Source organism: Brienomyrus brachyistius, chromosome 19 (genome assembly GCF_023856365.1).
Source record: "Brienomyrus brachyistius isolate T26 chromosome 19, BBRACH_0.4, whole genome shotgun sequence".
Classification (NCBI taxonomy): Eukaryota; Metazoa; Chordata; class Actinopteri; order Osteoglossiformes; family Mormyridae; genus Brienomyrus; species Brienomyrus brachyistius.
In genome coordinates, this window is record NC_064551.1 from 10,710,584 (window position 1) to 10,924,955 (window position 214,372).

The window sequence follows — 214,372 nt, forward strand, 5'->3', positions numbered from 1 at the left end:
GGGCTGCGACATTTACATAGGCAGGCAGAATGGCCCAGAACTCACACAGAAAAAGCAAACATTTAGGTAGCAAAACCACTGTCATACACTGGCTGAAAAACAGACATATCCATCAGTGAAACAAAGGAGCAGGACATAACAGGAACTAACCATCATCTTCTCCAAGATAGTGTTGGTGCCCAGGACATTGTATTTCCCAGGGTTCTCCTCAATATGCTTCTTGACCCAAGCGGTCTTACCAGCTCCAGGAAGGCCAACCATGACAATCACCTGTAGAGATGGAACACAATGAACACTGGCTGGAGGCAGTCACAGTAATGGCATGTGAGAAAGCCCACCAGCCTACCACGCAAAGCAACGTACCTCACAGTCAGCCTTGTTTTCCGGGCCCTTGGGCCCCCGCACCCTGTCCTCCACGGGGACCTTTTGCAAGAAGGTGAAGCCCTCCAGCGGCGGGAAGAAAGGTGTTTCCCGCTGGCCGAAGTTGAATTCCACAGCGCAGTTGTGACACAGAACGTGGGGGTAGAGGGGACGGCCCTCCAGCTCGTCCTTGCTGACCTTGAAGGCCACGCCCAGGTCCCGGCCGTTCTTGGAGAAGGACAGCTCCACCTCACTCCCCTCGAAGTTCTGCGACACAAAGCTGCATCACCACCTCTGCACGCGGGCACCAGGCAAAAACGCAACTTTGCTTCACTTCACATTCACGAACAGCATTAGAGCACCACATGAGCTCTGCTTAAATGCACATGCTGTGTTCCATTTGAACTGGGAAGTCGGAATTTCAGAGTTTTTGGTCCAAAACTTCAACTGGAACGCCCCCCGAAGTCGGAAGTGCGATTCGGAAAGTTGAGGAAACCTTAAGATGGCTGTGCCCTTCATCAACAGAAGTTAAAGCTGGGGTTATATGCTATTAGAATTTACATCGTATTTGTGACTCATTAAATCTGTCACTCGCATAGTACTGTCCAGCCGCTATCTGTGGGTCAAGGTGTTTGCATGTAGAAAATACTGCGAAAATGTGTTTTCAACTGGTATTGCTAACAAGGGCTAGAACTGGGACCAGTTTCAGAAAGCAGGGTTTCTTGCGTAGTTGGATAATTTGTCAGATTTAAGGTAGTTTGGGCTAAATGTAAGTGAGCAAAGATAAATTACTGGGGTACCTTAAATATGTTAACCAGCTAAACAAGAAATATTGCTGTTTTAAACAGGTCCCCGATATTGCTAAAGGTGCGTTTCCACCGCACCAAACACCCTTTTCCTGCTTTCCCTTTTCCACTGACTTTGGTTGAGTATCAGTACCAAAAGGACCAAACCAGCTGGTGTACTTCGATAGTACTTTGAGGCAGGACTTGAAAAGCTGCCTGTTGATAGGTAACCCTAACCACCCTCTAAATAATACAAATGCTGCCTTGAAAACAGTTGAACAAAAAATTTTTTTTATGATAAACGAAGCTTAAAAAAAATGTGATTCGGTTGTGAGAATGTATACAAGAAAAAGATCCAGATGACATGACAAATTAAAAAGCATCTTATTCAATATACCTGGACAGCAGGCAAATAGTGTGCTATCCTAGGGATGTGATTTTGAAAAATGTTCATGAATTTCACACAAACCTGTGATTTAAACGACAAGGATGAAAATGGTCCTTTCAAGGAATGCATGCAGCACTCATGCAAAAGCAGGGAAGGTTTTTTTAAGGAATAATTAAAATCGCAAATCAAAAATTGTTTTTCCTATGACTGAGTAACAGGGTACTGAGTAAAGTAAAAATACTTTAGTGAAACTTTAACCCCCGAGCTATAGTGTCCGTACAGAATTGAAAGTAAGAAAAAGCCTTATTTTAATATAGCTGACCAGCAATGTTAGAATTGCATTTGCATAACATGCAATGTTGGTAATGATACTGCACGTCACCGTATATTGGCCCTATAATATACAACAGACATTTTTCGAATTCAGTACAAAAATATCCACCAAGTTGTGATATCATGTAGTGTCGGTACCAGTTCTTATGCCAGTGGAAAACCAACACCTTTAAGTACCGTACTATTGGTACTTTCTCAAAGTACCAAAATATAGTTCCTGGTGTGGTGCAAAAATGCCCTAAATGGGTTTCTGGAACGCATTAACTCGGACGTGACGTCATTCCCAGTTCCGACTCCCAAAGTAAACTGAACGCAGCAATAAAATCTCTACGTTAAAACTGTACACCTACAGCAAAGCAACCGATGACGTCATTCTCATCGTAATTCTCTCCGTAATCTTCTGTCACGCAGTTAGCGGTTTTCTTGGCCTTGACGGAGAAGGCATACGAATGCTCTTCCTCCCCTGTAACAGAAAATAAGGTTACTTTAACCTTCTCTGTGGTGAAAATTGTTTCTGTGATCTCTGTGAAACAAATAAAAAAAATCTGGGTGGTGGTGGCGGGGGGTCACAGTTCGGGGTTTGCCAGTGTCTAGTGACCCTGGAACAGTAGTGGTTAAGGGCCTTGCTTTAGACCAGAAATAGGATTTAAACCAGTAATCATCTCATCACAAGTCCTTACCTGCAGAGCCAAACGCAACCTACAAACGAGGATTAGACCAGATGCACAAGCAGGTCGAGCTGCAGACATCGGTAATGCGGACACTCACCCAACAGTAAGCTGCCACTGGCCAAGGACCAGCCCACCTGGACCTCGTGGATCTCAATGCCTTTGCTGGACACGTGTTTCACAGGAATCTTCTCAGTTATCTGTTAAATACCCCAAGAACAGACTAAATGTGAGCCGGAAATGGCCAGTCTGTGACTCTACGGCCATGTTCAGTGAAAACAAGACCGGCCCCTCACCTTCATTTCAAAACAGGCCTTGCCCTTAGCCACTCCGTACGTAGCCCTGCCCCCAGCCCACAGGTACGCGAAACTTTCCATAGTGAGAGAAGAGGCGCTGTATCGGTCCCGAGAGACTTTGAAGTGCAAATCGCTGTTGTCTGTTCAAAACAAAGGCCGTCTACAGCTTCAAATTGGACATCTCAAAATCTCAACACTCATCTGTATTATGGAAAACATGATGAATAAATCACAATCTAAAAAACATCACGCGAATTCAGTGGAATCTGGTGCAATCACAGAATAAACATAAAAAATTTCATGCTGTCTAATCTCAAAAAACATACTTACTCCATGTCTGGGAAAAAAACAAATACTCACAAGTGTCAAGACAGACAGTGGTGTCATCAAACTCCTCATCTTCCTCCTCCAAGGGGGGCTGTGGAGACTTAGCCCTACAAGAGGACACATGGTCAGTAAAATTAACCTCTAAGGGAAAGATTTGGCGGATGTAGGTCTCTAGGGAGCACTTTCCGGACGAGGGGAGCAAAATTTATGCAGGGAAATTCAACACCTCTCCGAGCGGGAGCTCAACACTGAAATGCATCTCAATGGAGTTTAAACCACCACACAGTAAACACTGTGTAAATCTGACACACTCCCGCTTGCAGTCAAAAATAGATCTCAGCTGCCACAAGTATAATAAACTGCCTGAAGTATTAGTACAGCACTCAAAGTCAACAAAAAACACCACAGTGACCATCACAGCATCTAAAAGTAATCTCTAAAGGAAATGATCCTTAATGGAACACAGACCAGACAATGGCTGTCAATACAAAAAAAAAACATGTGTTACGTACTATATGAAAAAACCCTTTGTCAAATAAGCAACTCTGTTGTTCATCACAGCCAAACTAAACTATGTTCTAGACCAATCAGTAATAGGCCTACAGACAGGTTCACACAAGTACATGTGATCCTGTGGATTCTGTTAACCACCGGGAAACTTCGCGGAAGGCAGCAAATCCAACGAACATGCAGAAAGCAACTTCGCATTTGGCAGCGCCACCAATCATCTCTTACCTTAATCATCCAGCACATCTGAGGTAAAATTTTTGAATGGCAGTCTTACGGTTTCTTTTTTTAGCGTACGCTTTAAACCAAAGAAAAAGTTCAGCACGGGTTTGGACAGTCCCCGGAGCAATCGCGGGGTTAACAGCCCTAGCCCTGCCCAAGGGTCCAACAGTAAAAGCACTCTGCCAACCCTGGGATTTGAACTAGTGACCTTCTCGGCACAGACACAGTGTTCTAACCCACCTAGCCATATTGCAAAGTTGAAAAGGGAGCATTGTTACAATTCCATGTGTCGAATTTGAGGAAGCACCATACACAGCGTGTAGTTGGAGTATGGAATAGTCTTCCTGCTAGTGTAGCGCAAGCTAAAACCATGGGTTCCTTTAAATCAGAGCTAGGTGAGATTTTAACGACTCTGAGCTATCAGTTAAGTTCTCCCCAAATGAGCTTGATGGGCCGAATGGCCTCCTCTCGTTTGTAAGTTTCTTATGGTTCCATGGAAGGGCCATTGATGAAATTTTCAACCTAAAATGAATTAGACAAAAAATTTAAATTGAAAGCCTTTTGATAAAGATAAAAGCAAGGTCACTTACACAGAGACCGATTTTTAGGAAAGCCAGCCCAACAAAACATCCTTAATATCTAAAATATTATCTTGACCTCATTTAGAAAATGCATGCGTTCTTGAAAGTCAGTCTGGATCAATCGGGACATTAGCAGGTCCCCAAGCTGCATGAATGACTCCTTCGAGAAGCTAAATGACCCATTTAGCAGCCAGGCTCTATAGAACTAAAGAAGGTGAGACACACACATTTGAAATTAAATACATCACAAAAACAATCCTGTCCAGAATGAAGGGAAAGGAAAGCAGTAAAAGATAGAAACGCAAGCAAAAATAAAAAAAAGTCCATAAAGGGGGAAAAAGGCACATTTATACCAGCATGAACCATCTCATCGATCAAAAGGGAGGATAATCCCGATGACGTCACCCGCACAGTGGTGTGTCCCGCCCCCCAGAATAAGCGCATTCGGGATATGGAGATGAGCACATAGATACTCGATCCGAGGAGCCGACTGCGCATGCGCCCTGACTCCCACACCGCACGCCTTTCACCGTACGGCCACCATCCCCCCAGTTCCGCACAGCTGCTCCCCTCCTTTGTCACTCCGAGAGGGAAACCTCACACCGCGTCCGCTGAATTGCACACCGCAGCGTCTCACTTCCTAAGAGTGCCCCCCCCCCGCCACATCTACAAACGTCCCAATATTGCTCGATGAATATACCATTATATTTAGTAATTACATATATGGTACATAGTGAAAGCAAATGTCTCCTTAGCCAGTTTTCCTCCTGCGTTGTCCTGCATCAAGGATCGCAGACAACACACGGAGGTCATCGTCACTTAATAGATAAGTACAGTAAATGGAGGATGTAAGCATTGGCGTTTAATGCCAATACAATATTTCAAAAAAACGTCGTGTGGCACTTCAGGCATACCGAAGGCCAAACTGTACCATCCTTACCGGCTGTATTTGCTTTCTTCAATAAATTCAAAGTAGCCCCTTCCATGTTCCTCCCGACGTCTCTTAACACCCTTCTTATTCTTCTGTTCAGCATTCTTGTCTTTGTCGGCATCCCCTTTGAAAATAAAACAGTACAGAGTAATGAAGCGTGCCTCCGTGTTGGACCGAATCGTTACGGTTGACCCACACGAAGGTTTGGTCTTTCTTGGACGGACCAAAAGTCAAAGATGCACCCCTGATCTTTGAACAGGAAAATGCGAACTCTGTTCTCATGCCGGTTAAGGTCGGGTTTTTAAGCTCCTTACATTTTGCTTGGCAGCACAAACATGTGCGCTGAGGAAAGATCGCACGCATTTAACACAGAACGAATGAATGAATGCGACGATCCCCACGCTAATAGGCAGCCGAGAAAAAAACAAACATTTTTATCTTCCAAAAACCCTCACGATCGCCATTTGAATGTGTGCATGTGCAAAAGAGTCGGGAAACAAGGCTCAGACAACGTGGATTTTTGCAAGATCTACCCGCGCAACATCGGCTATGGGACGCCGAGCCATTGTCTAGGCGCCATGGGAGAGCAGCTGGCCGGCCAAGGCCGAAAATCCGTTCCGCAATACCGACATAAAACCGAAAGATAAAACGGACCGTATGCAACATCATAAACCACTTATAAAACAGCAGCACGTTAACCGAAAAATAAAAACTACCGACAGATGTTCAACGATCCAATGAATCAGCGGGAGACGCGGGTTGAAACAAAATGTCAGTATCTGTCCTTCCTCAACAATGGAGCCGGATCCGTCCTCCTCTCGTTCCACAGCCTCCAAGTGCATCTTTGTCTGTAAAATCGGCTCAACACGTCAAACGTCTGCAGATGGCCGGGGGGAAAGAGCCTTTGCATCATAACGTTACTGAACTGGAAAACGCTTAAAATCCATATTAAAATATAGCAATCAAGCGATCAGACTATTGCAAAGGACAGATCTCGCCAAAAAGCCTCACAGGTCGCTCAATATCCAATTTCTAGACACGGATCTCACTGCGATACCACACAGCGATTTTACATTCATCCTTAAAATGGAGACTCACCTTCGGCCGGCTGGGACTCGGCAAGACCGTCATCGTCGTCCAGCTTGTCCATGTCCTCGTCGTCCTCCTTGAGCAGGGCATCCTCGTCTTCGTTCAGCTTGTCCATCTCCTCCCCGACGTCCTCATCCTCGTCGCCCATCTCGTCGTCCTGCTGCTCGGCGGCGTCTCCGCAGCCTCCCTCCACGTTGTCATCGGCCTCCGCTTCGCCCCCGTCTCCTTCCTCCTCCAACGCATCGGCCTCCATGCTCTCCCCGGCTACGTCTTCCTCCAACTCCTCGACCATTTCGTCAACGGGAGCTGCGCTGTCGTCGTATCCAGCCTCGGCGCCATTCTCCTCAGTCCCGGGCCCGGGGAAATCGCCCCCGGCTTTGGCCTCCTCGTCGAGCGCGGCCTGCAGCCGGTCCATCAGCTCGGCCTTCAGCCCCTTGTCGGAAAGCTGCCGTTTTTTGAGCTCGTCCTTCAGCTCGTTTACTTTCAGCTTTTTCACATTGATCGAACTCATCGTGCAATTATATTCCTGCCTATGAATCCCAATAAAGAAACTCCGATCTATAAAAAGGCGAGATATAACACACCTTATTAAAAACCAGAAAACAAACCTCGCTTGTGGAAGATAGGATTGAAAGAAAGCAGACAGCCGCCCACGATTCGTACTGCGCCAAACAGCACCCTCCCCCCGTCGCTTCCAGACTGCAACAGGACGCGCGCCGCTTTCCAGCCTCACGTAAACGCAGCCCTATATCCGTACCGTAATCCTGCGAAAGGAGAGGAGGAAAAAAATCGGGGCCTCAGCTACCGTAATAAGGCTGCGATAAGCTCACTTAAAGATTCATTTCACATCTTCCTGTAGTGGCTTCGCGGCTTGTTTGTTGTCATTTCTGTGAGGTAGGAAAGGAATACGACAAATAATCTAAGTCTCAGTAAGACAAAAGTATTACCTGTGTACAAAGTACTAAATGGTCTCGGGCCTAAATGCATTTATGATTTGCTTGGACATTATAAAGCATCCAGATCCTAGTTCGTCTTGGAAAGATTTACTCAGTGTTCCCAGAATCAAGACCAAGCAATGTTACATTTCTCTGCTTCCTGTCTGTGGAACAAGCTTCTTGAAAACCTGATGTCTGCTAAATTTGTTGGACTTTTAAATCAGGGCTTAAAACATTAATTAGCTTGTTGCAGCTTTTCAATAAATTAAATCAGTGTAGTCATACACTGTCACTACAATATAGCTACTTTTAATTTAATTATTTGTTTGTTTTGCTTTTATTATTATTATTATTATTATTATTATTATTATTATTATTATGCGTTTTAAATGTTATTTTAATGTCTTTTATTTAAATGTATTCTCTTGCCTTTGTAAAGCACTTTGAATTGCCTTGTGTCTGAATTGTGCTGTATAAGTAAACTTGCCTTGCAAATTGTAAAATGTATTTGTAAACAATCCAATCCAGACAACACAATGGAAGACATATCAGGATTGAAAATGGGACAAATTGTTGGTGTGTCTTGCTAGCACATCTGTAACCAGGACAGTAAGTCTTTTTAGTGAGTCCAGAACCACTGTATCCAGGGAAATGTTGGTATCACCACAAAGGACAGACCACATGCAACAGGAGCAACTGTGGACACATGAGGAAGGTACCCGAACAGGATGCCTGGGTACTAACCTGTATTGTATCCAAAAAACAAAACTAGCATGGTCAAACTCACTGCAGAATTAAATGTGTAACGTAACTCTACGGTTAATCAGGAGACCCAGAGGGTCAATATTCATGGTCAAGCTGCTATAGCCAAACCTTTGGTCACAATGCCAAATGTAGGTGCCAACGGCAAAAATCTTGGGCTGTGGACAATGCGAAATATTCAATGAGACCACCTTCATTGTCTTTCCCACATTGGGAGAGTTACGGTTTGGAGAAACCGTGCCCTGAGGCTGACCACCCAGGCGGTTGTGAACCCCTGAATGCGGCACGGAGGTAGATCAGTGATGGTTTGGGCTGCAATATCATGGCATTCCTTAGGCCCGCTACTTGTTCTAGATGGGTATGTCACTGTCAAGGTCCATGTTCACCCAATGATTTAAAACATTGTACCCTGAACATGGTGCCATGTATCAGGATGATAATGCACCAATAAACACAGCAAGACTGGTGACAGAATGGTTTTATGAACATCCATGTTGAATATTATTGAGCCACTTTGGGGTGTTTTAGAGGTGCGAGTCAGTAAATGTTTTCCTCCACCAGCATTGCATAGTGACCTGGCTACTGTTCTGCTAGAGGAACGACCCATAATCCCTCTGGACGCTGTGCAGGACGTGTATCTGTCATTCCCAAGACTGACTGATGCTGCATTGGCCGCTAAAGGAAGCCCAACACCATACTAATAAATTACTGTGGCCTAAAACCAGGGGTATGAGTTTAATTATCCAACCCTTGTACATCTTATTCTCAGATTAAGGCATTTAAGGCTTTTACCTTGCAACCCTGATCAGAGTGGTTGGAAGATGGATGGACTTTGGTTTTTCTATGATACGCTTTTTTGTTGGGGGCCCTTTAAAAAAGGTGCGTGGCACAGTGGCTGACATAGTTGCCACACACTGCTGAAACCAGGGTTCGAGGCTCTACGTGTGTGGAGTTTGCATGTTCTCTCCTTGTCATCGTGGGGTTCACTCTGGGTTCCCTGGCTTTCCTTCCACAACCTGAAAACATACAAAGGTTAATTGGAATTGCCAATAGGTCTGAATGGTGTGTGTGGATTAGGTTTATATTACATTGTGGGGACCAAATGTCCCCCACAATGCAATAAAAACCTGTTTTTGACATTGTGGAGACCATTTTTCAGGTCCCCACAAAGATCTGTGAATGCAATCAAAAAAGCAGAAAATGCCAAAAGTCTTGTATTTGGTTGGGTGATCAGTGTTGACACACAACGATGGAATGTGTCCTCTGCATTTAACCTTTATGTGACATAGCAGGGAGCAGCTAATTTAGTGCCTAGGGAGCAGTACCTTGTTCACAGTATTTCACCAATCCGGGATTCAAACCACCAATCTTTCAATTACAAGTGCACTTCCCTAACCATTAGCCCACCACTCACCTGCTTATGGTTGCTTATGGTGAAGGTTAGGGGTGGGTAGGGGTTAAGGTGACAATTAGTGTTTTTCCAATAGAAATGAATGGAGAGTCCCCACAAAGATATAATTACAAACCTTTGTGTGTGTGTGTGTGTGTGTGTGTGTGTTTGTGTGCCCTTGTGCTTTGTGAAGGGTTGGTGCCCCCCATGGTTATTCCCTGCCTTGTGCCTGTGGCTTCCAAGATGGGATCTGGACCCCTGCAACCCTGAGTAGACTAAGCATTATACAAAATTGATTAACATATAGTTCCACTGATAATCCTTGTAATTTACTAGTGGCTAACTAGCAAACAAATATTTTGATGCAATAATTAATGGTGAAAATACACAATCCTGTAATTTGCTTTATTTTTTATCTGCACGTCCCCAGACATGGACATCTCCTCTATAGCATGTCCCTGCTCCAGTTGGTTAGAGTCCGAGCCAAACCGTCAGGCCGAAGTTCGAGCTGATTTAGCCAGTAGATCAGCCCGTCTGTAACACTGAGGTATTCCTCTTCAGACATTCGAGGCGTCTTCCTTTGGAGTCCGGTCATTGAAGTCTGCCATGACTGTGTTTCTGTTATGTTGCGGGGTTTCCAGTAGGGTTATTGTGGTGGCCCAGGGTGTCGGACCCCCACTGCTTAATGACTATTTTTGTACTGAGTCTTTAATTCTTCCCCTTAACCCTTTCACACAGCACAATGCTACCCACACACCCTTTAGGATCTCCTGGGGCAATGACACAATGGGGCAAACAACTGGGTAAACTGGCACAGATTTATTTGGGGCTCGGTTACAGATACTCCAAACTCCCAGGCAACAACCACCTCCCCCCCCCCACCAACAGGTAAATCACACTACCACTACAAGCGTTATTTCTCCTTCCCCAATACTACTCCAAAACAACCCCACCGCACTCACACCTCCCCCAATATCCACTACAACTAATCACACAGTGGCACAGCACACGGCACCCTTATATACAGCACACTTATGCAGCGGGGAGAGGAGGTCAGTTAACATAGGAGAGGACAAAACCGAAGGGTGACCTGCAAAGGTCCCCCCTACATAAACCTAACCCCCAAACAAAAATGTAATAATAATAACAATAATATTATTAATAATAATAATAATAATAATAATAATAATAATAAGAAACAAAAATGAAAAAAAAGAAACTAAAGACTCAGTCCTGGGCCGGCGCACTTCCCTCGTCCGGCCCACAAAAACAACAAAAAATAAAAAAATAAACAAAGCAAAACTTAACTATCCCTTTTTCAGCAATGCCGCTACCCTCCGGCCGCGTCCACCTCCTCCCGGAGCTCTCTCGGTCCCGTGGGAGATAACCGAAACTCTTCCCTCTGTCCTTCTCTTAGCCTGGTAGCTCGTACGCCGCTCACCGCCTCAATCCGTTGGCAGCGATATGCACCAACCCGGTGCCTCCCAAGCCAGCCGACCCACGGCGGCGAGCTTAGACCTGTGGGGGAAACAAAGCCCAAAACAACCCCGGAACCACACCGTCCCGGCTATAACCCGAACGGATACGTCCTACACCCCACCGGTTAGGAACCTTCCCTTACTTCCGGGTTCTAAGCACAGTATCCCAGGCCACTCCCCCCACCGTCATCTGCGTCGCCTTCCCACTGCTCTTACCTCCCCAGACGCTATGGCTGCGCGCTCGCTATCCCTCTATCGATACCGCGGACCCGTGACTTGTAGCCTGGTACCTCAGCTCACTCACGTCCGCGGTCCTCTTGGGGAAAGCCCGCATCGCCCCACCGACGCCTCCTTAAAACAACCGCCGCGATTACCTTCCGTCCCCGGACCGCGCTCCCGTCCACTCTGATGTAGCCATCTTTAAACCCGATCAAGTCCCCGCCTCCGCCAACCAATCTAACAAGTCCCGCCCCTCAATTACCAATGAGGGACGGCGCAACCTCCCCAAGCTTTCGTGGCACTGCTGAAAGGAGAAAGAAAACAAAAGAGAATAGGAAAAAACCAAACCATAAACAACCCATAAATTATAAATCCCCCTTCCCCTCCCAGGGGACACCACACTCCCCCCCACCAAATGGGGGCTCGCCCCGAGCACCTACTCCCTATACCGGGCTGGCCTTATCCCAAAGTTGGCTCGCTGGGATCGACGCACGGGCTCCACAACCTCCGGAACTGGCTCAACCTCCACAACCGGCTCCCCATCCTCCGCCGGTAGCCGCCTTTCTACTACCTGTTCAGCCGTCCCAGCCCATGGCTCTTCCCAATCACCAGGCCAACCCCTGGGACGAGACGGTCCTGGTCGAGGACAGACCCCAGCCCTCCGTAGCTCACCCCCCATCTCCGGTGTCACCGATATCCATCCTGGGGGGCATGGCCGCAGGTGCCGTCGATGGAGAGTCCGGAGAGGGCCCTCTCTTCCGTCCGGCCGCAGCTGGAACACTGGGCTCTCCAGATCCCGTTGTCGCACCACCACCCAAGGGTTAGTTTGCCAATATGGGCTCACCTTGCCTCCAGCTCGTCGACGGAAGTTCCTCACCAGAACACGATCCCCTGGGGCCAGCAACCATCTACGTTTCCCTACATTGTGATAGCGCCGATCCCCTTGCCGCCGGCGCTCTGTTCCCCTTTCCACTTCCTTGCAGGCTGCCCACATTCGTCTCCGATGCCCACGGACCCACTCCGACCCGGCCTCTCCTCCGGCCAGATCACAGGTCCCCCATCGCTGATCTATAGGTAACCGAGGTTGCCGCCCAAACAAAACCCAAAATGGGGACAAACCCGTACTGCTATGCGGGGTGCAATTATAGGCCTGCACCAGCTCCGGTAGATGTACCGCCCAACGACCCTGCTCTTGCACCGAGAGCGTGTTCAACAGACGTAGCAGCGTTTGGTTCCACCGCTCACAAGCCCCATTGCCCTGCGGGTGGTAAGGAGTAGTTCTCACTTTCCGGCACCCATACACTTCACACAGTTCTTTCACCAACTGTGACTCGAAGGCAGGCCCCTGGTCAGACAGCAGCCGCTCGGGGCAGCCATAACGCTGGATCACCTCCCCCCAGATCACTCTGGCCGCCGTCGCGGCTGTCTGATCCCTGGTCGGTACTGCAAAAGCGAACCTGGAAAACAGATCAATGGCGACCAGCACATATGGGTAAGTATCTCCGGGGCGCCCCATGGACAGGTAATCCACCGCCAACACCTCCCAGGGGTAGCTGGTATTAATCCCCCCTAGGGGCAGGGGCTCTCCCTTCCCCCGGCTCCCAATCAGGCACTCCTGGCAGCCACGCTGCCTCTGCTCCACATCCCTTCGCATGCCAGGCCAGTAGAACCTCTCTTGCAGGGCCAGGACCATCCGTCGCCCTCGGGCATGCCCCAATGCCCGATGATACTCCAACCACACTTGTTGGCGCTGTTTCTCCGGAACCACCACAGCCCAGCTCTCTTCACCTCCCACTGGGGATCTACGCCGCAACACCCCTTGATCCACTCTCAGTAGCTCCCAATCTTCCAACAGGCACCGGCCCATCCCTCCAACAGTTCGGCCAGCCATCACAGTTGGACGTTCCCCGGATAACACCCACTGCCGAATCTGGGCCACTGCCGAATCTTCACTCTGCCGCTCCGCCCAATCCTCTATGGATCCAATCTGTGCCACCACCGCCATACCTGATCGTCGCGACAGGGCATCCGCATTCTGGTGCTCCCGGCCAGGTTTATGCCTTAACTCATAGTCAAATGATGCCAGCTGACCCGCCCACCTTTGCTCCACAGCCCCCAATTTGGCAGTCTTCAAATGCAAGAGGGGGCGATGATCGGTGAATACTTCAAACCTAGCTCCCCACAAGTAGTCCTTAAACTTCTCTACTACTGCCCACTTTAAGGCCAATAGCTCCAGTTTAAAGGCACTGTAGTTCTGATCATTGCGCTCCGCCTCATGGAGGCTCCGGCTGGCATAAGCAATCACCCTTTCCTGCCCCCCTTGCACCTGGGTCAAAACAGCCCCCAACCCCCGAAGACTAGCATCAGTATACAGGCGAAATGGCAAGGTATAGTCAGCATAAGCAAGTACCGGGGCTTCAAGTAAGGCCTCCTTCAGAGCCTGGAATGCTTCCTCACACTCCTTGGTCCATTCGATCTTCTGTCTTGACGAGGAGCCAGCACCTTTCAGCAGCCCATGGAGCGCAGCTGCTTTTTTAGCAAACCCCGGTACAAACCGCCGGTAGTACCCCACAAACCCCAGGAAAGACCGCACTTCCCGTACTGTTCCTGGGCGAGGCCACCCCCGTACTGCCTCCGTCTTCTCGGGGTCCGTGGTCACCCCCTCACGGCTGACTATATGACCCAGGTAGCGGACGGCCCGTTGGAACAGCCGACACTTCTCTGGCTGAAGCTTAAGACCGTGAGCCTCCAGCCGTGCAAACACCTTCTCCAAATGTTCCAGATGCCCCCCAAAATCGGGAGAATAAACAATCACATCGTCCAGATAAATCAGCAAGTAGTCATAAACCTGCTCACCCAGACACCGCTGCATCAGTCGCTGGAAGGTTGCTGGTGCATTGCACAGACCAAAGGGCATCCGTTCGAACTGGTAGAGGCCCATAGGTGTGGTAAAGGCAGTCTTTTCTTTATCGTTGGGGTGCACCTCCACCTGCCAGTATCCACTTGCCAGGTCCAGGGTGGAGTACCAGGCTGCCCCTTTCAACCCTGTCAATGACTCCTCGATCCGCGGGAGAGGGTAAGCATCCTTATGGGTCACAGCATTCAGTTTTCGGTAGTCTACACAAAACCTCCAGGAGCCATCCTTCTTACGGACTAACACTATCGGGGCAGCCCAGGGACTAGCACTCTCTGTAATGACTCCCCCCTCAAGCATGGATTTCAACAACTCCCGCAATTCTGGATACAGACTGGGGGGAACAGGCCGGTAACGTTCCCTCGAGGGAGCCGCCACCCCCGTGGGGATGCAATGGTATACCACATCTGTACAACCATGGTCCTCCTCGTCCCGGGCAAACACCCTCTGCCACCGCTCCAACAGTTCCTGCAGCTGCCGACCCTCCTCACGGGTCAACCCCGTGCTGTCAGCCACCAGGGCGTGCAGTTGCTCAGGCAAAGCCCCGGCCACTGGCCGCACCTCCACGTCAACCACCCCCCCCTGTGGCTGGCGCAACACCAACTCCTTCTGAGGCTGCACACACCCAGCTGTGATCTTCTCCACTCGGGCCAGTGGACGTCGAGGAGGGAGTTCCACAGGATACTGATGGAGATTACAAATACGAAGTGGCACTCTCCCCTCACATACTCGTGCCACAGCTCGAGCCACACACCACTCCTGCTGGCCCCCTCGATAGTCTTCCACCAGGACCTGGTCCCCATCTCGCAAATGCCCCCGGGGCACGTCTGCCCAGATCAGCTTCTCCGTGGCGGGACTCAACACCCATGGCTTCTCGGTCCGCAATCTGGCAAGCTGTTCCACCACCGGTCCCCTCACCGCTGCTTCCAATCGCCGACATACAGTGAAAGCCTGATCCCAGGCTCGCCGGTCACTCTGTGGGAGGGCAGAACGAAACAAAGACACCTGGGCTCCCCCCCGTGTCTGCAATACCTCCCAACAATGCCTGATTACGTTCATCCCCAAAATCCCATATGGGGCCGGGAGGTGCTGGTCCTCCACGATCACCACCCCTCGCTGAGGAATCTCCACCCCAGCCACCGTGAAGTCCAGCACCACATAGCCCACATACGGGAGGGACAACCCATTCACTGCTTTAAGGGCTAGCCATGGGACTTCAGCCGCCCCCTTGACCTCAATACCCTTCACACACTGATTAAATATACTACGACTAAACAAAGTGACCTGCGAGCCAGTATCCAGAATACAGGGTACCAGCCTTCCAGCTGCCAGCACTTCCAGAACCGGGCTCTCCCCCACCAGCGCCTCCCGCAACCCAACAGGCGTCGTGGACATGCTGGCTTCCGGCTGCACCCCTCGACTATTCACCACCGTCGTTTCTCCCCGAGGGCAACTCCTTACCATATGTCCCGCCTCTCCACAGCGCAGACAAATGGGACGCCCCTGTTCATCCCAACGAGGTCCCCCCGAACTTGCATAAGTGCGGCCACGCCGACGAGAAGGGGGAACTACCAATGTGGTCCCAGGAGCACTCGCCTGCCCCTCTCGAACCTGACTCCATCCTTCCAAAACTTGCTTCAGCTCCCGTACTTGGTCACTCATCTCCCTCAAAAGGTCCTCCCTCAGGGATGACCGTAACGTTTCCAAATCAAGTGAAGGGGCAGTGGCGGGCTCTGTGGCTGCAGTAGGTAGGGGCAGAAACGTCCTCCGGGCATCCACACCTTCCATTACGGTGCCGGGCCCCTCCTCCTTCTCCATTTCTTTCACCTCCCGACATGCCTCCATAAATGTCAACCGGCTGGCTCGTCGAATAAGTCGCTGTAATTCCCTCTTAGTCGACCCCGCTAGGAGGCCAGTCACCAGTTGACTTCGAAGGGTAGCGTCGTCATCATCCTCATCCCGGACTGGTTCCTTCTTCCGCCATCTATAATGACACTCCCGGAGACGGAGGATGAACGAACCCACCCCTTCCCCAGACTGTTGTTGACAGGTAAAAAACTCAACCCTCAACTGGGCCAGCCCGGCACCCTCCCCATAAAGTCTATCCAATGCCTCCAATATCTTCTCAGCAGTATCCCGCTGATTTTCCCTCAATAATTCCACTTCTCGCCTCGCTTCCCCTTCCAAAGCACTAAGAACAAAATCCACCTGTTGGACTGCAGAGAGTGACTGCGCCCGGAGACCCACCCCGACTACCCGCCTCCATTCTTGATACGTCCCCTTAGCGGACCCATCGAAGCGGGTCATCCAAGCCCCCCCCAAAAACCATGGCCACCCCCCTGACAACTCCTGTACCCTAGGTGCTGTCCCATCCATGTCGTGCTCGAGGAGATCCTGCCGACTACGCCAAATTCAAGCAGTGTGGTGGCCCAGGGTGTCGGACCCCCACTGCTTAATGACTATTTTTGTACTGAGTCTTTAATTCTTCCCCTTAACCCTTTCACACAGCACAATGCTACCCACACACCCTTTAGGATCTCCTGGGGCAATGACACAATGGGGCAAACAACTGGGTAAACTGGCACAGATTTATTTGGGGCTCGGTTACAGATACTCCAAACTCCCAGGCAACAACCACCTCCCCCCCCCCACCAACAGGTAAATCACACTACCACTACAAGCGTTATTTCTCCTTCCCCAATACTACTCCAAAACAACCCCACCGCACTCACACCTCCCCCAATATCCACTACAACTAATCACACAGTGGCACAGCACACGGCACCCTTATATACAGCACACTTATGCAGCGGGGAGAGGAGGTCAGTTAACATAGGAGAGGACAAAACCGAAGGGTGACCTGCAAAGGTCCCCCCTACATAAACCTAACCCCCAAACAAAAATGTAATAATAATAACAATAATATTATTAATAATAATAATAATAATAATAATAATAATAATAAGAAACAAAAATGAAAAAAAAGAAACTAAAGACTCAGTCCTGGGCCGGCGCACTTCCCTCGTCCGGCCCACAAAAACAACAAAAAATAAAAAAATAAACAAAGCAAAACTTAACTATCCCTTTTTCAGCAATGCCGCTACCCTCCGGCCGCGTCCACCTCCTCCCGGAGCTCTCTCGGTCCCGTGGGAGATAACCGAAACTCTTCCCTCTGTCCTTCTCTTAGCCTGGTAGCTCGTACGCCGCTCACCGCCTCAATCCGTTGGCAGCGATATGCACCAACCCGGTGCCTCCCAAGCCAGCCGACCCACGGCGGCGAGCTTAGACCTGTGGGGGAAACAAAGCCCAAAACAACCCCGGAACCACACCGTCCCGGCTATAACCCGAACGGATACGTCCTACACCCCACCGGTTAGGAACCTTCCCTTACTTCCGGGTTCTAAGCACAGTATCCCAGGCCACTCCCCCCACCGTCATCTGCGTCGCCTTCCCACTGCTCTTACCTCCCCAGACGCTATGGCTGCGCGCTCGCTATCCCTCTATCGATACCGCGGACCCGTGACTTGTAGCCTGGTACCTCAGCTCACTCACGTCCGCGGTCCTCTTGGGGAAAGCCCGCATCGCCCCACCGACGCCTCCTTAAAACAACCGCCGCGATTACCTTCCGTCCCCGGACCGCGCTCCCGTCCACTCTGATGTAGCCATCTTTAAACCCGATCAAGTCCCCGCCTCCGCCAACCAATCTAACAAGTCCCGCCCCTCAATTACCAATGAGGGACGGCGCAACCTCCCCAAGCTTTCGTGGCACTGCTGAAAGGAGAAAGAAAACAAAAGAGAATAGGAAAAAACCAAACCATAAACAACCCATAAATTATAAATCCCCCTTCCCCTCCCAGGGGACACCACATTATCACGTATTGTGGAAGGAGATAACCTCTGTCACCTAGAACACGAATCACACCAAAATGTTAGTCATTTAAATACTTTTACAATAGTAAGTTAACGCAGTAATTAGTCACCAAGGAGATGACTCTGGACTCCGGCAGGGTGCCCTCCTGTAGCAGTGTTCCAACGCTGCTCTTTTGGAAAATGATAGTCTTGGCGATTGATGAATGCGTAATCATTCATGAATGGCAGCTTCAGGCGCACCTGGGTACAATTGCCCCGATTACATTAGGAAACCCAGCAATCTCATAGAATATCTTTCTTAGTTTGCTGAGCATCATTGTAGGGAAACTGGATGTACCGGCGAGAAAGTCTCCAGTACTACTGGCATCGTTATACTAGCTGTGGGCCGTGATATGCTGCAGCTATCCCCAATGTCCTGCTGAAAGGGCCGGGTAGTCAGAAACCCCAATGTGAAGAGCACCTGCACTGGCACAGGTACGGCATTCGAGCGTCAGCTCTCTCTCCTTAAGTGAGTGACGTATTTCTAGAAGGAGATGCCTGGCCTGCCTTTGTGATCCCAGTCCTGCCTGGTGTCCTTTTCCCGCGGACCCTTCATTCTCCTGTGTCTGTGTTAGATGGCATCAAAATAGATTCTTTTCATGCCCCCCAAACTATGGAACTCTCTTCCACAATCTGTCTGTAACTGCTCTTATTTCTCTTCCTTCAAATCTGAACTAAACACATTTCTCTTCCACGAACATTTGAAAAGTCCTTTACGGTAAAGGAGGAAGTCCATTACTGCATTACTGATTACTTTCTTTTTTTTCTTGTAAAGCGACCTTGGGGTTGTTAAAGGCGCTATATAAATATAACTTTATTACTATAATGACAGACATTATTAATTAAAAAGTCTGTCATTCTTCACACTTATGCAATAATACCTTCACACTGTTAAATGATCCATTCACATTGATAAAAATCGAGTAACTGCCTGAATTTGCTGCTCTAATATTCTTATAAGTTTATGATTTCTATATTCCCCAATTAACAAGGCTTTATGAGTGATTTGTTCACAAACACAGAACATAGTTTAATTAAATTTTGCTCAGCTAATTTTACAGTAATCCTCAGCTCTGCTCTACTAATCATGATAATGTGGGATAATCTAAATGCACTGCACAGCACAAGGCAAGAAATAAGGAGATGCACTGAAAACACGATACAGTGTCCAAACCGGTGCCCCTCCAGTGGATTAAATGGGATGCAGTGCTGTGTTGGGTCTCCATACATGTGTGAGAATGAGTGAAGTTATCCTAATATCTCTGATGGGTGCCCTTCCAGAGAAGAAAGTGGGATACGGTGCCCCACTATGAGATGCAAGAAAAGTAGGTGAAGTAACGTACCCTCTAGGTGTTCCTATTTATAAGAAAATTTGATATCTAGGTTGCCTCTGTAGTCGACAAAACATTAGCTGAATGATTTTAATTGGGGATGAAGACTACTTCACAATAGCGTAGCCTTGCACTGCTTGGGAGGAGGTCTACAAGAAATGTTACACTTGGTATATGCATAGGGGGCACAAATAAGTTGAGACATGTCATACTGAGGGTGGCATGATGGTGCAGTGGTTAGTACTGTTGCCTCACACCTCTGGGACCCGGGTTCGAGTTTCCGCCTGGGTCACATGTGTGTGGAGTTTGCATGTTCTCCCCATGTCGTTGTGGGGTTTCCTCCGGGTACTCCGGTTTCCCCCCACAGTCCAAAAACATGCTGAGGCTAATTGGACTTGCTAAAATGGCCTATGTGAGTGAATGGTGTGTGAGCGTGCCCTGCGTTGGGCTGGCCCCCCATTCTGGGTTGTTCCCTGCCTCGTGCCCATTGCTTCCAGGATAGGCTCCAGCCCCCCCGCGACCCAGTAGGAGAAGTGGTTTGGAAAATGGATGGATGGATGTCATACTGTACATGGTCAATTTTGCAGTCGGCCCCCTGCCGTGATGGACCTGGGGGCAGATGCCCCAACACCCAGCCCAGTAATTTGTTGTGAATTTTATGTGATGATTTGTTATGAAAAGGGGCACTTGGTGAAATATGTGGGTGGGGTCAGGGGGTGGTGGTGGTGGTGGTGGTGGGGGGGGGAGCATCTTCCACTGTAAATTTTGCATTGAGCCCCCTGTTGTGATGGAACCAGGCATGGATGCTTATACCCCTGTGCCATTATGCTGTGTGTAAGAAGTAAAAATAATTACAGTTAATTACGCTATTGTTCCCTTCCACAGAATGAGCGACATTGCAATGCTGCCGTGTGGACCATAATTACACAGCTCTCGGATTTGCTTTCAAGGACACATGGACTTAAAAGCCTTAAAAGCATATGGAGAGAAAAATCAGTGTTGGTTCTAAGATGCGTCAAATGTAACGGCTACAACTGAAACTGAAATGTTTGTATATTTCACACTCACAACCTGACGTGTCCATTACCCGGAATGACCAGCAGATGTCGCTGCTGGGCCTCCGACTCCCTCCCACGTCTCCCTAGTTGTGTCCTGCTCGTTATCCCCAATCCTGTTGTGCTAACCGTCCACAGCAGAATTGTATCAGCCCCTCGTTTCCTGTGTGTAAGTGGCTCCAGTCCTCTGTTCCCCAGTTTGATCATTAATGCCAGTCCTCCTGTTGCCTGTGCCCTTCCCTATTCTAGTCACCCCAGTCTGACCAGTCCTGTTTTGGTCCAATAAAGACCCTTTTTGTTCTCCCGACGCCTGCCCTAGACTCCATTCTATTTCATGTTTATGTGTGCCAACATACTTAAATGTTATAGAGGAATTGTTTGCTGACCATGTTTCAGTGACATTCAAATTTTTCACTGACTGGATGTTTGCTTAGTTAGTATCCAAGACTGTATTTGGTGATGAAGTCAGATTTTTGATGTAGGATGTAACATAAAACCCTCAAGATTTCCCCACCTGTCTTCTTCATTAAATATGAACACTGAATTCCACTCTCAGCTCCAAATTTTGCTCAGTAACTGAAATGGCTACATAGAACTTTAATGTCTAACTATAGTCTGATGTTAAATATCTGTTTTTCACATTTCAGCTAATATCCAGTGAGGCACCATGATCGAAACTGAAGGAGATAAATTCATTGTAGCAGGCTGCAACACCCTACAGTTTGCAAATGCACTGTGAATCCTACTGCCCATAGTATTGAATGAGACCTGAGGTGAAATCTTAGTAGAACTGTTAAACTATTGTAAAATAATTCATTTAAAGCTAAATTTACCACTATGTGTGTAACAATTCCAAACATTTTTGGCATATTCAAGGAGATATAGATAGATAACACTAGATTGCGGTAAGGGGAAATTAAGATGAATATAATTATTATTGACTTTAGCATTGCTGGCATTGTTCATCCTTGCAACCCTGAGCAGGATGAGTGGTTGGATGATGGGTGATGGATGGTACAGGGAGTGTGTGCCTCATATTGTGAGTTTGAATCCCACTATGTATGTGTGTGTGCTCCAGGTATACCTTACCTTGTGGGGACCAAGTGTCCCCACAACGTGATTAATGCCCTTTTTTTTTACCTTATGGGGACAAGTTTCCTCTATTTTATAAGAATCCGTGACTGTAATGAAAAAACTAAAAATGCAAAAACTCTTGTTGGTTACTTATGGTTATGCTTAGCACTGGGTAGGGATTAAGGTTATCATCGTTAGCATTAGCATTTCTCCCAAAGAAATGAATGAGTGGTCCCCAAAAAGATATGATTACATGGCTATCTGTGTGTGTGTGTGTGTGTGTGTGTGGAGTTTTCATGTTCTCCCTGTGGTGTGTGGGTTTTCTCTGTTTACTACAATTTCTTTGACAGTTTGAAGACTATTGCTAAGGTTATTCTAATTGCGTAGCAGTAGCAGTAGAGACACAACATGCGTTGCCTTGCCATGGACTGGTAATCTGTGTATAATCAAGGTGTATCCTAGAATTGTGCCCTGTTTTGCCTGCGATAGCCTCCAGACCCCGCCTCGATCCTGCCCAGATTTAGCAGGTGCGCCTTCGAACGCAAGGTGGCGGTATGTAACCGAAAAACCCTGAATCTATACTTCCCTTGAACTGCAGTAGGTTGAAAGTAACAATCGTGGCGATTGGTGAATCACTAACGTATCATTTTTCGAGATCGATATTTTGTGCAATGTACTGTAAACGGAATTGGGATTTTCAGTTATTATGTAATATTGTATTTGGGGAGCTTTTGTCTCAACTGGGACATAGTGGATGTCCTAATAAAAAGTCTCCTGTTTTTGCTTTGTGTAGGCTACATAGTTCACTGAGGCAGCAGCAGGATAATCAGAGTTGTTCATTTTTGGTACAAATGAAACGAAATAGTTTAAAAACTACCTTTACTAGCAACGTTCTGATTTTTATTGGCTAGACAGACATTGATACCAACCCATTATTCGGGTTAAATCGTTCCTCTATTGGCTGCAGGGGCAAACCACATACAATCAGATGGTGACATTTTCGGGTTTCCATCCTTCAAGTGGCGATGCTGGAAACGCTCCGTCGGCTTTCAGGGGCTCCTTACCGACACCGTCTCATTCTCCCAGCTCGCATTATGGATCTTAAAAGTCAGCGGACGGATAGTGAAAACGTGGATATAATTTGGGGTTAAAAGTTGAACAAACGGAACCGTTTCCCTCGGGGTCACGAATTGGATACTGATTTTACGTTGGTTTTCTGCCGTAAGCAACGCACGGAGGATCGCAGGATTGATTAAAAGAGCCCTAATACTTAAGAAGCGACAAGAATACAATCTTTATTCCACTCTGCCTACCAACCTCATCATGACTTCTTTCACAGGCAATAAAGATAGGTGTTCTGCGACGACAAGGAGCCGGAAACATGCGGTATGTTTCAATAATAGTAATAATAATAACAACAACAATAATAATAATAATAATAATTATTATTATTATTATTATTATTGATTATTCAAAATATTTTCAATAAAGCTGTTTAGTTAGGCATGTTTTCACAATGTTAAGCAACAGCATGCATTTATGCACAATATAACCCATGACATATATTCATGAGAAGTTTATGTACTGCCCATAAAATGGCCCATGAAACTGACAAATAATTACAATACAATTATCTTATATGGAAAGTGCTGTACTCTCGAATTTTCAACAGATTATCGATGCCTCTCCGACCAAATCAGCCTCTTATTCCCCTGAGACATGGTACAGAAAAACTTACGAGGAATCGCGGGCCGGTAATCGCCCTGCTCCGGAAGGTGCGGGATCCATACCCAGCTCGTCCGGAACCCCTTCTCCAGGATCAGGGATCTCCTCCCCAGGATCCTTTTCTGGATCTCCCGGCACCACATCTCCCGGTGTTTGCACAGGTTCGCCTGGATCTCTTGGCGGATCTCCGGGATTTGGCACCGGCTCCCCTGGTTCGGGCAGTGGAAGCTCGCCCGGATCGGACCGCGGAGTATGGTGTGAGAGCTGTAATGCCCGGCTGATAGAGCTGAAACGGCAGGCACTGAAGCTGCTTATCCCCGGACCCCTCTCCAGCAAGGTAGGCGCCACTTGGCAAAACGAAGAGCTACTTACGAATAGACTGTGTACAGTATCAAAGTCAGAACACAGTCAGCGCAAATCACCGCACAGCAAACACCTTTTACATTTCAAAATTCATTGAAAGTCCAAAGAAAATGAGTCTGTCTGTATCACCTGAGCTTAAAATATTTCTTTATTAACACTACAGTCACACGACGGCAGTATTTCATTTTGTACATTTTATAGGCTACATTTCAGATTCAGCATTAATCTTCATTCAATTCACCATTAAATATACATATCCCCATTTTAGTCTATCCGGATGATAAAAGGTTCTGATAAATTATGATTTCTCACTAAAGTTAATTGTTTTATCGTCTATATGACTGTCACATGGCTTATTTTCAGACAATATTACATCATTGAAGCACTTATGTTATGATTTTAAATGACATGACTTCAGAAAATGAGTATAATACGGTATGAATGCTGCCCTGATGCTCGTATTTATAAAGGCTCCTAAATCGTTTGGGCTTCAATAAAAATGACAATGGGCTACATCCGCGATTAATTAAATTCCAAACGGGTAGTTCCAGAGAGTTCTGTCCTAATCAAATTAATCTTAATTTATAAATCAATTTCTTCTGTGGTACATGGGTATCCAAGTGTGTTTATGTTGGCAGTAATTAGGTATACCTGTACGGTCAGACAAATCCATTAAAATGATTTTAGTTTTTATTTGGCAATGAATGTGTTCATCTATCTATCTATCTATCTATCTATCTATCTATCTATCTATCTATCTATCTATCTATCTATCTATCTAATCTTTTTTTTAGTTTCTTGATTAATAATGTTAGAATCTCACTTAGATAACATTGTGTTTGGATAAGAAGAGAGTAATCCTTTCATCCACCAGTAGATACAAGACTTATTTAGTTTTAGGTTACAGGTTCACGGAAAGAAAATGAGAGAAAGAGCGGAACAATTTCCGAAGTTTTTTTTGTGTGTTATATTGATAGGGGGCGCTGCTGCGCTGCAAGTCTTTTATTCTTCAACATCGACTAAATCTATATCTCATTAAGAGATGGTAATATTTGGAGGTGTTTAACTGTTTAACTCATTAACTGTGAATATTGCTACATTAACCTTAGTGCCACAACGGAGTAGTGACCTGTTTTTCAGAAATGACTCCAAAATGTGTACGTTTCATTTCAGGAGTTCATGCTGACCTGCAGTTGTCCCTATGTACAGCCCTGATACATTATTGTGGAACTGAAAAACATGTTATGGTCACCAAAGTTCTTTCCTTTTAGGCATTTCAAAATTTTTTTGCAATTTTAGTGATTCCTGTGAAATTCAAAAATGTCATTTGTTGTTCTTGCCAAGTCTAATAATTTGATGTGTAGTCAGAGAGCAAGAGAAAACAGTAACTCTAGTAAACAGAATAAGTACTAAGTGTTTTAGCAAAGAGAGGAAACATAGAAAAGCATAGAAAAATCTTTAATTAGCTAATTTCCCAACATAATACACATTTAATTCTGCAGTTAGCGTTATGCTTTCCCATTGTATCCGGTTACTAAAAATTAGATAGGTTTGTTTATTATTATCACTAACATGATTATTTTTAAGTAAATGAGGGAGGAGGTTTTCTAGATCATTCCATACACCAGGTGAACGTTTTCCATAGTTTCTAAGAACGTTACCAACTTACACAGTTGGAACCATGCAACTGAACTATTCCAACAATGTTAGTTATTTAGAGGAGCTTTTGGGAAAGGTTCCCCCAGAGAGTTAGACAAGAAACATTCTCAGGGTTAGAATAGGGATTGTTCACTTGAGATTTGGACATCTGACCTTTTGGTGTGTGACTCAGTCTAGTCGCCTACGGGCCTTCTGTCGCAGATGAACATGGCCATGTGAATTATTTGCCCAACACCGATGAGTGTGTTGGTGAGACAGAGCGAAGATCTTGCTGTGTTCGTAAAATGTGCTGGTGATTGGATGGCAGAAAACTCTGACTGCACCCATCCTACCATCATCTTTCTTCTCTGAGCACTAAAACATCATGATCTAAAGGCAGATAACCTTTTCTACATGTATTCTATATAAATGTGCATGTTTTAAAACCTTGAAACCACTGTAACACATGGTACTTTAGAAAGTTATATAGGAAGCTGAACATTAAAATGATGAAATTCATATAAAGCATACATTAGACCATACAAGTAAATTATGGGGCGATGGGGGGGTTACAACCCCTCCCCCCACCCCCAATAATCAAAACCAGCCAACACAACCCCCTGTACCCCCCATAAATGGGTAGGGACCCTAACCCCCCAATGCTCAACCCAAAGTGATTATCCTTGCATTAGATTCACTTATACTTGTTTGGGAACATAAAACAATACCTAGATTAAAGATTTCCGAAATACATTTTTTGATTATAGTATATGTCCTCTAGACAATGCAGATAGGAGCTTTAAAGCGATGCAGCATGTATTCGAATATGTGATGTTTTGCAGTTCTTGTGTTGTATGGCGGCGTGATGAGCACTAAAAGAACACAGCTGTGCCACAGAACAGCATAACTCCTCCAGGCGTCGGCACCAGGTCCTGCTGTGCTAACAGTGCAACAATATTTGCATGACGTCAATGCTAGGGCTGCACCACAGCCCCGAGCACTCATACGCTGCTTTTGATCAAAGCCGGCAGAGATACGGCACGATACCCTAATGCTCGTGGAGCCTCCTGGATCTCTGGCTGCTCCCTCTCTCTACTGGCTCGCGCCTTTGTCTCTGAAGCACCAGGAAATGCAGTCTTCAGAACCGCCGGTCCAGTAACATCTCTGCTACATCTAATGCTAATATGCTTTCACCCACTTGATTCTTTTATGCTGTACAAATGATGGCATTCAACTTATTACACACTGGAATAAATTTGCATTACACATAAAATAACCTGTTTGAAAATAGCTATAGGTATATTCAGAATTTTTTTATTTAAAACTTTAGTCCTAAAACATTCAGCAAACTATTCAGAAGAAAACCCAGAAGACAGGGGCTTTAAAACACATACACCCATCGCAGAGGAAGCTGAAGTCTTGTAGCTGGTGTGTCTTTCCCGCATTTGATGGGAAGTTTTGAGCCAGCCGGGTCATGTTACACATATTACACATGTTACACATGTTACGTGTCCCTACACCTTTCACTGCAGGTCGGCGAGGAGACGGTGATAAAAATCAAAGGGGAAGGATAGAATCGCGAGTGGGAGAGAGGGGTCACTGGGGGCACTGCGACTTCCTGTGGGGAGATTTATAGCTACAGGAAGGATGGAAAAACTGTCACCTGCTACCTCGGGTGGTGCTAATTTCTTTTAGCCTCCACCTCCTTAAAGAACACCACTGACCTGGCTTCAGGGAGCACGCTGACCTGCTCGAGCGAAAATCCATTTTGGAGGCGTGAAGACAATGAGACTGGACACAGTGGCTTTGTTGTTGGATGCTGCTATGCGTCTGACTCAAAGCCTTCACTGTTGCTGTGAACAAAAGTCAAGGTGGGGTAATCGCAGTCTGTATTACCGTGACTCAGTGGGCAGCACTATTGCCTCTCACCTCTAAGGACGGGGGTCTGAGTCCCATCATCCTTTGTGTTTAGAATTTGCATGACTTCGCCATGTCATTCAGGTTTGCTCTAGGTCAGGGGTGTCAAACTGCAGTCCTGTTGGGTCGGAGCCCTGTGTAGTTTAGTTCTTTTCCCTGTTCCACCACAAATGATTCACCTCAAGAGCTGTATGGTAATTAGCACAAGGAGGTGCAAAGAGTTGAACCAGGTGTGTTAAATGAGGGGAAACCAAAAAATGTGTAGGGTTCCAACCCTCCAGGACTGCAGTTTGACACCCCTGCTCACCTGGAGTCTCTAAACTGCCTGTAGGGTATAATTATATGAGTGATTATATGAGCCTGGATGTTCCATCCAGGGCTTGCATCATCCTTGTCCCCTGTGTTGCCTGGAATCCCCCCCCAACCCAGACCAGGATGGGCAGTTAGGATACAGATGGACAGTAATTTTAGCTGAACCACTCTTGGTTACATCTGCCTGTAAAGTCTTATAATGGACATAATATTCTGAAGCCAAATGTCCTCTGTTCAATCCTTAACCCTTTTCCCTTTCACAAAATGTGTCCTACACACTGTCAGAGCAAATACAGTGCAAGAACAAAGCCAGTCAAGGTAAAATTCATGACAGGACAACAGATTCCGTCTGAGCGGTCATGCAATATGTGTAATTGTATGTGGTCCGGCCTGTTACTAATTGCTTGAATACTGACAGTAAAATGGAGGGAAAGTGTAACCTGCCAACAGACACGTCACATGACATGCCTGCATACTGATGTCATATTTATGAGCCCTGTGTGTCTCTGAAGTGGAATATAATAGGATGCATTGCAGGTAGTGGGTGGCCAATGGGCGGCTGATGGCTCACACACTTAAAACCTCTTCTGGAGTGGGCCTTACTTACTGTTACTGTGGTGCTCTTTCACTGGAAGTGATTGGGAGCCACTGCAGAAAAACAAATTATCATGATGAATATATCAGTTCTTTAGACATGCATTTGGGTTATTAACACTTAGCATAATGCTATCTCTTTGCATGTAGCTGCCACCAATATTAGTACTACGGATAACGCGATCATTTTTTCATAAGAAATGAGTTCAGGATGGATATTACTAGATCATTTCATGCACCATTAAACCTCACATTCCCTCATCTCGTGTTCCAAACTTGGCATCATATGCACACGCATCCGAGTTTGTAGCAACAGACTGTTCTAGATAGTATCTTATCCAAGCTAAGTCTCTGGCCACTGATACGGAGTCTGCAGATGTCACCTTGTGTTTTTGCGTTTCTGTTAAGCTACTATTGCTACTATTGCTTTTACTGTTGTTTATATCTTTTTTAGGCAGATCATTACAGTGGGGACTGACTCATACCTCAATCTTAGAATGTGCTTCAGACGTCAATCCTTTAAACTGAAACCATCAGTTAGTTGATATTTCACATAGATTAGACTGAACGTGTGTTTGTTTGCACTTGAAATATGTATGGGGGGTTTATTTTTTCCAGTTCCTTACTATCATACTATTGCAAAAAAGCGAAGAGCACGACCTCATTGCAGAACCAGGTGTGTCTGGTTTTGTCGATCTGAAACGCGGACACGTGTTGTAACGGTCCGAGGACAAACGCTTGGCTCTGCTTCTGTCAGCCGCTTGAATGGCCCGTATTACCATGGCCTCTCCAGTGGGGGTTCTTAGCTCCGTCCTAATTCCTCTGACTTAAGACGGCCCTCAGATGGCCTTGCTGGATTCAAGGAGAGCTGAAGAAACACAGATTCCATTCTTTGTGGTTCTCATCTGACAGCAAGATCCTCTAACAAATGGATGTCTGGGCTACTGTGAAGGCAAGATAAATCCAGCCATAGATCAAGCCACAAACATTTGATGCTGAAATTCTTTGGGAAAACAAGTCTCATTAAAGTCCGTGAAAGACCCCGATAAGTATTACTAAAGATGCAGGAGAAGAACTAGTAGTGAAGTACTATTAGTAGTAATTGATAGTAAAGGCTACTAAATTCAAAAGGAAGAGTTTCTTAAGAGTAATAAATATTGAAAATATGTTACAAAGGCTGCATGGTAAAGGGATGCTTGTCGCACACAGTTAATTGTTAATTGTCATGTATGCCTTTAATAGGCAAATACATTCACAAACGCAGACACACAAACACACACACACTCAGGTTTGTAATTATATCTTTGTGGGGACTCGCCGTTCATTTCTATGGGGAAAACTCTAATCCCAACATGACGACCTTAACCCCTACCCAGCCCTAACCTTAACCACAAGTAACCAAACAAAATACGAGATTTTTGGCATTTTTACTTTTTGATTGCATTCACGGATCTTTGTGGACCTAAAAAATTGTCCCCACAATGTCAAAAAACAGGTTTTTACTATATTGTGGGGGACATTTGGCCCCCCCACAATGTAATATAAACCTAATCCACGCACACACATGCACTGACCTGTACTCATATCTTTGTGGGGACTGTCCATTCATTTCCATGGGAAAAATCCTAATTCCAATTATGACAACCATAACCCCTACCCAGCCCTAACCTTAACGATAAGTAACCAAACAAAATACGAGACTTAACCTAAAGCGAGATCCTCTAACAAATGGATGTCTGGGCTCCTGTGAAAGCAAGATAAATCCAGCCATAGCTGAAGTCACAAACATTTGATGCTCAAATTCTCTGGGAAAAGAAGTCTCATTAAAGTCCGTGAAAGACCCTGATAAGCAACACTAAAGTAACCATGTAACCAAACAAACTCCTCCCTACCCGGCATCCACTGAAGGTCCTGGCTGCAGGACCTCAGCCCTCACGATGCTCTTTTCTTTGGTTACATTGCAGCTTCCCTGTGTCACACAGTGATTACACCAACCAGAGGACTGTATGTGTGCTTGATGTAACATGATATTTCTGTCCTCGTGGCCAGCCAATCAGTGCATTAACATATTACTTTGGTTTGAAATGTCTTTAGTGTAAATCATAGGTTTCAATGCTATCATTCACTGATATGTATGTTGACAACAATTATGTAGCTCTTCTCAGCAACCACTGCGGAGCCTGACATTTGATATCTCTCACCGGTACCGGAACCAGTGGTTCAGTACCACATCGATCCCTCCTTTGTCTGTGTAGCTAGTATCCAGGCTGCCAAGTGCTCCTTCTCTGCGGGAAGCTCGGCTCGAAGCCTGTTTCTGCATGCTTAATAGATTTATTCACATGAAAATTCATAATCCCTTTTTAAGATGAACATCATTTTGGATTTGTGTGGTATGAATGTGCTCTCTGAGTGCTTGATTCCTTTTAGTACTGCATTCTTACTTGATATACACACTTCAGAAAACATATTATACCTGAATGCTTTCCAGTAGCACTGTACTAAATTAATTTCTAATGTGACTGCGGATTCTTTTACATATACCATTTAGGGTGCTTGCACAAATACCCTTGTTTGGTGTTATATCCATCCATCCATCCATCCATCCATCCATCCATCCATCCACTAACCATTTGACATGGTCAGGGTCACCTAGACCTGGAGACTATCCAAGCAGTGTATGGCACAAGGCTGGGGACACCCTGGATGAGATGCCAATGGTCTGGGTTCTTTAAACAGTATATTGCTAAATGGAACTGCCTTGTCCTAATTAAACTCATCATTTTAAGGGTCTTCGATTCAGGACTGATGTTACAGCTTGTTTATTTAGGCTTTCCTCTCTATCTAAGCCAACAGTCAGCATTTTGGCATTGTGACCAGGGGCCTGTATCACAAAGGCTAATTTCTTGTTTAGCCAAATAACTTTGAGGCTAAGTACAGGTAACTCTGGCTATCCAATATCACAGTGCTGGTTTAATTTTCAGTGGGATGCCTCACCATGATGACTCATTGTACATGCCTAACCTGAGGGCTGTTCCACCAAGCAGGATGTTTCAGCTAACTGGGTTAACATAAGCTAGAGGTCATGATTGTTCAGTAGCAATGCTCCTTACCTAAACTCTTATTGCACAATCATAACTTCTAGCTTAAGTTAACACGGCTAACTGAGAGATCCTGCTTTGTGGAAGTGTAGGTTTCAGCATCACAGATCTCAAAAAGTGCTGGGACCAATCAAAGAGAAGGAGTCGGTTCTCAAATAGTGCTGGGACCAATCAAAGAAAAGGAGTCGGTTCTCAAATAGTGCTGGGACCAATCAAAGAGAAGGAGTTGATTCACAAACAGTGCTGGGACCGATCAAAGAGAAGGAGTCGATTCTCAAACAGTGCTGGGACCGATCAAAGAGAAGGAGTCGATTCACAAACAGTGCTGGGACCGATCAAAGAGAAGGAGTCGATTCACAAACAGTGCTGGGACCAATCAAAGAGAAGGAGTCGATTCTCAAACAGTGCTGGGACCGATCAAAGAGAAGGAGTCGATTCTCAAACAGTGCTGGGACCGATCAAAGAGAAGGAGTCGATTCACAAACAGTGCTGGGACCGATCAAAGAGAAGGAGTCGATTCACAAACAGTGCTGGGACCGATCAAAGAGAAGGAGTCGATTCACAAACAGTGCTGGGACCAGTTAAAGAGAAGAAATCGGTACATTACCTGACTTAAATAGGCTTTCCCACACTCTCCAAATGGCTTGTTCTTGAGAATCCTGTGATTGCGGTAAAGTTAACTGTATATTCAGTATTCTCTCCCTGCTGTCATATCTTTCAGCAAGCAAGCAAGGCCGTTTTTAATCACAGCCCTTTGATGTTCATAGGCAGAGATGCACACCGATCACTTTTGTCTTTCGAGCTCTTTTGCTATGTGTGCTAAATCTTAATATCTATGACAAGAGGTGAACTCTGCTCTAATGAGATATTGGTTCGGCTTTTTGAGTTGATAGTAACTCTTGCACACCCCTCGGTTTTCCATATTACGATACGCATGAATTTTTATTCATATTTGAATTATTGGTAAATGATAAATCCTTTATTTGCCATTTTCCAAAGTACAGGTACACTGAAATTCTTCTCTTTGCCTCCCCTGTAACTTGCGGGTCGCAGCACTGGGCAGCCAATGTTAAGGGCCTTGCTTAGGGGCTCACGGATGTGTGACTGTCCTGCCGAGGTGGACCCAGAAACTCACCGCCATTCGCAAGTGAACTTCACATTCAATAGCAGTCACTTGCTTACAGTCACTAGTGGGAAATGGACACAGGGCAAATGTTAGTAACGATGTATAGAAATAAATAATCTATACGTATCCCAGTGCTTAATCCACATTTTGTTGGATATGTTTATCTCCTTAAATTTTATAGTTGTTAATATATTTATTCTACCCTTTGCACTCTGAATGGTGTAATGATTAATGAGTGTGGATGTTGCTCTACTGAAATTTGTTGTCACCTTTGTAGTCTTCCTCGGCCACATACCCATATATATGTATGTATATGTGTGTGTGTCTGTGTGGAGTAGGACACCAAAATAGGGGACCAAACATCCCCTACAATGTGATAAAAATCTGTTATTTTGATGTTGTGGGAACCATTTTTCAGGTCCCCACAAAGATCTGTGAACGCAATCAAAAAACTAAAAAAGCCAAAAGTCTCCTATTTTCTTTAGTTCCTTATGGTTAAGGTTAGGGCTGGCTAAGGTTCAGGTCGTAATGTTGGGATTAGAGTTTTCTCCATAGAAATGAATGGAGAGTCCCCACAAAGATATAATTACAAACCTCTGTGTGTCTGTGTGTGTGCGTTATTGTTTATATTACATTGTGGGGCCCAAAAAACTGTTATACTGACATTGTGGAGACAATGTTTTTAGGTCTCTGCAAGGGGAAACTCAAATTTACCAGAATCTGACTACAATCAAAAACCTAAAAATGTCAATACTGTTGTATGTTACTCGTAAGGTTAAGGCCGTCATCGCTGGGATTAGGGTTTTTCCCATAGAAATGAATGGACAATCCCCACAAAAATTGAAACAATGAATACAAACGTATGTGTGTCTGTGATAAAGGAATATTGAATGGGTTTTGAAGGGTGACAAGTTTATTTAATATTGAATAATAAAAAAGGGATTACGAATATGAATAAAACAACTAAGAAGAATTATGAAAAGCACAAAGCCCATTTGGAAATTAAAACAATTACTGCCATTTTCTTAACGACAATCACACTGTATGTAAGCAGTCACGCTGTCACTGATCTGCTGCAGCATGCCTGCTCAGCTTTCTCGGCAGCTACAGTGTTACTTTTTGCTGTTACTGTACTTTAGAATTCTTCATATTTTACCATACTTATTTTCTATTTCACAGCACTGAAATACTTAGCCCTGTTGCGATCCATGCTTACGTGATTGGCTGATTGTTGCACACGGCATGTTTTTAAGTACTCAGGAAGTAAACCTGGTTTTCGTAAGAAACCTGGCTCGACATAGACTGTTGATAATGACTGTTGAGATACTGTTTATTTCGGATTGTCTTTGGTCTTTGTTAAACTGGAACTTATTTTCTAACCTTGACTTTGTTAAACCAGTTTTGTGACGCAGGCCCCTAAGTTCCAGGCCAGCTGTAGTACTGCTGCACAAAAAAACAGTGTTTGTGTCACCTAGATAATCATCCTCACGTATAACCGATATAGATTTTAACCATTTGTTAAGTTATAAAGAGTCTTTGGCTCAGTAGACAGTGTTCTGTATGGGAGTACCACTCACTCACATCATTTAATCTCGGTTTTCCCCAGTGGTTCTCAAACTCGGTTCTCAGGCTCCCATTTGGACAGAGTTATGGTTCTTGACATGGTCTTTTGTTCACATATGAATAAACTTGGCCTTGTCATGCACTTGTGTGAATCATTACTTGGTCTTGACTCCAGAAACCTTTCTGATTTCATTTGAGTCCTTAACATGCCCACCCCCCACCTCCCCATAAATCTTATATTAGCTTCAGTGTTCTTCAGCATGTAACCATGCAGTTAACTCTCGTCCAAGCAAACAATTATCCATTTTGCATACATAACCATAAGCAGTTTCTGCCCGGTCCTCAGTCCCCACTGCCCGGCTTGTTTTCCAGCTATCCCTGCCCTACACACTGCTGATTACCTGGATCAGGTGTGTTCAGTCAAACAGAAGCTGAAAGACAGCTGGGACTTGTGTGTGAGGCAGGGATAGCTGGAAAACAAGCAGGGCAGTGGGGCCCGAGGACCGACTTTGAGAACCACTGGTTTACCCACACAAACTGTGTTTGTTTTGAAAGTGATGGCCAGTGTACATACAGTAAGTGGCAAGGATTTCAAAGTTAAGCTAACCAGATGCTGTGAACAGTATGGAGAAACCCGCAGAACTGAATGACAGGTGAAATGTTTCTGTTCCGTGCTAAAGGCCCACGGGTCTTCATATAACAGCCAAATGTAGGGATGGGCGATCAACATGTAGACAGGTGTGTGGGAATAAGTGATGATTTACAGACGTGAAAATAAACATTTGAAATTCTTTAGGTGAGATCTGTGCTCTTGGGACAAGGATTAAACATCTGCTAGATGTCATTTTGTTTCACATTAAGTATGCCAGGGGAGGTTAGCAGGGGCCTTCTGTTGAGTTTCAGCATTATTCGGCAAGTGAAAGGCAGAATTCCCAGCAGTCCTTAATCGTGTGAAAGCCGTGATATCAGTCTACCTGCAGGGACAGGGGCAGCACTGAGAAACAGTCAGCATGGCAGAGCTTCAAACATATTTGCTCTGCTCACTTATTTTTTCTGCTTCTGGGGAACATTCATTCTCTCTGATGCTTCCTGCACTTCCAGAACATTCTACAACTTTTAGGTCCTGACCAAACTTCGCTTCTATTTCTCCTTGGTCATTTTTCTCTACAGCTAGAGTAGGCAGCACAGGAGAACAATGGCACATCCTTGCTAGCCTAAGGGTAAATTAAATGAGAAGCACCATTTTAGTGTTTGTTGCTTTCCAGAGACAAACGGCAGGAACACATTTTTAAAATTACACTTGCATAGGCTTAGTTACACTTTTGATAGCTCCTTTGATGGCAGTGTCTTCTGCATTTGTAACCCTTGCATGTGTGACAGAATGTTTACATTCTATAATCATCTATGCTCATTTTTATTGACTTGTATCATTGCATGTCATTACCATAGGATTTATCAGCTAAGACTACATGACAAGACATGAAAAACAGCAACATTTAGGATTGCATCTTGAATAGGATTTGAGGAAAAGCCCCCCACCCCCCACCCCCCCTGGATGCAGGACAGTGTGGGCGATGATGGGACAGACATGTTGGTTATTACCCTGCTGAATGAGATACAGAATATAACAAATTTTCAAACATGACTACTGCCATTCTCAACATTTGGACCCTGTTAATTTTTTCGATTAAATATGTTCACATTACTTTTACAGTATAAAAGCATGCTCACATTTAAAATAAAAGGTGTCACTATATTTATTTTTATGTCCGCTAAACCATTTCGACAGAATTGTGGTCCTTGACATGGTCTTTTGTTCACATATGAATAGACTTGGCCTTGTCATGCACTTGTGTGAATTTTTACTTTGTCTTGACTCACTGAAATACTCGTGATTCCAGAAACCTTCCTGATTTCATCTGAGTCCTTAGCATGCCCACCCCCAGCTCCCCACAAATCTTATATCACCTTCAATGTTCTTCAGCATGTAACCATGCAGTTAACTCTCGTCCATGCAAGCAATCATCCTTTTTGCATACATAAACCATAAGCAGTTTCTGTACAAGACGTCCAGCAAAAAGGTGCACTTTGGAATGCAAATATTACAAATCTGTCATGACCTGCTGGTACGATCCTACTGTGCCACGCCCCCCTCGTTTACCTCGTGTGGATTCCCAGTGTTTGTCAGTTGTCTTCGTTAGTTCTGTGTATTTAAGTCCACCTCAGTGTATGTTTCTGTTGTGGATTGTGCTGCCCCTTCATTTACGAATTAAATCCTTTCCCAATCCTGCTTTCCGGGTCCGTCAGTCATAACAAAATCATTGGTTGGCACCACTTCTAGTTTCAACTGACACCTGTAAAGAAAACAAAGTAAAGTACGTAAGGCTGGCAAACTCGGTTTGTCGAGAGGCAATGGCCAGCCAAGTGTCCAGCCAAAATTTGTGTTACATGGTAATCTAGAGATAACTATCTAGCTAGATAGCTAATCTTATAATTATTGTTGTATTTTATTAATCCCTGTTTGAAATTCTCTCACATTAACCTCCTTGGTCTCCAGAGATACACAAGTGACAATGAAGTTTAAGATCTGATCAGTACCTGTGTTTAAAAGTCTTACTCAGTGGCCTAATGGTAGTATGACTGATTCGGCGGGAGTGGGAATCAAAATAGTAATTTTTTAGATGCCTATCGAGCACATTTAAGCCATAAAATGCTCACAGAGCTTAAAAGCAAAAGCAGTATGTCATTGCTGTAGTGTGGAGAGTCCCAGTTATCCCAGATATTAAACAGTGTGTTACATAGTGGATCTGCTATTGATCATTTTGTGTACACAAATTACAGTTTTAAATAAGAATTTTGTTAACTAAAACATTTAAAGAGAAACATTATATTGTTTTATGCATAGTCTTTGGTTCCCGAGCCAATTTTAAGTGCTCAGCAGGAAAGAGTCATGTTACGATGAAATTAATAATTACTACAGGATGCAGTGGAGGCCCATTTGTTACCTTCGTGTTTGACAAATCATTTATTTCTTAGCTGAAAATAATTATTTCTTAGTTGGTGGTCATCTTAAATTAATTTAATAAAACCTGAAGTAGTTGTCTTCAGTTTATAGTTTTTGAATTCAGATTCAAGGTCTAGAATGGAGCTTGTGTTCTTCCTCACTCAGACTCACCCAGCTACCCAGCTCTGGTAATGGACTGGGCTTTGACTCAGACTCCACTTGTCAAAAACATGCTTTTGACTCTGACTCGGCTAAGGTGCCCTAAACATTGCATTTATATTGGCGGAAAATGGTCTGAAAGTCCAATAATAAGAGCCTTATCCCTGGGTCACTAATAGCACTTATTACCTTGAACCGTTTAACCGGCATATTTTTGGCAATAACAAAAAAAGGTTCTCTGGCGTGCCTTGAGAAAGGGTTTTTATCTCATTATTAAATACTAAATAATTTGAAATGTTCGCTACACCCTCTGAGGGAGTATATTTTTAAGAGTACTGTTACTTTTACCTGACCAAGATAAATGATGGAAGATTGATGTTATTTTTATGAAGGATTATGATTTTCTACTGTAAGCTGATACTTTGACATCGTGGTTTTCTAGAGATTTTAGACTGTGTGTCAGAACATGTCATAACCATCCACCATTTAACACTCCCCCAGCAGGTAAAAAGCAGCATCGACACCAATTCCAAATACACAACATTTCATGCCATGACTCAGCAGCAGCTGTGAGCAGCTACATTTCAAGTGTGCCCACATACTGACTGGTAAAGTGTCATGATTTATTTGCATTACCAGGTGTGTATAGTATCAGTTAAAGGAATGATTGGCAGATGAACAAACACATTCACCGACCCATACACTTCCATCAAAAATCAAGTCAAAAGATCTTGCACATCACCCAAAACAACAACAAGCTATTTGTTGGAAAGCACTTGTCCCGTAGGTGTTTTGTAAAAAAATATGTTTGCTTTCTGTGGCAAGTTGACGAGTCCACCCAAATCCACGTGTCATAGTGTCCTACCACTAATGAGGCATAGATTTTGGCTAGTAGGATTATTACAAAAGTTGGATTTAAAGCTGCTTAAAGTTCTGAAAAATTGAATGGAAGAAATGAAAACCCCTACAAGTGCAAGTTGCTATACATATGGGGGAGTCTTCCTTAGATCCAGCTCCTGATTCACCCAGGAGGCCCTATAAAACTCCCTAGAAGGCAATTAGTTCAACCATTGCCTGTTTTCATTAACCGGGTGAGCCAAAGGATTGCTGCTGGCAATCACAAGAAAACAACCAAACCTAATCCTGTGCCATTATTGTACTTCATCCTTCACCCTTAGCTCCAAGCTAACCTGAGCCACAAGCAAACAAGAGCTGGAAGGGGGCATGAGTAGCCTCTAACTGCCTACTGGCTTGTCTAAGACCTATAGGAAGCACAGCTAGATCAAGTCAGCCTTGGGGCTGGTCTCAGGACCAGGAGAAAAGCAGCTGTTCTTGCTAGCAGTAAAACAATATTGTTTTATGGCCAAGGGACCAGCAGCATTGACAAGAAGATACCTACTTCAGGCATTCAGCAATGTAACCCCTCAGGCACAGGGGACTTCCACATATAGGAGGGGGGGGGGTGCAGGAGTTAGCTTTATTCATTGCTTTGAAGTAGCTACCCCTTCCATTACAGAAAGCTAGGTTTGTAGGACACCCCCCTTCCGTGAATAAGAGTTAGACATGGCAAATGGTCTTATGGGGAAGACTATTTTCTGGCATCCAGCAGGAAACTCCATCTGCAATATTTCTACCAAACAAGACAACTCGATGCGATATCGATTACATTGCTCTGACCAGCAGAGAATCCTTACACAAAACTACTTTTATTCCACACCACCTTCTGCAAGGCCTTCAACTTCAAGTCCTCCCCAAAATTTGCCCAAGTGACCCTATAAAACCCTTAATAAGGCAATTAGTCCAAGCAGGGACATCTGGGTTCCATTAACTGGGTTACCTGTAGGCATGCAGCTGGTGCTCCATCCCCATGGCAATGTTGGTCACCCGAACCCCACCCCGCGCCATTAGTTTACCCCCTGCCGGCTCGCAGAACATACTTACGTTGTGTTATTTTAACTTTACTGACTGAGAAGAGGGGAAAAAAACACTAATTAAAGCTAATTGTGAAAAAGAACAAACGTGACATACAGCACGAGTTTGGATTAGATTTCTTAAAAAAATTCTGCTTATTGTACGTGACAAAGACAGATTAATCAGATTCAAATATTTGGGTTTTTGAACTGTGAAGCAGCGCAATATAAAAGTACTCATTAGCTGCGTGATTCATTAAGTCTTTCATAATTATTATTTTCATTTACATTGCTGCTGTAGAAATGATCCATGGTACTTGAAAATAAATTAGCTCATACATCCACGCTTCCATGCAGTCGTACACACATAACGAATCAGCTCAGTCTCATTGATAATCTCTAATGCAGTTTTAAATTTGGCCAAATTTAGGTCTAAGTGGATGTAGTTTCTGTATAAGTTTGAAGAATGAAAAACTTATGAATTTGTCCTGTGTAACCCATTTAACATTTTGAAATCTTAGTCAACTAGTTCTCTTTTGGAGGTCATTCTTCCTATTGTAATCATTTATGAGTGGAGCTGCTCCTGTACCTAATCCAGAGTTTTGTCAGTTGAAGCGGTTTTGGCTGTTCAATATGAATATTTGACTGTTTGCGGCCCTCAAATAGCAGGAGTCAAACACACACCTTCATTTAAATAAAAGGTAACGCTTACATTAACAATAACATTAACTGCACCTTAATAATGCTTTTATATTGCATTCATAAAATGTTCAGCGCACCTTCATAATGTATTCATAGAACGTTCATAAGCAGCATGCAAGTACACCTCTACATCCTAACATCCCTTAACGATCTTTGCATGCTTGGTATTGAGAAACACCCCAGGTCTCTGAGCCAGTCATGTAACTGAATACATAGCTGGTTGTACACAATGTTTCTCTAAGCAATTTAACTTGGCTTTGTCACTGACCTGAGCCGCTCACACCTGTGATATTTTCTGGTAAGCTGATCGGAACTAGCCGGACCGGCGGGTCGACCCTCGCATCACTACTGCCCAGATCACTGGTTAATGGGGATTTTTTTTAGCAAATGATCCGCTAGAACAAAATATTTTTAGGATTCAACTTATTTTTAATTCCTCATTGAAATGTCATCCCTTTTGTAAGCTTTTGTCTGTTTTGTCTTGTTATTGTAATGCACACTTCTGGACCAAAACACTCTTGGACTTTAAGAATCACAGTTGACTTAAGGGTCTCCGACAGAATATTTGAACCATTAACTTTCAGACGGCAGCCCTAGTGGAGAACTATATGTAGTTGTGTTTCACATTCATTCATCCATTCATCCATCCAAAAAACAAGACGAGGAATGTTGAACAGTGTGAGGTAGAGGCATGACTAAATGTTCTATTATATAACATTATATAACATGAAAATGTATTGACATACATTTTCTAACAATATATTCTTCATAGATGTGTATATTGTGCTATTGTTTCTAGCAAGTTTTATAGAAGCCCTGTAGTATGGTGGGGGATTAGTGTCAATAAAGTAGAAACTCTTTAAACACTTTAATCAAACCATAACCATTTACAAACACACAGCAAAGTAATAGACACGTTGCATATTCAGAAAACACATATAAACAAAAAATGCTGGAAGTCCACTCACAACACAATGAAAGTGAGCCGCAAAACAATGGAAGTTTCCGGGGGACAATGAAATACGATGGACCACTAGGGCTGTTTTAAAAACAAGATAAAGGAGAACCATTTATATTGATATACTTATATCGTATATTAAAATTAGGGCTCTGTTAAAGATTTTAGATATGCATATGCATGTAAGCAATGCAAGATTTCCAGGTGTAATGTTGCACAGAATTCACAGCTAAAATCAAACCATTCAGTTAGCAGCTCAGGAAATTTTATGGCGGGGAAAGTCGAGGAATTATTATTACTGTATATCGTATGTGGTGTTGATTTAAAACTGAATATTTAGCACATTTAGTGGAATTTTGCGTATTGCTAATCTACTTAAAATAGCCATATATTGTTTTTGGTCCATGTCACTTAGCCCTATGGACCATAGAGAGGAGATGAGGGACATGCGGTTTCCCAAGTTACGAAGTAAGTGAGATGTGTTTTTATTGTTAGCTGACTATGAATATGTTTGTATTTGATAACTTGATGAAGAACTTTTTGTCTGTTTTTAATGATCTGATTACAGAGCTAGTCATGTAATCAGGTTATTATGTAATTGGGATGATTACAAATTCTGAGTCCTGTTTATGATACATATACTCAATGTCCAATCAGTGGCCCCTAAAAATGGTGGTCGGATCAGAAGAAACAACTTGCTGCACCCAGAGCCAGTGTGACTACGACTGCTGGGTACAAACCACATTGGTGCCCTCAGATTTCGACATGTATGTGGCATCTGTAATAGGGGATGTGCTGTTATGTGCGAGTTGTGCAGGAACCTTCAGGAGATACTGATGTGAAACAATGAACAAATGGTAATGTCAATGTCGGCATCACAGATATCTTGCACGTCAGTAGAATCAAATGGCAATTGCCAAAAGTAGCTTAATTTGCACTAATTTTATTATCTGTTTCTTTGCTGCATGCGTTACCGTTGTGGATTTCATAAGTAAAGTTTGATTTGAGGTGCCCTTATTGCAGTGTTTTCAACTGGACATCACTGCAAATGTTGTTTTTTTCCTTCTCCTGTTTGCACACAGCGTAGGGAAGCATACAGTTAATGTGAAACAAAGTGCAAAGACAGTACATGTGCATCAATCAGCTGTAACATTAAAACCTCTGACAGGTAAAGTGATTAACATTGATTATCTCATTACAATGGTATCTGTCAAGTTGTCAAATGTACCATTATATATTAGGCAAGTGACCAATCAGTTCTTGAAGGTGCTGGAAAAACTGCCAAGTGTGAGGATCTTAGTGACTTTGACAAGGGCCAACTTGTGATGGCTAGAGAACTGGGTCAGAGCATCTCTGAAACAGCAGGTCTTGTGGGGAGTTCCTGGTATGTAGAGATCGGTACCTACTAGAGATGCCCCAAATTCTTAATAATTTATTGGCTTCTGCCAGATACCAAATCCAAAGTTCATGATTCTGCCAAATCCAGTTATTGTGTGTAATGTATTATGAATTGTGATCATAAACAGTGTTCATTGTGGTTATTACTTTTATTAGCCTATAGGCCCGATATGACAAAAGACAACGCAGATTATAACTTGTTCATTCAAACTCCATATTTTAGCTAAGCAGTTGAAAGTTACGTAGCCTTCAAAATGGGCAAATATTAACAGAACATATTGGTACGAAAAAAGCAAAAATGTAGCCTAAAACAGTGCAGGTTCTTCCCTCCTCACCATTAGCAAGAACACCATTATGCACTGGGCTGGTTTATTTTGCTAAATACATTGGTTTACTGATACAAATTATACTGAATTTGAAGAGACAATCAAATGAGAGAGTATCCGGCTGAGTGAAGCGGCCGGATGAGGATCAGCACCTCCAAGTCTGAGGTCATGGTTCTTGACTGGAAAAGGGTGGATTTCCTTCTCCTGGTGGGGGATGAGTTAATGCATCAAGTGGAGGAGTTTTAAGTATCTTGTGGTCTTGTTTATTTGTGAGGATAGAAGGGAGCAGGAAATTGACAGGTGGATGGGTTCAGCGCTGGTAGTAATGGGAGGATACTGGAGTATCCAGAGGTTCCTGCATGACACGGGAGAGCATGCAAACTCCACGCGCACAGAGCAGTGGTGGGGTCAGAGCCCCCACTCCAGCAGGTTATTCAACATTGCTATTCAGTAAATGTTAAACTTTAAGAAAATTGTAAATCTACATGTAGACTACTACAGTCGCTGTTTTAAAAACAATAAAGACATTTTAAATCCTTAATTATACCTCTGTGGGAATAAAAAAATAAAAAAAATTAACTGAATAACACCGTGATTAAAATATTGCCGAGCTATATATCTTTTTTATGTATAAAGGGCACACAAATGTAGTTAGATAAGGAAATGCCAAGCTGAGTACAATATCAGATTAGGAGGCCATGACATTTGTGAAAAAAAGGAAATGGATCAAAGACAAGGAGAGATTTCATAAATGGGGAATATTTTCTTTGAGCAGATATTAATCTCCTTGGGTCTCTGAGTGTGGTAATGCGTACAGAGATTGCTGAATAGATATCAGGTAGACCTTAATTTACTGAAAAGTGTATTTGTGCTGTGATCGAACAGATATGCCACAGAAATGATATAAATATCAGTATCTATGTCTAAAAAGGGCAGGTGACATTCATGCTCATGGCTGTATCTGTGATAAAGGACAAGAAGGTATGACTCATGATTCAGATGATGAGTAATAAGTTACCTACCCAGGCACAGAGCAGAATTAGAAATTTTTTTTTCAGTAATGCAGCTCAAAGCTCGACCTTGGTAAATGGACACATTCTGAGATACACACACAGAATGACAGATCTTCTTCCTGTCAGACTTTCTCTCCCTTGACTGGTTGATCTCTCAGTACTCAGTGTTGACAGGACTCGGCAGCTGACTTGCAGTGTATGCAGATGAGCGGCCTGGGTTGACCCCAAATCAGACAGAAACCGGCTACGATGAGTCTGTGGATCGATTCAGGGTCGGGCATGCAGGAAAGAGAATCCAGGACACTAAATGAGACAATAAGTCAAAGAATAATCCACAAGTCAAAACCACTTCAAGTTCCAAAGCCAAATAGAATTAGGAAATAAGAAACCCGAAATGGATCAAAAGCCTAATATGAATGCCAAGATGGAGTAGCAGATCATGACCATACCCAAGCAAGCATTGGCTGGAAAGAGATTAAGTTTGCTAGTAGATGACTTGATTAACTGCATGTATGAATGATTACTGAGTGAAACCATCTGAAGCTAAGTGTCACGAAGGATGATGCCTGAAGCAGGTAAACTGAAAGTAGGATTTATACCAAATATGACAATTAAACAGTGAATATCTTGATTGAAACACTCAAGGATTCAAGTTTATTATTTGTCACGTGAAAGGTATACCGTCAGACTGCAGACCTGCAGTGCAAGGTGGTCCACTGTGCCATAAATCAGTGACAGCAGAAAGACATTTAAAGTAAAAATATGATAATAGACATAAAATAATGAACGTTATACTGAAAAATTGAGTTATATTGAAAGCAAAAAAAGACTTGTAGAATAAATGAATAAATACGCCTGAGAAGGGTGAGGTGCATAGATAGGAGGAGATACGAATTAAACTATCGGTCAAATATTAAGCAGTCTAATGGCTTGAGGGCCATACTTACCCATGTAAGCACATTTATGAATCATCCTGGAGACCTGAATATATTTATATCTTTACTGTATCTTGTTTTTCCAAGCTTACATTGTATGTATATATTCTGGCAGGGCAGGCTGTTCCTTTTCAGAGGTCCTAGGCAAAGCTTTAATTGGGGCCCCCCTACCCAGAAATCTGATGATCATTTCACTTTTCCACAACGCACCCCAAGACACTTAAACTGCTTCTCTTGTGGCAGTAACTTAGGGCAATCCACCCGTTTTTTGGTTGAGAACCATGGCCTCTGACTGGCAGGTGCTGATTCTCATCTCCGCTGCATCAAACTCAGCCGCAAACTGCCTCAGTACATGCTGCAGGTCATAGCCTAATGATGTCAATAGGACCACATCATCTACAAAAGGCAAAGATGCGATCCTGACCCCTCTGCACCTTGGCTACTCTTAGATCTTCTGTCCATAAAAGTTCTGAATAGAATTGGTGACAAAAGTCAGCCCTGGTGGAGTTCACCACCCACCGGGAACAAGTCTGACTTATTGCTGGCGTTGCAAACCAGAGTTTCACACCATTTATGCAGGGATCTGATGGCCTACAGCAATGGACCTCGTACCCAACACTCATGAAGCACCCCCCCATTTGACCCCCCAATGGACATTATGGTATGCCTTTTCCAAGTCCACATGACACATGTTGACTGGTTAGGCAAACTCCCTTGAACCTTTCACTATCCTTGTGAGGGTGAAGAGTTGGTCTAGTGTTCCACGACCAGGACAGAATCCACGTTGTTCATCCGAAGTTTGACCAATGGGCGGACCCTCCTCTCCAGGCCCCCGGCATAGACCTTCGCAGGGAGGCTAAGGAGTGTGATCCACCTGAAACTGGAACACATCCCCCTGTCCCCTTTCTTAAAGATCGGGACCACTACTACAGTCTGCCAATGCAAAGACACTGTCCCCAACATTAATACAAGAGGCATGTGAGTCCAACATCCTAACAGCATCAAGAGTGTTTAAGAACTCTGGGCGAATTTCATCCACCCCCAGAGCCTTACCATTGAAGAATTTTTTGACTACTCCAGTGACCTCAGCCCTAGAGATAAGTCCCCCTCTGAGTCTTCAAGCTCAACTTCCTCCAAGGAACACATGTCAGTGGGATACAGGAAGTCCTTGAAATACCCCTTGCACCACCTGACTATATCCCTATCTAAGGTCTACAGTTCTCCATCCCTGCTGTAAACAGCATAGGTAAAGCCTTGTTTTCCCCTCCTGAGTCGCTTGGATCTATCGGATCCAACTCACCACCAAGTGGTGATCAGTTGACAGCTCAGCTCCTCTCTTCATCAAAGTGTCCAAAACATGTGGATGCAGGTCTGATGATATGATTACAAAATCGATAATCGAACTGCAGCCTCTGTTGCCAGGTAAACTTATGAGCACCCTTGCGTTCGAACACGATGTTCGTTATGGACACTGCGGTTAGCCTAGCAGCACTCCTTCCAAAGTCTCCAAGAAGGCCGAATACTCTGAACTGGTGTTTGGCGCATAAACACAGAGAATAATCAGAGCCTGTCCCCCGACTCAAAGTCAACAAAGTCATACTGGCACTGAACCTGGGGGCCATAAGTAGACCCACACCTGCCCGGGGCCTCTCACCAAGGGCAACTCCAGCGTGGAATAGAGTCTAGCCCCTCTCCAAGAGTTTGGTTCCAGAGCCCGAGCCATGCGTTGAGGTGAGCCTGACTATATCTAGTCGATATTTCTCTACCTCCTGAACCAGCTTAGGCTCCTTTAACACTTGAGGTGTTGCATTCCATGTGCCAAGAACCAGATTTAGTAGTTGACGATTGGTCCGTCGAGGCCCTTATCTTTGAATGCCACCTGACCCCCACAGCTCCCCCTGCAGGTGATGGGCCCACTGGAGGGCGGACCCATGTTACTCCTTTGGGGTATGCCCAGCTGGGCCCTATGGTTAGAGGCCTGGCCACCAGGCACTTGACTTCAAGTTTACCCCCTGCCTCCAGGGTGAGGCCCCAATCTCCCCAATCCAGGCAGGGATATTCTTCATGTGGGTTTTTCTGAGTCGCACTTTGTCTGTCCACTCACCTAGGACCAATTTCCTTTATGAGACCTTACCAGGGGCAATTGCCCCTGACAACGTAGCTCCTAGGATCACAGAGGCACACAAACCCCTCCACCATGATAAGGTGGCAATTCTTGGAGAAGATCTAGACACCCTCACAATGAAAACTATTTTAAAAACTATTGATAGTATTCCCTGGCTCATTTGATAAGTATGCTTACAGATTCTCCAACAGTGCACATAGTGTTAGCCCAGTTAGGTGAAAGTGTGCTGTACCTCCCTGGATCTGTCAGTATGTCATTAGCACATTCTCTGTTTGTTCCCACGTTGTGGTGTCGCTGTCTGGACCGCAGCTGGAGTATGCGTAAGCTCTCTGCAGCACAGGGGCAGCACGTGGTCAGTCTTTATGGTTTAGAAGCGATGCAGAGGCACATGGCTTCACCTTCCAGGGGCAGTCTGCTGGAACTTATTACGGGGTGATAAAGCGGCTCCCTCGGCATTCTGGGAGGCCAGCTCCATTTCCTGTACTACATCTTTTGCTCAGAGCTATAATTTCCTATTCACATCTCCTTTGTTGGGGGGGGACAATGCTGTGGGCCAAGCGTGGATTTATGGCATTTCTCTGGCAAGGAGATTCGGGCAGGCTGCATTAAGGAATCACTGGAAGCACTGGAGGCACTGGGATCTGGTTTTTAACATGTTAATTGTGAAGCGACTCAGTCGTGGTACATGCCAAGTGTGCCCTATGAAATTAATGTGAACTTCAAAATTATTACAATACCTTGTTTCACAGAAAATGATTGTCAGGTCATCTGGTAGAAAGGGATTACACACCAAATGCATAATGCGATAGTTTTCATACATTTCATACATACCATTACAATTTATTTTTAAAAGGCTTGCTAACACAAAAAAACACAAGCCCATTGGAATGCTTACTGTGACAACTTGAATTAATTCATGTAATTGAATTGTTCATTACATTGTACATCTTCCACTATATTGAAGTTATCCTGTTTTGAGCGCTTTATGAGATGATTCAATACAATGGAAAAGATAATAATGCTTGGAAAAGTTGAAGGTGAGTTCAGCATGCCAGTGGGAAATCTAAGGACCCGGACAGAAACTGTGACACTCTGGGAAAATGCCGTCTATATTATTTTCAGGTGTCAACACTGACTTGACAATAACTAAATGCAATAATAAATTTCACAGAACAATGACTTGCTGTGGAAACACCCCTTATATGATGCTTTTATTACTTATATGGGTTTGCTTTTGCTTTTACTTTCATGAAGTCCACGAAAGTAGGGCAATGGATCTGCAAAGCTATATGTTTTTTGATGGATAGTTGGATGGACAGAACGAACGAAAGAAAGAAAAGAAAAAGAAAGAAAAAATAATGAATGAGTGAATGAATGAATGCAAAAGAAGTTGGCCTAGGGCAGGGGTGGCCAACCTTATTCGCAAAGGGCTGGTGTGTTTGTAGGTTTTTGGGATAACCTGTAGGTCACCTCTTCAAACCCAGCCAATCAGTCCTCCAATTAATAATCTAACTAGGAAGTCGCAGCGAAAACCCGCATACATACAGACCCTTCGCAGATAAAATTATCCACATCTGTCCTAGTGGTTCAAAGCATTGAAGTGTATTTCTTTTTTATCAGTTACGTTTAGCTGGAAGCCATTCTCAGTTTGCTATTCTCAGTCCATCTCCACTCTTTGCTTTGTGAACAAAATCCTGTCTCCTAAATCCAATGGATTCTGGGGGTGATAATCGATAAGCTGGACTGAGGTGTAGCTTTGCCTGCCATTAAACCAAAGGATGTCAGGCCTGGCCTGTCTTTGGGCGTGTAACGGTGTGAGGGAACTCCCTAGGCTGAGCAGCAGGGCCTGGAGGAGCTTTTTAGTGGGCTGGGGGGGGGAGGGGGGGGCTGCCTCTACAGGCTCCATTAGTGGAAAGACTGTATGTGTGTGGTTAGTGTGGAGGTGGAGGGTGAGTTTTATAGAAGCAAGGGTCTATGATGAAGAATGTAATTAAAAGTAATTATTGTTCAATACAGATGGTAATGATACAGTAATACAGGGACAGAGGCTGCATGGTGGTTAAGGTTGTGGTCTAATTTCCTGAAGGTTGTGGATTATGGTACATTGAAGGAGCAGTGGTTGTATACGTAATATTATTTACAGTTGTCCATCCATCCATCCATCCATCCATCCATCCATCCATCCATCCATCCATTTGTGATAGTGATATGTCAAAAGTATTATATCATATATTAGTAGTTATCATACATATATGTGAAAAGTGTTATATAAAGTCAAAACAAGTAAAGCTTTATTTTCATCCCACCCAATTACACAGTGAAAAAATAGTAATGCACCTATGGGACCCAGGGTACAGCATTCAGGGTGCAGCATTCAGAGTGCAGCATTCAGGGTACAGCATTCAGGGTGCAGCATTCAGGGTACAGCATTCAGAGTGCAGCATTCAGGGTACAGCATTCAGGGTGCAGCATTCAGGGTACAGCATTCAGAGTGCAGCATTCAGGGTGCAGCATTCAGGGTGCTGCATTCAGGGTACAGCATTCAGGGTGCAGCATTCAGGGTACAGCATTCAGGGTACAGCATTCAGGGTGCAGCATTCAGGGTACAACATTCAGGGTGCAGCATTCAGGGCGCAGCATTCAGGGTGCAGCATTCAGGGTACAGCATTCAGGGTACAGCATTCATAGTGCAGCATTCAGGGTGCAGCATTACAGTGCTAATGACGGACTTATGGAATTATATATATAGTGCAAAAAACAGTATTAATTATATCACAGTATTAAACTACATAATAGGTGTCTTAATATGAGTCCCATTAAACAACAGTCTGATAGACTTTCTCCAAAATTTACCCTTTTCTTTGAAATATATGATCTAAATGAAACCAGATTAATGTAATTACACGGTGAATCATTCCTTTGAAGATGTAAACAGAACCATACGATATGGGAGAGGGCGGCGGATTCTGCATTCACTGTGGATGCCTGTGTGATATTATAAAGGAGTCACGTTGGTTAGATGCACTGTAGCAGGAGGAGATGAGAGGGTTAAATTTTGATTTACTAAGAATGAACCATAACGAGGGTAAAGATTGCTTTAGATTTATACTGCTGACAAGATTCTTCTTAGGGTTTAAACTACTGCATCAAATAATGTCACTGTAACCGTGCTTTATTTAAGATTTTTTGGGTGCAAATTAATATTAATCAAAGACTTACACTGTCTATCAACGTAATTGAAAAATATTTCTCACTGGATTCTGATGTTCTGCTTGTATCTTTACATGTAGCATGGATATCTTTGCTGGTTATTGGTTATCGCGTGGCTGTACTTAGTGTTACTGTAATTATGCACTATGGATAAAATCTTAATTAAATCTGCCAGCATAACTTTTTGAATTCCACAAACACACACACACACATTCTGAACTCATGTGATATGATTTTATTACTTTGAAATTAATGCAGTAGGAGGTAAAAAGGTAGTTTTTCAGGAAGTTATTCTAAGAAATATGCTAAGCTTGTATGGAGATGTGTGGAAATGCAAATTTTTCACTGAATAAGTAATTTTTCATTCAATATTTGGTAGAAGCCCAATGTAAAACCACGCATGAACTATAGCCAGATTTAGTACGGTGCTAACAACATTTCATCATTTGCAAAAATGAAATAGTTGGCATAAAAAATCTAATATTTTATTTAAAGGGCTTCTTTTTGTATTGATATTTTTTTCTTTGAGATATGCAGTAGGTGGATAGAAGACAAGAGGGCTGCAGATAATGTAACGTCACACCTGTGTGTCGGAATCCTGTTGAATTTGGTCTTTATAAATGCATTAATCTGAGGAGGGTTCCTTTAGTAAAGTGCATCTGCAGCACTAACAGGATTTCTGAATTAAATGCACCAACAGCTATCAATATGTTTTGACTAATTTTGGATCCAGACTGTCCGCACTTCACTTCAGCTTGCAATTATTACATGTCTGCGCCGGATGGCTTAAAGCTTGCTTCAGTCATCCATCCAAGTGGTTATTCCGGACAGAGTCATAGCCTAACTGCGTGAATTTGGACTGGAAGAGGAAACCTTTACAGCACAGAGAGAACATGCACCCCCGCCCCCCTCCCCATGCCGGAGGTGTGAGTCAACAGTGCCACCCACTGAGCCAGGGAAGAATAAATGGTACATTGTTCTAAAAAAAAAAAAAAAAAAAAACTTACAATTGCAATTATTAACAATTCTTCAATGTTTAAGACATTTTAAAAACCAGTATCTATCAAATGGAGTGCTTGGCTTTAGTTTATTCTTCTCTCAGTTCTGATTGGATGCTTCATCCATGTTAGCTGAATGTAAACAAGAGCTTGTGCAATTTCCTCTGTTTTACTTTTGTTTTTCTACAAGTGGATTCATGTTAGTTTAAACCAAGGGTGTGAATCTTCTTAAGAGCATTGTACTGGACTGTCTCCATCTGGTCTGAATCAGAATATATTTTGTTTTACCCAGTTTTATGTTACCAGAAAAGATGTTTTATGTTACCAGTGATTGTTTTTATCAAATATTCATATATAATCATCTAATTGTTTTATGATATTCGAGAACGGTAGTCATGGTGAGGACAGTAAACCTTTTGTGCAGTTAAGAGCCGTAGTTCATTTCTGGAGAAGGCTGCACGGTACTGGCAGAAGGTGAGGCCTGAACCTTTGGGTGGCCTGAAGCAGACAGCAGGCCCTTTCTCTTCTGATGTAGCTGGAGAGAAGGGAAGTGGCCAGTGCAGGTGTGTAGCTTGATAGGAAAAAGATCAATTGTTAAATGATCTTGAGGTAAGAATTTAAAGGTTATTGAGGGGGTAGATTTTACAGTACACAGATATCAGGGTGACTAAATATTTCTTGATAGTGCAGTGGATACCATGCTGATCTGAGCCCCAGAGGAGCCACTTGGTTTGGGGAGCAGTGGTATGTGCCCACGCAGATTGTGGTTGGTGTGTGTAAATTATCTTAATATTACATTGTGGGGACCAAATATCCCCCACAATGTATGAAAAAATCTTAATTTGATGTAGTGGAGACCATTTTTCAGGTCCCCACAAAGATCTGTGAATGCAATCCCAAAACTAAAACTGCCAGAAGTCTTTTACTTTGTTTGGTTACTTATGCTTAAGGTTAGGGCTGGGTAGGGATTAAGGTCGTCATGTTTAGGATTAGGGTTACGCACATAGAAATACATGATGAATCTCCTCAAAGATATGACCCATGTATCTGCACTTGTGCAAACGGCAAATAATTGATCATTAAGGAATCCTTGTAAAGTGGAAGCAGTTAACACAGTGGAAATTTTGAGAATGCAAATAAGATTATCTCAGATATGAAGTAAAGCAGTATGAGTTGGTGTAAACCAGAGTAGCAAAGAAAACTCTGAGTTTCTCTTGCATTTCCATGATAATCATTCACATGCTCCCCATCCACTGTAATTAATCAAACTTCGATTAATGAAACCCTATTAGGCCTGATTAGCTTCAATGGGGTTTGTTAGTTGAATCGTTGATTAGATACGCATTCTGTCTGTATTTCATGATGTTCTTGATATAGTTTGACAGAAAATTACCGTCAGGTCATATGTTTGGTTCTGTCTGACATATTGTCAAATGCCTCTGGCCCTGAGGCAGCCTTCTGGCCCACAACCTCCCATAGTTTGGTCACGTATGAGCCTGTCAGAGTGGCTAATTACTTTGGAAAGTTAATTAGCACTTAACTCCATGGTAGTACTGGACGTCTGAAGGACATTTGCAGTGTAATATACTGTAAAACTGAAGTGACTACTTCAAAAATCTGTTAGAAATAATGAGACTATTATCTACACTAATGACAAACAGTTTGATTTGGTAGGATGCTGTGTAATCCTACATCAAGTTTTGACAGCATGCAAGAGGCAGCTACTAACTTATGCAGACCTACAGTACACAGTGAGTCGGTTCCCTGAACACATGCTATTCTTCGTAGTGTATAAACCACCTTCGTCTCCAACAGGCATAAGACTCTCCTTTCGTGAAATGATCGTGAATTAATCGGGAAGACTGCCAATACTTCAGTCATCCTGTTCCATAAACATGTACAGGCTTCTTTTAAACATTTTGGTGACTTTCTTTTTTAAATTAATTCAATAAAATTCATCTTGAAGAAATGCCAGATGTGAAATTGCTGTCACCTGTGCTGTGAGTTATCCTGCAGGTTAGCGTGCTGACGTCTCCTTGTACGATAAACCCATATCAGATGTTTGGGTTTGGTACGTTATGTGAGCCAGGATGTCTGACTGACTCCGGGACTGCAGACAGGCTGTTCTTCTGCGGCAGATGAAAAGGCCGCATTTACAGTGGACTTATCCCTTATAAATGTATCATTTACGGCTTTGCTCAGGAGCCTAATGGTGAAATCAGTCAACTGACCCAGGGATTTCGAATCGATCTTACAATAACAGGCATGTCCTGTGCACTGTGTACTTCCTAAATCCATTTGCACCATGTTTGGTTGTTTGCACTATGTTTGCACTTTGTCTGTTATACACTTTATGTATGTTCGTCTGTTCACAACATTCTTGCTGCTGTATTCGCTACAATTTCCTCCTGGGCCAATAAAATCCATTTTAATCTTAATGTTAACCTACTGAGTTACAAGCTGCCCCACTGCCATTTCCTTTACCACCTCGTATGCTTTTTTATATTAATAGTGTGTTTACAGAACATGAGGATGGCAGATATAATAATCGAGATTCTAGTCCTGTATCAGACAAACATTTTATCTTATGAATCAGTTATCTTTTTGTTATGTCTTTTGTGAAACTGTACCCTAAACAGTATTAGTCTTATTTTACAGGATGAAAATCTTTAAAATAACAGATTTTTTTTTCTTGTATCATACCCTTTTATGGGTGTGACTATTGCATGCATGCCCATAGTGATGTCACTATATACATCGCATCAAAGAAAAATATAATACAATCCACAGTTACAATAGTATCATTCGGGAAGTATAAAAGGCGACCCCAGATGTTTTGGTTTTAAAAGTACTCATTCCTGATTAAGGAAGCCATTCATATCAGAGCAAATCAAACCATTCCAATCATCTCCTTCTCCAAGACCCTGTAATGAAGATCCAAATGATCTTCATTTACTTTGATTACTCTACAAACCACTGGCAGAAATGTCTGTAATGTTTGATTGTTGAGGTTTTATAAACGCATTGTATGTTAAATACCTCCTGCCAAAGGATACATCAGAAATTCCCTTGCCAGAAAGAGTCTGCAATGGACCCAGGCCTAAGTAAGTTGTGTGAAATAATCAGTGTTTATGACTGTTCCATTGTCCCATTGGTGCAGTGATGCCACTCATGTGTCCATGCAGCCTGGAGAGATCCGCTTGCCTGTTTTTGCTGCGGTTTGAATGGACTTACCGGCTCACGCTGTGAGTTCAGGGAGGAGCTGAGAAAGTTTATAACTTGAGCAGTGGGTTTCGTGGAGCATCTTCTCTCGTCAGGAGCAGTGATCGGAATGCTGAAATGCCACATGGTTTCATGGGATCTTTCGTCAAGCAGAGGCTGTAGACCAAAGTAATGCCCTACAGGTGGCAGTCTTGCAAGATCCGCTCATCAGAAAATCAAAAAGCAAAAAGTCGCTTTTATGTAGAAAGTTTTCATACCAGATAGGCCATTATTAAAAGTCAACTCTGTTGCAGGGAGATTGAAGGAATAATGTAGGAGTTGTGTTCTCTCTGTGTCTATACTTTAATCGAAGGAGTGTTATTTTTCTACAATACCACCAACGTAATGTTTCATTTTCAATATTATTTTAATTTGCATGTAAATTACAAGATGTATTTGTTGGGACTGGACCTTGAGTACAAAACATTTCGGAACAAGGTAGACTGGTATTAGTTTTCGACCAAGTGTGCACTCATTTTATGAAAGTATTCATTCAAGATTCAATTCTTTTTTGTCCTTGTATGTAACAGCACAACAAGATTGACTTAGCGAATCCCCAGGCAGTGCAATCAAAACACAAGGCAGGACAAGACATGTAATATGTAAGAACTTGTAGGAAATAGTCAATAACTATGTGCAAAAGAAAAATGGATAAATAGTACAATGTATATTTTAATAATTTAATAAATGGAAATGGAAAGTGGTTCTAAAATGTATACACTAATGCTGTGGTTGTGTTTGGGGTTTGGAAGGTAATTTTTTATTATTAAAATGGCTGAAGTTTCCCTTTATCTGGAATTGAATAAGCATATGTATAAATACATCAAAAGGCATCGGAGTGCTTCTCAGATAGGAAGCACTTCTGAGGATGAAGATTCATCACAGGAGCAAACCTTATCCTTAAAAGAAAGCCTTGGCCCAGTGCAGTGTGTGGGCTCCCCGTCTGACATTTAGCCCTACAGCAATATCACAGAAAGTGAGTCTGATCCTCGTGCTTTTATCCGGCTGACGAGCTGGTCAGATTATCCTCACGGTAACCTTCTGTACATCCTCAGTCCGTGGCAACTTTCCAGGCATCTGGAGAATCTCACAAGCAGGGAGGCTAATGTCTGCTGAGTTTATACATAAATCTGCATTTGCGTTCTGGGAAATTTCCGATAAAGATGCTGGTGTTTCTCTTGAAATAATTTGAGTTGCTCAATTGCTTAATGCTGGTTTATTTGAAAACAGAATATCATAGTTTGCACAAGACTTCTAATCTGATCATTATGAAAAAAAGACATTCATGCCTATAACTGGTGAGGAGAATCAGCAGTTGCAACTGTTGTAGGATTCTATTATTCTTAGAAACACAAGAGGATAATATGAAAATCAAGTGTTTTTGGACACTTCAAAATAGCTCATAAATAGCTGAGAATTTAATGTAATATATTGTCTATTATTATATTACATATTAATAAACTACTGAAGCATAACTAACATTTTAATGTTTAATGACATATTGTAAAACATTGTCTTGAATTAAATTCTTACCCTTATATCTATGAATTGTAATGCAACCATTTTAAGTTTTAGATTATAGTGAAATCCTGTTATAACGGACTTCAAGGGACCTGGCAAAACAGTCTGTTATATCCCAAGTCCGTTGTATCCAGAGTTGCTGTTTGCCCAGAACACAACTACAGGACAGCATTTACTCATGCCACACCCCAGCAGACACACTTGTGGTATAGATTATTATATTGTATATGTAATAGTCCAATTTTACCTGACCAGATGCGTGACTATTAATAATCCCGACTATGTATCTGTGCTGGATATCACCGGCACGCCACGCGCCTTGTAGGTGGAGCTGCATGTCTGTTATAGCGAATAAAATTACAGCTAAAAGCGGCCCTGGGGACCAAATTGTTTGTCCGTTATAAGCGAAATTCCATTATAAATGGTTCTACTATAACGGGATTTTACTGTATTGCATTATTAGTTTGTTCAGCACACAATCAAATCCAGTGTCTTTGACTGTAGTTTTTTAAAAAAAAAAAAAAAACAGTTTTTTTTGCAGTTACATGCTTTTCTAGAGAAATTAAAGTTAATTAAAGTTAATTATCTCACTTAATTTACACTTAAGTGTAAATTAGTTACTGCTACATGCCTCTTTCACATAATCAGTTAAAAAATCTGCAGGAAAGTAGAATGAAAACATTAGTTAGAAGAAGTTGTGGTGCAAACATGATCTAAGCATCCAGGATTTGTTGTCTCTCCCTTTATGAAGACATCTGTTACTTTTTTATTGGCCTGGACCGGATCAACCGATGACTATTGAATATTGTGCACCTTTTTCCCCCATGAACAAAGATTGAGAGTTGCATGTAGACTGATGGCAAGACATATTTAGAAAAATGCAGAAATGACATGAGATTGTAGATTATGCCTAAAATTCTCTGGGATTCCTAAGGGTCTGCTCGTTATAGGCATAAAATTTAAAAAAAGACCACTGAAAATGAAAGGCCCACTCATGCTGATTTGCAGTAACCATGGGAACTGGTTTCCCAAAAGTAATGCTCCTTTCCCCTTTATGACCAAGCCTGTAGGACTCAGCTACTTTGGGTGTTGAGCACTTTATTATTATTATAAGTCGAGCTGATGACTGAGTTATGACTGTGTAGTTTGATACATATTTATAGTGATGTTTCACAGACATCCCTAAAGGAATACATCAAATTCAATTCAGATATATCTCTTTTTGTATGGGTGCTGACCATCTGTGTGCTGTTTAAGCACATCTGTCTCATACAAGAACATGCTGTTCTTTGTTGTAACTTGACTAGTGCTCGTTGTCTATTTAAAATGGAATTTTGTTTCTTAAAGCAATTGCCACCCATTCAGAAGCACACTTGGCTAGCCCCCTTGCACTGTAGGGTGAGATAACTGGCACGGCTCCTTTAGGAAGAGGGACTTCGGCATGTGAAACCCAACTTGTAGCTTTGGTGTGGCATCGCCATGCCCACAACAGTGTCATACTCCGTTGATGAAAATGTTTCAGGAGGAAGGTCTCCTGAAAACGAAGCATCAAATCGCACGCAGGAAATTCTTTTGTCTCCAAGATGCAAAGCTTGAATAGGAGCTTGATCACAAAGTGAAAGGTATTTGTCTGTTGCTGTGATGTATCTGCTGCGGTTAGCAGGCTGGTCAGGTTTGCTGGGACTGGTTACAGGGCAAGGAGATGAGAGCTGGCCGAGGCTGGCCAAGCCACTGGCTGTCACAGAAACCGGAATGTGTGACACCGTCAAGACCTGGCTTTCTCTCTCCACCTGAGGTCGGAACCATGTTTACCTGGATTTGTGCCCTGCGTTATACTCATCCAAAGTAGGTTTGGAGTACAGGTTCCAAGTGAGACTGGCACTTACTCCATGCACATGCGTTTTCTATGCCAGCTGGGTGCCTCTGTGCCAATCCCAGCTCTGATAGGGCACAGCAGACACTGCAGGCCTCTTGCTGCCTGAACATGAGGAATGTGAAACCAGGCCAGCAGCTTCATGTTTATCTTTTGTCCATATCAGCTTGAGTGGGAGCTTTTGGAAATGTAGATGATCTGACGTTCTGCACTTAATTTGTGATTGCACTGGCACAGAATACCTTGTCCTCTCCTGATTATTTAAGGCAGTGTTTTCCAACCCAGTTCACAGGGGCCCTCAGACAGTTCAGGTTTTTGCTTCCTTCTAGCATCCAAAACGTTAACTGGGGATGTCCAGAGGACCGGGCTGGAAAATACTGATTTAAGGCATACATGACTATACATGTGTGTGTGTGTGTGTGTGTGTGTGTGTGTGTGTGTGTGTGTGTGTGTGTGTGTGTGTTCTGCTCATGTTGATGTTTCTGCTTTGCTCTCTCACTGGGTCACACAAGCACTAGGTCTAGACGCTGATTCTGATTCTGCCAGAACTTACATCTGCACATATGTTTACAGAAATTCTGTGCCCCAGAGCATTTGGCTCTTCTCCTCAAAATCAAAAACAAACAGATCTTTTTTTGGATTAACTAGAGGGCTTTTTCCAAAATATCAAAATCTTATTTTTTTTTTTACCCATCTAGACTGCTTCTGTTTCCTCAAAATTCAAAACCTTCCTTAGGACATGGCACTGTAATATTATACATTTGTCACAGAGGGACAACGGAAAGAAGCAACAATCCCAGTGCAGCTTACAGACCACAAAGGATTGTATTTATAAATGAAACTCAACTAGTAACCAGAAACAAAAGGGACAACAATAGGGTCTAAGCACTAACCAGACAACCAGACACTAACTAAATGGGAAGAGGATTTTGGCTGGGTGCCTATATGGAAAACACAAGGTAACCAAACACTAGCACTTATGGGGGACAAGCAGGAACCAAAGACAACATCTACATCCACAATGACCTACAAGGAACAGGGCAAACACATATATACCTGGCTAACAAGGACTAAATAAGGGACAGGCATAAATCACTGATAACAAGCCAAACACTGGTGATCACATGTAACAAGCCACAAATTGGAAACAGGTGTGGGAAATCGAGACAGAAACAATTGGAAGGTCAGATGGCCAGTGACACCTGCTGGCCAAATGGGGACATGAAGGGACTGGTAAAGACAGATCCTGACACAATTTATGTTCCTTTATAATATATTAGCTTTCATTTCCATAAAATTTGTTATTATTTAGTGTGAATTAAATAAACATAAGAAAAACAATTATGTAAATTGAATTCACCATTCTAACGTCTTTATAGAAAACATGACATTAAACACTGAACCATAAAACTGGAACAGCAGCCGCAGTGAACTCTTACTGTCCTTTGAGCTGTTGTGTGTATTCCACTAGGGGATGGCACCCAAAAAGGAATGTATTATTCATTAAAAACTATTACTGCAAAACATTTCATTGTAGTAGCTACCCCAGGCACATTAGCTAATCCTCAGGAGAATGCTTTGTGATTCTCTATATCTGGGTTAATTGTGCAACAAATTGCTTTAATTGTCTCCCTAAAATTACTAGGGTAGCTAGGACAGATCTTCTTGCACATCCACTTCAAACGGCAAGTGGCCTAGCTGATAAGGAACGGGGAGTGAAATGCTGCATGCAATATTTTGAAAAGGCAACTTTGTTGCAAATCAAGATGGACGCATTGTGGAAGAAGTGCCACATAGGTGATTCCCTTGATAAAAGCGTCTGTTTGGCAAGTGAAGTAGTACTTAGGCTTGTATTGACTTAGCAGGGTGGATACCACTGGGGAGGTTCTGACTGCCCTCAGACAATGAGATATTAGTGAAAGTGGCGACAAGGTAAAAGAGGAGGCAAATTCCCCATTTTCTTCAAGTATTCATTCATGAATTGCTAGCTTTGTTTCTTAAGGGCACGGCAAGATTCAATATGCTGCATGAAAAAGGAGCTTGAAATTCTAAAACTTGATATGAATGAAATATCCAGGGTCTGCTATTCACAGACACAGACACACACACACGCACACACACACGCAGATGCACACACACACACACACACACACACATCCCAGTAGAGAGCTGGGAGAGTGAAAAAACAAGGACCGTCTGTGGGTCCCTGAGGACTGGGTTAGGAAAGACTGTTTAGGGTTTAGCTGTGGCACAGAAAATCTTATGTGGAATGGGGACATAAGCACATGAAACTCTCCCTTATTCTGTCTTGTTCTCTCTTCCTCAGGACCCCTCGCTCCCTTCACTGCTCAATGAAAAGCTGCAGGTGGTGAACAGCACGCGCAAAGCCTGGAACGAGCGTGACGCCCGCTGCGACGTGTGCTCCACCCACCTGAATCAGCTGAAGCAGGAGGCCGTGTACATGGTGCTCACGCTGGAGCGGGCCGCCTCGCTGGAGCCCCCAGACTGCTCGCCTGGCACCCCCTCACCCCTCACTAACCTGCCCTCACTGGTTGGCCCACGCAACATCCTGCAGGGGGCGCCGCCCTGCTCAGGAACGTCCGTCTCGCACCCGGCAGTGACTGGCCCCCGTGTGGGTTTCTCCAGACACGGCCTCAAGCCTAGCAGTCTTGGGGTGAACGATGGGGCAGAGCGCAGGGACAGCCCTTCCAGCCATGTGGGGAAGCCAGTGGCCCAGCTGGGAGTCAAGCCAGGGGCCAAATCAGGGGCCCAGCCTGGGTCCAAGCCAGGAGTTCAGCCAGGGCCCCAATTGGTGGCCCAGCCAGGGGCCAAGTTGGGAGCTCAGCCTGGAGTCCAACCAGGGGCCGAGTTGGGGGCCCAAATTGTGGCTCAACAAGGAGTCCAGTCAGGGGCCAAACTAGGAGTCCAGCCAGGGGCTAAGTCGGGGGCCCAGATTGGGACCCAACAAGGAGTCCAGCCAGGGGCCAAACTAGGAGTCCAGCCAGGGGCCAAGTCAGGGGTCCAGCTAGGAGTCCAGCCAGGGACCAAATTGGGGGCCCAAACAGGGGCCCAACCAGGAGTCCAGCCAGGGGCCCAACCAGGAGTCCAGTCAGGGGCCAAGCCAGGGTCCCAGACAGGGCCCAAGCCAGTACTGCAGCCAGGGACCAAGTCGGGAATCCAGTTAGGGGCCAAGCTGGGGGCCCAGCCGGCGGTCCAGGCTCTAACCCGCCCATCTAGCAGTCCCTCCAGTGGCAGCAGCAATGGCAGCGCCCTCAGCAGCGTGGCCCTGCAGGCACACCAGTACCCAGAAAGCACATGGTCTGCATCAAGCGGCAACGGAGTCACCCTCTACCCCTGCCAGGTACACGCATCCTTTTTAGAAATGATTATGCTTGCTCTGGGGCAGCAGGTGGCGCAGTGGTGAAAGATAGGAATTTGTAACCAGAGGACTGTAAGTGAAATCATCTTTCAGGTGGTGCAGATTTGCATTGTTGCGGCACATCTTGACAGCAGCTGTGTTCAGCTTCCTGTCCTTCGTCCCATGTGCACTGCAAGCTGGCATTAATAAAGTGCAGACAGTGGTTTGCTCTTTCACTGTGGGTTTATTCGACATCATCAGCTTTTGTCATATAGCAATCATATAGCATGAATAGCTCACAACCTATATAGCATGTGTAACTCACAGCCAGTCCGTATTAATTCGGCCAATGTTGTATGCACACATTTTGCATGGACAGCTACAGGCATTAACTTGAATTGATTCCTATGAAGTCTTATTTGTGTTTATTACACATTTCTCTCTAGGGGAGATGGAGGGGCAACAGAAAAATACAATTAATGGACTGAACAGTAGACAAAAATGCCAGCTCTTTAGAACAGAATTTGCACTTAGCCTGCTAAGTCCCCAAAAAAGGATTTATTTATTTATCTGTTTGTTTGTTTTTAATGTTGTGCGCACAATGAATTATCTTGTGTGCACAATAAATGTTTCTTGATTATCTTGTGCATGATCTTTGTTTTAATGCATCTTGTCTCAGGCTTAGGTGGGTAAGTGGGTCTACAGGACGTTGGTTTAGCCGAATGGCAGATTCCACAGCAGATGTTGTCCTCGGAGTGTGAGACTGCCGCTGCTTACAGAGACTGCTGTCCGATAAACCCTTTCCTGCGTTTGCGCTCTGTCAAAAGCGACTCCTCCGTAATTTCGCTTGACCTGCGGCGTTACGATGTTTGCGTGCTGATGACAATGTAATGATGTGAATCGGCCGCTTCATCATGCGGATGAAGGCCATTAATAACGCATCTACTGCAGTTGTCGCTCCCGCAAAAATTCACCACTGGGGCAGTTATGAGAAAGAACGCTGCAGCATCGCCCCTCTATCAGTGTCCTGTTTGACTTATAGTGGATGCCCAGACAGAGAAAGACATCTGTGTCACGTCGTCATGGGCTTCATGGTCTGATGGTCAGATGGGCTCAATTTTCAAGGCATTTCCAAGACAGGTCCCATAAACTAACACTATAACAACCAGCAGTCATTAAAGCACAAGGAAACACTGCATGCTTTTTGGTTTCTCTCTCTTTTTTTAAATAAGTTAATTGAGGGGTTACATGGTGGAATAATAAACGTTTGTTTATATTATGATGAAGTCACAGAATGGGGACCCAAACCTGAAGAATGACAGAGACTTGTTTTCCATTTCAGTCACATTATCATAGAAATAACAATATCAGAATTGAGCAGAATAATTAAGAGAGAACTGAGACTGAGCTTAGCTGTTTAACTTAACTGTATTTTGCACCATACGTTTTTATCCCTCTAAAATATAGTATTTCTCTTCGGAAATAAGTAGGAAGACTGTAGTAGATGGTAAATGTGCCCTTTCTTAAAATGAAGCTGGTCCATCAGTCTGAGGAGCAGCAGATGTTGGGGCTGGATGGCAGGGGACCAAACTCCAGCCTGCGGTCAATGTGATTGTGGATCGTGGGGGGGGCTGCAGACCTCTCTGGTTATATAACAGACAGAGCCAACTTTGCAACAAAATAAGATTACTCATCGTCGTTGTTCTCTCGAGGCCTGATCTTTCTGCTTCCCTCCCTCCCCCACCTCTCTCTCTCTCTCTCTCTCTCTCTCTCTCTCTCTCTCTCTCTCTCTCTCTCTCTCTCTCCCCCCTGTGCTTACCTCATTTGTCTCAATGAGTCTGCCATGCTCTCCATTACTGTTTACTTTCGACCGGTCCGTTCTCTCTCTTTCTGAATACAAAGGAATGCAGGAAGTTCTAGAAAGCGAAGTGCTGACACTGGTAATGAACCCCGTCACCAAAGCGGCTTACATAAGCAGCATAACAAACGGCCTGTTCTCTCTGACGAGCCCCCGGCGCCCCATCGCGCCTATGAGGTCGGCACAGTCCATGTTCGGGCCGAAGGCAGTTGGTTGACGAGGCGATGATCTGAGCTTTTCTGCCTTCATATATGTGTGTGCATACACACAGACACAGACACACACACACACAGACACACACACACACAGACACACACACACAGACACAGACACACACACACACAGACACACACACACAGACACAGACACACACACACACAGACACACACACACACAGACACACACAGACACACACACACACAGATACACACAGACACAGACACACACACACACAGACACAGACACACACACACACAGATACACACAGACACAGACACACACACACACAGATACACACAGACACACACACACACAGATACACACAGACACAGACACACACACACACATGTAAGGTATACCTATCCTTATGGGGACACACGTTTTTTTTTCCCATAGAAATGAATGAGCGCATACACCACACACACACACAGACACACACACACACACACACACACACACACACACACACACACACACATAACCACACACACATATAACCAGACACACACACACACACCCACACATAACCACACACACATATAACCAGAACACACACACACACATAACCAGACACACACACACACATAACCACACACACATATAACCAGAACACACACACACACACATAACCAGACACACACACACACACACACACACACACATAACCAGACACACACACACATAACCACACACACATATAACCAGACACACACATACATAACCACACACACACATAACCACACACACATATAACCAGACACACACACACACACAACCACACACACACACACATAACCACACACACATATAACCAGACACACACACACACAACCACACACACACACACACACATAACCACACACACATATAACCAGAACACACACACACACACACACATAACCACACACACATATAATCAGACACACACATAATCACACACACACACACATAACCACACACACAACCACACACACATATAACCAGACACACACACACACACACTACTCATAACTTTTTCAGGCAAAAATCTTAGTTCCAATATGACAATGACCATAATTTTTTTTTTGTTTGTTTATTGCAGTCACAGATTTTGATTAAATTAAGGGTGTGGGGACCAAAAAATGTCCCCACAAGCAGGGCTGAAACCAGGATGTCATCCCTTCCTAGCTGTGCCCTGTAATGGATTGTGGTTGTTGGAGTTGCCGAAAAAATACTGAGGACTTCACCTTGGTGTCCTCAGTGGTAGGTACGAGCATGCCCAAAAGGTAAAAAGCTATCACATTGTAGGGAAATCTGGTCCCCACAATGTAATAATTACATAAATGTGTGACTCACACTGCATTATCACTTAACCGTAAAACTCCACGCAGTCTTTGAACCTCCTGTTTTATGAGGTGAATGTGATGCCAAGAAACTTTTGCATTCCTCCACTCCACTGTCAGTAAAATGGAAGCAGTTCTCCAAGTCTTTTCTGTCTGTATTTTGTAGAAAATTCATAGTCCACTGAAAGATCAACCAGAATCTGTCAAGTACTTTTACAAACAAGGAATTTCCTGTAGGGTGTTGAGTGAAACAATTAAGGACAGATATAATAAAATTATGTAGATGACTAAAATAAGGGGGCGGCATGGTGGTGCAGTGGTTAGCACTGTTGCCTCACACCTCTGGGACCCGGGTTTGAGTCGCCGCCTGGGTCACATGTGTGCGGAGTTTGCATGTTCTCCCCATGTCATCATGGAGTTGTGTGTGAATTGTGTGTGAGTGTGCCCTGCAACGGGCTGTCCCCCCATCCTGGGATGTTGCCCATAGCTTCCAGGATAGGCTCCAGACTTCGAAGAGGACTACTACTAAACTTCTAAGTTTTTCAAAGCAGAGTGGAGCACAAATTTTTCTGCCATGCTCTGATCGTGTTTGCGATGCTGAGATCCTACTTTTCAGCGAGTTGATGCCACGCTCTCTCTCTCTCTCTCTGCTGGGCCAAAAGCACTACTCCTTCAAGCAGAATGTCCAGTCTCTTAAATAAGCGGGACTCCTGAGCAGGAGTTAAAGCGACCAAATGGTATGAAAATAGGTTCATGCTAAATAAACCGGACCTATTTCTGCAGTGCGTGTCTAACGGCATTATGGGAAAATACGGTCCATTTTGCAGCGCAGTGCCACTGTATCGAAGCCAATGTCACGCAGCAGAAAAAAATTAACCCCAAAGACGCCTTGCAGGCTGTTTGAAGGATGGCATTGAAGGAGAGGCAGGCACCTCCCGAAGACGCCATAAACGCAGCGTTTTTATCTGAAATGTGCCTCAAGCCTGTAACCTCACCTTCAAATCGCCCTTTTCAGCACTGAACCTGCAAGAACAGCACCAGGGAGGTTTGTGTGAGGAGCAAGTGCCCTAAGAGATGGATAAAAAGACAGGCCTTGGAGATGAACGTTGTCTGGAGGCAGCCTTAATTGTGATGAATGTGAGCCCCCATCTCACCGAGCAGGAGATAGGAGGGGCTGGGGGAGGCAGGATCAGGGTGGTGCTCTGATTGGACTGGGACAGGGGCACATGCTCAGCATTTGTGCTCAACTCTCATTGGCTCTACTGGCTAATTGAGTACTAACTCATCACCCTTTTTTATTTTATCCAATTAAGCAAGCTCATTATTCCTTCAAGCAAGCCCACTATGTTTTTAATTGTACTGTACCGTTCAGTTACTTACAATTCTGTTAAGTGATTTATGGATAATTTTAATGAAAAAAAAAACAAAAAAAAGTAGCTGAGAATTGTGGGAAGACATGAGAATCATACTGAAAACATTGCAGTGCTGTGTTCAGTACAACCAGAACCAAGGCTTGTGCTTGTATGCTGGGCCTTGGTGCTGAGTCTTGCTCCGCCTTTTCCCACGGCTTTAAGATGGTGTCAGGCCAGCATGTAGCCCCGGAGCCACAAAGCCCAGCCCCCCAGGGCCCCAGCAATAAACACTGCACTTCTTTATTCTTTAATGGAATACAAGAGAAATGATTTATCTCTCTGTTAGAGCAAAGAGTGCAAAATGCGGAGCGATCAATAATCTATAAATATTTCATGGTTGGTGCAATATTCATAAACCGCAATGCCAAGCAGTAAATAAAGAAGACAGAAATGCACATGGTTTGAGTCTCTTTCAGGACTGTCACTAGTTCTCTGCCAGGGTGATGGAAATGTTTATAATTCTCCCCTGCAACTTGGATCGCTGGAGATTCCTCGCAGTATGAGTTAACCTACTGGGAAAATATCACAAAAAAAATCATTACGCTCCTTTTCGCTACATAACCGACATATTATCACCGTAAGCTCAGCACATTCATATAATGGCTTGCAGGTATTTGGGCTTGCTTACAACAATGGCTTCAGGATAAGCCCAACTCAAATCATAACCCTAATGTGTTTAATCCAAAGGCATGCGTTTAACTGCGGTTATGTCTTCCTTCGAAATGACTCAAGTCAGTGACCTCACTGATTCAGAATCAACTCAGTCAGCAAAGGCAGCTCTTCCCCTCAGGATGTAGCACAGAAATGTATAAACAAGCACCCTTGAAAATGATAAAATCACCCAGGCTGGACCGGAGGAATTTTGTGCGATAAGACCAGACAACCAGGGAAAGGCCAAGTTATATAGCTAGGAGCTGCGTATTATCGTATAATTTATCTCATGATCTTTGAGCTAACCGTGATTGCATCCTATTATTGATGATATTAAAGGAATTCAATTAAAGACTTTTTCAGTCTCCTGTCCTAGAGGCATCTGATGATGCAGGGCTGGTTTGAAGGACATAGATAAGGTGAATCCGTGCTGCCCAAATTGACCACAGCTAGCCAGTCTAATGATAAGAAACATACTTCTGTCACTGCTGAAGCGTGGATATTTGAGAACACGGGGCAGAGCGGGGGAGACAAAGCTGTATCTGAGTCATTATTTAATGATTCTGCCTGTTATCAACATCCTCAGTTTATACGCCATTGAACATTTAACAAAAGTAGATCTTTCAATTCCATTCTATGTCAGCATGATTAATCTTGTTTTTGTGTTCCATGCCTCACTCACTAAAACCCCTACAAGCAACCTCTGTACTATTACTAAACTAATAACTTTGGATAGGTATAATGCACAGACATGACTCGCATATCTTTGCAGTCGAGAGATTTACTTAATCTGACCGTCGAAGTTGCAACATTGTGCGCTAAAACATTCAAGAGTAATCCTGTGCGCAATTAGGTATATACAGACGCTCCTATACTTACAAACTTTCAACTTTCTAACTTTCAGACATACGAACGAAGAGGACTGTAAGTCCAAATTGTGTTGCTTGAGCTCCCATTTCCTGTCGGCAACATGAAGTTTATTTTCTGCGCGCCAATTCCACCTAGTACGACTTCTGGCTGCTACTCCCACCGCACAGCAGCGTAGCCTGCATACTCCCAACACCCTAGTTATTTGTACTGGTGTATACCCTTAAAATGCACAGTCTCTGTGTCCCTGTTTGCATTGTCCATGAATATGCTCGTGAAGTCGGCGGAAGTTGAGTGCAGAGGCCCGTTGTCCAGATCTGGCTCCCAACAACCGCCAATTAGAGCATATATAGACAATCTCACTGTAACTACAACATCAGTGCCCGGATGCAGGTGGTTTCTCCAAGGTCTTGAAAGGCTCCTTACATGGACAAGAATGAGTTTCAAACCTGCAAAGTCCAGGTCCTTAGTCTTGAGGAAAGGAAAAGTGACTGACCGGTTCCGCTTAACCCTGGGAGACACTCAGATTTCATCAGTGTCAGAAAAGCCAGTGAAGAGCCTGGGCAAGCTGTTCACTGGCAATCTGAGGGACACCACTGCATGCCAAGGTACCAGCGATGACCTTGACATGTGGCTCTCGGCTGTGGACAAATCTGGGCTTCCTGGAAAGCTTAAGGCCTGGATCTACCAATATGGCATTCTGTTTCGTCTCCTCTGGCCGCTGCTAGTCTATGAAGTCTCAGTCACCACCGTGGAGGGCTTTGAGAGGAAGATTAGCCAGTTCCTATGCAGGTGGCTGGGCCTGCCACGGAGCTTAAGCAGCATTGGACTTTTCGGGCATAACACCAACCTGCAGCTTCCTTTTAGCAGTCTGGCAGAGGAGTTCAAGGTCACCCGAACCAGAGAAGTCCTGCTCTACAGAGATTCACCTGACACCAAGGTCTCCTCAGCAGGTATAGAGGTCAGAACAGGATGGAAGTGACGCGCCCAGGATGCAGTGGATCAGGCGGAGGCAAGGTTGTGACACGGCATCCTGGTGGGCACAGTGGCTACTGGGCGGGCCGGGCTGGGTAGCAATCTAAAACCTAGCTACAGTAAAGCCAGCAGAAAGAAGAAGCAGAAGCTGATCCAGGAGGAGGTACGTGCCAAGATGGAGGAAGCTCGCTCCAGCAAAATGGTGGGCATGTCCAAGCAGAGGGCCTGGACTAAGTGGGGGCATACAGCTGGCCGTAAGATCACCTGGGCAGAACTCTGGAAGGTGGAACCACACCATTTCAGGTTCTTAGTCCAGTCATTGTATGATGTCCTCCCGAGCCCTGCCAACCTATTCACCTGGGGCCTGGTGGACTCACCTGGTTGCTAGAAAAGGGGATCTTTACAACACATGCTCAGCTGCTGCTCAAAGGCCTTGGGAGATGGTCAGTATTGTTGGCGCCATGACCAGGTTCTGCGGGCAGTAGCAGACACCGTCTGCACTGGCATCAACAACAGCAAGAGGTAACACCCCTCCAAGTGTACCATCACCTTCGTTCAAGCAGGCGAGAATCCCCAGCCCCCAAAGAAGACCCAGAGGGGGCTGCTTGCTACTGCAAGGGACTGGCAACTACTGGTTGGCCTGGGGAGACAGTTGAGATTCCCGGATATCATTGCAGTAACAACAGTCTGGCCAGACAGAAAAACTAATGATAAAAAAATATTAATTAACATTCAGTGTTACACTCTAAAACTGTTATGTCTGTGTGTTTATCCAGTGGATCACAAACTAAACAATGGTTTTCTATTTCAATTTCTTTCACATGTTATAAAATAATAAATTAAAAAATATAAAACATGCATTGCCGTCTATCGGATAAATTCAGAAAGTAACCAAATGGATGCAAAATCAAACATATTCATTTCCATCTGGCACTAACCATGTACTCCTTCACAGTACTAAGCCAAAGAAAAGGTCCCCAATGAAACCCCTGCATTCCCAAATCATAGAGACTCTGAACTGAACATATATAAGATTATATTTGCAGTAGTTTTATATTAGATGAGACTAAAAATTAAGAAATTTCAATAGGCGCAATTAATTTTTCCTCATAAGAAGGATGATATCAAGACTGTGACAGCATTTACGCATCAAATTATAACTTAACTGAATAACCCATAATGTTCTGATGGTGGTATGTGTGCATATGTGGCTAACTCATATACATATAGTGTAATAAGCCTAAACTCAAAGGGACAGAAAAATGCTCAAAAATGGACAGGGTTCAAAGGGTTAACACAGTACAGTGATGTGCTGTGATGGTTGTAAAACGTCCTGCTTCAAAGTTCAGATGTTACATTGGTACAGAAGCATTTATATTGAAATTTTAAGAAAAAATGTCCATGGTTCAAATCATACTGTGACACAAATTTTAGGCCATACGGCCTAGCCCCAAGATAGTTCCTATGCTCCAGATTTTATAGTGTATTGTGTTATGTAGACTCAAACATAGTCTATTCCCTATCTTGACTTGGTCTAGCCCTTTCTTGGTCTTGTTTTGGTCTCTCCCTGCCTTGGTCTTGGTCTTGTCTTGGTCTCAATACACTCTGGTCTTAGTAATGACTTGGTCTTGGTTTAGGTGGTCCTAACTGCATCACTAGTTATTATAACAGCAAAATAGTGGATGGAATTTATGTCATCAAGAAAGTAACACACAAAACTTTGATAACCCGTTATTAAAATACTGTAGACAAAAAATATATTTTTTGAAATTTCACCTATCAGTAGTTACCTTGTTTTTTAAAGCTGCAGCTTACAGTGTGTATTTTGGATTAATGTTTCAATGTGATTGAACAAAAAAGCATTATCTCTGTGAATAATACTGGTAATAATGCTTTCATGCTCTTTCATGTCAGAAGATGTAAAACTACATTGAAAAGAACCTGATCTACAATGAATATTCCTGATGCTTGTGTATTTATGTGCATTTCTGCAGTTATTCCCTAGATTTAATGTGATTTGTATAGCCTTTTATGCATTTATCCCATTGTACTGTAATGAGAAGTTACTGCAGACTAAAAGTTGGTTTAGGTATTTGTTGAGCAGGGCTGTGAGAAGAAAATTGGAGAGAGAGTAGTTCATTCTCAAATGATTTCTTGTTTCTTTAAGATCCCAGTTCCTCCTTCCCTTCAGCACATGGCAGCATGGCAAACTTCTCTGTAATAATGAGGGCAATAGAAATGGCAAGAGCAAAGTAATGAGACAGAGGGCCATTCAGCGGGCTGTTCTTCTCCGTTTTCACTCTGACAAACCTTTCGCAGCCAGGTGCAGAGCTACAGGGGGTAGCCATGACCGCCCCAGCCCCCCCCACATTACCCTCCTTTCTATCCTGGACCAGAAAGCTGAATGTGGATAACGCAGTCTTTCCCCACCCGGTCCTCGGGGTCCCCCCAAATGGTTCATATTTTGCTCCCTCACAGCTCCTTGGCAGGCAGTCCACACATTTGTTGGGAGGATGCAAAAACATGGCCCGTTTGGGGGTCCCCAAGGAATGGCTTTAGAAACAGTACGATAGACGGTTGTGACTCCGATCACGGGCTGCTAGGTTAAGCAAACTGGGGATTTTTTTGATGCCCTCCTTGGCTTGGTTTTGGTCACCTGCTAACCCTGATCTTAACTCGGCAGCAGGAATCTGACTGTCTGTCTGTGTGACCTCCATCACGACATCTCAGAGCAGCAACTTGGAATACAAACACGCTTTTCACAGATCTGTCGTAATGACAAAAAAAGGTAACGAGAGCCCTGGGAGGCAGATCAAAGTCAGGGCAAAGAAAGTGATTGTCAAATGAAAAAAAACCTCTTGCCTGTAAAAACTTCTAACCCTGAATGGAATTTAGCCTGAACCTCAGCCTGAACCTCAAGGCTGATTCACACATAACCTGAACGACTGAAAGATAAATAAAAGCTTTGTCTCAGTTCTCATGTCATGTTCTCTGTTTAATTTGTTCAGAAAGACTGTAGCTTACCCAGACAAACAGAGAGGTTTTTCTGAGCCTGTCTTCCTGACCTTACCGCTGCTGTCACTGACTTCCAGGACGTCCCCGGGAGATCTGGCAGCTGCAAGTGTCTCCTGAACTGATCCCTTATTTGGTCTCTGCAAAACAGATTTACGTAGGGCACCGGGATTTTGACACTTCCAAAAATACCTACGCTAACAAAACTTTAAAAATTAAACCCAGTGAAGTATTTACGTATGTTATATATTTTAGGGTCACGGGGAGGACAAACCAACTGCATTCAGAGCTTACCAGCCCATTAATTCCTTTAGTTTATTCATTTTTCATAACTGTTTTCCCCAAGGCTGTGAGGACGGTTTACACCTAGTTGCCCTCCTTACTCCCTCCTATCGCTGAGAGTGCCCACACCACCTCCCCACTGGCACTGCCCACTTTCATTTGTTATTATTTATCTATTTATTTATTGTCAGTCAACTGATACTATATTTGTACCAACCTTCATGCTGCTGTATTATTTATGGTTGGTTGCCCACCCCTCCCCCCCTTATCACTTGCTGTTTGCATGTCACATTGTGGTTTTGGGTGAGCGTTAGCTCATGCTGCTGTATCCATGTATATGGATGATATGACAATAGAGCCTTGACATGACTTGATGTTTAGCAGCATGGTGATCAGGAGAATTGCTTACTTTTTAGCCCCGATGGGCTCCTTGTAGACCCTGTGCATTGGACAAATTAACTCTGGCACTAACTCATTCTTAAAGGAGTCACGCTTAAAGGAATCATCCCGACCATGACTGACTTGACTGCGGTGCCTCACCTGCAGGTTTCCCAGCTGCTTCCGGATGGAGGCCGCGAGGGGGTGACAGAAGCGATGAACTGCTGCAACGCAGACCGACCATCAGCCTACAGCTACCCAGCCCCACATACCCCACTGGTCACCACAGCGCCCTCTAGTGGCACCTCTGCAGCTGCCTCCTTTTTTGTCAGGTCAGCCAAAGAATCTTCTGTTCAGTTATTGAATAAATGTCCTCTAGTTTGTGTTTTAAAGTAAGAATCTGAATTATTCCATCTGGGAGCATTAGCCGCGTATGTCAGTTATTGACATGAATAGTTGAATAGCTGTCCTATGTAGAGTAAAGCAATCATTTGATGGACATGTAATTGCCCTGAAAACTGATAAACATCGATGTTCCAGTATAGTGATTCTGTGCAACTCCACAATATTTGCATCACTTTGATGGGGTAGCATGTGTCAGACATGTCTTAGGTCATACATCGTGATTCCCCCTCTCCAGAAACACTGGCAGTTTACAGAATAGCGTCATTTTCTCCTAGGGACTAGTAGGAAAAACAAACCTCACCTTTCCACATTGCACTCATTAGATTATGCATCCAACTGTTGCATGTTTTAATGGGGAGTCAAGTCATCTGGTACCTTTCACTCCAGAAGCATCCAGTGTTAAAGGGTAGAAGGTGTACAGTGAGACAGGCAACACTAACACTGCGTGCCTCATACCTTGTCACTGCTGAGGCAGTGAGGCAGCAGGCATAAAGGTAATAATTAAATAAAATAAAGGTGGCATAAAGGTAATAATGAAATATTACAGCTTATTACTTGTGAAATCTAGAATAATCAGTAATAATATGGCATTACCTTTAAGCGATGTTCAAGTTTTCATTATAGAACAGAAGTTAATTTTGTCGTCTTAAAGATTTTTTAAGGTCTTTGTTGTCTTAAAGATGTTTTATAGTCTTGTTTACAGTTTTAACGGTTATTGCTTATGGCAGTGTTCCTCTTTGTACAGGACGCTAAGGTTATAAGGTCACAGTGTGTCTGGAGCGGGTGTCTGGGTCACACTGAAGGGCCCCTAACGACCTGTCATGGGTCAGAGTTGTTTATTAACCCCCCATCCTCACCGTGACCTCGGAAGCCCTCACGCAGATCCGGTTACTGCAGCGTCGTACCACACACAAGCAAAAGGCGAGAAGTTGGCCATGATTCACGAGGTTTTACCTGTTATTCATGGAGAAGGAAGCAACTGACAAAGCAGCAAATAAAGAAAGACAACTGACCTAAGAACGATCTAATGGAAAACGCCAATTCAGCTGGTCAGCAAAAACACTCAGACACACAGAAAATAATTGATGTCAGCTTAGATAAAATTTACCAGAATGATTTCTAGTGTTTACACTTAACTTCTATTTGCATGGTGATATTAATGCATCCTCTGTACAGTTAATCGGCGATTATCCCGAGATGAACAAAGAAGTTCAAGGATTAACTTAGTTCTGGGTTAGTTTCACACATATAGCTGGGAATATTAAATTGGAATCGAAGCTGCAGAATTTGCTCTGTTCTTGGGTTTTATTCTGTCCAATTTAAGACATTCCGGCTTTTGATAAGACACTCAAGAACTCTGCCTATCGCCGAATCAGCACTGATTCACTTTAATCATTTTTAAAATAGTCACTTTCTTTGCTTGTCCCTCAGCAAAATGGAAGATTCCTGAGCAGATTCCTTATGCGATGAAAAAAGCTGCCTTACTTTAAAAAGAGGGAGGATAAATTCTCCTAGGACCGTATTTTATTCCCCTGTAAAAAGGAGACATGAACCACCTTGACAAAGATGAATGCAGTTGTGCTCCCTTGTGGAAAGGCTGATGTACCTGGATGTTGATGATAGAGTAAGGTTGTTTCCTCTCATTTGTCACATGAGAATATGACGATTCCGCTTGAAATCACTGGTTTTTAGTTTAAGGATGTCCTTAATAGCATAGCAGCAGGGCTATTTCAGTGTACAGGTCATGATCATGCATTTGTCTGCATCAAATGATTAAAGAACATGCAGCAAAAGTGAGCGTCTGCCATTTTATACGAGGAACCGCGATAAACCAGCAAAGGACGGACGTTACAGCGTTAATGACCGGACTGGGGAAAGATACTTAAATGCAGAGGACTAATGACAGCAACAAGAAACAGCTGGGGACACGGGGATTGTACACGAGGTAACGAGGGGGCGTGGCACACGGGAGGATTGGACGAGCAGGGCATGACAGATTAGCAAGCATGATCACAAAGTTTTAAAAAATATATAAATATATATTCCCTGCCTCATAGGCTCCGGACCCCCTGCGACCCAGTAGGATAAGCGATTTGGAAAATGGATGGATGGATGGATGGATATAAATGTATGCATACAGTGGCAATTCATTTTGCCAGTAAAGAACTCCAGACATACAGCATCTATGATTGATTTACAGAAATGTGCAAATCAGATACAAAGTCCATAAGGCACCTTATTCAGCATATGAGATGTGCGCAGAATTTCCCCCCAAGTAGATGTGGACATGTATTCTTGAGGGCCTTTCAACAAGTGTCCATCAGCTGGAGTTGAAGCCAGGGACAGTGCAGTGTACAGATTTATGGCCGCCATCTTTCCCTGCACTGTGTTTGCCTCGCTCCGAGGTGTAAAGCAGTAAATTCCCCATGAGGGGTCGAGACAGGGACACGTCCCGTGAGCCGAAATGCGACGCACCCGCTTCCTGTGACCTCCTGCTCACACACCTGGTCCGCATTCCTGCCTCGCCCGTGGTTGCCTGCCTCCTCGGACACTCTCTTGCTCAGACATCTCCTGGGGAGATTTATGAGGACAGCAATTTGCTTTCTGAAAGCCCCCCCCCACGTTTATGATGGTGCTGTCCAGATTTTATTATCTGCTCAGCTTAAGCTGAAGCACATCTCCCATGTTCTTTCACAGCTCCATTTCTCGACTGAGCTGCTCTTTCCCTAATGTTCCCTCCTTATTTCCTATAGCGTTCCCTAGTGTTCCCGCCTTATTCCCTGTAGTGTTCCCACCTTATTCCCTATAGCGTTCCCTAGTATTCCCTCCTTATTCCCTATAGCGTTCCCTAAGGTTCCCTCCTTATTCCCTATAGCGTTCCCTAGTGTTCCCACCTTATTCCCAGTAGTGTTCCCACCTTATTCCCTATATCATTCCCTAGTGTTCCCTCCTTATTTCCTATAGCGTTCCCTAGTGTTCCCGCCTTATTCCCTGTAGTGTTCCCACCTTATTCCCTATAGCGTTCCCTAGTGTTCCCTCCTTATTCCCTATAGCGTTCCCTAGTGTTCCCTCATTATTCCCTATAGCGTTCCCTAGTGTTCCCTCCTTATTTCCTATAGCGTTCCCTAGTGTTCCCGCCTTATTCCCTGTAGTGTTCCCACCTTATTCCCTATAGCGTTCCCTAGTGTTCCCTCCTTATTCCCTATAGCGTTCCCTAGTGTTCCCTCATTATTCCCTATAGCGTTCCCTAGTGTTCCCTCCTTATTTCCTATAGCGTTCCCTAGTGTTCCCGCCTTATTCCCTGTAGTGTTCCCACCTTATTCCCTATAGCGTTCCCTAGTGTTCCCTCCTTATTCCCTATAGCGTTCCCTAGTGTTCCCTCATTATTCCCTATAGCGTTCCCTAGTGTTCCCTCCTTATTCCCTATAGCGTTCCCTAGTGTTCCCTCATTATTCCCTATAGCGTTCCCTAGTGTTCTCACCTTATTCCCTGTAGTGTTCCCTCCTTATTCCGTATGGTGTTCTCTAGTGTTCCCTCATTATTCCCTATAGCGTTCCCTAGTGTTCCCTCCTTATTCCCTATAGCGTTCCCTAGTGTTCTCACCTTATTCCCTGTAGTGTTCCCTCCTTATTCCGTATGGAGTTCTCTAGTGTCTCCTCTTTATTTCACGTTGGGGGGGTCATGAAAGGCTTTGTCGTCGTCCCTGCTCCACAGCGCGTATGCACCCTGGCCTTTTCCCTCACTCCGTCCCGTGAACTGTCATTCTGAGCCTTGTTCTCTGTCATTACACAAGAAAAAGCACTTTCTCTTTAGTGGTCAGATGAAAAGGGCCTTGTCGAGTAGCACTTGGTCAAACAGCAGTCATGACTGGGCAGGTTGAACGCGACCAGAAAGGTAGGCTTTTGGATGTTATACTTTCTCTGGATTAATTAAGCAGACCCTTGAATGCAAGGCAGATGCCGTACTTAACCGCGACATGTAATCAAGCATGCTGGTTTAATAAACACGGGATTCATTAAAAACATAAACTATATAACACTAACATTTTATTTAATTACATATGTGTGTATATCTGCTGATCTATGGCTGTTGCCTCCTGCCCATAACTTGCCTTCCAACTTGTTAGCAAGATGGCTGCCTGTGTCCAGCCTACTACTGTGGAAACAAGCCTGTTGCAAATTAGGTTGTAGAAATATTGCCTGACATCCTTTCTCTTCATTTTTTAAATATTCCTGTCAAGCTTTAATTATGAAAAATCCTGTTGCTGTTGGATTCACATCAGCCATTTAGATAACTATTATGAACATTAATACTGATTAAATTTTGAAATTTATTTTAGCACATGTCAGTTTAACTAAAATTACTTTATAAGATAGTGTAAACAATTATCTTTCTGGTTCCTGCCACTTCTAAAGCACATTCTATTATTCATGGCTGTCACTCCGTGAGACAGAGATATCACACGCCTTTGGAGATTTACTGTTTTTTCAGCCTGACTCCCTCTGTATCATATATTTCCCACTCACTTTCTCCCTAATTGCACGGATTTGACTTAAACCCATACTTTCGGATGACATCGATTCTGCAAACACTGAGCTTTTCAGCTGCATCCCGGTTTGGCGGGCAATAGGCAGCCTATGCAAATGATGTTATTTGTTACGCTTATGTGAATGAAAGAATGAAATACTGCAGAAATATTACCCGTGAGCTACCATACATTATTTATATCATAATTATAGAGAAATTATTGATGTGCAATGTTTTTCATATTGGTACGTATTGGGTAATATGTAAGTGTTGGCCAAAATTCATGAAATGTTAATGTTAGTGCCCTAGAAAATGATATAATTGTGGTTCAGTCAGCTGCTGGAGGTGTTAGTTCCTGGGCACCTGCTCAGCATTGTGTGGCCTGTAATGAGCTGATCCCCCCAATCACTGGTACTGATATCAGCCAGGAGCCTGCAGGGCCTTTAAAGGGTCACAGACACGTCTCTGCACGACCCTCTCCAGTCGCCACCCCATCAGCGCCCCCCACTCCTCCCTGACAGCCCTCCCCCCCATGGCCATTACTGCCTCTCAGCGGCTGAATGGGCACAAACCGGAGTATGTGTGAGAATCTGGGGGGGGGGTGGGGTGTCTCACCACCAACGTGCGAAAAGCATAGGAGCAGAAGGGACCCGGGGCACTAAGAGGGGCAGGACCCCGCGGGAGGAGTGAAACGCTCCCTGTTTTCCGTGTTTTTATCACATGTCTGGGCGTCCGTAGCCCCCGGTGCCAGCGTGAAGTACTCTCTGTATAGTTCATGGACTGGGCTGGCTCATGTTTTATCTAGCACAGGGACTGCTCTCCCACTTTTTCAGGCGTGGGGAGGATGGAGGGAGTGACCCTGTGTGTGTATGTGTGTGTGTGTGGGGGGGGGGGGGGTGGGGGGCTTATGAATATAATGAGATGGATGGATTTGGGCACCCAGGCAGGAACTGCAGTCATGTAGCTTGTTAGCTGAGCCTCAGTAGCTTCACCCTGCATGTTATATCAGCTGTTATAAGCCTGTCTTGGATAATGTGAAATCCAATCTACAAAATTCCCCCCCTCACTCCCAACTCCATCCAGGCTCCCACAATCCTTCCCTTTTCTTGCACTCCCCCAAAAATGGCACTGCAACTATACCAACCTCCCTCCTGATCGCGGGCACACATGAAACACCCCACTGTGGGATCAGCAGTGTGACCCAGGGTGCATGTTTCGGGAGGGGGGTGTTCACTAGCTGTGTCCATGCTTGGAATATTGCATTGCAAGAAAAGAGCGAGACTGATTTATTCCACAAATATTTCCCCCAGGGTGTGGATGGGGGTGGATGGAGGGGAGGCACAGGAGGGAGGGGGCCAGCTGCCAGCTGCACCACTGGAATTTCACTGGGCCCAGGAGAAGAGCGCGGGCAACAGCTGGAGCAGCCTTTGAGGATGCGATTCTACCCTGTAATCTATCACTGGCTCCAGGAGACAATCTAACGTGGCGCTGCGGTGTGCTTTATTCACACCGGCGGCAAGGGGCGGAGCCAGAGACAGAGCTCAGCGGCCGCAGTGAGCTTAATCACGCACGCAGCGGGAGGTGCCATCGCCCAGGCTCACTCGCATCACTGCAGAGAGCAAATGACTTCAAAAGCACCCATATGAAACGCGTGTGACATTATACCCGTCGGCTCCAGTGCCATTGGGTATAACAGGGGGGTGGTTTCTCACAGGTTTGAGGGCGGGGCTTGTGTAGGTGGGCTCCGGATAGTGCATTTGCACTGGATCCAGCACATGTGAGATATGCGGTGACACTAAATGCCTCAGGAGCAGGATGTCTAACTATCATCAGCCCCCTTAGAGTTCAGTTGCCATCCTCTGTTATGAAAAACATAAGCTTGGGCTGGAATCCACTGCACTGACGTGGTGTGGGTGGCACTGTTGCCCTTAGGTCCTGAGGTGGGAGCTCTAATCCTGCCCCGGCCTCTGCTGATGAAGCGTGCATGTCCTCCCTCTGTTGTAATCTTCCTCCTGCTCTCCAAAATCATGCAGTGAGGTGAAATGGTAGCCCTACCTTGCCCATGGTGTGGCACTGGCATCCAGTCCAGGCTCTTCCCTGGCCTCTTGCCCTACACTTCAGGCTTGCTATGACCCTCTGCTGGATGAGAAGTCAGGCAAAATGAAAAGACTTAACTGGCGGAAAAAAACGTTAATCAAAAACACGCAATATCCTTGCTTTAGACCTGAATACCAGATATAAATTGCATACACTCATTGTCCAGATAGGGTCATGGAAATTCACAGCCAGTCCTACTTAGGATATAAGATTGGCTATATTCCAGACATGCAACAATACATCTCATTATGATAATTAAAATTATATGAGACTTAGAGATCATGTGACCACATTTTCTCAGTGGCGATTCCAAGCAAATAGCATAGCGAAAATGTTTTTGATTTGTACAATTAATTACCGCCAGGTTTCTAAAGGTTGAGCTGGAGAAATGAGTCAATGCATCCTACTGTCCAGCTGCCCCAAGAGAGTCATTTGCCGAATAGGAATTGAGACGAAAGTGTGTTTTGCGGTGGGTTACAGAGTCACAGAGATTCGCTTACTCTCTAATACTAAGGGGTGGCACTCTAAATTAAAAGCAATTAGCTTATGAGCTTATTTGGCATGTTCACAGAAAGTGTGATTCAGGCAATGAGAGAAGCAATCAATAATTCCCTAAATATAACTTCATTCCCTTCATGGCCTGTCACTCAGACGCATTACAAAGAACAAATGCTGCAGTGTGATTTCCTTGCATTAAGTTTATTCGATGCTGTCAGAGTTAATGCACATAGTTTCCCTACAAAAGTGAAAAAGAAGCTGAAGCAGTTTTAAGCTTTAGTCAACATTAACGGTAATGCAATGAGACGGAGCCCGGTATACCTACATCCTAAAAAGGAGTTCAGTAACGTCCATTCTGGCAGGGTGACAGGATGCAAACAGTGGTGCACTTATGAATGTTCAGTGCAAGTGCGGAAGGTCAGTCTTGTCATAAGTCTCGGTGTGGGAAAGCCGTGAGCCTTGTCATTAGTGCATTCCTGCTGTTTGGCACCACTTAACAGTGTTCCAGTACAAGAGCTGCACTGTAAAACATCAGAGTGCGCATGGAAAGAAACAGACTATGCCTTGACGAATCACGCCTGGCTTTTCCTGTGAGACAATCCACACGCTCTACTTCCAAGCGGCAGAACTGCTGATCTTTCGCTGTCCCCCCGGCAAATGTGCCACAAATTTCGTCTCTGCAGATCATGAAAGGGCTGCTGTTGTGACTTCCCCTTTCCTTCAAACGAGTTCCTGCATACACTGAGTGCAAGTTTCTGTAGAAAATTAAATGAGCATTTTGTGTTTCATTTCTTGGCAGGTAGGAACACGGTCTCGCAGAATCCCTGGTGATTATTTTACTTTTATTTTCATAGCACTCAAGGTCATAAATATTCAGAGTACAGAACAAAATTTAGATTGGATATGATGTGGTAATGTCAGAGAGAGATATTGTTTAGAAAATCATTGGTTATGCAACAGAATAGTGAAATGGTGGGTGGCATTCAGGTGCAGTGCTTAGAACTGTTGCCTCACATATCTGGAATTGAGTTGCTGTCATGTGTCACATTCACATGCCCTCCCTGTGTTGTCGTGGGCTTTCTTCAGTTTTCCCCCATAGTCCAAAACACATATTAAGGTGAGCTGGAGTTACCAAATTGTCCTAGTGATGGGTTGGTGTCCCACCCTGGATTGTTCCTTGCCTTGTATCAGTAGCCTCTGGACCCCTGCAAGTGACAAGTAGGTATAGAAAATGGATGCCCGATAAATTGGCGAGAATATCACTTTATACAACTTTTTTCTTGCTTTAATTACCAGTTGTATTCTTTTAGTAATTTTACATAATTTCAAATTGGTATGTTTACAAATGAAATATCTGTCGTCCTTTACACATTGACCTGAAAAACAATGAGAGATACTTTAATTAACATAAATTGGCAGTATTTTTGGGGTGGCTAATTATTTTGCCTGATCCCTAACATGTTGGCTTTAAATGTCATTACAGGGTCCCCTTATCCCAGGTTAAGGTGAAGGGAAAATGAGTTTCACTGCTGCCTGATGCATTGTGGGAATAACAGAAGGTGTCTTTCCGCCACCAGGATCATGATGTCCCACATACTCCCCAGTTACTCCTGGGGCCAGTACTACGAAGCGGGGTTACTGGCTTATTGGGGTAACTTGTTGGATTCAAGGCAGTCTGGGCAAAATGTACAGTAAGTGAATGGATATGTAGTCCATTTAAACTGTGGTACCTTAAATCCAACAAGTTACCCCGATAAGCCAGTAACTGGGCTTCGTAGAACAGGCCACTGGTCTTCTGCTGTGGCCTTATCTTGATTATGCTATTACAGTAGAGTAGGCAGGTTTGCCAGTAATTAATTAATCAGAAGCTCTCATTTACCTGCAGCCCTCATTAATAAATTTTAGTGGATGTTGAGTCACATACTCCGGCTGTATCCCTCTTACTTTTCACTGATCTCATACCGGACACGTAAGCTCAGTAAGTACCACACAATGAAAATTTCTTATAAGCTGTAGTGGGGTGGCATGGTGATGCACTGGTTAGCCCTCCTGCCTCTTGCTTCTGGGACGAGGGTTTGAGTCTCTGCCACGCTCCATGTGTGTGGAGTTTGCATGTTCTCCCCATGTTGTTGTAGGGTTTCCTTCAGGTACTCCGGTTCCCCCCACACAGTCCTGAAACATGCCCTGGCTCATTGGAGTTACCAAACAGCCCACAGATCTGCCTGTGTGAGTGACTGGTGTGTGAGTGTGCCCTGTGATGTGTTGGTGCCCCATCCTGGGTTTGTTCCTGGCCTGGTGCCCATAAGCTCTGGATCCCCTATGATCCTAAATAGGATAAGTGGTTATGGAAGATGGATATAAGCTGAAGTGCACTAGTTTATTCAATGCTCACCACAGAGGGAGCTTGACATGCTCTACATACATCATGTCATGTCCTTCACACTCCCAGCCTAATGTGTCTGTGTCCCTGTCGTCAGGCTCCCCTCCTTATAGACTGTAGTGTTAATGGGACAGGCCTGAGCTTCAGCAGTCACAGGTCTGTAGCAATTAATCATCATCCCCTGACAGGCAAAAGGCGCAGCTCATGAAGTGCTGCTGAATCTCATCGGGCTGCTCGCCCATTTATGGCTAAAAGAGGGTCAGCTGGGAGCTCTGCTACAGAGAGAGGGGATGTATATTTATATGTGTGCCATGGTGTGCAAGGTTTGGGGAAATGTTTTAATGACTACATCTTTTTATGATCATAGCAATGTTCTTAGTTTTTCCTACAATATTTTATGCACAAACTCGAATCAGCCCCATGTTGTCATGCGTGGTGGTCGTTTATATTAAGCGTTATATTTGTCGTAGTTCTAAAAGACTGAACGTTTTTGTAGGAGCCAAACTGGCAGATACATCTTTTATATGAGGGCAGTTCAGACCATTCAGGCTTTCTTTGACGTGCTCCAGTGTGAGCCAAGCTCATGGCCTCCATCAGCTGCTAATGACTGAAAATGCTGCACATCCACAGCCGATCAGAGGTGGCAGGATGAGCGGCGGAGGGTCTGTAGGCCTCCAGTGGTGATGAGGCTCCGTCAGCCAGCCTGCTGAACATCTCCATGGGAGGCACGGCTTGTGTTCCTGGGGGCTGAGCAGGGCAGGGGCAGGACAGGCAAGGCAGGCGATGGGCTGGGGCCCCCGAGCTGGTGCATGGAGTGGCAAGTTTGCTCTATTTGTGTGTTGTGTTTTTTATAGTAAAATTAAAATTAAGAAATTGTGTTTATTAAATTGTCTTTGTTGATATTATAAATTTAGACTTCACGCTAAAATAATGTACATAAATGTTACCTTGTCAGGCGGGGTGTGTTGGAGGGCCCCATGATTTTTTTGCCTGGGGCCCCCAGAGTCCCTAGAAACGCCTCTGTCTGGGGGGTGCGTCTGGTGTTTCTGGGAGTTCTGCTCTGTCACAGTATGACCCGGGGACCTCCGTCAGGTGGCCACCTGTGTCTAGCTAACAAGGTTCTGGGTGTCGGGCTTTCAGTGTCTCTTCCTATTGGATGCCCCCCCACTGCGACTACGTGCGATGCTTCAGTGTCAGTCAGGATCCACCTGTTTCTCCGTGACGTCCGGCTGTCTTCCTGTGATTTGGGAATGCATCCAACTTGGGAAAACTTTGGCAAGGGAAGTTCAGCAAAGGGAATCGAGTTTGATAACTGCTAAGTTAGCAAAACTGTGAAAACCTCTAGCAAAACTTTGAAGAAATAAATGCAATATTTCTTAAATATAATAATATTTTTCAATCTAAGCCTTTAAAATGACATAAATTACCATAACTCTCTGACTTCATTAACAAACTTCATAACGATAATGCTTTTTGACTGTTTAAAAGAAGCGGTTGAGCGTTATATGTAATATAGCATTAGTGAGTGTTTTTCACCATACTGTGTAAGCCGGAGCTGGGTAAATAACATGCCTGTCATTTGGTCCATACTTTTGGCCTTAATAAATGTGCAGCAGTTCTGACCATAGTCAGTCGGGCCAAGCCACCGCAAACACAGCATGAATGTCCTGCATGACTTATTAGGTAACTGTCAGACAGCCTCAGGCATTTCGAGTGATGATTGGCAGCAGTGATGGATAATGCTATTATGATGCTGCGGAGCCGTAATAAAGACTCATGTTGCTGAGACAGTTTCAGATGGACGCAATGACTGATATGGCGGTTGGGATACGAAGGGAAGAGAGAACTGTAAGAACATGGTGACAGTCTTTATACTGTAGGTGTTGACATTGAAAAGAAAAATCCAGCCTCCCATGTTATATAGTACCAGTCAAAAGAGTGGACAGATGTGCTTTTAATGCATTCGTCTCTATTTTGGCTATGTTATCCATCCTACGGTAAAAGGCAACAAAGTAATACATATCAAATATTGCTACAACCAAGAGAAGTGTTCACCGTCAAAAATTATTCTCAAATTTTAGACTCTCCAGTCCCTTTTGCTTCAGTAACAGCACTGCAGACCAGTTTCCAGATGTAGCCACCTGGCATCCTTCTCCAACAGCCCTGAAGGAATTTCCACAAGTTCTGGGCAAAGGTTGCTCTTACTCTTCGATCCAACTCATCCCAAAGCAGCTCTATAGCGTTTAGTTCGGGGGATTGTGGGGGTCAGGTCGTCTGTCACAACACTCCATCTCTTTCTTAATTCACAAGATAATACAATAGTTACATAATCTCGAGGTGTGCTTTGGGCCATTATCCTTTTTAAAAATAATTTTTTGTAAATATCTCCAAATGCTATTTTTTGTCAACTGCTAATTTTAACACGAGGAAGATACTTCTTCTTCATTTATCTATTAAAAATATCTGTGGAATTATGAACCATTCTGATACAGATGTTATCGGGACAGAAGATTAATCTCGAAATATCGAACAGTTTGTTCTCCTTGGGCAAAATAAATATGCCAGAAATGTGAATTGTTTTTTTTTTTTTTTTGTTCCTGTGGAGAGAAATTAATTACATCACACTCTGGCCTCTTCTATGAGCTGATGTTTCTGGACGGGATCCCAGCCGAATGACCACCTTCGGTTAAGGTGGCACTGGACTCTTGCAGAATTTAGTTACATGTCCTTGAGACGTTCAAGGTCCACAGGAGTGTTTGCTAAGGTCTGCCTCCTGGGCCAAAGGGACGTCCCAGTGGCAGCTTTCAGTACCTGTTCTTTTTTTGTCTATTGTCTCCTGCACCTGAAAGAATCCATGGTGTCTTGTCATAGAGAGGAGTGCTTTCTCCCTCACAGAATGGTCACCTTAAAGAGAAGGTTAATAAAGACCGGAAACTGGAAAGAGAGATGGAAAAAAATGAAAGAAGTGGAGGGGAAAGGGAGGACAAGCACTGTGTGCTCTGCATTCCATCAGCGTCCCGGCCTTCGCTTCCTCTGCTCACTGGTGTCTGTCCCTCGCCCGTTCTTTGATCTCCGCACGTGGCCCTGTCACCGCTGTGCCCAACTCTTCTTCCCGCAGTGCAGTAATCCGGCTCCTGGGTGGGGGTTGGCAGGCCAGTCGCCCAGGTATGGCTGACGCAATTCTGCACAACAGCTACCTGTTGAGGGTTGTTGCCATCTTTTCAGAAGCGGGAAGGAAGGGACGTAACAGCTCATGGAAGGATGAAAAAATGTCTGGGGTCTTTGGATTCATGATTCAGCTCAAGAGCATCTCCAGATTCAGCCTTTGGAGATCGGATGTTTGTGACATAAGGGTAAACTACATGTCTCTAACAGGAGTAGGCGATACTTAGGAGAGAGCTGCTGTCTGTTCCTTGGAAAGCACTTGGTCTACTTTTGACAGTCATGGCATTCAGACATTTTATGTGTTTCCTGGGTATACAAGCCTGGCTGTTTTCCTTTTTTGAAATGGAGAAACAGGCTGAGAGTATTGTTACAGTACTGCAGTCTTACTAATATCTATATAAGAAGATAAAGACGTGAAACGTATTATAACGATGCTTAGCATTTAATATAGTTTACCTTTTGTTTGCTTCACCGTAATGCCAATGGTGAGGTGCAGTAATAGTGCTTTGCAGGGACAGATGCATTTACATACTGAGGGAGATTTTAATAAGAATTAGCAGCTTGTGGGTGGAGCTTATTTGAGCATTAAGGGACACGTGACATGTCCTCAGAAAAATCACTAAAAGTGAAAACTCTTTGGTTAGGGTGAAACCCAGGAGGACTCCTTTTTAAATGTGTGAAAGACACCCTAGTTCCCAGAAATGAATGAATGCCACCATAATTACCGTGTTTTGCATTTCACACAGCTTCCTGGGGCTCTGGAAGCTTTTTTAGGTGGTTTCCTGCAAACCCTGCTACCTCTACAGGGATGGATGCATTAAACCTTTTCTTCTATGGAAATCAGAGCATCTCGGTTCTTCTTTGAAAAGCCTAAATAGCTTGCTTTGATTTAGAGGTTATTTGAATATCAAAAAAATCTTTATAACTAGATTTATTAAACAACATTCATAATTCTGTGAGTTGGACTTTATCATTTATACCATTTATCATTGTTTTGCTGGGTCATAAGGGTGGCACTTGTGAATTGAACACAGGTGCTTGGGATATAACAATTTAGACTTATAACAGCATATAAATCTTTTTCAATCTGGATTGGCCTTCTCCAAAAATGTCAGAATTAGCGAATAATGCAATTTCAGTCTGACTGCATTTTCTGTAAGTAGATTTTTATTCCCAGAAGTTGCTCACTGGGTATTTGATCAGCCTAGATATGGTCTTAAAAATGCAGGCAGGAGAAAACACACCCTTCCCTTTAAGTAATGGGCTCCCTGGGGAGCGAGTGATAGATGTTTGGAGGGTTTTGAAGTGCTGTTAAAATCTGACTTGCTTCTCTTGCAAGCCAAGACAAAATGCAGAGTTCTGTGTTTTATTTAATTGTGTGGCATTTTTCTTCAGTCCATCATGGTGTTTATTTAAATTTTACACCATGGTTTTCTGCTCAGTGTTATACTAATTTGTTGTGACAGAAGGTAGTTTTTAGTCTACTTGATTATTAAGGACTCTGCTCACTGGCTGTTTGTTTTTACTTTGGCTCCTCCTGGTGTCCTGGAGGCCTCGTAATCCCTGATTATTGCATCCCTGGGGTAGTTGAAGTGTTTTGTTGTTGAGGAAGAGATGACACTGGAATTGTGTTCTGTGGAGCATTTAAATCTACTGGACCCCATACATTACAGTGGCTTGTAAAATTAATCTCATTGGAGGAACTCAAACAGTTAGGCTTTTTTGCTTTATGTTGAAGCTATTAGAGGTCACGTCCAACAAATACCTGAATAGTCATGTCTGTTGGCCCTTGAGCGAGAATCTTTATATATATAAGCAGGGTATCTTTATAATGCAGTACAAAGCATTCTTAATGCTTATACTTACCATTATAATGCATTGTAAAGATATCTATAGTGCATTATAATGCATAATAAACATGGCTATAATATGTTGTCTTTTATATATAGCCATGTTTATAATGCCTTATGAATGAATTGCTATTTGTTATGAATATGTTTAGAAATGACTAAAAACATGGCCTTAAATAAAGCATTACCCGAAGAATTATTGTACAGTACTTTATTGTACTAAATGTTTTCATATTGTGCTTTAATACACAATGTTTAAAATGCAGCATTATCTGCAAAGTAACTAAACTGCTTCATATAGTAATTAAAGGCATGTTTCATTATGGTAGGACAGAGTAGCCTAAACTTTCTAAGCGATTGGCAATATTCAATCAACGCCCACATTGTTTAACATCCTGTTTTACAGAACGTCACGTGGACGTTACATGGGGGATATCTGTATATGCAAATCTGTAGAGCAGCAGAACAGGAGCCTTAGGGGGGTGTGCGGCACTCCTCTGGGGGGCCACAAACATTGAATTCCACATGAAAACCAACACAGACCCAACACATCAATGTCATTTTAAACCCTGGACATGTTATCCTGCTCTGAAGGGACTCCATGGCTTTCAGTGTAACTTGTGGTGAGACAAATAGGTATTAAGTATCAAGGGTGCAAGATGCTTCTTGGCATGAGGTTATGTGTAAGAGTTTCAGTATATAAGACATTTATAATGTTTCGGTGAGTATGAGCCACAAATGGTCCATATCAGTTAACCTTTGATTAATGTTACAGGTTCCCTGAAGAGGAAATGCCTTTTTAAGCAAACAGCTTTAAAAGCTGACTGGTGCATAAAGAAAGCGCTGCTATTTGTCTCGATTGGAAAGCTGTCTCTTCTTCTTGGACAGAGCGGCCCAGAAGCTGAACCTCTCCTCCAAGAAGAAGAAGCCACGGCCCGCGCCACCGCCGATGTGTGACCCGCCTCCTTTCCCCACCAACTTCAGTGGAGTCCTGCAAACATTACCACCACCTGCTCCACCCTGCCTGCTCCGCGCCGTCAGCAAGGTTAAAGACACCCCCGGACTGGGCAAGGTGTGTCACCGTGTCTGTCCCCCTCACCTTACTCAGAAGTGACCAGGACCACTTTCCTTACCCAGAACTGACCAGGGCCACTTTCCTTACCCAGAACTGACCAGGGCCACTTTCCTTACCCAGAACTGACCAGGACCACTTTCCTTACCCAGAACTGACCAGGACCACTTTCCTTACCCAGAACTGACCAGGGCCACTTTCCTTACCCAGAACTGACCAGGGCCACTTTCCTTACCCAGAACTGACCAGGACCACTTTCCTTACCCAGAACTGACCAGGACCACTTTCCTTACCCAGAACTGACCAGGGCCACTTTCCTTACCCAGAACTGACCAGGTCCACTTTCCTTACCCAGAACTGACCAGGACCACTTTCCTTACCCAGAACTAACCAGGGCCACTTTCCTTACCCAGAACTGACCAGGACCACTTTCCTTACCCAGAACTGACCAGGGCCACTTTCCTTACCCAGAAGTGACCAGGACCACTTTCCTTATTCAGAAGTGACCAGGGCCAGTTTTCTTACCCAGAACTGACCAAGGCCACTTTCCTTACCCAGAACTGACCAGGACCACTTTCCTTACCCAGAACTGACCAGGACCACTTTCCTTACCCAGAACTGACCAGGTCCACTTTCATTACCCAGAACTGACCAGGGCCACTTTCCTCACCCAGAACTGACCAGGGCCACTTTCCTTATCCAGAACTGACCAGGGCCACTTTCCTTTTTGAGCAATTTGGTGTTTTTTTCTGCTTACGGATCTCTGTGACAGTACAATAGCTCAGTAGGTCGCACTATTGCATTCCACTTCCTAGATTTGCAGCTTGAATCCTGCCTATGCATATGAGTTTCCTCCAGTAACGTGCAGTTAGGCTATTCACTTATTGCCCATAGTGTGAGTGTGCCTTGCCACCCTGGTGCTTCCCAGCCTCGTACCCTGTGCTGCTTGGGATGGGGTCCCTGACTAGGATAAGTGGCTGATGGATGGATGAGGCGGGAAGGTTAGTAATTGGTTGTTCAGGTTGTTTCCATCTCATTCAAGGCCTCATAGGAATCATAATGCCTGCTTTTCTTTCTATTCCATTCTCAGTCATCTGAAATCTCCTTCAAATAATACCTGTTTATTTGCCTTTTCTTTATGCTGGAGTATACAGTATGGGTATGTAAAGGTTTTCACAGTGTCGGAGTGACCATGAGGAACCGAGAAACAGGTGGTCACCTTGTCCACCAGCGTGTCTGAAGCAGCGCCGATAGGGTACCCTGGGTCAAAGGGCAGTGCAGATCTCAGAATTCAAAATGCCTTTTGTCATTTTGCAATATGTGCATTATTACCAGCAGTGTGGACTGTGTGTATGTGTGTGCGTCTGTGTGTGTGTGTGTGTGTGTGTGTGCGCGTGCAGCTTATGTTAATATTACATTGTGGGGACCAAATGTCCCCCAATTTTCAGGTCCCCACAAACATCTGTGAATGCAATCAAAAAGCGAAAAACTCCAAAAGTCTTGTATTTTGTTTTGTCATTTATGGTTAAGGTTACGGCTTGGCAGGGGTTGAGGTCATCATTCTGGGAGTAGAGTTTTACCCATAGAAATGAATGGATAGTCCCCACAAAGATATAATTACAAACCTGTTTGTGTGTGTGCGTGTGTGTGCATGTGTGTGTGTGTGTGCAACAGAAGAATGGAATAAAGTTGCGAAAAAGTTTATGCATGGCCCTGGATCTTGCTAAATCACAAAAGAAGCATGGTGTTTATGTTCCCACTCATGACAAATAGGCTATGAAGCAACTAAGGAAATGTTTGCGTCCCCCTGAGTGGTTTCAGTAAATGTCAAGCCGTACTTCAGGCTACTTAAGCACGTTAAACGGTGAGCCCTGATACAGCTGCCCTTTCTAATCCCCTGTCCTCTGTGCCTCTTCGATCAGTCTCTGGATGGGTAGCTGGATGGACACAATCACACATGAGGAAGGAATTAGAGCTAATGCCCAAACGGTTAGGTGAACCCAGTAGGAGGTAATGCTGATGGGAAGAGGTGAACCGTCTGCAGAGGTGGGGGGGGCAGCTAAACCCTGGCAAGACGCCATTGCGGCAGGCTTAAACCCCCACGCGAGCTGTGACATCCGTCCCCCCCCCCCCCCCCCTGCGAAATCTGCAGTACGTTCTCTGGCTGTTTCTTCTCTTTGACAAATGATCCTGCCTCGCTACATCGCCCTGCTGGCTCACCCCTCCCCGACTGCCGCCTGTCATGGGCGTCCGTTTTTCCGCTCTCTTTCAAACATTCGGTATTCGGTGACTGAGGAAACAAACGATGATTCTCCCTGGCAGTAGATCGGGCCTCATTAGGTGAGATCTAGTATGTTGCCCACCATATGCCCACCAGTTAATGAATGTACATCTACCAGTAGGCACCATGTCTTCCGTATACTTGCATGAACAATGGCCCTTTCAGTGTTTCCACCTTTAAGGGATCAGAAACGATTAGATTCGAAGCCGTACTCCGTCACTGGGAATCAGGCACTGTTTGGGGAACCTGCCGCATTGCAGGTCAGAGATACCTGAACCACTAGGGGATGTCTTACCCCACACTGCTCCTTGCAGGGTTTCTCCCCTTTGGTTTTTGCAAGGCATCATGTATTAATGGTTTGTGGCCCTTGATTGAGCTGGGTATTTGGAATGAACTATGGACTATGGACTAAACCGTAGTAAATCTTGTAGTAATTTTCTATTTTTTCTTTTTAAACCAAATTAAACCAAAAAGTGTCTGTTTCTCAATATGTTTGATTTGCCAATTTAATTTATATACAAAAATGATATTCTGTGTAATACCTTTATGTAGTACCAAGCAGGACCCTTTTTCTGTTGAACTCTTTCAAGGGAAGATGGCTTCTGCATTCAGAGGAACCTCTCTGCATGCCACTGCTGTACTGGTCTGTTATTTTTGCACTTGTGACCTTTCGTTTGTATTCACCAAACTGTCTATTCTCTTCTGAGCTCTGTAATTAGCGAGTTGTTTTTGGCAAGAGGACTTTGCCCCATTCTTCGTAAACTCTACACACTACGGTGTGTGAAAATCCCAGGAGGGAGGCTGAGATGCTGGAACCACCATGTCTGGCACCAACAGTCACACTTAGATCACACATTTTAGCTGTTGTAATGCTCAGCTGCACTGTAGCTGAACCTCCTCTCCCCATTGTAGATGTATTACATTCAAAGGTGCTGACATGTAGACTTTAAACATCTAAAGTTTCCCAATCCAGTCATTTGGGACTCACATACAGTCCACGGTTTCGCTCCCTCCCAGCTCCCCACCGGCCTCTGTACCAGGAGCTGGAGAGGAAGCAAAAATATGTGCTGTCTGGCAGGGAGCTCAGAGGGAGCAAAAATGTGGACCGACTGTGGGTCCCAGAGGAGAAATTTGGGAAACACTGATCTAAAGAATTAATCCTGATCTTAACTAATCTAAACAAAACTAGTTTGGTAATGATATACTGTTTTAAAGTTAATGCCAGGATTTATTCTCAGGTGGTTCCATTAGACCATTTCATTACCGTTCACTGACTCTGTTCCGATATGATTAATGAATAATTGTTTCAGTTCAGTTGCACTGGGACCTTAGTGAAGCTCTCATTTGCCTCTGTCATATTCCTACTGGCTCATTCCTAAACCATCCCTAACCTCCCCTCCTCTCCCTTGAAGCCTGATTTACACGCCCTAGGAGTTGGCAAATCTCCACTAGCGACACTGCACTGGGAACAATTGCCCTCCAAACCAAATCAATTTTTAATATCTCTTATTTCTAATAAGTCAAAGCTATAAGAGAACTGCGGCACCATACAATCTTGCGATACAGGAATTCAATATTTCATTCCTCTTTTGTTAGAAATGTCAGATGTATTTTGAGTTGGAAAGTCTTAATTATCTGAGAATTATTAACTGAATAATACGAAAACCACAGGAACTGTAATCTGTTGTTTTATGGTGCAATTTTTTGAAGTTATATTTTATAATAACAATTGTCATATTTTATTCATTATTCACATAGGTGGATGTTTCAGCTCCAGAAAGGAAAAAATCCAGACCAGGATTTTGTTTCTACCAACCACAAAGAGTGACAGTAACAGAGTACTCAACTGGTTGGTTGAAGCAAAATTTTGGTCTGGATTTTTACTTTCTGCATCTGAAATTTCCACCTCTGATTATATATAGTATATTAAAGCATTCCAAGTAAAATGCTTAATTAAAAAAATTGATAAAATTGTTTGAGAATGTAGGTAGTTTGTAGGGCAGTGAATTGTGTCTGAGGACAGCTGCGACCACACCGAGCAGACCTGGTCTGTTTCGCGCTGCCCTATGGCCATGGAGCAGACTGGGTTCAGCAGATCTTTGCCAAGATGCGACTCTTCAGATTCTACCCTCTGACTCCAGTGTCTTCCAGCTGCCAGTCCCCTGTGATCCGTTTTTTGAGACCTGGAACGTTTACAGTTCATCTCAAGGTAACTTCTGAGTAATGGGCTCCTCTGAGTCCCAGGGGTGTCCCGTGTAATTAGGTTTTGCCGTAATTAGGCAGACGGCGCTTGGAAAGCCACACAGTGTTGTGCTTTTCTTTTTTGGCTGGTAAAACCCTACGTAGGTCAGGAAATCACTGAGAGCAGCTGGCAGATTTAAGGTGATCACATCAGGTGCCCTAATCTGAAAGTGGGGCTCAGTCTGGGATGATTTGGGAAAAATGGCTCTTAGGAAGAGGGACATTAACTTAGCTGCAGGTAAAGTATAATCTGAAAGCATTACTTATTTTTACTGTCTGGATGCACCTACTGACAATCATTTACTATTCAACATGACCCTTAATGACCCCAAGCACACCTTGAGATTATGTAAGTGCTGCATTATCTTGCGAACAAGGAAAGAGATGGAATGCTGTGACAGATGACCAGCCCCCCACAATCCCCCAACCTAAACCCTATAGAGCTCTTTGGGATGAGGTGGATTGACGAATAAGAGCAAAGGTGGGCAACTTGTGCCCAGAACTTGTGGAAACTTCTTCAGAGCTGTTTGAGAAGCATTCCAGGTGGATACATTTGAAAGCCAGGTGAAAGAGTCTGCAATACTGTCATCGAAGCAAAAGGGGACAATTTTGAAGAGTCAAACATTTGACTGGCACTGTGTGTGTGTGTATGTGTGTATAGATATAGATAGATAGATAGATAGATAGATAGATAGATAGATAGATAGATAGATAGAGATATACACGTCCTACCTGTCATATCCGCCTGGCCCCCCGTCTCCTCCCTAATGTGGCCCTGATGAGCTACAGCTGTTGCTTGTTACCCCTGGTTAGTCTTTGTATTTAAGTATCTGTTTGTCTCATCAGCCCCAGTCTGGTCATTGACGTCGCTGGTCCTGTCTGCCTGTGTCCTTCCCCATTCTAGCCTTCAGATTTTGACCCTTTGCATTCTTGTTTGTTTCCCTGCTCCCATTCAGTTCAATAAACTCCTTTGGTTCGCCAAACACTGGCCTTTGAGTCCTTCACCTCGCACGCATGACATATGAAGGCTCTAAATATCTCATCTCGTGGAAGAGTATCCATAGAGTTGAAATTCACATCAAGTTCACAGAGTTGAAGACAACTCTTTGAATGCAGTGCTACACTCTCTACAGTGTTTGGTGATTTCAAAATGTTTCCAGTCATCATGACTACATTTAATTACCCCCCCTTAGTTAGTCTGGATACTTGAACCTGAGCTTTGCCTGGACATGCAGGTAAAAGCTATTATGCAAAGGTTATTATTATGAAATGTAAACACTCCGGACTGTTTCTATCAACTACACGTCCATTTGTGGTTTCCTGCTCATATCCAACAAAAATAAACAAGGACCCCACTGTATCACAAGAATGTTTGCAATATATCTGCTCTTGACAGTTGGGGAAATTTAAGTTCCAGGATGAGCTTATTGCGGGAAGACCTCCACTCTCACACAATTCAAACAAATTTAGAAGTGCCAGGATAAAGGCATTTTCCTTATCACATTTCCACTTTAGCTTAGGAGAGAAGTTACTAAAGTTATTAGCTAATGCCTTTAAACACTGGCCTTTTTTACCGACATTGTAAAACTTTCCTCTTTTGAATAAGTTCCAGTTCAATTATATTTTCAATTGTGCCCATACCTTCAGAGTTACTGTGAGAAAAAAATCAGGCTTTATGCTTCGAACTTAGAACACCTACACGATGCCGGAATTAAAGTCTTCATTCATTTCTTCTTCTTTATGTAACTTTTTCAGAGAAGCTTTCCGTGTCACCCACAGGGGCTCCATTTTCAATAGTTTTTAACCCCCCCAGCCCTGAATTCCATACCTGGGTAGAAATGCCCGCCACAGGGCGAAACATTCCCCGTAAAAACAAGAAACCTAAATTTGAGGACTTAATAATGTAATGCATTGTTGCATCCTTATGCAAATAAGCAACAGTGACAAACAGTAAAAGTAACCTGCGGACTAACACTGATTTGTCCAGAGTGTCTTTCTAAATCATCTTGTATGACAAATAAATAATGACATTGTGGGACAACTGTGCCAAACCCTGGGAAAGGTTTGCTGAGTGGATATCAGCCTCCAGGTCAGCAAAACCCAAGGATAGATAGTGCTCTGATGACAGTAGCTGTAAATGGAGATGATGAATTGGGATAGTGAAACTATGGACCTGAAGCAGGGAGAGAGCACAGGGACATGTTGTTGAAAGGTATGTGATAGTATTTGTCATATGAAATTGAATAATTAAGTGCTCATAAATATAACTGGATAGGTAGTCAACTGAACCTCTAGAAATAACTGAGATTACTTTTCATGTTAGACTATATGATAAAATGTTAATATTTTACGATGCAAGTAGCTTAATCTATGCCTCATCAGGAATCCAGATAGACTTGATGGTACCAAACTATAATAACAAAATCTTAATTTGTTTAGTGTGTATCTAGTGGATGTTCCCAAAAGCCTAACATTGAATATGGACAATAAATAATATAAAAGTTTTCAGTCAGATACTTTTACTCTGAAATCCATAACTCTTTTGTTTGCACTTTACAAAAAGGAACAAATACTTAGTAATAGCTCAGTTACTGCTGAAGTACAAATTATGAACAAATTATGAACAAACTTTAGTCGCTACTTGAGACAAAAGGTGCATCACAGTTCATTAATGGTGGGCAAACATTCCCTTGTGTTATTCATTACTAGTTCCTCCAGTAGTTCCTTCAGTAGTTCCTTAGTAGTTCCTTAGTAGTTCCTTCAGTAGTTCCTTCAGTAGTTCATAAAGGTTTACACGATTAACAGATATAGTAACAAATATAGTTACTGCTTGTGATGAAAGATGCATTATGATTAATTCACGATGAACAAATATGAAATCAGTATTTCACTTCTGTTATTCATCACTTGTTACTTCTGTAGTTCCTTCATTAGTTTCTTCAGTAGTTCGCAAAAGTTAACAGAATTCCATATAGTAACAAATATAGTAACTGCCTCAAATAAAACATGCATTACGATTCATTAATGATTAATTAACATGAGATCAGTATGCAACTATGATTTAGTTTGTGGTAAATTAATACATTAGTAATAGTATGCTATGTGATTTGTGCTGCCTCAAGTAAAGTGTTACCAATCTCTCTTTATACCTCTGTCTTGCCTCTCCCTTCCCAGCTAACATAGTTGTCTGAATCTTAAAACATGCATTGTTTTAAGCACAAAACCCCTAGTCTAAAACCATATTTATTACTTAAAATGTTAAATAGCTGTTCTATTCAGTATTTGCTTATAAGCTCAGGAATGGTTTACCTTATTTTTTTCTCATCTGTGTCTTGTGTAAAAAAACATTCTTGAAGGAAACCTAATGCACAAATGGACAGTTCTGAATGATGTGGCCATTCATTTGGGGAAGCTGCAGTCCTTCATTGCAAACAGATGGCGAGAGTGACGCAGACACAGGCAAATTTACTTTTAAAAGGGAGCACGGCTACACAAATATATCAGTAGGCAGCTCTGTCAGAAGTGATATCTGTGGGGACTGATTTAGTGTAGCTTGGGGTCACAGGAAGCTTGGGCTGCTTAGCCTTTCAGGAAGATGCCATCTGTATCCTGTCTAGTGAGGGGGCATCTTTCAGCGCAGCTATTACCCAGAATTCCACATCAAGAATCCTTCTGTCATATGGAGAGATGCCACATTAGTACATTTCCTATTGTCCTGGAACTGCAACAGCAGGTAAACATAGTAGCAAACAGAGGACTTTAAATTCTACCTTTTCTTTTCGGGGACATTGTAAAGGGTTCGAATAAATAGCTTTTTTATCAAAACACAGGCAGCATCTTCCAAATGTACTGCTGCCATGAAGTACGCAATATCACAGATCTGCTGTCTTTAAAGTAATGCAGCAGATTTTAACAGAGAAAATATAAAAATAGTTATAAATCTAGTCTGCCAGGTATATGGATGAATGTGTCAAAGCTGCCCATCTGTAGGTGAGGCTGGAGAAGCAGGTGTGATAAAAAGACAGATCAATACATGGTGCGAATGACGGCTGGTGGTTGGGTGCTGGAAGATAAAGAGCTGTGCCGTGGATGAGAGTGACAGAGATAGGCTTTAATGTCCAGGCAGTGTGTACGTCTAAACACAGGACTGCGGTGCCTGCCTTTTCACTGCATTCATCACAGGATGCCACGATTCCCCACTGCATCGGCCTAGGATGCATTGGGAGTCTGGACTTTCATCTTCACCGTTTTTTTCCCTGTGCTGGCTGACCTTCTGAAAGACCTGTCATATCAAGGTGGAACTCAGCCGGAGTTTAGGGCCGTGCCGTTCTTGCTCTCCACAATGGTATCAGGTGCAGCAGGCTGTGTAGAGGCTGCTTCTAGCACCCTTTTAACCATCTCGCCAATTTTCCTTTTGCTGAACATCTGCCGTTTTAGTTTTAAGTGAAGAAGAACAAGACAATGGCTCCAAGCACCGGGCCGTTTTTTGGGGGACTATCGGATCTTTCACACCCCATTGAAGATTAAAAAACGTCCGACATCCAGAAGACCAGAAAACCTTTGTTCCTTAGACGGTTTTTTGTGCCGATGATGAAAAGACTTGCTTTAATGTCCAAATCCTCTGATAAAATTAAGATGATGGAGTATCTGACTAAGCTAAAGCTTTTTTTTTTTTAATCTGTCTAGGTCAAAGTCATGCTGAGGGTTTGCCCGCTGTTGCCATCGGAGACGTCCGAGTCACGGTCCTTCCTGAAAGTGGATCCACGCAAGAAGCAGGTGACGATCATGGAACCGGTGGCCAGCGTGCCCCATGGCACCCCGCAGAAGCGCTCAGGCGGCAGCCAGGTGCCCCCCAGGATGTTTGCCTTTGATGCCACCTTCCCCCACGAGGCATCCCAGGTATGGTTATTTCTAGGGCTGACTAAAATCCCCCCCACCCCCTTCCACTGGCTTTTGTTCTTATTCCAAGCTGTTCCATTTGTGGCCTGGAGTTCTCGAACCAGTACTAACAGGAAAGCAGGCCTAGGGTCCATGCACTGATGCTGATGCCCATATGGAAGTGTGTGTGCCGTAAGGTCTGATCTGCCATACTGAGCACTCTCCCCCCTGCTGCCCCCTGCCCAGGCTGAGGTATGCGCTGGCACCGTGGCAGAGGTCGTCCAGTCTGTGGTCAATGGAGCAGACGGCTGCGTTTTCTGTTTTGGACACACGAAGCTGGGTGAGTGTGCTCGCAGCGCTTACACCATGGCTTCTCTGGTTTTGCACAATTTCTATACTATGGCCGTAATCCACTTCCAGTTCTTTGTGAATTTTCCTTACCAGGCAATACTTATTTCATTTTAAACTTAAATGGTTGACGGCACTATAATGACATACTGTGCATCCAACAATGTACATATTATTTTTCAGTGCATACCAAACAAAGTATATTTTATCGTTCCCCACTCTAAACATTAATCTTTGAAATTCCTGTCTTTCTATATACAAATTTAATTGCAATTATCTTAGCTGACACTTGCCAGATTTCTATGCCAAATTGTTGAACCTGTAAAGCATCCAATCACAGTACAAAATGGGCATCTAATGAAAAATTGAGAAAACAAAAAATGTAACAGATTTTTAATTTTCTATACCTATTTATACTGCCAGCATAGTGTTTGTGGATGATGGATGGAGCGATGGATGTTTTTATGTGTAAAACAATCAAACCTTCTACTGCTGATCTTGAAGCTGTCAGTGGGTCCCGCTTACGCATTTCAGTGATCATCTCCGACTCCCTGGGGAATGTTGTTTTTGTAATTATTCACGATCCTTTAAAAAAGGCATTCGGCCCCCTCAGTGTTGGAATGTGTGATTCATCCGGACGCTCTAAGCGGTTTTCTGCTGACATGCGTATCTTCGCTGCTCTGGGGGCCACGGCCTCTCATCACCGGCTCTGGGGCCCTTTGAAGTCCCTGTGACCGTCAGGGCATTACAGACTGAAGCCAGCTGGAGGGTGACTGAATGTTTACTTTTTTTCCCAGAAATAAGTGCTGCTAAGGGCTTATATCTTGTTTAAGTGCTTCCCATTCCCCTCGTGACGATGAATTTGCTTTTTCTTTGTCTCCATTTGCACTAATGATGCCAGACGAATGACCCTCGTACACTGATACTTTGAAGGAATTAACTGTTACAGTACTTAAAGTAACAGCGGATCTTGTTTCACTCAGCCTTGATGGTTAAGCTGAATAAATCAGTGTTGCACTCTGCCTTCCCATCTTTGACTGATAATACAAAGACAGGAGAAGTCCATCAGCACGAGGAAAACATAATGGATTGGCAATAAATCTGTACCTGTGATTTATGAAGGTATTAAAAACATACAGTTGATTACTGAAGACAATGGCAAAATGTCAACGTGCAATAAAGTGTTTTCATTCTTTAATGGAGGCTCTTAGCATAATAAAAACGAGTTGAGGGTGTAATTGTATCTACAGGATTCTTTCCCACATTACATCACCCACTATTAATGTGATGGAATCGCTGAGCATCTTTAAGAGGTTTTTACCATGTAGAAAAGGACATTAATCTTTTTAAGGTGCCTGGGTCTTACAAGTAATGGGCCTTTGGTGTAAAGATGGGAAGGAGATGTCGTGGTGTTTTTGTTCACAGATCTAGGTCAGAGTGACACGTGGGGGCTGGTGGTTTAGGGCATGTTTGACGTACGAGAGGGCGTCTGTGGAGGTGCCAAAGATGGATTTGTCAGTGCAAAAGCTGGCTATGTGAAAGCAAAATAAAAAAACAATGTTCCCCACTTATGTTTTCTGTTAGCAATATGCTGTATGTACAAGCAAATATGGGTATGTGTGTAGAAACAAAGTAAGCATGTGCACTGGATAAAAGTGTATGATAAATTTTGTGTGTCAGAGTGAATGCATATGCAAGTACAGACGCTCCTCTACTTACGAACTTTCAACTTACGAACTTTCAGACATACGAACGAAGAGTACTGTAAGTCCAAATTGTGTTCCTTGGGCTCCTGCTTCCTGTCTGCAACATCAATTGTTTTTTTCTGAGCGCCAATTCCACCTAGTACGACTTGTGGCCGCTACTCTGCAATACTGGTGCGTACTCCCAGCATCCTAGTTCTTTGTACTTGCGTATTCCCTTAACATGATGTTGAATAACAACTTACGAACATTTCAAATTATGAACGGTCGTTCGGATAGTAACTCATTCGTAAGTAGAGGAATTTCTGCCTGTGCAGATTTCATAGCCTTAGATTAATGTTTCCCAACCCAGTCCTCGGGGAACCCCGGATAGTTCACATTTTTGGTCCCTCCCAACTCCCGGTCAATCAGGAACACCGAATCCATGGTACAGGTGCGCTGGGAACTGAGAGGAAGCAAAATCGTGGTCTGTCTGGGGTTCCCCGATGACTGGGTTGGGAAACATTGCCTTAGATCAACCTTGTGTCTCGTACTAATGTTTAGCTGAGCAAAACAAATGTCTGCAGACATGTGTAGCACTGTGCGTGGCCCATATCAGTGAAACTCGGCCACTGCAGGGGTCCTGGGGCCGAAACTACATCATGCAGTTCATAGTGTCAGGTTCCCTACTTTTTGGGGAGTTGATCGCATTTTGTACTGAATTTGAGTGCAATGTTTCCCTCATGTTCAATGTAATGTTTACATGCATGACTGTCAGACTTGATTTCAGCTGAAGATGGGTAAAGATTGCCAAAGAACTCACTGAAGAATTGTAGTATATCTTCATCGCTCTTCAGTATGTTTGATAAGAACTGATTTTTATAACAGTGTGTGGAAGAGCAAGTGAAAATGTATATGTCTATCCAAATGTGTGTGTGCCTGCTTATCTATGTGAAAAAAGCATAACATCGCTTACCTACTGTAAGTATATACAGGCGAATGGGTTCAATCGTAGTACAAAAGAGAAACTTAATTTTAATTGAGAATCGTGGTGAATGATAAATGAAACATTGTTAGATCACATGAGATGATTATGGGACTAAGCAAAGAATAAAATTGTCATTAATAATAAATGTACACTGCCTGCTCACAAAATGTCTAATGACTATGTATTTTTTGACTTTCACAGTTGTAACGCCTTAGAATCTTTGCTGGATCTTGATAGCAAAGCACAAGTGACACAAGCATTTCTTTTATTTTATGTTTGATTGGCATATACAGTCTTCAGCCGAATGAAGTGGGTGGCCCACTGCCATCGAACATTATATTTCACCAGAACTTCCATCCATCCATCCATTTTCCAAACCGCTTATCCTACTGGGTCACGGGGGGTCTGGAGCCTATCCCGGAAGCAATGGGCACGAGGCAGGGAACAACCCAGGATGGGGGGGCAACCCATCGCAGGGCACACTCACACACCATTCACTCTCACATGCACACCTACGGGCAATTTAGCAACGCCAATTAACCTCAGCATGATTTTGGACTGTGGGGGGAAACCTGAGTACCCTTAGGAACCCACCAGAACTTCTTTAATGAAATATGCATGAAAATGTAGATTGGTAAGATACTGTATGCAAGTCACTTCTGGTGAGATGACAGAGGTACAGTTCTGAATGTGCCCCCTGAAATTGTGGCTGTTCTTTTGACTTGTGTTGAACTTTAGTGCTGTGAGATGAGTAAATAAAATGGGTTCAGCTATAGCGACACCTAGAAGATGTCAAAAGACTGCAAGATCTAATTGCAAGAGATTTTAAAACAGAGAGCAGTATATGCAATATAACGCAGTTCTAAAAAATGGCCAATCGCTTTGGTTGACAAATTATTGATTGCATTTACTATACCTTTCAGCAATTTAATTGCAGCCAGCATGTAATTATCTCTTTCTGCATTTGTAGATTGAGCAAAATGACACAATGTGTGCTAGTAAATGCTCAGCCAAACTGAAAATTGCTCTGAAAAGTGTGGTTATTTCATCTAACTTAAGCGTAGCTGATTTCACTGTAAATTAATCTACTCAAAGTTGTGCAGTTCCACAGATTCTTAACCACCAATTTAATCAGAATACAAACCAAATATTAATTCTAAGCCTGGATAGTATAAGAGAAATGGAAATATATACTGTAAAGATAGATAAACATTATTTATATGAACATTCAGGGCCTTGCATGTTGTTTATAATGTCCTAGGTTTCTTAAGTCGATCATGGAGATATTTTGGCAGGACAGGCATTTCAAAGAAGTTGACACGACTTGGCTTATGGTTCAGCGAAGGTCTTAAAGCAGTTGTTTTTCTCATGCGATTAACTGGAGCAAATGTTCAGAATTCACTAGGTGTATGCGATACGTTTATATATAGCAACGATTTCTGTGGACTGAGTGAGTTTTGGTTCCCAAGGCTGTAACATATTCTATGCATAGGTGTTAAATCTCATGGTTTATCATGAGTGAGACTTGCGGTTTTTTTTTTAGCCAATTTTTCCATCTTACAGCAAAACTTAACATAGAAGACCCCCCCCCTCCCCAATGCATATTTGATGGGCCACCATTTTCATCAGATTTTTTAGTTTTGTGGCACAGTTGAGATGTGTGGATGAGGGAGTCCCTGATATTGACACTTTCATGGCAAAAACAATGATATACGGACTGAGTGAGTTTTGGAAATTTGCTCTTAGTTATTTGTTGATAGCATCACTCTGATGTTAAGGGCCAAAGTTAATCAGATCCAAACTAAGCAGGGTTGAGCCAAACCATCTTTAAAAAGTATTTACACAAATGTAACTGAGATTCACGAGATACTTTCGAGACTGACTTTCGATCACTGTGCCCTACAGGAAAGTCGTACACCATGATTGGGAAAGACGACTCCACGCAGAGTCTCGGAATCATACCCTGTACCATCTCCTGGCTCTTCAAGCTCATCGACGAGAGGAAGGAGAAGACGGGGTCCCGCTTTTCCATACGCGTATCTGCTGTGGAGGTCTGGGGGCGGGACGAGGTCCTGAAGGATCTCCTGTCTGAAGTGGCAACAGGCAGCCTGCAGGACGGCCAGAGTCCTGGCATCTACCTTTGTGAGGACCCCATCTGTGGAATGCAGGTTAGGCAATGAGGAGAAAGGTACTCGTTTTAATGAGAAGTACTCTCTGTGCCTCTGTCATCTTCAGAAAGTCCTTAATGTTAAATGAAATGCTAATGTAAACTGGCTACATGAGTTTTAGCTTGATACTGTATCTGTATTCCTCAGAATAAGAAATAAACATGTAATTTCTCCATTTCTCATCCTTTTAATCTTCCTTAACAGCTACATTAACTCGTCCCTTCCAGTTCCTCCAAACTTCTAACATACTGCACATGCTTGTGGTACTAAATATTGCTATAGATCTGTCTCACATTCACCATAAGATTAATTGTGTGTTGATAAACCTCATTTATACTATTTTATGAAAAAGCAGATTCTGTTATGGTAACTGAGTATAAATTTGGAAAGAAAGGATGGAACTTTATTTAACTGTCTAATATAGATGAATTATTCAGGAGCATAACTGCAGCACTGAAAGTAAAAGAAATAAATTTTCAGTTTATTCCTGTTTCTAAGTAATTAAGACCTGTTATTGGAATGTACAGGAAGTCTGTTGTGTTTGTACTCCCCGCCTCCGCTCACCCACCACCTCCAACCCACCCCAGCTCCAGAACCAGAGCGAGCTGAGAGCCCCCTCCCCAGAGAAAGCTGCCTTCTTCCTGGACGCTGCCATGGCGGCGCGGAGCAGCAGCAGGCCCGACTGCAGCGAGGAGGATCACCGCATGTCACACATGCTCTTCACCCTGCACATATATCAGTACCGCATGGAGAAGGCTGGGAAGGGCGGCAGTGAGTGCAAACTGACTGGGGGTCTGCTCCACTGTCTCACTGTCTGTCTGACACACAGACCAGGGTCTGCTCCGCTGTCTTACTGTCTGTCTGACACACAGACCAGGGTCTGCTCCTCTGTCTTACTGTCTGTCTGACACACAGACCAGGGTCTGCTCCGCTGTCCCACTGTCTGTCTGACACACAGACCAGGGTCTGCTCCGCTGTCTCACTGTCTGTCTGACACACAGACCAGGGTCTGCTCCGCTGTCTCACTGTCTGTCTGACACACAGACCAGGGTCTGCTCCGCTGTCTCACTGTCTGTCTGACACACAGACCAGGGTCTGCTCCGCTGTCTCACTGTCTGTCTGACACACAGACCAGGGTCTGCTCCACTATCTCACAGTCTGTCTGACACACAGACCAGGGTCTGCTCCACTGTCTCACTGTCTGTCTGACACACAGACCAGGGTCTGCTCCACTGTCTCACTGTCTGTCTGACACAAAGATTGGGGGTCTGCTCCACTATCACACAGTCTGTCTGGTGCAAAGATTGGGGGTCTGCTCCACTATCACACAGTCTGTCTGACGCAAAGATTGGGGGTCTGCTCCACTGTCTCACTGTCTGTCTGACACAAAGATTGGGGGTCTGCTCCACTGTCTCACAGTCTGTCTGGCACACAGACTGGTGGTCTGTTCCACTGTCTCACTGTCTGTCTGACACAAAGATTGGGGGTCTGCTCCACTGTCTCACAGTCTGTCTGGCACACAGACTGGTGGTCTGTTCCACTGTCTCACACTCTGTCTGACACAAAGATTGGGTGGTCTGCTCCACTGCTTGCAGTCTGTCTGACACCCGCAGAGTACTAATAGTGCTGAGCCCTTTAGGCCCTGTTTGCAACTGGTATAACATGCGTCCTGGGTGATCTGATCTCAAGTGGGCAGCACTAATGATGTCCATTCACACCTGATGAATCACCACTGACCACTGGTAATCGGATCTCACCTCATAAATAGTATTATGTTTCTTGCTAACATTTATCTTCTACATACAATCTTAAAATTGTATTTCGTAATAACGTTGTGATTTTCATTCGACAGTGATTATAAAATATTATTTCACAAAATGCAAATGTGATTTCTCAAATAATTCCAAATATATTTCACAATAACATTCAACTTTTCACATTGTAGGCATGCATTCCTATGCCACGTCAACACAACACAAATTTACGCATTAAAAAAGTCTTTCAGTACTTACGTAATACTTTTCTATTCCGGGGCAAAAAGTTCAGTCTGTAATGCATTATGTTGGTTGGCATATGATAATATTTCAGCTTTTACTCATAACCAATGATGATCAAAATCAAAGAGGTTCTGATTCGCAGAATTATGTCTGACCAAGCAAGTTATGTAAAAGAAGCGAAGTAAGCGAGTTGAACTGAATTTCTGACCAGGAGTTCAAGTAGGCCTACCTGGACAACTCGATATAGAACTATATAAATAATCACACTATTATTATGTGTTTTTTATTAATATATCCATTATCTAGGCTATTGAACGCACATTCTTACTGTTAACACTTTAATTTTGCGTTCATGTAATTTTTACTGGCATGTTTCACCAATATTAATAAAACATGGAGCAGCTTTGACATAAATAAGGAAGCTTCATCAAAGTGCGCATTAAATATCATCTGTGCAAATTTAAAAACATCTTTAATAAATCACTTGTTACACTATTTATTTTTCCCGAATTTGCACGGATTAATGATGCGCACTTCTGACAACGTTTCCATTCAAATGGGTCGCGACAGTCCGATATTAAACCAACTACCTAGAAAATTCAAACTTATTTTTTAGTATTGTAAGGAAAATGATGCATTGTTGTTCACAATGCAGTTTAGTACGCAGTTGCCCACTCTGCGCTGGATTGCGTTCTGACATAATTCCTATGTCCAATGCTGTTCGCGTGTCTAATGAATACGTATGTACTTCCACTCACAGAAGGACATCAGCTGGGTAGGCGGTTCTTCCACGCAGCCCAGGACGCATTCGCGTTAAGACTGTTATAAAAATGTGTCCATATGCATCCCAAATCGATTTGAGCAACTGGATCTCGATGCGTTTTCAATGCGATCTGGATTTGTTCACACCTGTATTTAGTGCTGTTCCCTTGTGATCGGATCACCCAGGATGCATGTCAATACCAGGTGTGAACAGGGCTTTAGAGAGTAAGGTTGACTTTGAATATGCTGGTGGACTCAAGAGGGCCCAGGGATGCTCGAAAATAACTACTGTATAGCTAATCGGGCATCTTATTAAATTCTGTTTTTTCTTCTGTTATTTCCAACAAGAATCATCCTTGTTAATAAGTCTGTCCTCGCAGAGGTTATATTTCGGAATCTTCCAGAGGGGAGTAATGTCGCAGTCAGCATTTCTTTATGGACTGAGCACTCACAAAAAAATATTCCCTTTAAGATGGTTTGCGTTGAAAGACTTCCTCTTTCATACTACAAAAGGTTCAATTATGTAAGTGGTAGCAGTTTCTTCAAATTTGCATCCTCCTGGATATATTAGTCTATGTCAGTCGTTCAAGCTGATTTTAATAATACATTTCAGATCTGAGTACTGACTATAAACATATATGTTTTAAAAAAATCTCTTATTTAAACCCTCTGAACGCTAATCACCGATACCCGGAATCTGCAGATTGCCTCCAGAGGACGTGACTAATTTCTGTTATCGTAAACAGACTGTGCTCTGGTTGCCCACTTGCGCCAGGGCTGCACATCTAGGAGGCCTCATGTAGCTTCATGTTCTTTTAATTAAACAGCGTGTATCAGTGCAGGGCTTATGACACCCTAAGAGGGGAGAATAGCTGACACAAAGTAACTGTGCTTCTATACCTCTCAGTTAATGTAAAATATAAGGTAAGGGTGGGCAATCTTACCCAGAAAGGGCCGCTGTGTATGCAGGTTTTCACTGCAACTCCCTAGTTCAGGGGTGTGAAACTCCATTTCTGGGGGGCCGGAGCCCGGTGTAACTTAACTCTTTCCCTGTTCCCACACAAATGATTCAGCTCAAGAACTGTGTGGTAATTAGCACGAGGAGTTGAATCAGGTGTGTTAAATGAGGGGAAACCCAAAAATGTTCTGGACTCTCGCCCCCCAGGACTGGAGTTGGGCACCTCTGTCCTAGTTAGATTATTAATTAGAGGACTGATTGACTGAAGAATCCTCACACCTGGTTTTGAACAGCTAACCTAAAGGTTACCCCTAAAACCTGGACACACACTGGCCCTTTGCAGATGAGATTGCCCACCCCTGATATAAGGCATGTTTTATTTATTTATTTTTTTTACTTTCTCAATGAAAAGCCTTTATTTTCTGTGTAGGGAAAGGACTTTATGTACCATACTGAGGGTCTATTTCTGTTCTGTCAGGGGTCTTTCATCTTAAAGCCTTTTCACCATTGCCAGCTTCATCTCAAGCTGTTATTCTGTGCTACTCTGGCATCTGTTAGTGGTTGCCAGTTAGCACGGACTTGATGGATAGTTAATAGAAAATACCCAAGTCAGTCCTCCAGCTGACACCGGTCTCCTGTTCACATACACCGTGCCAGGGGACTAGTTTACACGCAGTACATCTTTAGAGGTGCTTTCGTGTTAAAGTTATAACTGACAGGTCAGACATTCCCTTGTGTCTGAGACATGCTTCCAAGGAAAATGTCACAGATGGCAGTGATGCTGTATCTTCTGGCGCTACAGTCTTTTCTGGTGCAGTGAGGCTGGTCGCCATGTCAAAGTCAGGAGGGAAATTGACTTAATTCTGCTTGCGAGTCTGCGATTCAGGAAGCAGAGAGCATGCTGGGAATTAGCCACCAGAACGAGCGTGGTTCTGCCGCTCGCATAACTGATTGGTTTCACTGTTGGCCGGCTGATTCAAGCACCTTTCTTATTGCCTTGCATTTTGTGCCATGTTTATATGAACTGCTTTAGCTCAATATTAATTCAGGAGCCCCTTTCCAAATTGCTTCTCTATTACTCCAATGAGCTCTTTATTCTATACTGTTCATCCCCTAATTTTTCTCCCTTTCAACCCTCCCTTTAGTGTCGGGGGGCCGGAGTAGGCTGCACTTGATTGACCTGGGCAGCTGTGCTAAGGTGCCCAGCAAGACCCGTGACAGCCCTGCCGGACCCTGCCTCTCCCTCACAGCCCTGGGCAATGTCATCCTGGCCCTGGTCAACGGCAGCAAACACATCCCTTACAAGTGCGTAGGTCATGTTGCACGTCTGTGAGTGTGTGCGTCCAGGCGTAGCTGCTGGGTGGAGCCTGCCAGTGAGGATCGATGCGATGTCTGTACAATGTCAACACTGTTTCCCAGGGTGCGTAATATAAAATAAAACCTTAAACCTCAATTAAACCACAATTAGAACCAATATTTATGTAGTCGATTTCAAGAAGCAGTTTTACAATTTAGGGAGTTGAGTGATTTTCAGATCTTGAGATATACAGTAGATATAATTAGGTATCACTGATGTACCTAAGGTAGTGCAGTGGTTAGCACTGTCGCCTCACACCTCTGGGACCCAGGTTCGAGTCTCCGCCTGGGTCACATGTGTGTGGAGTTTGCATGTTCTCCCCATGTCATCGTCGGGTTTCCTCCGGGTACTCCGGTTTCCCCCCACAGTCCTAAATTGCCCATAGGTGTGCATATGTGAGTGAATGGTGTGTGAGTGTGCCTTGCGATGGGCTGGCCCCCTGTCCTGGGTTGTTCCCTGCCTCGTGCCCATTGCTTCCGGGATAGGCTCCGGACCCCCCGCAACCCAGTAGGATAAGCGGTTTGGAAAATGGATGAATGGATGATGGATGACAATATTTATTCCTAAGATGCAGAAAGTGCTTGATTTATATAAGAATATATGTCAGGGTCGGTGCTGTCCAACTTTGCCCTTTGTGTCCCCTCCCCACTTGGCCAGCAGGGGTTGCTGTCCTCCTCATTGTCTCTTGCCCTTTAACCCAGTGGGCCTAAGTCCCTAGTGTGTTTCCCTGTTCCACCGACCACTGCATAGCTCTGGGTGTGCATAGCTGCATAGCTCTGGGTGTGCATAGCTGCATAGCTCTCTTGAGTGTACAGCTCAGAGACTGTTACCCCTCTGATCATTTGTTTGAGGTTCGCTATCTGTTATTTTGTCTTTATTGCTTTTTTTGTTTCCGTAGTGTTTACCTTCCATTTGTTTCCCTGTTTCAGGTTTGTCATGCTCATGTCCTGTTCTCTTCTAGTCCTCTTTGTATTTTTCTGTGTCTTCCCAGTTTGTATTTTCTGGGTTCGGTGTTTGTTAATTGTTCCATCCGTTGCTTTCTGTCCCACGCCCTCTGTGATTGATTGATTGTCTGATGTTCCACACCTTGCCCCCCTCGTTAGCCTGGATGCGTATCATATTTAAGTGCCAGTTCCTGCTCTCTTCTTTGTGTTCTATGTTCCTGCATGGCAGCTGCGGTCATGGTACTGTGTATTAGGAGATATGTTTGGCGCTAAGTCCTACTCCTTGTGTTTCTCTGTTCCCTGGTGTTTATTTTATGGTTTCTTTAGCTGGTTCTTATTTTTCCCTGTTAGTTTTTGACCCCTTGTGGACCTGCTATTTTTCTGACTTTTTTTATTCGTTCTGTTTAATTCAGTAAATCCTTGTTTGTCTCAGAGCCACATATGGATTGTCACCTTTTTCCTGCGGGTGCTGTGACAAAATATCCATTCATTCAAGGTGCTTCCCGAATTCCAGCAGGTGCACATATGATGTACGTCACTTTAGAAAAGGCGTGAGTCTGACCGGAGTGTAGGTCTGTCTCCTCCACAGTCAGGTCACTGTAATGATACTGACAGGCTCGCCGAGCGAATGAGAGAACAGGGGCGGCTGCTCTCTCATATCCGTGGCTTCACTCGAGCCAACCTGTACTATAGGCGTGGTGGAGATGGGGCAACTCTGCTCATCCTGGCCCCATGTGAGCCTCCACTCTGGGGATATCGTAGCAGGAAGGGCTTTATGACATGCCGGATCTCCCACCCCACTTCTGGGTACCCACAGCTCCCGCCGCAGAGCTGAAATTTAATTACGGCACACTCGTATTGCCAAGCAGAGCCCCGGTTTATGGTGGAACAACAAGCATGGCGACATTATGCAGATATGCAGCTATGACTGATGTGACTCCATGGTGAATGTCATTGACCTCATATTTAATCTGCTTTAAGAGAAATACCGACCATTCCACTTCCTAGTTCTTTCGTTATCCCCCTATAACGAGACACTTAAAAGGATCTAATTTTGTATGATTGAGGAGCAGAAAAAATTATTCTGACCTAGAACAATAAGCAGCGTGCTTCTGTGGAGCATGAAGTGAATTAAATGCCCTCCCTCCATCCCAAGTGATGCACCCCAGTGATGCTGTATCGCCCCGAAACACAGTGAAGACACATAAAAGTAATAGGTCAGAAAAGTAATTTCATTGTTTTACGCAATGACAATAAACTGCTTGAATTAAAACAATTTACCTTTTAATTATCCCATCATTTTCAAAATCAGATTACTGCCACTACACCTTTATGTCCCTAAAGTAGCTTCATTTATCTTAAGTCCCCATGAATTAATTATGCTTAACTGTAATCAGTCACCAGAAGGTGTTAATATAGGAAGTGGTTTGAAAGTAGACAAGGCTGGGTGTAACTAATGCCATGTTACTATGGCAGTTATTTCTTACTATTGGCACGTACCCACTCACTGCTTAAGATGTCAAGACCAATTAACACCAAGTATTAATTAACTCTGTTAGCGCACGTAACATCTCATTTACCTCAAGAAACAGTTTCATTGTGGATACGTGTATATCAGGCGTAATGCACCAAACTGCCTGTCTGTGTACAACAATCTATTCGTTATGAAGATTTTAAAGTACATGTCCAGTAGGGCTAAACGCATATATGAAATATCCAGTTATTAGGTAGTTTTAAATAATTATACACAGTAATGGTCATTATCATAACCTTTTTAAAATGGAGATTTCATAAATGACATACGACTTGTGAATAATTGGCATCTTCATTATAATGACATTTTAATTAAATCCATTTAAATACTGGAGGATTTTTAGTAGTTGCAATTAAGGTTAAGTACCTTGTTCTCTTGTACAATAACTTGCCTTTCCTGAGATATCAGCTGATAATCAGGATGTAATTACTATGGTAGCTGCAGTCCTACAGATCTTCTGTCAGGAAACTAATTCCGTTAAGCACGGTGACAGTGTACACTATGTTGAAACAGTATTATATCCCTATCTCATTAGTCGCCATGGGGATTGCTGAATGGCATCTTTCAGAAAGTAAATACATTCATTATGGCTGACAGCATGTTTTTAGAGTAAGGAGGCATTAACCCAAGATGAATAACTTACCACCTCTTAGGTCTACAAACATTTTCCAAAGTTATCATCTGTAAAAGCTGTTGTCAGAGGATTAACACATCATCAAGGAATCTTGAAAACGCATCATACCAATTCCATTCAGTGTCCTTAATAGTGAAATTGCAGTTCGGATCTGCTTGAAGTAGATCTTAAGACTTCCAAACCCAGGACATAACAAAGTAAGTAAGAAATAAAATATCAAGGAAACACCATTAATGAGACAAACTCTCACCCACCCCACACACAAATATACAGACACGCATACAAACAAGCCTATAGTGCATCTCTATGTCTGTGTGCTGAAACTGCTTTGCATTTATCAGGAACTAGGAGCGTGAAGCAGTGTAAATATACCAGAGTACAACTGGATTGCATGAACAATGTAGGAGGACTGAGTTCTGCCCACTAAAGTAGTTCTGGTATGTGTTTCGCAGGGATAGTAAGCTGACCATGCTGCTAAGGGAATCCCTGGGCAACATTAATTGCCGCACCACCATGATCGCCCACATCTCCAGCTCGCCCAGCAACTTCTCCGAGACGCTCTCCACAATCCAGATAGCTTCAAGAGTGCTCAGAATGAAGAAGAAGAAGACTAAAGTACGTGCTTGATATAGTCCGCTTCAGATATGTCCTTTCTGCACTTACCACAACTCTTTCATCAGTCTAACTAAATCTATGTATATTCAAAGGTAATTTTTCATGTTTACGACACAGAACAGATCTTTGACTTAGCTTGTCTTTCCATATTCACATCAGCAATACACTTCTAGCTCGTCTGGTGGGGAGAGCTCCTGTGAGGAGGGGAGGATGCGTCGGCCGACCCAACTGAGGACCCTACATTCTCGCAATGTGGTGGACTCTGACCTGCCTCTGCTACAGCTCTCCAGTGACCCAGATGACTACTCCAGCAGTGAGCAGTCATGTGACACAGTCATCTATGTGGGGCCTAATGGTTCCGCTCTGTCAGACAAAGAGCTGACGGACAATGAGGGTCCCCCAGAATTTGTGCCCATAATACCCTCGCTACACAAGAACAAGGCCGAGAGAGTGAGACCATCACCTCAGCTGACGCTGGATCCACAGTTAATTCAGCAACCTCAGCAGCAGCCATCGGGCGATGATTCGCAACTGGGCAAGCGTGAGCAGGACTGTCTCAAGTGCAACACATTTGCTGAGTTGCAGGAGAGACTAGAGTGCATCGATGGCAGTGAAGAGGTCAGCAGGTTCCCATTTGAGGAGGTTCCGCCTACCAATGTGGCCAAAGTTGAATATTCTAATAGCATGATCAGAAACAAGCTGGAGACACGCCTAGGCAAACTGGCATCGTATGAGCAGCAGTTGGAGGAGACTCGAGAGGTGACAGTAGAGGCAGCGATCACACAGTCTGCAATCTGCAGACTCTCTCAGGAAGCAGCTGACAGCTGCGAACTGTCACCTAGTAGATGTGTGACAGGGAGCAGCAGCAACGTGGGGCTGACCGAAGGTTTCACTCTCCATGACAGTGTGGAGTCCATGAGTGCCACCAGCTGTAGTGAGAGCAAATCACGTTCTGTAGGCTCCCCAAGGCTAGGCATTGCTAGCCTGACTAAAACGTCTGAGTACAGGCCAGCATCTTCGTCGTCTCAGCGTTGTAAGGTATACACCCAAAAAGGGACCTTTCCTTGTACTCCGTTGTCATCATTACAGAGCTTGAGCAAGGAAACTGAAAGGTCTTCTACTGAGTCTTTGCTTCAGCTTGAGACTAGAACTTCCCCTGTTGGTATGAGTTCTCAAATCCTAAAAAGAAACTCCTCTTCAATTAGTTTGGACTCAAGTGACATTCTGAGTGAAGTTCTGCTTCAGCCTTCATTGGAGAAGAAGAGAGAACTAAAAAGCAACACTACCTTGACTGTACAGCAGCCACTGGAGCTAAATGGGGAGGATGAGCTGGTATTCAGCCTGGTGAAAGAGCATAACATCAACGCCATGACAGACGATGGCAGACCCACCAGCATCATAAGCTTCAACAGTGATTGTTCAGTCCAGGCACTGGCTTCTGGATCTAGGCCTGTCAGCATCATCAGTAGTATCAGTGAAGACCTGGATCACTTCACTGTCACTTCCTCCATGACCACAACTTCAGCAATGACCAAACTCATTCCTTTCTCCGTGGAAGAAGACTCTTCCAGTGAGTACTCCATCAGCTCATGGCTCCAGGATGTGAGCACCAGCAGTCATGAGGATCAGGCTTTCAGTAGTGTCATTGTTCAGCCATGTTGTAGCCAAAGAGAAGCTTCGGCTGAACCGCTTAAACCTGAACTTTCAGAGGTTGCCCTCAGTGATGGCCACATTGTAATAAGGGAAGGGGTCACCTTGGGAACTGATGATTGCACTAGAGCTTCAAAAGTTAATGAAAAGTGTCCAGTAAGTGAAGACATTCCTCCCATAGAAAAAGACATGGTTGGAATTTCTAATTCACAAAATCTGGGGAACACAAAAAACATAGTAACCATCGAAATGAATATCTCTGATAATCCTTGTGACACAGCTGAACCAGCAGCAATGCAGGACTCTGCTGAACCGATATCATCCGTTAAAATGTCACAAATAAAAGATGTGAAAATGCCTCCTGTTCCAATTTCCAGTGGAATGAAATTTGAGGACCCCTGGATGAAAAGAGGCACGGATAACATAAAGCTTAAAGAAAATACTTGTGCTCTTAAACCAGAGAAGAAGGGTTCTTGTTCTGGAATAAATCAGAGCCAAAATGGCAGGCTTGGGTCAATCCCTGGGGAAGCGGCTTACTCTGCTGCTCTGAAAAGAGTAGTGGATGGCAGTAATATTGTCATAAATGCACCAGAAACCCTGCCACCTGTGCATACAGCTCATGTGTTTAGGGCATCCAGCCTTCCAAGAGGCTGGTGTCGTGCCAGCAGACAGGATAATAATGAGGACCCTTCTAATTCTTACTTGTATGGTGAATATAACAATTTAGGTATAACAACCTCCACCCCATGTAGTCCAAAGGCTACTCTACAAAAAAGGGGACCTTCAGCAAAGCAAGGAGTCTTTGCTCAGGCTAAGGGAATCCCACCACTGCCACCGATAAGGAAGTCCAGCCTGGATCAGAAAAACCGAGCCGGCTTTCAGTGTGTCACTAGCAACACTTCGACATCAAGCTTGACACAGTCTTTCCTACGTTACACAACTGATGATTCGGGAAACTGCGTGAAAAACAAAGGTCCCAGTGGAGAGAGCAGCAGACTTTTTAGTGCAAAGCTTGAGCAGTTGGCTAACAGGACTAACTCTCTGGGAAGGTCTTATGCGGGGCAGTATGACCGCCTGCCCTTGGAGAGAGCAGATAGTTTGACTTCGGTTGGCTCAAGAAGCAGCACGGGGAAGGAATGCAGCTTGCCGAGACTGAGCCGAAGTCTTCGGCGGAGTTCTGTGTCCTCGACAAATAATGGACACAGTAATGTGAATAGTAATATGCTACTGTCACCCAAGGCTAGCCCATCCAAGATCTCTGCAGTCAGCAAACTCCTAATGGTCAGCCCCAAGGCCCGAAGCTTATCCGCATCCAGCACTAGGACCTTAAGTTTCTCAACTAAGTCTCTCCCACAATCTGTCAACAGGAGCTCCAGTTTACCTCCAAATGGAAAGAACCAGAATCAGGGCTCCTGGTCAACTCAGTCTTTGAGTCGAAGTCGGGGATCAGGATTGGCCTCTAAGCTCCCCCTGAGGGCAGTGAATGGGCGGATCTCCGAACTCCTCCAGGGCACCATAGGCTCCAGAGCTCGGGGACCATTAGATGTTGAGGCGCGGGCAGGGCTCCCGGGAGAGGAGAAGCAGGTAGCCAGTGCTCTGCCGTCCCCGTACAGCAAGATCACAGCTCCGCGCAAGCCCCATCGCTGCAGCAGTGGCCACGCCAGTGACAACAGCAGCATCCTGAGCGGAGAGTTACCTCCAGCAATGGGGAAGACCGCCCTGTTCTATCACAGCGGAGGCAGCAGTGGCTATGAGAGCATGATGCGCGACAGCGAGGCCACAGGCAGTACGTCCTCGGCCCAAGATTCAATGAGTGATAAGAGTAGCTCTGTGAGTGGACGGAGGAATGCCAAAAACCAAAAGAAAAGGAACAATACAGGTACATTTAATTTACAATATCATTCTTTGGCTTTAAAAAGGCATTATGTTTGAATCTAAAAATGAATTGGGAAAATTATATACAGTGCTCTGCAAAAGTCTTAGGCAGTCCAAAGAAATGTTTAAAGCTGTTTACCTGGTTAGCAAGTGTACTTTGGCTTAGAACAAAAAACATAGTTTGACATTAGAAAATGTGCAAATTAAGAGAAACACAATAAAAACGAGTAATAATTTCTTTTGTTTTCTAAAAAGTTACTGATATCTAGTTGGATGGCTAGATGAACATCGCTTCAGTTCCCAAACTTCTCCTCAGGGGCACCTCAGCTGTTCCATGATTTTGTTCAATTTCACCAAAAGCTCAATTAAATAATTAAGTATATTGGTTTAAAAAGTTAGTGACAGATTGACTAGCTGTACTGTATGAGGTGTGCTAGTGGCCAAGTCAAAAAATACATGGCTACACTGGACGGTCGCTGCAAATACTAGGATGATTTTAGCAGAGGTTCTGAAATGGCTAAGCTGACACACTTCGACAGGCATAATATAGTTTTACACCAACACCAGGATAATCTAAACATCATTTTGTTTGCCTGCCTAAGACTTTTGCGCAGTACTATATATATATAATAAAATTATAGGCCTATAGTGTACAGTAAATGACATGTGGGAAATTATGTATACATGTATGTATGTGTCATGCCCGGCTCGTCCACTCCTCGTGTGTGCCACGCCCCCTGCCTTCCCACGTGTATTTCCCTGATTGTACCCCGCTGTATCTGATTACTTTGATTAGTCTTGTCTGGTTTTAAGTCCTGGTCTTACCTGTTAGCGTTGTCCGTCATTGATGTTTCCTAATGTTGGTAAGCGTGAGCTGTTTCCTGGTCCCTGTTTCCCCAGTAAACTCCCGTTTTGCCCCGTATTCGCCTGTCTGCATGCTCATTGCTCCTTACACGCACGATCGCCGCGCTCGCTGCACCCCGATCGTGACAGAATGACGGACCACAAAAAGAAGCGGACAGGGAGGAGGAGAGTCCCGCAGGAGACGATCCGTCTCGGCGCCTGCTCGCTCTCCAGGCTTTGGCTCCCGACAGGGGACGAAAGGGAAGTACCCGCCCTACCTCCAGCCCGGAGGCTGACCACACGCGACCCCGATCCCGTGTGGAAATACTGGTTCTCCAGTGAGGACGAGGACGAGGAGCCCTTCCTCTACCCTTACCCGGAGCCGGAGGCCTTTCTTCCGCCGTCCGTTTTTACGGACGTCGCGCCGCCTCCCGCCACCGCTAGGCGCCAGCGAGGGAGAAGGAGACCGGCGATCGCCGGTACAGAGGACCTCCCTCCGCTGCTCGCTGCAACGGCCGGACCCGAGGAGCTCCCTCCGCTCCTGCCGCCCGCGGACCCCGCTCCCGTGCAGCCGCCATTGCCGGCGGACCCCGCTCCCGTGCAGCCGCCATTGCCGCCTTCGCCGCTGCCGCCGCCTGCGCAGCCGCCTTCGCCGCTGCCGCCGCCTGCGCAGCCGCCTTCGCCGCTGCCGCCGCCTGCGCAGCCGCCGCCTGCGCAGCCGCCTTCGCTGCCTGCTGCAGCTCCCGGGCAGGCGCCCCCACTGCAGCAACCTGCAGCTCCCGGGCAGGCGCCCCCACTGCAGCCAGCTCCTGTTCCTGACTGCGCTCCAGTTCCTGCAGAGGCGCCCCCTCTGCAGCCGCCTGCTGCAGCTCCCGGGCAGGCGCCCCCTCTGCAGCCGCCTGCTGCAGCTCCCGGGCAGGCGCCCCCACTGCAGCCAGCTCCTGTTCCTGACTGTGTTCCAGTTCCTGACCGCGCTCCAGTTCCTGCAGAGGCACCCCCTCTGCAGCCGCCTGCTGCAGCTCCCGGGCAGGCGCCCCCTCTGCAGCCGCCTGCTGCAGCTCCCGGGCAGGCGCCCCCTCTGCAGCCGCCTGCTGCAGCTCCCGGGCAGGCGCCCCCTCTGCAGCCACCTGCTGCAGCTCCCGGGCAGGCGCCCCCACTGCAGCCAGCTCCTGTTCCTGACCGCGCTCCTGTTCCTGACCGCGCTCCTGTTCCTGACCGCGCTCCTGTTCCTGTCCAGGCGCCCCCACTGCAGCCACCTGCAGCTCCCGGGCCGGCGCCCCCACTGCAGCAACCTGCAGCTCCCGGGCCGGCGCCCCCACTGCAGCAACCTGCAGCTCCCGGGCAGGCGCCCCCACTGCAGCCGCCTGCTGCAGCTCCTGTCCCTGACTGCGCTCCTGTCCCTGACCGCCCTGCTGCAGCCGCTCCTGAGGTGCCCCCGCTGCAGTCCCCTGCAGTTCCCGGGCGAGCGCCCCCACAGCAATTGCCTGCAGCCCCAGTTCCTGATCTCGCCCCAGTTCCTGATCTCGCCCCAGTTCCTGATCTCGCCCCAGTTCCTGATCTCGCCGCAGCCGCTTCTGAGACGCTTCTGTCCCCGCCTGCTACAGCCGCTTCCAAGGCGCCCCCACTGCAGTCACCTGCAGTTCCAGGGCGAGCGCCCCCACGATGGCGGCTTGCAGCGCCTGGGCCGGCGCCCCCACTGCAGTGTCTTGCAGTTCCAGGGCGAGCGCCCCCACGACGGCGGCTTGCAGCGCCTGGGCCGGCGCCCCCACTGCAGCGTCCTGCAGTTCCCGGGCGGGCGCTCCCACGACAGCGGCTTGCAACGCCCGTGCCGGCGCCCCCTCTGCAGCGTCCTGCAGTTCCCGGGCGGGCGCCCCCACGGCAGCGGCTTGCAGCGCCCGTGCCGGCACCCCCTCTGCAGCGTCCTGCAGTTCCCGGGCGGGCGCCCCCACGGCAGCGGCTTGCAGCACCTGGGCCGAGGTCCCCACTGCAGCGTCCTGCAGTTTCCGGGCTGATGCCCCGGCCGCCTGACCGTGTTCCTGTCCCGGCGCCCCCTCCGACTGCAGCAGCTCCAGAGGCGCCCCCTCCGACTGCAGCAGCTCCAGAGGCGCCCCCTCCGACTGCAGCAGCTCCAGAGGCGCCCCCTCCGACTGCAGCAGCTCCAGAGGCGCCCCCTCCGACTGCTGCAGCTCCAGTCCCTGTCCTAGTCCCCGAGGTGGTCCTGGACAACTCCATCTTGGCTCCTCCCTCTTCGGAGGTGGAGGAGCTGGAATGGGACCCCTCGGGGACAGAACTTGTAACCCCTTGTCCCTCGCCCCGGCGACTTCGACCCCGAACTAGGGTCGGCCTGTCTGTGTCCCGCAGGGGAAGGGGACACAGACGCAGGGCTGGGGTCCCGCCCGCCCTGCCCCCTGGCTCGCCCTCCCTCGCCTGCGCTCTGGCTCGGCTGGCGCCTGCGGGTCCTGGCCCTCCGGGTCGGCTGTCGCCTGCGGGTCCCTCTCCAGTGCCTCGTCGCCCCGCCTCGCTCCCCTCTCCAGAGCCTGGTCGGTCGCCTGCGGACTCCCCGACGGCGGCTCCTCGGTCGCCTGCGGGGCCCCTACCTCCGGCCCTCCCCCGGACGTCGTCGCCTGCTGCAGCTCCCCCCTCCTCCGGGCCTTCGCCGTGGGTCCCTCCTGCTCCCTCGTCCCCTTCCCCGGTGCTCCCTCCTGCTCCCTCCCTGGCCCCTCCGCGGGTCCCTCGCCCTGCCTCCTCGGCCCCTCCGAGGTCCCCTCCGGCTCCGGCCTCCCGGCCGCCTGCGGCCCCTCCGGCTGCCGCCCGTCGCCCGCTGGGTCTCCCTCGGGCTCCCCTTGGTTCCCCCTCCTTGTCTCCCTATGCCCCTGCCTTTGTCCCGCCTGTCTCTGTCCCTTCGTTTTCTGCTCGTCCCTTCGTTCCGCCCGTCTCTGCTCCTCGTATTCCTCCTGTCTTTGCTACCCGTCCTCCTCTGTGCCCTCTGTTCACTCCTGGCCCTTGTGTCCCGCCGGTTCCTTCTGTGTCCCCTCTCTTTCTCTGTCGGTCCGTGTTCCCCGTCCTCTGTCAGGTTTTGTCCCTGGTCCTGTCTTTGTGCCTGTTCTGTCTCTCTGTTTAATTCCCGGTCTCTTGTTCTTGGTTTTGGGTTTTGTTTTTTCAGGTCTTGGTCCCCTCGTCCCGTTCGTCGCCTCCTCCTGGGCGCGCCCGGTGAAGCGCGCCTTTGGGGGGGGGCTCTGTCATGCCCGGCTCGTCCACTCCTCGTGTGTGCCACGCCCCCTGCCTTCCCACGTGTATTTCCCTGATTGTACCCCGCTGTATCTGATTACTTTGATTAGTCTTGTCTGGTTTTAAGTCCTGGTCTTACCTGTTAGCGTTGTCCGTCATTGATGTTTCCTAATGTTGGTAAGCGTGAGCTGTTTCCTGGTCCCTGTTTCCCTAGTAAACTCCCGTTTTGCCCCGTATTCGCCTGTCTGCATGCTCATTGCTCCTTACACGCACGATCGCCGCGCTCGCTGCACCCCGATCGTGACAGTATGGATGAATGTAAATATATATCTGGTCTGTGATCTCCTGGCTCCTCACTGCTTAGGGTCACAGCGGCGCCGCCTGATCCCTGCACTCTCCTTCGACATGACTTCACCGGTAAGGAAGCAAGTTCTGAGCCCTGGAGGCCGCTGGGTGGATGGCCCCCTGCGGGCTGGCCAGAGAGGCCCGACCGATACTTTTGAGATCAAGGTCTACGAGATCGATGACGTGGAACGTCTGCAGAGGAGGAGGGCTGCTGGCTCCAAGGTACAGTGGGGAAATCGTTACTTGGTAGAATGCATTTTTGTATTTTACAGTTAATATTAAAGTGTTTTTATATAAAAATGACAATGTCAGGATTGCAAAAGCATAAATATATTTATATGGTTCAATTTCCAGGAAGTGATCTTCTTCAGTGCCAAGCTAAAGATCCTGGAGCACCGACAGCAGCGCATCTCGGAGGTGCGGGCGAGGTACGACTGGTTAAAGAAGGAGCTGGAGCAGACGAAGCAGCATTTGATGCTGGCGCCGGAGAAGTGGACCAGTGAATGTGAGTTACTGCAACCCCATGCACACTGCCGTGTTTCAAGGCTTACAGAGACACCCTGTAAATGTTACGAGATGCGAGTCAACTTTGCTTTATGGAAGCAGATTCCATTCTGATGCACTGATCTCCCTGAACTTCTCATTTCCAAAACACGTGGAAGACTCTTCAGATCTCATATTTCAACATCAATATTCCTAGCTACTGTATAAACACTAAAAATTTACCCTAGTAGGATTTACTCAAATAGGCTATTGACACGAGCTAGACAAAAAACCCTGGTCATAATCAGGTATGTAGAATATCTGGATCTAAATAATAATATACAATGTTTCACCAGAGGTTAGGAACTGAACCAACTGTCATTGACTATATCTGAATGGATTTTTAGCAGTCAGACTGAAGACAGGGATATACAGAGCCCTTTAGGGACCTGTGCAAATAAATAAAATGCTCTTACTCTTATCATTCCGTGTGCATGCATGTCATACAAGTATCTTGTTCGCACGCGCAAGAAAGTAAGAGCATTTCAATTTTTTTGCACAGGTCCCTTCAGGGGCGCAGTAGTAGTTATAAATAGAAAAAGTAATTCATGTTTTCATGCAAAAATTATTTTTAGCATCCCAGTGTCACACAGTTACCTTCCGCAGTCCAAAGACATGCAATTAGGCTGATTTGCGTCTTTAAATTTCCCACAGAGAAGTACTGTGTGTATGTGTTCTGTGATCGACTGACATTCCTGATAGTGCTGCATTCCAGCTTTGTGTCCTATAATGCCTGTGATAGACTCCCCCACAACACTGACCTGGAAGGACATCTGGGTTATTTTAATGTTACAAGGCAGACACGACAGTAGTAGAAACACTTCTCCTTGTCTGCCGTGCTTTGCAGTTGATTTGCAGCAGACATTTGAGGTGGATTCGGTGGAGTACCTGGAGGCTCTGGAGTGTGTCACTGGGCGTCTGGAGAACTGCGTTAACTTCTGCAAGGCGCATCTAATGATGATCACGTGCTTCGACGTCACGTCCAGGCGGCGATGAAGGAGGCGACGGCAGAGACCGCCCAAAAAGAATGTGCCCATATGAAGTGAAGTGATTCGAATGTGATGGACAGTATGGAATTCATTGTACAGCAGTGTGTCCCAATCCGGTCCTCAATTTTGCTCCTTCCCAGAGGAAACATGTGGACCGGCCGTGGATCCACGAGGATTGGGGAAACACTGCTGTACAGGAATCACCTGCATGCTTATCCGATGCCTGCTGAATCTCTGAAAAGCCAAACGTTATGTTCCCGCAAGATTAGGAGATACCTGTGTGAATGGATAATCACCTTTATCAAGGAACTGCTTCATGCTTCTTTATGTTATTATTTTCTTACAATGAATAGACTGAAGAAAAAGGAGGAACTGAAAGGGAAGGAAGGAAATGAGTAAAGAGTTACGGTAGAAAAGTCAGCAAGTGCCTTGCAAAGACTTGCATATCCAAACATCCCTGTATATATGTATAGATGGTGCTAACGTATATTAGATGAAAACAAAATATATACATACATTTGACCTTTTTCATGTACAAGTATGCATTTTCTCTTCTTTTTACACTTATTGTCAAATATATTCTTGCTAGGAAGGATAGACTGTGTTAAGTGTAGTTCCCTTCAATTTATTTTTTACTTCACAAAATGAGTCTGAAGAGTCTGTGAGAGTGTGGGGGAAAAAATAAATATTTTAAATGAATTTGGCCTTATATGACAAATGCGATTCTCCGTGAGCGAATTTCAGATTTGCTGATGCAACACTGTGCTACCTGAGGTCAAGTAACTAAGAGGCTATGAGCTTTACATGCCCACACGTTACCACAGTGAAAATGGTGCTGAGGAAAATGGTGCTGCAGTGATGTTCCTTGTCACATGATCCTCATCACCACAATCAAATATTAAACAAGTTTTCAGACGTTTGGAAATGAATGATCGATTGTCTCCTGAATTGAAAGCGTCACAAAAAATTGTGCCGACTTTTGAAAACTGTAAGAAAATCACCATCAGCTCCCTAAGTTTATCTGACTGTTATAAATTACCACCCACATGCCGATTTATTCCGCTTCCTCTCCCTGGTGCCCCCAGGCTGTACTACAGAGACACAGTTGTCACACTTAAATAAGCCGTGCATTTCTGTGTCAGTATGTCAAATAGGCAGCGATGCACATAACTGCTACGCAAGTACGCATTTACATTATAAAGCAATACGTGTGGCAGTTTCTTGTCGTGACAGCATGATGTGTACTTATTTTATGCGCATTTGCCCTGCTCTACCATGAAATTACCATGCATTTGAACCTTTATACTGCGAATGAAGTACAAATTAGCCATATAAAGGTTACAATGGACAGTAATTTCGTGTCATAGCAGTGCAAATGCACATAACATAAGTACACGTCTGCACGGCTATGACAAGACATTGCCACCCGTATCGCCAGTTATGTGCATCCTTGCCAAAGGCCATGTGGGAATCTTCATTTGTGCCAGGAAATGAATCCCCATCCATTCTCCGCAGTCCCATTGCAGCCTAGTACTGCATGCACACCAGTACCTATTGTCACTTTTCTGAAGATCTTTAGCCTCTTTTTAACCCTGTCTGCCTTATCGGTCTCATTCGCCGGCACCCACTCCTGTCCCATTCGATTTCACACCCATCCTTTCACCTTCATCATGTTAATTTTCGAAGGATGTAATTAATTCCTGAACTCAGGATGATTAGTTTCACAGAGTTTCTTATGGTACACGAAATAGTTATACTGATTCGCAATGTGCTATGCATTAAAGACTGTACAATACCACATACAATTTCATTTATACTGTATATAGAAAATGCATAAAATGTCATTAGGTGTTGTGGAAATATTATAATTTTTTTCCCTTTTTAACAAATGCACTTGACAGTGGATTATGTGGGTGCAGTCTACCATAGTTGGTCAGGCTCCTTCACTCTGTTAATGGTGTACCACAGAATCATAGTGTATTTGATATATTTCCCATAGCCTTGCATTGGATGGCCTTTCCACAATGTAATATAATCTGATTCATAGTGCACTTTGATAAGAGCGTATACAGTATGCTTTGTGTCTGACTAGTCACGGCGATGCTCTTTGTTGTCAACATGAAGCCTCGATCATATGAATTCAGCTTGAGTTTCCTCGATGTGCAAGAGATGATCATGAGTTGTGATAAAGATGCTAAAATTGTGCCTGTATTGTGCTATGTACACATAGATGGACAAGCAATGTACCCGCCACCATCAAATAAATGCAAAAATAATAATAATTATAATAATAAAAAGTGCAATCATTTGTCTACAATCAAATGGAGATTCTTGTTCATGTTTTTGGGAAGCAGAATACAGAATAGATATATTATTCGTATCCTTTCTCAGTCCATTAATCAGTGATCAATTACATTTACCACTTAAACGATTGACTTATCTAGATTTATTTAGATTGATTTCAGTAGGAATCAAATAATGGGTAAATATTTCATTAGGAAACAGCTCTTAAAGGAATAAGATGGAATAAGAATACTGAGTGCTTTGAATATACTCATGTTGTACAAAACATTTATTATTGATCGTGTTAAATGCTTTAAAAGGCCTTCAATTTCATGCTTTTTTCTAGCTAATAACCTAATTTTCAGCCAACTTCCTTGCTCTCCTACTAGTTTGCTGTGAGCTGCTTGGATCTGGCTGTTTTTCCTCAGATGTGGTGGTGCAGCTGACTGACTGGAACCCCAGCCTTTCTTACTGTTTTAAATCACACCCACGATCATCTCAATCAATTAAATAACTTGAAATATAACAGTGGGGTGTTCTAATGGGATATTGGCCCCTAAACACTCCATTCCTATTGGTAAAGACAATGTGAGATATGATATAAAATACATAATTAGAATATTAATTTTATATTTAGATTCTTAGATATTTAGAATTTTGTATCAGTGAAAACTTTGTGTATTGTGGGAGAAATATTTGGACTTTGGACAAGCAACATGGAAAGTAGTAAGGAATTAATTCTCATTATAGGAATTTTCACCAAGCAAGAAGCTTGGAACAATGGATTTCCAAACTGAATTCTTTGAGGTAGATATTTAATCTATAAGGATTAATTGCTTTAGGAAGTCAAATACTGAATAAGCATTTCCCCATGACCATGGATAATGGATAATTAATGTCAAAAATGATACATTTTGGAGATGTGTTTCATACTGGATAAACACTTTGAATTAGTGAGGATCCTGATGACTCATTTACGTGCAGAGGTGTATTTTGTTAGTGACGGATTGTAAGACTCCTACCTGCCACTGTGAAGGTCAATGAGCAAGAAAATCAAAACCGACAAGTACAGGCAGCTAGAACATTCCCCCAGTGGGAGAGTGTGGCTGTGCTGTGGGTGACTGCGTATCTCGTCTCATTCAGTGAAAGGACTGCTTGTCTGCTATACATGAATCCAGACCCACAATGAGGAGAGGCTCATTTACGTAACATTCTGATCAACATTCTCAAGCACAACATTGCAGCACCTCATGCCCATTTTTGCTGCATTCGTGTTTACAAAATAAATGCTGTAGAATATTTTTTTTCTGTTACAGTGGAGTAATTTTACCCTTCAACCTCAACGCACAGCACCTCATTCAATGGTAAAATACAAGACAGATTATTTATATTATATTATATTTATATAAAAACCTACAGATGAGTTCTGAAAAATGTGAATGCACATCGAAACCCAAACATATGTATTAAGTACATTTGGTACATACTTTATATTTAATACATTTTGATAATGATATTGCATTCCTAGCTCTAAGATGAAGCAATACAAAATTTATTAGAAGGTTAATGTAGGCCCATATAATAGATTGTCAGGATCAGTCCTTGCTTTGTCCATTTCTGTCCAGTATTTCTCTGTGTGACCAGTAGGTGTCACTGGTCATCCCGTTCGATTCCCTGTGTTCCCCTAGGTTTATCCCCACTCACAGTGCACATAGATCTCCCTGTTCCTTGGGTCATCATGTGGCTGAATGCATGGCTAAGAACCATATAGCCTGGAACATCGCGAGTTCCAGGCTATCTGTGCTCCAGGACTCTCTTTTGGTTGACTTTGTGCGTATATCATGTTTCTTGCGTTTCTGAACCCTGGTTAGGTCCTTGTCCATAATGTCTATCCTGTTCTTGGTTTATCTTGCCTGAACTTTGTGCGCAGTTCGTATCCAAGTCCTGTATTCCTGGTATCTCTTAGTCCCTAATATTTGAGAACTTGTTAATGACTCACACCTGTCCCTCGTCTAGCCTTTGTTACCTTTGTATATAAGTCATTGTGTCTCCTTAGTTCCCAGCTCAATTACTGAGTGTGATTGAATATGTTAGCAGTCACAGTAAACCCTGTCCTAAATCCGTGTTCTCACTCTGCGGCTTCTCCTGTTTAGCTTCAGCCTTCATTAGTACTTGTATTGCTTTCATGCCTTTGTTTAGACCCCTCGTGTGTCTTTTGTTTGAGTTGTGTTTGTAATAAAGTTCCCTTTGTCTTGAAAGTGGCTTAGTAGACAATCATCAATACCCCTCCATAACATAAATATTTTTTAAAAAAAGCTTTCAAGATTCTTTCAAATTAGTGCGATTCAATTCACAGGTGAAATTTCCCAAAATAAAATATCCATCTTCCACCTGCTCACAAGGTTACAATATAAACAAGACTGGGAGAAGATCATCCAGGCATTAAGGCCCCTGTCTAGCTGAAGCAGCATGTACAGACAGAAGACAAGCGCTATAGCTTAAGGCTAACGGCACAGCAAGAGACAAGAGAAGCAAACAGAACCAGCAGGAGAGACCTGGAGGGACATTCTGTCAGCAGCCCTCCGACAGTGTGAAGCTCAGAGGCTGCGTTCCTGCCTGGCTGCTGCCACCATCTTCCCCAGCTGTTGGAAGTGATCTGCTCCATTTCTGTCTCCAGGGAAAAGACATTAGGGTAGACCATGATGACATAGCAAGGCTGATTTATTTGTTAAATTACTCATATGTGATACGTTCACGAAGTCGTTTGCATGTATTGTATCAAATATATAGGCGTCTGAATAACTGATCCCAATGATTCTGATTAAACTTATAATGAACCACTAACTGAGGTTCACTGGCATATACAAATGACTGTTTGGCTATAAACATAAAACATTTGCACTGAATCAGTGCTTTATGATGCAGTTGCCAGCTGCAGCCACATTCCGCAAACGCCATGTGTAAGGAAGAGTCAGCTGTGTGTAATGAGGCATAAAGAGAGGCCAAATCATACTCCCAAATGACAGTACACGATTTACACTCCCAAATGACACTGTATGAATTACACTCCCAAATGACACTATGAATTACAGGAAGTCCCCAGGTTACCAAATGATGACAAGACAACACATAATAATAATAACAACAACAACAACGATAATAATAATAACTACATACTGTACTGTACTGTACGTTGAGCCAACAAACTGCTTTTTATTATAATTTTTAATATAGCAGGCTTTGTGATGTGTTCGTGAGTATGGGTTTTCCATAAGTTGACGTTCTTATCCCGGGATACTACATATATATCTATTCCAGGATCAGGAGAGCATCCCCCCCCCCCCCCCACCCACCCGCCATTGCCCCAGGATCTCTCTGATCCTGCTCTCTTACAAATGTATGTCGCTTTGGATAAACATGTCTGCTAAATATATAAAAGTTACCGTAAATATACCAAGCGATAAACTGTCTGTGTACTATAGGAGTTACATCATCTTGATTAAGGTGCTTGAAAGGAGTAAAAGAAGCTCACGTACATGATGTGTAATATAAAGTACAGCCTATATGATTACAGCCTATACACTATAACCTATAACAACTCAAAAATGCTATTTTATTGACAGTATTATAGGTTGTTGAAAACAGCTTAATGCATTAATTACAAGAATTTCTGTCACATCACAAATATGAAAACTACAGCGGTTCTTCCTACCAGTAATCTGCATATACTGTAGGTATCAGTATTGAGAAACATTCAAACTACAGTTCTGTTCTGTGTTTTAACCTAGACAATCACGTAACACTACGAAAAACCCAACAGGAGACCATTAAATGCAGAGAAGTAGCTGGCTCCCACTGAGATACTGAGTGGTATTCAAGGTTGTCATACACAAAACGGTTTGAGGTGCGTGTGCGTCTGTGTAATTGACAAGGATAAAGAGAGGTATATCATCAGTAGTCAAATAGCCTCCTGTTAATCTTGTGGAGGTTTTCTTCAGTCCAGATGAGAGTAATCCACAGAGAAGAAAGACTCTGCAAAAACCTTAGAAACAGGATCACTGACTTGATTTACAGCTACTGGAATTTAGGATAGACAGCCTCCCTGGGCCTCCAGAACTGACTTTCTCTGTAAATCTACATTTTTCTATTTGCTAATCTAGGTAATATTGATTATAGCTAGTTAGGTAGCTCTATCCCTCTCTTCCCCACAAATACCAAAAACACCAACCTGTAATGCTGACTGTCATCAGAATCGATCAGTGGGAATGATAACGTTACACATACAGAATGCCCAGAAAATGTTTTATAGCTAAACCTGCTGATAGAAAAAGAAGCCATCTGAGAGTAGTGCTGTTTAAGGCCTTGATTTTTGCTAAATAGATTTTATGCTTTTTCATACTTTTTAATGACCTGTGGATGCAGTGGGACAAGAGAGAAAAGAATCCCAAAGATTTGCTCTTGGGAGATTTTTCTTCAACCTGTGTGTAATTAGGCTTTCACCTGCATTTTACCACATAGGCTCTGAGTTAGGGCAGCATGGTGGCGCAGTGATTAGCGCTGTTGCCTCACACCTCTGGGAGTTCAAGTTTCTGCCTGGGTTACAGGACATGTGTCTGAAGTTTGCATGGGGCTTCCTCTGGGTACTCTGCTTTTCCTTCACAGTCCAAAAACATGCTGAGGCAAATTGGAGTTACCAAATTCCCCATAGGTGTGAGTGTATTCTGCGATGGGCTGCACCTCCGTCCTGGGTTCTTCCCTGCCTCGTGCCCGTAGCTTCTACTGCCTTGTGCCCTGGGTCCCTTACGATCAACACTCACTGTATACGCCGATGGGCCCTGGGTCCCTTACGATCAACACTCACTGTATACGCCGATGGGCCCTGGGTCCCTTACGATCAACACTCACTGTATACGCCGATGGGCCCTGGGTCCCTTACGATCAACACTCACTGTATACGCCGATGGGCCCTGGGTCCCTTACGATCAACACTCACTGTATACGCCGATGGGCCCTGGGTCCCTTACGATCAACACTCACTGTATACGCCGATGGGCCCTGGGTCCCTTATGATCAACACTCACTGTATACGCCGATGCGCCCTGGGTCCCTTATGATCAATACTCACTGTATACGCCGATGGGCCCTGGGTCCCTTACGATCAACACTCACTGTATACGCCGATGGGCCCTGGGTCCCTTATGATCAACACTCACTGTATACGCCGATGCGCCCTGGGTCCCTTATGATCAATACTCACTGTATACGCCGATGGGCCCTGGGTCCCTTACGATCAACACTCACTGTATACGCCGATGGGCCCTGGGTCCCTTATGATCAACACTCACTGTATACGCCGATGCGCCCTGGGTCCCTTACGATCAACACTCACTGTATACGCCGATGCGCCCTGGGTCCCTTACGATCAACACTCACTGTATACGCCGATGCGCCCTGGGTCCCTTACGATCAACACTCACTGTATATGCCGATGGGCCTGGGTCCCTTACGATCAACACTCACTGTATACGCCGATGGGCCCTGAGTGCCTTATGATCAACACTCACTGTATACGCCGATGCGCCCTGGGTCCCTTATGATCAACACTCACTGTATACGCCGATGGGCCCAGGGTCCCTTACGATCAACACTCACTGTATACGCCGATGGGCCCAGGGTCCCTTACGATCAACACTCACTGTATACGCCGATGGGCCCTGGGTCCCTTACGATCAACACTCACTCTATACGCCGATGGGCCCTGGGTCCCTTACGATCAACACTCACTGTATACGCCGATGGGCCCTGGGTCCCTTACGATCAACACTCACTGTATACGCCGATGGGCCCTGGGTCCCTTACGATCAACACTCACTGAATACGCCGATGGGCCCTGGGTCCCTTACGATCAACACTCACTGTATATGCCGATGGGCCCTGGGTCCCTTATGATCAACACTCACTGTATACGCCGATGCGCCCTGGGTCCCTTATGATCAATACTCACTGTATACGCCGATGGGCCCTGGGTCCCTTACGATCAACACTCACTGTATACGCCGATGGGCCCTGGGTCCCTTATGATCAACACTCACTGTATACGCCGATGCGCCCTGGGTCCCTTACGATCAACACTCACTGTATACGCCGATGCGCCCTGGGTCCCTTACGATCAACACTCACTGTATATGCCGATGGGCCTGGGTCCCTTACGATCAACACTCACTGTATACGCCGATGGGCCCTGAGTGCCTTATGATCAACACTCACTGTATACACCGATGCGCCCTGGGTCCCTTATGATCAACACTCACTGTATACGCCGATGGGCCCAGGGTCCCTTACGATCAACACTCACTGTATACGCCGATGGGCCCAGGGTCCCTTACGATCAACACTCACTGTATACGCCGATGGGCCCTGGGTCCCTTACGATCAACACTCACTCTATACGCCGATGGGCCCTGGGTCCCTTATGATCAACACTCACTGTATACGCCGATGGGCCCTGGGTCCCTTATGATCAACACTCACTGTATACGCCGATGGGCCCTGGGTCCCTTATGATCAACACTCACTGTATACGCCGATGGGCCCTGGGTCCCTTACGATCAACACTCACTGTATACGCCGATGGGCCCTGGGTCCCTTATGATCAACACTCACTGTATACGCCGATGGGCCCTGGGTCCCTTATGATCAACACTCACTGTATACGCCGATGGGCCCTGGGTCCCTTATGATCAACACTCACTGTATATGCCAATGGGCCTGGGTCCCTTACGATCAACACTCACTGTATACGCCGATGGGCCCTGAGTGCCTTATGATCAACACTCACTGTACACGCCGATGCGCCCTGGGTCCCTTATGATCAACACTCACTGTATACGCCGATGGGCCCAGGGTCCCTTACGATCAACACTCACTGTAGACGCCGATGGGCCCTGGGTCCCTTACGATCAACACTCACTGTATACGCCGATGCGCCCTGGGTCCCTTACGATCAACACTCACTGTATACGCCGATGGGCTCAGGGTCCCTTACGATCAACACTCACTGTATACGCCGATGGGCCCAGGGTCCCTTACGATCAACACTCACTGTATACGCCGATGGGCCCTGGGTCCCTTACGATCAACACTCACTCTATACGCCGATGGGCCCTGGGTCCTTTATGATCAACACTCACTGTATACGCCGATGGGCCCTGGGTCCCTTACGATCAACACTCACTGTATACGCCAATGGGCCCTGGGTCCCTTATGATCAAGACTCACTGTATACGCCGATGGGCCCTGGGTCCCTTATGATCAACACTCACTGTATACGCCGATGGGCCCTGAGTGCCTTATGATCAACACTCACTGTACACGCCGATGCGCCCTGGGTCCCTTATGATCAACACTCACTGTATACGCCGATGGGCCCTGGGTCCCTTACGATCAACACTCACTGTATACGCCGATGGGCCCTGGGTCCCTTACGATCAACACTCACTGTATACGCCGATGCGCCCTGGGTCCCTTATGATCAACACTCACTGTATACGCCGATGGGCCCTGGGTCCCTTATGATCAACACTCACTGTATATGCCGATGGGCCCAGGGTCCCTTACGATCAACACTCACTGTATACGCCGATGGGCCCTGAGTGCCTTATGATCAACACTCACTGTATACGCCGATGCGCCCTGGGTCCCTTACGATCAACACTCACTGTATACGCCGATGGGCCCTGGGTCCCTTATGATCAACACTCACTGTATACGCCAATGGGCCTGGGTCCCTTACGATCAACACTCACTGTATACGCCGATGGGCCGTGAGTGCCTTATGATCAACACTCACTGTATACGCCGATGCGCCCTGGGTCCCTTATGATCAACACTCACTGTATACAACGATGCGCCCTGGGTCCCTTATGATCAACACTCACTGTATACGCTGATGGGCCCTGGGTCCCTTATGATCAACACTCACTGTATACGCCGATGGGCCCAGGGTCCCTTACGATCAACACTCACTGTATACGCCGATGGGCCCTGGGTCCCTTACGATCAACACTCACTGTATACGCCAATGGGCCTGGGTCCCTTACGATCAACACTCACTGTATACGCCGATGCGCCCTGGGTCCCTTATGATCAACACTCACTGTATACGCCGATGCGCCCTGGGTGCCTTATGATCAACACTCACTGTATACTCCGATGGGCCCTGGGTCCCTTATGATCAACACTCACTGTATACGCCGATGGGCCCTGGGTCCCTTACGATCAACACTCACTGTATACGCCAATGGGCCTGGGTCCCTTACGATCAACACTCACTGTATACGCCGATGCGCCCTGAGTCCCTTATGATCAACACTCACTGTATACTCCGATGCGCCCTGGGTCCCTTATGATCAACACTAACTGTATACACCGATGGGCCCTGGGTCCCTTATGATGAACACTCACTGTATACGCCGATGCGCCCTGGGTCCCTTACAATCAACACTCACTGTATACACCGATGGGCCCTGGGTCCCTTACGATCAACACTCACTGTATACACCGATGGGCCCTGGGTCCCTTATGATGAGCACTCACTGTATACGCCGATGCGCCCTGAGTCCCTTATGATGAACACTCACTGTATACGCCGATGCGCCCTGAGTCCCTTATGATGAACACTCACTGTATACTCCGATGCGCCCTGGGTCCCTTATGATGAACACTCACTGTATACAACGATGCGCCCTGGGTCCCTTATGATCAACACTCACTGTATACGCCGATGGGCCCTGGGTCCCTTATGATCAACACTCACTGTATACGCCGATGGGCCCAGGGTCCCTTACGATCAACACTCACTGTATACGCCGATGGGCCCTGAGTCCCTCATTATCAACACTCACTGTATACGCCGATGCGCCCTGGGTCCCTTATGATCAACACTCACTGTATACGCCGATGCGCCCTGGGTGCCTTATGATCAACACTCACTGTATACTCCGATGCGCCCTGGGTCCCTTATGATCAACACTCACTGTATACGCCGATGGGCCCTGGGTCCCTTATGATCAACACTCACTGTATACGCCGATGGGCCCTGGGTCCCTTACGATCAACACTCACTGTATACGCCAATGGGCCTGGGTCCCTTACGATCAACACTCACTGTATACGCCGATGCGCCCTGGGTCCCTTATGATCAACACTCACTGTATACGCCGATGGGCCCTGGGTCCCTTACGATCAACACTCACTGTATACGCCGATGGGCCCTGGGTCCCTTATGATCAACACTCACTGTATACGCCGATGGGCCCTGGGTCCCTTATGATCAACACTCACTGTATACGCCGATGGGCCCTGGGTCCCTTATGATCAACACTCACTGTATATGCCAATGGGCCTGGGTCCCTTACGATCAACACTCACTGTATACGCCGATGGGCCCTGAGTGCCTTATGATCAACACTCACTGTACACGCCGATGCGCCCTGGGTCCCTTATGATCAACACTCACTGTATACGCCGATGGGCCCAGGGTCCCTTACGATCAACACTCACTGTAGACGCCGATGGGCCCTGGGTCCCTTACGATCAACACTCACTGTATACGCCGATGCGCCCTGGGTCCCTTACGATCAACACTCACTGTATACGCCGATGGGCTCAGGGTCCCTTACGATCAACACTCACTGTATACGCCGATGGGCCCAGGGTCCCTTACGATCAACACTCACTGTATACGCCGATGGGCCCTGGGTCCCTTACGATCAACACTCACTCTATACGCCGATGGGCCCTGGGTCCTTTATGATCAACACTCACTGTATACGCCGATGCGCCCTGGGTCCCTTACGATCAACACTCACTGTATACGCCAATGGGCCCTGGGTCCCTTATGATCAAGACTCACTGTATACGCCGATGGGCCCTGGGTCCCTTATGATCAACACTCACTGTATACGCCGATGGGCCCTGAGTGCCTTATGATCAACACTCACTGTACACGCCGATGCGCCCTGGGTCCCTTATGATCAACACTCACTGTATACGCCGATGGGCCCTGGGTCCCTTACGATCAACACTCACTGTATACGCCGATGGGCCCTGGGTCCCTTACGATCAACACTCACTGTATACGCCGATGCGCCCTGGGTCCCTTATGATCAACACTCACTGTATACGCCGATGGGCCCTGGGTCCCTTATGATCAACACTCACTGTATATGCCGATGGGCCCAGGGTCCCTTACGATCAACACTCACTGTATACGCCGATGGGCCCTGAGTGCCTTATGATCAACACTCACTGTATACGCCGATGCGCCCTGGGTCCCTTACGATCAACACTCACTGTATACGCCGATGGGCCCTGGGTCCCTTATGATCAACACTCACTGTATACGCCAATGGGCCTGGGTCCCTTACGATCAACACTCACTGTATACGCCGATGGGCCGTGAGTGCCTTATGATCAACACTCACTGTATACGCCGATGCGCCCTGGGTCCCTTATGATCAACACTCACTGTATACAACGATGCGCCCTGGGTCCCTTATGATCAACACTCACTGTATACGCTGATGGGCCCTGGGTCCCTTATGATCAACACTCACTGTATACGCCGATGGGCCCAGGGTCCCTTACGATCAACACTCACTGTATACGCCGATGGGCCCTGGGTCCCTTACGATCAACACTCACTGTATACGCCAATGGGCCTGGGTCCCTTACGATCAACACTCACTGTATACGCCGATGCGCCCTGGGTCCCTTATGATCAACACTCACTGTATACGCCGATGCGCCCTGGGTGCCTTATGATCAACACTCACTGTATACTCCGATGGGCCCTGGGTCCCTTATGATCAACACTCACTGTATACGCCGATGGGCCCTGGGTCCCTTACGATCAACACTCACTGTATACGCCAATGGGCCTGGGTCCCTTACGATCAACACTCACTGTATACGCCGATGCGCCCTGAGTCCCTTATGATCAACACTCACTGTATACTCCGATGCGCCCTGGGTCCCTTACAATCAACACTCACTGTATACACCGATGGGCCCTGGGTCCCTTACGATCAACACTCACTGTATACACCGATGGGCCCTGGGTCCCTTATGATGAGCACTCACTGTATACGCCGATGCGCCCTGAGTCCCTTATGATGAACACTCACTGTATACGCCGATGCGCCCTGAGTCCCTTATGATGAACACTCACTGTATACTCCGATGCGCCCTGGGTCCCTTATGATGAACACTCACTGTATACAACGATGCGCCCTGGGTCCCTTATGATCAACACTCACTGTATACGCCGATGGGCCCTGGGTCCCTTATGATCAACACTCACTGTATACGCCGATGGGCCCAGGGTCCCTTACGATCAACACTCACTGTATACGCCGATGGGCCCTGAGTCCCTCATTATCAACACTCACTGTATACGCCGATGCGCCCTGGGTCCCTTATGATCAACACTCACTGTATACGCCGATGCGCCCTGGGTGCCTTATGATCAACACTCACTGTATACTCCGATGCGCCCTGGGTCCCTTATGATCAACACTCACTGTATACGCCGATGGGCCCTGGGTCCCTTATGATCAACACTCACTGTATACGCCGATGGGCCCTGGGTCCCTTACGATCAACACTCACTGTATACGCCAATGGGCCTGGGTCCCTTACGATCAACACTCACTGTATACGCCGATGCGCCCTGGGTCCCTTATGATCAACACTCACTGTATACGCCGATGGGCCCTGGGTCCCTTATGATCAACACTCACTGTATACGCCGATGGGCCCTGGGTCCCTTACGATCAACACTCACTGTATACGCCGATGGGCCCTGGGTCCCTTACGATCAACACTCACTGTATACGCCGATGCGCCCTGGGTCCCTTATGATCAACACTCACTGTATACGCCGATGGGCCCTGGGTCCCTTATGATCAACACTCACTGTATATGCCGATGGGCCCAGGGTCCCTTACGATCAACACTCACTGTATACGCCGATGGGCCCTGAGTGCCTTATGATCAACACTCACTGTATACGCCGATGCGCCCTGGGTCCCTTACGATCAACACTCACTGTATACGCCGATGGGCCCTGGGTCCCTTATGATCAACACTCACTGTATACGCCAATGGGCCTGGGTCCCTTACGATCAACACTCACTGTATACGCCGATGGGCCGTGAGTGCCTTATGATCAACACTCACTGTATACGCCGATGCGCCCTGGGTCCCTTATGATCAACACTCACTGTATACAACGATGCGCCCTGGGTCCCTTATGATCAACACTCACTGTATACGCTGATGGGCCCTGGGTCCCTTATGATCAACACTCACTGTATACGCCGATGGGCCCAGGGTCCCTTACGATCAACACTCACTGTATACGCCGATGGGCCCTGGGTCCCTTACGATCAACACTCACTGTATACGCCAATGGGCCTGGGTCCCTTACGATCAACACTCACTGTATACGCCGATGCGCCCTGGGTCCCTTATGATCAACACTCACTGTATACGCCGATGCGCCCTGGGTGCCTTATGATCAACACTCACTGTATACTCCGATGGGCCCTGGGTCCCTTATGATCAACACTCACTGTATACGCCGATGGGCCCTGGGTCCCTTACGATCAACACTCACTGTATACGCCAATGGGCCTGGGTCCCTTACGATCAACACTCACTGTATACGCCGATGCGCCCTGAGTCCCTTATGATCAACACTCACTGTATACTCCGATGCGCCCTGGGTCCCTTACAATCAACACTCACTGTATACACCGATGGGCCCTGGGTCCCTTACGATCAACACTCACTGTATACACCGATGGGCCCTGGGTCCCTTATGATGAGCACTCACTGTATACGCCGATGCGCCCTGAGTCCCTTATGATGAACACTCACTGTATACGCCGATGCGCCCTGAGTCCCTTATGATGAACACTCACTGTATACTCCGATGCGCCCTGGGTCCCTTATGATGAACACTCACTGTATACAACGATGCGCCCTGGGTCCCTTATGATCAACACTCACTGTATACGCCGATGGGCCCTGGGTCCCTTATGATCAACACTAACTGTATACGCCGATGGGCCCAGGGTCCCTTACGATCAACACTCACTGTATACGCCGATGGGCCCTGAGTCCCTCATTATCAACACTCACTGTATACGCCGATGCGCCCTGGGTCCCTTATGATCAACACTCACTGTATACGCCGATGCGCCCTGGGTGCCTTATGATCAACACTCACTGTATACTCCGATGCGCCCTGGGTCCCTTATGATCAACACTCACTGTATACGCCGATGGGCCCTGGGTCCCTTATGATCAACACTCACTGTATACGCCGATGGGCCCTGGGTCCCTTACGATCAACACTCACTGTATACGCCAATGGGCCTGGGTCCCTTACGATCAACACTCACTGTATACGCCGATGCGCCCTGGGTCCCTTACGATCAACACTCACTGTATACGCCGATGCGCCCTGGGTGCCTTATGATCAACACTCACTGTATACTCCGATGGGCCCTGGGTCCCTTATGATCAACACTCACTGTATACGCCGATGGGCCCTGGGTCCCTTACGATCAACACTCACTGTATACGCCAATGGGCCTGGGTCCCTTACGATCAACACTCACTGTATACGCCGATGCGCCCTGAGTCCCTTATGATCAACACTCACTGTATACTCCGATGCGCCCTGGGTCCCTTATGATCAACACTCACTGTATACACCGATGGGCCCTGGGTCCCTTATGATGAACACTCACTGTATACGCCGATGCGCCCTGAGTCCCTTATGATCAACGCTCACTGTATACGCCGATGCGCCCTGGGTCCCTTATGATCAACACTCACTGTATACACCGATGGGCCCTGGGTCCCTTATGATGAGCACTCACTGTATACGCCGATGGGCCCTGGGTCCCTTATGATCAACACTCACTGTATACTCCGATGCGCCCTGGGTCCCTTATGATCAACACTCACTGTATACACCGATGGGCCCTGGGTCCCTTATGATGAACACTCACTGTATACGCCGATGCGCCCTGGGTCCCTTACAATCAACACTCACTGTATACACCGATGGGCCCTGGGTCCCTTACGATCAACACTCACTGTATACGCCGATGCGCCCTGAGTCCCTTATGATCAACACTCACTGTATACGCCGATGCGCCCTGAGTCCCTTATGATCAACACTCACTGTATACTCCGATGCGCCCTGGGTCCCTTATGATCAACACTCACTGTATACACCGATGGGCCCTGGGTCCCTTATGATGAACACTCACTGTATACGCCGATGCGCCCTGGGTCCCTTACAATCAACACTCACTGTATACACCGATGGGCCCTGGGTCCCTTATGATCAACACTCACTGTATACACCGATGGGCCCTGGGTCCCTTATGATGAGCACTCACTGTATACGCCGATGCGCCCTGAGTCCCTTATGATGAACACTCACTGTATACGCCGATGCGCCCTGAGTCCCTTATGATCAACGCTCACTGTATACGCCGATGCGCCCTGGGTCCCTTATGATCAACACTCACTGTATACACCGATGGGCCCTGGGTCCCTTATGATGAGCACTCACTGTATACGCCGATGGGCCCTGGGTCCCTTATGATCAACACTCACTGTATACTCCGATGCGCCCTGGGTCCCTTATGATCAACACTCACTGTATACACCGATGGGCCCTGGGTCCCTTATGATGAACACTCACTGTATACGCCGATGCGCCCTGGGTCCCTTACAATCAACACTCACTGTATACACCGATGGGCCCTGGGTCCCTTACGATCAACACTCACTGTATACACCGATGGGCCCTGGGTCCCTTATGATGAGCACTCACTGTATACGCCGATGCGCCCTGAGTCCCTTATGATGAACACTCACTGTATACGCCGATGCGCCCTGAGTCCCTTATGATCAACGCTCACTGTATACGCCGATGCGCCCTGGGTCCCTTATGATCAACACTCACTGTATACACCGATGGGCCCTGGGTCCCTTATGATGAGCACTCACTGTATACACCGATGGGCCCTGGGTCCCTTATGATGAGCACTCACTGTATACGCCGATGCGCCCTGAGTCCCTTATGATGAACACTCACTGTATACGCCGATGCGCCCTGAGTCCCTTATGATCAACGCTCACTGTATACGCCGATGCGCCCTGGGTCCCTTATGATCAACACTCACTGTATACACCGATGGGCCCTGGGTCCCTTATGATGAGCACTCACTGTATACGCCGATGGGCCCTGGGTCCCTTATGATCAACACTCACTGTATACTCCGATGCGCCCTGGGTCCCTTATGATCAACACTCACTGTATACACCGATGGGCCCTGGGTCCCTTATGATGAACACTCACTGTATACGCCGATGCGCCCTGGGTCCCTTACAATCAACACTCACTGTATACACCGATGGGCCCTGGGTCCCTTACGATCAACACTCACTGTATACACCGATGGGCCCTGGGTCCCTTATGATGAGCACTCACTGTATACGCCGATGCGCCCTGAGTCCCTTATGATGAACACTCACTGTATACGCCGATGCGCCCTGAGTCCCTTATGATCAACGCTCACTGTATACGCCGATGCGCCCTGGGTCCCTTATGATCAACACTCACTGTATACACCGATGGGCCCTGGGTCCCTTATGATGAGCACTCACTGTATACGCCGATGGGCCCTGGGTCCCTTATGATCAACACTCACTGTATACTCCGATGCGCCCTGGGTCCCTTACGATCAACACTCACTGTATACACCGATGGGCCCTGGGTCCCTTATGATGAGCACTCACTGTATACACCGATGGGCCCTGGGTCCCTTATGATGAGCACTCACTGTATACTCCGATGCGCCCTGGGTCCCTTATGATGAACACTCACTGTGTACATCAAAGACCATGTAGAGTAACCAGAGTATAAGTATCAGATAGAGTTATCAAGTGTCTCAAGTGTCGTCTCCTTTCGCCCTTCCATCTGCTGCCAGTAAGTGCAAAATTTGAACTGGGCGAAGTTTTACCCGTACAATGTGTCTGCAAAATTTGAGCCATAAAATACTTTTTGATGTATTACATTCAGAAGGTCAAATGTCATCTGCTGTCACCATTCCCTTTGCTGCCACTAAGGGGCGTCGCTTCAGTTGTGGGCTATTTTATTTCACAATTTAATCAGTTATTGTTGTTCATCTTACAATATGTCTGCAAGATTCGAAAAAAAATCCTTATCACATTAATGGGATCATGTGCCTGAAACTGCCCTTTTCTGTACTTTCGCTACATGGTGCTGCATCGGTTTCGGTATCATCTGTCTCAAAATTTGATCAGGTCTAGTCTGTCAGAGACATGTGTCTGTAAAGTTTGTAAAAGACCCATTGAATGTTTTTTGAGTTAAGGTGCTGATGAGAAAGTGTCTCCGGGGCAGCAGAATGGTCACAAATCCACTGGCATTTCTCATTTTACTATCATGCTGCAGTGTAGCATGAAGCTGACACTGCACCTCACAAAGGACTGCATCTTTGCGTTTCCGTCTTTCGTGAACCAAGTTCATACATCATACCTGTTTAGAATGCCTGTTTACTTGGAAATTATATTAAATTTTGTGCATCCTATCATACATTTACTGTAGAAAATATGAAACGGTGCTAATATTTTCTGTTTATCTGCATGTCTTTCTATATTATCTTTTTCATTTTATATAGTGTTAAAAATGACCGAGACGTCAACAAGCTGACCAGAACCTCAACTCGAACGATGACATGATTTTGAACGTCTGTATGCCGTCTCTCGTCGTATTTTGAATATTTCTCATGCACGGCAGGTGATGGATTTGAGAGTGTGTGTCCCTGCTGCTCAGGCAACCGCAGTCTGAGAAAAAGCTGGCCTGAGGTTTCATTAACAAATCCTGTCTTTCTATTAATCTCCAAGAACAAGATCATTACAAGTAACAAAGAGCCGAGCTTCTTGTTCTCCGCCGGGGGTGCTCCCTTTGTAGGGACATCAGGCTGCACCCCCATCTTCGCAAACACGGCCGAGTCGAATGCTGGCATGAGGCCTGTAGCTGAACGCGGTCTGTCGCTGTCATTAATCTTTCGAGCTGACAGTGGCAGAACATTTATCAAAGCTCATTGTTGTAGCCATGGCTTTAAGCTTCTGCACCCGTCAGCTTACGTATTAAATCTCCTTCCTTCCCTCTTTATTTGGGTCCTTGGAGGACATTTCTGCAGGGTGTGTTGCATTAACTAAAACAAACTTTGATGTCTAGAAAACAGGTCCCAAAGTAGCAGTGCTTGAATAGCCGCGAAATTGGTATTCCGAAATGTGTTCGCACAGTGCCTCTGGAATGAAACATCACACAATGAGAGTGGACTGATAAACATTGTTCATAGGCATTTTCTGAGATAACCCTGTCCTCCATAACCCATAGGCGTGCCCATAGCCTCCAGTCTGGTGCCTATTTCGGGAAACTCAGGGCATATTGCGGGGTGTACAGTACCATGATGCCAGTCTCATGCAATGATATTAACATTATGGCCATTATCGTGTGATGTTGCAATAATTAGCATTCAATAAAGAAAAAATAATGATAATAATAAAAAGGTAAAAAAAAAACAAAACAAAAACATGATAAATTTTTGATGATTTGCATGTTAAATCTCCTCTACAACAATTTTACAGATGTGAACTCTCATAGCTAAAAAAGCAAACTTAAATTTAACTGAATCAGCTATTTTCACATATGATCCACACTGATTTAATTCAAAATCGAATGAAAAAGGTAAATGCAAATCATCAATGAGTTATTCCATAATATTTTACAGCATGCTTACAATATCTGCCTCTACCAGGATATTGGCTGCTTATAATATTTTACGGGTGTAAAATATATAGGATATACAGCTGTGGGAAAACAATAAGACACCTCTATGTTTTTAAACAAATATGCATTTTTTAACATAACATTTAAAAAAAATTTTTACATAGCAGTATACATGAACAAGGTGAAACAGGAGACACTGGGAATGACCAGAAACCAACCAGGTAAATGGTGGAAGCGACCTTCTAATGCCAGAGATGACCGTTAAGTGATCCATCACATTGGGCTGACCTTCAAGTGACCTTCAAAGGGAATGGAAAACACTAAGTGCAGGTGTGAAGTGCACTGCTTGGACAGTTCATAACAGGCTTCTAGAAGCAGGACTGAAGTCCCATAATACAAGGAAGAAGCCCTTCATTAATGAGAAACAGGGAAGAGCCAGGCTGCAGTTTGCAACATATATACTGTATATATCATTCAGACATACACTCAGAAATGAGTGAAGTTAAAATTTGTACTGTGGTCTCTTAATTTTTTCCACAGCTGTATACAGAGTGAAAGAGGAATAGGGAGGGAGGGAGGGAGGGAGAGAGAGAAAGAGATAGATAGAGAGAGAGAGAGAGAGAGAGAGAGAGAGCGATTGTAATTCAGCATTCCTTCTTTGCATTCTCCTTATTTCCCTCATTAATTAGCTGACAAAATGAAAAAAAATGACCATGAAATAAGTAATGAAAAATATTGTGACCCTACTGATATGACAGGATATCAGTATATTTCCATAAAATTATGTGTATATAAATATGTTCAATTTGTTATACCCTGATTGGCCAGAGATCAGTGATATGCCAGTTTGCCGCAATATGGAGAGAGAATCGGCAAATGTGTACAGCTCACATCACAGATGTCACCCTCCCATTACAATTCAGGTCTTGTCTCCACCTGTCTGTGCTTGAAAGTCACCTGCCTGGTACATTTTGGCGTGATGTTGCAATAATTAGCAGGATCATGTATGAGTGTAAGCCACAGCGGATATGAGTGCCATTTTAATTTGGGTTTATACAACAAAACGATTTTCAAGGGCAAAATGATACACCTGACCATTAAGCATTCTCCTACTCCACCCTGAACCGCCGACTGTCTCTCGCCTGGTGTGTGCGTCTAATCCGCAAAAACAATTTGGATAAAAATAATTCATTAAGCGAGTCCACATTTATTCAGGCTGATTTCCCTAAAAAAAAAAAAAATAATCCAGTTAGGCATGCATTGTTGATGTGGCTGGCAGGATCTCAGAGGACGACACAGTAATCGGAAGCAGGGATGATTCTAATGGTACAATGAGTCTGCTCCCAAAGACCGATGTCTGTGTATAGATGGAATATGTCTTACACGGCTGACAGATAACACTGGGCTTTCTCCAAGTGCTGCTGATAAGTGGGCCAGGCTGAGTGAGACTAATCACTGCTGTTCCTTCTTTATTTCAATCTTTTTTCAAAAAAGACTGATTTAAGACTGCCTTTGGGATGTCATTATACATTTCCCATCACATGGTATAAGTTATTACAACTATTATTTACTGTATATGAAAATCTATATTCAAATTTCATTTTCTAAAATATGAGTTACAAGATCTTCTATGACATATTACAAAATGCTTTGTATCACATTAAATCAGGATTCCTCTTATTTGGTGCAGTAGGGTGAAGCATGGAGTTCAGAGATAGCCAATCAGATTGTAGGGGAGGTGGGTCCAAGCAACTAGAGGAGGGCGGATTATCCAATCAGATATCTTAGTCCCAATTCCTCTAGCTTTTTTGGACCTACCTCCTCTACAATCTGATTGGCTATCTCTCTAAATCAATCATGTTTTGTTCTGCCCTCAGAACATTTTTGTGTGAGTAAAACTCCCTGAGCCGCTTCCAGATCCATCTAGGAAGCCACCTGATAAGTTTGATAAGTCTGATCAAGTGAAGAAGTTTATTGTCATATACACAGTAAAAAACATGTACACATTAGAACAATGTAATGAAATTCGTATTTTGCTTGCTCACCTGTCGGAAAAGATACAAAAAATAGAATGAATTACAAAATTATAAAAAATATAAGAATCATCTGATAAAGTGCACGGTGCTAAATGACGTACAGTAGTAGTTGGATATGACTATGATATGAATATGGATATGAATATGGGGTCAGATTAACTCGAGCTTTTCACTTTGTTCAAGAGTCTGATTGCCTGACGGAAAAAGCTTTTCGTCAGTCTTGTGGTGCGTAACTTTATGCTCCTGTTGCATCTTCCAAGGGGAGGGGTGTGAACGCGATGTGTTGGGGGTGTGTATTGTCTTTAATGATGTCGTGGGCCCTCTTGGTGACCCTGCTGTCATAGACGTCCTGCAGAGAGGGGAAGGCTGTTCCAGAAATGTACTGTGCAGTTTTAATTACACGCTGGAGAGCCTTCCTCTCCTGCACAGAACAGTTACCATACGGTGATGGAACTGCTGATGACGCTCTCTGCCGTACCTCTGTAGAAATTGGTTAGGATTTTGGTTGGCATAGCAAATTTCCTCAACATCCTCAGGAAATACAGTCTTTTGTGCGCCTGGTTGGTGAGTTGTTGTGTATTATGAGTCCAGGTCAGATCCTCACTGATGTTAGCTCCAAGGAATTTGAAGATTTCCAGTCTCTCCACTTCGGCCTCGCAGATATGAATAGGACTGAGCTGCGACTTATTTCTCCTTGGGTCAATGATCATCTCCTTGGTTTTATCTGTGTTCAAAATGAGGTTGTTTTTGTGACACCAGTCTGCAAGTACCGCTACCTCAGTCCTATAGTCTGTTTCTGCCCCCCCCCCCGGTGATTATCCCTATTACTGTGGCATCATCAGCAAATTTAATTAATTTCATTAATTCAAGGCCAATTGGGATTCATTAACGACAGTGAGCATAAAGCAACACACAGTCTCCCAGCCCAATACCATTAGTCTGCATCTCAGAGGTTCACGACAGACAGTATGTGTTTTATAGTCTGATACGAAGAGGATGCAAGATGCTCACTCCTGCTACTGTTCTGCAGCCTGTTATTACCATGATGTAGAAGTTATTGCTGTAGTTGTGTTGCTTTCCATTAAATATTTACTATGAAATACAAATTAAATAATGCAAACCTGCCGAGCGTATGATGAAAATTTGCTTTATCTACATGGAAAACTACATAGTCCAGTTTTTAAATATGTTTATGTGAATTTATATGTAGTTTCCTTTGCAAGGGCCCTACAAACCACATGTTCTGATAAACACATAACAAGAAGAATGTCATTATTGTACTGTAAGAAGGAAAACAATATTAAATAATGTGATCAATCTAAAACACTAACTGACCAGTTCCATAATATAAATTATAACAATTACAGCTGATTTTTCAACAGCTGGTGAATCTCAAAGCAGCAGCATCTATTTAGGAACATTCAACTCTTTGTTTCCACACCTCGGTATCTGTATGATATTTAAATAAACTTTTTCTTTCTTTTTCCTTAAAGTATATATGCTTTTGTGCCAGCCATGTACCATTCTCTCACCATGTGGTTTGGGATTCCTGGCACAGAAACAGTGAGAGAGAGTAAAATATACACACTGTCACCATAACTGAATGTCATTACTGTTTATCTACATGTATTTTCTCTTAAAATGAGGTAAAGGTCATTGGTCAGATCAATTAGCTTTGAACAGTCTCAGTACAGTGTTGCCTGCTAATTTATGTGGAAAGTGAGGAACAACTTTTGATTAAAAATATGGAAAAAATATGCACTTTGTAATGCAGATTGTTCTGTGATCTATTTTCTGACTGAAATGAATACAAAAATTACAACAATTTCAGATTCACAAATTAGAATTTAGCTCCCGCGATGCTCGTTTTTGTGTGAGTGCGATGCCACATTCCATTTATTAGGGAATGTTATTCATTGCCTGCTCATATATTCCAGGAGAGCTGAATATCAAGGATAACAAAGTTATAATACAAAGATGACGACTCACCATGTTGGTTTATATTGACGTTTCACAATGAAATTGATTTAACTACTTTCAGTATTTATATTTTTTAAATCAAATGCTTTATGTTTCCAGGTATTTTTCTTGCTTTCTGTACCGTCATCCTCTCTCTTAATCCCCATTCAGCACAGGGAGCCCATATTTACTTACACTATGAAGCCGGTGTAGCGTTTCAAAGATATCAAGGGGAAGGAGAGACAAGACAAATCAAGGCGAGTCACGTTAGACGCCAGGGTACCGGGCTCATCAAACGTCGGGAATCGCAGATCGCTGAAGTTTGTTTTAATGAGAATCTCGGTCACTTGTGCTTTTTGAGACGTGGAACGTTTGGGACAAAGCCGATGCCTCATATCGCTGTCAATCAGTGGCTCCTTCATGAAGAGCTGAGGGACGGCCAAGCTTCTGCAGAGGCAGGTCCTCTTTGGGAGTGTGCGCTGGAGGCTGCATCTGCTATGGGAGAGGAACCAGCCGGGTTATTACTGCGCTAGCAGACAAAACAAATTAACCTGAAGAGGGCGGGGGGATTAGGTTTGCCTGTATGATGCGCGGTCTGGCAGCTGTTTGTGGGAAGAGCGCAGGGGGAAACCACACCCCCTCAATCTCAACCCTAACTGAGCAGCGACAAAACATCTGGTGGCAGGTGTGTCACAGGTGCCCCTGCAGACGCTCGCGGGCCCGGCTCCAGGGACCTGTGCTCGCGAGACCCCATCTGTTATCACCTGTTTCTCCGTGCCGCACCTGGAGGTAATCTGCTTTCTGCAAGTCCGTGGGGGTCGCAGGGGAGGCCCATTAATCCCACGCAGTGATGCTGTGAGAAGGCCCTGTATTTACATCTCCTTTAGGTGCCGTCTGTGCCTGGTGACATCAGGAGGAATGCAGTACGGGAGGAGGGGGGCCGGAGATGGAAACCCTTCATTCTGTGACTGGTTCACCAGGTATCCTTGGGCAGTCTTTCACACCTGGCCTCCTAATTACACATCTTCGTAGGGACGGAGCAAGAGGCCCGTCACTCAGAAGCATGACTTAATGATGGTTACACCTATTGTGCCGCTAACTTCAAACAGCACAAGTCAGCGCACATCCCAGGTGCCGGTACTCTGCTGTCATTTACTGGCACATAAGTCAGGAGGGCCATTTTCTTGGGGGGGGGGGGGGGGAGTTCTCATGTATGACACCTAACTGGGATGATTCACTGGCCTGTAAGTGAAGCAGATGTCTAACTGGGAAAAGCACATTGTGATCAGTGCACTGACACTCACAGTGATTTGACATCACAGTTTGCATCAACTGTGACAAAATACAAGGGCAAGGCTGCAGCAATTCAATAACGATGTAAACTATTCATAGAAATACCTCAATGGGACCATCAGGAACACAGAATGAGAAGACCTAAAAATGGAAGGCAGTCAGGAAAACGATATAAAATGAATCGTGTGCAGGATCCAACCCCTCATCACTCACACTGCAAACTGAGGTTCTGAGTGATTATCAGTGATGCAGGAAGCCTCTGGTCTGTGATATCCGAGAGACAACAGCGATGGCGCCAGGGAGCCGCCCAGCTCTGAAAGGTCACCATCGAAAGCTGTTTCCACTCAGCTGATTGCAACGGGGCGCTGGTGTGCTGGCTGGGGCATGAGATGGAGAAACAGCTCGTCTGTCTGCGCCTGTTTATAACGGGAGGATCCGTTAGGAACCGGGTCGGGTTCGCTCACGCGGTATGGGGTGAAAAGGACAGCGCAGTGCAGGCATCACTGAGCCCTCCCTACAGACGCCTGGGTGCATTTAATATCCACTTGAATCAGGCCATTTTTGCTTCTGCTCAAGTCACTCATTCTTTAGTTCATTAAAAGTGCCTGTGAGGAGTAACGAGGCATTTTTTACCTAAACATGCTGCCCGATTCTATCCATGCTCGTCCTATGCAGGGTTCAGGGGAAGCCGATGTTTGAATAGTAAGTAGGTGTTTTATTATGATGCTATATGTTAACATTCAAAGAAATTGTTTCCTGATCCTCCCTCCCCAGCCACAGCCCAGCAGCTCTTCTTATTCGACTCTGACTCAGGATGCCCCCCCCACCTCCCTCAGATCAAAGACAGTGTGAGCCGCTGAGCTCCAGTGTTCCTTGTTCACCCTCTCGAGGATGGTTAACTGGGGGCTCCTCTTCTTCTCCCTTGGGGAAGAGTGGTCTGTCCCCTGGACCCCTTGAAAACTAACAGATGCCCCCCAGGGAGAACATACAAACCGCACACACAAGGTGCCAGGGCAGAAACTCAAAGCCCAGTCCCTAGTGGAGCGAGGAGACCATGCCAACCGCGGTGCCGCTGTGCCACCCCAAAGCACCAGCCCAAAGCACCAGCCCAAAGCACCACCTGAGTATGTCAAACAGAACTTTTAATATTGGCCTGTATGAATGCAAAATCTAAATGTCAAAACCAGTCACTGAGAACCGAGAGCAAGGTTGACATAGTAACCATTATGTCAATATGTTTTTTCTTCCCCAAATCATTGTTCCCTGAGTATACGTCAGAAAACCTGTACTGTTACTTGTTGCCATGTGTGATACTAGTGCATTTCTTTGAGCTCCAAAGATCTCACTTTTTTTTTTTTTTACTATTTACATTTTCATCTTTAACTTTCATATATTTTCTTTCCTTATCCCTTTTTTTAAAAGGTCTCACACTGATTAGGACTGATACTGTATGTGTCAAATACTGACTTAATTATATGGGTCACGGGCCCGGAGCGTGGTGCGGGCGGGAAGAGGGGACGCTCAGAGACAAACAAGGGTTTATTGATTTAAACAAAGGAAAAGGTCAAAATAACAGGACCACGAGGGGTCAAAACAAAAACAGGAAAAAAACACAGATTAACAAACAATAGAAACAGCTAAATACAACTAGGGAGCAGGACTAGGGAAACCAAGCAGGGTACCATTAACACAGAAACCTAATACAATGACTCATTAGAGAACAGTGCAGGGCAGGCACTTAAATACACAGAAAACTGGGGCACACAAGGGAACAAGTGTAAGACGATCAATTAACCAATCAAAAAACACTGACAGAAGGAAATAGGCAACAGGTGTCACCAATAACTAATGGGTACAGAAATTAGGGAGCTTTACAGATACTAAGAACTAGTTAACATTAACAGGATATTAAACATTAGGTATGAAATGCAAGGATAAATAAATTGAACCAAAAAGGAACAGAACACAAGCACAGCCTAGGAGAAGAAAACTAATATGGAAAAGAAACACTGAAAAACATAATCCAAGAATTGAATAATCAGATGAAGATGGACCAAAGCCAGCCTCAAACCCCCGACCTGTGACACTCAGCCCCCTGAGCTATATGGAAGTTGGGGAAAGAGGCGAAAACACACAAGGGTGTGGCGAGGAGGGACAGGACAGGACGGCCAGCAAAACCTATTGGCCAAACGGGGAAGAGACATGAAGGGTCGGACGGGTGCTGACCCTGACAATATGACACTCATTTTGCTAACCCACTGCAGTTTCTTAATGCCATTTCGGTAACAAAATGTTTGAACAAAACAGCCTTAACGAGGCAATTACTAGCTTTTCGGAATTCTCTCCCCAGAAAAATTCTCAAATTTATGCAAGCTGTGTTTATAAAATGACCCAAGAAGAAAGTAAGCCAATTAGATTAGCCATGGCGAAGTTTATTAGACCCTAGAGCACAGCGAGTTTGTTACAACGTCAACGTCAATAACTGCTCAATGCATAGATTGCGCTCAGTAAAGTCAGAGTGGTGGCAGCAAGGTACTGGGACCCAGTTTGGAAAAGTCAACTGGGGTGCATTTTGCATAGACATTGCGTGATGGGTAAGGAGGCACTGGAGATGGAGGAGGAGTCCCAGTAGGGGTGGTGTTTACGCAAGGAAAATGGTTGGGGAACTGAGATAGGGCATGAGATCTGAAGGTTGTATGAGATATTCTCCTCACCTGCCCCCTGGCATTCCTCACAGGCAGCTCCATAGCCACCCGCGGACATATTTTCTTTGGTGTCAAGTGACGTGGGTCTGATTGTCATTCGCTGGGCTGTAGCAGACGCTTGCATACCAGAGCGCTTCTCTCCAGTATGGGAAGGAGCAGCTGAAGTGCAGAACATCGTCTTTAATATCTTATAAAATATTAATGCCAGATTGATTAGTTTACTCTGTTGCTGTAACATGACTTAGTTTAGAAGCAAATCTGTTTGTGTAGCTTCTTTTGGTGCGAATACCAAACAACAATGCAAAAATGTTAAATAAAACTCAAGGACTCGCCTTTGTGAAAATTATAAAGGGTCAATTTAGGGTCATGTTATGAAGATCATACTAATGAATAAAAACCCAGTTTCTTGTTTTTTCCTTCCCTTCTGCCAATGGCTGGAATTAACTGGAATTAATCGGTGAATTTATTCTAGAAGTGAAAAAAGCTCACTCATTTAATAGTGGCAGAAACAGGATGAGAGGTGCGGGGTTCAGTCAGCAGGACGCCACTCTACATGACGTGATAGCTGACCTCCAGCTCCGGTTTCTCTGTCCTGTTAGCGGGAAAGAGAAGAGCACATTCATACCACGGTCGGTCTAAGCTGATCTCTGGGGTGACATGTGAAGCTCCGCTAGGTGCAGTATTGGCACTGCCCGCTAACACATCTCTCTACCACCATGTTGAGCTTCTTTTTATTAGCTTGATATTCTATTTCCATTCATCGTTGAATTGACAGCTAATTAACGCTGGTGACTTCTTAAAGCCCGTCACTCAGCTCTGTAACATCTGCCGGAGCCGCGTGGATAAAATATATTTGGGTCAATGCGGAAAAGTCATGGTCAACTCATTAGTCAACTCGTCACCATCCATCCATCCATTTTCCAAACCGCTTATCCTACTGGGTCGCGGGGGGGTCCGGAGCCTATCCCAGAAGCAATGGGCACGAGGCAGGGAACAACCCAGGATGGGGGGGCAACCCATCGCAGGGCACACTCACACACCATTCACTCACACATGCACACCTACGGGCAATTTAGCAAGTCCAATTAGCCTCAGCATGTTTTTGGACTGTGGGGGGAAACCGGAGTACCCGGGGGAAACCCCATGACGACATGGGGAGAATATGCAAACTCCACACACATGTGACCCAGGCGGAGACTCGAACCTGGGTCCCAGAGGTGTGAGGCGACAGTGCTAACCACTGCACCACCCACTGGTCACCGTAAAACTTGAAATACCATTTACGGTAAATGGTTCATCTAATGTCTCTTTAACGCTAATAACTTATTTATAAACACACACAGATCATTAGATATAACTCAAATTCATCACATAAGGTTCGAAATATTCGGCAAGCATATCAAGGCAAACTCTTGAAACTCAGACGATAACTTTAATAAAATTAACATGTTAATAACGTACGGATGATGTGACCAAATGTATGAAAATAATTCTCACTCTCTCCTTGAAAATATGTTATGCATAAAATAACAGCTTATAAGTTTGTCATTGCAAGTAATTAACATGTGTATGGATTTGAAAATGCGATGGAATTTATATAGTGAAAGTAAATGAATCTGGGTGTGATGTCTGACAGAACTGCAGGAAATGAATGGCGACATTCATTAATTTGTAATGAATATCTTTATAAGATTAGCATGTGCACAACCAAGCACTGGCACCCCATAATAAATATCCATATCAGTCATAGCTGCAAAGTTACAGCAAAGTCAGCAGGCATGACGTTTTGATGGTGGTCATTGCGAGCCATTCCTACAGCTTGCGGGCTTGTGGCTGAAGCTATTAACACAAAGGGATATTAACATCCCATCGACATGCAGGTTCCACGGCTATGGGCTCTAATGACTATTCAGGCTGCCTACTCAATGTCTGTGATCTCACAGCATCCTCAGCTCTGCAGTATGAAGAAAGGGGATGAGGGGCTTGCAGACAGGTATCACATCACAATGCAAAAGAAGAAAGTAAAGTCAAACAGCCACATATTGGTTGATGTCACTTCCTTAAATAAATTGTGAAAAATCAATGGGAAAGAGTCACAAAATAAATAAATGATAGTCAGATTTTACTGCAGTGGCTTTATTTAGGTGTAATACAACTAACCATAAATCACTGCCTTATTATACAAGTGCTTAGATATAATTGCTGTCATTGTGACTGCAGATGATTAATACTACAAAGCTCAGCTGGAAACACTGTCCTCAGAAACAATGTTTTATTACCAATATCACTTCATATTCATACTGTATGAAGTTCACTGGTGCACCTTGGCCAGCTCTACCTTTGACAAAATACATATTTAGGGTCATAAGATCAGCACAATAACCTCTCTTTTTATTGTATGCTTAGATGATGCTGTAATTGCCACATTCCTGAGTGACAAATCTCTGGGGTCAAATTCTTAATGCTGATTTTTGCTTCTGTGGTGAGCCTGTGTAGTCTACACCCTGGCCTACCTCATTGTGAGCATTTATACCTGTGCGCTAGTTTGCAGGTCTTTCTGCAATTTCACTGCCACAAGACAAGTTGGTGGGGCAGCATGGCGGTGCAGTGGTTAGCACTATTGCCTCACACCTCTGGGACCCGGGTTCGAGTCTCCGCCTGGCTTACATACGTGTGGAGTTTGCATGTTCTCCACCTTTTCTTCGTGGGGTTTCCTCTGGGTACTCTGGTTTCCCCCCACGGTCCAAAAACATACTGAGGCTAATTGTAGTTACTAAATTGCCCGTAGGTGTACATGTGTGACTGAATGGTGTGTGAGAGTGCCCTGTGATGGGCTGGCCCCCCATCCTGGCTTGTTCCCTATCCATTACTTCCAGGATGGGCTCCGAACCCCCCGCGACCCAATAGGATAAGCGGGTTGGAAAATGGATGGATGGAAGATACAGTAAGCTGGCAGAGTGGGGATGGATACTGCTAAAACATTTTTACTATGTCATAGGAAACAGAACATCGGAAGCTTTGCAATTTCTATGATTGTTCCTTTTCAATACTATCTAGTATATGTTTAAAACTCAGTTTAAAGTTTATCGCTGCTGCTTTTATTGTATGGGCTCTGCATGTACTCCAATCCAATCATAATTTTGTCCTTGCTGTCTAAATCACTCATAAATGGATTTTTGAGAAATGTATTTATCTCCTTTACTGCTTCATAAATATCGCAGTATGTATCTAAAAAAAATGACATCACCATATCTTTGTGCAATATTATGCAGCCCTAGTGGGAATGGAATGGCCACAACCATGCTTTTTTTAACAATGTGAACGGCAAAAAAATTGCATAGGAGGAAGTGCGATGCTACCAGACAGATCTGTCACAATTGCTGCGATCTGCGTCACTGTGATGGTAATTACATTTCTGAGGAGGTGCGTGTGAGGCTACAGCGTAGGTAACAACGCAGGGTACATGGCTACGCCATACTTACAGCATAGGTTACAGCGTGAGGTACATGCCTACGCCATACTTACAGCATAGGTTACAGCATAGGGTACATGGCTACGCCATACTTACAGCATAGGTAACAACGCAGGGTACATGGCTACGCCATATTTACAGCGTAGGTTACAGCGTAGGGTACATGGCTATGCCATACTTACAGCATAGGTTACAGCGCAGGGTACATGGCTACACCATACTTACAGCATAGGTTACAGCGCAGGGTACATGGCTACACCATACTTACAGCATAGGTAACAGCGTAGGGTACATGCCTACGCCATACTTACAGTATAGGTGACAGCGTAGGGTACATGGCTACGCCATACTTACAGTATAGGTTACAGCGCAGGGTACATGGCTACGCCATACTTACAGCATAGGTTACAGCGCAGGGTACATGGCTACACCATACTTACAGCATAGGTTACAGCATAGGGTACATGCCTACGCCATACTTACAACATAGGTGACAGCGTAGGGTACATGCCTACGCCATACTTACAGCATAGGTTACAGCATAGGGTACATGGCTACGCCATACTTACAGCTTAGGTTACAATGCAGTGTACATGGCTACGCTATACTTACAGCATAGGTGACAGCGTTGGGTACATGGCTATGCCATACTTACAGCATTGGTGACAGCGTAGGGTACATGGCTACGCCATACTTACAGTATAGGTTACAGCGTAGGGTACATGCCTACGCCATACTTACAGCATATGTGACAGCGTAGGGAACATGGCTACGCCATACTTACAGCATAGGTGACAGCATAGGGTACATGGCTATGCCATACTTACAGCATAGGTGACAGTGTAGGGTACATGGCTACGCCATACTTACAGCTTAGGTTACAACGCAGGGTACATGGCTACGCCATACTTACAGCTTAGGTTACAACGCAGGATACATGGCATTGCCATATTTACAGCATAGGTTACAGCGTAGGGTACATGGCTACGCCATACTTACAGTATAGGTGACAGCGTAGGGTACATGGCTACGCCATACTTATAGCTTAGGTTACAACGCAGTGTACATGGCTACGCTATACTTACAGCTTAGGTTACAACGCAGTGTACATGGCTACGCTATACTTACAGCATAGGTTACAGCATAGGGTACATGCCTACGCCATACTTACAACATAGGTGACAGCGTAGGGTACATGCCTACGCCATACTTACAGCATAGGTTACAGCATAGGGTACATGGCTACGCCATACTTACAGCTTAGGTTACAATGCAGTGTACATGGCTACGCTATACTTACAGCATAGGTGACAGCGTAGGGTACATGGCTATGCCATACTTACAGCATTGGTGACAGCGTAGGGTACATGGCTACGCCATACTTACAGTATAGGTTACAGCGTAGGGTACATGCCTACGCCATACTTACAGCATAGGTGACAGCGTAGGGAACATGGCTACGCCATACTTACAGCATAGGTGACAGCATAGGGTACATGGCTATGCCATACTTACAGCATAGGTGACAGTGTAGGGTACATGGCTACGCCATACTTACAGCTTAGGTTACAACGCAGGGTACATGGCTACGCCATACTTACAGCTTAGGTTACAACGCAGGATACATGGCATTGCCATATTTACAGCATAGGTTACAGCGTAGGGTACATGGCTACGCCATACTTACAGTATAGGTGACAGCGTAGGGTACATGGCTACGCCATACTTATAGCTTAGGTTACAACGCAGTGTACATGGCTACGCTATACTTACAGCTTAGGTTACAACGCAGTGTACATGGCTACGCTATACTTACAGCATTGGTTACAGCGTAGGGTACATGGGTACGCCATACTTACAGCTGAGGTTACAACGCAGTGTACATGGCTACGCTATACTTACAGCATTGGTTACAGCGTAGAGTACATGGCTACACCATACTTACAGCATTGGTTACAGCGTAGGGTACATGGCTACGCCATACTTTCAGCATAGGTTACAGCATAGGGTACATGGCTACGCCATACTTACAGTTTAGGTTACAGCGTAGGGTACATGGCTACACCATACTTACAGCATAGGTTACAGCATAGGGTACATGCCTACGCCATACTTACAGCATAGGTGACAGCGTAAGGTACATGGCTACGCCATATTTACAACGTAGGTTACAGCGTAGGGTATATGGCTACGCCATACTTACAGCTTAGGTTACAGCGCAGGGTACATGGCTACGCTATACTTTCAGCATAGGTGACAGCGTAGGGTACATGGCTACGCCATACTTACAGCATAGGTGACAGCGTAGGGTACATGGCTATGCCATATTTACAACGTAGGTTACAGCGTAGGGTACATGGCTACGCCATACTTACAGCTTAGGTTACAGCGCAGGGTACATGGCTACGCTATACTTACAGCATAGGTGACAGCGTAGGGTACATGGCTACGCCATACTTACAGCTTAGGTTACAGCGCAGGGTACATGGCTACGCCATACTTACAGCATAGGTGACAGTGTAGGGTACATGGCTACGCCATACTTACAGCATAGGTGACAGCATATGGTACATGGCTATGCCATACTTACAGCATAGGTTACAGCGCAGGGTACATGGCTACGCTATACTTACAGCATTGGTTACAGCGTAGGGTACATGGCTACGCCATACTTACAGCATAGGTTACAGCATAGGGTACATGGCTACGCCATACTTACAGCATAGGTGACAGCGTAGGGTACATTGCTACGCCATATTTACAATGTAGGTTACAGCGTAGGGTACATGGCTACACCATACTTACAGCATAGGTTACAGCATAGGGTACATGGCTACGCCATACTTACAGCATAGGTTACAGCGTAGGGTACATGGCTATGCCATACTTACAGCATAGGTTACAGCGCAGGGTACATGGCTACACCATACTTACAGCATAGGTTACAGCGCAGGGTACATGGCTACACCATACTTACAGCATATGTTACAGCGTAGGGTACATGCCTACGCTATACTTACAGCATAGGTGACAGCGTAGGGTACATGGCTACGCCATACTTACAGCATAGGTGACAGCGTAGGGTACATGTCTACGCCATATTTACAACGTAGGTTACAGCGTAGGGTACATGGCTACGCCATACTTACAGCTTAGGTTACAGCGCAGGGTACATGGCTACGCCATACTTACAGCTTAGGTTACAGCGCAGGGTACATGGCTACGCCATACTTACAGCATAGGTGACAGTGTAGGGTACATGGCTACGCCATACTTACAGCATAGGTGACAGCATAGGGTACATGGCTATGCCATACTTACAGCATAGGTTACAGCGCAGGGTACATGGCTACGCTATACTTACAGCATTGGTTACAGCGTAGGGTACATGGCTACGCCATACTTACAGCATTGGTTACAGCATAGGGTACATGGCTACGCCATACTTACAATATTGGTGACAGCGTAGGGTACATGGCTACGCCATACTTACAGCATAGGTTACAGCGTAAGGTACATGGCTACGCCATACTTACAGCTTAGGTTACAACGCAGTGTACATGGCTACGCCATACTTACAGCATAGGTTACTGCGCAGGGTACATGGCTACGCCATACTTACAGCATAGGTTACTGCGCAGGGTACATGGCTACGCCATACTTACAGCATAAGTTACTGCGCAGGGTACATGGCTACGCCATACTTACAGCTTAGGTTACAACGCAGTGTACATGGCTACGCCATACTTACAGCATAGGTTACAGCGTAGGGTACATGCCTACGCCATACTTACAGCATAGGTTACAGCATAGGCTACATGGCTACGCCATACTTACAGCATAGGTTACAGCGTAGGGTACATGGCTATGCCATACTTACAGCATAGGTTACAGCGCAGGGTACATGGCTACACCATACTTACAGCATAGGTTACAGCGCAGGGTACATGGCTACACCATACTTACAGCATAGGTTACAGCGTAGGGTACATGCCTACGCTATACTTACAGCATAGGTGACAGCGTAGGGTACATGGCTACGCCATACTTACAGCATAGGTGACAGCGTGGGGTACATGGCTACGCCATATTTACAACGTAGGTTACAGCGTAGGGTACATGGCTACGCCATACTTACAGCTTAGGTTACAGCGCAGGGTACATGGCTACGCCATACTTACAGCTTAGGTTACAGCGCAGGGTACATGGCTACGCCATACTTACAGCATAGGTGACAGTGTAGGGTACATGGCTACGCCATACTTACAGCATAGGTGACAGCTTAGGGTACATGACTATGCCATACTTACAGCATAGGTTACAGCGCAGGGTACATGGCTACGCTATACTTACAGCATTGGTTACAGCGTAGGGTACATGGCTACGCCATACTTACAGCATAGGTTACAGCATAGGGTACATGGCTACGCCATACTTACAGCATAGGTTACAGCGTAAGGTACATGGCTACGCCATACTTACAGCTTAGGTTACAACGCAGTGTACATGGCTACGCCATACTTACAGCATAGGTTACTGCGCAGGGTACATGGCTACGCCATACTTACAGCATAGGTTACTGCGCAGGATACATGGCTACGCCATACTTACAGCATAGGTTACTGCGCAGGGTACATGGCTACGCCATACTTACAGCATAGGTTACAACGCAGTGTACATGGCTACGCCATACTTACAGCATAGGTTACAGCGTAGGGTACATGGCGCTATACTTACAGCATAGGTTACAGCGTTGGGTACACGTTTACGCCACACTTACAGCATAGGTGACAGTGTAGGGTACATGGCTACGCCATACTTTCAGCTTAGATTACAACGCAGGGTACATGGCTACGCCATACTTACAGTTTAGGTTACAGCGTAGGGTACATGGCTACACCATACTTACAGCATAGGTTACAGCGTAGGGTACATGCCTACGCCATACTTACAGCATAGGTGACAGCGTAGGGTACATGGCTATGCCATACTTACAGCATAGGTGACAGCGTAGGGTACATGGCTACGCCATACTTACAGCATAGGTGACAGTGTAGGGTACATGGCTACGCCATACTTACAGCATAGGTGACAGCATAGAGTACATGGCTACGCTATACTTACAGCATTGGTTACAGCGTAGGGTACATGGCTACGCCATACTTACAGCTTAGGTTACAACGCAGTGTACATGGCTACGCTATACTTACAGCATTGGTTACAGCGTAGGGTACATGACTACGCCATACTTACAGCATAAGTTACAGCGCAGGGTACATGGCTACGCCATACTTACAGCATAGGTTACAACGCAGGGTACATGGCTACACCATACTTACAGCATAGGTTACAGCGCAGGGTACATGGCTACACCATACTTACAGCATAGGTTACAGCGTAGGGTACATGCCTACGCTATACTTACAGCATAGGTGACAGCGTAGGGTACATGGCTACGCCATACTTACAGCATAGGTGACAGCGTAGGGTACATGGCTACGCCATATTTACAACGTAGGTTACAGCGTAGGGTACATGGCTACGCCATACTTACAGCTTAGGTTACAGCGCAGGGTACATGGCTACGCCATACTTACAGCTTAGGTTACAGCGCAGGGTACATGGCTACGCCATACTTACAGCATAGGTGACAGTGTAGGGTACATGGCTACGCCATACTTACAGCATAGGTGACAGCTTAGGGTACATGGCTATGCCATACTTACAGCATAGGTTACAGCGCAGGGTACATGGCTACGCTATACTTACAGCATTGGTTACAGCGTAGGGTACATGGCTACGCCATACTTACAGCATAGGTTACAGCATAGGGTACATGGCTACGCCATACTTACAGCATAGGTTACAGCGTAAGGTACATGGCTACGCCATACTTACAGCTTAGGTTACAACGCAGTGTACATGGCTACGCCATACTTACAGCATAGGTTACTGCGCAGGGTACATGGCTACGCCATACTTACAGCATAGGTTACTGCGCAGGATACATGGCTACGCCATACTTACAGCATAGGTTACTGCGCAGGGTACATGGCTACGCCATACTTACAGCATAGGTTACAACGCAGTGTACATGGCTACGCCATACTTACAGCATAGGTTACAGCGTAGGGTACATGGCGCTATACTTACAGCATAGGTTACAGCGTTGGGTACACGTTTACGCCACACTTACAGCATAGGTGACAGTGTAGGGTACATGGCTACGCCATACTTTCAGCTTAGATTACAACGCAGGGTACATGGCTACGCCATACTTACAGTTTAGGTTACAGCGTAGGGTACATGGCTACACCATACTTACAGCATAGGTTACAGCGTAGGGTACATGCCTACGCCATACTTACAGCATAGGTGACAGCGTAGGGTACATGGCTATGCCATACTTACAGCATAGGTGACAGCGTAGGGTACATGGCTACGCCATACTTACAGCATAGGTGACAGTGTAGGGTACATGGCTACGCCATACTTACAGCATAGGTGACAGCATAGAGTACATGGCTACGCTATACTTACAGCATTGGTTACAGCGTAGGGTACATGGCTACGCCATACTTACAGCTTAGGTTACAACGCAGTGTACATGGCTACGCTATACTTACAGCATTGGTTACAGCGTAGGGTACATGACTACGCCATACTTACAGCATAAGTTACAGCGCAGGGTACATGGCTACGCCATACTTACAGCATAGGTTACAACGCAGGGTACATGGCTATGCCATACTTACAGCATAGGTTACAGCGTAGGGTACATGGCTACGCCATACTTACAGCATAGGTTACAGCGTAGGGTACATGGCTACGCTATACTTACAGCTTAGGTTACAACGCAGGGTACATGGCTACGCCATACTTACAGCATAGGTTACAGCGTAGGGTACATGGCTACGCCATACTTACAGCTTAGGTTACAGCGCAGGGTACATGGCTACGCCATACTTACAGCATAGGTGACAGTGTAGGGTACATGGCTACGCCATACTTACAGCATAGGTGACAGCTTAGGGTACATGGCTATGCCATACTTACAGCATAGGTTACAGCGCAGGGTACATGGCTACGCTATACTTACAGCATTGGTTACAGCGTAGGGTACATGGCTACGCCATACTTACAGCATAGGTTACAGCATAGGGTACATGGCTACGCCATACTTACAGCATAGGTTACAGCGTAAGGTACATGGCTACGCCATACTTACAGCTTAGGTTACAACGCAGTGTACATGGCTACGCCATACTTACAGCATAGGTTACTGCGCAGGGTACATGGCTACGCCATACTTACAGCATAGGTTACTGCGCAGGATACATGGCTACGCCATACTTACAGCATAGGTTACTGCGCAGGGTACATGGCTACGCCATACTTACAGCATAGGTTACAACGCAGTGTACATGGCTACGCCATACTTACAGCATAGGTTACAGCGTAGGGTACATGGCGCTATACTTACAGCATAGGTTACAGCGTTGGGTACACGTTTACGCCACACTTACAGCATAGGTGACAGTGTAGGGTACATGGCTACGCCATACTTTCAGCTTAGATTACAACGCAGGGTACATGGCTACGCCATACTTACAGTTTAGGTTACAGCGTAGGGTACATGGCTACACCATACTTACAGCATAGGTTACAGCGTAGGGTACATGCCTACGCCATACTTACAGCATAGGTGACAGCGTAGGGTACATGGCTATGCCATACTTACAGCATAGGTGACAGCGTAGGGTACATGGCTACGCCATACTTACAGCATAGGTGACAGTGTAGGGTACATGGCTACGCCATACTTACAGCATAGGTGACAGCATAGAGTACATGGCTACGCTATACTTACAGCATTGGTTACAGCGTAGGGTACATGGCTACGCCATACTTACAGCTTAGGTTACAACGCAGTGTACATGGCTACGCTATACTTACAGCATTGGTTACAGCGTAGGGTACATGACTACGCCATACTTACAGCATAAGTTACAGCGCAGGGTACATGGCTACGCCATACTTACAGCATAGGTTACAACGCAGGGTACATGGCTATGCCATACTTACAGCATAGGTTACAGCGTAGGGTACATGGCTACGCCATACTTACAGCATAGGTTACAGCGTAGGGTACATGGCTACGCTATACTTACAGCTTAGGTTACAACGCAGGGTACATGGCTACGCCATACTTACAGCATAGGTTACAGCGTAGGGTACATGGCTACGCCATACTTACAGCATAAGTTACAGCGCAGGGTACATGGCTACGCCATACTTACAGCATAGGTTACAACGCAGGGTACATGGCTATGCCATACTTACAGCATAGGTTACAGCGTAGGGTACATGGCTACGCCATACTTACAGCATAGGTTACAGCGTAGGGTACATGGCTACGCCATACTTACAGCTTAGGTTACAACGCAGGGTACATGGCTACGCCATACTTACAGCATAGGTTACAGCGTAGGGTACATGGCTACGCCATACTTACAGCTTAGGTTACAACGCAGGGTACATGGCTACGCCATACTTACAGCATAGGTTACAGCGTAGGGTACATGGCTACGCCATACTTACCGCATAGATTTGCAGAAGGATGAATCGGCCTTTAGATATTACATATACAGAATACAGTACAGCATGGAATCATACGCTCTGAGGTGGGCTGAGACCTTGATTGTATAGAAGTGCATCCTAAAAATGTTCTGGTGAAAGTCAGTCATTCTGTTTGCTCCTAATGAGGAGATTTTTTTGTTGGATAGACTGGCTTTCATTTATTCTTAGCTGTCACTGGATGACTGAGATTTCAGGTGTCCAAGCAAGAAAGAAAATGCTGAGGCAAGATGAGCAGACCTCTGAAGATCCTGGAAGGGAGACAGTAAAACATCTGAGGCGAATGCCAAAGGATGGATGAATGCGAGTTATGAAAGCACTTCTCTGAAGATCTTTATTCCAGAAATGCGTCACTGTATCACCCATCGTGCTACATCGGTTTCTGTTTTTTTTTCCATCATATTTTTGTATTTTAACTCATTGGTAGCCTTTAGATTTTAATACTTTCTTAAATGCTGAAACACTGTCAGTACAACCAACCTGCTAGCCCATCCATCCGTCCATCCATCCATCCATCCATCCTCTGCCGCTTATCCAGGGTCGGGTCACGGGGGCAGTAATCTAAGGAGCGATGTCCAGACCTCCCTCTCCCAAGCCACCTTCTCCAGCTGCTCTGGTGAAATACCAAGGCATTCCCAGATCAGCTGAGAGATATAATCTCTCCAGCAAGTCCTGGGTCTGACCCTTTGCCTCCTCCTGGTTGGACATGTCCGAAACACCTCCCCAAGGAGCCACCCAGAAGGCACCCTTGATTGATGCCTGAACCACCTCAACTGGCTTCTTTCGATGTGGAGGAATAATTTTGAATCTACTCTATCTATCTATCTATCTATCTATCTATCTATCTATCTATCTATCTATCTATCTATCTATCTATCTATCTATCTATCTATACTTACAGTATTGCATCAGCAACTATATAACTATCTGTCATAGACAGAAATGCCAAATAAAGGAGATCCTACTTCTGAAGTATGATGGTGTTTAGCTGCAGACCTGCTGTAGACTCTGGGTCTAAGCGATGTAACAGCCAGCAGGAGTTGATGCTATACCTGCTGCTTGCTGTTGCCTTAAACTGGGCATCGTAAGACCGAGGCGCCAAAGCTACAGTGATGGTGTGAACAGAGGTCCCTTAACTGCGTTCTTGGCTTTCGTAAGTGGATCCCATCGCTTCACTTTAGCTGACAGCTCTAGCTCTGAGTGTCTGTGGCAATCTATTGCTGCCCCTAACCTCACACAGTGCACATGTTAAAAAGCATAAACCTGAAAAACAATGAAGGAAAAAAGGCCTAAACCGTTCATACAAAGATTATGTCCAGAGGGGAGAAATGAAAATGACATTCCTGTTCTGGCAGTGTGATGCAGTCCTGAACTCTAACTGAACCTCTTACCCTCTGTGGGAAACGCGACCTTGTCCTGAACGATGGTTCTTAGGAACCGAGCAGGAAATAAGAGCTAATGACTGTTCCCATCTCCCAGGTGGCAGCCCGCTGTGCTGGGGCCACGTGACAGTCCTGACTGGGGATGCTTTGCAAAAAGTTCTGGGTGATTGAATGTCATGGAGGAGGCATTACCGCGGAAACGCTCCCCACCCTATCAAAATGACCAGAGGCGATTCTTACAACTGTTTTCACAATTTCTTCTAGTATTAACACATACATTAAAGAATGCCTTCCCATCAAATTAAACGATAAAAAATGTTGTTTCTGGGGAAGTTTATAGGCTAAACAGGTATCTAAGTTTGTGTTGGGAATAGTGCTTTCTGTCCTCTCAGTTGACATCACACTTGGCCCTTCAATTCCACCTATCCTGTGGGTTCACTCTCTGATTCCAGGACTTCCTTGGGCTCTGGGAAATGGCAACGTCTCATGCAATCCCTAGTTTACGTAGGTGATTCTGTATTCCTTTTACCTGCTATCTTTGAAGGGCTGAATCACTTTGCTTCTGTGACTGACCTGCTTGCCTATGATTATGACCATTGTTAATAACTAAAAGAAAGAGAATATGGAGGCTGCATCGGAAGGACGCTCAGCTGAATCTCCAGGAGGCTGACGGGATTTGGAAATGTAGGACATCTACATGTCCAGACTAATGCTGGGATGTGAGAACTGGGATGTGAGAACTGGGATGCTTCCTTAATGTTCCACTTGAAGGTTTTTCCAGCACATGGTCCATTTTTCTAACATATCAGAGTCTAGGAATCTACTGAGAGCAGCTGAAATCCATTGTGATCTAAAATGCCATCCTTGGTGTGGATTAATTGATGAGTGGCACTAAAGTCAAAATTAATTTCTTAACTGGAAAGATTAATCTTAGGCTTTTATCTATCTATAAAAATCACAGTTTTTCCAAAGCAATCAAATTTTTAAATGTTATTTATCTGTGACAGATGAACATACGGGGAATGAGATACTTCTGACAAGATAAAAATCATAAATTAATTGGATTCCATTTTGATTCTATTCAATCTACATTTAAGACACTTTCAATAATGTGCAATCTATCCAGATCTGTTGTAAAAACAACGAAAATATTATCAAAATCTTGGGAAAAAGTTATACTGTAAATGAACAAGATGGATCTTAAGATCCTCAGATTTTGTGAATTTATATGCTGTAGAAACCTGGATCACAATTAATCATAAAACCTATACTTTCCCCCACCGCTATTTTCAATGCTTAGAAGGTGTAAGATCTTTTAATTAGCCGCAACAGTTTCATTCAACAAGCCATAGCTTTAGAAGGCATTTTTAATATTTCATTACGCAGAGAGGCATTGGACGTGATTTACTTCGCCTGTAGACAAGTATAAATATCCATATATCATGTGCATACGCAGTCCTACATATACCACATGCTACATGCATCTGCTAAGATTTCTAAAGTACTATTGATTGATTGAGTGGATATGATGAAACAAATAGGCTTTTTGTGTCCTTATACTTACTGTACAGTATATTTCAATAGTAAAAGAAAGAGAGTCACTTTAAGTCAGTTGTTCTTGATCTTTTTGCACCGTGACCCAATTTTTCCCATGCCAGCTCAGATGCAACCCTATGTCATGTGTAGCTCTAAATTAATGCTATGAGCGAGCCTGCAGTGCACTCCGCCATATACGCCAACTGATGCCTATCGCACAAATCTTAATGGACGTGCCAGTAATTTTTAAATTAAGCATCTGTGGTTTGGCTTCTTGGGTTGGATGCATGTTCACTAGTTTTTCGCTAAGCATTTGCAGACCCAAGACCGCGGATCAGCATAGGAGCTTGCTGGTTTTAGAAGGCTTACATTTCCAACTCTGCCTCATGACCCTTTCAGAACTTGGCAGAACCCAAATTTGGGTCGCGACCCATGCTTTAAGGTTAAAGGGAAGTATGGTTGGAAATATTGGTACATTTTCTGCTGCCAGAAGACAATATCACTAAAAGCACAACAAACAGGCACGCTTAACTGAAAGTGCAAAATTGTGCAACATTAGTAAAAGAACACATTGCATTAACACCATTTAAAGTCAAGCTACTGTATAAGATTGTTTCTGCCCAATGCAGACCTTTAATACAGATAGTTGCTATTGGTTCCCTGCCAGCAGGCATAACTGTTTTATATAAGATTAAAAACATTTTATCAAGCCTAAAGAGATGGCTTTCCTTAAAGTATTTCATGAATATTCTTTCATAGTGGACCTAAACCAGTGGTTACCCCCCATCCTAATAACACAAACACACACACACACACACACACACGCACACACACACAGGTTTGTAATTATATGCTTGTGGGGACTTTCCATTTATTTCTACGGGGAAGACACTAATCCCAACATGATGACCTTAACCCCTACCCAGCCATAACCATAACCACAAGTAAACACACAAAATATGGTCACCACAACATTAATGTAACATGCTTTTATCACATTGTGGGGACATTATAAAATCATGTGCAATTACAGTCAACACAAAATAAAGATTCTACTTCTGATTGGATCTGTTTCAAATTAATTTCTTCCTGGTTGTTTTCTCTTGTTTTTATCCATAGATAAAAGTATACTGTCACGCCCAGCTCGTCCGCTCCTCGTGTGTGCCACGCCCCCCTGATTATCCACGTGTGCTTCCCTGATCATGCCCAGTTGTGTCTGATTATTTTCAACCAGTCCTGTCTTTTTAAGTCCATGTCTTGCCTGAGTCCTCCGTCTGTCATTGATGTTAGTCTGCGTGTGATGTTTCCCAATCCCCGTAACCCAAATAAATCCCTGTTTTCCCTGCTTATGCCTGATCGCCTGCTTCTCTGCCCGTCGCCCTGTCCGTGCGCCTTACCTGCTATCGCAGATCATTACATATACTGTACATTTCGACGGTTTTTGGCATCATACATTAATTTGCATCTTATTATCGTCTAGTTCTTGTCATTGAAAAAATCGATAAAAACAGTCAACTTACATAGACAATAAGTAAATGCTGAGTAAATGAGTCTGTAGTCAGTTGTGAGCATTTTATGAGCTTTTTACAGTAAAATCAGATCCCTAGATGCCTTCCTGTGCCATTTTGAGCTTAAGAGATTATAGTCATACGTCAGGCACTAAAAAAGTATGGAATTTACGAGTCTAACAAAAAGGCCACACACACGCATGCACAGTCTGCTCCTTTTATGTTTCAAGTAAAATCAGATTGTAAAATGTAGGGCAAAAAATACAAGTCCCTTTGTTTTATCTTTATTTATATACATGCATATTACATGTAACTAGTGCTGAGTGTGTGTTCTGCAGTATTTTAGCCCTTTTGACTCCCATGCTGCTATTTCATTTCTAATTTTGCACTGCCAGCAGACCCAGGGCGCATCTTGTGACATACTGCTGAAAATCTGCAAGCTACATGCTCACTTTGAATCCGCCATATAATTATTTGCAACATTATAGGTTATACATCAACAATGGCTCTTTCTTCCAAGACATTTACAATAATTCTGATGTGTTTATGACTGTCTATATCTTCGGTGACATAAAAACAGACTTTTTTTTCTGTTAGGATCCAGCAAGTTCAGATAAAATAAACAACAGGACCTTAGATCCCCCGGCAAGATTACACAGTGAACCTTTTTGATATGTCAAGTCCTTTGAATGGCAGAGAGTCTTCAACACTGCTGCTGTTTAGAACAAGGCTTGTTGACTGTATCACTTATCGTTCTGGCTGGTACTTCATGTGCTTATTTAAAAATGTCAAAGCATACGTTAGACTGGATTACATAATGAAATATTTACGAATACCTTTTTTTCATGCAATATAAATAATATGAAACTAGGATGAGGACAGTGCCTTGGATACAGTGACTCAGTGGTCAGCAATGTCATAGCCCCAGTCTTCCAGGGTTGTGGGGTTTCAGCTTTCATGCAGCTTTCATCTTCTCTCTGCGTTTATATTTGCTCCAGGTGCGGCATAGTCCAAAAGCATGCAGTTAGGTGAACTGGGGACCTCAACCACAGTGCGTCCTTATGTTTGTGTGTGTGTCCAGTGATGGACTGGAATCTTGTTTAGTTTGTGTTTCTTGATCTGAAAAATGAATGGCTGAGAAGTACAATTTTATAAATGTCAAATTTAATATAATAATATAAAAAATAAGAATATAAAAAATATAATAATATAAGAATATATAAAAATATTAAAAAAAAGATTTATATTGTATTTGATCGATACATTGCAGTATTGTTGTTGGTTGTAATTTTGATTATTATCTTGCTTTCCATGCTGACATATATATAGTACTGTGGGTAGTGTTCCAAACATCACCTAGACCAAACCAAACCAGTTGTGCTAATGTGGTTCCTTTTCAGTTTTTTTTCCAGATACACCAGTATGTAGTGTGCTTGGTTACTAGCCCCCCCCCGCCCCTCGCCCCCCCTTTTTAGTGATGTTGATGGAGTGACACCCGGGTGTCTTCAAACTTTATTCCGCCCATTCAGGTAGCAGATTATTCCCACCTGCTGCTGTCACTGCATCTGTGAGCGGGAAAAATACAGCTGGAATGTGACACAGCAGGTAATATTTTTAAAGGGAGGTAATGTCATGCATAATTCATGCGTCTCAGTTGGAGTGTAATCTACATTGCAAAACTCGATTTTCCTTTTGCCTGTCTAAAGTGTGAAACAAACCATGTATCCTTATAATGTATCATTCCTCCGTGGCCGAAAGTGGCTTTGATCTTGAACTTTGGGTCTTTCCGCAGCAGCCCCGTTGAACAAGGCTGTTATATGTCAGCTCTATCTCTCGATCAAAAGCTGCACTGCAGTGTAGGAAATGTTGCCTTTGTGATAAAGATAAGCAAAGCTCTGCTTTCATTTCTGGGTTTGAAGTTCCTTTTGCCAGCTACCACACCATGTGAAGAGCAAAGTAGGAATTTTCTTTTGGTTTTTAAATTTCTTTTTGCTTTGTAATATTGCACATAAATCACACCCTTTTTTCTGGCCTGTATATTAACGGCACAAATACAAATTTAATGTCTGACCTGCTTCCAAAAATTTTACTTTTTGAAAAACTGCACTAGGCAATAATGTCACAGCTACCCAGTACCTTCTATCCATTTATCCTGGTTGGCACCGGAGTCTATCTCAGGCAACACATGGCACAAGGCAGGATACCAGTGTATGAGAACACACACAATCACACACAATCACAGGCAATTTTGAGTAGCCAATCAGACTAGTTAACCAGCCTTGTAATGCAGAAGGTACCCTTTGACCCGCTCACAACATACAGTGGATATTCAGTGTACACACCCCTGTTAAAATGCCAGGTTTTTGTGATATTAAAAAATGAGACCACTATAAATCATTTCAAAGCTCTTCCCACCTAAAAAATAAAAAAAGTATAATAAGTTGTTGACATAAATGTGCACAACCTTAAATGAATACTTTGTTGAAGCACCTTTAGACTGAACTCCAGCATTCAGTCTTTTTGGGTTGCTCACTTTTCCTTGCAGAAGTGCTCCAAATCTGTCAGACTGCAAAGTCATCTCCTGTGCACAGCCGCCTTCAGGTCCCCCCGCAGATTCTCAGTTGGATGTAGGTCTGGACTCTGGCCGGGCCATTCCAAAGCTTTAATATTCTTCTGGTGAAGCCATTCTTGCATTGATTCGGATGTGTGCTTGGGGTCACTGTCGTGCTGAAAAGTGAGATTCCTCTTCACTTTCAGCTTTCTAGCCGATGCCTGAAGGTTCTGGGCTAAAATTGACTGGTATTTGGAACTGTTCATAATTCCTTCCACCTTGACCGAAGCCACAATTCCAGCCGAAAAAAAAAGACAAGCCCAAAGCAGGATGCTGCGAACACCACGCTTCACCGTGGGTATGGTATTCTCTTGGTGATGTGCAGTGTTGTTTGCACCGAACATACCTTTTGGAATTGTCCAGAGAGATGTGCGGTTCTTTGTAACGTCACTATTGTCCCATATTTTCTCCACCTCTTGATGACTGTCTTCACTGTGTTCCATGGTATATCTAATACTGTGGAATTGTTTGTACCCTTCCCCTGACTGACACCTTTCAACAATGAGACCCCTTTAATGCTTTGCAAGCTCTCCGCGGACCATGGTTTTTGCCGTAGGACGTGACTAAGCGAATGTCAGGAAACTCCTACTAGGACAGCTGAATGTTTTTTGGGGTTAATCAAGAGTCACTTTAATTGATGCCAGGTGTCTACCCCAAAAGATTGAATGCTGTAATTAAATCAAAAGGTGCTGCGAACAAGCTTATTGTACATTTTTTAATTTTTTTTGCATTTTTCACCCTAACTGATTTATTTGTTTTATAATTGATCTGTACAGGTTCTAGGTCACATTAAAGATGGGAAAAGTTTTTAAATGATTTATCGTAGAAAAGCCTGGCATTTTACCTGGGCAGACGTTATTTACTTAGCGATGGGTTCATGTCCCATCCGGGGTTATTCCTTCCATTAGGTTCCATGACCCCCACGACCCTGAATAGGACAAGCATGCATAGAAAATAGATGGATGGATGGATTGATGGATGATCTGTTTTCAGTTATCGAAATGGTGACTTTATATAATACAGTATACTCCTTAACAGACAATAAACCGACACATGATACTGTTACTGTTCTATTTATAGACTCTAGGTCTGAGAGGATGATTGTGAAACCCTTCCACACACACCCAGCCTTTCCCCCGCTACCACTGTAGTGCCCTGATATCTGCTGAAGTGGTCTCCTTATTAGGGATAAGAATATGCACAACATGCACTCCACAGCATTATCACCAGGGCTGATTTCCAGGGATGGGATTTTCTGCAGGTTCTGTAAACCACATTCCTGTCCCATCTCATTTTTCTTACAGCGGAAGAAGAACCAGAAATCCTGAATAACGATCTATTAAATATGCAGCAGAATATAGAAGCCTGAGGTCTTCCATAAAGTAATATGGGATTGATGACACAGTGTGTGGGAGGGGGCAGGTAAGGAGGCAGCTATGATGAAAGAGGGCTGGCAGGTGGAGCCGGGGAGTGGTCCGAGGGTGGAAAAGTGCCACTGTCAACTAACGGAGGGTTTGTCCATGCGTCCCCCTAGAACCACTTAGCACTTGCCTGAAACACTGAGACAGACAGACAGAAAGACGCACAGAGGTTTGTAATTATATCTTTGTGGGAAATCTCCATTCTATGGGAAACACTCTAATCCCAACATGAAAACCCTTAAGCCCAACCCAGCCCTAATCTTAACCATCCATCCATCCATTTTCCAAACCGCTTTATCCTACTGGGTCGCGGGGGGTCCAGAGTCTATCCCGGAAGCAATGGGCACGAGGCAGGGAACAACCCAGGATGGGGGGCCAGCCCATCGCAGGGCACACTCACACACCATTCACTCACACATGCAGACCTACGGGCAATTTAGCAACTCCAATTAGCCTTAGCATGTTTTTGGACTGTGGGGGGAAACCGGAGTTCCCGGAGGAAACCCCACGATGACATGGGAAGAACATACAAACTCCACACACGTGACCATAAGTAAATAAACTAAATGGCTTTTGGCATTTTTCGTTTTTTGATCACATTCACAGATCTTTGTGTGGACCTGAAAATGGTCCCCGCAATGTTTTTCACAACCACGTTTTTGATTCCAGTCACAGATTTTTATAAAATTGAATTTCCCCTTGTTGGGACCAAAAATAGACCCCATGGCATCAAAACAACAGATTTTTACTGCATTATGGGGACCACATTTGGTCCCCACAATGTAATGTATATCTGACCCACATATACACACACCAGATCACTTCTCGGTGCTGGGGGTGTCGCAGCCTTTCCTGTTAGAAGTGAGCCAGCAGAATGATAATGAAGCAGTGGGATAACCCCCTCCTCCCATTCCAGCCTTACTTCAGTGCACTTGGATGGAAGCTTAAAGAAGAATCACTTGTCAGGTCTTTCTCAGGCTTAGGCAGCGCGGAAAGCAGTCTGAAGTTTCCAGTTGCATTAGCTTTCTGTTTCAAGGGGCACCTCGTGTTCATCTCAGACAGACAGGGCCGGATACACCATCATATTATATCCCCCATGTGTGCAGACGTATTCCTCCGTCTTAGTCCCTAAAAGTGCTGATATTATTGGATTATTTTATGCTGTTTATCGTCTTCCACTTCTGCTCTGGCTGTTCTGAACCCAATTGCACGGAATGCAGCCACAGTCCCTGCAACGCATCTTGCCAACCCGTACATGCGATTTGTCGCTTTACCCCACCTACTTCATTTTCCAGCTATTAGAGAGCCGTCCACCGAAGGAATAATCAGCAGAAGCATGGAGAGTGTGTGGGTGATGTTTGCCGTAAGACCGAATGAAAAACAGGACTCAACATGAGAGAAAATCGTGGTAGGTAGCTAGCTCTGAGGGTCTATATCAAAGCAATTAACAAGCAGGAAGTGGAAAGCGAGAGGGAGGGAATGAGACGGTAGTATAGAGGCTGTTGTTGGCTATTCATGAGCATCAAAATATTTTTAATAAAGAGAATCATGTGGAGCCTATGTATGTATGGTGGTCCTGCATTTCCACCTGCTAATGGAGGTATCCAGAAATACAACAATGAGCCGAACGTAAAACATTTTGTGGTCTTTTGTCATATTATAAATAAATGTATCCTACAGTCTGACAGGGTCACAGTTATTCCACCACATGCCTTTGCCTTCAGATTGCAGCTTTCAAAACACAGGGAGTGAGAAATGCTATTTGTGAGCAGAATCTCACGGCAAATCTCACTGAACTGCATTGTACGTTTGTATGTTTTTTGTGCAGCCTACATGAAAGCTACATTTTTCAGGGTCACAAAATTAGACGACATGCATTTGGCAGTTTCTAGAAGGAGGTGGTCAGAAATCCCTGTACCATCTAACCATGGTGTAGACAGTACATATGAGGTACAAAAAAGGACAGCAAAGTGCAGTAAATCCAGCTCTACTGCAATGGGAATATATGAGCATCTGCCACTGGTCAGATTATATTGTAATTTCACACTTTCCTCAGATGTGTCATGTCCAGTTAAGGGCCGTGACTCCAGAATCCGGCCAGTTATTTCAGCGTAAATGTTCCTGAGTCACTTTGCGGTCTGTCTTTTGTGTGCTGCAGTGTGACTTTTAGGTATTGACTACTGCTCTTAGGGGGGTCATGTTCATTCCTTACTTTGTATTATTTTGTATATCCCCCCCAAGAATAAAACATGACCTTTTCTGACACCTCCAATGTCAAGGTCACTGGTTCCAACTCAGACAGGGCACCAGAGAGCACACCAAAAATTCTGTTTTGTCATTAAAATTTTTGTTTACTCAGACAAGGTGTGAACTTTTTAAACCAATCTGTGCGATTAAATAGTGTTGCACCCCCACCCCCCCACCCTGTTCTGGATAGTTATACATTGCCAGTCAAAACCTGGAACTCCCCAAGCCACCTATAAAGGAGTGTAATAGAGTGTTACATCACATTTCCTGGCCACCTGACTTAAACCCAGCAGAGATGGTTGTGGAGGAGTTTGAGTAGAGAGTGAAGGAAAAGCGGCCAATGAAAGCTCAGCATATATGTTGGACCTCCTTCAGGACAGCTGGACAAGCATCCAAGGAGGCCACCTCATGAAATTGGTGTAGAGGAGACAGTTACATTAGCCAGTCGCTGGTGTAATTGGGGTTAAGGGTCTTGCTCAAGGACCCACAGGTCAGATCACATTGCCGACCAGGGGTTTGAACTGGCAACCTTTTGAGTCCCAACCCACAGTGCTGCCTCCTTCTCAAGACACAGGAAGGGTAAAACATTAACAAGGACACAAAGCAAAGACCTATATGACAATACCAGAAACCGGGGGAAAATAATAAACCCAAAATATCAAACAAAGCTGAGGCTGGCCTCAGCGATATGATGGAAGGAATGCCTGCCTCTTAGGCACACACTCAGCCTACCGAGCCCCACAGTGGCCCAGGGAGCAGGGAAATACCATAGGGTAAGACTAAATGGCCAGTGAGAACTGCTGTCCAAACAGAGAGATGACACATAGGACAGGGTCAGATGGGTACTGATCTTGACATATACATCATACACTGCATTAAATTATTACAAATATACTAATATGTAGAAAGATATAACTAAAAATGAAATAACCATGACCCCGCTAGAAGTTATGGAAGAAGAATGGATGGATGGATGGATGGATGGATGGATGGATCTTTTTGTAATCCATTCAAGACTCTTACACACGTCACCCAATGTTTTTCCCCTTATCTTTTCAAGAATGAAATACCAGCTGATCCAACACTTATGGGAGATACCTAAATACCTAAATACCTAGATACGTAGATGTTTGTCAGATCTGCAATGTCACAGAACTTCAGTGCGAAAAAACGGGAGTGCAATGAGAGCTTAATCACCTTTCCCCCGTACTGATGCCTAATTTGGATATAGGGTAAACTGCAATATTGTTTGTCTGAGAACTGCTGCTAAAACTCCAACTCCAGCTCAGAAGACTTGAGGTCACATCACTGGGCTGTCAGAGTTGAGACGCCATGTGTTTCACTCACCTAAAGATATAATGATTACTCACAATGGTCTCACTGGTTTACAGAAGGGGAGCTTCAGAGCCTAACATCTTTGATCTTCCTGCTTAATCCCAGTCATCCTTGCGCTTTTGTGACACCCATCACCCAATGATGGGGCTGAGTTTTCTTTCCTGAACAGCACCAGAAATTAGCCTCCACTACCGTCCCTTCTCATTATTTTTCATTACAAGTTTATGATATAAATTTCTCAAACTGCATTTCCTTAATACTTAGAAATGACAATTTAAAATTTTTTCCTATTTCTAATATACATGCACATCACTTATTTTTACAGTTCCGTTACCATAGCTATTTAAAAATGTTTCGTATCAACTAGAATATGAATTTATTTGCTAATTATTCTTTAAATATTTTATTTTCACAGCCAGCAGAATGGGAATTTTCATAGATTCTGCATGTTTGAAACAGTATCTATTTTGAAGCTTAAAACGATTAAAATTAACCTGCTTACAATTCTTCTGGAAAGCTAGGTTTAGGTTTCCCATATTGTACATGTCAGACTTAAGATTCTGTTCTTTATCTTCATTGTGATGCCAAGAGAAGTGCAATGAATTACTACACCTGCACATTATACAGGTATGCATGCTGCAAAGTCACATGACACGTTCTGCAGGACCTCACAGCTGACCTTGCGCAGCCCTCCCCGTCTTCACATATTAAGCTTATGCTGCCTGTTCACATTTTCAGACTAGCATCTTTATTATGCCCTTGGCTTATTTTATGGTGTGTGAGTAATAAACTGCTGCCCGAAGCCACTGCGAGGCACTTTAATCCATCCAGCACCTCAGCAGCTCCCAACTGTAAGGAAAAACAAATGCAAACATACTCTTATTTAATGAGGGCTGAGGCACGGCTAACAAAGCAGGAGGATGCTTTGTCAAAGTAGCTTTCAGGGCCCTTGAACCAGAGCTGCGCCATCTATTTTATATAATAAATTTCATTTGAGCGTCTTCTCACTTACAGCGGATGGAAGGTGACCGGAACGTGCTTGCAAATATACATGAGTCCACTTGGGAATTATGGGATTATTCTTGGGAAATTATGGCATTGAACATTTTTGCAGACGTTCTGCACATTACATAGCACGAAACATATATTGCACATTACATACGTATGTTATAAACTGGAACTGATAAATACAGACACAAAGAATGAACTTCGAAAACATTAATCCCCCAACTTCAACACAAAGCAAAGCAATTTGTATTTGGCAAGAATTATATGCACTTGGCATTCAAGGATGGGCAGAAGTGACTGAAATTTGGTAAAAGTAAAAAAATATTATATTGTAAGCTGAAACAGTCAACATGTGTAATGCAGGACAGACTCTGAATGAGGAAACCAGAGCAGCCCAAAGCTGCTACATTGTACCAAATATGCGCACCAGAAGCTGTTAGGGTTAACTGCAGACAGCTATTTGGCATAATACTGTAATGGATATTAGTTTTGGCCTCGTTTGGCTCCCTCTAATATCACTCTTTTTATTGTACTTCTGTTTCTCAGGTTGTAGCTGCATAATGATGCCAGGTTTAATTTCCTTTTTTATATTTTTATATCTATATAATTTCTCTCATTCTGATGTTTCACATACTTGTGGCCTGTGTGGTATCCAAGACCGCATTCCAGAAAGTGCCAAACCTTAAAGCTGGGATTCATATTGAGAAATTGTCTAAAGTGTCTTCAGTGAAATTAGTCAAATCAAAGTCAAATCAGTTGTCCATAATGGTGTAATAATTTTGTGCCATTGAATCGGTGCTGAATTTATGTGAAAATACCTTCATCAGACAAACAAATTCAAAAGTCATTGGACAAATCTTAAAAGATTTCTGATTATTATTATTATTATTATTATTATTATTATTATTATTACACTTTAAGGAGACGGTAATTTGACTCTGATGTGATTTAGGTTTTGTATTACCGCAGGGCCATCTGTGGAGAATCTGGTATCCACATTAATTCTTGTAAAATGTCATGTCGAACAAGCGCTGGTCTATCTTTAGACAGATGAGGAGCAGTTTCGCAAAAAGTGTCTGTCTGCCAGAAAAGTGGGTTTCTTCTCCTGCCGAACGTGAGATGTGTGCGCTTGTGTCTGTAAGGAGCGATAATGGCGAGGCGGTGAGCTGGAAGGACTGGCTGTTCCTTTTGGAGGACAAGGACACGCAGGACGCAGGCTGTGCGGCCGCCATTGTGACAGCACCCCCCCCCCCCCCCCCCATGTCTGCTTCTGGTCGCCTTTCCACTGTGCACATCGGATGGCACTTTATTTGCATAAAGGTATAAAAATATATTCTGCTCTGTTTGGCACTTTTACTGAACAAATGGTGCTTGTTTTGAGTTTTATTTACCTGACCCCTAATGCAGGGCTGTCAAACTCACTTACCATATTTTACACTTTTCCCCTCCATTCATTTGCACTGATTTGCTTAAAATGAGTTAATTAACCACGGACCTTTGCCCTACTGCCTTCCTACAAAAACCCAATGCTCTACTGAGCTTAAAGCGTTAAAAAGCATCACACTCGAGATGTGATGCATAATATTGCAAACATTTATTTCAAGGGTTGTGGCTCCCAGTCATGTTCGCCTCGTGTCACCCAAAGACATGCAGTTAGGTTAATTGGCATCTCTATATTGTCCTTAGGGTATGCGTATGTTCTCTGCACCTTGTGCTCCATGCAAGTGTTTCCCAGTCTGATCCTCGGGGACCCCAGACAGTCCACATTAGTGCTCCCTCCCAGTTCCTGGTAAGACTGTCTGACTGGGAGCTAATAAGGAGCAAAAACATGGACTATCTAGGGGCCCCCAAAGACCGGGTTGGGAAACACTGATCCATGCTACTCGGCATAGATGCAAGACCTCCCCGCAACCCTGTCCATGATAAGTGGTTGGAAAACAAATAGATTATTTATTTCAACATGAGAATAAGTTATTAAAAGGAAGAAAATCACCGGAATACAGCAACCTCTCTGAGAAGAGATTCTGACCCCCCTGCTTTCATTTTCACCCATTTCCTTTTGATACCTTCATACTGTTCAGTTCAACAAACATAAAGTCAGGTCAGGCCAGGTCAGGTCATACGAATACATAAAAACATAAAAAAACACATTGAAAATAAAATAAACAGCTTGGCTCACTAATATTTTTCAGCATATTTTAATCTCATGCAAAGCAAGGTTAGATGGTGGTGAGTAAAATCATCACCCAGCAATTTAATTATGGAAGAAATAAGATTAATAAAAACAAACTGTGTACACAGCATTCCGAGAAACACACAGGCAGACATTTTGATGATCCTTCAGTTTGAGACCTTTATTCATATCAGAGAAAGAACACGGTACTTTTCATCATAAAAAGCACTTAAAATTGTATCAGTTATAAATATATTTCACTATTTTGTTCAATTAAACACTTATTTAAAATTTTGAAACTTTTGAACACTGAATAATCAAAGCGTTTGCTGTCATGCTGTCCTTCATAGATTGAGGACCAGTATGTAGTGACCCACAATGCCTGAGTGTCTGGGGTTCTGTGGTGGCTCTGAAATTAATTTCCTTACTGCTGAAGGAAATTTGAATAACTGAATATGCGCATCAACTGTTCAGTGACTCAGCACACACAGTATTCAGCTACCTGATTAATTTCTGACTCCCCGAGTCCCCATCAATCTGCTCTGACATCACCATTGAAACTTCAGCAACTCTTTCTTTCATCTAGATAATAATGTGCAAATTGAACATGATCGTTAAAAATGTCTTGCCAACTGAATTGTGTTTAATTTCCATTTCGATGAAAACAGAGCGTCCTGGCATTCGCTGAATACTGAACATTTCGCTTTGTGTGATGGGCCAGGTATTTGTGTCTGTTGATTAAGTTGTGAAACATATTTAACTTGATGTATTTATTCATACTACTGTCAGCTCTAGACAGTAGTCAAGGGGATCAGATAAGTGTCCATTTAATTTCCATAGACTTCTCCTGGTCAGGGTTGTGGAGGAGACTGGAGATTTTCCCACGCAGCAATGGGGTATTGTCTGTCTTAGCAGGAAGGTACACCCACACAGGTAATTAGCCCATTAGCCTAATTGCATGTCTTTGGATTGCAGCAGGAAACCTCGCATCCCAGGAAAAACATGCAAACTCCACACACAACCTGAGCAGATGCGGGACTCGAACCCTTGACCCTATCCAGCTACAGGTGACACATACGGTACAGATGACGCATGGACTACAACACAGCAGAGCTAGTAGCCATGCCACTGCGCTATCCGAGCATGTCATACTTTGTGTGTATGAGCATGTTATATGCATTAGTTTTCATCAAACAACTGCAAGAAATATAAATGGCAAAAACAAAAACAAAAATCATTGGACTGATTTATGGAGCCGTATGAATTAAGCTTTACTTTGTATATTATCACTTTACAGTTATTAAACATCTGCTGTCTTTAAGAATATAAACCCTGCAAGGAAAACATTTTGGCAGTAAATGGGAGGCTTGAATTTTAGCTGAAACCTCTCAATATGGGTTGGTTTTTGCGATAAGTTCTTGATGATTCGACCAAGAAGGCGAAGATGAATGACGTTCACATGAATGCTAACACTCTTCATGTTGATACCACACAGTGCTGGGACTGCAACAGAGAACTAGAACCACGGGCACCATTAATCCTCTCCTATAGACAGTCTGGCAGGAACAGCACTGCACTGAAATGCTGTTGGGTGTATTGTAATTAGCCTGAATACAGCTTAGCTTAATTGATATTGTGGAACTCTGGTTTCATGGGTTTTAGTTTAAGCACTATTTCTTTAACTTTGATTGCAGTGCATGCTAGTGTGGAAGGAACACATCGTCTGGGAGACTTTTTAGATCTATGCAAAAGAGAGACATTTGTTAACAAAGTCCCAGTTGTTGAGTAGTAGTATTCTCTTTTTAGTTTTTCCATTCATTCACTTACATTACTAGATTCCTCCCACTGTGCCGTAACATGATTAAAGTGGTCATTTAATCTTCCAGAAGCCACCGTTCTAATCCCCCACCTAAGCCCCTCACATCTGGCTCTCATCACTGTTAATCCAGCCTATACATGTACCTCCATGGTCAAGGCAGACTGGAAGCTGCCAGTTGATAGCAAATCAGCTACAGGTACCACAAGGACTACAGTACATGTGATGCATCCACTACAGGTGACACATGCACTGCAGATCATGCATTCATTTACAGGTGACACATGCGGTAGATATGACACATCCAGCTACAGGTGACACACACGGTACAGATGACACATCCAGCTACATGTGACACACACGGTACAGATGACACATCCAGCTACAGGTGACACACACGGTACAGATGACACATCCAGCTACAGGTGACACACACGGTACAGATGACACATCCAGCTACAGGTGACACACACGGTACAGATGACACATCCAGCTACAGGTGACACACACGGTACAGATGACACATCCAGCTACAGGTGACACACACGGTACAGATGACACATCCAGCTACAGGTGACACACACGGTACAGATGAAACACTCAGCACAGGTAACACATGCAGTACATGACACATTCAACATACTATATGCATCCACTACAGGGGACACATGGATTACAGGTAGAACATGCACTACAGGTAACACATTAACTACAGTTGACTTTTACACTACATACCATCTATATTTATTTTCCATTGTATGGTGCTGATAGCTCATGCTTAGCATAGGCAAATGTCTGCAGTTATTTACTATCCATTTATTTTGACTTCTGTCAGTGGGGGGTCTTATTGGTATCTCCACATTATTCTTTGATGGTGAGAGGATGTCAGTGCAGATGGCCCAGCCATTTGTTAGTGAGAAAACTGTGTATTCAGCATAATCACAATGATTTTTGCTGTTCTCATGCATAATAATATTCTGAATAATATCCTAGAGAAACACAGGCCACATGCATGCACACTCTAAGTGTACTGATGATGGGCAATTTAAAGACATGGGGGTCACCAGTAGAAATTCATGTAACATGGGCCATTTCTCAAAGGAATGAAAAGTCACAGAATTAATGTCTGAATTATATTTACTTCAAATATACATTAATCTTTGAAATTTCACGTTAAAGATTTCTGCCTCAAGTACCTTGGCTTAGATAATAGAGGTGAGAAAACCAAATGAGGAGGGAAAAGGCAAGTAACACAAACAGCTTAAAAACCGTTAGAAAAACAGGTAGCCTGGGTGAGAAATCATATGACATCATATTCCTTTATAGGTTTTACTGTTGCCTTCATCATTTAAACAGCATCTGCTAAAATTTACGCCTGCTTACACATTGCTGGCTTGATTACACCTTCAAAGGTTATGATGCGATAATAATCATGGGATTATAAAAAAATGCAATTTTTTTTCCTACTGGGAGATGAGAGCATCATTGAGTTATTCATGGAGTGAAGATCTAATCGGGTTCTGTCATCCACCATATCCTGGAAGAGTTCAGTATGATGCATGCACAAACCAGGACCCCACCAGATGGGAGGTCAGAGTTTGATTTTGTGTATTTTCTGTTGAAGGAATTCTACAAATAGAAAGCGAATTGCTTGATGGCGGTTTCTCTCAGGCAAACCGCTGGAGAAGAGGCAAATCAATTAGGAAGACCATGGCACAAAATTTCGTTTGATTTCTTGGAAAAGTCAGTATACATCTCATTTACACCAGAGTTATTGTCATGCTTCACCAAGTGATCATGCCAAGCTAGTGGTGCAATCACGCCATGTCAAGATAGTTTCAGAAACATCTTATTGTCCTTCTCTATTGTAGTTTTCTTGTGTCTCTAGTGAATGGTTACATCACCATAAGAAAGCTGTATTGCCCATTATCAGTCAAACAACATAGGCATTTATCTTTCAGTCAGGTTTCCACATGAACTTCTGTAATCCACCGTCAACCCCTTTCAGTCGTAATATGTGTTTTATATTACCTAATTAGGAAGATTGCTCACAGACGTACAACTTACATCAGTCCTCTGTTCTTCCTGTCATTTCTGGAACAAGCATAAAACAACCCCTAAGATATCCAAGGCAAGTTCCTCATATTCTTATTCACAGGGATGCAATCTAGAGATGAGTAACATGGTGAATCATTGGGCATATTAGGAAATGTGATTTTGGGTCACATGCTGTGTAACAAAGTATAGTCAAACTACTACTGAATGATGCAAGTCTTGTGATATTCAGTGCCTCCAAAGCTTTGTTCAGTGTGGACAGAGAAGGATGTGAGAACATTGTTCGGTTTCCACATTTAATGCTTTGACATATATTCAATGCAATCAAAAGACAACGGCTACATAGCTGCCATATTGTTCTTAACCTAAAGGTAACTTTCAAATTTCATGTCCTTTGTAGAATTCTTTGGAGTTGCCCATAAATGCATCCAATAATATGGCCAAAGGGATCCAGTCATTAGTGGCTGTTCTGGGAAGGCTTTCCATTAGATTTGCTGGTATTTAGCCACAACAGCATTTGTGTTCTAGTTCACCCTAATGTGGACATGTTGCCCAGGCTAATTTAGCTGTGCATTGATATTATGTTGTGAAGGTGCCACAGGGGTTGATTTGGGTTGAGGTCAGGGTTCTAGGCAGGTCAGTCAGGTTATTCCACCCCCATTTCCACTGCTTCCAAGAAGCAAGCCGCACCTGGGCCGTAGTCCCTACTGACGGTTTTCCATTGTAAATTATCCAAGCCGTAACCACACTGACATGGTCCTGCTTACTAGCAGGACTGAAACCGTGACTAAACCGAACTGGTTGTGTCACCATCCTCTGACTGGTCAAAATGGATAGAGATACCAGTGACCTGTGTCGATATGCATGGATTATCTGAATGAGAAAGGCATATTTTATATATCCATCCATCCATCCATTTTCTGTAACCACTTGTCTTTTTCAGGGTTGCAAGGGGTCCAAATCCTGTCCTAAAGGCTATGGGTGCAAGGCTGGGAACAACCTAGGATGGATGGCCAACCCATCTCAGTATTTTATATACTGTATTAGTCATTTTTAGTAGTGTCACACCTCGCAATATATGCATTCCAGGTAACTCAGAATGAAAAGTTTTCAACCTCATGTTCATAATTCAAATTAACTCAAGCAAGCACTAATTCTGGTAGCAGTTCATGCTAACATACCACAGCAATTTTCACAGTTCTAACAGAAATTAGCACTTATATATAAATCATGATGTACACCTTGTAAACAGTAAATAAGCATCTCTTTGATTGCTCTCCAAAACCCAGCAACGCCTTTAATGAGCCGACAGTTCTGCAGTGGAAAGCCGCAGTGAGCTAGAACCACGCTGTTACTAGTCTCTCTTCGCGGTGCGGGTCAGGAAAAGCTTGGTTCCTGACTGTCAGTGGAAAAGTGCCATTAGTGCCCAGGGGCCACAGCAAACGACTATCCCCAGATAGGTGCCACCAAATAGGAGGTAATTGTGATCAATATCGTTTTACCCTGTAGTGTTTTCTTTTAAGTGTCCCAGCCCAAATAGTGAAAAACCGTTTTCCATCCACCACCAAAGTATAAGCTTGGCATGACACATTCAGGCAGGTAGCGATTTCCTGGGATCTGCCAAACGCAGTACCATCCGTCAGATGGTGCAGCATAATTTATCACTCCAGAGCACGCATTTACACATTTACAGAGAACGCTCCAGAGTCCAATGGCAGCAGGCTTTACGCCACTCCAGCCAACAATTGGCATCGCACATGCTGATCTCTGGCTTGTTAAGGTCCTGATAAACAGCCCTTAAGCTGACGCTGCTCCCAGAAACAGTTTGGACGATTTTTACACAATACACATCCAGGGCTGAGCATTTCCTTTCTGTGAGTCTGGGTAAGCAATTCAGGAGCAAACACTGTCATCAAAAGCGAGTGAAGCAGGGTCTGCCAGCATCCCACCCCCCAGAGTAGGTGGTGTTAAATGCCTTCCATCCAGATACTGCCTAGTCTACATTCAATTTATTTTTTATACAGCACTTTTCATAAGTCACCCAAAGTTGCTTTACAGTACATGTATGTGTTGTAATATATTCCTGCATCATTCATACAGATTAATTCACAAACAAGGAAAAGGGTAGAAAAAGAAATGAAAGGGAACCAGATGACAACAGAGGAGAGGAACCAAAAAAAAACCTCTGGTGGTCCAAGGTCAAACGGCTACCCACCCCACCCCACCCCCCAGGCATGTTAACACGAATGAAAAAAAAAGTGAGCTTGCTTGCTGAAAGCAAGGTGTAAATTATGGTCAAGGTCAAAGCCAAAGTCTATGAATCGGTTCTCCGACCCAATGAGATACACACCATTCCGAGACAATTCAGCTTCACAATCACTCCACTAACAGTTGACCAGGGGGGCCTCTAGCAGGGCGAAATGTTGATGAACTAATGACGCTTTTCCATTGGTGTACAGGAACCGACCCGTACCCGAGCCATACCGCAAAGCGTGGTTCCAGCCTGCTCTGGTTTTCCACTGCAGCAGGGTTGGCCCGACGGAGGCATTCCTGGGTTTGAAGAGCGACAGTGACGTAAAAATGAAGACGTACTTATTTAATGTTCACACGGTGTATATCATGATTTACAATTTTTATTGAAATTATTATTTTCTGTGTGCTAATTTACGGTAGCACATGTGAGAATTGCTGTGTTATGCAAGTATGAAATGTACACTTTTTCGACCAATCAGATGGTGGTGGCTGTACCAGCTCGATTTGGTCACATTTTCGGCCCTGTTAGTGAGAAGGACCATGTCAGAGCAGTCAGAGCTTGGGTACGGCTCCAGTACAGCTTGCATACTTTACAATGGTAAACCAGCAGTTCATAGCATGGCAGTCGTATGTTCCATTACTCGCTGGACAGGTGGCATCCTGTGATGACACGACATCGAATGTCCCTGAGCACTTCATTTTACTGCCAGTGTTCGCGGGTACAAAGGGCATGACTGTGTTTAACCATACGCGTCTGTCAGCAACTGATGGAGATTAATTAGTCAGTTCACTATAATTAAAGAAGTGCCCATATACTTTTGACCACACAGTGTTATCATTAGGTTCCCATCTTTATAATAAATGGTAACATATGTCTTTGTCATTCTTTCATTACACATGAAAACAATTAGAGTGTACTGGAGTAACAGAATGTAAAGTTAATTGCATCATTCATAAGCATTTTAACCCTAAGGCTACCTAACAATAGAGAGCATACCTTCTGTCTAGATGCCTTGGGTTGCCCAGTGCCAATCTGGAGACCAGAAACTTGTGACATTTCTCGGATTTCTGAACTACATGCATTAGCTTTGTGGAGTAAGAATCTGTACCAAAGTCTGGAATGGTACAAGTTTAAACCCTATGGCTGTCAGTGCAATAATGCCAACTCTAGACCCTAGTTTAAACCCCACCCCACCAGGGGCACTGGATGCTGTAGGTGACCCTACTCTCTCTATATAGATGTATGGACCAATGATATTGCCACAGTTCTTGTTCATCACAGAATCACCACAACCAACTGAAGCGCTCCATCTCCAGCCAAATGAGCTGCGGTCTAGTCTGCAACCTTTGCTTCACAGGCTTATTTTAGAGCTCTATGCATGCTTAACTAATTAGGGTTTGTGTTTGCTGGTTTTAATATTTGATGGGTCAGACTAATGCGAGGCATTAGAAATTAAACAAAAGAGCTTATGGCAAAGGAACAAGAGAGGGCAACGGTTACTTTCATCTGGTGAAGGGGAGAAATAGCTTCAGATGTTTTCTTGCTTGTCAGGTTGAATGTATTCCCCACAAGCCCCAGCTAAAGGTGGGTACAACAGCTGCTGCGGAACTGAACTCAGACCGTTGAACGCAGGATCTTTGAATTGTTTAAAAATTCAGCTTTGTAAGTGCGTAAAATTGTACACAGCCTGGGGCAAAATGTTCTGCTGAGCCAGTAAGTTATACAGGCCACACAAAGTAAGTATGCAGAATAAATGGCGGCAAAAAGAAAGCATACGTAGGTATCCTTGTGGTTGGCATAGCGATGAAAAGTGAGCAGGTGTGTTCAAGCGACGCACTGTTTCGTGAAGACAAACCGCAAGGAACCGACAGCCAATTTAATTAATAAAAGAGGAGAAGAAACACACATATGACATCAAAGGAACGTTGAGAGGGAAGAGTAAAGTGTTTTGGCATCTTCTGCAGCGATGGAGGAAGCACTCTGGCTGTCTCAGGATGAATGACACCTCACAGGTGTAACCCTGTAACGCACTGCCAACAGGACATGGCTTCAATAAAGATGGCGGACAGCCTTTGGACGGTTTAACTTCAACAACCAATAGCTGATTCAAATCAGATGTACAATTTTTCTCTCAGGTAATTATTTGTAAATCCTCAGTTACAGTAAATGCTAAAGCATCTGGATCAAATTCTGGCTTGTGACTGATTGTATCCATTGGAGTAAGAACAAGCCCTTGAATTGTGCTTCAGACTGTTGTAATCCCACATGAAACCTCGTCATGGTCAGAATAGCAGCAAAGGGTCGTCCGTGTCATGTTGAAACATCAACTATCACAGCACTATTCATAAAAGTGGCGCATCATAAATTCCTAAAAGTATGCAGACACACGTTTCCCTGTCTTTCCAGCATGAATGCTGTTTGGACAAATTGTATAAAGTCCTTTGTGAAACAGAGCGATGAGAGTTTTATGATCTCAAGCAGTTTTTAAATGTTTTTTTTTTTCACGTCTTGCAGTTTATAAAGGCCCTTTATTTGAATCTCTGAGGATGTAACACAGTAAACAGAAACCTTGGCGAGACAAAGGAGAATTAATAAAATGCTGCACACTGCGCTGTTTGTCCTCATTTCACAGAACTGTGGCATAACCTCTGGAAATGTAGATGCCGTTTGGCTTCACTGATGCCCATGAGACGAGGTGTGATGATCAGACAAATCTGTGCAAGTGAGGATCCCAGGCCGCCAAACATTTTCAGGATCATTTGTGCCTGGATAAGATACAGATTCTGTATTTATCTGTAAAACAGCCATCATGTATTAGAATGGGGTATTAAGGAATAGGAATAACAGACTGAGGCACGGGTGAGTGGTGTTAATTGATGGTATTTTGCAAATTGGAAATAACAGATTTCGTATAGCTCCAGAGTCCGGTATATTTTCCAGTTCTGCAATCTGTATTTGAGGTCTGTATTGCAGGCTAACAGGCACTCTGTCTCGGCTTCTCCTGCCCTGTCTTCAGTCCTGGGCTTCCTGGGATAGACTCCAGCACTCCAGCACTCCACCCAAGCCCAACTCAGCCCTGTGGTGGAGAAGCAGTTGGATGATAGATCTACAGATGATTTTCCTGGAAAAAGTCATGATTCACACCCTGCCAGCAATGGTTTGTCTCTAAACTTCTTCCAACGTGGGGGGGCCGAAGATTCCATTTGACCCATGTTAACAGAGAACAGGCCACATTTCTCGTTGGTGAACGCATAATTTTTCTTCCCTAATATGTCATCGCTAAAAGTTTTCGCTGTGGTTATACTCTGATTTATAGCTAGTGTAAACACAGAAATCAATGTTTAATTTTTATGTGTATAGTTTAATTAATAGGGGAAACCCTCGCGAGTAACGAGGGGAACATAGTTGAGTTTGCTGCGGTTCCACGGAGGTTTTTCGGCAGAGAACGTAGCGGCAGAGTAGACTGGTTGTAAGTGAACAAAGTGGTTAATTCATAATTTATATGGTCTCTGACATATACAGTAAATATGTCACAGAACTTTTATAAGCTTTTATAAAGTTCTATTGGTACAGCCTCCATATGTCACATACTTCTCTAATAAGAGGTCAGAATATGTGAGAAATCAATATCTGTAACTCTGATAAGAAACCGTGATGAGAGTCATTGACTTTGATCATGTTACTTGAAAGCATTTTATAAATTATGGAGTGCTGTGAATCAATCCTTCGGGAATGTATTGTGTAATTTATGGAATATTAAAGCTGTTTTGGCCTAAAGTAGGTCTTTGCTAATCTAATCATTCAGATTTTTTTTCCCAGCAAAGGTAGCCAATGGCATTAAAAATGTGAGTTTTAATGCTCTCCCATGAGAGTTTACACTGTGATTTCTGTATGCGTTAATTGTCATGTTAAATGATCTGTTTTATTTGTACATTCATTCGTTTAATTGCTCAACAAAGAAGTGGAAAAGCACACATGGAGGAAAATACCAGGAAATTTGTTTGATCTTGAATGAGAGTCAGGTAATAGACATGAACCATTTTTTGTTGCTGGTTGCCAAGCAACACATCCCATCTTTCTGACACCTTGCGTATAAAAGCTGTCTACTGCTGTACAGCCATATCTTCCACTGTTCATGATCACCAATTACATTATGCAACAGCGAATTCATCTGACCAAACAATATTCATCTCTTAATAAAAATGTGTATTATTATGTGCGAATGTGGTTAAAAAGGATGTATTTTTATGAACATTTTTAATATAAACTTATATTTAATTTCAAAGAGATTTACCAAGCATTTAATAATAATAATAATAATAATAATTATTATTATTATTATTATTATTATTATTTTCAAATCAATTCATTGGTAAGATGAAGCTGAGCCAAATCAGGGTCATGTTGCAAAAACATGAGAGTTAACAAGTAATCATTAACAGAATGGTTGAAGAAATTAAAGAAATTAAAGTTCAGACTGGACTCATCAAAGTCCTATTGCAAGGGTTGAAACAAGGAGTGGGTCTAAATTGCTAACAGCATTGTGCGGCAACCGATCACTATGCCGAGGAAGCATGCGTTTGCTAGACGGACAGCAGGCAATTGAATCTAAGCGGTGATTACTTCTGATAATTCTACTGGGAATTGAAAGTCTAGTAGAACTTAATGAAAAAATACTCAAACAATCACACATACTTTGTCACCATACTATATTTCTTAGACACCTCTGAAATAATGATCAACATCTCCGCAGGTGTTGAGAGGGAATGCGTCATATCTTTGGTATGGAACTTAGGATCATTACTTTATGTCTCCAAACATAAACGGCCAGAGAGCTGAGAACTTTCAAGGGTGAAGGGCAGGCGATTCTGCCGTGGACTCATTTGTCTTGCCAGCTACTTAAAACTGGATGTAGCTAAATATAAAGAGCTTGCTGATGTCTCTTCTCTCAAGCAGGAGGAAGGAGAATCCATCACCAGCTTGCTGACAGTCTGTATCAGTTGTAATATGCTGTTGTCTGTGCTATAAAAGGTTCTCAATATTATTATGTCAGTTTGATATCGCCAAACCAGATCTGAATCATATAATTATCTGGCCAATGTGAGTTGTAGTTTAAAAGAATTATGGGATGTTTCCAGGTCTTGACTAGGATTAAAAGTTGGCTTTGGTCTTTAGCCCAAATAGGCCCACCACACATACAAACTGATGGAACAGGGAGGGGCAGGGGGTGGTTCCACAACAAATCGTCCAGGCCCACAATCCCTTTGGCCCACAGGGAAAATGCTCAGTAAGTCACTTGTTCCAGGCAAGGCAGTGAACAGAACCATGCAGCACAGGATCTGTGATGAAGGATTAGGGACTTTACTTTGTGGGGGGAGCAGAAGAGAAGTGTTTGACATAAGCAGGGCGGAGGAATGGAAACAAAAGACCGCAGGGGCAGTACCTGCGTGCAGAGCCGGGCTTTGGCGTCTGCATGCGTTTCATGAGAAAACAACTGAATCTGATTAAGAACACGGAAGACATAAATGGGGGCGGCAGATCGTCGCTTGCCTTTGGGCGGTGTGGAGAACATTCCTCCCACCCCCATATCTTACTGTATAGTGACCCTGCCAAAAGACTTTGTGAGTATATTGCATGTCCTCTGGGAATCATAAATATAAAGTCTAAGAAACATATTTGGGAGTGGTATTGCAGCCATAGGATATCCGTACAAAGCAAGGGATTGTGGGGAAGAATCCGACCACAAGTCTTTGATGACACAACATTGTCTGTCTTGTACTTTTCGTTTTGCGGCTTGACTCTAGAGTTCAGCATTTCTTGTTGACTCATGTCTGAAGTGCTAATGATTATTACAAAAAAACTTGCTTCCTCTTATGTGATTTTCACATATTTGCAAGAGAGAATGGAGTAAAAAAAATATTTCTATAATGTGTAAATCACACTGTGTAGCATATTTGAAGCACCACTATTCATCCATCAAGAAAACAGAAATGCAGATCAATCATGTAACTTTCAGTGTATATGTACATACATACAGTACAGAATTTACCTAAATAATGTGCAATACAGCTTCATGATGGCGCAGTGGTTTGCACTGTTGCCTCACTGGAGTTGCTAAATTGCATGTGTGAGTGACTGGGTTGTGCATGTGCATGACAAGTTGTCTGTGATGGGCTGGCCCCCCATCCTGGGTTGTTCCCTGCCTCCTGCCCATTGCTTCCAGGACCCTCCATGACCCAGAAGGATAAGCGGTTTGGAAAGTGGATAGACAGCTGGATGTACAATACAGCACAAATGGTAAAAAATGTTTGATATAATATCCTTTTGTCATTTTCATTGTTAATTGTACAGTAACTCAATTTATTTATTACAAAGTTAGTTTTATGGAGAAACAGGGGATTGGCGAGAGTTAACGGTGTTTTTTATGAGGCCCAGACTGCATCTGCGAAGGTTGTTCAAAGATTTGAATTGAAATGGCCACCAGTGAAGGAAATAACAGGTGAAACTCAGGACAGTTGTTTAATGTTATGGCTGCTTTCTAATTTGTTCCTGACTTGAATATAGAGTCGAATGTGGAAGCCGTCCTGCAGGCCAGTAAACAGCATGGATCATCCATGAAAAACAGCAAGGCTCAGATCGGCCATATAAAACTGACCCGAGCCTTAAAGTGTCATTCAGAGAGTAAAACAATCACTGTTTCCATTCAGGGAAATATATATTTTTTTGAGATGCCCGTAAGGCCTGAGGGAAAAAATGATAGAGCGGAGAGCGGAATAAATTTGATTGAAAAAGGACAGATGTTTCACTTCCAGATAGCGGAATAGCACAGAATATGGTAACATTTAGTGGAGCTGTGACTGTTGCCCAGATGTCTATGTTCCTTATTACACTGCAATGTTTTATATATATACATATATACATATATACAGTATAGCAGAATTACCTGGAATACAAGAGGATATCATCCAGGCGTGTTGTAGTGTGGTAAGAATCTCCAAAAGCATTATGCTGCTGTTGGACCTTGAAGTATCTTTCAGCTTTTAGTGGTGCATTGAATTAACCTCACATGTTGTTAAAAGAGGGGAATTTCGAGGGGGGCAATGCTTATTGGTTTAGTAAATATATATTTAAAGCATTCTTTCATTCCATCAGTAGGATCCTATCATTGGATGTGACGAACTGCAACTCAATTAATAACAGATTGGTGTGAACCGAAATGATGACAAGATGTCTGCATATTTGTCTATATAAGACATTAATTCATAAAGAAGACATACAGATATTATGAAAAATGGAAGGTTCTGGCAATGCAGTCGCTGTCGTTCAAATCTGCTCTTCATCACATCTGCATGCAACAGTTTAATTAGCGTGGCTCCAGCACTGACGCTAGGAAGACAATTATAAATTACATCAGCCTGTGCTAAATGAGTCCCACATGAACCTCCAGCATATAAAAAAATCAAAGTGCCATGGTCAAAAAAAGACATGTAAAGTGATTACATTTTCCCACAGTTCATCACATGTTGTGGAAAAAAACTTGGAAAAACATGCTCATTGTCCACAAGTATGCTGAAGTGACCTACATTAACTGAAAGGACGGCTGTAGAGAGCATGGATATTTTGCATGGCATCGTTCCTGCATTTTTTCAACTCGTCCTGCATATACAGCAATCCTGCTGTCCAGGAGAATATCTGTCACTCAAATAAGAGACGCCTCATTAGCTAAAAACCACTTGTCCATTGATCTCCAAATCACCTTTACCAGTGGCAGCACGTCAAGCTGGAGCTCCCCCAGAAAAACAACTGGTCATATCTAGCATAATATTCTTGCATTTCCATACAAACAAGATGAAGAAATATTATTGCATTAAATTTACATTACAAATTATGTTTTGAATAATGTGGAAAGTCTCTGTACGCATTGTCAATTAGTCATTTTTCCAAATCTTGGATAAAGGAGATACTGGCTGATATTATACCCAAAGAAGGAATTCTGGACGTGGTGTGAGGAATAGCCATAGAGGCAGGTGAGTCATGCTTTTCAGCAAGCAGATGGCTGCAGTGATGTGTGCTTCACAGGAGGCCTGCAGGGGCTGCTTCACGTGGATACCGAATTCTAAGGGCTGTGTCACCAGGCAGGCTGTACTCTCTCTTGGGGTACATGTGCATTTCCATCCCAATGGGAGTGAAATCTTCCAAAATGGCAATATCTGGATGTACAGGACACAATCAGTTTGCTGGGAATGAGAATGAGTTAAGTCCTATGTCACAGCTGTCAAAGCCACCAGATGGCAACTCAACTCAACACTCATGGGAGACTTTGGGATTCCAGGCTCTATCCATGTGCACTAAGAATGTTCAGTCTTAAGTGAATAAACCAATTTCAGACTTCACAGGTAATGGACACCTTCATTATGTACAATAATTAACAAGATTCACACTGTGTAATTATCGTTTTGAAAATTGCTAAATAAGATGTAATCGTGAAAGCAGTTGGATGATGGATGGATGGATGGATGGATGGATGACAGATGAAAGGACAGATACACACGTAATTACTGAAGTGTCTAAAAGTGTATTTTCTTGAATGATTGAAGTGCCCAAAGATAATAGCTATCTCACAAGATGTGTTTTATCTATATTTAAATATCTTTGAATGCATTTCAGAGTTTGATATGAACCAAATATAGTTTTCTTGCTGTATTCTTTTAATGTAACTTTCTGCAACTGCCCAGATGCACTAACTTCCGGGATTTTTGCAGACGCCCCACAAAATTTGTCCTACATATTTCACACAATGTTAAACCCATTACCTGTCAATACGAATGCACAGCGACGTCCTGTGAGGAACAGCTCACAGATATTTGTACAGAAAACAATAAAGAATTACCCTGTAGACAATAACTACCCTGTAGACATCCACATAAACCATGTCTGAGGCCCAAAAGGAAACAATAAACTCTGCTGATGAACCAAATTGTAAAGCAGAATGAGACTTAGGTGTACTGATCGTATAAAACAGAGAAAAAAAAACTCCTCAGTCAAGTGATCATTATAATCATGAGCTTTTAAACACAGCTGGAAAAAGAAATTGCATCATTTACAAGCAGATGTATGATGCAAGACTGGAATACATGACTGCTTAGGTACTGTCCTGCAGTAATGAATTCCCCGACTGCACAACACTCAAATAAACAGCTATAAAAACAGATAAAATGCATTTTGGCTTTTTGGCTTGAAGCGTTTTTTTCTCTCAAGGAAATTTTCCCTATAGTGTGTAATTTAAGATTAAGGGAATTTCTTACGGTTTATTGTGCAAAAAAAAAAAAAAAATCATGTTTATTCATTAGTGTTTATTCCAGATCAGACTCTACGCTTTAATCTCATGTATTCTGTCACACAGTAAATGCAAATCACTCTAGCAAAAATGAAAGAGTTCCCCCTATATCAATGAAGCATATCTCATCTTATCTTATTAAGCAAGATCTGTAAGCTGGTAGTACATTAACATGACACACAACACCGTGTCTTACTTTGTGCCTTTTCTCTGGATTCCCATTTCAAATTCAAGAAGGATTTCGAAATACTTCTAAGTGTCTATAAAACACTGAAATGTCAGGTCCTGGCCTACCTGACTTGAATAACAGTGCCTAGATATATAATTCCTAGAATAAGGATAAAGATTTTGTATTAAAGCCTTCAACTGTAGGTCTCCCTGTCTTTCGAATTTTGTCGGTGCCAATATATGGGTTGCTCCCTCTATGTAAGTATTAAAATCTATAATGAACATCTACTATTCCAGTCTAGTTTATCCACATCTAGTTTAATCTGTTTTACCTCAAAATATGTGTCTGTGCATGTCTGTCATCATTCATACCCTCCTATCATTTTATAGATAAAGGTCAGGCAGCCTCCATATGCTCCTTGTCTATCCTCCAGGCCTGTGTGAACACTGAACATCCGCCGAACACAAGCTGAGAGGCCTGAAACCTCGAGCAGGACCATGGCCGCAGAGACAGGGCAGGCTGACCTGCTGAGCATCACTGGCTGCATGCAGGCCAAGCAGATGTTCTATGTTCCACTTCTAAAATTAGTGCTAAAAGCACTGATTTCAGATATGTATGAGAGGGGCTGAGGGCTGGAAAACCTGCTTTCTGACCACAGATTGACTTCTCTCATTTTCAGGATTTTCACCGCTTTGACTATTAATATTGCACATCATTGCTGACTGTTAATCAATAATGTCTGTTGCCAAGTATTTGTTAAGCACGTTGTCTAATATTGACAACTCACCTCCAGGTTGTGGGTTCAGTTCCCACCCCAGTTCACTGTGTGGAGTTTGTATGTTTTCGCCATGTCCACATAGGTTTTCAGCATTTTCCTCCCACAGGCCAAAGATGCACTAAGCTAAATTGTTGCCATGAATATCCATGGTGATGGTAACCCAGGGTGAGCCCAACCTTGAGCTCAATTCCTGGAGGAATTTGATCCAGGTTCACTGTAACTCCAAAATGGATAAGTGAGTATGAAAGACAGATGGATGGATGAATGGATGGTGGATTGAAAGTTCAGCCTTAAACACTTTCCATTTTATTATCTTGTTTTTGGTTTAAAACACTCACTTAAGTAAGACAGAGAAGATTGATGGTCAAGGATTCGATCTTTATGCACTTGGCATGCAGGCATATCCTTGGCAAGCATGTCTGCAGAAAACCTACCACGTTCCATCCTTTGGAAGGAACTGTTACACAGTCATGAAGCAAGACTTCTTCTAGCAATGAGACTGATGTGATTTAATCTGCTGCCAGCTAGAGCAAATAGTCTATTTTCTCACTCAGTCAGAGTGGAGGAATGACACAATATCGCCGTCGGCACGGAAACCCGTAATGTACAGGAAGAGGTGCGATAAAGGTATCAGTGCACGTTGAAGTGTCCGCTCCCCGGTTCTGTCATAGGTAAAGACATCTTGACTGGGGGGAGTTTCTGTAGTCATACACGGATGTCATTTGATACGCTTTTTTTCAGAGAAGGTGACAGAACAAACAGACAGTCTCTGTCTCAGGGATGCTTTTGGCAAAACGCAAAAGTTCTACACTTGGAGTTCAGAAGTTCAGGCAGCAGTTTATGAATGCCTTAGACTTTTTTCGACCTCACCTTCTCTACTTTTGTCTCAGCCACCCCCCCCCCCCCCACACACACACACACACACACATTGAAACCTGGTTGCACTTCTCCGTCTCCCACAAAAGTCCAAAGACGAAGTTATCTTTTCCCATTAACACACAGGCACGATCTTATCCATCTGCAGCTTTATGTCTGAATTTTGTTATGTTTCATTGTCAGTTGGATGCAATTTCATCTGCATTTTTCCACAAGGGATTTAGATTTGGGAAGCGGCAGAAGACCGACCATATAATACCCCACAAGAGCTAATAAAACTTTGTTTTTTGAAACTTTTATTTCACATTGCAGCTCTAGACACAAATGAGAATTTATTTATGGAATGTTGTAAATCCCTTTGTCAAGTGCAATATCTGCATAGAAGCAAAATGTCTATGTTGAAGGCATGAAAATCTCTGCATTGATCATTTTCAGTGAAGACAACAGAATTTGGATGCCCACTATTTACTTGACCTGTGCGACCATGTGGAATCAGAACAACACGCTACTGCAGCCGTCTTCTTTGTTGAAACAACCCTGAGAAAAGCCAGTGCATGTTTTTCCATCCCAGTTCACAGCCCCCACACACACAACGCATCACATAAGAAACATATTTGCTGAAGGACGGTTATGCAATGTGAGAACTTAACCAGGTACTACAGTCTTACGGTTATGTTTGCGGTCAGCTCCTTTGACACGGCATTGGGGCGTCACCCTTGAGCAAGGCCGTTAGCTCCAGTTGCTGTACGATCCAAACTTATCATCCTCACTTGAATGTCGGCATGAATAAAAGTGCCTGTTACGTAGAAAGTGCCTAAGAGCCAAGCCCTGTGTTTGCGCCTTCATGAAGCGCTGGAACGCAGGAGGGCTCTTTCGGCCGTTAGAGCTCATTAATGCTGCTGATAAGGATGTGTGTTCCTCACACGCTCCTGCCGGATGCACAATTACGTCTCAACATCATGAATATTGTAATTCCAGCAGGAAAGGCTCGGGGACAATTGTCTAGGCGTTGTGCAAATAAAGGCGAGCTGATTAAGACAATCTCCCCCTCCAGCATCGGCAACGTGTCCTGCGCCCCTCCCCCCGAATATCAATCCCACACGCAAATGCGCAATAAATGCCTGCACAGCTGCGAGCAGCTTTTCCAGACCTCCTCCTCAGCCGAACTGAGGATGAAGAGCGAGATCCTATTCGAGTCTGCAGCTTCTTAACGCTCAACAACAGCAGCTCTAAACATTTTTATCATATTAAAAAAAAAACAAAAAGAACAAAAGAATAAGACTGTGTGTGTCTCGGTGATCCATGTAAGTTATTCATGATGTGTGAATGTCCAAACATTTCATTGGTTGGGTAAGTTGTTAGGTGACCTGTTTCCTAGACGTGTCACCGGCAAACCTAAGGTGTCAAGGTAGTGTGGCAGCAGCATTCAATGTTCTAATGACAAGCTGAAACTAAGTAGGTTTACCATTTTTTTGAGGGATTACTGCGGGTAAAACATCTTCAATATTATAATCTAAGACATTAGGTTGTGACATTCCTGTAAGGTCAAGCCTTGACTCAAAACAAAACATCACCTATCATTGTGATTACTTCACGTTCAGTACGAGTCATATGACCATTTGCTGTAAAGACAGCCAGCACAGTTTACTCTAAGGCATTTCGGAAATAAGGGTCATTGTGGTTTAAGGTAAATTAAGTTTAAATGTGGAAACTCTGCATTAGGACAGTCAGTATGAAAGTGCAGTATGTACTGAGATAGAGAATTGATTTGTTAACATTAAGGGCAAGTCACAACAGGATGACATTCTAAGATGAATGAGAGATGATCAAGAATTCTGAAGCTACTGCCCACTGATGTCATAAAGAGGTTGCCATGATGGCTCGATGACATCATCAGTACTAGTCCATTTCATGTTTAAGAATGATGTCAATAACGCGTCATCAACTTGGGGGAGACCTGTGGATCGATACACTTCCAGAGTGGCTCTGTTGCCAGTTTGTCCCCTTAAAAAATTTCCAATTTATCCACTACAGACATACTGTGAACTTCTCTTTTCTTTGAAACATATTAACTATAAATTCAAATCATCCCGACTTCCAGCTGCCATAGGATATCAACTTCTCCACACATTCTGTAAATCAGGTCTATAGGCCACTACATTTCCAACTAAAAGCGCAGAATATTTTCTGACATATTGTGTAAAAATATTTTTTTTCTACTTGTCCTGTTTGCTCCATTTGACAGTGACCCATTGGGTCTTAGGGCTGCATAGCTACCGCGGTATTTTTAGGGCCTTGTTCCTGTGGACTGGAAATTAATGAAATGTGAATGACAAGCCGACTAACAGTAGGAATGCTTTTCGAGGAAGGATGGTTCCGTTCCATGTGAAACACTGAGATTTCACTTCTCGCTTCACTTTGTATTCACAGTCAGGGTGTAGTGGGCAGACTTCCAGCGTCTTTCATCTAAAACTTTCTGAAATCTCCCTTTCAGGAGTCTCAGACTACATGTATTAAAGTAACCTTGACAAGCACTGCTTAGTATTCATACTTCAAATTATTTATTAGTAACCAGTATTATGGTATTATAAGTATGTTGAATTTTTGGCCTGCAAATGAGAGAATAATAAAAAAAAAAACACAAAGCAAAACAAGGGAGTCTTAAAGGAAGGAAGGAAAGCGTAAACTATCAACAATAGAATGTACAAACCTTTCAAACAATTAATTAATTCAGAGGTTTTACTGGGAAGGATGAGGTGCAGGAAACTGACAGTAGTAAAGAAATTACCGTCTGCTACAATCCTGCCGTGTTTCTACTGCGATTCTGAGGGTCAAGGATGAAACACGATCCACCTGGGTGATGATATTCTGCCCTCAAGTGTGAAAATCAAGATAAGAGCCTAGACTCATGGCAAATCACTTCACAAATGGTGAGACAGTTATGTGAACAGAACTTAGGCCAGAAGGAGCTGTCATCAAGACCCCTTTTATTGCCAAGTCCATTTATCACGGTTCCCCTGAACATCCAAATTCCCGTAGACATAAACACCACTTTGGTGGCAATCAAAGCAACTAAGCAGACCTCTATGCAAATTTCCAAACTATTAGTTGTTGGTTTTTCCAATCATACTTGCCAAAGGGGAACTGTGCGTCTAACTTAAAAAGTGTAACAATTGTATTTCTTACAAACAGTATTTCTGAACTGCATTGACTTCATACTCTGCTTTCTTAACACAAGGAATTAATTCGTTCTTCCTGTCAAATGGATTCATTTACAGGAACACATATGATATCGAAAACTGAGAATGCAAGTTTGCAGTAGAGACTTGCGGCTAAACTAAGAAGCTGACAGGTACGTAGACTAAAGATGCCATTGCGTTTAGACCTTTAGCTTGCCTAAAAATAGCATTGATGTGGTTGTCAGCAAGGCAACTTGAAACCTGCAATCCCAAAACAACTGCACTAGTGCGTGTCACAACCTACCATCACCGTTACTCTGTCTCACACATCTGTCACTGCCTTATGACCTGGCGACGTCGCCTGCCTCCTCGAGATGCTGAAAAGCTCCACTGTCTCACATTTTTATTAGTCTGACCTGGTGTTTAACTCTTGGGTGGTTCTGGCATTTGATCAGCATTGTGTTTTTGAAGGGGTCAGCAGAACACATCTGTTATAATGACTGAAGAGACTGAAATATCCTAATTAGCAGCTTGGTTTTTCATTTCATTACCAATTCAGAGGAAATACACAGAGCTAAGAATACAGAACAATCAGACGTTTTCCCTCTAGCTACCAAAAAAAAAGTCAGATGGAACTAATTAATTACATTTTAAAGTTTTCAATTCAGTTTAAACTTTAAATGACAGCGTTAAAACATTGGGCTGAATATGAAACGCTATTCAAAGAGGAAGAATGTCATCATAATACATGATTTTGCACTACTCTACAGCATCAATGACACAGCACAACAAAAATTCCAGATATATTATTACAGTATAATCTTGTGGTCTAGCTAATTATCTTGCTGTTTGTCTGGGGTCAGTGTTTTATCGGTGTCTTACATTGGATGAGCATCTTCTCTTCTGTCTACGCAGAATGACATGAGACGTAAAGTACACACTCCGGCATTAGTCATATGAATTGGCATAAATATACAGAATGCTTGAAAGATAGTTTGACCAGGCCAGTACAAAGCATGTCTTTCAATTAGTCTATAAGTCAGCAGGGTATGAAACGTAATGCACAATTACCGAATTGCACTCCAACTGACAAAACAAGTTGCTGAGAAAGTTGAAAAAGTTTGACCATCATGTAAGGTAACGTCTGGTTACACCCTCAGCACAAAACAGCTTCTAAACATTTTGTACCACCAGCCAAGTGTCTGTCCTTTTGTAAAAAAGAGAAGGTGGTTTTCTGTTGCTCATACAGATTTAATTAGTATTCACTTGGCGGGATTTATCCATCTCTTTATCCTAGTCAGGATTCCGGGTGGGGGGCTGGAGCCTATCCCAGACAGCATACGGCCCACGGCAAGGCTACACCTCACAGTTCATCCCAGGGTACACACAGACACACACTGCTAATTAGCTTAACTACATGTCTTTGAACTGTGAGAGGAAAACCAGCGTATGGAGAGGAAACCCACACAGCATGGGGAGAACATGGAAACACCAGACACAGAGAGAGGAGCCGGCATTCAATCCCCCAGCCGTGGAGATGTGAGGCAAGTCGGCCAACCCAGTACATTCAGTTTATTACTGGGATAAATGCACCCATTCATAAAGTACAATTCTTCTTTCAAAACGTTCCTACACCGATAATATTTTAGAGACCCCAGTCTAATTGACAATGACAGAGTGTGTGTGGCATACTGTAAAATGCCCACCACACATTTCCGTAATAAGGGAAAAAGATAAATAGGATGGTTTCAGAGAGAAAATCCGCAGTGTTCGTTGCTTTTACGTTTGCACTGCAGGTTTCCCAGAAATCGGCGTCTCAGGGACAAGCCTGTTAAGATTTCTTCTCCATTGTCTTAAAGGCCAAAATCAATACACTCCTCATTTAGTCTCATCACTGTTTGGCCTCAACCGGTTGAAAAACATAGAAAAACAAAGATAATACTATTATGGTTAATATGACAGGACCTTGTGACGGGGATGTCAGAGGAGGGAGCGAACATTCACAGTGACCATTTTCAGTCACAAAATTAAAAATAATTATTAACTGTGTAAATAAAGATTGAATGTCCTGTAAAGAGTTTTTTTCCCAGGTCTTTTTTCATGCTTCTGTATTGTAAGTTTAGCACAGAAGTTTGAAGATAAACATTTCCTAGGACCCAAGGATCGAGGTCTTTTCCACCACTGTCCATTAGGGGGCGGGAGGCCTCCATTCCCACCCTATTATAGGCATCTGGAGCAGCATCAACCACAACATCAATATTCCCTTGAAAACCAGCTGTCTTCTCCCAGTGCCAAGCATCTTTGTGTCAACAAACAAGTTGGGGTTTTGAGGTAGAGTTTCCCAGCAGTTTAGATGTCAGCGTTCCTCCTTCTCCCCAGTTCCCCATGTCTTTTCTCCCATTGTTAAACAGGGTCAAAACCAAGTTGCTACACCTTTTGTACAAACACTATTGGGAGAAGCCAAGTCATCGTGTCCCTAATAAAATGCCATGATATGAACAATGTGGAATCAATACATAAGCATGAATGAACAGTGAAAGCATCATTTACATCTATGCATCAGCATGATGACGATAAATTAAATAAGTTACAAGAAATTAAATGTTTTCAAGGTACTGGAAGTCAAAACAAGGCATGTAGAGAACAGAAAGGAGATTAAACAAAGCAAGTCAAGGCAATGTACTATCATAAGGCAACCAATAAATCATTTTAAATATTAAATGACACTGGAATGACAATCATTATGCATATCACTTTATACAGGATAGTTATTCAATTTTGCAAGGTCTCCATGTCATCAAAAGGTAATATTTCAGCGTTTAAGTTGGACGGGATAATTTCACAGATGACAGGTTTCGGGGTAGCTTTGATCACACGAGAAACAAAGGATCACTCCTTTTGTTAATCTCGAGTCAGCACATCCGTAACGGCATTTTTAAGCCTGCCATTTGGAAAGATAAAAATACAAAGCACACTTTGTTTCTTTCTTTCTTTCAGTCACTTTGGAATAAAAGTATTCCCCAGAAAAACCTGGAGTCAGGATGTGTCTGTGCACCTTATTCTACATATTTCATAACGAAGTGTAGCTGAAATGTCAATCAGGCATCTTGCCAGAGCTCTTGGGCTGGAAATACAAAAAAAAAAAAAATTAAGTAATGCTAAAGCTCATGGAGCTACCTGATTCCCTCTTTAGCGAGAGCGTAAGACCACTTACTGTAGCTACTTGCATTTTAAAGGAAGTCATTATCTTAAAGGAATTCTCACCCCAGTCTACCTCAGCTTTATTTGTTTATTTTTTTTTGCGTATAATCTCAATTTTCTCAACTTATTTTTTTTTACTATTTTATTCAGTTTGTTTGTTTATGTGGTTGTTTGCAGTGGCCAGTATGGTTACCTCACACCTCTGGGACCAGGGTTTGAGTCTCTGCCATGGCTCCATGTGTGTGGAGTTTGCATGTTCTCCCCGTGTCACTGTAGGGTTTCCTTTGGGTACTTCGGTTTCCCCTCACAGTCCAAAAACATGCTGAGGTTAATTTGTGTTGCCAAATTGCCCGTAGGTGTGCCTGTGTGAGTGGATGGTGTGTGAGTGTGCCCTGCGATGGGTTGGCATCCCATCCTGCGTTATTCCCTACCTTGCGCCCACAGACTCTGGATCCCCCACGACCCTGAAGAGGAAGAAGCAGTTACAGAAAATGGATGGATTCATTTATTTGGATTCCAATTACCTGTCCGCTCAGACCATTACTTGCACTGCAAATTCTCTTCAGCCATGAACATCAACATTATTGCACTCTTTTCCATGGAAAATGAATAAAACACGAGACTCGCTTCAAAGCTTTATGCGTCCGGTGGAATTCTTGGTTATTTTTCTGCTTACGCATTTCTTATTTGTATTTCCGGATTCGAAGCTACGCATGATCACCCTAGTCGCCATCACCCGGCAGTGCAGCTTAAGTAACTTTAACCTTCTTCCTGCAGCCTTCAGTGATGTACTCAAAGTAAATGGAAAGCAAATGTGACAATTTTATGCAGTGCGTACAGTGCACCGTGTCAGTGTGCTTCTAATGCATTAACTATTGCCCAAGGCTCTCTGTGCAGAAACTCAGCCTGCCCAATACAAATAAAGTCCCATGCAAATACAATTTCTTTCTCAGAATATAATGGATGGCAGTCTCTATGCTTCATGTCACCAAAAATCCAGCATGCCCTAAGGATTTGTACAATTTGTTCTACATAGTGTTTCAAACTAAATTAAACATGTATGCATATTTTTTCAATATCTATGTCCGATTTATTGGCTACAAAATAATACTTCAGCTCAGTTATAGTTGGCTTCGGGAACAAGGGTTAGATCGGGGCTCCGGGTGGGACTTGAACCAGCAACATTCAGCTTTCTACTTTAAGTCTTTGTTCCAGTTTTTGCAAACTTGGGGCATTTTGACAACTTTGTAATTCTGAAACCCTGCTTCTGAATCTTAGCATAGCTCTGATATACTTGTAGATGCAGAATTAGATTAAAATTAAGGCCACACCTGTTTGGCCATGTCTACCTGCAGTGCTTCTTGTTTGCTTTCAGGGAAATTCTGTAAACACGGTCGGTTTGTCCTGCACTCTTCACTGATGCCGTAATTAGATGAGCTGGAATGAAATGAGCCTTCTGTGTTCAGACAGCATGTTCTCCGGCATCTGAGTGAAGGACAAACCAGTGAATAGGGTGGTTTTAGGGGGTGCATCCAGCAGACAGAGGGGCCCCATGATTCATACTGCCAAAGGCTGCCTCAGTACAGCTGGCAGGCTGCAGTTTGGATGCCAAGACACACGGTAATGGTGATGTTAGCGAATCACCCACTCTCCATGCAGGCGTCTTATCTGTTTGTTTTAATATTAAATACATAACCAATGCCAAGTATTATTATTGTTGTTGTTGTGTTCAAGATTCAAGATTTTTTTGTTACATTTTTGTCAAGTTATACAGGCACAACTCACAGTGAAATGCAAATCAGGCTACTCTGTAGATTGTCAAGAAAATTATCAAATAAAAAACAAATTGAAAATTTAACTAATTGAGTGATAGCAAGATATAATAAAAGTTAAATAAGACTATATACATACATCCATCCATCCATTTTCCAAACCGCTTATCCTACTGGGTCACGGGGGGGTCCGGAGCCTATCCCGGAAGCAATGGGCACGAGGCAGGGAACAACCCAGGATGGGGGGCCAGCCCATCGCAGGGCACACTCACACACCGTTCACTCACACATGTACTCCTACGTGCAATTTAGCAACTCCAATTAGCCTCAGCATGTTTTTGGACTGTGGGGGGGAAACCGGAGTTATATATATATATATATATATATATATATATATATATATATAGACACACACACACACAGAAGTGATATTTGGGGTGGCTAGATGTATAATAATAGTGTAATAATAATCTGTTGTAATATTTATACTTTGTATTTGTATATGATTTTATTTGGGGCGGCATGGTGGTGCAGTGATTAGCACTGTGGCCTCACACCTCTGAGACCCAGGTTCGAGTCTCCGCCTGGGTCACATGTATGCGGAGTTTGCATGTTCTCCCCATGTCGTCGTGGGGTTTCCTCCGGGTACTCCAGTTTCCCCCCACAATCCAGAAACATGCTGAGGCTAATTGGAGTTACTAAATTGCCCGTAGGTGTGCATGTGTGAGTGAATGTTGTGTGAGTGTGCCCTGCGATGGGCTGGCCCCCCATCCTGGGTTGTTCCCTGCCTCATGCCCATTGCTTCTGGGATAGGCTCCGGACCCCCCACGACCCAGTAGGATAAGCGGTTTGGAAAATGGATGGATGGATGATTTTATTTGTTAAAAAGTGTATAACAATTGGGTATAAAACAATAGGATCAATCATGTAGTTGTGACATTCATTTTAATAAAAGCGGCTATTTAAAAAATTATATGTTATGTGAAGACAGATTAATTGTAATCTAAATATAAGAACATTACTTGTAACATTTTTCATGGACATTTCACCTTTCATCCTTTTGGGATTTATTGTCAACACAAACCGGAGGTGTTGTTTTGTACATGTTGAACACTAAATGAGAGTCCGTAATCCCTGTAGAATGCCATGGAATGAGGCAAATATATATATTTTTTTTAATGACCTTTCAGTTTGTCTAGTTTAAATGAGTCTGTGAAGGTTTCTTTAAAGTCAGCATTCATTAATTATACAAGGTGGCCATTTCTGGAGACTAGACATGTTTGCATAACACCAGCCTCCAGTGCTGTAATACAGCTGACAGACATCTGCCAGTGTGTGAGAACTTTAGTCTATAGGAAAGGAGTGAAAAGCCATGGTTTACAAGGTGAAGTTTATATGTGTAAACGTGTACATATATGTGTGTGTCTGTGTGTGTGTGTATATATTAACATTACGGGTGACATTTTGGAGGAGAAACACGGGAATATCCAGACACACATCATTGTAAGTATGACATAATCTTCATGTGCAGTAGCGGTCCGAGTCAATGTGGCACCCTGGTCGAGCATCAACACCAGCGCCCCCTGTCTGAGGTGAAATGAAATTGCCAGGCACATCGGCTCCCTCCCGGAAGTTACCAACCTAGACAGCTACAGCATAGGATTGAGCAGAATTGTTCATATTTCTGTTACTTTTTGTCAGTCATTTTCTCATTAGATTAAATGTTATCTGTCAAACATATGATTTATCTAGCCGAGACAGTATGTGACGCACAAATTCACTTGCGTAAAATTTGTGGCCCTTCAGGCTGACTGCATGTTAATTGAAGTTATCACAGCAGCTACATGTACCATTATATATTATTATTTAAAAAATTAAGCATTATTTCACCATTAAGGGGATATCTATATATCGTATTAGAAACTGAATTTTGACGGTCAGTTCCTATAAACTTCAGGTGGAAGAATCATTTACAGGGAACAGTGCATGAACTGGTCAGGAAGCCCACAGTCATGTTTACTGTAGCTCACCTACGATGGCAGTCATATTGCGCTTCTTGGTAGCAGTGTAGCCGCTCTCTGACAGTTATTCCATCAGGCAGCCTCCACAGGCTGCTTGCAGGCATAGATAGAACCTCAAATTAGCTAAGGTCCACGGATTAAAAGGCGCAGCAAAGCAGATCTGAATGATTAAAGATAAAGGCCACAGCCGCTAATCCTGGAAATGAAAGAGTCACTGAAGCAGGTAGCAGTGAGGAAGGGGGCTGACCAATAATCCATATTGCAAGTGCCACTGATGGCTTTTTTTAAGGGCAAAGCCTTCTCAGAGAAGATGACGGCCAAGTGCTGGCGGTGTGTGAAGCGGTTTGCCTAGCAACAAGCGTGCCAATGATTTCATTAAGTAAAAGGATGTGCTTCTGAGCCAGCGTCTCAGATACACCGGAGAGCAGACGGGGCAGGAAGTCCGCTCGACTGTGTTTTAATCGTGTGTTCTACAAAAACGGAAAGAAAAGGGTGGCATTAAGTCTGCATTAGCATGAACTACATTTCAAGTTTTAACGATGTGGTAGAAGTAGCTAAACTAGTAACTAGCATTGTGTTAACAATGCAAAGTTAACGGGTTTCAATCCAAGAGCGTACACACCCAAAACTGTAACCTTTCCCACTCTACTGTAAGATGCTCGGGATGAATGATAAATGAAGACCATGTTGTACTATTTATGAGGCTGCCGATAAATGAACAGTATGTTTCTCACTTAAACTAATCGGAATTTGAATTAACGATGTCACACATTAATGCTTCTGTCAGCCTTCGTTGCAGTTTCAATGCATATTCACGGAGCTGCTTATGAATGTCATCAAATATAATAAATAGCACGTAACACAGAATGTGACAGCTGTCATTTGGCGACAGAAAGCCTCACAGTAAATATGTTTTTGAGATGGGGTGTCAGCATCATTGATCCATGATCTGTAAAGTACCGGGTCATTCTGCACTGACTATTTTTCATGGTCTGGCCACTGTCATCTCTTTGGAATTCACTTTAGTGTCCTTGTTTCCCGCCAGCTTTCAGTGGAACCAGGGCGCCCAGTTTGGCGAGAGGGGTGTCAGGACATGGAGCAGACAGAGACAGGAAGACCCCACTGCTCTGGTCACCAGAGCCCAGGCCCCCACACCAGTGAAAATCCCTGGTGAAATACACTGTCAACAAAACAGCTGATAAGGGTTCTGATTGCTGTCACATCAAAGGGAACATCTAAAAGGGACACAGCAGACCCCTTCCTTGATAAGGCACAATATAAGTAATTGCTATATTTGGCAAGCTGGCCAGCTGCTGCAGATATGGATGAAAGACAGGACAGACATCCATCTGAGCTAGTTGTGTGCTGTGTGGAGGTGATTCTGGTCTGTGTGTGCCTATGTGCTGTGTGCCTATGTGCTGTGTGCCTATGTGCGGTGTGCCAATGTGCTGTGTGCCTATGTGCGGTGTGCCAATGTGCTGTGTGCCTATGTGCTGCGTGCTTATGTGCTGTGTGCCTATGTGCTGTGTGACTATGTGCTGTGTGCTTATGTGCTGTGTGCCTATGTGCGGTGTGCCTATGTGCTGTGTGCCTACAGGTATGTGCTGTGTGCCTTTGTGCTGTGTGCCTATGTGCTGTGTGCCTACAGGTATGTGCTGTGTGCCTTTGTGCTGTGTGCCTATGTGCTGTGAGCTTACTGTATGTTCTGTGTGCCTATGTGCTGTGTGCCTATGTGCTGTGTGCTTACTGTATGTGCTGTGTGCTTACTGTATGTGCTGTGTGCCTACAGGTATGTGCTGTGTGCTTATGTGCTGTGTGCCTATGTGCTGTGTGCTTATGTGCTGTGTGCCTATGTGCTGTGTGCTTACTGTATGTGCTGTGTGCCTATGTGCTGTGTGCCTATGTGCTGTGTGCTTACTGTATGTGCTGTGTGCTTATGTGCTGTGTGCCTATGTGCTGTGTGCCTATGTGCTGTGTGCCTACAGGTATGTGCTGTGTGCCTATGTGCTGTGTGCTTATGTGCTGTGTGCCTATGTGCGGTGTGCCTATGTGCTGTGTGCCTACAGGTATGTGCTGTGTGCCTTTGTGCCTATGTGCTGTGTGCCTACAGGTATGTGCTGTGTGCCTTTGTGCTGTGTGCCTATGTGCTGTGAGCTTACTGTATGTTCTGTGTGCCTATGTGCTGTGTGCTTACTGTATGTGCTGTGTGCCTATGTGCTGTGTGCTTACTGTATGTTCTGTGTGCCTATGTGCTGTGTGCCTATGTGCTGTGTGCTTATGTGCTGTGTGCCTATGTGCTGTGTGCTTACTGTATGTGCTGTGTGCCTATGTGCTGTGTGCTTACTGTATGTGCTGTGTGCTTATGTGCTGTGTGCCTATGTGCTGTGTGCCTATGTGCTGTGTGCTTACTGTATGTGCTGTGTGCTTATGTGCTGTGTGCCTATGTGCTGTGTGCTTACTGTATGTGCTGTGTGCCTATGTGCTGTGTGCTTACTGTATGTGCTGTGTGCATATGTGCGGTGTGCTTATGTGCTGTGTGCCTATGTGCTGTGTGCTTATGTGCTGTGTGCCTATGTGCTGTGTGCTTACTGTATGTGCTGTGTGCCTATGTGCTGTGTGCCTATGTGCTGTGTGCTTACTGTATGTGCTGTGTGCTTATGTGCTGTGTGCCTATGTGCTGTGTGCTTACTGTATGTGCTGTGTGCCTATGTGCTGTGTGCTTACTGTATGTGCTGTGTGCCTATGTGCGGTGTGCTTATGTGCCTATGTGCTGTGTGCTTACTGTATGTGCTGTGTGCCTATGTGCTGTGTGCTTATGTGCTGTGTGCCTATGTGCTGTTTGCCTATGTGCTGTGTGCCTATGTGCTGTGTGCTTATGTGCTGTGTGCCTATGTGCTGTGTGCCTATGTGCTGTGTGCTTACTGTATGTGCTGTGTGCCTACAGGTATGTGCTGTGTGCCTATGTGCTGTATGCTAACTGTGCATTTAATCCCATGTGCTTTTTAACATAACATACATGTGAACCACCTGCAAAGCTTACATATTGTAATTGTACTTGCAAAGGTTTCACTAAAAGCTTTACTTTCCCAGTTTCCATACCTGTCTGGCATGAGGAATGACCTTTATACTGCATGTAGATCCTCACAGAATGAAAAAACAACTTTTACACCATAAATAAATATATACAGTTCACGACAACATTAACATAAGCTAACAGATATTCCCATAAATGGCTGCTGATTAAGCACTGGAAGGAAATAACTGTGTTATGTACAGATTATTTTATGATGGATGAACTGGCCTTAATCAACAAATTCTTCTGAGATCAGGAAGCGGACGACAGCTGAGTCATAACTGCTATTGTTTCCTGCCTCAGTTCTCTTCTCATATCGTGTGGTGTTTGCATTTCCTATCGTCCAGTCAGGCAGTACCACAGACACCTGGATCCCCACTGGCCCAGCGACCACCAAGCTGTGCAGCAACACCATGAAAGGGCGAAGAGGGCAAAGTTTTTCCAGGAAAAGCAATCCTCCACTTGGGAGCTGAAATTCAAGGGAAGGGTGTACTGTAGTGTTGTAATGCTTGACTCCAGTGCCAACGAGCTGAGGCTCTCTACATCTGACGTCCCCCACACTTTTACACATAGTGTTACCACTTATCAGGATAAACCAAATTACATTTAATGGGGGGAGGCAATTACACCATCTTTAATGTTGCTCCAGTTCTCTTCCCAGTTGCCTAATTGGCCCTTTGGCTTACTCAAACAAACAAACGAAAATAGACGTTTCGTGGTCGGACTTGACAATTCTCCTAGCACCTCTGAGTGGAAGAGGCTGCTCCCCTAACTGTCTTACCCCCTGGCTGTCTTACCCCCTGGCTGTCTTACCCCCTCCCCGTGTTTTTTTGTGGGCATGTGAGTGTCTCACAGCGGAGTCTCCTTTTGCCTCCCTTCCCATCCCTCAAGATGCCGCCAAGTCAGTTGGAATCTTGAAACAATCAGCCCAGTGTTTTGAATTTCAGTCCTCATGTGTCAGAAACTGAAGCAGCAGAAAAATTAAGTGAACTAAAGACTCGTTGAAAATTTAGAGCACATAATATGCACATATATTATTGAACCATCCATGCATGTTAACATAAATAGTTGTTTTTTAATTAAAAGTACATTGCACTGTTATCATTTGTATAGTTAATAATAAGTCATTAATTTCTTTAAATGTAACCAACAAGAAAGATAATGAAGCAGAATCTCATCTAATCTGAATGCTAAGATTTTCCCAAACATAATACTATTTTATGATCATATTGCCAAAAACATTATTCAGAAATTATTCCCGGTGCTTTTTAATAACAATCTTACAAATTTGTACAGCTTCTGACATTTAGAAACATAGAGTCACATAAATGGTTTTATTACCCCAAACAAACCACTTTGCCAATTAGCGTTGCGTCGCTCCATAGCCACACAGGAGTGCAGGGCTTATGGTAGAGGAGCCAGTCAGCACATACACATGCACCCACACTAAGCTCAGCTCACTGGTATCAATTTCCTTGAAGCACACAACAGAAGAATCCAGACTGAAGCTTGCGAACACTCAGCCCGAATTCGAACCCAAGTCTTTGGAGATGTGAGGACATGACGCTGCAGTTGTGCAGTGCTGCTAAAGTCATGTACTGTACATGTTCTCGGTTAACAGCAACCGAATGACCAACGACACACTAAATACATGTGACTCGACCGCTGGCACTGCCAGTGCTAGGGGATATTTGCTCAGCTCACCGAAATCAATCGTCTCTTGGATTACAGACATGAAAGGATGAATTACATCTGGATTGAACTCCTCTGGCTACCACAAACCTCACCTCCAGTTGTGTTGTATGGTTTCCTTCTGCAGCTCAGAAACATCTCTAAAGAGCCCATAGAGTGTGAGTTTGCCTGCTGATGGCCTGGAATTCCTCTCCAGGGTGTCTCCTGCCCTGAGCTTTCTGTGATGGGCTCCTGGCTCTCTACGACCCTCTACTGGACAACCCATGTTTGAAATTGGTAGGTATTTTATCACAAATATAAAATCTGTCCCAAAACATTTTAAGAGGTTAAAATAGCTCTACATTCACAGAACTGATGATATTATCAATATCTATCTGTTTCCTGTCAGAGGTCAAACCAAATTACGCCCAAGAGAGAACATTGCACCGCCTTTAAGCTTTCAGCTGGGCTGGTTTCTGCCAGTAACCCATTAAGTGATTAAAGCTTCACAATTACAAGTGTAGCTACTGTAATTGGGCAATTTAGACATTTGAAGTTGATTTATTTCTGGTTTCTATCATTCTGTTCCCCAAAGGAGAAGCTTATTTTAGCATAGGGTAGTACCTCATAGCCAAGTCCTGGATCTCTCAGAGGTTAGTATTGTTAACTTTTGTACGCCACACAAAACCTGCATGTTTAAGTAATTTTTAAATGACAATTGTACCATATTGTTGAAATATAACAATGCAAGTTGATTAAATCGCATAATAAATGCAAAACGGTTGTTAATGTGCTGTGAGAAAGTTACAAATATTAAGCAGAAAGTCATGGATTCATATAGAAATGTTAATCCACCCAGCAATACAGCGTTGGTGTTAAAAATAATAATCATAAAAGTTTAATCTGGCTTTGATCTAACTTTATCTGAATGACACAAGTGCTTCAAGTCAAACGGAAACCCGGAAGTAACAGTGATCTGCAAAACATCCCCGCCCTAGTTGAAATGTGTGACGCCTGAGCATCGCTAGAACTCAGCTCTCCTCTTCTGCTCAACTGCACCCACCTTGGTTCCCAAAGACGTGGTTCAACTCTCCATCTCTTTCCAAGTGACCCCATTAGAGGGCTCATCACACGGAGCCGCGCACTACAGCATACTCCACGTGGAGATCTTCAGAACATTGTTCTGGGGTACTATTGGGGAGGTGGGAGGTGACTCGCAGAAAATCTGTTACGGTGGAGGCTATGAAACAGCACAGCTGAAGAGCCTGCCCCAGTAGAGCTGTCATTACAGACTGGGACATCCTCCAGCATACAGACTAGAGGATTTGACATTTGACACAGGGACATTGTACCTGCAGGTTCAATCTGAAGGCACTGGCAGCCATAGTCAATGGAGCAATAGCCATTACATTATTATAAGTCCAGAATGAAAAGGGCAGAGCTGGGCCGTGTTCATCAGAGTCCTTGAAGGCAAATGTGTTTTCAGGTTTGGGATGCTACCTTAGACAAGCTGAAGGAGGAGCAAGAACAGAACAATACATTATAATTTGAAGAGGGAAGCCGACAGTACACTTACTTACGTATACCTACAGTTTATACTACATACTGTGCCGTACTCCTTAAAGATGCTAACATCATGTAGGGCAGTGTTTCTCAATGGGGACAGTACACATTTTTGCTCTTTCCTGGCTCCCAGCACACCTGTTCTACATATTCAGCATTCTTGATTAGCTGGAAGCTAGGACGGAGCAAATATGTTGACCATCCGGGGCTCCCCGCGAACTGGTCTAGAGGGAATCTCAGTCATCACAAAGCACTTGAGGAATTCATTGTGAGCACAGAAAAGGCAAGGAAGCGAAACTGAGTAGATGAGGACGGCAGAATCATCACACAGAATCGGGTACCTGCAACCTCCCTGACCTGGCAAGGATCAGAGAGACTCCAGCAGAATTCTGTCAGCAGGACATTTAACCAGATGAGTCACAGACTGGAAGAGACTGAGTTAGCTGGACTCTAACTGCCCTGAAATATCTCCAGCTGTACTGAGTTCTAGATGCACCAAACTCTCTCTCTCTTTCTGTCTGTCACTCTCCCTCTCTCCATTTCTCTCTCTCTCGCTCTCTTTCTCTCTGTCTCTCCCTTCCTTTCTGTCTCTCTCTCTCTCTGTCTTTCTCTTTGCTAACTATGAAAGAATGATAAAGTCAGAATTGCCTGAGCAGATTCTAAGCCTGAGCCCGGAGGGACAATGGGATAGAAAGCATATTTATATAGTCTTTATGAAGTAAATAATCTTCATCTGTTGTGGCTCCAGCATCAGTAAAAACCGAATTTCAGTTAACACACATAACCACACTCCAGGAAGCAATTTCCCCAATTTGAAGATATTGTGCCTAACTTCCTAAAGCTATATAGTTTAGTTGATTGTATTAGGTGAAAAAGTATTAGAACTTATAGAATACACATCTTCTGTCTAATCATTAAGAGAAAATACCTAATTGTTTGTGTGCAGGTGGGGTGAGTGGATATAAAGCAGGGGTCTCCAACTATTTGTCTCTCAGGGTCAAATTCGATCAGCAGCACAAAGCCAAGGTCCACCGCTTCCCACAACAATAAAATTCACCAACCTCTCGATCGTAGTCTATTCGTGCAGCAACAATGATCTGAAATGAATGATTCTTAAAAATAAAAGACTGTTTTGACCAGATGTTAAGATCTACAAGGTTAAGGCATCCTCAGTAGTCTAATTTAACTTTTGAAATTTTCATTATGTGCGCTGCAAAACACAGACAGTATTATGAAAGAAATCTGCAAATTTGTTGATGGGGTAACACAATTGAATTGGATTTTACACAGCAAGTGATACTGAATGTATAATTCTAATTATGACAATCAAGCGGGTCTGTATAATTATATAAACTCTTCTTGGTGAGACAGCTGCATTTATTTAGCGTTTGGTTTTCTCTGTTCGGTGGAAATTAAATAAATCCAGTGTAACACTGCCACCAAGTGGTCATATTTTTTTACCTACTGACCTCCACCTTGAGCACGTTTTTCCCACGTAATTTCGATCCCGTTGTGATCTCTGAGACTTTCAATGCTGGTCGGACTGTGTTACAAGAAAAACATATAATGACATACAGTGATTCTTATACATCTGACAGGTTATCTCACTAAAAACAATCAGACACTCCTCTGTACCCGTGACAGATCATTTAGATAGTATATGTAGTTGTGCAGTGGTGCAGTGGTTAGCACTGTTGCCTCACACCTCTGGGACCCGGGTTCGAGTCTCCGCCTGGGTTACATGTGTGTGGAGTTTGCATGTTCTCCCCCCTCGTTGTGGGGTTTCCTCCAGGTACTCCTGTTTCCCCCCACAGTCCTGAGGCTAATTGGAGTTACTAAATTGCCCATAGTATGAGTGACTGGTGTGTGAGTGTGCACTGCGATGGGCTGGCCCCCCATCCTGGGTTGTTGCCGGCTTTGTGCCCCTGTGACCCAACAGGATAAGCAGTTTGGAAAATGGATGGAGCTTGATTTCTACTTGTATATACGCATGCAGCTGAGGAAAGAACAGGAGTCTTGTGGGAATGTTAACCAATACAGCGGTCTGTGGTAATGTTTAAAAAACCAGCATTTTTAACAATCCCCCAGTCTTACATGCCACCTATCCAGCATTGGTGAGCCTGGAGCCTATCGCTGTCAGCACAGGCTAAATCGGCTAACGAGGGTCATGAACAGATTTCACCACTTTATACATTAAAATACAAACGTACTGTAAGATAGACATAAATGCCAAAATATTATGCATCAGTTTCAGAGAGATTTTTATTTAGAAATAACAGTGCAATCACGGTTGAGTGATATATAATTTACACCAAAAAGTTTTTTTGAATTGTAAGACCCTGTATTGTATAAGTTATTCGACAGATGGATGGATGGATGAATGGATGGAGCACCTCAGGTTCTATTGCAATGTTTTACATAATGTGATTTTTATCTGGCATTTTACTACTAAAGGGTATTACAAGAACTAAACAACTACATTATTAAGGCTGCAGAAAACAATTATTTTGATTATGGATTAGACCTAATCATGTGATCAGGCGATCAGCTAATCGATTAGTTGGGCCAAAACAAAAGGTTTCAAGAAGAGGAATTGAAAAATGCTTCATTTAAAAAAACATTAGAAGCATTAGAAACATTTTTAATTTGCAGTTGTAATAAAAAAATACACAGTATAGAGAATTTACAGTTGAAGTGACAAGTGGCATAAAACAAATACCTGTTGTCTCCACCATATTTACCTTGCTAACAATTTACTTTATGCCACGGTAAACGGTATTTTGATGGTAGTTACAAAAGTACATTGGTGAAATGCTGCCACAATGACAAAATAAAACTCCCCCAGTTTCTCATTTCTATGTATTAGTTATTACAGTATATGGGTTTGAATGACTATTATTAGATTTCATTCAAGTCGATTGGATTACATCAGATTAATGCAAATTATGTCACAAACAAATTTTAACAAGATATTATGTCATTGTTTCGTGATTACTATCTTGTTAAAACGACATAATTATCTTGTTAAAATGAGATAAATATCACGTTAAAATGACATAATTGTCTTGTTAAAATGAGATGGTTTGTGACACGTGACAGCTGACACTTATCGCAATGGCGAGGGAACACAAGTTAGGTGTAGCCCCTGGGGGAACTAAAAAGGGGTCTTAATTGGGACTGCTACAGAAAACAAAGAACTACGAAGGGTCAGATAACTCCAAAGGGACTAGAACTCATCTACACAGTTAGGAGCACGACAATTAAGGCACTGAGACAGTACTACAGCTATAACAGCTAACAACACCATCAATGACCGAGCTAGGAAGGCTGTCGTGTCCAGGCACATGTATGCACAGATAACGAGTATTTCACGAGGGGCAGGTGTGGACCATGACAACTGACTAATGGAAAACATCCGGGGTTAATGCAAACGAGAGGACACAGGATGGCCAGCAACGACATCTATTGGTCAAACAGGAACAGGACAGCCTGTACAGAAGCATATCATAACAACAATCTTCACCCAACTGTGCTTCATTTCTTTACAAGACAATGTGCATTATAACGAAACTGATTCAACAAATTTAAGCCACAGCGAAATTTATAAACGTCATATTTATCTCATTTGAACAAGATAATTATATTGTAATAATGACATATCTGGTTAAAACGATACAATTTCATGTTAAAACAACATCTATGGGAGCAATAAACTTCCATAGAAACGTTCGTCATTTTAAACAAATCATCAAGGTTCTTGATTCAACCGGATAAATTAGTATTACGTTATAACGCAAAACCTTTCTCGTATTAACAAGATAATTAACACGATCATTTATAATGTCGTTATAGCAAGATAATTTCGCATTCAAACAGGTTGAAAGAGAATGAAAGAGTGTCAAAAAACGGACACCGAACCATGGGTGATGAATGAGTGGTTTTCACATCAAGAGCAGGGACAGCCGAAGGTAAAAGCAAACTAAGTGGCTGCTTAGACTCAATTGCCACCAGGGGGCGCGCCGTCTGTTCAGCCCGTCAGAACGTCAAGGATGATGACTAAGTTAATCAAAAGGTCCCGAAAAGGGTTGGGTCTAATGAGAGAACTGCTCAGGCTACCTGCAGGCACTTTCTGCAGGGCGCGTGATTGTAACTTCTGGAGCAACTGGACTTTCCAGGCAACCAGAAAAGACAGGCTAGGACTTCTGGTTGTGTTTTGTAAATATCGCTGATAACTGCACCTTCTGCAAGTGGACCCTATACTTCCTAGCAAGTCACACTCCCATTGTTATTGTTGGGGAAGCTGTAGACAGCATCAGCAATACAGCGTTCCTCTGACTTACCCTCTGTCAAGAAGGCCAATCAGCAGCTTCATCTCAGGCATCTAAGGAGGCCCAGAATGTCCCTGGGAGACCCTTTGCTTGGAGCCCAAGCATCACTCTCAACGTTATGTAGAGCAAGCAGCCATACCATTGTGTTGCAAAACAGCTCTGACCTGATGAAGCACAGACACAGGATGGACATGGTGCATGAAGAACATACACTGATCAGCCACCACCTTAAAACCTCCTGCCTAATATTATTTCCCCCTCATACAGTACCACCAAAACAGTTATGTCAGATCA

At 44.2% G+C, this 214,372-nt stretch overlaps 3 protein-coding genes across 3 annotated transcripts in view; 1 reads left to right on the forward strand and 2 right to left on the reverse strand.

Moving 5' to 3' along the window:
• The window catches only part of hnrnpub (heterogeneous nuclear ribonucleoprotein Ub), a 9,408-nt gene extending 2,197 nt beyond the window's left edge, over nucleotides 1–7,211 (reverse strand). Inside the window, exons 1-8 of the mRNA XM_048985637.1 lie at nucleotides 6,497–7,211; nucleotides 5,408–5,522; nucleotides 3,191–3,264; nucleotides 2,831–2,970; nucleotides 2,635–2,734; nucleotides 2,217–2,329; nucleotides 364–627; nucleotides 151–270 (exon numbers count right to left, since the gene is read on the reverse strand). Of these exons, the coding sequence (XP_048841594.1) occupies nucleotides 151–270; nucleotides 364–627; nucleotides 2,217–2,329; nucleotides 2,635–2,734; nucleotides 2,831–2,970; nucleotides 3,191–3,264; nucleotides 5,408–5,522; nucleotides 6,497–6,998 (1,428 nt within the window). The 5' untranslated portion in view covers nucleotides 6,999–7,211. The remainder of the gene's footprint in view (nucleotides 1–150; nucleotides 271–363; nucleotides 628–2,216; nucleotides 2,330–2,634; nucleotides 2,735–2,830; nucleotides 2,971–3,190; nucleotides 3,265–5,407; nucleotides 5,523–6,496) is intronic.
• A 3,066-nt stretch (nucleotides 7,212–10,277) lies between these two features.
• LOC125715271 (uncharacterized) lies at nucleotides 10,278–18,024 on the reverse strand. Its single transcript, XM_048986601.1, has one exon. The coding sequence runs from the start codon at nucleotides 16,559–16,561 to the stop codon at nucleotides 11,708–11,710; it is 4,854 nt and encodes a 1,617-aa protein (XP_048842558.1). The 5' UTR covers nucleotides 16,562–18,024; the 3' UTR covers nucleotides 10,278–11,707.
• A 4,161-nt stretch (nucleotides 18,025–22,185) lies between these two features.
• On the forward strand, nucleotides 22,186–122,753 carry kif26bb (kinesin family member 26Bb). Its single transcript, XM_048986600.1, has 15 exons — nucleotides 22,186–22,940; nucleotides 23,227–23,616; nucleotides 59,610–60,644; nucleotides 71,786–71,949; nucleotides 87,428–87,611; nucleotides 96,820–97,032; nucleotides 97,258–97,351; nucleotides 101,935–102,197; nucleotides 102,785–102,968; nucleotides 107,060–107,219; nucleotides 110,836–110,998; nucleotides 111,158–114,527; nucleotides 118,959–119,161; nucleotides 119,294–119,444; nucleotides 120,330–122,753. The coding sequence occupies exons 1-15, from the start codon at nucleotides 22,878–22,880 to the stop codon at nucleotides 120,476–120,478; spliced, it is 6,786 nt and encodes a 2,261-aa protein (XP_048842557.1). The 5' UTR covers nucleotides 22,186–22,877; the 3' UTR covers nucleotides 120,479–122,753.
• The last annotated feature ends 91,619 nt before the right edge of the window (nucleotides 122,754–214,372 follow it).

Bases quoted from the DNA above. Each gene is read 5' to 3' on its own strand.
- LOC125715271 (XM_048986601.1), bottom strand. From the start codon at position 16,561: ATGGATGGGACAGCACCTAGGGTACAGGAGTTGTCAGGGGGGTGGCCA.
- kif26bb (XM_048986600.1), top strand. From the start codon at position 22,878: ATGACTTCTTTCACAGGCAATAAAGATAGGTGTTCTGCGACGACAAGG. The intron at 87,612-96,819 runs GTGTGTCACCGT...TAATCTGTCTAG, and splicing joins ACACCCCCGGACTGGGCAAG to GTCAAAGTCATGCTGAGGGT. The intron at 102,969-107,059 runs GTGAGTGCAAAC...CCCTCCCTTTAG, and splicing joins GAAGGCTGGGAAGGGCGGCA to TGTCGGGGGGCCGGAGTAGG.